The following is a 232578-nucleotide window of genomic DNA, read 5'->3' as shown; positions in this document are numbered from 1 at the left end:
GCACCAGGGCGGAACAGTGCCCCCCTTGTGGGGGGCTGACCCCAGTCACCACATCGTACTGGCTGGTCCGGGACCCTCAGTGCAAACAGAGACTGGGGCCATATCTCGGAAGTCAGGGGCTCCTGAATGCTCCCTAGGAAGCAGAACCTGCTTGGGGGATGCTGCCTTCCAAGGCTTGTCTTAAGGGACACACCGGCCTGTTTCGGCACAGGCTCAGCACCTGCACGGGACTGACTGCTCCTTCAACTCCACCAGCAGTGTGCTGACAGGAAGCCAGGACTCCCAGCTCTCATCTGTTAAGCACCTGTGATCCAGCACTCTCCTTCTCCTGACCTCGAATTCCTGGTCTTTAAAGGGAGAGACCATCTGATGCCTTAGTTCTAGCATTCCTTCAACTCTGGGATTCAGTGCCCAAGACCTGGTTTTTGCTAAAAATCGAGCTCAGCAAGTGTAGGTTTCATCTGGCTGGCAGTGCTGGGCAAAGGTCACAAAACTGGGAGAGGCCCCTTGAAAGGGCCTCTGAGGAAACCCTAAAGGTTGGGGGTAAAAGTCTCTTGAGACCATCTAAAGGTGACAAAAACTGCAAGGATTTGTTAACTGAACAAATCCAGCAAGGAGAGAAAAAGACCTAAATCTCTATGGGGGTTAAAAGTGAACCATGGAGGGAAAAATAGTTGCACTAGGCTCATTTCAGGTCCCCAGATCAGGGACTCCTGCCTTCCCCTCTCCTACAGCTTCCAAAAGTAGAGAGAATGAAACAAAATGATGTTTCCAGCAAAGAAATGGCACCTGTTATAAAACCAAGGTGTCTCTGTAAGCTTCCTCACAGAGTTAAGGCTCCAGAGAAGCCATCTGTTAGGCCTGACAGGTGGGAGCTGGAACCATGAGCATCAGCCTGCTGTGGGTGTCCTTTCCCCATAAGTCCAGAGCCTCATAAAGCTCAAGGCCTCATTTTGATTTAAAATAGTCTCTGAGACTACAGACATAGCCTTCAGCTTGCATATCTTCAGCCCAGCTCAGCAAGAGGGAAGAACCACTGGCTACCAGGAACCAGCCCAGAGGGCCTGGAGAGAACCCTGTGGTATGGTCCATGATCTCCGCAGCACAGAGGCCTCTCTTCTCTGCAGTTCCTTGTTGACCTAGAGGCCCTGACAATGCATTCCCACTCACTGAGTGGATGCTGCAAGCACAAAGACCTTCACTGCTGCTTCTGACTGAGCTCTCAGGTCAAGTATTAAAGGCCCAGACCCTGGAAGCTACGGTCTCCTTCTGAGACACAATTCCAACTGAAGTCTCTTTTCCATAAAACTAAAATGTCATTATCCTAAATATTATTAGGCATACTCACTGGGAAACATCCATGCACCACATTATTTTGGCAAGCAAAACCACATTTTCCTTCCAATTTCTTTTTGGAACACATGCCTTTTACCTACGCTGTGGAAAACAAGTACTTGTAAAGCTCTCTGTCTGGCACCTCATTTGAGCAGGCTGTCAGCCTTGACCTTGTCCATGAAGTACACTGGAAGTATAGTGGGGCATGAACTTCTAATGGATGAAAGAGACAGGCCACCTGCAGGCTGTGCCTGCTCCCTGTTCCCACTCCCAGAGCCTTCACAGCTGCTCTCCAGATGGCCCTTTCTCCCAGAACCACATGCTCATTCCGACATGCCTGAGCAAATGAGCATATAACCCAGGGCCTTCAAGGGCTGCGTTTAAGCACCAAGGGTGTAATCCTTTCTCCAGTCCCCCGCACAACTCCCTACCGTCATTCAAGGACATAAAAGCCACTCCTTAGTTCTCATGTTAACGCACAGATTCACATGGTCACTCATTCACTTATGCGGGCGGTGGGGTGGGGGTGGTGGTGTCAGAACTGAGTAGAGCTGTCTCCTGTACCAGGTATCCTGGGCTGTTTAAGAAAGGCTCCTAGGCGTGTGTCACACTTTAAGCCAGCTCTGGAGGAGGCGGCAGGGTGGTGCAAAACTACGGGCCAAGTGGCTGACACAAGGGCCTGTGATGAGGGAACACAGTGAGAGACCGAGGATGACGGAACCAATGCATAGAAGCTTTCCCATCAGGGGCTGCTATACCCATGTGGACCTCTGCTCTGTCATTTCCAAGCAAAGTCCAGTGTGAAGGAATGTTTCTGATGAATCAAAAAGCTGTCAAAATGAAAGCTCACTCTCTCTTCATCAAAGCTCCAATAATAAAAGCAGCCCAGGCACTGATTCCTGAATCAGCTTTATTTCTCTGCATAAGGAACCCTGCACAGGCAATTCAAATTAAAACAAAATAAATATATGAATATTCATGTAAAACTGTCCTTTCTAATGAACAATTATACACAATGTACAATTCCATGTTCACTGGGCGGGTTTACAAAAATGTACCATTCCCAACTAAAAATGCACCAAAATGGTTCCATGCAAACTTATCAAAAGTGACCAAAAGTATGGAGGGAAAAACCTGACTGAGAGCACTTTGCCTTTTTTTTTGTACAATCACAGAAAAATAAAAACATCTAATTTCTTTGTTACCTTTAGAGTAGCTAAATGTGGCCACTGTTTATAACGTCATTGCTTTATGTTCCTAAAACATCTATGTAGTTACCATAAAAGTGTATCAACATTAAACTGGAAGTGAACATTACTGAGAAGAAAGGGGTGATGGCACCCTCGGTAGTCAGTAGTCAGTGTCGGAGCCCTCAGCGTTGTCCACGTTTCGCGAGAGCATGTAGTTGTCCATGTCGATTGATCGGCAGTTGTTGATGGCGTAGCGCAGGCGCTCAGCCATGACCAGTTGGCTAGAGTAGGGGGGCAGTCTCAGCTGGAAGAAGCAGGTCTGTGAGGTAGGCAGACTGTCGTAAGGCTGTGGAGAGAGACCCAGAGCTGTGACTGCAGCATCAGGGTGTCATGGGGGGGTGGGGGGTGGGGAGCAGTGCTGCTCATAACCACCACCCCCCAAGTCAGGAGAGCATTTCTCCCTGCCTGCAGGTGGGCTCCGAGAACAGGACTGACTGCATGGCCACCTGGAGGGCAAGCAGAGGCTTGGCCGTGGTAGGGAGAGCGCAGGCTCTGGTGTCTGTGGCCATCTAGCTTTTGGTAAAGACGCTTCTTTCCTCTCCTCACTCTTCGAAGGCCCTCCCGTGTGACATGAGAATGAGCCCTGACTGGTGGGTTTACTTGGGAGAACATGCTTCACACAGTGCCTGCTACAGGGCAAGAGAGTTCACTCCCTTTCACCAGAGGGTGCAAACTTGAAGCTGCTATGGAGATGCGCCAAGAGAGCCAGTGAAATGGAAGGAACAACTCTGAGGGAGTCACCACACTCCTCCTCCCCTCACTGTCCTCCTAGTGAGCCTTCTGCACCCTTTGTCTGCCATCCCATTACCGCTCCGATGAGGAAGGAACAGTTAATGAAATCCCATCCCACCTCTTTAACTGATGGTAATACAGTTATTTAAAACAATAATTATGATGCTTAGTAGCATGACAGAAAAATGCTCGGGATAGACTGTTAGGTGAATATGAATATAATTTATATAAAGTTCCAAACATGTCATGCAAAAATGTGTATGCCTAAAGAATTACACAAAAGTGAAAATGGATACCACTAGAAGGACAGGATTTCTGTCCCTCCCTGCAAACACTGTCCTGGCCTGCAAACACAACTGTTTTCCAAACTATCTATAATGATAGTAATGATACATATTGTTTTTATAATTTAAAAAAAGTTTCAAAAAAAGATCCTGCCCTCTCTTTCTCACTGAACTCCTGGAAACCAGCCCTCCTTTTTGGAACTCAACATCAGGTGAGTGCATTTCTAAGAGGTGGGAGATGGAAGGCCCAGAAGCTTAGCTGTGCCAGAGCCAGTGACTAATGCAGAAAAACCACAACCCACAAAGATACTAAAGGGGAATGTCAACAGGTGGCTCTGATCTGGAAACTGGAGAAATGGTTTAAAAGTCACAAAGGAGAGACCAATAGTGGTCAGTTTCCTGAGGTTAAAACTTTCCAGGCAGGGGTGTTTAGTGGATTAACTCCTGGGATGGCAGGGTAGCCCAGAACAGATATAAGGCAAGGCTTTTTTTCCAGAACTGAATAGAAGCAAACCATTTCCTCCTCTCTGAAGCAACAAAATAGATTCACAGCTTTTAGTTTCTGGCAAGTCATGTAGAAAATTCATGGGGAGGCTCTTTTCATAGCCTTTCCTGTGTGAGGCCTCTCCAACAAGCCCAGCCTAGGAGTGGAGCCCAGGCAGGCAGCCTCAGGAGGCAGCAGGAGAGGGCCAGCTTTGACTATAGCAACTTTCAAGGGGTAGTTACTGGAAAAACACCAGAAAGGAAAGGCCCTTGTAATGAGGTCCTATTTTCCTTGCTATTTCTAGAATAAACACTATGGGCCCAGCTCAGAGGACTGCCCAGCTCTTAGGGGGTTGAGAAGGAGAAAGAGGGGACACAGACACCTCTAACTTAATGTTGGGCTTGAGGGATGTACTAAGTGTCCAGGAGATGAACATAAGGAGATCTAAGTCTGCCCTAAGGAATAGTTAGGAGGCATAGGAAAGCATCCAGGAGGGCTTCCTGGAGGAGATGACATTGGTATTGGGCTTAAAGGATGAGTAAGTGCTTGACAGGCATACATGGAAAAGGAAGAGGAAAAGAACTTTCTAAAGCAGAGGCAAGAGCCTATACAAAGGCATGGACATTTAAAAACAGTATCCATGGGTGGTCTTGGAAGTTCTCTGGTGGCCTAGCGGTTAGGATCCTGGGCTTTCACTGTCATGGCCCAGATTCAATCCCTGGTTGAAGAACTGACATCTTGCAAGCCATGCAGCATGACCAATAACCACCCTCCCCCCTCCCCAACCAACTAACCAAAAAACAGTGTGGTCTATCAGGAGAAAGGCAAGCAGCCATAATAGCCAGAAACAGTTAAGTGTCAGGAGATGATATCAGAAAGCAGGGCAGAGGCCAGACTGTGGAGGTGTTTACGGCCGCTAAGGTGGTCAGTGTTTGTCCTGGAATCAACACAAGGGGGCCCTGAACAGTGTAAAAGAAGAGTGACATGGTCAGATGGGTGCCTGAGAAAGAAAGATGACTCTGGCAGCAGCATGCATTTAAGGCTCTAAGCCCTTTTATTCCTGAGCCATCTGTCAAAACGGCAGCTGGGCTGGCGCTCTGCAGCAGGGGCCTTTCATGAGGCTGCAGAGAAGCCGCACTGCTTGTTCCGTGATGCACACCACACACGTAGCCGCAGAGCACGTCACTGCTGCTCCCCGTGTCGTCACGTACCTCCTGGAGCACGTGCATCAGTTAATGGTTAGTATCTTGGTGAAAACAAATAAACAAGACCGTGTCCCAGTGCAGAAGTCACATGATGAAAAGGCATAGGAAATACGACACAGAGGTAACAATGATGGCCCTTCTGCCAAGCTTAACTTTCATTCAGGAAGATACTGGAAGATTCAGAGAAGGTTGTTGTTGTTGTTTCTACATCCATGTAGGACTTTTTTTTTTTTTTAATTAAAGTTATGAGATGTTTCTAAACAAGTTTTTCCTGCTTGATTAAAAAGAAAAATAAAATCTGGAAATTCCAAGCATTAATCCTGAATTGGCAGGCCTACTTGAAGCCCAACATGCAAGCAACAAGGAAGCAACAAAGGCAGACATTACCAGAAAGAAAAAATACCTTACTTACCCTATCAACCTTCATGATCTGAAACCTCTGAGAAATATCAGCAGTGTTGGCTGGTAGTCGAGATCTTCCAGACACAAACCTCATGAAAAGCACACGCTCCTCGTTGGAGAACTCCTCCAGTGTGTGCCAGAACCACTGCACCAGCTGATGCTGCTCATCCACCTCCCGGTACCGTACCACTTTCTTCAAGACTTCTACGGAGATCTCGGGCATCCCGCACACCATCTGCTCCAGCTGCTTTGCTGTGAGGAGGGACAACAGCGGCACAGGGACGATCCAGGACATTCCTTCTCGGACTGCAGCCACCTGCTCCCAGGAGAGGTTGTTCATTCAACATCTGTGTGCAGACTGGGCACCCATGGTGAACCCAATCGGGTCGGGCACCTCAGGTGTGCTCATCTGCTCCCAGGCCCTCTACTTGGCCCTCAGAACTGGCATAACTGCACACAGTCCAACCTTCTTGCCTCTGACCCTTTGTTAGAGTTTCTCCCTGCTTGTGGGATTCATACATTCCTTCCTGTCCCAGGTCAAGTCAGTTCAGGGGCCCACCTTCCCAGCCCCACAAAACTTTAGCCCATGGGGGCCCTTCTAATGCCAACCCCACTCACTCACACTCCTAACCACACATGGCCACAGGCTGTTAAAACTGCTCTGTGGAATACTTCATCTTCTCACCAGGGTGAGCAGCTTTTGGAGGATGTGTCTAGGGTTTCTACTGTCTTTGTAATTTATATTTTCTTTTGAAAATAGTTATATTCTTTTTGTAAAAATCATTTGTGCTGATCATTAAAAAAAAGTTAGAAAAGTACAAAGAAGAAAGTAAAACTGAGAAGTCCTTTCATAGGAAGGCAGTAAAAAGGATCGAGAATTTAATTAGGAGATGGGTTCTGAATCCCAGTCCCACCACTTCTTTTAATTTTCTCATCTGAAAAAATAAGGCAAATAATTGCTGCTCACATGATTATGACAGTTATTTTAAATGAGTCTGTATGATTGGATTGTTAGCTTTTGTTAGCACAGTGCAAAGAACAGATCAGCTGAGGAGTGCCTAAGGGGTGCCGTCAGAGGCTGCCTACACACTCTGGTGAAACCACTCCAAGGTTATACAGTAGAGCATACTTTACACGCAGACCTACCACTGTTCAAGGTTTGTTTCATAAATAACTTCTCCACTCTTGGTCAGTTTAGAATCATCTGCCAAACCAGAGAACCCGAAGAGAAGCCACATCTTGGGGAAGTCGTTGAGTTATGATAGTGTGAGGCTGTCATGCCCAGGGCTAAGGAATGAACGGGCAATACGGACAGTCTCTGCTGGTAGAAAACGGAATGCTCCAGCCAAAATGTGCCAAAACACAAGCTGAGGTACATGGATGGCTGCTTGAGTGGGAACAAATGGGACAGCTATAGGAAGAACACGGGGTTCTAAGAGACAAGGAGGAAGTGAAAGAGGAAGAAGGCCTTATTATCAAGAAAGGAACAAAGTCAGGGCAGAGCAGAGCACAGCTGCTGGAGAACAGGTCAATCTGGCCTTCACAGGAAAGGTCAGCACAAGAGCCTGGATACCACAGTGAAACCTGGTTTGTGATCATGGCTTTTGCCTTGGGCACATTACTTCATTTCTCTGGACTCCATGCATTCATTTCTGAAATGATGATAGTAATTTCTATCTCCCCATTGAGTAACTATGGGGAAAACTGCATATGCGGGGGCCTGTTACCACATCTAGCATGTTGGAAGTGACCAGGGAATTTTTGGTCAGTTATTCCAGTCTATAAGGAGTAAGCATCTTTAAGCACTAGAGACAAATCCTAAGCCCTGACTGTGTAAACAACATTGCTGACAGGATCCACACTTACTAAGCTAAGGGGTATAGTTTTCTGACTAGGCTTGGCCCAAAGCCAGAGTCGAAGAAGGAACCAGGAGTGAAGAGTATAGAATATATATAATTCAAATTACTACACAGCCTCAGAGCCAGCATCCAACTCTTGAGAAAAGCCCAAAATCTTTTGCAAATAAGGTATTACTGAATTGGCTATGAAGGACTATATAACCAAAATCACCACTGTGGGACACAGTATTCACTTCTAAGATCACTTATCATACTCCCATCATTTACCAAATGCTTACTATGTATCAGCACAGAACAAGATATATAAGTTATATACAGAAAATACACTCTTCATTCAATGTCTCACATGCTAATTGAAGAAAGACGACCCAAACTCTGCAGCCTAATTCTTAGTCTACAACTCAGAAGTATGTGATAGCTTGAGGAATTTCTAGGTGACCAAAAAGATCTGCACAGTTACAGACCTGGAGGAAAGAGGCCCTCATATGGGATTACAAGGCCAGTCTTCAGGGATTCATTCACATGGATCCTGACTGACTGAGCTGGAGCAGGACACTGGGTTGGGGGACAGTAAGACACAAACACAAATAAGACCGAGGAAGAGTGAGAGTGAGAAGGCAGGTTCTGAAGGCCTGGCCGAGGGCTTGGCCTCCAAGCCAAACAGTGGCCAATTCAGGGCTCACCTAAGGCTTTGAGTAAAGGGCAGACCCTGAGATATGGCCTGAAAAGTCTCTGAATAGGGACTGAAATATAGATACAGATTAATCAACACTGTGAACTCATACACCAAAACTCAGTAAAAACCAGACAGCTCCTGTTTGGAGTCAAAAGCAAACCTCTCATGTGAACCTCTCAAAATGTTTCCTCTCACCTGTCGGTCCATTTCATGAAGTCGATATTCAATGGCCCTCTCTACATATTCTTTCCTATTAGAAAACGTGAGTGGGATACTATTTCCACCGGGGATTATAGGAACCATTTTGCCATCAGCGCTTTGGCCAACAAAAGAATCAAGAGGAATCATCTATGAATAGAAGAAAAAAGAATTTTTACTACATGGTAGAAATGACCACAAAATGTATGTTACACACAAACACAGCAAAACATCAAATCAGAACTCTTATGGATGAAGACAAGGCAACTGAGATAGCTGATTAGGCTACTTCAGGGGTTCCCAACTTTTAGGATCTAATGCCTGATGATCTGAGGTAGAGCTGATGTAATAATAATAGAAACAGAGTGCATAATAAATGTAATGTGCTTAAATCATCCCCAAATCACCCCATCTACCCCCATCCATGGAAAAAACTGTCTTCTATGAAATCAGTCCTTGGTGGGTAACAAAAAGGTCGGGGACTGCTGGGATACTTGATGAGCAGGGAGTGCTGACTCATCTGGTTTTCATTAAAAATGCAGTTGAATCTGTCTCCAAACCAGGTTTGATGAACTCTGGTTATCCCAAGCCTCCTGGGTTCTCTCTGTCCTTCACTCTAACAAGCAGAGAGAATGGATTAAAGGGGAAGGAACAGAAGCTGAATGCTGGAGCTGACTCTGTTAGCAGCTATTTAAACTTTTAGGTTGAACTGCTAAGTGTAGCAATGGTATAACGGCATGGGTCAGCTGGACAGCAAGGGGAAGGCTATATCTGAGTTTTACACAGGAAAATTCTCATCAACACCAGCAGAAACATGGACCAGCCAGGATTTACCTCATGGAAACTCTCCTCAGTAATCCCACTGTCTTCAATGTGAAGAATGCTGTTGAGAGTCTGCACGTAGAGCAGATCTACCTCTTCCAGGTCTTCCAGGGTGAGTGGGACACAGCACAGTTGCTTCCACACCAGAGGGGCCAAGTGGAGGTCGAGAGGTTTCTTTGTGCGAATGGCAACCCCCATTAAGATTCCCAAGAACTTAAACTGCATTAAGTGTTCATCGAGGCAGGCAGAAGGATTAAAAAGGAACCTGCAGAATTAAAGGAAATACTTCAAACAAAGTTGTCCTCATTTCTATTAGAAACAAGTTATCAAACAGCTAAAGCATTAATCTAGATCTGTGCTGTCCAATATGGCAGTCATTAGCCACATGCAGCTATTTAAGTTAATTAAATAAAATTTAAAATTCAGTTCTTCAGCTCCCCCGGTAACCACATTTCAGGTGTTCAATAGTGACATATGGCCTACTGCTATTGTTGTAGATGGCACAGGGACCGTATTTTGAACTACTTTGAGGAATCATAAAAAGGGTGAGTGAATGCTCTATTAGTCCTTTCTGCTCAAAGATGCCCTGTTTCCTAAAATCATTTACAAGTCCACAAAGCAGGACCCAAAATTCAAAATTTGACAAACATAGGAACAATAAATGATTACAAATACTAATTGCTGTGACTGGATAGCATTTCAAAGGTTTTTAATGAATTTTAATTCACTGAGGGAAGGCCATGTGGGCCTTCAGAAACACAAAAGAAGTCTGGCTTCATTTTCAAGTGACTTGTTACATCATAACAAGTCATGATGTAAGTGCCTCAGTTTCCTATCTGTGAAAGGAGAACAGTAACAGTTCCTACTCCTTAGAGCTATAATGAAGATTCAATGGGATAATCCATGTAAAACACTTAGAACAGTGCCTAGCATATAGTAAATGTACACCATTATTGCAGACATTCAGTAACACTTGCTGACTGCCCTTACCTGTCCCTATTGTAACCCACTTCTGCGGTAGCATTGGGAGATGGTATAAGAAGGTCCACAATACCAGTTTCAAGTTCCTGTAGAAGAATGAAAAATTTTTTTAGAAATGCAGTTAAATATATCAAGAAAATGAACCAATTAACATTAAAGATCATGCTGAAAAGAGAATGTTGAGGAATTTATAATGCTATATGACAAACAGCAGTCTCTGTAATTATTTTCGTGGCTGTAACTTAAAATGAATTTAGGAACTCCCCCATGGAGAAAATGTCCTGCAGTATACAGAATAAAGATGAAAAAGCCAATCCAGGGCCTGAGCTGGGGTGTCTCTGAGCAGGGTATAGTGACATTCAAATAAACTTAAAAAATGATAGCCAAGTATTATTTTAGATACAGATTTATTAGAAAAATCCTGATATGAGGCAAAGCTGGAAGGATCAGAGCTGATTTGGAAGCAAAACTGTGACTGTAGATTTTAAAATATGGACTTGTTCAAACTCTTAAGATTTGTTTTTCTAATTTCCTTGGAGCCTGGTTGTTCTTTGTTCTAAAAGCACCAAAATAAATGGGAGCACATGAGTGGTCCTGGATTTGTCTGTTACAGAAGTGTACATATGTGTCATTGCTGTTTCCTCTCTCTGTTATACAGAACAACAGATGGTAAGTCATTGGTAGATGGCCAAGCACTGGCACTAACTCAGAAACATATCTTCATGAAGCATTTCACAAAACCTTGCAATAATTCACATATACATTACTAATAGCATGGCTTTATGTAAGTACCACAAATGAATTCTTGCTTAGATTTATAAAATCATGCCACAGTCATATCACTGGAAATAATAAAACGCCCACCACCTGAGTGGACAACTCAGCAGGGGACATTGCATGAATATACCTGGCACATCTCTGTGATTGTGTCATCAAACACTCCTCCGGCATCATCAGCACCTTCTCCAACTAGCTTAACCTTCCAGGCTCGGGAGGGCAAACGGAGGTCTGAGGCATTCAGTTTAACTACTTGTCTCGCTATTTGAACAAAGATAGGCTTACACTTCCGTCCTCTTTAAAAGAAAGAGAAAACAGAATAAAATATAATACTCCCAAATCACCACAAATGTCACTTGGAAGATATTCTCCCATCAGTGAAGGAACAGGTCGGCTTAACAACAGCCAAACACTGTGCTAGGCTCACTGTAATTACACTGGGTACTGACATAAAATACTATTACTATTCTACTTTACAGATGAGGAAGCTAAGGTTCACAGAGGTTAGTCAGTAGTAAGTTCATCTCAAAATATGCCAGTTAATGAAACATACATATATAATGTGCTAACCTGGTTGATATCCTCTTTACAGTAATTTGAGGTCCATAGTTTTTGCCTTGAACCATGGTTTTTCCTATAGAGCGCACCATTGGGAGGGTGTAGACTCTTGGGGCTAACAAAGGCCGAAGCTGTCCCTGCACAATGCCCCATGTTCCAGCATTATAATGAGATGTACTATTCTGTAACAGAAAGCAAGCTTAGCAGAAATGGTACAACCTAAGGTTTAAAAGAAGTAACATGTCACTTTTAGAAATGCACTTTAAAAGCATAAATCTGGGTATTAGCCCTATTAGCAACTTTCTCAAAATATTTTTCTGATAAAGTATGATTATTAAAGTACAGAAAAGGACATACACATAAGCACACAAATAAAATCATCCCTAATATTACCATATGGAGATGGCCCCATTAACACTTTCCTCCACTTCCTTCCAGTTGCCTTCCTTTCCACATTTTCAAGATTGCACTATTTATATCCATTATCTGTTTTTCTCACTTCACTTTATACCATAAACATTTCTCTCATTAACTGTAAACAGGATGCTAGCATTCTGTTAGTGCTGCACAGTATTCTGTTGCCAGGTTGATTATCCACTTCTAACAATGATTTCTCAAATCTCTCATACACCCGTGACTAGGTTACCAAAAGAATTTTTTTCCCCCATTAATTTTTATTCATTGGAGGCTAATTACTTTACAATATTATAGTGGTTTTTGCCATACACTGACATGAATCAGCCATGGATTTACATGTGTTCCTCATCCCGATCCCCCCTCCCACCTCCCTCTCCATCCCATCCCTCTGGGTCTTCCCAGTGCACCAGCCCTGAGCACTTGTCTCATGCATCCAACCTGGGCTGGTGATCTGTTTCACCCTTGATAGCATACTTGTTTCAATGCTGTTCTCTCTGAATATCCCACCCCCAAAAGGATTTTTGACTAACAGTTTTACAAACTAATACACATTTTGGCAGGCATGCCTACACATTAACCAAACAAACATAGCCAGGTTGCTTTCTTTCTAAATTACTAGACTGTTCTATTAAGGACAATCAAATCAGCCAAATTTACTTTATCTCCCCACTGCCCCTCCACAGGGTATGTTCATTTGTAAGGACAGCAAGAAGTCTCCAAAGTTTCTCACACTCATTTATATAACCCCTTTGACTGAGGTATTAACACTTTCATGTGCTTAAGTTTTAAAATCATATACTACAGTTTGTAGAAAATACATGCTTAGCCATTCATACTTCCTTGAACTTTCGACAAACCAAAACACTGAAGGAAGACCATTTTGTGTCCAGCAGCATGATAACACCTGTATCTGGATCATCCTTAATCCAGCAATAAAATAAGAACAGAATTGGTGCCTTCTCTAGATCTCCTGGGTGCTAAGAGTAAGAGCATTAGCCATGGAGGAAGTATCTGAAGGCTGAAAAAAAGGCCCAGGGACCTGGTGAGCACAGCACGGGCACCGCTTCCTAAGCCAGCGCGTTACCTGGTTGTTGGGGCTGAGGTTCAGTAGCCTCCAGGACGAGTACATGAGGTCAGAGAAATGGTAAAGCAGCCGGAGTCTGGCCCTCGCAGTGTGAATGCTCACCTCCCTCAGAGCCCCGTACTGGGGGGGCACTGTATCGGGCAGGCCCAGCTGCAGAGGCACTGACACACCTGCCCAGAACACAGATGCACACTTGTAAAGGAAAATGCATTGCTTTCATTTTTAGCATTTTGAAAATTTTCAAACACATACAGAAGTTGCAGGTATATAATGAATACCCATTCCCACCACTTATAACTAATATTTTGCTATGTACACTTCATCACTTATTTATCAATTCCTCTATCCATCAATTCATCTTAAATTTTTGATGCACTAGTGTTGGTTTGTAAAACATCTTTTTTATTTATCATTATGGAAACTTACTTTTTCCTCCTTTAATTTACTTTCCCATTTAACTATGGACTTAGTTTCTTCACACACACACACACACATACACACACACACAAAACAAAACAAAACACCCAAATTTGTTCTTTCACATTTCATTCCTGACATCTTCATAATAACACAAGGTGTGGACCAGGACCAGAGAGCAAGTTCTGGAAAATGGAAATGGGCAACTCGGCAGAACCCCCTCCCACACTTACTAGGGCTCTGACAGAAAGTTAACATGATAGAATGAAAGATATGAGTACATGAGTCATGGAGGTTTTATGCTAAAGAATAAGCTCTGTAGAAGCAAAGACTACAAGGACTGTATCCATGGGTATCCTCTTACAGAAATGCACAAAACTCTTAAGAATCAGATACTCAACTTATTTGAGTTTCCTGCAAATAAACATTTGTACAGCTCAGTTCTCAGAGGTATTTTCCTATTAGTTAAAGCTAACATGGACCCCCTCTGTCCATGGGGTCACAAAGACTCACATGACTTAGCGACTAAACAAACATTTACTGAGTACTTCTATGTGCCTGACACTGTTCTAAGAGCTTCATAAGAACTGATTCATTTACTCTTGCAGTTCTTTACAATAGGTGTTGTTATTATGCTCATTTTACAGACAAGGGAACGGAATCTCAGGGTTACTCAGCTCCTAAGTGGAGGATTCAACCCGAGCAATGTGGTTTTTGAATCTGAACCTTTAGCCACCATGCTGTCTAGTCTCTGTCCTGAAGTGGAAGGGAAACCCTGCTGGAAGCTGAAGAAGCTCCTGAGAACCTGAAATTGTCAGTGGCCTGGCAGCACTGCTCATTCTATTAGAACATTCTTGTTTGGAATCTACTTGGCAGGCCTACCTTGCTCTCTAAGGATATCTAAGAGAAAACAATTGGTATGGGGAGTTTTCCCCAAGGACCTGTGGCTAAGAAGTAGGGGACTCCAAAAAGGAATGAGAAAACAGCTCTCAGGCACAAGGTCACTTCAGGGACATTCTAGTGCTTCAGATACCAGAGAGGAGTTGATAGTCTACGAAAGAGGTAGCCCAAATATGAAGAAATGCATAGGATTATAAATATCATACTTAAGGCAATGGTTACACTTGTGGGGAATGATATACATTTTCTTTTTATCTTTTGTAGATCTATAAGGTTTCATAATAAATTAAAAGCAAAACACACAAAAGATAGAAATATTCTATCACTAGAGAAAAATGGTAACAATTTTTTTCTGCTGTGCCAATGTATAGACAACATCATGCTTCAAACCACTGATTACAGTGGAGAATTCGACAAGTGGTCTCAGGGCTTTTCATCTTTATTAATAGCATGCCTTAGAAAGCTATAATTCATCACTTTTACATATAAAAAATACTTCATTGCTGTTCTAAAATTATAAATTTGCTTGCCTAAGTAATATGTTTTCTTCTTTTGGGAAGCAGAGAGGGACTGCTATGCAATAGTCTGTAGAAGAACTGCCTGCTTTGAAAGTATCTGCAGTGCTGTAGCACAAAGAGTGCTTTGGTTGTGTGGGGGAAGGTCTGATGGCTTCAGAATGGTGCCTGGATGCAGTGTGAAGCTGGCAAGCAGACAGTGCAGCTGGGGTGAAAGAGAGGTTGCCGGAGCACAGCTATTTCCTCCCTCACCTGGTGCTCTCGGCGGGACAGGTGGTGCTGTCCATGCAGCACTGTGACAGCGGCCAGCTGAGATCTGTCGAATATTTTTCCCTTGCAGAACTGTTACCAGGGTTGGTTCTCGAACGTGGTTGGTATGACCTAAGCCAAGCTGGGAATAAATTACAAATACTCAGATATTCAATTAGAAAGAGGAAGAGAGGAAGCCAAGATGATAAAATTTTGTTTTGGATGGTAGCAGACATAAATAAGTTACTATCTTTATCAAGCAACAGTATCAAAATAATGAAGTTAATTTTGATTTTCTCTATCAGAATGATCCTCATAGCTCATACTGTCTCCTATAAATTAAGCTGCAACAAGGCCATTCCAAATCTAGCAGAGGAGTCTCAATGACTGAAAACATTTTCACTTCTAGACAGGAAATAAATTCTTGGAAAGTTAAAAAATACATATATAACAGAATGATCCCTAGAGGTTTTCCTTAAAATATACTGATTTCTTGATTTTTAACATAGATTGCCTGTGTAACAGTAAATAAACAATTATAAAAATACACACAGAATAAAATTCTCATCTCCAGATCTCTGTTCTTAGGGCCTGACTAGGACAACCAGTGTTTTGGTGGCTGAGCACCTCAACATCACCAGGCAGGATAATGTCAAGGTCCACCAGGGACCTTCCAAAGGCGTCCCCACATCAACTCTCTTCTCATTACGACAATGTGCAACCAGAGTGATGACCAGCTTCCCCACCTGTTAATATAATGATGAGGAGACCACAGAGCCAAAACGAGGCTACTATGAATAATATTGGACCTTGAACTTGAGGGCTGCTGGTTCTAGAGGCAGCCATAAGTAAAGCAGATTTACAGAGGAAGGGGATGTGGTTCTTCATGTGGAGCTGAACGCCACTGTAGTAACAGGCATCTCAGACCTCCTCCACCAAAGTACGTCCCTCCTCCACATACAGGAAAGGCTGAACACATCAACCTCTTGAGTCTTTTGTCAATCTCTTATAGGCTCGGTTTGTTGCTCTGCATAATGGGAGTGACAAGACCTCCTGAACAAACACAAATATACTTTGTACACTGTCATATCATAAAATATAAAAGTATTGTTGTTTTATTCTTTCCATTTTTCACATTAACTGATGTTTCTAGTACGTAATCTCTCTTATTACTGTAGTGAAAATGATGATGATTAATGACAGTAGCAAATAATTATAAAATGCCGTTTACTATGTTCCAGGCACTTCTCAGTTATGTACACACACACATATATTGAGTTAATCCCCTTAACTACATTTGCTGTATTGCCAGATTTCTCTTTAAACAATGATACATTTACTAGGCCACAAGCAAAAGAGAGATACGCACAACTGGACTCAAAGTAACCTGGTGTAGAGCTCAGTGACGTGCTTGAGGCCTGGTGTAGATATTCTGAGTTTCTAGCTTATCTCTTTGTCAAATGAACAATTTTGTCAGATTTCTAGACATGAGAGAGCAGCAGAGAAGTAAATATTTACCTGCCCCTCTGAATTGCTCCCCCAGGCATACACATCTCCAGTTGAAGCCAGAGCAAGTGTGTGTTCAGCTCCAACAGCCACATCTTCGATGACCACTCCAGCCAGGACAGGGATTTGCTGTGGTCGATTGTGATTGCGAGCACGCCCTTCTGGCAAGCCTATCAAGCGATCTGAAAAACAGCAAAAGGAAATTTATGGAGGGTACACCATAGTCCTTTTCTAATATCTAATGAGTCATTTAATGTCTATGGTGGTATGGCAATGACATATATATCTCACTGGGGCAAAAACTGGTTTTCTGGTAAGGTATACTGGATTCTGAGTGAATAAAGTTTAAAACTGCTTCTTTGCAAAATGTCACAATCTCCTTATTCATAAAAATAAATGAAGTTAAATTTAAAATGATTAGCTTACCTCAAACCAAGAGGTACCTCTAGCATCCTCATACTTGAGAGGACTTGCACATAAGTCACAAAGGCTCTAAAGTTCTTGCAGCCTAAGAAAACATATCATGCAACCTTTCTTGTTCTCAAATTTCCAGCCAACTTCTCCCCTTATCTTTGCCACCAAACTTCTACAAAGTGCACACTAGTTCCTGTTGTTTCACATGCTGTTTGGCTTGGCCACCTTTTGCAGCCTAACTTCCATTCTCATCACTGCACTGAAACTACTCTCAAAAGCCATGAATAGCTCCTAACTGCCTACTGCAGTGGCCTCTTCTCCAGCTGCAGCCCACGGAGCTCTACTTTACCTTCTGATAATGTGGCCTCAGCTCCTCCTGCCCCTCAGAGACTGCACTGTCCTGGCTCACCGGCTACCTCTCTCTCTCTCTCCACTCCTTTCAAAGCCAACTCTCTTGAGTCCTCTTCCTGTGCTTACATGCCCTTTACTCACATTCCAGAGTTTTAGCCTCTTACTTTTCTATCCCATGTTCTCTCCCTGGGTTTCTTAGAGCCTATTTATATGGCTTTAACTACACCATTATCCATTAGGCAAACCAACATCTCTATAAGCAATCCGTCTGGAATTTCAGACCTAAATCGCCAGTAACTTGCCATACTTCTCCATATACGTAGCCTAGAGTACATGGCCCAAATTCAATATGACTAAAACTAAGCTCTTTGTCTCTTTCCCCAAAACCAACCCCTTGTCCTGTCAGTGGTGTCAACATTCTTCCAAGACTAGAAACTTCAATCATAGCTTACTTCTTCCTCTTCCTCACATCTGCCTCAAACATCCTTCAGTCACTACAACTTGCCAGGAAGCTCCACTTACAAAAGTGAACACGTTTCCAGGGAATCCCACTGTGGATGCCTGGATTTGGATTTACTTAAGATTTGAATCCTGAATGCCTGTGAATTCCTAAGACCTGAACCCCCCAGTCCCTGCAAGGACTGGGAAGTGAGGCAGGATCCAGAGGAGCTCTGGTGGTCAAGGCAGTGCTTGTGGCAGCAAGGCAAAAAGGCAGCAGAGATGAGGAAAGGAAGGCTTTGGCAGGAATTCTTCTATCAAGAACAGAGGCTCTGGTAGGAGGGGTGATCAATGAGGAGGAGTTTGTCCTAACAGCAAACATTATGAAAGAGGAGCTGAAAAGTAGCTGGGGAATGAGAGTCACTCATCACCCAGAATGAGAAGTGACTCAATTTAAGCATTTTCTATATAGCTGGAGGGAATATGTTTCTGTAATACATGTGTGCACAAAATAAGCAATATAATTAGTGCCTGGAAAATGCCTTACCTTGACCAAAGGTGTACACATGACCATCTTTGGTTAATGCAACAGAAAACTGAGTTCCACAAGCAACCTTTTTTATTCCAATTCCACAAAGGACATCAACTTTCTGCAAAGTAAAAGGGTAAGGCACATACTTTAAAAAGAAAAGAAAAAAAACTCAAATTTGCCTACTGGTATGTATAAACTGGACATGAGTTTGAGTAAACTCCGTGAGTTGGTGATGGACAGGGAGGCCTGGTGTGCTGCGATTCATGGGGTCGCAGAGTCGAACACGACCAAGTGACTGAACTGAACTGATGTATAAACTCAAGGACTACCTTCTAGAAAAATATTAATAATCACCCACCTATTTCCAGTCAAACCCTCACTCCTAAATGTTATTTTCTCATACTGCTCTGCAGACTACCTGAATTTGGGCAAGTTCTACAGGGGGTATGGGATGTTTGACTAAAATCCCCCAGCGCCCCATGTGATGTGGAAACACTACTCTGCATAACAAAAACCAAAGAGAACTCAATAGCTGTTTGAAGAACACTAAAAGACCAGGTGAAGCCACAGGCTGCTCCCAGTCAGATTTTTTTCTGTTTTCAGAGGTAACAATAACTGCTTTATGTGTTCTTCAGAGAGGGTTTCCTTCCCTTCTGTACCTACTGCTGAATATTTACCAAACTAGCTATCAAGATGTCACAGACTACTTATGATAGTGAAATCTGGAGTTGAATGTAAATTGAATACTTATAAATCACGCTGCTTGTTAAACATATTAGAAAAATCCACATAAAAAGGACTGTATAAGAGTTCTGAAGAGCCGAAAAACCTTCTATAATGTGAATAAAGACTCTAAATTATTGTTTATGCACTCGGTTTTCCTATTACTTTTAAAAAGGCACACACCTGTATAATTCAGTGGTAAGAACAAGCTGAAATGGCAGCCACAAGCAGAGTTACAAAAGATTGTTCACGCCTCTCTCCATAAGATATCCTGGGAATATATTTATACTTATTTCTTCTCTATATGGGAGGTAGTCCTACAATATTCAGTCCATGACAAACACAGATGCTTGTCCTTGCAGAATTTTTATATCGAGTTTAGTAATTAATGGCTTATTTAAAATAAGATCTAGAATGATGGAAATTTAAGAATAAGCATAGGAAGCTTCTATATTTCATTATGAACTATCAAAAATGTTAGAAGTAAATTACTTCCAACTAAAAAGAGGTACTGACATAGAAGAAAACCATGATGTCTGCATCCCTAGATTAAAGACAATACTGACCTGAGGTGAAGATTTTGCAGTGGAATTTCCTAAACCTAGTTTTCCATAGTCCCCATCTCCAAAAGCCCACACCATGGAGCCATCTGCTGACACCGCCAACGTGTGGTTTAAGCCACAAGCCACCTGGAGAAAGAACAGGTGGTCAGTAAAGCAAACGACAATACCTAAAACACACACCCATTTCTGGGTCCCTTTCTCTTTACTTCAGTGAAAAAGTTGGCTCTGTTTCCAGAAGATTTTTATTGGTTTCAGGGTTTTACATATGTTAACCAAAATTTGTCATGAAGAAAATATTCTGAACATTCACAAACAAAAGACAACCTCCTTTTCTTCAAAGAAATATCTTTCAAATATCTATGGCTAACTCTGAATTAGACAGTACACAAGACAGGAAAAAAGTATATATGATGAAAAAATACTCATTCACACCAGAGACAGTCTAAAGAATAATAAAAGATAGAGGAAGATAAAAATATTTTATCTCCTCTTTTCATTAAGAGAGTCTCAACATGTATAGGTCATGGACAATTACTATTAAAGAGCAGCAGCTACCAATATGCTACAATTCAGTCATCTACTTCCAGGATGCCGAAAAGGAGTTACTATATTGTATAAAGGTTTCATAACAAATTATATTATGAAGAGGAGTTTGAAATATTCACATTCTGAATTATGACTTTCATTTGTTAACCAATTACCAATTAGGCCAAACAAAATGTACATCAGGATAAGTACAACTGGTGATTCTAATCTTCCTGAAAGGACAGTATCTAAGTGCACACAGAGGAAACAAGAAACTATGATCAGATAGAACATGTTAATGACTTATTTCATGCCTGTCCAATCTGATATCCCTCCAGTGCAGTCACTCTCTCTGGAAGTTTTTTGTTAGAGGTGTTTCCCAGACCCAGACGACCATAGTCACCATTCCCAAAGGTAAACAGTTTGCCATCTGATGTTACTACTGCTGAGTGTTTGAAGCCGCAAGACATCTACAAACAGAACCAACAAGAACAAAAATGTTAATAAGAGGGTATACTAAGAAAAAAATCAGTCATTTGGGTTTTTAATACAGTAATAATCTTTAAAATAAACTTCACTGGCAACTCAGGATCTTCAAGACCAGTATGTCCTATCCACCCAAGTGGCCCTCCTGCTCCTGCAAGTCTGATCTACTCATCATCTTCAGAAAGACCAGAATAAACAGCACACCTTGGAAGAACTGTTGCTGCTCTTCAGCTGCACAGAGATGACTTAGGCTATATGAGTTAATGAATGGGGAAATTGTTTGTAAACTCTAAGGTACTATGCAATTTGACAACACTATTTTCAATCATTAATTGATTTTCCAGAAAAAAAGTATACGAACTCAACCTCTGTAATAAGGACGACAGGTTGAAAGCAAAGCTTTCCATTTAGCAGTAGATTAAGAACCGTGGGACAGGAGTTAAACCTCACCTCTTACAAAGACCTGAAGCACCCTGGCCTAGGTCAACCAGTTGATTTAGGAAAAACAGTCCATTCTAATACCAAAACCTATTTAAACCCCTGAGACACTCAAGAATGACTATGAACCACCAAAAACACTGGATCTTTTATGATGGGGTAATATGTTTTTACTACTGTTTTTCATCACCTAATCTTTAGAACTAAACCCAGTATGTTTACATTCAAAGATAAACTTATCCATATCCTGCCTGACCTGCACCACTTCTTCTCCCTGTAAGGCCTCGATCTGCCTGGGCCGTCGCTGCCTGTCGCTGTTCCCATGGCCGAGTTTGCCATAATCACCATCTCCCCAGCTAAAGACCTCACCACTTTCAGTCAGGGCCATTGAGTGCCCATCAGAACCACAGGAAGTCACCAGCTGGGTCACCACAAAGCCTGCAACAGAGCAGAAACACAAGAGTCACTGGGTGGTAAAAGTTCCCTCTTTAGTTGAAGCTGCTACAAAGTAGTCTCATAGAATAAAAAAATACCACAACAGTACTACAGAAATAAAAAAGAATATCTTTAATTATAAATCTAAATTGTAGCCATAACCTAGAAATTTGGGAGCAGTAACATAAAATGATGATCATGATAAGGAACAGAAGAAGGGTGATAGGAGCAATTCCAGTCACTAAGGACTATGTTCTAGTCACTCCTATAAGTGGATTGTTCATTTTCTATTTTCCCACAGAGCCTATGAGGCAGATATTATCATCACCACTTGTACAACTAGGGAAACTGAGTCACAAAGAGGTCTAGTAGCTGATGCAAGGCACCAGAGGCAGGATGTAATAGAACTGAACAGGAACCAAGCCCTCCCATCCCCAATGTTGTGCTCTTCACACTTATATCTGAAGGAAGAGAACTTAGAGCTATTCAAAAATTTATTATGAACTTATGTTACTTAAATGCATTTACTTAAAAAAACTCAATTTGCTTTATCTATTGACTTTAGAGTCAGTAAAAGTTAACTTAAGAAACAAGCCAGAGGCCCCCTGCAGTGCTTTTTCCAGAGATATTCTTTCTCCAAGTCAGAGAACTCTGATGGAGATGCCCTTTTAAAGACTTTAGTAGGTATGCACATTTCTATGTAAATTAATGTTTAATGTTAATGAAGCACATGCCTGATTACTACTGCTATTGTGTGTGTGCTCAGTTGCTCAGTCATATCTGACTCTTTGCAACCCCATGGACTGTAGCCCGCCAGGCTCTTCTATCCATAGAATTTTCCAGGCAAGAATACTGGAGTGGGTTGCCATTTCTTCCTTCAGAGGATCTTCCCGACTCAGGGATGGAACCCATGTCTCCTGTGTCTCCTGCATTGGCAGGTGGATTCTTCACTATTGAGCCACCTGGGAAGCCCTACTACTGCTAATAATGGTTACCAAATTACAATTTTGCAATCTTAAAGAATTTGTTTACAATCTTCAGTGAGTATTAACACAGCAATTTATATCATTGAATTCTAGCAATGCTATGACAATTTGTAAAATAATACAATTTAAAATATGGAAAATTAAGGTTGTACATGCCTAAACCAGAATATAAATATAAGTGAAAACCCTACATGACTTTATTTAGCAAAGGTTTGGGTGAGTTGCAATGTAATAAGCAAACATTCCTATAAACAGGCCATAATTTCTGATCTGCTTTTAACTGAGGATAATTTTACCTTGTAAGGCTGAAATGACTGTCAGCACATGAAGGTCATCTGAATTTCCTTGTCCTAATCTGCCATAACTTCCTTCCCCACAAGCCAATACCGTGCCATTGGCCTGGATGACAAAGGTACAATTTTGACCACATATGACCTAGTATAGAAACACAAAATTAAATATAATATCTTCTATTACATAGCTTTAACATGCAAACATTTAAAATGATTCCATATATACCTAGGCTACCTTTATCAGTTCTTTCATCCTTTCACTAAAGTAGAAGAGTTGACGTAACTATGGGATTCCTATAAGCCCTTGATTATTATAAAACTGCTTACTTAACTAAAAGATGTATGAGGCTCATCTGATGATTTAAGACAGTTTAGAAACATGTTATCTACAGACCTTTCAATCAATTGTGCAGAGTTTAAGAAGAAGATAGATAAAAAGAAGAAAAAGGAAACAGTGATGGGAAAATAGGAAAGACTGGCTGAAGGCCACCAAGAAACAGAAACTGGAGGGGATATCTGCAAGAAACAGTAGTGCATCTTGGGGTTTACTGAAGTAGAGAAGAACGGAAGTGAAAGCAGGAGCCTTAAGAAGAGTTTGGAGATTTAGTACCACGATTATTAGAAGAGGCGAGGGGTATCAATGAGATCTGGCTAAAGATCCCAACAAGCTTGTGACCCCCAAGAGAGAATTGATAATTAGTGATATTTTAACATCTATAAATATGTACTGGGCAGGCTTAAAGCATCATGAATGTTAATTCATTATACTTGAAAACAAGAAAAATTGGGGAATATTAACAAAACTTAAGTCTGATAAAAACTCTATAAAACTTTATTTAGAAGCTATATATCATGACTTTGTTGGGTCCCTCACAACAGATTATGCAGTGGACAAACCATCCCAAAGTAAGTTACTGAACGCACGGGAATCAGAACTGCCAGTTCTCCAATTCTTTACCCTCCCAATTACCTGTTGGGCCTGTGAGAATGAGGGAGCTGCTGCAGGTACCATTACGTTTCTTCCAGCTTCTGCCAGCTGTCCATGCCTGCCAGCACCCCACAAGTAGACATCACATTTACCTCCCAGGTGCCAGTCCTAGAAAACCACAAACAAATCAATTCTGATTTGTTAATTCATTCAAACAAGCATCTGCTGGGTACTAAGTGTATACAAGCCTCTGTGGGGGACATCAGGGTATAAACACATAAGCATTTAGAACCAGAAGATTCATTAAGAACCACCATAAAGTTATTGTCCTCTTTACTGACCTCAGGTCTGGAAGTTGCCCAAGACATAATTTGTTCATCCATGCCATTAATCCATTTACTGTTATCCTGCAAGACAGGATAAACATCAGGATCAACTTTGCTTAATCAATATTTATCTTTTTTTCTTCTTTAAAGAAGTCTTAAAAATGATCAAATTATTTTTCTTAAGAGAAAAGGAGAAGCCCAAGATCACACGGTCAGTTACAAGCAGGAAGAAGACCAAAATGCAGCCTTCCTTTTTCCCCGGCCATTTTTTGAGAAAATCTTTTTGCAAAAGATTCATCTGTTCTTAACTAACAACTAAGTCTTCTTTCAAAAAAAAAAAAAAAAGAATTTGGTAATATTATGAGAAACTAAGAGCAGTTTTACAATTGTGCTAAACTTGATTTTTACGCACTGTTAGAATTTCCCTAAAATGAACTGGAATGGTGAATTTAACTCAGATGACCATTATATCTACTGCTGTAGGCAGGAATCCCTTAGAAGAAATGGAGTAGCCATCATAGTCAACAAGAGTCCGAAATGCAGTACTTAGATGAAATCTCAAAAATGACAGAATGATCTCTGTTTGTTTCCAAGGCAAACCATTCAATATCATGGTAATCCAAGCCTACGCCCCGACCAGTAATGCTGAAGAAGCTGAAGTTGAACAGTTCTATGAAGACCTACAAGACCTTTTAGAACTAACACCCAAAAAAGATGTCCTTTTCATTATAGGGGACTGGAATGCAAAAGTATTAAGTCAAGAAACACCTGGAGTAATAGGCAAATTTGGCCTTGGAGTACAGAATGAAGCAGGACAAAGGCTAAGAGTTTTGCCAAGAGAACACACTGATCATAGCAAACACCCTCTTCCAACAACACAAGAGAAGACTCTACACATGGACGTCATCAGATGGCCAACACTGAAATCAGACTGATTATATTCTTTGCAGCCAAAGATGGAGAAGCTCTATACAGTCGGCAAAAACAAGACCAGGAGCTGACTGTGACTCAGGTCATGAACTTCTTATTGCCAAATCCAGACTTAAATTGAAGAAAGTGGGGAAAACCACTAGACCATTCAGGTATGAACTAATCAAATCCCTTATGACTATACAGTGGAAGTGAGAAATAGATTTAAGGGACTAGATCTGATAGACAGAGTGCCTGATGAACTATGGACAGAGGTTCGTGACACTGTATAGGAGACAGGGAGCAAGATCATCCCCAAGAAAAAGAAATGCAAAAAAGCAAAATGGCTGTCTGAGAAGGTCTTACAAATAGTTGTGAAAAGAAGAGAAGGGAAAAGCAAAGGAGAAAAGGAAAGATAAACCCATTTGAATGCAGAGTTCCAAAGAATAGCAAGAAGAGATAAGAAAGCCTTCCTCAGCAATCAATGCAAAGAAATAGAGGAAAACAATAGAATGGGAAAGACTAGAGATTTCTTCAAGAAAATCAGAGATACCAAGGGAACATTTCATGCAAAGATGGACTCAATAAAGGACAGAAATGGTATGGACCTAACAGAAGCAGAAGATATTAAGAAGAGGTGGCAAGAATACACAGAACTGCACAAAAAAGATATTCACGACCCAGATAATCACAATGGTGTGATCACTCACCTAGAGCCAGACATCCTGGAATGTGAAGTCAAGTGGTCCTTAGGAAGCATCACTACCAATAAAGCTAGTGGAGGTGATGGAATCCCAGTTGAGCTATTTCAAATCCTAAAAGATGATGTTGTTAAAGTGCTGCACTCAATATGTCAACAAATTTGGAAAACTCAGCGGTGGCCACCAAACTGGAAAAGGTCAGTTTTCATTCCAATTTCAAAGACAGGCAATGCCAAAGAATGCTCAAACTATTGCATAATTGCACTCATCTCACATGCTAGTAAAGTAATGCTCAAAATTCTCCAAGCCAGATTTCAGCAATATGTGAACTGTGAACTTCCAGATGTTCAAGCTGGTTTTAGAAAAGACAGAGGAATCAGAGATCAAATTGCCAACATCTGCTGGATTATCGAAAAAGCAAGAGAATTCCAGAAAAACATCTATTTCTGCTTTACTGAGTATGCCAAAGCCTTTGACTGTGTGGATCACAATAAACTGTGGAAAATTCTTAAAGAGATGGGAATACCAGACCACCTGACTTGCCTCTTGAGAAATCTGTATGCAGGTCAGGAAGCAACAGTTAGAACTGGACATGGAACAACAGACTGGTTCCAAATAGGAAACGGAGTACGTCAAGGCTGTATATTGTCACCCTGCTTATTTAACTTATATGCAGAGTACATCATGAGAAACTCTGGGCTGGAGGAAGCACAAGCTGGAATTAAGATTGCCAGGAGAAACAGCAATAACCTCAGATAGGCAGATGACACCACCCTTATGGTAGAAAGTGAAGAAAAACTAAACAGCCTCTTGATGAGAGTGAAAGAGGAGAGTGAAAAGTTGGCTTAAAGCTCAACATTCACAAAACTAAGATCATGGCATCCGGTCCCATCACTTCATGGCAAATAGATGGGGAAACAGTGTCAGACTTTATTTTTTGAGGTTCCAAAATCACTGCAGATGGTCACTGCAGCCATGAAATTAAAAGACCCTTACTCCTTGGAAGCAAAGTCATGACCAACCTAGACAGCATATTAAAAAGCAGAGACATTACTTTGCCAACAAAGATCCATCTAGTCAAGGCTATGGTTTTTCCAGTGGTCGTGTATGGATGTGAGAGTTCGACTATAAAGAAAGCTGAGCGCCGAAGAATTGATGCTTTTGAACTGTGGTGTTGGAGAAAACTCTTGAGAGTCCCTTGGACTGCAAGGAGATCCAACCAGTCCATCCTAAAGGGAGATCAGTCCTGGGTGTTCACTGGAAGGACTGATGTTGAAGGTGAAACTCCAATACTTTGGCCATGTGATGCGAAGAGCTGACTCACTGGAAAAGACCCTGATGCTGGGAAAGATTGAGGGCAGGAGGAGAAGGGGATGACAGAGGATGAGATGGTTGGATGGTATCACCGACTCGATGGACATGGGTTTGGGTGGACTCTGGGAGTTGGTGATGTACAGAGAGGCCTGGAGTGCTGCGGTTCACGGGGTCGCAAAGAGTTGGACATGACTGAGTGACTGACCTGCACTAAACTGATAAACACTTTTACTATCAACTATCACTAACACACTGGAGATTCAAAGCTAATCACTTCTGAGCACCCACAGGTACAAGGTTATTTGCAGGAGCCATCAGCCCTGTGATCTGGAACAGCTGTGGGCAGGTCACTTCATCTTTCTAGACTTCAGTTTCCTCATCTACATATGACATACTTGAGAGAAATGAGCTCAAAAGAATACTTCCTAACTAAAATAATCTATATTTAGATTGTTGTTGTTGTTTAGTCACTTAGTTGTGTCCTACTCTTTGCAACCCCACGGACTGCAGCACGCCAGGCTTCCCTGTCCTTTACCATCTCCCGGAGTTTGCTCAAATTCATTTTCTTCAATTCAGATATTTTTGAATATATGAATATATTCAATAAATGAACTGATAAATTCATTTATCAATGAATAAACATTCAATAAATATCCAATAAATGAGTATATTCAAATATATCTATATATATTTGAATATATGAACAACATACAATGTTTTACATTGTATATATATTTATATATTCAAATGTTTGTTTATATAAATCTTAATTAGGTAAGGGGGTTGTTAGATCAACTGCTGGCCCACACTATCTACCCAGGCGTTTTATCTCTATCATAATTCAGTGTCTAGACACTCTCAAATACAATCACAAAGAAACGACAACTAAAATGCCTTCTCATATTCTATTAAACATGTTTGAAGAACTAAATAATTTAGAATCTATATGTGGAATAAAGCTAAAAAGATGGCCAGGAAAAGATGCTAAAATATATTTACAGATATATATGTATACTAACAAGGTACCTAAGAACAAGAAAATGAGAAAATATGGGACGATGTTTCTGAAAACCAGCAAGTTTATAGAAGCTCCACAATTCTCATAATCAATCCCTGTCACCATAGAAACCTTTTATCAGACTGAATGTGACTATCTGAAAGCAAAATATTTTGAGTTTATCTAGGGGTGTGCTTCTTGCTCTATTCAAGCCAGCAAATATTACTGTTGGTCTACTATTTGTTAAACATCCATATAACACATCTCAGTTACATATAATAGTAGCTCATACTACATTTACCATTAGGAGTACAAGTTCATCCTCTGGAACAGGCTCTAGATCAGGAACAGTAAAAGACTCTGGAAACTGTGCTCCGTTGGTCAGGGCTTCTGCAGCTTTTATTGTGGTGGAGAAACACTCTAACCAGGCCCACTCATTTGGATTCCAGGATGCAGGGTCAGGGAGGCAGTGCTGGTGGTGTGGGGGTACTGGCGGATTACACAGCAGCTGATCCAGATGAAGTCCCACAGCAAGGGATGCCAGACACTGCATATAGGGGCTGTGAACAAGCTGGTCTCCACAAACCACATGAGGCTAAGAGAAAAGGCAGGGATACGATGCTGAAGGGTCTCTGCCAAATATTACAAATTAGCCTACTGCATTCTGAAAGCCTGTAGTCATATTTTAACTTTACTGGTTCTTTTTTAAGCTTTTTACTTTGAAATAATTTTAGGCACATAGAGAGTTATAGAGATTAGTGCAGAGAATTCCTGTAAAATCCCAATCACCTCTAATGTTAACATCTTATATAACCATGGTACATCAATTAAAACTAAGAAATTAACATTGGTTACAATAATAACTAAACCACAGAACTTCATGGTGTTTCCCACTAATGTTCCTTTTCTGCTCTAAGATTCAATCCAAGATGCTATACTGCATTTAGCATATTTTCATTACAGTTTTACAGTTTTTTGTTGTTAGTTCACAGTAACAAAAAAAGGGCAGAAAATTGAACCATGGAGACCTGCACCCTCTCACATTTCCTCCTTTACCAAAAGAACCCTGGTAGCCACCAAAGACAGTCTTCTTCCACGGTCCTCCCTAGATGTACCAGAGCAACTCTGTGAGTGACCGAGTGATTCAGAAAAGAAAACCTGGGCACACCTCACTGAAATTAACTGGGCATGGTAACAGCTGATCAGTGTAACACAGCAACAAACAAACAAACAAGCAAAAGGAAAAAACCCCAAAGCACTTTGCTTCAGAGCAGCATGCTGTGACTACTGAGGGCTGGAAGACAGGTTACACAGGATCATGACCTGGGCACCAACTCCAGACTCTATTTCCCATCCTAGTATTTAACAACCCTACTTATTTAGTTCAACCTTAGCTCTTCCACTAAACTTTCCACAAAGATTCACCTGATAAGTGGACAGGATATTCACTCTGATGCCCATATCCCACCTCCCAACTCTGGGATAGCAAAGCCACACAAAATTAGATATTTGGGTTAGAAAAGGGAAAATGATGTACTCTGAAGTACAGGGGTTTAAATAGGTTTTGAAAGAACAAATAATCTGAAAAAGAATGACAGAAGCACTACACAAATCTGAGGGTTATTTAAAAATTTTACTCCCACTAAAATAAAGTAAAAGCAGGTTTAGGATTACTGAACAACAATTTTAGGCATGACTTTTTTTCATCTGCTTCTGCCCAAATAACCCCACTTATTTCACTCAGATCTCATACGCTTAAAGGATAAATTCAAAGCTACAGTTCAAATTCCAAAGCACCAGTCATCTGTATATCTGCAAGACTGACTGTAATCAGTTACCTTTTCATATGCATACTGCTCCTGAAGCATCACGGGTAGCCGCTCCAAAAATGCTCTCATGCAGGGGGCCATGTTTAATCCCAGAATACCTTGTTGTTTCAGTGCTGTCCTACAGGTTGCTAAAACATGATTGGCAGCAGTCCATTCTGCTGTACAATTCACGACCAAAACATCCTGATGAAAAAGAAAACATTCCACATGATATTTGTTTAAATAAAAGAGAGACAATTCCACCACCATTTATATATGAGAAATTCCTTCCAATAACTGCATTAAATACTTTTGCCTTTAGGCATTTTATGCTATACTTTTAATGCTTAGGAACTTCAAAATATCCTAAATTTTGTTTAAGGTAAAAACAAGTGAATAAGAAATAACTACAAAATTTGTGAACTACCTTGGATTAGCTGAGTCTTCTTAAAGAGACATTAATTATTTGCTATTTCATAGGATTTATAGGAAAAGCATCCAGTATATTTTAACAGTCTGACATGATGAAAGGAATACTAGAGGAATCAGCACTCTGCTGACTGACACACATCTACAGGAGAAGCAGCACTGCCCTATGGCTCTGTGGTTTATTCTATGCAGGCCACTACTATCTACGGTCCGATTCTGTATTTTACATCTAGTAGGACTGTTCATGCAGGTGTACAGCTCTATTTTAATATTACTTAACCACATAAAAGGTAAACCAAAGCAGGATATTGGCACTACTCATTAGGGATATGAAAAGCAATATTGTAAGAGATAAAGTGAAAGTGAAGTTGCTCAGTTGTGTCCGACTCTTTGCAACCCCGTGGACTGTAAGAGATAATGTCATCACAAAATTATTTTACAGAAGAGGGCTAGTATTTTTCACTAGAACATTAAATTTGAAAGCCAAGATCTATTCTGAATACTTGAATTAAAGGTTTATGAGGTGTCCTTCTTTTTAAGGAAAATTATTTTAAGATAATTTAGTCCTATCTTAAAAATCATAGCAGAAAGTAAAAAGTTCTCTATAACTTCCAGTGGAAAGTCATTCAATAATTAAGCATTTTCCCCAAAAGACTATAGCAGAGTACTAGGTTCTAGTTTTCCTTCTGCCACTAGATATTTGCATTATCTTGGGCAAGTAATAATCCCTCTGTATATCAGTTTTCTCCTCTGTAAAGTAGGATCCTTGGACTATGATTTCAAAGATACCTCAGAGGTTAACAACTTACAATTTGATTTAATTATAAAATTACCTTTGATCTATTTGAGCAAGCAGCCACCCCAACATCTGGAATCCATACTGTGGTCTGAATAGCTCCAGAGCCAATCACAACAGTTTGCAAGACAGAGCCATCCTAAAATGAGATGTATTCATCAATATACACTCCTTAACTGGTTAGCCTTTATTTACATTTTAAATTTATACTTCACATTCACAAAAACTTATTCTAAAACCTACATTTAGCTAAATTCGGCAATGTCCAACTGCATACTACTATCCACTTTTCTAGGGCCTTTTCCAAAGAACTTTAAAAATACATCACTAAGAAAAATTAAAGGGCAGGGAATTCTGAAAAGGGTTTCTTCAATATTAAAGATATTATTACACAAAATATTCCTAAGATTGGTTGGGTTAACTTTTATTGTATGTAAGTTAATATAAAAACATTTCTGAAAATGAAAATAACATCTATACTCTTACCCTTAAAGACCAAATGTTCATAAGGCCACCTAATCCACCAGACACCAGGGCCAACCCATCAGAACTAAAGGCAACGGTCCGGACAGGGGTGATGTGTCCTCGCAACTGATAAACACACTTGGCTCCAACTGATTTTCTATATCCATCCTGCAATTAATTTTTATTTTTAACAAATATTGAAATTAAAACAATTTATAATTCATTCTTGGAAATTTTATATTTCAGTATAAAGTTGGGAAGAGGGAAGGACAACTTTCTCATAAGGGTTAGCCTGACAGAAAATAAGATATGAACCCGGTTCTCCTCCACTGATGCTATTTCATCTTTTTTTTTGTTGTACTTATAATCTAGTTTCCTACTCTTCAAACAGACTACATTTGCTTCAATTATCCCTCAGAAATAGGAAAAATTCTAACTTTTACCTTTTGCAGGGGAGGGGGAAGGGGCATTGCCACGAAACATGTGGGATCTTAGTTCCCTGACCAAGGATCGAGCCCCATCCCCTGTAATGGAAGTGCCGTCTTAACCACTGGACCACCAGGGAAGTCCACTTCTACTTTTTAATGAGTGTTTTAATTTTAAAATTTCACTTTATGTAATTTTCATTTTTTGTTTCTAACATTTGTGAATTGCACATGCTGGTGCTATACAAACAGGTTCTTTTATCTGTTATGGTTCTGTCTATCATATGATATTTAATCTCAACGTAATCTCACGTTTGCTCTGCAGGTTTTAGCAATGAGATAGCTAAGGCTTGTCCAAAGGGCTACTTTTTAGCAGAGAAGGCAAATCAGATTTATCTCAGGTGCTCCTACCTCTGCTTCTGTGGTATTTTTTCCTAGTAGTGAGCTATCCACTCCCTCCTCACCCCTTTCTGTCTTCAAGCTCCCTTTTCCTTTTAGTTATGAGAGAGTATAATACCAGATATACTCATTTACCCAAAAATGACATAATGTTTTTCCTCTAGGGGTATTTGTATCATGAACAAAAAACAAAGCAACAGAGGCTGCAAACTGGCAACTCAGGGATATAATTCAATTGGCCACCCAGGGTTTTAAGGAATTTTCAAGTCACATGCCAATATTTAATATTGGGAAATTTTACTTAAAACACTGAATTTTTGGTTTCTGTCAAAAAAAGTAGACAATCTGGTAACAATAGGATCTCATTTCTTAGAGGGTGGCAATCAGCTTGTGGCAGTTATGCCCTTTATATGAAGCTGTGCACTCCTGGGTGTGTGTGTGTATGTATGTATGAAGCATATGCACTCCTAGAGTGGGTAGGTGGGTGTTGTGTGTGTGTGTGGAGTGTTTTACATTCTCCGAGACAGAGAGAGTGTGTGTGTGTGTCTGTGTGTGTGGTGGGGAGTGTTTTACCTTCTCCGCACCTCCCAATTCCCAGCTTTGTGAATTTACGTTACTTACCTAGATTGCTCTGTGAGCATCTACTGTAGTTTTCATTTTTGGCCACATCATGCATTTTGGCATCTTAGTTCCCAAATGGACTGACCATGGACTGATCCTGGGGCTACAGTAGTGAAAGTGCCAAGTCCTAACCACTGGACCACCAGGAAATTTCCTTTCTACTCTAACCTTTAACCTCTGTTTAACGTAAAGGAATGGTTCTATAGATGGAATTCTGGTATCAGTAGGAGATACTTTGGATAGGAGTGCTCCTGTGGTGTTCCTACTTCACTGTACCGAAAATCTTTAACTTGGGACTCACCTATTGGTAGTGTCAACTGTATACCATAAATGATCACCACTTGATATTTACTGAGTATCTCACCTTAACAAGTAATTATGGTATCTCTGACTTACAAAAAAATAAATAAATAAATAAAGCTAATTAAAAAAGCACACAAAGTATGACAATTATTCACATTACCCTAACTGTTCTTGACGTTTGAGATACCAAGTAGGAGGACTACTTGATAACATATACTATCTAAGGTTTCAAACAAAGTCTTGAAAAAACACCAGAACACTTGCCTGGCAACTTGATTCCTGGTCCCACCATCCTTCTGAACTAGTCACACTGGTCTGTGTGGCATCTTGAGGAATACGCCAGACACACACTAAGCCACTCTGACAGCCACTTGAAAAATTTGATCACATAAAACCAAAATATGTCAATATGTAGAAGTAAAAATATTCTTAAACAGCAATCAATTAAGACCTGATAGAAATACTAAATATATTTAAAAAAATTATTTGTGGTAGGTATGCTATAATTTCACAAGAAATACAAGTAGGACCCATGTTTTTACCAATATTACATGGGGTTAAGGAGATGGCATATCTCTGGATTGCATAGCCAAAGCTTCACATTGGAAAGCTGTTCTTTATTTCTCTAAGGTGATCTTATGGTATTATACATTTTAAGAACAATAACTGGTAATAAACAGCTTAAAATTCTAGAGAAGTCACACTTAAAATGCAAGTAACAGCCTACACTAATTTAAAGATTAAGACACACACACACACACAAATTTATAACATACGTGGCCATCAGTAAATGCAACTTGGATCCTTTCCCTGGAAGGCTGCACCAAGCAATGCCATTTACAATAGATGGATGGCAGAGTGAATGCAGACAGCGCCAGCACCCTGAAATTGGTCCCCAGAGTTTCACATTTTCTTCTTTGGCACATGTCATAAGAATATGACCTGTTGGGTCCCACTTCATACTAATAAGAGTATCCTTAAAATGGTAGAGGGAGAAAAATCTCATAGTAATGCTCGCTTTACAAACACTTAAAACTTAGTAATTTATGACCTATACTTCTATCACTCAATTATTTTGAAATGGACATTTTATGCAAATCAGATACTATTACATTATTTTCAACCACTAACTAACTCATCGTTTAATATAGTCTGTATTATATATATATGCTGCAGTCAAAGCCCAATAAATGTTACTTGGATGAATGAATTATGAAATTCTAATTCAGAAGGAATATGTTATTTTTCATCACCATTTTAAAAGTTATTTTTATTGACTACTGATTATCAAAATATGAAAACGAAGAGACTTTTTTTTTTAAAGAAGACTCTCTTACACTAAAAATAGCTAATACTATGAGAATCTGGGACATGTTTTATGTTTATACAGTTGTCTTCACTGGGTTCTTCTGATTTTTTAAAATTTATTTTTAATTGAAGGATAATTGCTTTACAATGTTGTACTGGTTTCTACCAAACATCAACATGAATTGGCCATAGGTTTACCCATGTCCCCCCAAACCTGAACATCCCTCCCATCTCCCTTGCCATCCCAACCCTCTAGTTTGTTCCTGAGTCCCGTCTGAGTTCCCTGAGTCATATCAGCAAATTCCCACTGGCTATCTATTTTACATATGGTAATGTACGGTTCCATGTTACTCTCTCCACACATCCCACCCTCCCCTTCCTCTCCCACCAGCTGTGTCGATAAGTCTGTTCTCAATGTCTGGTGTCTCCACTACTGCTCTGCAAATCGGTTCATCAGTACCATCTTTCTAGATTCCATATATACGTGCTAGTACACAATATTTGTTTTTCTCTTCCTGACTTACTTCACTCTGTATAACAGGCTCTATTTTTCTGACGTTTTTACCCTCCTTCACACGTTCCAGCCACTGGCTTCATGAATTTATGTTACTTAACTAGTGGCCCCATAAGCTTCTGAATTGGTAACTTCTGTTTAAGGTAACGAAATCATTCTTCATATATGGAATTTCTAGCATTACTGGGAGGTACTCTGACCAAGGTATCCTATATCACTGTTTTGGTTTTATCTCTTAGCTCAACGGCTTTCTTACACAGACTTCTCCATTTATATACATGGTCCAAAAACTTTGTATAACAACAGAATATTAAATCACAAGTGACTGAGGTAAAAATATTTTTTGAGAAACTAGTATCAAGCAACACTACAGTATAAAATAAAGAAAAAGTAATCATTTGGTAAAGATGCTTTACCTTATGTGCATCAATTAGAACAATGCCTCCTTTCTCAAGTGGTTCCTTTGTTCCCAATAACAATTTTCCATCAAAATATCCCACTGCAAATGGTCTGTCTTCACTGAACCAAGCAATGCAAGTTACAGACACTAACATGATAAAAACAAAATAAAAATTTAAAAAAGACAATGAGAGACTTGTCATTGTCTCACTTTAAAAGAGACTTTGCAAAAAATATATACCACTAAAATTACTGGAAGTAAGTTTACAAACATCTCTTTAATGCATTTAGACAAAATGTAGGCTTAGAACAGGGATTTCATACAACCCACTTTAAAGGTGTTATTTGTAAGTGACAAGGAGTATCTCATTTTTAATCTTTCATTCTTTTCAAGTGGTTACTGAAAAAAAGAAACAAAAATTGAATTCCCTTGCTGATTTTAAGTCATTTTAGGTTCTCTCCTTTTGGACCAGAATCTACTATGAAACTAACAAATGAAATAATCCAACTCTTAGGTAAAAAATTACCTACCCTTTCTTTTGCTTAATATTGCCTATTCCATGTATTTGCATATTCTATCAAACATGTTATATTCTAACAATCTACATCCATATTTGTTTTAGTATATGTAATACCAGAAGGCTACAAAAGAAGTGAAAAACAGTTTCTGTGGGAGTACAATGGGGACATGGGAGTTGAGTGCATGTGAGAAAGACTTTGCCTTGTATACCTTTTTAGTTCTTTTTTGCCATGCCATGTGGCATGTGGGATCTTAGTTCCCTGAACAGGGATCAAACCTGTGTATCCTGCAGTGGAAGTACAGAGTCCTAACCACTGGACTGACAGGGAATTTCCTACTGTATCTTTTTAAACTAAAATTTTTGAACCATATGATGATATTATCTATTTTAAAAATCTTTAAAAAAATGAAAAAAAAAAAAAACACAACAAAAACCTCCCCCAAAAACCTGTTCTATTCTGTTAAAATAGAACCACAGAAGCTGGGACTAGGATCTTTGAGATATCCTACTCCCCCAAATCACCTAACAGAACTGTTCAGTATGATGCCGAGCCATCCAAAATGGAAACAGTGAGAAAATAAGTGAAGGGCTTCCTAGTATGACTCTCAAATCAGGAACATCCCTCTCCTCCTCCTCCTTCCTCATTTCCTTAATTTCACACATTTGTTAACAATTTCATCTCCATCAATGGTTATTATCTTTCTTCTTCTTGGACATTCTTAACTTTCTAGGGAGACCTCAAGAGCACTGTAAGTGTTCAGACACTTACACAAAAGATAAACAGGAATTTAGGTCTTATTTTGGCAGTAATGTGTGGTAGGAGTTGATAGAGAACTATCTTTCAACCTAGCAGCTAACTAAAATGAAATACCAACTGGGCAATTTAGAAAATATAACCAAAAGTAATATTTACTCAGCATGTGCCAAAAGAGTATAGCTATTTGATTAGAGGAAACACTTTCTCAACCAGATACAAGTCTAATCATTTACCATCCTTTCGATAGCAATGCTCCAGTTCTCGACGGTGCATGGTGGATACATCAACAACTTCAATCAGTCCTAGAGATCCATCCATCCGTCCCACCAACAACAATTCTGGAGACTCTCCTGACCAGGCTGTAGATGGACCCTCTTCTGGCCAGGCCAGAGCAGATACCCAGTGAGGCTGAATATCTACTAACCCTTTTCCTCCTAGAGAGGGAAAAAAAGGTTAACTAGCTGTCACTTAATTATTCTTAAGAGCAATAACAAAAACAAGTACTATTTAACACGCTCAAAGCAGTTCCCAAATTCATAATAGCCTACTAATGAGTAAGACAGCAAAGTTGGATCCTTCATTTCTATACTACATTTGATTATCAAATTGAGTTTTTTTGTAACTATTAATAGTAAAAAGAGATAGCTTTTATACAAAAAAGAATAAAGGAAAATAATCAGTATACAAATGTCACTTAATTTTCCTAATAATTACTGAAAACCAAGTTAACATATGAAATTCATCTATAGTTAAGGCTAGCAATTCCTCAAATAAGCAGAAGCAAACAAAAATACTGGTAAGTCGAAGATTACAATAATAATTTTTATTTTCCAGAGATATATTAAAAATCAATAAGAGTTTATACTTGTGAAAGAGACAAAATTAACAGAAATATTTCAACTGATTCAAAAGAACACATATCTAGAAATGTAGTGATTGCTACTTGTCTAATCCTAGGCTAAATGCTGAGTGATACATAAAAGGAATTTTTAGTTTACAATTACCAGGTTAATTGAAACTCTTAGAAATAAAAGTCAGGAAATGAACACTCTTTAATTTAAATCATACTATGCATAGATTTCTACAGTTGGTAAATAGATTGTGAGATTCAAGGTGGAGGGAAGCCAATGTTTGAACTTAGAAGGCTAAGAGAAAGAGTACCTTCAGTAGTTTACTAGTATTTATGTGACTCTTACCATTAACTTGCCAGATATTCACCATCTTTTCCAAAGCCCCAGCTAGGTATTTGCCACTGATACTCCAGGAAACAGGTGAGAAACTTGGATCACTCGGTGATCCGAGGCTTTCCTCAGCATCACCTTCCCTAGAATACAACAGATAATATGGAATTCTAATCCATCATCCAAAAGGAAACTAAACCCTAAATCTTAAAATAAGGGTTTTATATAGACCATAGTACATAAAGAGAGACTCTTACATTTCCAAAGCTTGGCTAGTAGTATTTGACAATCACATAATTGCTAGTGTTTGTCATAACGTGAAAATTGTAGAATTACAAAAGAGTTTTACTTAGACAATTCATCATTTAATGTACTACATAATTTGTCAACAAAGATATTCTGATTCTGCATGATTTATACATATGATTATTACTCAGGGAACACTGATTCTTGCTTGCCTAATAGCTAGGAAAGTTTTATATTTAGCTATAAAAATAGAAAAGATGCTACACTGTGCTACAGAAGAAATATCATTACTCTCAATTCCTAAATAATCCTTGAAGAATGATGGAAAATAAGCCTATTGTTTTGTAGAACTGAACATGTTAGCAGAGTAGACCTTGATTTAATTCTGAGTAAGTCCAGATATTGACAGTAATATTTTTATCTTCTAAATTACTATCTAGCAGGACTTGGTGGTCCAGTGGTTGAGAGACCATCTGCCAATGCAGGGGACAGGGATTCGATCCCTGGTCTGGGAAGATCCTACATGCTGAGAGGCAACTAAGTTTGTGCAACGCAACTACTGAAGCCCCTGTGCCTAGAGTCTATGCTCTGCAATGAGAGAAGTCACCACAATGAGAAGCTCATGCACTGCAACTAGAGAGTACCCCCTACTCACCACAACTAGAGAAAGCCCACACCCAGCAATGAAGACCCAGTGCAGCCAAAAGTTAATTAATTAATTAAATACTATCTTGCAAAAAACCAAAAACAACACACTGGAAACTGTTCTGAAATAAAAAATTGTAAAAAACTTTAGTGACAATTTGAGTACACTAACACAACCAAGATGAAGCATGTTTAGGATTCTCCTATTTTTAAATGTTACCCAAGGGAGCAACATCAATACTCACAATCTGTTGAACACACAGGTCTGTTGCAGTGAATACTGCTTCTTGGTGACATTCCACACCCGGATGGTGCCATCATTGCCACTTGTAGCCAAGAGTCCTTTTTTATTACACCAAACACAAGTCATTACCTAGAAAAGATAAAAAGTCCAGCAATATGTGAGCAAGTTTTAATTCAAATGATTCTGTAATCTGAAGGAGTTATATCAAATTAAAAATAAATCTACCATGAAATTATAAAAGTATCCATGTTATAAAACAATATGCATGGTCTAATTCTTTCTAATTGGCTTGTAAATACACACCTACATGAGATACACCTTTAAAATACTATGCCCAAACTCATTTGAATTATCTTAGACTTGTTACAATCTTTACTAAACATGTTTGTTTAATTAAAAAATGTTTTTTAATCCAATAAAATAGAAGTATTCAATATGTTCTATAAAACAAATTACAAGACTAAAAATTGACTTTTAAATTGGAAAAGTAGAGGTCAGTCTTCATTTCCTAAACTTCCCTGTCACTGCTCAGGGGCCCAGTGGGCTAGATTAAAACAGTAGAGTCAGTTTCTTCTCCTCTTGCATACATAAGCTCTTATCTTTCGTGAGGTTATTCCTTTGGTTTTCTTCTCATTCCCCATCTGATGTTCCCATTTGTATCAGGTTACATAGCATACAACATACACATGAAGAGAAAGGAGAGTCGGTAACTAGCAAATACTGATAATTTAGCACACACATGTGTGTGCGTATGAGAGAGACAGACAGACAAAGACAGACACACAGATACACATCCCATGATCTAAACTTTAATCTCTTGGAGAACAGCAGAAACTATTTTATCTTAGACAAGGTGATCAACACACTTGGGGCTTAAAATACATACTCTGTTCTGATGAGCCTCCAACTTGATAAAGGAGCATTTTCTGAGATCTCCTCCCATATCAGCAAGTGTTTGTGGAGTGGTTTGGTTGTCGCGGTCATGTGCGGCAAGAGTGCGCACAAGCTGTTGAGCAGCCCACTGCCTATGCTGTGAGGACAGCCTTGAGGAGAGGCAGCAGGCTGCCAGGGCATTAGCCAGCTCCAGAGGGCCTACAGCAGAAGGATCATAGGAAGGATGGGCATACAATTGGGCAGTTAAACCTGCTTAAACAAAACAATGAAATGATGCCCGGGTGAGAGCTGGTGGTGGTGAACAAACAAAAATGGGTTAACCCATCTTTTAAGAATTAGCACTTTTTCAAGCAATCATTTCACTAAGATATGCATACAAGTTATAAAGCACTTATCTCAGATAAAATTCTATAATAAATCTGATTCACTGCAAATATACACTTATATACATTAATCAACAGTCTTTGCTCTAAGGATACATAGACTGAGAATATAGCAGACATCAGTTTAAGGCCAAGGCAGAGTAAGCATGTCCTAAAAAATAAGTTTGGCTTTTGCTGCGCAAAAGTGATCTTAATAGCCAATCAAGGGCTGCCTTGATAGATCCAAAAGCCTATTTCTCTTGGCTAAATGGTGAAGAGAAGGGTACACAGTGTATTTAAATAGTCCCTTCAAGTATATCGTCTTAAGACAAAGAGAAAAACAGCACTACTTTATATAAATTATATTACGGAAACCTACTGTGATTATTATCTATGGTGACTCAAACCATAATCAAATAAAATAATCTAATTAAAAAAGACAAATTTGGTATATTTTCTAGTATTTATTTCCATGCACAATGATAAAGTATCCATGCACTTTTCTTATGATCTGACTTAACTACACATTGCTCAGGCACTCAGTCATGTCCAACTTTTGGCAACCCCATGGACTGCAGCACGCCAGGCTTCCCTGTCCTTCATCTCCCAGAGTTTGCCCAAACTCATGTCCATTGAGTCAGTGATTGCCATCCAATCATCTCATCCTATGTCGTTCCCTTCTCCTCCTGCCTTCAATCTTTCCCAATATCAAGGTCTTTTCTTTGCATCAGGTGGCCAAAGTATTGGGAGTTTCAGCTTCAGCATCAGTCATTCCAATGAATATTCAGGACTGATATCCTTTATGATTGACTGGCTTGATCTCCTTACTTTCCAAGGGACTCTCAAGAGTCTTCTCCAATGCCACAATTCAAAAGCATCAATTCTTCAGCCTTCTTTATGCTCCAACTCCAAAGAAGTGCTCAGCCTTCTTTATGGTTCAACTCTCACATCCATACACGACTAATGAAAAAACCATAGCTTTGACTAGACTTTGTTGGCAAAGTAATGTCTCCATTTTTTAACACGCTGTCTAGATTTGTCATAGCTTTTCTTTCAAGGAGAAAGCGTCTTTTAATTTCATGGCTGCAGTCACCATCTACAATGATTTTGGAGCCCAAGAAAATAAAAGTCTGTCACTGTTTCCACTGTTTCTCCATCTATTTGCCATGGAATGATGGGACCAGACGCCATGATCTTCATTTTTCGAATGTCGACCTTTAAGCCAGCTTTTTCCACTATCCTCTTTCACCTTCCTCAAGAGGATCTTTAGTTCCTCTTTGCTTTCTGCCATAAGTGTGGTATCATCTGCATATCTGAGGTTATTAATATTTCTCCCAGCAATCTTGATTCCAGCTTGTGCCTTATCCAGCCCAGTATTTCACATGATGTACTCTACATATAAGTTAAATTAGCAGGGTGACAATATACAGCCTTCAACGTACTCCTTTCCCAATTTGGAACCAGTCCCAGTCTGTTGTACCATGTCCAGTTAACTGCTGCTTCTTGATCCGCATACAGGTTTCTCAGGTGACAGGTAAGGTGGTCTGGTATTCTCATCTCTTTAAGAATTTTACACAGTTTGTTGCAATCCACACAGTCAAAGGCTTTGGCATAGTCAACAAAGTAGATGTTTTTCTGGAGCTCTCTTGCTTTTTTGATGATCCAACAAATGCTGGCAATTTGATCTCTGGTTCCTCTGCCTTTTCCAAATCCATCTTGAACATCTGGAAGTTCACAATTCATGTACTGTTGAAGCCTCGCTTAGAGAATTTTGGACATTACTTTGCTAGCATGTGACATGAGTGCAACTGTGCAGTAGTTTCAATATTCTTTGGCATGGCCTTTCTTAGGGACTGGAATGAAAACTGACCTTTTCCAGTCCTGTGGCCCCTGCTGAGTTTTCCAAATTTGCTGGCATATTAAGTGCAGCACTTTCACAGCATCATGGCTTAGGATTTGAAATAGCTCATTTGGAACTCCATCACCTCCATAGCTTTGTCATAGTGGTGCTTCCTAAGGCCCATTTGACTTCAAATTCCAGGATGTCTGGCGCTAGGTGAGTGACCACACCATCAAGGTTATCTGCATCATGAAGACCTTTTTTGTATAGTTTTCCTGTGTATTCTTGCTACCTCTTAGTGGTATCTTCTGCTTCCGACAGGTCCATCCCACTTCTGTCCTTAATTGTTCCCATCTTTGTGTGAAATGTTCCCTTGGTACCTCTAATTTTCTTGAAAAGACCTAGTCTTTCCAATTCTATTGTTTTCCTCTATTTCTTTGCAATGATTACGGAAGAAGACTTTCTTATCTCTCCTTGCTATTCACTGGAACGCTGCATTCAGATGGGTATATCTTTCCTTTCCTCCTTTGCCTTTTGCTTCTCTTCTTTTCTCAGCTATTTGTAAGGCCTTCTCAGACAACCACTCTGTGCTTTTGCCTTTCTTTTTCTTGGGGATGGCTTTGATCACTGCCTCCTGTACAAAGTTACGAACCTCCAACCACAGTTCTTCAGGCACTCTATCAAATCTAATTCCTTGAATCTGTCACTTCCACCGTATATGCTGTTATATAATTCATCACATACAACAATGCAGAAACATTTAAAAAAACATATATCTAATTGATTAAAAGACTATATTTAAATCATATGAAACTTACCTTTCTTTTCAACTTCTGACTTATCATAATTAGGTCTCAGTTTGGCCCCTTTGTCTGCTAGTAATGCCACAAGGGCCTGAGTTACAACAAAATTTGGGGAGGTTACAAGCTTATTCTCTTCAGCAATTCCTCGGAGAAAGCTAGGTAGAAACTTTCGCTGAATTGGATCATCAACTGTGGTTAGATTTACACCTGTTGCAGCAGAAATCAAGTTCTGAAGAGGCAAACAGAACAAACACATTTAATTTTTAATTTTGGAAAAGAAGCTTTTTACTTCACAAGTTTCTTTAAGAGTTGATTGGAAATAAGCAATACAGTAAGAAAAGCACTGAAAACTATCCTACCTGTGTACACAACTGCACCAGGAGCTTTGCAGCACTAGGAGTGTTTGATGCCAGACATCCCACTGCTGTGCTCAGGTAGGCTAGGCAAGAAATGGGCTTGTTGGCCTTGCTGTGCCCACCTCGTGAACGTTCTGAAGTGCTTGCCATGGCAGAAGGACTGGTGGAGAGGCCAGCTCTCCCTGCGGCAGCCAAGCACATTAGTCGAACCAAAGTCCGGATATCTGTAAGCCCTAGAGATTCAAGACCAGCAGCCAGGCTACAACTGGAACCACTGCCAGAAAAAGAACACACTTTCATAAAGAAAATAGATTTAAGCGACCATTTGGAGCCCCACATACAATCCATAGCACCAGCAACCAAAATAAAAGGCAAATTGCACTATCCTAGTCACACATGCCCTACTGTATGTATGTATGTATGTAAGAGATGTCCTAAAATAAAAACCTTGAAACTGTTATTGAAACTTTTATTTGTTTTAATAAATATCGACACACACTTGAAGTATACCTGAATTATCAAAGTATAATTTAGAGGAATGTTCATAAACTATGAATGTTCACAAACTGAACAAACCTATGTAACCACCTTCCAGATCAAGAAACAGAACACTCCAACACCCCAGAAGACTAGTTGGGCCCTTCTCAATCTCCAGGACCTCAAAAATAACTACTATCCTGATGTTTAAGGCCATAAATCAGTTTTGCCTGTTTTTGAACTTCATATAGATAGGATAATAAAGTGTGTATTCTCTTATGCCTGGCTTCTTTTATTCAACATAATGCTTGTAAGTTTCATCCATGCTGTTGCATTATTAGCAGCAGTTATTCATTTTCATTGACACATAGGCATAACATGGAGATGTGGGTTCAGTTCCAGACCATGACAATAAAATGAATATTGCAATTAAGAAGGCCAAACTTTTTTGGTTTTCCAGTGCATATAAAAGTCATGCTTACACTATACTGTAGTCTGTTAAGGGTACAACAGCATTATGCCTAAAAGAACAATGTATTAATATATAGCTCAATTTAAAAATACTTTAATGCTAAAAAATGTTAATCATCTAAGCTTTCAGTAATCTTTTCGGAACAGTAACATCAAAGATCACTGATCACAGATCACCATAACAAATATGATAATAATGAAAAAGCCTGAAACAGTCCAAGAATTACCAAAATGTGGTACAGAGACATGAAATGAGCACATGTTACTGGAAAAACAGTGCCAATACACTTGTTCAACTCAGGGCTGCCACAACCTTAAAAAAGGTTGTTTAAAAAAAAACAACACACTAATATCTGCAAAGCACAATACAGGGCAATAAGAAAAGATATGGCTGCCTATATAAATGAAATTTACCATAATTCATTTCTCTATACAGATGAGAGCATGGGGCTATTATGAACAGCACTGCCATGAATGTTCTTTCCCACATCTTTGGGAACACATATGTAAGCACATCTGTTGGATACATACCCAGAAGTGTTTTTCTTAGTCATAAGTACATTAATACTCACTTTCAGCTGGTACTATCTAAGAGTTTTCCAAAGTAACTATCCTAATTTATTTTTACACTAGCAGTGTATGAGAGGTCTAGATGTTTCACATCCTCATGATCACTTTTCTCCCCTCAATCTTTTAAATTTTAGCCATTTTGATGGGTGTGTAGTCAGATCCTACTTTCATTTCTCTGAAGAGTAATGGGGCTGAACATTTTTTTGTTCATGTTTATTGACCATTTCAAGATCTTTTATATTGTTTTGTATTGTGTCCATTTTTCTTTTTCTGTCTCTTATTGGTTTGTAAGAAACTTTATATATTTTGTTGGTTATATGCATTGCTAAGATCACCTCCCATTCCAGGGCTTTTTTTTTTTTTTTTTTCCACTTTCTGACTTTTTACTTCCTGAATGACTTTTGCTGAACAAAAGTTCTTTTTTAATGTAGTCCAATTTATCATTTCTTTTCTTTAAAGTGAATGCCTTTTTTGACTTAAGAAATCTCTGCTTGTTCCAAGATCAAGAATAAAATCTTCGTTATTTTACAGAAATGTTACTGATTTATGTTTTACACTTACACCAAAAAGTCACTTGAAAATACTGGCTTTATATAGTTTGAGGCTGGAGCCAAGACTCATTTTTTTTGCCGAAGTGAATAAACTATCTGACCTAGCCCAAGTTATTGAAAAGATTATCCTTTCCTCATTGCTCTGCAATGTAAGCATTGTCATAAATCAAACTATAAATCAAATGTTAATCTACACGTATGAGTCAGTTTCTGAAGTTCATTTTCCATAGACCAAACTGTCTATTCTTGAGCCAACATCATATAGTCTCATTTAAATTTTGAGTTTCTTTCAGGGTCCTTCTGTCTTCGTTGATTTATTGTTAAATATCCCTATTTAATCATTTCTTAAATGGATGTCTTTTAGGTATTCTTTGTTCTCTTCCCTTTTTTAACATTACACTCCACAGAATGAACACAACAGGAGCCTCCACAATATGCAGGCTGTCTTAGCTATACAGTTGGTAAACTCTGCAGAAAAACTCACTCAACCTTCAAGTTTTACCCTACACCAAATGGATCAATGGTCTTAGTTTCCCATTTCAGATAATAAAATGTTTGCAGTAACTCAGTTACTTTAACGGCAATATTTTCTGCCAAAAAGACCCAAAAAGACTGACTGAATAATAATGATGACTACTGGCTAATTTCTTTCATTCAACAGTAGTTATTCAAGTTATTCAAGTTTCTAAAACTTCTATTTCTTCTTCCCAAACAATACCAGACTCCTGTCCAATATGTACCAGAAGCTAACTTAGTATCTTTTGACACAAAATAACACTTACCTGACTGAGAGAAGAGACAGAGCTCTCATGACCATGGTTCTGGCCAGAAGAACCTGAGCAGCAGCTGTCACTCTCCTTAAAGCAACCACCCGGTCATGAGGATTTGCTAAGGCAGCCGCCTGTTCACCCAATGTTATTCTCCCAGAGGAACTCTTTTCTACAGAGCCATGGCAACCTGAAAAATGTAAGATTTTGTTCAGTTTTCAAGAAAGTAAGGAAAAAAATAGCCAAACTACTGAAAAATTTTCCCTAGGTAGCCAGGTTCTAGGCTACTAGGAAATAAAGCAAATCAATGTATTTTGCTCATCCATAAAACTTTGTTATATAGAAAATGGTTACGGAGAAAGAGATATTTCTAAGTCAATAACTAACTATAGGAAAAATATGATTCTTGAATTTTTCTGGTTTTATTTATTTTTGCTCATGTATCTCTTCCACTGATATTAACAAATACAGAAAAAATATAGTTTTAAAAATATGCTTTGAGTACATATTTAGTATTTCATAAAGTGTCACCCAAATTAAAAAATACTACAAAATAGTTTTTGTTTCCTGGTTTCTCTTAACACAAAGTTAAAAAAAAACAAAACTATGCATTTTATAAATTCTTTTTATCACTTGAATATTTTATAAAAACAAAAGAATCAGAAGTTAATATTGCATTACACCTTCAAAACATTAAAATACCTGGCTAAATATAGTTGATGGGATAGAAAATATTGAGCTCATTATTATTAACTTCTACCTTTATTATTTACTTTTCTAAGAAGCAAATTAATATAGACTCTATAAAATCCATGCCAATCAGCATTACCAGTTTACCTATTTGCATCAGAGTCTCTTCCATACTGTTGGTTGCTGTTACCATTGCTACTGATGCTCCTAATGGATCACTGTCAGGGAACTGAACTGGTTCTGGTACAATGCGGCGGTCATTTAAACCAAGAGGGCCAGCAAGTAATTCAAACTCTTCTTCACCCGTTAGCTTTTCATCTTCATCAACATCCAACATGTCCCAGTCTTCTGGAGTTTAAATAAAGAAATGGATGGTATGTAAATATAAACACGACACAACCCTGCTGGCAATGGTTATTGTGAGATAGGTCTAAAATGCAGATGGATTGAAAGCCTAGTCAGTGCCTACAAAATAAAATATAGCACCATCTCCTGGTGACCCAACTAAACTGCACTCTGGAGTCACAGTGGGACTAAGGGAAAGGGAGTGAGAGCAAATCCATTTAAACCAATAGCACATGTTACAGTTGGTCATGGAAGTTTCAACTAAAAAAAAATATTGTTATGGGGCCAACAAGGAGTAATCGACCCTGTCCATGATCATTAGGAAATGAGTTATTCCAAATAAAAGAATGCTGCAGATAAACTGATGCTTACTTCATTTTTTACTTTCCACAATTAGGATGAAAATTAAAAATGTATTAATACTTCATACTTTACCTACTTTGAAAAAATATACATGCCACACAGAAATTAACATTCTGTGGGAAAATATTAGAACCCAGGTCTTTTTCCCTTGATTTTTAAAACTAGGGCTATTGCTATCATATACTATCTTGAACTTTTGGGGGGAAGTTTAAGTTGACGACGTGTATGTAAATACAAAGAAACATATGAAGGCTAAGTTTTAGTAACAGATATTAAGTAGAAGGTACATACAAAAATACATGTGACATAAAGAGGTTCTCAAAACAACTACCTTCATACACACTGTCCTGCTTGCCAATAAGATCTGGAGCTTGTCCTTTGTACCTGCACCAAACACAAAGAACATTGTGTTTTCATATAAAACAATTACTACTCCAAAGTGAAAATTATGTCATTAGGACATTTTAAAAGGTCATTAATAAAGCAACACAAAATAAAAAAGTATGTTTCATGTTATGGAAAGTGAAAGTGTTAGTCGCTCAGTCATGTCCGACTCCTTGCAACTCCATAGACTGTAGCTTGCCAGGCTCCTCTGTCCATGGGTTTCTCCAGGCAAGAATACTGGAGTGAGTTGCCATTTCCTCCTCCAGGGGATCTTCCCATACCGAGGGATCGAAACTAGGTCTCCTGTGTCTCCTTGCATTGGCAGGTGGGTTCTTTACCACCAGGCGCCACCTGGGAAGTCCCTTCATGTTATGGGCTAATGTAATAAAAACTACTGGTATGTAGGTGTTTACAAAATCAGTGATTATTTTATCAAATAACTGTGGAGGTTTCTGGGTGACCAACATAAATCTTTTTTCCCCCCAATTTATTTATTTTTGGTTGCACTGGGTCTTCACTGCTCCATGTGGGCTTTCTCCAGTTGCGGTGAGCGGGGGCTGCCCCTCACTGCAGTGCACGCCCGTCTCACCGCAGTGGCTCCTCTTGTTGCAGGGCGCAAGCCCTAGCGTGCTCAGGGTCTAGCAGCTGGGGCACATGAGCTTCGGCTGCTCTGCAGCATGTGGAATCTTCCTGAACCAGGGATTGAACCCATGCTCCCTACATTGGCAAGTGGATTCTTAACCACTGGATCAGCAGGGAAGTCCCCTACATAAATCTTTTAATCAAAGCCTATTCCAGAACACTTTAAGGGTTTTAATAGTTGACAGTAAGGGCAAAAACTTACTCATTAGCAAATTAATTGCTATTTAGGAATATAAAGAAGTAATATTTTCATGGAAGCTTGTTTAAATAGTCTATTTTTTTAATCAAGAAACAAGACCTTAATCAAGATGTCAAAAATATGGTGAAAAACACCAAAGGAAAAAAAGGAACATAAGCCTCCTGAAGGTTAAAGCAAGGTTAACACAATTTGTTAACAAATTTAAAATTAATACAGTCAAACTCCAGTGAAGGACCTGAGGCCATACCACTGTTCCCAGACTACAGACTGCCACCTCTGGCAGGAACTTGAATTCTTCCACCTCCCTCATCCCTGTATCTAATTCAGCAATCATAGGACTTTATAAAGGAAATAAATAAAGTGAAAGTGAAGTCGCTCAGTCGTGTCCGACTCTGTGCGACCCCGTGGACTGTAGCCCACCAGGCTCCTCCATCCATGGGATTCTCCAGGCAAGAGTACTGGAGTGGGTTGCCATTTCAGGTAACTCCTCACATGAAGAAAACTACAATCCCCATGTCTTAATGAGAGATACTTTAAATACTTCAGCCAGAGGGCCTGGATATCTACACAGTTTCAAGGTACCTTTCAGAACTTGTTGCCTTGGATTTGGTCTTCAGGGCTAAGTACTTTTCCCTGCAGCTGCCGCATAGCAGGTAGTATGGATTTCCACTTCCACATTCACCACCGAACCAGCCATCCACATAGGAGCCGTTGCTGCGATAGCCCTGGCGGTTTGCGCTGCGCCCGCATCCTGGGTGATTTCTCTTCATGTGCTGATTGAAGTTGATGACACTGCATTCACACAGCTCACACACCACCACTTCTTCCCTGTCTTCAGATTCACAAACATGCTGCACAAAATGATTTCATAGTACATGATCAGTCAAGTTAACATAAAATTAAGAAGAGGTAAACAGATCATTTATATTAAACTACTTGTTTATATATGCTGGAATATTTGCAAAATGTTTATCAAAGCTATAACAAATCAAAATTCAGATCACACAGTCTGAAGGTGTTCTTTGCCCATTCCTCATACTAAGTGACAATAAAAGTAACTGACTATACTACTGAGAAAAAAAATATTAATAAAAACAATCTGCCTCATCTCAATTATTTAAAATCCCTCCAATGAAAACTTTTATCTGATCATAACATGCACATCTATTTTCTGAATTTCTAAGAAGTCATTAGATTAATTTATCTTATTAAGTCAATATGGTATATGATCTTCCCTATAAAACTTACACTTGTGAACTTCTCAGTTTCCCTGCTACAAAAAGTGTAATGCTAAACAATGTAAACACACAAACCCACCATGTACCCTGCCCTTTGATGGACATATTTACAAGATCTAGGTGGCACTGGCTCCTAGAATGAGGCACTACAGTGATTAAACAGAACCTATGAAGGAGAAGAGCATGCATTCAATAGCAAGATAAGCACAGCAGCCATGTTGAATACCCAGCAGAGTTGATTGGGATCGGATGCTTATTTTGGAATCTATCTTTGATATTAGAAGCAAATGATCACAATATGGCTCTATTCATCCAGTCTGGGGAGAGAAGCAATAAAATCGCACAGAGAAAGCAACAAGAGAGACTTTTTCTTATTAGATTGTAGGTATCAAAGTAACCTCAAGTGTTAGAGCCCCAAACTTCAGGATGAGATGTCAGACTTTTCAGAGTGTTACAACTCTAGGCAAGGCTGTTATTAGTAAGCTGTATGAACAGGAGGGCAGGAAAATAAGTCAGAGCAGCCCCCGCTGCAGTCACACACACCCAGGTAGGCCAATCCAGTACCTCTGGGATCCACATTCCCAGAATATCATTGTCACTGGTCAGGTCTTGTCCAAACATAGCTTCCATCGCTTCATCATCAAGATCAATTTCCAATTCCTCATCTAAATTAAAGTCATACAACGCCCCTGGGTCTTGTTGCAAAGATATTCCTTCTCTCCGACTTTGATTCCTGTGGGCCTGCACAGAGCGGTATAACCCCGCTCAGAACAAAACAAGAAAGGCATTTTATTTGCATGTATAAAATAATTCTAAATATTTCGCCAGTTCTTAACTGCCGTACAACGCAGGTTAAGAGCCTATCTCAGCTGACTTACTGGACTCCAAATCATAAACAAAAAACTTTACCTATCGTATGTGCTTCTTCTTCTGTGAAATGGGATAACAGCCTTCATACCTTGCATAGTTGCTGATAGGTTTAAATAAGATAGTCCATGTAAAATATCTCATAAAGTTTCTTATACAGAAGAACACTAAATAAATGTGGGCTGTTATTATCCTTTCAGTTTTTTAAAATCAGTCCCTTTCACTATATATTAAATATACATCCTATATGTTCTAGGACAGTCTCAATGTCTCTGTTCCTATAAACTACTGAATCATTATTTATGTTTTAAGAATTCAAGGATTAAACTCTGCTTTGACAAAAAATATATTCTAGATTTCAGTTTGGAAAATATATTCCCTATAACATATTTCATATGCCAAGAACATAATTTTCAAAATATTTGCTAATGTAATGGAAAAATACATTTTTGCTTATTCAGGGCCTTACCTAGTAGTGAAGCCCTGAAGTCCACAAAGTACATCAGAAAAGCCAGTGCCTACTTGGCACAGAACTCTTTCTAGTTCTTTCTCACCTGTGATGTCTTAAACATGTATTTTCACTTCTTAAATTATGTTTCTTGAGGGCAGAGAGAGCATTTATGAAATTTCTCAGTATCTACAAGTGACTACTAAAGCCTTCTGCATCCAGAGGGAACTTAAAAACAAATTTATGAATGTATGCTGTGATTTAAATTAAATAAAATTATATAAATGAATAGAAAGTAATATGCAATAGTTGCTCTTTGAATGTGGAGGTACTGAATATTTAGTATTATTAATCTACATCTTCTTTAATGTTTCTTTTACATTGACTTTAAAATATAAACAAACTATATAATACTTTCACCAAGAGAAGGATGTGAAACATATACTTACCTGCTCTTGCTAGCAATGTTCGAGCAGCTAAATCAAACTTGTGCCTTCTTGTTACTGCTGAGCGACCCCTAGCTGGTGGTCCACTTCCAGAAGCTGTATTCTCTGCATGATCCAGATTATCAGCACTAAAAGTGCAAGTTTGAAAGTAATGCATATTTTAGAAAATCATCATGAACAGAAAACACAGGTACTAACTTGGTTGCAGTACGTTTTCCTCCAAATATTATCAAGAACAATATGTTTATGATAAAATTTTGAAATATATCTTTTGTGCTCGGCAAGGTTCCTAAGTTATAAATGTCATATTGCTCTGAGCAGTAATGTTATCTGATTTTGAAATATACCAACCATGAAATACAAGTTTAAATTCAAATGAGGTCAATAGCCTTAAATAAATCTTAAATGATTATATACTTAAAATCTGAAATGACTGGGAATCCTTGCCTTGGAGCAACAGATATTTCAAAATAAGCTATGGAAATATTCACTGAGCTTGTCAGAAAAAGCCTGCAGATTAATATAAGACACAAGCCCCAGTATGACTTCATGAACTAAAATGAAATGAAGATTTAAAGTCATAAGAAGTGCTGAATAAGGAGCATTTTAGAAAGAATTACAGAATAGCTTTTACATTTTATTTTTAATTGCATGATAATTGCTTTACAATGTTATATTCGTGTCTCCATTTCTTTTCAGGCTAGGCATTATTACAGAATTTGTTTTGCAACTTTAAAAAAGGGTGTATTGCATTCGATATTAAAAACTAAAGATGAGATGAAAATATAAACCTATATTAACAGACACAAAGATTTCTACTGAATGCATTAAATCAATTATATAAAAATGAACATTCTAGTTATTTAACATATAATAATATTTTATCAACATGTTTATTTCAGAATAAACAGTTTTTAGTTTGTTCTTTTCAGCAACTTTATATTAAAATTATTTCCTTATTTTCATAAAAATATCATTCAAGTCAAGATCTGTCATGTCATTTTTACCCTTCACATAAACATAAACTTGTAACTGAAATGTCCATCTTTTCATATATCTCTAGTTATCAACTTTATACATTGGAAGCACCTATGAAGGAACATAAGTGGGGCTCTTGAGGCACCATTTATAACACATAGAACAGGAATATGGAAATTGGAATTTCACCTTTCACTAAAGCCTTCCTCCATTTCAGCAGCATCAGCTGACGGTATGTCTCCTGGTGACTGCAAATAACAGGGATCATTTGACTTCCCACCACTGCCTGCAACTGCTGCTCCGTGCCTTGAGTCAGCTGTGCTGCCTGACTGGGGCTCCTCCTCATCTTCGTGCCCAGGGTGCTCTATCATCCACATGGCAAGGACGGTGATGTTCTGGGCATCAGCCTCGCCTCGAGCACCTGAATGGGTGGAAAAAAGGTCGAGTATTGACTTTGGGCAAAATAATTATTTCTGTTATCAGTTTAAGAGTGCCTGCTATGATGCAACTATAATTAAATCTTGTATTAAAAATCTTATTAAGCTTTATGGCCTCTTAAAAAACATATTGCCCTTAATAAAGATGATGCTTCCTATATCTGCATATACTGATACTTAAAATTACAGTACCTGTGGCTTCCATGGCTTTCGCAATCTGCCGGAGAGAGAACCCCATTTCTAACAAGGGTACCGCAATCGCTGGAGGAGGAGGAGAAGTTGAAAGTCTACTGCTTGGGTCTGACAAGGCTGAAACAAAAGAAAGAGAGGTAAAGTCCTAAATATCACTATATACCACGAGTAAAAAGTGTTCCTTTAGTGACCATAATTCCCAATTTTCTTAATACTGTCCAAATTTAATGAAATGTTAAAGAATTTACTAATTGAATGTGATTAAATTTGATAGAGCTTCTTAAGGTTGTTTTTTTTTTTAGTTTTTCTTAAAGATAAACCAGCTATTATGAAATAAACCTGCTGAAAACAATGGTTAATATTTTCTTTTAAAAAGTTTCCTATTTACAAAAAATTTTTAATTTTACAGAAATTTTAAAGAATAGTACAAAAAATTCTTTTACCCCTGAACCACTGGAGAATAAGTAAAAGACATAATGTTCCATCTTCCCTGAATATACTAATACATCACTGCTACAAATAACAACATTCTCCTGCATAACCACAATGCAACTATCATAGTCAGGAAATTCACAATTATCATCTAATCCAGATTCTAGTTTCAAGGAAAGTCCTGATAATGTTTTTTACAGCAAAGGATCCTATCCAGGATAATCTTTACATTTAATTTTTCATGTCTCTTCAGCCTCCTTTAATCACTTTGATATTTAGAAGATTCCAGGCCAGTTACAGGGTAGAAAGTCCCTCAATCTGGTATCTGCTATTTCCTCATGACTAGATTCAGGTTGTGCTTTTTGGCAGGAGTATCACAGAACTGATGTTGCCTTCTTACTGCATTCTATTAGATGGCCCATGATTTTATTTTGTCTCATTACTGATGATGTTAACTTTGATTACTTGAGTTAAGCTGGTACCTGCCAGGTTTCTCCACTGTAAAGTTAACTCTTTCTTTTCCTTTGTAATTAATAAGTATTTGTGGAGAAGAAACTCTGAGAATATGTAAATATCTTATTCTTCATCAAAGTTTCACTCAGCATTTACTATATTGGGGTTTCCCTGGTGGCTCAGACAGTAAAGAATCCACCTGCAATGGTAGAGACTCAGGTTCAATCCCTGGGTCAGGAAGGTCCCCGGGAGAAGGGAATGACTACCCACTCCAGTATTCTTGCCTGGAGAATCCCATCGACAGAGGAGCCTGGTGGGCTCAGTCCCTGGGGTTGCAAAGAGTTGGATGAGACTGAGGGACTAACACTTCCACTTTCATTTGTTTACTGGCTGAATTAATTATCATTATGATAGCTGACAAATGATGGTATTTTAAAGTCCACCAGTGCTTTCAGATTCATCAGTTGGTATTCCACTCTAAAGCAAAGCTCCTCCTTTTTCATATGATTATGGATTCTTATTGCATTCACAACTTATTATCTGTTAGTATAATTATTGTTTTTTATGTCCCAAATCTCCCAGATTTGGCCAGTGGATGCCCTTCCATTCTAATTTCTATGTCCTTCAGGCCTGTGCCCATCATTCTCTGAGTATTCCACCACTTAGTGGCACAAGTCATTCTACACTCATCTCATACTCAGACCTGAAGTGCCACTTCTCTCAGAAGATCAAGGTTCCTTCTTATAGAGAATAGTATTTAGAAGATAGGATTTTGGCACTAGGTGTGTGTACTGCTATTGAAGCATCACTGCTTCAAGGCTCTCTCAGTGGACAGTTGCCAGTGGAGGCCCTCTTCAACCTACATGGCTCTGACACCTAGTGCCAGACCGTGAGGACACTTCCTCACCCCAGCTGGACTCAAAAGCTCTATGCCAGGCCACTCCACACACAGAAGTTTTTTTCACCCAAATCTGGCTCTGACAACCCACTCTGGTCTACCATGCCACACACCTCCCTTAGCCTGCTGGCATGAATGCCTGCCTAGACTGGCCTCACTTAACAGCTTTTGAATTGGATTAGTAAGGAAGAAGGGAAGGAGGGAAGACTATAATTCTTATTTTTGCTTAGAAAAAAAGTCATTACTGCTACCGTGGTGATAGCCCTGATGTATCTGTTGAAGTTCACCCTCTTGCCATGAAAGATAACAAAGGCTAGATTTACCCTCACCTTAAGCAACTAAAAAAAAAGACAAAAATTATCAAATAGTCTGCAGATGAATAGGCAGTGTGGGACAGTAATTCCTGAAAGAAGGAAATCAAATGAGGCAAGATGTAAAACTGCCTTAGCTTACGGCCTGGAAAAAATTTCCAAACCTGCAGATCAGGGAAGGCAAATTCAAGCTAAACTTAGGAGTCTCTCTGAATGGTGGCGACAAAGTACAGATTCAAAGGTGGCTAGAATGAACAGGGTAGGATACCAGATACCAGGGTAGGATACTCTTTTCATCTGTGTGAAAAGAAGAAAGCTACACAGAGAACTCCATAAATGTGCAGAGGGTCCTCGTCACCTCAAGTCTTCCAGCTAATGCTAATACAACAACTATCCAAAGTCAGGGAAAGAATCACCCAGAAGCAGCAGGCAGAACAATCCTTAGAGCTCATATAAGGTTGAGAAGCATCTGTGTTACAACAAGCCAGAATAAAAAAAAAACTTTGTAATAATGAGGCATAAAGCACTGGATAGAATACTAAACAAACTGAAGGTTGTCCTGGTCCCACCTAACAAAGCTTAAAAGGAAGTCTTGAAAGAATCCAATTGTTTTCAAGTTACTTAACTGTATTCTAGAACAAAGTTAAAGTACAATTACAGAAGTACAAAATATCTAGCATTCAACTAGATGTCTGGTATCCAATAAAAAGTTACCAAACATGCAAAGAATCAAGAAAGCACAATTGAAAACGAAGAGATAAATTAGTTACTAGAAACAGACCTATAAATGAGAGAATTGATAAATTAAGTACAACAGATACTAAAACAGATACCATAAATACAGTTGACTCTCATTTGTGGATTCCATATCTGCCAATAATTTACTCATTAAAATTGATTTATAACTCCAAAATCAATACTCATGGCACTTTCATAGTCATTCACATGCACAGGATGACCAAAAGATTCAGTCTCCTGATGCATTTATTTCAAGCTAAGGTCACACAAGGTGATGCTGTGTATTCTTGTTTCAGTTTTTCAGACTATAACAAGTACCCTTTTCATGTCATTTAGTGTAACTTTTTTTTTTTTTTCATGTTTTGTGCTTTTTGTTGGCTATTTCATTGTTTAAAATAGCCTCCAAGTATAGTATTGAAATGCTATCTAGTGTTCCTAAGTGCAAGAAGGCTACAATGTGCCTTATGGGGAAAATATATGTTAAGCTTCACACAGGCATGAGTTAATAGTGCTCCTGACCATGAGTTCAATGCTAATGAATCAACAATACATTATATTAAATATGGTGTATTTAAATTGAAACACACATAAAATAAGGCTGTATTTTGATCCGTTGACAAGAGTGTGATCAGAAGCTCGCAAAAAACTAGCCCTGTATTTTCACCAGAAATAGTGGCTCCGTTTTTGCTAATTCTGTGTTCACAGAACATAACTGTTCTAATAATGAGAACTGTTATTCCATGTATTCCATAAGGTAGAGGAAAGACAGAGTATGTTAAACAGACATGGAAAATTAAAAAAAAAATACACAAAAACTTCTAGAAATCTACAATATGAAGGGAAAAACACACTGAATTTCCCAAGACCTTTGGGTGCTTCCCTGGTGGCTCATATGGTAAAGAATCTGCCTGCAATGCAGGAGACCTGGGTTCAATCCCTGAGTCAGAAAGATACCCCAGAGAAGGGAATGGCTAATCACTCAAGGATTCTTGCCTGGAGAAATCCACGGACAGAAGAGCCTGGTGGGCTACAGTCCACAGGGCTGCAAAGAGTCAACATGACTGAGCAACTAACACTTACAATTTCTCTATAAAAAAGGCATAATTCAATCTACAGCTTCAATTCAGAGAAGACAGCTCAGTTTGATGAGGAGGATTCCCTTTAATTAAAAGCACCAGAAAGAAACTCAAAGACTTAGAAAATGAACTTACAGTTGCCAAGAGGAAGGGACAAGTTAAAGCGTTTGGGATGTCACGTACACACTGCTATATTTAAAATGGATAACTAACTTGGAGAACAAGATGGCAAAGGAGTAGGTGGACGTGGAGTGTATCTCTCTACACAGATACATCAGGAATATACCTTCAGACATACAAGAGCACACAGAACACCAGCTGAAAAGAGATGGGAGTACCTGATCAGCTGAAAAGAATATATAGAACCACTCAAAACTAGGGGGGAAAACAGGAGAGTTAGTAGGACTGGACCTGCCCTCAGCGGGTTGGGAAACTGAAGCAGGGGTCCCATACCCACATCAGGGCAATTGTCTGAGTCAGAGAAGAAACATCTAAGGCTGAGAGTGAAACAGCTCATCTATGGCAGCCTAAATGGAATGAGAATCAGACAGTCCTTGCCTCAGCCATACATAACCAGGACAGGGACGCAGGTCCCCTGGAAGGCGTGGAGGCTGGGAGCTGGAGTTTAGGGACTGTGGAGGAATGTCAGGGTGAGAGCTGCTACTGACTGCGGAGAGACAGATCGAGGGGAGGTGAGGGAGGAGCTTGTGGTGGGAATTGCCTGTGGAGCAGAGGTGGGCAGCCATGGAAGCAAGGCAATACTGCTGGGTCACGTGTAGGGGATGGAGCCATTACCATAGCCTCTTTCCCTCCTCACGCCAGCAAGGGCAGCTGAGCAACAGAAAGGTTGGCCCATTAAACACCTGACACACTGAACAACAGAGTAGGAGCCCACCCAGCATGCCCCTTTAAGTGCCTGATGCATGGAACTAGAGGAGAACCCCACCCAGCATGCCCCTTTAAGTGCCTGATGCATGGAACTAGAGGAGGACCCACCCAGCATGCCCCTTTAAGTGTCTGATGCACAGAACTAGAGGAGGACCCCATCCAGCATGCCCCTTTAAGTGCCTGATGCACGGAACTAGAGGAGGACCCCATCCAGCATGCCCCTTTAAGTGCCTGATGCACGGAACTAGAGGAGGACCCCATCCAGCATGCCCCTTTAAGTGCCTGATGCCAGGAACTAGAGGAGGACCCACCCAGAGTGCCCCTTTAAGTGACTGATGCCCGGAACTAGAGGAGGACCCCACCCAGAGTGCCCCTTTAAGTGACTGATGCCCGGAACTAGAGGAGGACCCACCCAGAGTGCCCCTTTAAGTGACTGATGCCCGGAACTAGAGGAGGACCCCACCCAGAGTGCCCCTTTAAGTGACTGATGCTCGGAACTAGAGGAGGACCCACCCAGAGTGCCCCTTTAAGTGCCTGATGCCAGGAACTAGAAGAGGACCCACCCAGAGTGCCCCTTTAAGTGACTGATGCCCGGAACTAGAGGAGGACCCACCCAGAGTGCCCCCTTTAAGTGACTGATGCACGGAACTAGAGGAGGACCCCATCCAGCGTGCTCCTTTAAGTGACTGATGCATGGAACTAGAGGAGGACTCCACCTAGAGTGCCCCTTTAAGTGGCTGATGCACGAAACTAGAGTAGGACCCCACCCAGCATGCCCCTTTAAGTGACTGACATGCCGAACTACAGAGTAGGACCTCAGTCAGAAAGAGAAAGATAAATATCATATTCTGATGCATATATACGGAATCTAGAAAAATGGTACTGAAGAATTTATTTACAGGGCAGCAGTAGAGAAACAGACATAGACAATAGACTTATGGACATGCGGAGAGGGGAGGAGAGGGTGAGATGTATGGAAAGAGTAACATGGAAACTTACATTACCATATGTAAAATAGACAGCCAGTGGGAATTTGCTGCATGACTCAGGGAACTCTGTAACAACCTAGAGCGGTAGGATGGGGAGGGAGATGGGAGAGGGAGGTTCAAAAAGGAGGGAATGTATGTATACCTATGGCTGCTTCATGTGAGGTTTGCAGAAAACAACAAAATTCTATAAAGCAACTATCCTTCAATAAAAAAATAAAGGATAACCAACAAGGATCTATTGTATAGTATATGGAACTCTGCTCAATGCTATGTGGAAGCCTTGATGCGAGAGGGGTTTGGGGGAGAATGGAAACATATATATATATGGCTGAGTCCCTTCATTGTTCACCTGAAACTACCACAACATTGTTAATCAGCTATATGCCAATACAAAACAAAAAGTTAAAAAAAAATCACTTTTAGTGAAGACAAAACACAATGCCCACATAATCAAGTCCCACACATATGGAATGCCAAGGTCTGGGTGTCAAAGTGCATGACAGCACACGCACCTGTGCGGTTGGTTGGCCTTGCTGACTGGGAATCAGGAGAAGTTAAGCTTTGCCTTCTTCCTACTTCATCAGAAGGAGAGGTTGGTAAGGATGATATTGGAGGAGTCTGTGCACGACGTGTGGGAAGCACAGTGGTAGTTGGGTAACTAGAGAACATTTGCCTTTAAGGAAACAATAAAGGTTAGCATAGAAATCCAATTAGAAAATAATATATACATAACAATCTCCTTATAGAAATATGCAACCTGGAAAAACTACACAAGTTGGCTATAGTTTAACTGGGGAGAGGGAAGATAGACTCTGCAGTTTTAAAAATCATTATCTCATAGGATGTTTTTACTATAAAAGTAGTAACACCTTTTCATTTGTTCAAGCAAAATGAAAGCGACGTGACAAGTAGGGAGAATATAGAAATCAGGAAAATAGATTTTTTAAAAATCTCTGCCTTTGTGGAGCTTTCCTTCAATTACAATACTAAGATGACAGGAATATTTTGGTAGGCATATTGTAGTTACACAATAAAGAAGACTTTTAAAGATAGATAATTTATAGTTACTTCAGATATATACATTTACTAGCTAGTCATGAAAGTATTCACATGAATTCAAAGTAATAGTTTATAGGTAAGTTATGGAAACAAAAGATAAGTGCCTAGTCACACAACACAAATGAAAAACAGTATATGAATGTCAGCAGTGTGGACGGATAAAAGTACAGAAGTAACCCCTTTTAGGCTGAGAAGGCAGATACTAGCTAAAGAATAAAGGCCAGGAAGATCCTCACTGACTGCTGCTCTTTAGATTTGCCCAACAGAACTAATGACAACTTTTTAAGCACCAAAAAAGCACTGTCAACCCAGTCAAGTAACTATGATATGATGATGGCAGCTGTTCCCTGATTTTTCTCATGTTAAATGATGGTGAGCCAAGCGAGACAACTGCAACTCTACTAACACAGTCCCAGCCAATATGAGGTAAATGCAGACTAAAAGGAAAGAAGGAGTCACAGGGTTGGTGAATGCCTCTAGGGGCAAGGGAGCATTATTTTACCACTGAATCCCATGCCTGTGAGTTTCAGGGCAACAAAGAGTTACAGTGCTACTGATCCTCTGCTGATGCCTTGAATTCTTTTTTTTTTTTTTTTTTTTTCCATTTATTTTTATTAGTTGGAGGCTAATTAGTTTACAATATTGTAGTGGTTTTTGTCATACATTGACATGAATCAGCCAGCCTTGAGTTCTTAATTGCCAGAAGGATTAAAACACATATTAAAATATCCTCTTTTCCTCCTTTCTCAAACAGAAGTAATTCCTGGAGCTGTGTTAACTTAAGAGAGACTAAGAGATAGGCAACGTGTGGGGACTGGCCACTGGTATAGCTACTAGGATTAACACTACTTCTGCCTTAAAAAAAACTAGAACAATAATTTTTATTCTGTGGGCTGAAGCTCACTGCATCAGAATCACAGAGACTTAATTCATAGGCAAACTAGGCACCACACTGGACCTACTGAACGTGACTTGCTGGGAGATACAGCCCCAGAGCTTTAGAAAGCCTCCCAGATGGCTCTTGAGTACAACAAAATTTTACCATCATTACAATAACAACCACTCTCCTACTCTCTTAAGAGGTCAGTCTCACACTGGAAATTAATGGAGCTGTCAATTAATGGAAGGGGGGAAAGAAATAAGAAAAGGGAAAGTAAACATTCTGCTTCCCTTAATTTCACTTAAGCCCTAGTTAAAAGAGGTCACAAAACAGTCTCTCTCCAAGGATGTTCCCTTAAAGGTTTTCATTTGGAAAAGAAAAAAAAAGGTTTTCATTTTGTCTAAACCTCTGGCAAACTGAAGCAAAAAAAGAAACAAACATTCTTTGGAATTTACAAGTCCAGAAAATAGGTTTGGCTGAAGAAGAATCATCAGACATGCTCTTTCATGTGAAGAGCAGATTTGTTTGATCTTTTCAGAAAGAATAAAAGTACACTTAAAGAATTATACGCTTAAAAAGAAAATATCTGAGAAAAGAAAATTATTTTCCTGTAGTTACGCTGTTTCTTGAGGCTCTAATATTCAAAACACAGTATATACTTCTAAAGGAAAAAAAAAATATATTCAAAAGCCTAGCCAAACAAGCAAGCAAAAAACCAAACAAACCATTATAAGGAGATAGAGTACTACAGTACCTGATTCTCAGTGGCACTGTTGATTAGATCTGGGACCACCACTAATTGGCTGTGAGGCTTCGGGCAAGTTATTAAACTTCTGAGGGGGCATTTTCAACCTCAGTAAAATGAATTTGACTATATGATCTTAGGTTGCCTCTAGCTCTAGAATGCCTTGCCATAGTTGGGCACATTCTTCATAAGAAAACAATCATGTGTCTAGAATCACAGGCATCAATATAGCAGACATTAAAGGTCAACTTCCCTACCTGAGAAGACTAAGGGGCATCACTCCTGGGGACTCAGATGCAGGCACCGTTTCTGTGTCAGTGACTGGAGTCGTGGCAGTTGTGGTGTCCTCCAGTGAGCTGCTCATAAAGGAAGTTGTACTTGAGGCTGATGGGCTGGTGGTAACTGGGGTCTGTGCCTGTTGGGCTTGGTCACTTTCTTCAGCTTGTTGATCAATCTCTATAAACCAAGGTTATGGTTAAGACAGTAGTAAGGATTTTATTTTAAGTGATAAGGAAATGGGAAACTTTTAATTTGGAAAGTTTCTGATTTATTTCATAAGTATCAATTTCTGTGAAGGATTTACAGAAAAAAATGTTCTTCTATATATACATCCTTATATTCACTATTGTGGGGATTTCCAGGTAGCTCAGTGGTAAAGAATCAGCCTGTCAATGCAGGAGACGCAAGACACCCAGGTTCGATCCCTGAGTCAGGAAGAGCCCCTGGAGTAGGAAGTGGCAACACACTCCAGTATTCATGCCTGGAAAATTTCATGGACAGAGGAGCCTGACGGGCAACAGTCCATGGTGCCACAAAGAACTAGATACGACTGAACATACATTCATTATTGTCTCGTTATCATAGCCTCTTTGCCAACATTACTTTGCAGAAAAAGGTCCGTCTAGTCAAAGCTATGGCCAGTAGTCATGGATGGATGTGAGAGTTGGACTATAAAGAAAGCTGAGCACCAATGAATTGATGCTTTTGAAATGTGGTGTTGGAGAAGACTCTTGAGAGTCCCTTGGACTGCAAGGAGATCAAACCAGTTCATCCTAAAGGAAATCAGTCCTGAATAGTCGTTGCAAGCAAGCACTGATGCTGAAGCTGAAGCTCCAATACTTTGGTCACCTGATGCGAAGAACTGACTCATTGGAAAAGATCCTGATGCTGGGAAAGATTGAAGGCAGGAGGAGAAGGGGACAACAGAGGATGAGATGGTTGGATGGCATCACTGACTCAATGGACATGAGTTTGAGCAAGCTCCAGGAGTTGGTGATGGACAGGGAGGCCTGGAATGCTGCAGTCCATGGGGTCACAAAGAGTCAGACACGACTAAGCAACTGAACTGAACTGACTATAGCCTCTACAGACAATAATGTAACAAGCTCTTGTAATTATTCGTTTCTTACTTGAGAGAAGGTACTCTTTCACTTATTCTTGCAAGATTTAACCAGAGGTTCTCTAAGAATCATTAAAACTGTGTTTCCTTAGCACTTTGATTTTGATGTCTATCTTTAGTCTTCAAACAACAAAGATGAAGATATGTAAATGCAAGAATAAAAACATCGACAGAAACTCCCAAGTTCTAAAAAAGGACAATGCCTCACAAAATAAACTACTCTTAAGGGTTTTTTTGTTTTGTTTTTGTTTTCTTACATTAAAATGTCTAAGGGCTTACAAAGTATTTGCAATTTTTTCTTATCTGGTAAGGGAACTTACAAATAAACATAATCAAGATAGCAGTTGTTACAAATAGCTAGCTAATTCTATTCCATTTGTGAAGTGACCAGCTACTTTTCATAATCATGATCTTAACAACTCCTGTTTATACGCACCATACACCTCTCTCTGCCTGTTTACTATCTAAGCCAAAGAAGGAAGAAGGGGAATAAGGGAAAATGAAAAAGAAGAGGAAGTGGGAGGGAAGGAAGTAAAAAACAAGGAAGCACCATGAAGGCAGGTGACTTTGTTTTGTTCACTGTTGACTCCCCAAAATCTAGAAGGGTACCTAGCACACTGTAGGTACTCAATAAATATTTACTGAATGAATTTCATTTTTATTCTCAGAACTCTTATTACCACCAAAGGTGAGGATAAAAGATAAACAAGGATTTTTACACATAATATATAGCCTATGAAAGTAGAACTTTTAGAAAGTCCTTTAAAATATCTCTTTAAGTTATCAGAATAATAAATATATATATATATACTGAATCAGAACAATAAATACATGAGTACCTTTTGTGGCATGAGCTAAATTTCAGTTTTACAAAATGTAATAATTATTAAGTTCCAATACTTCCATAAGTTAAAAATAAAAAAATTACAAGTACAGGCACACCTTGCAGATACTGCGGGTTTGGTTCCAGATCACTGCAATAAAGCAAATATTGCAATAAAGCGACTTTTTTATTTCCCAGTGCAGAAAAAATTATGTTTACACTATAATCTATTGAGTGTGCAACAGCATTATGTCTAAAAAACAAAAACCAATGTACATATCTTAACTAAAAAAATACTTCATTGTTAAAAAATGCTAACCATCATCTAAGCCTTCAGCAAGTCACAGTAGCAACATCAAAGATCACTGATCACAGATCACCATAAGAAATACAATAATGACGAAAAAGTCTGAAATGCTGTGAAAATTACCAAAATGTGACAGAGACACAAAGCAAGCAAATGCTGTTGGAAAATGGCACTGAAAGACTTGCATAACCCAGAGTTGTTACAAATCTTCTGTGTAAAAATGCAGTATCTGCAAAGTGCAATAAAAAGAGGTATGCCTGTAGACAGATAGTTATTAATATAAAGAAACAGAAAGGAACTGTCTGCCTTGCAAAGGAAAAAACACTGTGAAAACTTTTTTAGGCAAAAAAATTTATAAATCACTTACAGAATATATCACTCTGACAATTATGAGTAATGTCAACAGCACAAAGCAAAAATTTTTTAAAAATCACATAACTTACCTTGCTTAATTTTGCCCCCAAATTGGTCTTCCAAAAGCCCATGGACCACTAATTTATAGATCATGGCTTGAGCTCGTTCCAGATCTGCTAATCCCAGTGCTCTCTTTATGGGTGACCGCATGACTGCGCGCTTCACCATGTGGCGCATCAGAAACTGCAGTGCTGCGCGCATCTCCACGTCTTCATGAACAACTGGAGAGCTCGCACAGTCTGAGTTGTGGCCATTTTCAGCCAGAACTTTTGGTATCAGCAACAGCTCAGCATATTTACTGCAGCCAAGAAGAGCGCTGAGTGACTTCATAGCACCGAGGTAGAGATAGGACAGCTGGACCGCTCTGATTTCTGACTGGGCTATGTCATGGTTTTTGGACACATGCTCGTGATTTTTTCTTTTTCCTTCTGTTATCTGATGTTGGGATTCCGCACCTGGCACTGCTGAATCTAAAGAAAATGAAGCTATTTCGTTTTCTGATTTGGAGCTTGTGGTAGCCTTAACATCATCAGATGTTAAGACTGTTCGTGTATCTAAAGCAGATTCACTCTCAATTTTCTGTTCAACATCCCCTTTCTCCTCAGATTCATGTCGGTGTTTCTTTTCATGTCGCTTGGTGCTCTGTTTGCCCATGTCTTCATGAATGCCAGTCAGATATGTGAGGTCCAGCAACACAGAAGCTGTCAGGCCTCGAAATCGTGCCACGTCAAAAGGAAGTGGTTCACAGGGTTCCAGATTATACAATGGAGTATCACTAGGCGACCAAAAAGTTGGGAAGCTTTAATAAAGATCAGAATGACACAGGAAGAAGCAAGTGAGGGATAGACAAGAGGAAGGTATAGAAAATAATGTAGACAAAATAAGATGTATCAAAATAGAGAACAAATTACACAAACTAGAGAACTCATTACAAACAGAAAAATGAATCTATTATGAGAAAAATCGGGAGATGTGATGTTAAACGCAAAAGCAATGAGATTTTGCTGCGCCTTCAAATATGAATATTCATTATTATATGACATAAGCCAGGGACTAGCAAAATTTCTATAAAGAGCCAAATAGTAAATATTTTAGGACTTGGAGGCCACATGGTTTCTGTTACAACTTTTCAACCCTGACATCGTTGTATGAAAGCAGTCACTGATGTACCTGAATGAATGCTTGTGGCTATTTAACTTGAACAGAAGCTGGGCCAGATGTGGTTTGCCAATCCCTAATGTAAGCTGTTCAGAAAGTTTGTACAATAAATCTAGCTTATTATATGGGTAATGGCCATTTATAACCTATTCCAGATTAAGACTTTGATTCATTCAGAGAAATTACCTTGTAGTCTTCAATAAGTGCTTTCAATTTTAAGCGAAAAGATGACTACATATTTCCTAATATCCAGCAAGAATTTCCAAATGTTTCAACATGCTATAACCATTAATAAAGAACTGGAATAGAAAGCTTTAGCAAATATACAAAGTCTGGTGACATACATTTGTTCTATTAACCTAAGTTTTGGTTCCAGCTTAACCTACTCTTATTTTCTCTTTGGGTCATTTTTCTTATTAATATTTGTTTTAATTTAATCATTTCGCTTTATTGTATGCATCTTAGTAAGGCATCATAAATCCTTTCCAAAACAAGGCAAAGAATTAAAGAAAAGGTAGATACTTTCACAAATAAAATTTTCATTGTTTTCTTAGCTTGGAGTCCATTAATTCCTGAAATTGTGTGTAAACTCACATGTGTTTATTTTTCAGCTGAGAGGGTCCATAGCTATCATTATATAACAGTACCACCTCCAAAAAATACTGAAGAACCATTGTTTTTTATATTGTCCCATGTCATATTAACAATGGAATCACTTTAAGCAGTATAATGAACAGTTACATAATTTCTGTGTTTTCAAATGATACAATTATGTAATCATTAATTAAGTGAGTCCCCTTATTGACTGAAATACTTAACATACTTCCCTTTAAACATATGAAGTTTCTATTTCACACAAATTCTACCTGATTCCAAACGCATCTAAATGCTTTTAATAAGCACACAGTTTGTGCCAAATAAACATAATTTTCATACCTATCAAAAATGTTGCACACTGAAGGTATAGAAATATATGCTTTAAAAAAAAGCAAGAATATTTTAAAATAACAGATAATATAAAACCTAATTTTAGTCACTCAAATGTTCCCATCCTACATTCAAAGCCTTCCTATATAAAATGGAACTAAGAGATCTGCTGTCTGGCTTTTTTTCTGCCCCAATGTGTAATGGAAATGATTAAAAAGCAGGAAGTTAAATGAAAAATAGACAGAAGGATCCTACTTAATCTAAACTACTGAGCTTACCATTTTTTTTCCCCACAAAACAAAGTAAAAACTATGTATTTTACAAACTACTAGTATTCCAAGGAACACAAGTTTGGGAAATACCCCTTTAGGAAATCAATAGTACTCATACCCAGATGTACGAAAAATATTATTTTAAAAAGTTAACTGGCAGCTCACGTAAAATACATAATTACTCACCGTACACAGGCAACAGCACATTTCACCAACAAAGACTCATTTGCTAACAGTGTAACGCAACAAATCATACCTGATGGTAATTTCTGCTTCATCCCATTGGACTTTGGCAGACGTGCTGCCCTCTTTGACCACTCCCAGCAGCGTGGCATGGCGCCCAGTTTGCTTGTGAACACACCGACCTCCAACTCTAAGACCAGCATCAACTCCTCCTATCACCGCCAGCACAGGCCACACCTCTATGCAAAGGGTCCTCAGCTGCGGCTCTGACAGGTCAGCAAGGCCATGTCTACTGTGTTTACCTTTCTCTTCCTCTTTGTTCTCCTTTTCTTCTCTCATTTCATTTTCCTCTCGGCTTTGAACTGAACGGCTTTTCTTTAGCTTCTGACCTGACTCTTTAATACATATCTTAATTTTGTATAGCCTTTCCATCATTTTTTTGTTAATGCAGTAAGTCCAGCGGTCTGTTCGATGAAGGATACGAATAAGTTGAATAGTGGCCTCTGCCAGCACTGCAGCTACTGGACTACAAATAGGATCTCCTGGAAGGAGGTCTCGTGGTGTGCCACGCATCTGCATATCACAAATTTTCACCTGTAAAAGAAAAGAGGGTGGCAAATGTGTGATTATTAATAGTCAACCTCAACTATTAATTCTGTAAACCACAAAACTATAAATCTAGCACATATAATCCCATGTGGAACTAGTATTTGGTCTCCTCATATATGTGTATTGTACTATTGGCCCTCAATAAGGAGTGAGCAAGTATTACAGCTCTACTAAAATTGGTAGCAGTATGGTCCTGAGAAATAAGTTACCCTGTCATTTAAACCTTCTGCAGCCTGTGAGTAGGAATGCTGCTGTGGTCACTCAAAAGATAGGCACAGACCAACGTGTATGTGATTCAATTTGCTGTGCTGTGCTTATTCGCTCAGCCATGTCCAACTCTTTGTGACCCTATGGACTGTAGCCCACAAGGCTCCTCTGTCCATGGGGATTCTTCAGGCAAGAATACTGGAGTGGGTTGCCATGCCCTCCTCTAGGCGATCTTCTTAACCCAGGGATCGAACCCAGGTCTCCCACATTGCAGGCGGATTCTTTACTGTCTGAGCTATCAGGGAAGCCTTAGTCCCTACTCCAAAAGTCATGACTTCACTCTAATCCTTAAGTCTCCAGAATAATAATGAGTCCTGGGACCATCTCATATTGTTTCAGAGGCACAAAGATCAACTCACAAGGCTATAAAATTGGTCACACATTTCTAATAAGACATAGAGGTTAAAAGAAGAGAAAGACCTGGGTTCAAATCTTAACTTTGTGTAATCTTCAGAAATTATTTAATCTCTCTAAACCTCAGCTTTTTCATTTGGAAAAAAAAACCTTTGACACTAATACCTATATCTATCTCTTACTATATTAAAGATTAAATTAGACTAAGCACATCAAGTGCTTATCAGCACTTTGCTGTGTGTCGGACACACAGTAAATATTTTTTAAAAAATTAACTATTATTAGTATTGTTTCTATCAGATTCTGAAGTCACACAACGCTTCTGGGTAGAATAAACTGATTGATATAAAACCTACCTAGGGTTAAATTAATTCCTTCAAGCTTCATGGATGTTAGGGAGCAATAAGCCATCATTCTAACCAGAACATACTAAGAACCTACTCTGGACTGCAAGAATATCACCAGGGAAATGGATAAAAAGCAGGTACTGGGGTGCCTGTTTATTTCATTTCTAATTCAGTTATGTTGGCCACCTGGTTCAAGAAGCAGTTCCACTATCTCATGAGTAGCTAGCTTGAAATTATACCTCCTTGAAAATTTTTAAAAATATATTTAAAAGGCCAGAATAAATGATAACTTTCATGGTTAGAATTCACCAAATCTAGCATTTTCATTACATATGTATGATATGTGAGATAGCTTGACAACTTCCTACTAAAAAATAACTAAAATTCTGGAGACCAGACCTAGGGCTATACTACATCCTCAAGTAAAAGGATAGGGCAGAAAACAAATCAATTCCTCACAGCGAGACCATGAAGAAGTTTCTCTCTGTGTGGGTTTTAGATTAGGAGGAAAAAAAGTTTTAGTGAGAGGGTATCACTTTAATACTGTTCTAAGGACTTAGGGTTCAAATTTCCACCATCTACAGGGGCTGAAAACCCTCAGTGGAATGAATGAAAGGCAGCTTCCCCATCATAACTGAAACTTCCATTATTCACAGAATAGTATCTGTCTATACTGAGGTTATTTTTAGATTCCTCTCTCATAGGTACAACTGCCAATGAACCAGATTATCCCTAAACTATTTCCTGTAATTCCTGTAATCCCATATATGTTTGAAAGTTGACTTACTATATTCAAATTATCAGAATATCAAAAGAATCCCTTAAAAAAGAGTAAAGGTAATTTTAAAAAATAATCTAACCTTCTTCTGGAAGCATAAATTTACCTGAGAAGGTACTTCTAATGGTAGAAATAGCTTCTTGTACCTATAAACTCTGTATGATGTTAACAAATATTAATAAAAAATAACAAATATTCTTCATGCTTAATATGAAGGTCTGAGGTTTCATTACCTTTTCCCCTGGGTTGCTACTATAGAACATTACACATGGGTACAACTCTGCTGCATCCACGTCTTCAAAAGCTAATTTGGGTTCCTATAGTGTGACACAGGTGATAGGAAAAAAAGGAAACAAAAATATGTTTTAAAATTGATAATATCCAATACATATTAAGATTCAAAGATCTTACGAGACATAGTAAGTTACTAGCTTCAAATCTCAATTATCCTTGCTAACCAAGGAAATTCCACATATAATAAATGATCTTAATTTGATCCTGTTACAACTGTCTTATTGAGATTTTACTATCATCTTTTTCTTTTTTTTTTTTGGTGCTGATAAATATTATAAGAACCAAAAGGATTAGAGAAAAAGCAGAGAAGAGCAAATAATCTGTAAACTGAATAGCAAGCACTAACTGAGTCAAGGATAAGTAAAAGAAAAACTCTATGACATAAATCACAGCAAGATCTTTTTTGGTCCAATTCCTAGATTAATGAAAATAAAATAAACAAATGGGACCTAATTAAACTTAAAAGTTTTTCCACAGTAAAGGAAACCATAAACAAGACAAAAAGACAGCCCTGAGAAGGGGAGAAAATATTTGCAAATGAAGCAACTGACAAAGGATTAGTCTCCAAAATATATAAACAGTGCATGCAGCTCAATATCAAAAATAAATAAATAAATAAAAGGACAGAAGCAATCTGGCATTCTGTGATGACCTGGAGGGATAGGGTGGGGAGAGAGAAGGGAGGAGATGTATGTATAATTATGACTCATTCACATTGTATGCCAGAAACCAACACAACATTGTAAAAATTAAAAAAAAAGAGTTCGGGGGGAAAAATGGGCAGAAGACCTAAATAGACATTTCTCCAAGGAAGACATACAGATAACCAACAAACACATGAAAAGATGCCCAACATCACTAACTATTAAAGAAACACAAATCAAAACTACTATGAGGTATCACCTCACACTGGTTAGAATAGCCCCATCAAAAATCTACAAACAACAAATCCTGGAAGCTGAGGGATAGGACGGGGTGGGAGATGGAAGGGAGGTTTAAGAAGAAGAGGACACACATATACTTATGGCTGATTCATGCTGATATCTGGCAAAAACCAACACAACATTGTAAAGCAATTATCTTTCAATTAAAAATAAGAAAAAAGAATACATGAGAAAGCTGAGACCCTGGGGGGGAAAAAATGCTGGAGAGGGTATAGAGAAAAGGGAACCTCTTATACTGCTAGTGTGAATATAAACTGATACAGTCACTGTAGAGAACAGTGTGGAGGTTCCTTGAAAAACTAAACCTGGAACTACTATATGACCCAGCAATCCCACTATAGGCATATACCCAGCGTTATGGGGGTTCCTCTATGGGTTACTTTCCTTCAAATTTATGGCTTTGTTATTCTTTCTGCTTATGATCTTAAAAGTAAACATTTTAAACAAACAAAAAGACACATGAACCCCAATGTTCACTGCAGCACTATGTCCAACAGCCAGGACACGGCAGTAACTTAAATGTCCATCAACAGAAGAATGGATAAAGATGTGGTACATACATATGAAATATTACTTGGCCATAAAAAAAAGCATGAAATAAGGTAATTTGCAGAGACATCGACGGACCTAGAGACTGTCATAAAGAATGAAGTCAGAAAGAGAAAAGTAGATATCATACATTAATGCATATATATGTAATCTAGAAAGTGGTATAGATGCAAAGCAGAAATGGGAACACAGATGTAGAGAATAAACGTATGGATACCAAGGAGGAAAGGGTAGAGGTGGGAAGAATTATGAGGTTGGCATTGACATATTTACACCTCTGATAACATGCATAAAACAGATAACTAATTTAAAAAAGAAAACAAAACAAGCAACGCCTCTGAATAAGTTTCAGTACCTCTCCATTCTTCCCAAAGGAAATGGTCCTGGCTTCCATGTCTAACACACAGGTAATGAAATCTCCTTGAGTAAAGCTGGATAACGTCAGAGTCTGTTCTCCGTTGTGATAGAGGTTACCACTGTAGGCCCGATAGAGCCACATATCCGAGGTAGTACGGTGGTTAAAGTCGTGTACTGGCCAACGAGAAACTCCAACACACGTGCCTTCATTACCTCTGTTTTCCTTCACAATGTAAAACTAAAATCAAGTAGTAATGTTCACTAATATTCAAAAAAACTTTTTTATATACCATTAACCATATAAAGCAATACTGAGGAATATGTTTATAAAGAATTAAGCATTTATGAGAATGTAAGTTTATTTTTAGCTTAAGTGAAAATAACACACAAATGAAACAACTTCATCATTTTTTAAAAATTTTAAGTCAAAGTTAACATTTACCACGTAGTACATGTAGAATAACCTTTGAATATAACCTCTGAGTATTTATCTGAAATAAACAATTTTAACTTATATCTTAATTATGAAGTTGAGAAAGTACATCAAATCCAGAAAAATTTTAATGGACAGCTTCAATTCTTTATATACAGAATTTCTAATTACTCTCTTACGTATACTTCTGTTCAGAAAACAGTTAATATAGCAGGTTTGAGACTGCTCTCTTTAAAAAGGCATGCTTGTAACAGTGGCCCCTTAGCAAGTACCTGGTAACTCGACTGGTAAACAGTTTCCTACACTGTTACAGAACTTTCCCTAAAGGATTCAAGCAGCTTACCAGGACAAGAATGTTTGAACAAACAATGTGGTCTACAATGAACATTAACTTTCCTTTTGGGAGTCTGGACTTTTAGCACATGCCAGGCAGAGGGTACCTTCATTACCAATCTCCAGTAAAAATCTTGGGAACCAAGTCTCTAATGGGCTTCCCTAAAACATCACACACATGTTGCTGTATTTTGTTGGTGGGACAAGTGTGTGGTCCATGTGACCCTTCATGGCATGGAGAAAACATAAGGAATCCTGAACATGTATTCCTCTAGATGCTTCCTGTGTCTTTTCTGCCTATTATCTGGCTATATATCCTTACCACCTGTTACAGAAAACCCCAGTCATCATGAATACAATGATACACTGAGTCCTATGAGTCCTTCTACCAAATCTTTGAACATAGGGGTAATCTTCAGATCTCCAATACAGTAGTGACAACATGAGCTTCACTAGAACAACTCTAAATCATTAAAATATAAGTACATATTTGGGAACAAGAGAGAACTGGGAAAAGAGAAAACTCTAATGCCTATGGGGTTACACTTTATGAAACAGCAGGTGAGTGGCTATCTATTGTGAGAGACAAAAGTTATCCATGGAATTAAAAAGTAATAGAGTCAACCACAGGAGGGTTGGCTCACTGGATCCCCTGGCTGTTTTTGAACCTGTTAGTTAAGTGAGGGGAAAAGAGCAGAATAGTGTTTTCCTCTCTAGGTGGGAAGTGAAAGGGCCTAAACATTCCCACACATGGGCTTTGGATGGGCCAAAGAATAAAAATAAGCTTGCAGTTGCTCTCTCCTCCAGGGGGCAAGAGAAAAAGTTCAAAAATTCCTGAGGTGAATTTTGGGTAGACCAAAAATATTAGAAGTGTATGTTGTTCTTTCCTCCAAACAAGAAGAGATAAGGTATTTAAGTCAGTTCCCAGGGTGGAGCAAAGATTTAAAAAGAAGAAAGGAAGGGATGGGAGGGAAGGGAAAAAGACCTTAGTCACTTAGACTTGAAATGCAGCAGTCTGATCCTACAGTATTTAGGCTTTACTGCTACCCTCAAAAGTTGCTAGTTTTATTATAGATTCACAGCTCAATTCACAGCTTCCAGTCGCTTAGAGCAGCCTCTAAGTTAAAACATGATACTCTGCTATGGGTTGTTTCAATTCAACATGAGCTGTATTCAACTAAAAGTAGGTACCAGCCCAACGAACAAAAATCAAATGCTGGGACTGTTGAAGATTTACTTGGTGTAGCCATAAACTGAAAACATCATGGATTCTAGTTGGACTGTCCAGGATTCTTCTTATATATGCCCCTGGGAAAGGGCTTGTTCTTTTGATAGTCATCTAACTTGAGCTGCTGATTGACTTTCTATTTCTGACATAGAAACTGATTATATTCTCAACTTCTGTTCTTCCTGAAACCTGAAAGCTGGAGGAAGGCATACTATAGGGCACATGATCCCTCTCGTCCACTCTTATAACAGATGGACCCTTGACCTCTTCTTGTGGATGTCCTGTTGCTACTGGCTTTTTCTTCAGCTTTTTGAACTAGTCACAGTTTCAACAACAGACTGATAGCTTGATTCTATGTCTGCTAATAGGCCCTAGTAAGACAGATTATTAAATGAAGCTCTCCCCAGAAAAAAGATGGATCTTTCCTAGGCTGCTCACTGGATAAATGGTTAGGATAGAAGAGGTAGACGGTGTGAAAAACAATTTTTTAATTGGGATTTTGTCCTGACAATTCCTAACTTTTCTGGTTAGGAATAAAAATGTTTTCATTTAAAAAAATTTTGTGTGTGTGAAAATTCTTTTGTCCCTATTGCTTCTAAGCCTTCTGGACAAAAGGGCTAGATGATGATAAAAAATGATTTTTTAAAATGTGATGTTATAATTACTAAATGAGAGATACTGATTTTAGAATAATGTAGGTGGGGAGGGAACCCAGGTCCTAGAATGTGTGGAAGAATAGAGATGGCATAAATGATCACCATTTTTCATTACCGTTCCTCCTCCTGGGGGAGGGGGGAAATGGGGGAAAGCCATGCTGTTGAGAAGGTGGTTTTGAGCACTTTATATTCAAACTGGCTTCTGAGCCTCCCATTATACATAACAGGCTATATGAAGCAGGGGGTGACTCCAGGACCTGGAATTTCCACAGAACACCCCCAGATGTCATCCACACTCTTGAGGCAGATAAAACGATGTCACAGACAAACAGAACTATTTAACCAACTGGCTTCAGAGACAGTCCCTCTGAAACCAAGAACTCAGCTAAATTATTTAGACTGCAATGAGAAAATAAGGTGGGAGGCCCCCGGATAGAAGAGCACGTCGGGGTCCTGTTAACTTGTTCTGCCTGACTACTGTACATTTTATAAACTCTTCATCTCCAAGGATACCACATAAAACCTCTGGAATTACGTTTTTCTGTGTACGTGCCCTATCCTGAGTTCTGGACTGGCCAGAGTTGTGCTGTGCTAAATTTATGGAAAAAGCCACATGACTTTTTAAGATAGATCTCTTTAAATAAGATTTATTTTAACTGGCTAAGTCTAAGACCCCTGAAGTCAATGCTATAAGTTGGACTCACCCTTCTGTCTGAGGTCCTACCAGATAATAACATTAATTTTATTGTAAAAACACTGTGGCCAAGTGCCAAGGAGGCAGACTGTGCGATCAAAAGAAGTAACACAACAGGACTGCTATCCTTAGAAACGTCTGCTTGCAATGTTGGTCCTTGGCTGGTACCTGGGGACTAGACTGATAAATACTTTACCACATTGATACAAAGTTTCCCTAACTGATAAAGGTGGCTCCTTGTGCTTAGACTGCATGATAATATGGTTTATGCTAAAAAGCTACTTTCCCTCTGGGAATCTAACATTTTAGAATATGCCAGGCAGAGAGTATGTGACTAGCATCCAGTAAAAATCTCGGCCACTCAGTCTCTAATGTGTTCTCCCAGGAAGAAACATCACACATGTGTTATCAAATTTTCATTGCTGGGGGTGCACTATGTGACCTCTCATGGAAGAGATGATCATGATTTTTCAACTATACATTAAAAACATTTTTGAAAGAGTTACAAAAATAATACAGGGTTCTTGTATATCCTTCATTGAGCTTCCATTTATGTTAAAAATTGCAGAGTACTATAACTTTTACATAAGATGATTTTTTAATAGTCTTTCCAATTTTTAAAAAATAATAATCTAGGAGGAAAAAGACTAAAAGACAAAATGTCTTTAGTGACTACTTAGAATTCTACGCACCTTCCACTGATAGCACCCAGAAGTTACTCCAGTTGACGCCAATCCATATCCTTTTCCTCCACTGCCATGAGTTAAAATCTGTCCATTTTCCACTATGCAACACTGAGCCTTCTCTGGGTCAAAGGATACTTCTTGTATAGGAAGATTCTCATCTTCTTCCTCCAACTCTCCCTGCTTCTACCAGAAAAGAAACTGTGTCAGTATTTTGAAGTTAACTCAGATCTCAGTTAATAGATACTCTAAGACTCCTTGGTTTGATTCCACAAATATTTATTACCTACTATATACCAGTTACTGTGCAGGCGAAGGGAACACAAGCATAAATGCGGCACGGTCCCTGCCCACAAAGAGTTTATAGCTCAGTAAGGCAAAAGAGAGACAAATAGCACAGTACTGCAGTGAGAGAATAAAAGAAGTTACATGACAGGTACAGCAGAAACATAAAAGTGTAAGTTTCTAACCACGCTTGGGAAGGATAAGGTAAGCATTCAAAAGAAGATGACTTCTGACCTCAATCCTGAATGATAAGAAGGCATTAAGCAGCTGATCAAAGGAAAAGAAGTTTAAGGCAGTATGTACGGCATGTGTCAAGGCACAGAAGTGAAACAGAAGTCACTGATCAGCATTCACTGACTTAACATAATTGCAAGCGGTATTGAAGATCTGGATGGAGGATGAGACGGCAAGAGAATACGGAACTAGGAACAAAATCATGGAAGGCGTTCTAAGCTTGATCTTTAGACAACAGAATTTCTACACAGAATGATTTATATAGAGGAACTCTGATCAGATCTACGTTTCATAAACATTGTTGTACCAGGAGTATACAGAATGAAAACAGAGAGAACAATCAGGACTTTATTGTAAGAGTTCAGGTAAGAAACACTGACAACATAAAAATCCTTCATTTCCTCAATGAGTATTTATTAAGCATCTACTATGTACTAGACACTACACCAGGTCCTATATATTCAGCAATATATTGGACAGATAAGGTCTCTGCTCGCACAGAGCTTATATTTTAGAAGGTGGGGACAGAAAAGAAACAAGAAAATATTAGGTGATAAATGCTACGCTGAAATTAAAACAGATGATGTTTGTGGCATCAAAGAGTATGTGGCAACTGACTCTAGATTGTGGATTAGGAAAGGAATCTGAAGAAGTGATAATTAAGTCAAGACATGAATAATGAGTTGTCTTCTGAGAAACATATCTGAGGGAAGTATTCTAGGTAGAAAGCAAGCCAGATCAAAGCCCAAAGGAAGGAACAAGCTCAGTGTGATCAAGAAACAAGAAGAAGGCAAGTTGTTCACAGTGTAGTAAGCAAAGAGGAGATAAAGGATGGAAAACCATTAACTGGAAGGTTTTAAGCAGAGGATCAACATGTTCCAAGTTACCAAGTTAAAAGCTCACACTAGACCCTGTGTAGAGAATAAATTACAGGGAATTAACATGGAATATTGCATAATCCAGGCCAGGCGTTAAGACTGGCCTGGAGTAGGGTGATGGCAGAGGAATGAGGAGGTGGAAAAATTCAAGTTAAGTATTAAAAGAGAACTTAGCAGGACTTGGAGATTATATAGCTAGAGAAAACGGGGTGTGTGTGATAGAGAGGAATCAAGGATGACTGCTTGGTTTTTTGGTTGAGTCACTTACTGGGAAATATGGGAAAACCTGGGGAAGGAACAGACTATTAACAGAACTAAGGATGCTGCTAAGTATGAGATGCCTATTAAACTATCTTTCAAGTGGCAAGGCAAGTAGAAGATGGGTATGTAAGTCTGGGATTTAGAAAAAAAATGTCAAAAATGGAATTAAAGTTTTGGTGACCAATGGCAAATGGGTCTGAATAAGGTTTGATGCTAGAGGAAATGAAATGGAAGTAATAGCTGAAGAAAATAAGGGGTCTTAGGACCAAACCTTGGGATATTCCAGCAGTTAGATTAAATAGAAGTGAAAGTCAAAGTGGTAGTCACTCAGTCATGTCCAACGCTTTGTGAATCCAAGCACTGTAGCCCAGGCTCCTCTGTCCATAGAATTTTCCAGGAAAGAATACTGGAGTGGGTTGCCATTCCATTCTCCAGGAGATCTTCCCCACCCAGGGACTGAACCTGCATCTTCTATATTGCAGGCAGATTCTTTACCTGAATCTGCCTCAGACCAGGCTTTCCCTGGTCTGAGCCACCAGGGAAGCCCTAAAATAGAAGAGGAAGTACAAATAAAAAAGGATAAGAAGAAAAGGCCATTGTACTGGGATAGAAGGAAAACCAGAAAAAGCATGGAATCATGAAAACTAACAGAAAGATTAAGATAGCTAGATGGATGGATTCAAGCAAGAACGATTTAAGAGGTGAAATCAGTGAGGTCTAGGGACCACACGGATTGGGGATATTAGCAAAGTCTAGAATTCCCAGGAATTCAGGTTTGAAAAGCTAGTTGAATGTTAGTGCCACCAATAAAAATGGGGTAGGAAGAAAAGAAGAAAGGTTTGAAGCAAAGACACCTGGGCTATCTATCAGTCAAGCTTGGAAGGCAATGAATGTAGTAAAAATGGTCATGATTATGACTGAGACTTCTAGAAAAGCTAAACACAGAACTCTTAGGAACACCAGAATTTGGGATGGAGGCAAGGAGAAAGTCACACCAAAGAAGAGATGCCTCCAGAAGGAATCAAGGATTGGCAGAAGGAATCTGGAGAAAGTGATGGTTTGAAAACAATGGAAGGCTAGAGTATCCAGAGGTCGAGTAAGTTGTGAGCAAAAAGCCATACAATGTATTACCAATAACACCTCTGTCATTATTTCAGTGCTTTGGTGGAAGAGAAACGATTGGGCTGAAGAGATGAGAAGTAAGGAAGGGATTTAAACATATAAAAGATTACTCTTCCCAGAGGCTTAGCAATGACGCACAAAGAATACATAGAAAGGCTTCATTGATAAAAAATGCTAATTAGGAGAGTGGGAATAAGAGATGTTTACAAACTGAGGAGAAGGAAATTCCTCCAGTGGAGAGGGAGAGAGAGTGCAGAGAGGAGACTGTAACTGATAGAACAATGTCCCTCAAAAAGAGAAAGGATCCAGAGACAGGCGGCAAGATATTCACCTGTGTTGTCTAAAAACACCTTTTTGGAAGAATCAGGTACCTGTAATTTTATTTCTTGTTCTTTTTCCTTTATCTGAATAGCATGTTTGGCCTGAGCAATGGGTGTCTCCCACATACAATCAGACAGGAGGGAAAAAAGGCGTTCCACAACCTGTGTATTGAAGGAAAAAGAATGATAAAATCTGTAAAGGATTATTTAAACTATTTTTAGAAAAGATAAATCATAAGATTAAGTCACCCGTGAGATCTAATTATACCAATGTCTGACAGCTACTTTGGGTAGATGCAAGCTAAAATGTCATTTTTTAGAAAGATCATTAACCCACTACAGAGTGGGTGCAACTGCCCTCATGTTGCCTTGCTATATGGACCTCTGATGAGGCCATACAGCCCCACATCCTTCTCTCTCTAGATGCCCAAACGTAGTAAAAAACATTCTATAAATTTTCCTTTCATTATGACCTTGAAAATATTCACTATACCACCACTCCTCACATCTCATAACTAATTTCTCTTTCTCTTTGCTTGGAGATGAAAAAAGTTAAAAAACAATCTCAGAAGTAGAAGTTGTAGATGCTACTGAATAAATGACATATTTGCAACTGAAGAGACTGTAAGTTTCAAGTTTGGGTGAATCATGTTGCAGATGTAAAGAATATCTTCTAATAATTTTAAAAATAGAAACCTGGGCCATCTGATCATCTTCTACACCAGATTCACAAGCTGGCAGCACAGCCTCAAGGACGTGAAGTGCAAGGAGCCTCGTTCTTAAGTTACCAACTAGAGGAATTCCTGGAGGGGGAAAAGAACATTGTCTTATTATAAATGTGACTTAAATTCAAAGTTTAAATAAACTTCTTGAAAAAAATCCTTGAGGCTGTTAAGTATTTAGGATGGAATGGACTTCACTTCAGTACATTATCACAAGAATTCTGGATTCATCCCATATCCATCAATGTATATGAATATTCATGTTTGTGTTTCAGTTTTTATGTATATATAAGGGAACAGTACTATAATAAACACCTGTGCCAAGTACCATGCTATGCATTTCATATACATTAATAACTGTTGATCCTCACAAATCCTACATTATATCCTTATTTTACTGATGAGGAAACTGAGGCTCAGACAAGTAACTTGAGCAAAGCCACACAGCTCAGTAGAGACAGAAGTAGAATTTTAAATGACACGTCTGTTAACCTCTAAAGCTCAGGCTTATCATATCCTTTAATTGCTTCTGACTGCATCTATGCCCTGACAGACCTACAGGGTTAATGGAGAGAAAGCAGTTTGTATTTTTCTAAAACAAAGACAGAGGCAGGATACTGATGCTCTTTTTTTTATCCATTACTATTACTGGGTTGGCCAAAAAGCTCTTTTGGGTTTTTTGCACTGTCTTACAGAAAAATCCGAAAGAACTCTCTTGGCCAACCCAATACAACACAACCAGTAGAAATAAATTAATATCTGATTCTTCTTCATGCTCTAAGAACTTACTCAGTATTATCATAAGCCTTATTTTATTATTAAGGAGGAAAAAAAAGCTACTGTAAGTTATACTAGTAAAGAAAAACTAATGTGAAAATGAGTATAAACCTACTATATATAAGGCTAAGAGGCACAGTTACAGGAAGAACCCTGACTTGAACTACTGATCTGCCAATAGTAGTAACTTGTAAATTGCAGAGATTTCAAGAAAATAAGAGAAAGGTAAGGCCTCTTTTAAATAAAATGATGTTTTATTTGCAGCACAGGTGATCAATTTTGGAAATTCTTTAAACACTTTCAACAACAAATCGGGGGAGGGAGCTAAGATGGCGGAGGAATAGGATGGGGAGACCACTTTCTCCCCCACAAATTCATCGAAAGATCATTTGAACACTGAGCAACCTCCACAAAACAACTTTTGATCGCTAGCAGAAGACATCAGACACCCAGAAAAGCAGCCCATTGTCTTTGAAAGGAGGTAGGACAAAATATAAAAGATTAACAACAAATCAATTTCTTGCCAGAATTTGCTACCACAATGACTAGGATAATTCTGTTGCAAGAACATTAACATGTAGTATGACTCCATTTTACTGTATTTTTGCAGTTAATAACTGCAGCTATTATGTTAATAATAAGCTGCCTGTATTCTTTTTGTTTATATATCAACCTTAAAACATATATAGAATCTGAATTTTTAAAAAAATGAATACATACAAAAATGTAAAAAGAAACACTAATAAACTATATTAAAATGTACACATATAAAATAACATGTACCACAGAAGACTCTGTTACATTTTAGGACACTTAAGAAAGATTAGGGATGATGAAGACGTTCTAGAAATGGACAGCAGTGATGGTTTAGCAACACTGTGAATGTACTCAATGTCACTGAATTGTACACTTAAGTGGTTAAAATGGTAAATTCTATTTTATGTACATTTGTTTTAAAAACAATAAAAAGCAAACAGATTAGGAAAAGACTGACAGTAATCTATGTACGCAGACCAGAGTTTTAGCCTATGCAGCAAGAATTAAGCTTATTTTACAGAACTCTCATAGATAGCACACAACTAGAAATTAAATCAAGGCAATAGAAATCATATCATGATGAGAAAGAACAGACAAATTCAGATCTGCATTCTGATAATCCAACAGTTTCAAAATCTGTGCTTAATTATCACATTAAACTGGATGTTCTCCACTTATTATTGTAATCTGAACAACTAGAGACGTTTCCAATATTAAATCTATGATCTTCTCCAGTGTTATCTTCTATTATTGATTCCTTTCCATTTTTACTCCTGAAATTAGTTTTCTTTCAATCAAATAAATACACACAAAACAGGAAAGAAAAGTCTTAAAATCAAGGTCAAGTATCCAATGTTGTTAAAGTCTGGCATTATCTGAATAAAACACATGTGATATGCAAAATACGCCAAAATAAGACAAAGGTCACATACCTGAAGAACATTTCTGAGACGCTATATTTAAAAGCACCTCTGTCCACTTTGGGGAAGCCATTTTTGATTGAATTGCTTTTGAAGATACAACTCTGCGAAGAAAAACTAGAAAATCCCCCAGATGCAGTTCGGCTGCGTGTTGTTTCCTAAGAGCAGCTAAAGAGTAAACAGACAGGTTTACATTATAACCAAAAGCAAACAGTTTTTTATCAAATAACTTACACTGAGAATGCAGTTAAGTACCACTTAGTTCACAACCTAGGCTGTCAATTAGCTGCCTAGGGCCTGGGTTCAATTGCTGGTTGGGGAACTAATATCCTACAAGTCACGCTGCATGGACAAAAAATAAATAAATGTTATGAACTGAAACATATTCTTAAAAACCAAAACAAAACCATGTCTGTGTGTGCATTAGACTAGTAAAAGAGCTTACAACTGTGATCACATTTTCAAAAAGTCCATGATCCACTCACCACATCCCCCATCCTCTGGTCCAATTAAATTAAGAATTACATCTCTAGAAAAGACTTAACTGTTTTTATATTTTATAAGAAGCAAATTTCTAGGCTTGGGTATGGTTTGTCTGAACTCTACATATAAGAAATCTTTCCACCAACCTGCTCTAAACAACCATCCCAATTTTCCCACAAGCATCAATACCTCTTGTCACCCCTCTAATAGTTTCCCTCCAGGACTGATGCTAAAGCTGAAGCTCCAATACTTTGGCCATCCAATGTGAAGAATGATTCATTGGAAAAGACCCTGATGCTGGGAAAGACTGAGGGCAGGAGGAGAAGACGGTGGCAGAGGATGAGATGGTTGGATAGCATCACCCACTCAATGGACCTAAGTCTGAGCAAACTGTGGATATTAAAGAACAGGGAAGCCCGGTATGCTACAGTCCATGGAGTTGCAAATAGTTGGACACGATTTAGCAACTAAACAACAACAACCCTGTGCATTTTGAAGCCAAAGAACTTTCTGCTCTTCCTCTAATACACCATATCATCCAACACCTTGGAGGTATGACCCACTCAGAGCCAGGGCAAAGAAGTTTGCCAGTGGGGCAGACACCCAGAATGTCTGTAAGGTGCATTAAAACATGGAAAACTGTAACAATTTGAAAACAGGCATTTCTTTCAGGGAGATCCTGGCATATCAAATTAAGAAATACACAGATAAGTCACTGGTGATGGAGGGGAGGCCAACTCCCAGCCAAAGGGCAGGTCTGGCTAGTCAGTAATTTATAATATCTTCATGGATATCTTGTTAACTGGAGGGCTTCTGTTTTCCTGATGGGTGTACACGTTTATGATAGAATTAACCTGTTAGGGACAATTAGAGAAGAAGCTAAGAGTTCCTTTTCTACATTTCCTTCTCATAGTACTCTAATCTTTACTTCTTCAGTATTTGCTAATATGCAAACCTTTTTAATAGTATTAATTTGAAGAATATAAAATTATTAGCTTGCCCTGATCTACATCTCACTCTAACCTTGTTACTGTTCTACTGAAATACAACCTTGTTCCTTGTTCCTGTTGCATTTCTTCAAAATCCAGTTCATCCTTGCACAGGGGCCATGCTAACCTTCTCTGTATCATTCCAATTTTAGTATATGTGCTGCCAAAGCGAGCACCAAAATCCAGTTCAAAAGTAACCTCTTCCATGAAGCTTTCTCTCTTGGTAGAAACCCCTGGGAAGATTTCTTTTAGGTGGCCTCCATCCAAACCCACTCTCACTCCCAGCAAGTATTTTATTTCCCAGCAAGTATTTTTCAAGTAAGATACTCAATTAATTTAAGTAATTAAAGCCTAGAGACCTTAACCATAAAGCTGGTGGATACAGCTTGATGATACAGTTTGATACAGTTTGTTTCCAGTATCAGTACTATGTTTGAAATGAAGAGTACACCTTACTTTTAGTTAAGTATTATAGAGAGTATGTGGAGTTATTAATACCTGATCTACCTATCGAAATGCCTGGTCACTGCTGACTAGAATCCGTCTCACTCCCAGCCACGCCCATAAACAGAAAAGGTACAACCTGAGGGGAATGGATGTGGACTCAGTGTGTTGTTACACCTGCTAAGATTCATCCCAGTTTATTTTTTTATTGGATATGGGAGGATGCTGAGAAGTAACTCTTCTGTTTCTTCCATGCTGTCCATATGTGCAGTGCTCAACAGAGAGTGGTAAGAAACTATTACCTTAACAACCCTGTATCCCCAGTTAGATCTCAGGAAAAAGGGAGGAGGCATTGAAAGCCTGTTTTTACATTATCATGCCTTGTGAGTCTCCCCACACTCTGTATAAGCAACATGTTCTTTATAAAAAAGAAGTAAAGTGCCAAAGATTCAGCCTCTGAAACCAAAAGTTAGCCCTCAGTGAGACTCATACATCCTTCTAGATTTTGACCCAAGAGATTTAGCTATTTCTTCTGAGCTTATTGTATTACACTGTAAATATCTGTTTAAATATCTGCCTTCCTCATTACCCTAGAAAGTGCTAGAGGGCAGAGATAATGTTTTGTCGTTTTTGTATCCCCAGCATGTTCCTTTATCCACCCACCTACCTATACAGTATTAATATTATTTAAATACTACCTTATTTATTTAAATATTATTCATTATACTATTCCAATATTAACATTCATCAAGCTCTTGTGTGCCAGATACTGCTCTAAGTCCTTTACAAGTATTAAATTATTTAATCCTCATAATGGTCTTGAAAGACTGGGTCTATTACCTTTGTTTTATCTATCTATCTATCTGGTCCAGAAAGGATTTAACAGCTCCCAGAGCTCATTATGGTAATAAGACATTGGACACAAAATTTTTTCAACAAATGATCAGTTTTAGACCTTTATTCCTTTATTATATAATTGACACATGCAATAGTTCAACTGGGTTTACATTCTACTGAAATACAACGTTCACTATATTTTTTGTGGGGTTTTTTTGGCTGTGCTGTGGAACCAGTGGGATCTTAGTTCCCTGACTGGGGCTTGAACCCACATTCTCAGCAGTAAAAGCCAAGTCGTAACCACTGAATCATGAGGGAATTCCCACAATGTTAATAGTTTTTTAAAGTAGTTTATAAGCAGATGACCACATTACAGCAACCAAAATTTATTATAGCTAAGTATAATGAAGAATTTTTTTTAGTGACTAGAGAACAGAGCAGCCTAGCAAGAATTTCAGCTCCCCTAATTCTAATCCAATTCCAAAATATTAAAAACCTTGATCCTGGAGGAACACTTAAATCAAGACTACAACTCAAGAGATGAGCTGTCAGGATTAAATGCTACAAAAACATAACCTGGGGAAATCAGTCAGAGAACCTCTAGGTTCTAGATACAATAGAGAGCCTGAATCTAGACTTTGGGTGGTATAGTTACTACATCAGGGTTAACTGACTGTAAAGAGAGGGCGTTCAATCAGACGTACATCTACAACATACATATTTGGAGAGAAATGGGGTTTCTAAGTAAACAAAAATCCTTTCATGCCTCACAACAGCAAGAAGTCTACATTCTAAAGATATTCACACAATGTGGACTCAATAAATGTCTATAAATAATGACAGAAAAAAAGGTTTATGATACCTCTGAAATCTCTCTTCTCAGTTTCTCCACTGGAGTCAGTTTTTTTTTCTTCTTCATCCTCTCCTTCTCCAAAAGAGGCCATAAGCAATACACCAGCCTGGGACAACAAATTCTTCAACTGACTACAGAGTAGATCCAACAAAGACTGAACTACCTTGGGGCTCAGTTTATCAGCATAGGTCCTAAGTGAAACAATGGGGAAAAAATAAACTGTGATTATACAGAAGGGCAAGCACACTTAAATACATAAAGAAGATTAGCGGAAAAAGGAAATTACTAAAATGTGAAAGACCAACTCCCACAAAGTTCCATCAAGATATCTACAATGCTCACCCTGTAGTGATGGCTAGAATCTGGAGCAACCTTGTACTAGCCACTTTTAAAGCTGTGCTAAGCTGGGAAACACCTGTTTTTGGCAACAACTGAAGAGGCTGTCCTAGCATGGTGTCTGTGCCACATAACTGCGACAATACATTTAGCAGACCAGTGGAAATCGCCAAAGAAACATCTACTGGCTGATAGTGAACACTCAGGGCAAAAACTGTAACCAAAAGGAGACGCTGCTGGGCTTCTGGAAGAAAAAGAGAAAGACAACTGAGAATCTTCTTTGAAGTTAACAAAGCATTTACTAAAATAAGTCATATTCCAAAACATAAATGGCAGTATAGAACACTATTACACTTTCAAATATTTATTCTTTACAGATAAGCTGACGTACTAATGTTATTAAACACAGAACATTAGCTATCAACTATAACCTCAGGCGAAAATGCAACTTGCTCTCATATTTGCATGTGCAGTTACTCACCAATGTGGTGCTTGTTGGCTTGCAGGGCTCTCTCCAGCGTAGCAGACAATTGTTGATAAATCTTATGCACAGCCACCTGGATTTCAATCTGAATATTTCTCTTAGCTGCTCTGATCCCATCCTAAATTACACATAAAGATTTACCTTTTCTATTAACAACAATAATACTTCCTACTTTTGAAAGTAATAGAATTTTATCCCTAGTCTATACTAGAGACCTCTGGTAGTTTTTAATCATTTTGTATATTTCAGTATATAAAAGTTAAAACTTATTTTTCAATGCTTGAAAATTCTTGATTCTATATAATCTTTCTCCTTTCTAGTCTATACTAGAGGCCTCTGGTAGTTTTTAATCATTTTGTATATTTCATTATATAAAAGTTAAAACTTATTTTTCAATGCTTGAAAATTCTTGATTCTATATAATCTTTCTCCTTTCCCACAAAGCATTTTTCCTCTCTAAACATGGAAGACAAGAAGAGAACACTTAAAAAAAACAGTTCAAACAACCAGAGAAACTAAGTAAAACTAATCAAGTCTAAAATGTAAACTTTTGAAACCCATTCTCCCAAATACCAACCCTGTCCCAACTTAAATCTACCTCTATGCTATTTGGCTAAGGGGTAATAAAACTGAGCCAGCAAAGAATGTAAAAGTACAACAGTACCATAGCTTACCTGCTGGTTTATCTAATTGCAGCTATACTACTATTTATCACTCAAGAAATGAAACCAATGATATCATTAAGTCATTTAGGTCTTTATATTTTTAAACCTCAATTCTAAACACCAAAAACTTTAGCATTATTAAACTGTTGTTGTAAAAATACAGCTAAAATCTGCATATACTGCAAGGTGCCATCCTCACAGGACAAGTCTTTCACCTACCTGATAGTGATGCAATCGGCCACTCTCTCCTTTGGCTCCTGCATGTCCAACAGTGCCTAAACCGAAACACCCTGCTAGAAACTGCAGCCTCACAGATGTGAGCAAAGTGGATGACTGGAAACCTGAGCTTGATCTGCTTCCTGTCAGAGAGATGCTACCTTTTTCTTCCATTCCAGACAACAGAACAAGTATCTGATGAAGTGCCTCTAAACGGAGCTTGCGAAAAGGTAAAATAAACATATTTTAGAATTCTTCACTGAACTGAGACACAAATAACTCTCTACGTCATAGACAATATATTTCTTAGTGTACAGAAAATTCTGATATTTCTTAGGAATCTGTTCTATTGACATAAATAATTATTTTACTATTATGACTTTAAAAATTAAAATATCTCTCAGGTCTCTGCAGCATACTTCAGTATAAAAGAAGTTACACAGTACAATGGAAAAAGTAGTAAATCTGGATGCAGGATTTAAAGGTTTAAAGGTTTAGTTTAAAGGCCAGAGTAGCCCAATCACTATACAGTCTTGGGAAACTCACTTAATTTCCTGAGTCTCCGTTTCTTCATGAAATAAGGTTATTAGTACTTTAATCTACTCACAGAACTATTGTGATGTTCATGAGGAGATACATGTGAAGGTTTCAAAAGTGTCAGGCAGTAAGGATACTGCTTCCTTTTCTTATAATACTGTTATATAGAATGAATACTCTTTAGTTCAATGATTAGTAGTAGTATTCCCAAAAGGTCTCAATGTGGTCCTCTTGAACTTTGGGCTCTATCTTCCCTAGGAGGACAAATATCCACCACAGCAGTCAACTGGCCTATACCTCTTTTTTTTTTTAAATAAACTTTTTATTTAGAAATACTTTTGTATCTATAGAAGAGTCCCTGTATACTTTCCCCAAGTTCCCCCTCTGTTAACATCTTACATAATTATGGTACATTTATCAAAAACAAATTAACACTGGCACAACACTATTAACCAAACCACAGAATTTATTTGGATTTCACCAGCTTCCCCATAATGCCCCCTTTATGTTCCAGGATCCAATCCAGAATATCACACTGCATTTAGTTGTCTTGTCTCCTTTAGTCTGTGACAGTTTCTGTCTTTGTTTTCCATGACCCTGACACTTACAAAAGGCTGTTCTTGTATTTTATAGCATGTCCCTTGATTTGAGTTTGCTTGATGTTTTCTCATGTTTGGACTACAGATATGGATTTGGGGAAAGAATATTACAAAGTCTCCCTCTCATCATATTATTATCACTGTGCATGATATTAGCATAACCTATTATTATGGTGATGTTAATCTTGACCACTTGGTTAAGGTGATGTCTGCCAGGTCTCTGCAAAGTAAAATTACTTCCCCCCCACCCCATTTTCACACTCTGTTAGCTCTAAATCACTAAGTCCAGCTTACTCTTAAGAGGAGGAAAGTTAAGCTCAACTTCCTGGCAGGAAGAGTATCAAAGAATTTGAGGACAGGTTAAAATCACAATCATTAATAAATATTTTGAGGGAGATATTTAAGAGGCTTTGTTCACTAACTTTAGCATTCATCATTACTACCATGATATTCTAATCTTGCCCTTTTTAAACAGAGAAAAATGTGTCAAAAATGGAGACTCTAAGAGCAGATCTGTATGATCACCCACCAATCTTATTATAGTTTCCAGGAGACAAGGAAACACTTAGTGATTAGAGTATCTTGTTCTAAAAGACAGCAATTAAAAATACACTATTGTTCACTGCAAAGAAAATATCAAGTTGCTCCAGTTAAGACAGCAATATAAAAAAGCTCAGGTGAAGGAAAGAGGGAGGCAAGGAGTAGAAGAAAAGGAAAAAATTTTCCTATTAATTGTATATTCAGTGGTTCATAGTCCCTCACAAGGAGTAAATATCAAAAACTTACTTCGGCCCTTAACTGTTGCTGCTCCATTGCAATGATGGAGGCCTGGGGACTTGTAGACATACTTTCCTCCGGCTCTTTAAAACCTGGAGCATTCCCCACATCTCCACTCACAAAGCTTACAACATTTTCAATCAAAGTGTGAATTCCCAAAGACTTGGTAAGATCAAAATCAGACTCAAATGAGCAAGAGGAATTGCACAACCAGTCTCTGTTATGTTTCAGGCGAGTCCACGAGTCGCTCAGGGATTCCAATTGACTGTGCATAGGACCTACATACAAACAGAACAAACATGCATCAGTGATGACCAAGTAGAACATACATTCTGAAACTAGATGAAGGTGGAGTGCTGCTACCATACCAATTGGTGAGGAATGGATACTCATGTTTGAATACATGCATGCATTAAGTGAATCTGAGCAAAATGCTTTGCTAAAAAACAACCAACAAACAAAAGCTAGAGCAATGTAAGAAAAGAAAGGGAAGGCCCTGTTTAATGTACCAGTGTCTCTGTAAGCGCTTCAGCAACACGCTGCCACAAGAAAAAGAAATGCAGAAGCTGTTCTCAAAATGCTTAGCTTAAAAGGCTCTGCAGTATTAAACCAGACCATCATTTATGACCACAACAGAACTAGGCACTTAGGACACTGCTGGTAAGATCAACTAGCAATAGAACGTCATCTGATTTAACATTATCATTGCAAAGAGTGAATTAAGGTTGCGCAAAGTGTCTACATATCTGCAATGAAATATTACCAAAAAAATGAATATAGAAGGGCAAGTAAACTTACACAAAAAGGAGACATAAACATCACCCTTTGGGTTTCGTTAATGTAAGAAACATTTTCACTGGGTTACATGCATATTTATTGCAGGCTGTGAAACTCCTTTATAGAAGAAGCAAAGTTTCACAGATAAGAATATATAAGATTTACTATAAAATTATATCTACATATGGTGTAACAATATGGTATCTACCAAATGGTGTAACAATAGTGACTTATAATACCATTATAAGTCCAATATTCATAAGTCCAATAATAGTGACTTATAATACCATTAGTTTTGCCAAAGGGCATTTTATAGCTTAGAATCTTTACATTAGACAGCAAAAATGTTAGTATGTGTGATCACAACATTATCCAAGTCATATGCCAGCAGGGGCTTTCAATAAATATATCACTGTCTAATTCTTACAAGCTTTGTCTTTTTTGGTTTAACTGATCTCAGGTATGTGAGTTAGATTAATTATATTCTGGCTCATGATATACTCTCATCATTGGTCCATGCATGGTTTGCTTTTGTATTTATATTTATAATAAATGTGAACACAAGAAATAGAAAATTTGGCAGAGCACTATCTATCTGTTCCTCCCCACAACCCATCTCTCTCCTTTGTCCTCCCACCTAACGCTTTCATTATTGCTATTAAATACTGTTTTATATGTAATCCCAAGACAAGTAATGTTTAGTGTTAGTTGCTTGTGACCTTATAAAAAAGCACCATTTTATATAATCTTTTTGTATATTATGTTTTCAGTATAATATTGCTAATACTCATTCACATTATTCCATGCAGTCACAGTTCACTTCTTTGAGTGCTATGGAACATCTTACTGTGTGACCCACCAAATTTTTCTATTAGGAATGAATTAAGAATGAAGTATCTAATAAAATATGTATTACAAAAATTACGTTTGTTATATACTAGATGGAAAAGATTTGGTAAGAGGACTACTAATGCCCGCAGAGAAAATGAACTAACACAATATTGACTGTATAACTTATTTCTGAATTATTACACTGATGTCAGGAAAACCTTAGGACTTCAAAATGAGACACAGGAATTCACAACAGGCAGTTAATATTATAAAGCAGCTATGAAATAATTTATATGAATTCTACTAAAATAATTTAGAATGACAAAGAATATATGGTTTATCTGCCTTCCATATTTTAGCAAAAATTCTTAAGATTAAAAAATGTTAGATTTTCAGTTCTATTTAAATTGAAATAACCAATCTGAAAATTTCCCCTAACTGTATAGCTGATTATTTTTGCAAGTAGAACAGAAAAGAGTAAAAATCCAAAGAAAAATGTCATGGATGCATAATGTATTTAATTAAAAATGATATTTAAAAAATAAAGCAGGTGAGTGTGGAATGTAGAAAAAAAGAAAGAATCATTTTTCATTTCCTTAAGCATTCCAAAATCAGAATCTGGATTTAACCTTAACTTACAAATAATATTTTTTGGCTCTTAGCATTGAGCTTATTATTGGTTCAATAAAAAAATTTCAGAATAAAAAGTTCTTCTACCTTATAATACTTATAATTGTTTTTCAAAATGAAAATAAAATGTGCAAAGAGTTAATGTTAGAACCACGTAAGTAAAAGCTACCTTAAAGATTATCTAGTCCAGTTTCCTCACTTGAGGAAACAGAGGCTAAAAGAAAATGATCTTCTAAATTACTAACAGTAATTCCTTAAGTTTATGGGAGGTGATCTTACAAATATTTGTTAATCAACTCACAAAACATTGATCCATGGGAATTCTACTGCCTGCCTACACAAAGGTTCAATTGTGAAGAATCTACAGGAAGTGACTTGCCTTAATATACTCCAAAATATCCTGTGGAATAGGTAGCCAATCCCCAAATTAAGTCCTTTTTGCAATTTAAAGCAGGGGTCAGCAAGCTTTATCTATAAAGAGTCAGCTAGTAAATATTTTAGATTTTGTGGATTATTCACGGTTCAGGCAACTACTCAACTCTTCTGTTGTAATGTGAAAGGAGCCATAGATAATACATGAGTGTGGCTGTGTTCCAACAAAACTTTAAAACAAAGACAGCAATCTACATTTAGCCCACTATTCATAGTTTTCTGACCCCTAATTTAAAGCATGCAACTTATTAAGTGTATAGACCAAACAAAACTTTGTATGAACAAAAGAACAAGAAAGACGCTACCTGAAAGCATCAGAATAAACAAATAAACTTTTATAACGAAAATGTTTAGGCTGATATCAAAAATACTTTGAAACACAAAATCTCATAGTATGGTAATGAGAAATGAAAAACTATAATTGTTAAAAAATTATAATGACCTAATAATTAATTTGTTCTGTACTGTTTTGTCTGAATATAGGAAATACTATGTCTGAAAAGTATATCAAAAGCCTCTATAGAGTAACTGTGACTGACCCAATTCTTACTTAATATTAATTCAGACTCTCCTACTATAAAAAGAAAATATGAAATCCAACAAGAAATTTGAGATTGTTTACTTGTCCTTTTAACTTTGGTTCTTATGTGGAATTTTCAAAATGAACATGGCAGAGCTGCAATACATACTTTATAAACCATAAAATATGTAGGCAAGCTAAAAGGGGAAAAAAATTAAACATGCCATCGTGTACTTGCTTGAAGCTCTTCTTTTTTCTGGGGCTCAACTGGCCAAAAAGGAGTAAATACACTACCACAACAAGAATCAGAAGACAAAAGGAGAAATTTCACACAGGAGACAACATTCACATTTGTTCTTCTTTATACAATCTAATTTGAAATGCATAGATAAAACAGCATTTCACCCATACAAGTCATACCATGAAACACACAAATTGATAAATGTTTCTGATATTATTTAGCAATAATACACTAACACTGTATTTAAAGACCTGGGGCAGGTTGGTGAAATCAAACCATGATGTTCCTTCTTAAATTTTTGCTTTGGTATCTCCATCATTTTTCACTGATTATATCAGCTTCAGCTTAAATACAAAAACTAAAGTATCTGCAAAAAGGTATTGTCCTTCAGTAAGAAGGTGCTCAGTTCCGCACAACTACTGCAAATCTTTTATGTATTTATCAAAGTACCCAAATACTAACAAGTTAAACAGGTTTTGTCAAGAATTTTGACACGCTATTATGAGACTTAAATGGATTAATATGTTTGAAGTGATTAGCCCAATATCTGGCATATAGTAAACAGTTTTAATGTGTTTAATGAATACAAATTTGATATTACTTCTGAGGTGCTAAGCAGAAATATGGATCACCTGTCTCTTTTTGAAGTAATTTATGATAGTTTTTTGATTTAGAATTTAGCTCTGATGAGCAAGTTAGCTGAGCTCAATTTATTTGCTCACTTCACTCTTTCCTACCATATTCACTTTCTTGGACCAAGAGCTTGTACTAATTGTGAAACATTAACTGGAATGAGGGGAAAAGAAGCAATCATGGTTCAACAGCATGAATTCCAGTATCCCCAATGCCAAATACTGAAATTATAGGCACTAGGCCCTCTCAAGGAGTAGTCTTTGGAGGAGTAGTCTTTGAAATTTATATATTTCATAATATACATTTTATGAAAATACTTAATTTTCATAAGCATAATAAAGATCTGAGAGAAAAGTAATTTTAGCCAATGGAATAACACACATTTAAAAGCAGCTAAAATGTGTATACAACTATTAATTGTCATTAATCTATCCATTCAGTTTCAATAACAGATACAATTAAATATTGCTATCTCTAATTTCTCTTATTAAACTTTTAATAACTCAGGACTACTAGACTAATAAATGAAAAACAAAAGTGAGAGAAAGAAGTTTACATTTTCTCCTCAAAATACTGTAAAGGGATAAATAGAAGAATTCTCACTTGGCTGGACATCTGCTTGTCCTTCATAGCTCAAGTCAGAATCAGAACACCTGAATTGCTCCAAAAAGTTCTCACACTTGGTAGGTTCATCTGCCCAATTGAAGTCAGGCATGTTATAGTTTATGACATCTGGTCCATTTTGACAATAAATAAGGAAAAAACAGAGTGGCTTATTTTACCATCATTTAAGAACAAAATAAAACAAAATAAAACCCCACTGTGGTCAGAGGGTAGTCTCTAAATATACATGATTTTAAAAAATTCTTTTCAAAATATAATGTTCCAAGTGTATTTTCAACGTTAATTTCTTTTAAAGAAATTCATTATAATTAAATAAATGAAAACTATTAAGTATACATTTTCATTGTTTAATCCACAAACACTAGGATTCATGAGATTGAAAACTATTTTTGCTGCTCTTCCTAGAATAGTAATTCTTCTGTTTTCTAGTCACCTACTCTTAGGAACAAAGCTATCAGCAAAATTTTTGCCTGAGAACATTAAGATGTAATGATTACTAGAATAAATTGGTACCACATTAAGTGATATCATCATAATTAACATCATAACAAGTTTGACTCCCTATTATAACCTCCTAAATGGGTAATTTAAACAAACTTTCCCCAAGAGGTCCTATTTATTTGCCTGTTTCCAATAAAACAAAGTTTCAAAAAGTTGATAGGTCTTGGTACTACTTTGAACTTTTGTAAAAGTTGGTTTTACCCATAAACTAAACTTGGATAATTAACTCATTTGCACCTACTTAGCTCTAAAACCACATGAAATCTACTTACAGGGCAACTGACTAAAATTATGAACAGGAAGCAAATCTAGGATAGTTAAAGTGTCATATTAATTTCTAAGTAATTTATACTTGAATTCTAGGTTATTCTTAATTCAAAGCTAAAAATACAACTTTTTGTTTTATTCCAAAGATTACTCTGCTACATGCTGACATAGTTATCATAAACTGAATCTCAAATTTATATTTTCATAAGCATAATAAAGATCTGAGAGAAAAGGAATTTTAGCCAATGGAATAACACTCATGAGTATATCAGTATAGTAGGAAGCTCTTAATATGACAGGTTGGATCCTTTATGCTACTCACTGAGTTTGAAGCCGTCTTTTCATTAATATCACATAGAAATTAAAGCAACAACTTTCACCTGAGCTAACCAAAATTAGGACGGTAAAAATGTTCTAAAAATTTAATTACTAACTCAAGTGGTTAAAGAAAACGATACTTCTGCCTAATTATGGCACATGAATTGCTAATTTTCAAAGAATTAGAAAACAATAAGATACACATTGCATATGACATTAAACAACACTAATTTCTTTGATATCACATATACCCTATAATATTTTTGGAACCCAGCACCTTGATATGTTATAGTACTAAAAGACTTTTCAATAAACAAAGTACCAGCTTTAGCCCTTGTAACTCAAAAAAAATCATTCTTAGTATTCTAAGTATAAATATCAACATTTCTTCTAAGCTACAAACACAAAAATGAAAAAACTGTGTGTGCATTGCTTCCTCTAATTTCTCAGTTTTCCCTTCTCACTTCTTTTCCCTGTAGGTAAACCTAACATCCTGCCAAGGAAGCTATCAAGAGAAGGGTTCAATTCTGAAATATAAAAGATTTAATATCATGAGGAAAAAAGTTTTCCCACCAGCTCTTAGGAAATTACCACTAACAACAACTTCTAACACTTCACATTTTCACAAGCACAGAATAAATGAGTTTAACAAAAAATGCAAATTAATAAGGAATAATACCTGGTGAGTTTTTAGTTACCTTGGATTTGTATTATCTAAAACTGCTGTTCTTTCCATCTATTGGCACATATAAACAAGAGTTAACTATATTATTCATTAAGATACAGCTTTTAACAAATAAATTTTTAACTCCTGATAACACTAAAATTGCTCCTCATGGGAAAATTTCATTCTTAGAAATCACCTGTTTATTTCTTACATGTTTTACCTTGAGAGGTAAAGAGGAAAAAAATTAGAAACTCTCAGTTTAAAACTGTATATATGTGTATGAAAGGGCGGTGGAGGGGGGTGGTAAAAGAGCTCTCCCTGTAATACCACCTGAACAACAGCAGCTATACCTGTGAGCTAGAGTATAGAAAATTATGTCCATAACTCCTCCACAATGTAAAGTACCACTGCCAGAATCCACAAAATTTTTAAAAAGTCAAAACACAACAACCGAGAAACAGAACCGATTACTCCTATACATTCCCAGATTTAAGAGTATTATTTTCAAGAAAATGATCTCCCTCTTAACTTTTCTGACAAAATGTTTCTAATTTTTTTACAATAATGCTTCAATGACATTCAGATCTAAATACATCAGATATAAAAAGAGCTACTTAATTTAATCAGATATTTAATATTTAATCCTCACCTCTCTTTCTATGAGATGATGCCAAATCCAAATCAACATTTCGTCTTCCACTCTGTTAAGTTAAAAATAAATAATAAAATTTAATTGTGAAAATAATTTCAAGATTAAGATTTAAGAGAGTACTAGAATAAAAAATAATCTATATAATCATAGCAATATGCTACTTATTCACCAGTCAAGTCAGGCTAAGAAAAAAAGTCTCTAAAAACCCAATGAAAACAGCTCTAAGAAAGCTCAGGCAGATGACTCTGAGAAACTAATCACAAAGTCAATGTGCACATTAATTAACAGTGTAAAGTAGCAGAACTTTTTCTTTGTTGTCACCATTTCCTCTTCAAAATCGTTGTCTTTTATCTTCCAAACACAGTATGGTCTCTTATTAATACCCTCAAGATACCTAAAGCCCCTGTAGCAAAGTCTCATTTTCCAAAATTGCTACTTGTTCTACCTTCACTTTCTATTGGTTCTAAAACTATTAGTCTTGGCTAGGTGTACAGAAGAGAATCTTACAAATTCACACTAACAGAAGACTAAGACAGTCCTAAGCCTTCTAGTTGAAATCTCAAATTGGTGAAACTGTAGTCAGCTTAATAAAACAGTGCAAGCTTTTAGGAAGAACATAAGTATATTTCTGTGTGCCTGTGGTGGGGAGGCACTGGTGACAACTATCTACCCTCTCTTATGTAAAGACAACCATATACTGGTTGTCTGTACAAACCCATAACTAGATTTATGCACAGATACGACATTAGGATCTCAGCAATTTCAACTGCACTCTATCACACAATAAAAAAGTTGGTAGCAAAGAAGAAAGCCTGCAGAAGTGACAAAACAGATCTATTTAGGAAACCTTATTTGGAAAATCTTTTCCTGGTAACCCACACTGTGGATAAGTACATTTTGTTTTACATACACACACACACCAGTAAGAAGCACGCTACCGGGCCATTTGGGGCTGGAAAAAACACCAAAGAGTTGTCATGATACTTCCTGAAGATATTACCGTGTCATGCAATTTAATATTTTTATCAAACAGTACCTTTTCCATTAGGGATTACTGAAGAAATTTATCTCAGGCCTCAGAACCAGAAATATCTCAGTTTTTCTCAAAAATAAAAATTTTACTTTTTGTTTGTCTTTATCTGTTAGTCACTATGAATCATGCAACTCATATTTTTCCTATTCAGTGGCCCATCTCTAGGAGAACATCACAGGCTACATGAGGAGGTATGCAAATCTTACTCAGGACTATATTTTCCTCTCTCAGCTTCTTCTAGTCCTAATTCATTCTCTTATACTTTTATAAACAGTATTTACTTGTGTATGCTAAATCAATTTTTTTGTGAAAGAAGCGGGTAGGGAAATGAGGTGGGTAGACTAGGAGTAAAGAAATGATGATAAGCATAACATCTGTCAATCAAACAGTTAAACTTAGGTTTAACTATGTAACTTGCTTTAGGTTTCTCTGTTTACTAAAACAAGAGAAGCAGACAATGTATCCCATAATACTCTTTATAAAAGATTAACACATAGGTTTAGCATTAAGCAGGTTAACTTCAGTTATTTTAAGAAAGCATTTCATTGAGTAACAATTCAGGATAAATAAGTACTACTAGATATTAAAGATATGAATGATAATCCTAAATAAACTCAGACAGAAGGGTAACATATTTCAGCTGGAAAATCTCACATTGCCCCCATGGCTTGGTCCTCTTTGTCTATGTGAAGCTCAAAACTGAAGGGTCAGCCTAGGTCTCCTCATCAAGAAAATCTGCTCTCTCTAGTTCTTGACTTTTCCACTTTTTATGACACTATCTCTCCAAATATTCCATAAGAAAAGATGATCAGGAGCCCATCTTTTAAAAAATTATGTTTATTAACATTTTTAAAACTATAGAAACCAGACTTTGCAGTTAGATCTAAGTTCAACCCACCTCCATTTATTTGTCTTCCGATTATGTTTTGAAAACATAACTTTCAGCATTTTCAGTTTAAATTGTATTCCTAAACTTGTTTTTCACAACCACCCAGGGAGGCAAGTACAACAGGAAGAGATATTCCCCATTTCAAAGATTAAAATGCTGGAGCTCAGAAAGCTAAAAGTGTCAGGCCCCAGATCAAAATAAACAGTTTTGTGATTAAATCAGATTTCATTGTTTATTTCCAAAAGGTATGCCACTTTAACTCTCATTTTTTATCTTTTCATATCAGTTGAAATGAATTATCAATTATTTACAATGTGTAAAGCACAATGCTGGAAATATCAGGGGCACTAAAAAAGGAACTTTAGAACTTTGAAGAGGTCTACTGGAAAGAAATGCTAATAATATATAAGTAAATCCAACAACTAGAGAAAGTCCACAAGCAGCAACAGAGTTCCAGTGCAGCCAAAAATTTAAAAATTAATAAATAAAATTTTTATTTATCTTTTTCCATTTATTTTTATTAGTTGGAGGCTAATTACTTTACAATATTGTAGTGGGTTTTGCCATACATTGACATGAATCAGCCATGGATTTACATGTGTTCCCCATCCCGATCCCCCCTCCCTCTCCACCCCATCCCTCTGGGTCTTCCCAGTGCACCAGCCCCGAACACTTGTCTCATGCATCCAACCTGGGCTGGTGATCTGTTTCACCCTTGATAATATACATGTTTTGATGCTGTTCTCTCAAAACATCCCACCCTTGCCTTCTCCCACAGAGTCCAAAAGTCTGTTCTGTACATCTGTGTCTCTTTTTCTGTCTTGCATATAGGCTTACTGTTACCATCTTTCTAAATTCCATATATATGCATTAGTATACTGTATTGGTCTTTATCTTTCTGGCTTACTTCACTCTGTATAATGGGCTCCAGTTTCATCCATCTCATTAGAACTGATTCAAATGAATTCTTTTTAATGGCTGAGTAATATTCCATGGTGTATATGTACCACAGAGCTTCCTTACCCATTCATCTGCTGATGGACATCTAGGTTGCTTCCATGTCCTGGCTATTATAAACAGTGCTGCAATGAACACTGGGGTGCACGTGTCTCTTTCAGATCTGGTTTCCTCAGTGTGTATATGCCCAGAAGTGGGATTGCTGGGTCATATGGCAGTTCTATTTGCAGTTTTTTTAAGAAATCTCCACACTGTTCTCCATAGTGGCTGTACTAGTTTGCATTCCCACCAACAATGTAAGAGGGTTCCCTTTTCTCCACACCCTCTCCAGCATTTATTGCTTGTAGACTTTTGGATAGCAGCCATCCTGACTGGCGTGTAATGCAATCTATAGATTCAACACAATCCCTATCAAGCTACCAATGGTATTTTTCACAGAACTAGAACAAATAATTTCACAATTTGTATGGAAATACAAAAAACCTCAAATAGCCAAAGTAATCTTGAGAAAGAAGAATGGAACTGGAGGAATCAACCTGCCTGACTTCAGACTCTACTACGAAGCCACAATCATCAAGACAGTATGGTACTGGCACAAAGACAGAAATATAGATCAATGGAACAGGATAGAAAGCCCAGAGATAAATCCACAAACCTATGGACACCTTATCTTCGACAAAGGAGGCAAGGATATACAATGGAAAAAAGACAACCTCTTTAACAAGTGGTGCTGGGAAAACTGGTCAACCACTTGTAAAAGAATGAAACCAGAACACTTTCTAACACCATACACAAAAATAAACTCAAAATGGATTAAAGATCCAAATGTAAGACCAGAAACTATAAAACTCCTAGAGGAGAACATAGGGAAAACACTCTCCGACATGAATCACAGCAAAATCCTCTATGACCCACCTCCCAGAATACTGGAAATAAAAGCAAAAATAAACAAATGGGACCTAATTAAAAATTAATAAATAAAATTTTTAAAAAATTAAGTAAGTCCAACATGAGACAAATCATTAGTGGTTTAATAGAAGTACTAACAAACTGCCAGGGAAACAACAAAGTCACTGTTGAGTAATCTTAGGTAAACTTTTGGAAGAGGTGACATTTTAACGAGTCCTTAGGAGTGAGGCAAGACTTCATCAACAAAGGAAAAAGACATTTAAGGCAAACAATCATTGAGCAGAAGCTCAAAAGGTATGTTTGGGGTCTGGGCAAATGGACTATTATGCTATGGCAAAACTGCAGATTACTGCAGGGAAAAGGGCTTCAAAAGCAGGCAGGCAACATTTTCCAGAATCTTTGATTTCTGGGCAGTCACTGAGTTTTTTGGTTTTTTAATAAGAAGGAAGCATGAATAAAAAGGTAGCATGACCAGCAGGTGTTCTGCTGTTGAAGTGTGTTCTTGTTTTGGGAGTTTTTAAGAGCTCCAGCTCTGGCAGCAGTACCAAAGGAGAGGGACTGGAAAAGACAGGGAGATCAGTTTGAAAACTACCCATTCAGGCAAAGGTAACAAGGACCTAAATTAAAGAGCTGAAAGAACAAGTAGGCACAGAAATTTTACCAAAATAGATCAAACATTCATTAGAAAAAAAATATTTAATGACTACTGTGTGCCAGGCACTACAGGTACGTGGGATACAGCTGTGAGTAAAACAGTAAAAATTTCTGTCCTCAGGGAACTTATATTCTAGTGTAGGCTAAGAGAAACTGATAAATACAGCAAGTAAATAATCCTAGGTACTGTGCGGGGGGTGGGAGTGGGAATGGGGGCGGAGGGTGGGGGGGCGGGTATCAGCTTCCCTGATATCTCAGTTGGTAAAGAATCCACCTGCAATGCAGGAGACTCTGGGTCAATTCCTGGGTTAGGAAGAACTGCTGGAGAAGGGAGAGGCTACTCATTCCAGTATTCCTGGGCTTCCCTTGTGGCTCAGCTGGTAAAGAATCTGCCTGCAGTGCAGAAAATGCAGGAGACCTGGGTATCAGCTTCCCTGATAGCTCAGTTATAAAGAATCCACCTTCAACACAGGAGACCCTGGGTCAATGGCTGGTATTGGAAGATCCCCTGGAGAAGGGAAAAGCTACCCACTACAGTATTCTGGCCTGGAGAATTCCAGAGACTGTATGGTCCATGGGGTCGCAAAGAGTTGGACACAACTGACTGACTTTCACTTTCACTGTGGGGGTGGAGTGGAAGGGGCAGAGCAAGGCAAAGTAGACAGGGAGTGAACATCTGAAGAGGGCAAACTGGAGTTTCAAACAGAGTGGTCAGGGTAGGCATCATCAAAAAAGTAACATTGGAACAAAGGCTTGAAATGAGGGGATTTGCCTGCAGACAACAGTATTCCGATTAGAAAAAACAGCCATGTAAAGGTCCTATGGGGGAGTTGTGTGGTATGTTCACGGAAAAGCCAAGAGGTTAGTGTGGCAAGAAGGAGGGTCATCAAGGAGGAGAGGAGCAGCAGAGACCACAGAGGAGTGAGGCCAGGATATACGGAATGGTATAAACCCCTATAAGTCACTGGAAGTTCTGAGGAGAAAAGTGACATGATCTGTTATAAAACTGTCACGGAGTTAGGAGAATAAATAAAGAGACTGATCAACTTGGAAAATCAAAAGGACAGAAAGGAATTCTCAGTAGATGGTAAGACTGGAAATGTGCATCGGGACACAGAGATACTAATGGGAATGAAGAAAAGGAGGAAGAACAGACAAAAACATACAATGAAACTTGCTTGAAGACACTGTTCAACTTTCCTACAGGAGGAATCTTTCACACTTAGAAGTTTCTTTTAAACAATAGCATCATATTTATGTAGCATTCCATACTTCTCAAAAACACTTTCACATCTATTTTCTCAGTTCACACAAGAGAGGAATTTCAGAATTCAGGAATTTCAGCTAAAAATGGATTGCATCAATCAATCCAAAAACTACAAGCTAGAAACTATAAAACTCTTGAAGGAAAACACAGGCAGAACACTCTTTGACATAAATCACAGCAAGAGCCTCTTTGACCCACCTCCTAGAGTAAATGGAAATAAAAACAAAAGTAAACAAATGGGACCTAATTAAACTTAAAAGCTTTTGCACAGAAAAGGAAGCTATAAATAAGATGAAAAGACAACCTTCATAATAAGAGAAAATAACTGCAAACAAAGCAACTGACAAAGGATTAATCTCCAAAATATTCAAGCAGCTCATGCAGTTCAACATAAGAAAGCAAATAACCCAATAAAAAACAGGGAGAAGATCTAAACAGACATTTCTCCAAAGGAGATATACAAATGGTCAACAAACACTTCAAAAGATGCTCAACATCGCTCCTTATTAAAGAAATGCAAACCAAAACTACAGTGAGGTATCACCTCACACTGGTCAGAATGGCCATCATCAAAATATAAATGTTGGAGAGCACGTGGAGAAAATGGAACCCTTAGAACTGTTGGTGGGAATGTAAACTGATATAGCCACTATGGAGAATAGCACGGAGATTCCTTTAAAAACTAGGGATAAATCTACCATATGACCCAGCAAACCCACTACCAGGCATATACCCTGAGAAAACCACAATTCAAAAAGACACATGTACCCCAATGTTCACTGCAGCACTATTCACAATGGCCAGGACATGGAAGCAACCTAGATGTCCATCAACAGATGAATAGATAAAGACATGGTACATATATACAGTGGAATATTACTCAGCCATAGAAAGGAACAAATCTGAGTCAGCTGAACTGAGGTGGATGAACCTAGAGCCTGTTATACAGAGTGAAGTAAATCAGACAGTGAAAAATAAATATTGTATATTAATGCATATATATGGTTCTAGAAAAATGGTACTGATGTACCTATTTTCAGGGCAGGAAGAGAGATGCAGACCTAAAGAATGAACTTGTAGGCACAGCGGGGGGAAACAGAGGGTGGGGTGAATTGAGAGAGTAGCAATGAAATATATACATCACCAAGTATAAAACAGATAGCTAGTGGGAAGTTACTGTATAACACAGGGAACTCGGCCTGGTGCTCTGTGAAGACCTAGAGGGATAGGATAAAAGGGTGGGGAGGGAAGAAAGCTCAAGAGAGAGGGATATATATATACACACACTTACGGCTAATTTACATTGTTGTAAGGCAGAAACCAACACAATGTTGTTAAGCAATTATCCTCCAAAAATATATAAATTGGGAAAAAAAAAAAAAAAAAGCTTTTCAGCAGTAGAATCAGGGTCAGTAACCAAGTCTAAAACAGTAGTCAAGTCTAACACATTATCACATACACAACAAGCACTGCTATCCTCATGTCACACAATAGGACACTAAGGCCCAGAGAGGTAAAGTAGCACATACTGATTCACATAAAAGGCAGAGGAACAGTCAAAACGAAAATCTAGCTATCAACTCCAAGTCCAAAGCTACTCAAATAGAAACTATCAGACTGTTCTCATTCTATAATTTATTTAACCCATCACACTACAGCACACATTACTTCCTACTTCTTATATAGATCAGCATCTCATTTCTTTGATTTTTACCTTAAATGCCTGCAATCCAGATCCTGAGGCTTTTTTTGATAGGTAACTGAGAGCTACTGAAAGATTTTGAGTAGAGGAGATATAAATAGATTTGTATTTCAGGAATATTCTTCTGGTGAAAAGTTGAACATGGGCATAAGACAAGAGAGAGGGAAACCAGTTTGAAGGTTTTGTACTAGGCCATGAAAAGAGAAGAAAAATTTGAGACAGAACAGTGGCAGGAGGGATGGACAGGAATATCAGAACGGTATTAGGAGTAAAATTTTCAAGGTCGGACTAATTGGACTGTGGGGGAGTGAGAAGGACCAGGAACTAAGAAAAAGCAGAGGCAAGGATCAACTTAGGTTTCCAGTCTGGGGAGTTAATACTAAGACAGTGGATGGGAAAGAACAGGTTTGGGAGAAAAACGAGTTTATTTTTGGATAGGTTAAGATTGTGGTCACCTGACATGTTCAGGTAGAATGTCCATCAAGGAGTTAGATACATGAACGTGGAGGTTAGGAAGAAGTCAGGGCTAAAGAAAGTAAGCTGAGAGTCACTAACATACAGGTGATAAATACCTATGCAATAAAGTTATCTCATTTCTCTTAAAAGTTCTTTTTAAAAAAACTTTTTTTGTCTAAAGCAAATGTATATTACTTACTCTAACCAAAGTCTTATGTATTTATACAAAAATCCTTTACTGAATCTAGGTATACCTACCAGTGCGTAACCCTCTTCATCTGATTCAGGCTGAGACAAATCAGATTCACTCCTCGATTTGATCAGTCTATAATTTGGACTTGCGTGGACTAGCCGGCTCTCTGCAGTAAGACTTTCACTCCTGTCTCACATGCACAAAGAAAAGTTTTTCGATTTGGGACTGTTAGTGAACATAAAATTGAATGGAACTAGCAGCATAGAGATAAAACACACACACAGTGAGGAGTAATTATGACTGCTGATGGAAAATCCTGGCTCTCAGTTAGGTCTAAGCACAAAGTCTTCTTCATCAATTACAGAGATATGCAAATATTTTCATGTTTCTCAACTACTGTTGCTTATATGTATGAAAAACTGTGCTGTCTCATTTAATCAGAAATTTATTCTCCAGGTTGAACTAGGATCACTCTATACATTAAATTCATCCATCAATTTGTATTTCCTCCTCCATGTCTGTTTTAACTTCAGAATAAATCATTTCAATGCGTACAGAAACAAAGGGAGAAGAAATGTTTTAAGTTTCTACTCAGTCCCACCTGGTCATAAGTCCACCCCCTTCAGAGGTACTTGTGGAAGGCTGCTGCAACTGTCCTTCTTCCCTTCGCTTCTGAAGCTCCTCAATCACAGGACTTACTCCTAATATTAACAGGGCACATCGATGGATCACGGAGTTGCAGGCAGCAGTGTACACATCCTGACCCTCAGGAAGGTCTGTGCTCACCCTTCGCTCTTGCTGAGCCTGAGGAGGTGGATCATCAGCTCGAGTCCCAGACCCTGCCCCACTGTTCATTCTATCTCGATCTCGGCTACGAGCTACTTCACGGGCTGAGAGGAAACACTGAAAGATTTCTGTAACATGCAACACAAAAACAAGGTCTTAACACATGGGGAGAGAAGAGCAAAGAAAATAACAATAAAAATAGTCAAAAAGTTTGGACCAAAAACTTACTGAAAGAGGGAAAATTATTTTTTAGACATTAAATACAGCATCTAAGTAAAAATTTTATCGAAAATATATGTATAATATTAAACTTCTTATAAAAATTACAATAGGAAATACTCATGCCTTTATAGAATTTAGATTTGGTTGATTCTATTTCTACTCTTTTGAGTTTGATCAGTAGTTTACAAAGTGTGGTTCCAGAAGAGCAGCATCAACATCATCCAGGCATTTGTTAGAACTGAAAACTACTGTGCTTCTCTCAGACTGTCTAAATCAGAAGCTCTGGGCATGGAGCTAGCAATCTGTGTTTGAACAAGCCCTCCAGGTGACTTTGAAGGCCATTATACTTTGAGAACCACTGGGTTAGATAAAAATAACTGCCCATTTCTGAAACGTTCACAACCTTGGTTTGAAAACTGTCAGGTTACAAGAGAAAAAGTTTAAGTTGCATTAGTTAAAATGAAAAACCCTTTTTCCCCTTCCAAAGTCCATATAATTCCTAACATCTACATGTTGTTGTGTTTTGAACATATTAAATAAGCACAACCATTAAAGGTCTTTGCTGAAACAGAATCAGATTCTACTAAATCACAGTCAAATGGCATCATTAGGAATGTCCATCTAATGAGAGCCCTTCCCAATTTACAAGTGTAAAAATTCACTGGGTTTAACAAGGTTCTGATGCAGTGGTAGATATTTCACAAGAGGAAAAGAATATTTTGCTCAAATTTGAGTGAAGGTGGTATTTTTAACGGAGAAACTAGGCCAAAAGTTAGTAAACTACTAGCTTTGTCTATTAATATGGAAGCGGTGGTAGTGGTAGTTTAGTCACTAAGTAATGTCTGACTCTTGCAACCCCATGGACTGTAGCCCGTCAGGCTCCTCTGTCCATGGGTTTTCCAGGCAAAGAGGTTTGCTATTTCCTTCTCCAAATATGGAAATACAAACTTTAAAATAGATCTGTATATTTTAGGGTATTATGATAATATATTCATTATGCTATTGAAAGTCCCTTATTTCTAAGATAAACAAACCAATGAACTAACAGTCCAGAGCTGGAAACCAGTTAAAGTAATTAAGACAATTGTCACTGGAATTCTGGGCAGACTTGGTTCTAATTCCAGCTGCTACTACTTGTGGCCCAAGGCACATAATTTTCCTTCCTTAAACCTGAGTTTGTCCATCTTTACAACAAGGTAATACTAGAAATCATAAGACTGAGAGGATTATGCATTAATCTATGTGAAGCATTTGACCCAAAGGGCAGCATATAACTGATGCTCAAAAATGGTATTTAGTTTAAAAATTATTACTCCCTGGTTAACTATAATGCTTTATTATACAGTAATTGAGGGTTACATTTTGTTACTGTGCTTTTCCCCTTTGGTCTTAGCTTTCAGGAATTTGTAAACGAAACCTTAAATTCATCCAAAAATGTTCCCTCAGCCTAGGTTTTAAAACTATAACCATTCTCTGGGAATTCCCTGGTGGTCCAGTGGTTAGGACTCAGCATTCTCACTGCCGGGACCCAGGTTCAATCCCTGGCCACGCGGTAAAGCACCCCTCAAAACTATATTGTATATGATTATAATTATCCTCCTACTCTTCATCTCTAATGCCCTCTTCTCCATTTGGACCTTATATTTTTTCTTGTTTTAATGGGCTTTGGCCTTGTTTTGAGTCATCTCAAAATCATTTTTAGAAATATGCAAAACACAAATAAACTGGTAACAAATTAAGTGTCAAAATGAAGAATACAGACAATCTCAATACCGAATGTGTAGATGGCCATAATGTTTCAGGCTACAAAAATGAAAATATACTTTAACTTGACGTAGCCAAATCACTCAAAAGATACTAACAAATATTTAAAAGCTTTGGTATTTCTCTTTAAACATTTAAATGATTACATTTTAAAACTATCTGTAGTCTTATAATATAAAAGCATGAAAAATGTCATTCACCAGCCAATAATATTCTCATGTAACATTCTCAACCAATAATATTCTCTCTTGCTTTCTACTGAAAACAGCAGTATAGTCAGTGGGTGAAGTTTATAATTTAAAAGTTCTGCATACGGTCTCTCTCCTCCTCACCACTTAGAAGTCAGCCAGGCGAATGGACAATTTGGGACCCCTAGAGAACATACTTTAAATGACCCTATTCAATGACTCATGGGTATCACTTCATGAATGAAACTCAGTGGAACAGGTACTATTTCCAAAAGCCTGCATATAGAGTTTTTCAGCCCAAAACACCCAATTCAATAGCTTAAATAGAACTAACACAGCTTTAAGAGCTGAAATGTTTGTCTCTCTCCTCTGTAGTCAGTTTCCCTACCAAAAAGAATGCCACAGTGTGTATCTGCAAAGCAAGAAGGGTGTACTCACTGCCAGCTGTCATCACTTCGTGTTCTCGTTCCTCCTCCTCATCCTCTGGCTCTGCATGTCCCTCTTCCCTATCTCGCTCAGCCTGTTCTTCCATTTCAGCTTCTTCATCAATGGTTCGGGTAAATGAATGCTCCTGAGGATCAACATCTGCGGAGTCTTGGTTTTCTGAGATCTTAAAGAAATAATCAGAGCTACACTAAATATATATATTTTAATTTTGAAAAATGTCATTAAAACCTTGATTTTTTTATCATGGAAAATAATGTTAACAGCACTAACAACTCATGAACTTTACCACAAAAACACAAACAATATACTGGATAAATCTGAAGAGATTAAAAAGAATGTATAGAGACATCTCATTAAGCTCTCTTCCTCAACATTTTGATTGTTCTGCTGTAAATTGCTAAATTAAAATGACTTGAGTATGACAATAAGCATAAAAGGTAATTAAAGAACATGAAATTTAATTCTATTCAGTCTCCCTCAAGTTGTATATGTTATTGCTGCTCTGTATAAATGTTTAATAATTCTAACTTAAAACAAAACAGTGCTTTTTAACCTTTAATTGGTGAAAATATTTAAATTATATTTTCTTAGCAAATTTCAGTTATATAAACATATTATTTTTAATTATTTTCTCACTTGGCCCTTGAAGAAACCAAAAGTTAGAAATCTGATAAGGACAATGTTATTCCCCATGGTGGTTATGATACCTAGTAGTCATCTAAAGAAAAGAGTCCTTATTATAGGTGTGATTCATGGTTAGATGGGAATACTGAGCAGTCAGTCAGACTCGCACAAAACATAAGTCATGTATCCTCACAATATGTAAGTTTCAAATGTGAGCTTCAACAAGATGGCTAATTAATACATTTCATGGGTCACTCACAAATAATCAGATCCACGAATATTAAATCAGTGCATGCTAAAAGAATACTATAATACAAAAGCAGAGATAAAGTTTGGTTTTTAAAATCTAAGATCTATATAATGGAGTGCAAAGCATCTTATGTCTGAAGCTTCAAAGAAAGTTTCAAAGAAATTTATATGTATAATTATAGTATAATTATGTATCAGGCTATACTCATAATTATAGGATCATGTTATCAGAATCATCAAGCACTTCAGAAATCATTTCAATTCTGTTGTAAGAATTACTTCTAGAACACCCTTAAAAGTTTTTAATCTTTACCTCCAGTGGTAGGCAACTCTAATCATTAGAAGGCTTTTTTCCTTACATTCATTCTTCACTCAGTTGTTACCCTTTGGTCCTACCTGTGTCCTCTGGTACAACAGGGAACATGTTTATTTCCTCTCCTACGTGAAGCCCTTTAAGTATCTTTAAGGCAGCTAACATGAGATTCCCCTTTGTTTTCATTTTCTAATCTAAATATTTTTGACATTTTCCAGTTCTTGTGTAAGATGATTAGCCAATCTAAGGTAGTTTAATATCTCTCATAAGTTATGGCACCCCAAATCAAATAGGATAATTCAAATGTGGTCTGATCAATGTAAAATAAAGGAATAATATTTCATATGATTTGGACAATTCAATTTGTTACTACCTATATGGCCTAAAGAATATAAAAACTCTCTCAGGAGCCATATATACTTGATAAATAAGTTGTTAAATAAACCCCAATTTTCTACTTATCCAATTTGTTTCACTAGAAAAAGAACTACTGAACATTTATTGAACATCTGCAATAACTAAGGCACATTTTTTTTTCCTCTCACATAAACCAACATGGAGATATCTCTTACAGCTTGCAGAAAAATAAGAGAAATTAACTGATTTCCAACTTTACCCATCTGTCTCTTGACGATGACCTGGTCTGAATAAGTTCAAGGTTCTTGCAAGCAAGTAAACGACTTCGAACTTTGTACACACAACGGTATACTTCTGATAAGCTTTTACCAGGTTGATATCTAAATAAAGAACCAAAATAGAAAAGTTAATTTCTAATATCATGAGAGCAAATATTTGTCTGAGGATAGTTTTAAGTTACTTGCCGGCTTTCTCCACATGCTTGACTGAGTAAATTTGTATGTTTCAGAAGAGCTGCAAGAACAAATCTAGACACAGTGTCCAAGAGTGACTCATTACTCAAAGTTGCACTGTCCCAATCTGAAAAAAAAGATACACTGACATTTCAGAGAAAACAGTTCAGAGGTCTTTTAATAGCTTTAGTAACCCAACACCTGAATTTTATCATTTTTCTAAGCAATTATTTAGCAAATGAACCTACTATATCCCACGTACTGTGCCAGGAGTACAGTAGTAAATAAAACTAAATCCTGGATCTCACAGAGCATATATTCCAGTTGGGGAGCATGTGTGTGCTTAGTCGCTCAGTCGTGTCCAATTCCTTGCGACGCTATGGACTGTAGCCCGTCAGGCTCCTCTGTCCATGGGGATCCTCCAGGCAAGAATACTGGAGTGGGCTGCCATGCCCTCCTCCAGGGGATTTTCCCAACCCAGGGATTGAAGCCAAGTCTCCCGCAATGCAGGAGTATTCTTTACTGTCTGAGCCACCAAGGAAGCCAAGAGGGGCATAAGGAGACAGTAAATAAAAACATTAATATGACAGATAAATGCTATGGAGGAAATTAAAGCTTGGTAAGAAGAACAGGGACTTCTGTACTGTATAAGTTTACTATTTTTTATAGACTGGTTTGGGAAGGTCTTGGATACAGCGACAATCAAGCAGAGAGATCTAGACGACATAGAGAAGAAGCCATACAGAAACAGCGTCCTTTCAAAAAAACTATGTCAAGGCTCCGAAGCGAGTGCAAGGAAGCCAATGCAGTTAGAGCAAAACATGGGTGCACAAGAATCGTAGGAGACATTAGAAAGCTGTCTGAGACCAGATCACATAGGGCCTTGCCACCCATTTCAAGTCCTCTTCATTTTACTCTGGGGAAAATTGGAAGGATCATCAGAAAACTTTGAAGAGATATGAGACGGTATGATCTGTGTTTTAAAAGGCTCACTCTAACTGCTGAGTACAGAATTTACTATAGGAACAGCAACAGCAGAAGCAATTATTACAGTAATTCAGGTAAGAAATTAGAGTGGCTCAGACCAAAGTAGTAGCAGTGGGGGTAGTAAGAAATGGTCAGATTTCTTAAGTATTTTGAAGATAGAGTTGAAAGAATTTGTTGATGGATCAGATGTGAACATAAGAGAAGTCAATGATGACTATAATATATTTAGAATGCAGTTGGCTTTTACCGAGAGAAGAACAGCCCTTTGGGAGGATGGGTATCTGTAATTAGGTGTCTATTTCTGAATAGTACCTTTTAGTTATCCTAGTAGAGATATTGAGTAAACTAGTCAAGCGTGTACATATCTGGTATTTGAAGTTATTGAAGTATCAATAAACATTATGAGTACATGTACATTTCGGTGGTTAAGAAATAAAACAACATTTGGACAGAAATGAGTACATGCTATTGAAAACCCAAATCACAGCATTAGATGATGAGAACTAGTGAGCTGCTTTCTTTAATTCCATGTTGGCACACTGGTACTGTAAAAATGCAATACATTCAGTAGATTCCAAATGGGGATATGGGAGGTTTACTGTCTACTCCACTCCCAGAATGTCTGCCAGACTCTATTAATTTTACAGATTTACCACGCTACTTAAAAACAAAACCAAGCAGAAAACACCCTTGGAAAATATTAAGTCCCATGTTATCTTCACTTGTTCTTAATTCATTTTAAAAACTCCTATCTTAAGAGAAAAATTTTAAAGATTGACTTTCCAGTCCTTTCTGGATGCTTAGGTAAAAATTTAAGTTCAGACTTACCTATTTTACAGGTGAAAAAATGAATATAAACATGTCAGATTTTAAGAAAATCTTACAGCTAGAGAATCTTAAAATAACAATTTGTATTACATACAAAATTTTCCACATTAGGTTTTCGAGAGATCATCTGTTCCAAGGGATTGCTTGCTATTCTGAAAATTGCTATGACTTAAAACCAAACAAGATCTCATTTCAAGTAGGCTAATATTAAATTTAAAAGCAAACTAAAGTGACATCCTTTGCAGTGTTTCAAATTTAACAGGGACCATCCTCCTTTGCAATGTTTAAAAGGTTCTTTTACAACACCTTCACTAAAGTTACAGTCATTTCATACCAAGCTCTACAAAATGTTTCCACTATTCAGGTATAAAGTCTAGGCTATATACCTAGACTTTGTATAGGCATACAGTGTACAAGCAAATGAACAATGAGCCATAGTTTTTATTCCTCTTATGTTTATATCCGGTTTTTAAAAGTGCTCACTGCAAAGTAACAAGTGACAACATAATATAAAAGAATACCTAACTGCACATTCCAAGAAAATGATGAAATAAGAGAGTATTGGAAAATATAACTTAGAAACAAGCTTTTTTTCTCCTCCACTATCATACTTTTCTACCACTGATGAAAGTCAACAAAATAGAATGAGTAAATAAATAAATGACAGACTGTACTGCATGAGATTCAACTTTCAAACATATCATCTCACTGATATTTTAAAGATCTGAATGATATGTATCTCATTTTTATTATATAAAGTATTATAAAATGTGAACATGTATTTACTTTTACCATTTTTATCACAAAAGGAAGAAAATCCAAAGAAATAGGGAATTGCAGATCAAAGAAACAACAACATGGAGGAAGACAACTAGGGGTATGTATTCTGAAAAATCCAAGACATTGATAAAGGGGGAAAGCATGGGGGACTTCTCTGTTGGTCCAGTGGTAAAGACTCCATGCTTCCAATGCAAGTGGCTCAGGTCTGATCCCTGGTTGGGGAACTAAGATCCCACATGCTACGTGGTACAGCCAAGAAAATTTTTAAAATATATATATATTTTTTAAAGGGGAGGGGAAGCAAAGGAGCCAAAAGGAAATCAGGTATATCCTTTAAAAACTTGTACATAAAACAATCATATTAATCAATTAATCAATAGAAACTGAAATACCACTATACACTTTCATTACACTTTACTGCTGTACTTAATAATATACCTCATTTCAAACTGGTATCTTCAACAGCACTCTAAAAGAGGAAAGTGGTTTATAGAAGAGGAAAATGACCAGACCCAGAGCTCAAGACATTTACATACACATCATTTCAGTTCTTGACCAGGGCTTGCATAGGGAAGAGATTCATTAAACAAACTCTTATATTAGATCCATTTACACTGCATGGAATCCTTCAGTAAAATGCTGCCTCTGGATTTATTATTCTTTATAAAAATCTCAATTTTCCTACACTGGATTTTCTTCAAAACAGGATATATGGACATAAAAATACACAGGGTAGTTTCCACAAAGAGGAATAAGAAACTGTTTTTATTTTTATTTTTTAATTTATTTTTTTTCATTTATTTTTACTAGTTGGAGGCTAATTACTTTACAATATTGTAGTGGGTTTTGTCATACATTGACATGAATCAGTCATGGAGTTACATGTATTTCCCATTCCGATCCCCCCTCCCACCTCCCTCTCCACCCGATTCCTCTGGGTCTTCCCAGCCCACCAGGCCCGAACACTTGTCTCATGCATCCAACCTGGGCTGGTGATCTGTTTCACTACAGATAATATACATGCTGTTCTCTTGAAACATCCCACCCTCACCTTCTCCCACAGAGTCCAAAAGTCTGTTCTGTACATCTGTGTCTCTTTTTCTGTCTTGCATATAGGCTTACTGTTACCATCTTTCTAAATTCCATATATATGCATTAGTATACTGTATTGGTCTTTATCTTTCTGGCTTACTTCACTCTGTATAATGGGCTCCAGTTTCATCCATCTCATTAGAACTGATTCAAATGAATTCTTTTTAATGGCTGAGTAATATTCCATGGTGTATATGTACCACAGCTTCCTTATCCATTCGTCTGCTGATGGGCATCTAGGTTGCTTCCATGTCCTGGCTATTATAAACAGTGCTGCGATGAACACTGGGGTTCACGTGTCTCTTTCAGATCTGGTTTCCTCAGTGTGTATGCCCAGAAGTGGGATTGCTGGGTCATATGGCAGTTCTATTTCCAGTTTTTTAAGAAATCTCCACACTATTCTCCATAGTGGCTGTACTAGTTTGCATTCCCACTGTAAGAGGGTTCCCTTTTCTCCACACCCTCTCCAGCATTTATTGCTTGTAGACTTTTGGATAGCAGCCATCCTGACTGGCGTGTAATGGTACCTCATTGTGGTTTTGATTTGCATTTCTCTGATAATGACTGATGTTGAGCATCTTTTCATGTGTTTGTTAGCCATCTGTATGTCTTCTTTGGAGAAATGTCTGTTTAGTTCTTTGGCCCATTTTTTGATTGGGTCATTTATTTTTATAGAATTGAGCTTCAGGAGCTGCTTGTATATTTTTGAGATTAATCCTTTGTCTGTTGCTTCATTTGCTATTATTTTCTCCCAATCTGAGGGCTGTCTTTTCACCTTGCTTATAGTTTCCTTTGTTGTGCAAAAGCTTTTAAGTTTCATTAGGTCCCATTTGTTTATTTTTGCTTTTATTTCCAATATTCTGGGAGGTGGGTCATAGAGGATCCTGCTGTGATTCATGTCGGAGAGTGTTTTCCCTATGTTCTCCTCTAGGAGTTTTATAGTTTCTGGTCTTACATTTAGATCTTTAATCCATTTTGAGGTTATTTTTGTGTATGGTGTTAGAAAGTGTTCTAGTTTCATTCTTTTACAAGTGGTTGACCAGTTTTCCCAGCACCACTTGTTAAAGAGGTTGTCTTTTTTCTATTGTATATCCTCACCTCCTTTGTCAAAGATAAGGTGTCCATAGGTTCGTGGATTTATCTCTGGGCTTTCTATTCTGTTCCATTGATCTATATTTCTGTCTTTGTGCCAGTACCATACTGTCTTGATGATTGTGGCTTTGTAGTAGAGTCTGAAGTTAGGCAGGTTGATTCCTCCAGTTCCATTCTTCTTTCTCAAGATTACTTTGGCTATTCAAGGTTTTTTGTATTTCCATACAAACTGTGAAATTATTTGCTCTAGTTCTGTGAAAAATACCATTGGTAGCTTGATAGGGATTGCAATGAATCTATAGATTGCTTTGGGTAGTATGGCCATTTTGACAATATTGATTCTTCCAATCCATGAACACAGTAAAAAAGAAAACTACAGGCCAGTATCACTGATGAACATAGATGCAAAAATCCTTAACAAAATTCTAGCAAACAGAATCCAACAACATATTAAAAAAATCATACATCATGACCAAGTGGGCTTTATCCCAGGAATGCAAGGATTCTTTAATATCTGCAAATCAATCAATGTAATACACCACATTAACAAATTGAAAGACAAAAACCATATGATTATCTCAATAGATGCAGAGAAAGCCTTTGACAAAATTCAACACCCATTTATGATTAAAACTCTCCAGAAAGCAGGAATAGAAGGAACATACCTCAACATAATAAAAGCTATATATGACAAACCCACAGCAAGCATTACCCTCAATGGTGAAAAATTGAAAGCATTTCCCCTGAAATTAGGAACAAGACAAGGGTGCCCACTCTCACCACTACTATTCAACATAGTTTTGGAAGTTCTGGCCACAGCAATCAGAGCAGAAAAAGTAGTAAAAGGAATCCAGATAGGAAAAGAAGAAGTGAAACTCTCGCTGTTTGCAGATGACATGATCCTCTACATAGAAAACCTTAAAGACTCTACCAGAAAATTACTAGAGCTAATCAACGAATAAAGTAAAGTTGCAGGATATAAAATTAACACACAGAAATCCCTTGCATTCCTATACATTAACAATGAGAAAACAGAAAGAGAAATTAAGGAAACAATACCATTCACCATTGCAACAAAAGGAATAAAATACTTAGGAGTATATCTACCTAAAGAAACAAAAGACCTATACATAGAAAACTATAAAACACTGATGGAAGAAACTGTTTTTAAAATGCTAATTGCAAAATTCCTTTTTCTATAAGAAAATAATAGTGTTATGACTTTCCATTTATATATTATACATATATATTAGTTGTATTATGGGCTATCTACATATTTACCCCCTTTATCCTCTTTACTTTACCTTTACTAATAGCATAATCCTGCATGCTGATCCAAAGGCTTCGAGCAGGCTCTTTTGAACAACCCAAGGCCAAATCTACGAAGACAGCAATTTCAGGCCGCAATTTATAATCAAAAGGCTTGTGTTCCTCATTTCCCGAAAGAGCTACTTCTAATAAGCAACTCATACATTTATCTAAAAAAAAAAAAAAAAAAATTACACAAGTTATCAATTCCAAGCCTCATAAATTTTGGTGCTACAGAAAAAAATCTTACCATATTTACTTAATGAGTGTGAAATACTTCAAACCATTTTAAGTAGATGCTATAAAGGTAAAGTTTTTTAATGCTTCCCAATTTGGGGTAGTATCACCCCATTCTTGGTGTGACTACATGTAACAACATTCCAAGAGGGAGTTGTGGCATTTTGGTAAGCAGGGCCCTACATGTGCAGCACAGTCTTACGTGACAAAGAACTTTCTTGTTCAAAAGGGGTTGATATTCTTACTGAGAAACATGGAATCATTGGGAAAGAGACTAGCCAAGATTTTTTTTTCTTTTTGTAGACTTAAGGGAAAATAGTCACTTAAGGAAAATTAAGGGAGATCAAACATACTGATACTTTTATAAATAATTTCTCAACTGACATTTATATTTGTTCAGGTGGTTCCTAAGTTTTCAATGAGACATTTGGCATTAAAAATTCATTTTCCATTTAAAAAACAAAACATTTCACTAAATGATGGGTTCCCGGGCTAATACCCAAAGTCAATTTAATTTAACCCATGATATAAATGAATTATCATTCATTTTTATAAAGACAAGGCCCATTTCCTAATATAAAGACTTTCCCAGTGGCTCAGTGGTAAAGAATTTGCCTGTGATGCAGGAGATCTGGGTTTGATCCCTGGGTCAGGAAGATCCCCTAGAGAAGGGAATGGCAACCCATTCCAGTATTCTTGCCTGGAGAATTAAATTGACAGAAGAGCCTGGTGGGCTACAGACTATGGGGTTGCAAAGAGTTGGACATGACTGAATGATATAGCACTGTTATATTTCCTAATATAACAAGTATTTAAACATAAAATGTAACATTTTAATAGTTATATAACCTTATAATTTAAAAACTGAAAAGTAACATTAAAACTGAAATTGATTTTATTCATACCAAAGGCCAGTTGAGTAAAGTAGACAGAAATATGCGGAAGATAGAGATAAGGATACTTTTGCCCTCAGGAGGACATTTGGGACTATCACAGAGTTAGACATTGATAGCATTGGACCCATCTTTACGATGTTAAATGCCCCAGGGAAAAAAAACATGATTCTACTTTTCTTTCATACAAATGTTCCTAAGTACCAATGGAATCACTTTCTGGTTCATAAATGAAACAATGAATATATACTCCTGGCTGGAAAAGAAGGAAAGTCTTCAAAATCCCTCACTCCCACTCTTCAATCCCAAAGCAGAATCTCTGCAATTTTTGTCTTGGTTTCTACTTTTTGTTTCTCCTCTTGAAATTCTCTTAGATTGAGACTTCTTTTAGATTTTGCTTCTTGGACATTCTCTGAGTCTCCTTCTCTTACCAGAGAAATAATAAATTTAAAATCTAACGAGACCATATAGGCTATCTAATCTAACTCATTATTTCAAGGATTGAAATTAGAGGTACAGAGAGACTGAAGGACCAATCCTAGATGAAACAACTATACCATCTGTTCAGGACCTGGACAAATCTTCATGTTCAGACAATCTGAGAGCTAGCCTACTAGCAAAGTAGACAAATGGGAGATGAGGCAGAAAAGGAAACTCCAAAGCTAATATAAATGAGGAGGAAAAAAATACAGAATCACACAAGGTAATATCAGCATGAAAGCAGGACAGGCTGGGAGAAGAAGGGATCGGTCCTCTAAACTGAAAGGTGTTTCTGACCTGAGCCCTGGTAAGTCATGGTCATTACCTGTCTGTGAAGCAGTTTCATAAGCTCCAAGCCCAAGAACACAAGTAATCAAGCATTTACTCATTTTTATGAGTTAGATGACTTGCTTAAAATGAGTGATAAACAATAACAGAGTAGAACCAGACCTGAGCTTCTCTAATTCAGGGGGCACTTTTCACCATACAATGCCGTAGGATTTAACTTTTTTTTTTTTTTTTAATGGTTTTAACTTTTTCTGAGGGCTCCAAGTTACAGTCTTGGATCTCCTGCCCTGCAAATGTTGCATTTGTTATCTATTGGTTCTCTATTCAGCAAACCCATAATAAGAGAAATCTCAAAGGAGGTATAAACACAAATGTATTTTATTCATAAATGTTGCAGAGAAGCACATTACCTAACTGAGGGGTGTCCATTTCTACACCATCACTAAAAAGTGGTGTTTTCATCCAATATGCAGTGTCCTGTTCCTCTGGAGACACAGGCGAACCCTGAAGCATGCCACCAAGACATCGCCCAATAAGAAGAGCAATTGTTCTTTCCAGATCCACAAGCCACACCCAGGACTGGGCTGGCTGAGGTAATGGCACGCCAGCAGGGTCGATCAGTTCTGGCCCTCCTGAAAACAAAATCATTAGTAATGTATCTGGTATTCAAGATTCTCAAACTTATTCATTTCTATTTCTATTGCACTTTCTGTATATATACTCTTTACCAAGCTAACTTAAAATACATTCATATAAGTCTGCTATCATGTAAAAATTGGCTTTGTAAAGTTACCAATTTTAAGATAAACATTGAAACAGTACATGGCAGAATTATCCCCCACTGGTTCTATCCAGATCAAATTTCAACCTTAAAATTGAGTAACTGAGGTAGCTTATCCCTCCAAAATCAAAACAAGAGTTGATCTAAGGGATTTCTCTGGTGGTCCAGTGATTAAAACTCTGTGCTTCCAAAGCCCAGGTTTGATCCCTGGTCAGGGAACTAAGATTCCACGTGCCGCATGACACGGCCTAAAACAAAACAAAAAGAACTGATCTAGTAAAATGACACTTAGTATTACTTAATGCTTTTAAGGCCTGAATTCAGAATTGTCCTGTACTAAGATCCAGATCCATGCTTTCTTATTGTACTTTTGTTTTTAAAAGTTCTTCACTTAAAAAATAAAACTAGTTAGCCATAAAGATAAGAACAGATATCAATGAAATCATAAACAAAAAACACAAGAGATCAACAAATTAAAATAACTGGTTATCTGAAAACACTAAAAAAATGGATAAACCTCTAATAAAATTAATCAAGAAAAAAAGATGGCATAAATTTTCAAATTAAAAATAAAAAAGAGGATATAACCACAAACACACAAGAGATTTTTTAAAACCATGAGAGAATATTATGAACAACTTCATACTGATAAATTTGAAAACCAACAAAATGATATTTTCTGAAAAAATATCAATGTCTGAAATGAATTTGAAAAGAAACAAAAAGCTATAAAAGAACCACCACTAAAAAGGGTAAATTAATCGCCAAAAATCTATCTATAAAAAAAATACTAGGGCCAGATAGTTTTCACAGTCTTTCAAACCTTCAAGAAGAGATAACTCCTAAATTAGACAAATTTTAAAGAAAAGAGAGAAAAAAGGAAGATTCCAAACTGATGTTATGTGGTTAGTATAACTGTGGTAGTAAGAAATGACACAAAGAATAGCATGAAAAAGGAAAATTATGGAAAAAAATCAGTTATGAACACGGAGGCAAAATCCAAACTAAAATGACACTTACCTCACCTAAGACAAATAGAGTAATCAGTCTTAGAAAATTCTGAGATGCTTCAGAAAAACAAGAATAAACCTGGAATGGCTCCATATAAAGTCTAATCAATATCCTGAAACAGCTGTAACCTTAACATTTGACTTCATCTAAATCCAACTGACACAAAACAATGGGGTATAAGACGGGCCCTCAAAGTATTCTGTTCAAAGTAGTCTTTTCAGGAGAAGAAACCAAAGTTTAAAGAAGCTATAAGTGACTTGCCCAAATCACTTATACACCCAAGTTCAAACAGAGCCAATACTAAAATTGAAATCTTTTAATGCCTTAGTCCAGGATTCTTCCCATTAAACATGTAACCTCACTTAAACTTGAAAAGTTTTTAAGATTTCAGTAATGAAACTCCTTTGATAAACTTAGGATAGACAGACTTCAACAGAAAAATACATTGCTGTTTTCTAGACATAATATTTTAAGTTATCTTCAATGGAATAAAATAACCAGAATTTTATAAATTAAGAGTGAATTCACACATTATGCCTAAAATCAAAATGCTATTTTCTGGGCTTCCCTGGTGGTCCAGTGGTTAAGAATTCGCCTTAAAATGCAGGAGACACTGGTTTGATCCCTGGTTCAGGAAGATCCCCCATTTGCGCGCCACAACTACTGAGCTTGTGCTCTGGAGCCCAGGGCCACCAGGGCCACAGCTACTGAGCCCACGTGCCTGAGCTACTGAAGCCTGCATGCCACAGGGCCCACACTCCACAACACGAGGAGCCACTGCAACAAGAAGACTAAGCGCCACAACTGAAGAGTGGCCCCTGCTCTCTGCAAATAGAAAAGGCCTTGTGTGCAGCAACTAAGACCCGGCACAGCCCCAATTTTTTTTTTTTTAATTTTAAATGCTATTTTCTATAAAGAATCTGAAAAGAAAGATAGGTTCCCAATTTCTCTCTTTTACAATCAATCAGTTATCTATGTATCAAGCCAAAATACAAAATATTTTACTGTCAAATAGAGATTTAAAACTAAAAATCTTTGCATTTAAGAAACAAAACTTAAATCAATCCATTGATTGTAAAATGCATCATTATGCTGCCAACCAGCTTATAAAACCAATGTTTTCCTATTATCCACTGCAAGATGTATCCAAATTAAGCCATGTCAAAATGTGAAAAAAAGCATGTCTTGAAATCAATGAAATATACTATTCAAGCCTAATAATCAGATAAAAAGATTCAATTTGTGTCACTTTATGTACAAGCAACTTTCTTAAATTTTCTCATCTCAGGTACCCACTTTACACTATAAGCTCTTAGACAGCAATGACTTTATCTTTTGATCACATTATATCCCAAAGTGTCAGATATAATTTGTCTGATGTGGGAAAGAGGAATAACTTTTCTCAAATGCATTGTTTACTCCTTTATTAGCTGTACTTACCATGAAGAGGCCACTGTAACTCCTGGTCTTCCAAAAGAGCAGCAGCTGGCAGGAGTCTATTAAGGCAATCAAGAGGTGGCAACAAGTCGAGGAGGTAACTCAACAAAGGCCGAGCCACCGACACTGGGAGTAACAGGAGGGAGTTAACAATCTGGCAGAGCATACTGCCTGCAGCTGAGACGTATATCACATCTATGAAGGGTAAGAAATTTAACATGGATCAACTTTCAAACAAAGGAAAAAAAACTAATAAATAAGTTATTTTTGCCTAGAACTGGAGTGCACTAATTCAATAACTCTTTGTTGAATTATTATATAACACTCTGGTAGCTAGGTTGGGGTTAGTATTTATTTACTTTCTGAAAGCATCACAACAGACACTTTATGGGAAAGCACACATATCCTTGTGCCAACAAATTCAAATGATTATAGCATCTTCACTTAAAATGTATTAAGAATTTCTCATTCACAGATTTATTCTCATTTTCAGATTCACTTAAGAAGTATTTATTGAAGACTTACAACTATATACCGGGCTTATTATAGGTGAAAGGTGTATGACTGTGAATAAAGAACTAAAAATTCCTGCCCTCACAGTGCTTACATTTTAGTGAGGAAAGTCTTTTATGTTTTTTAAACCAAATATAATTTTTTAAATTAAAAAATTGTGCTCCAAAATCACTGCAGATGGTGACTGCAGCCATGAAATTAAAAGACACTTGCTCCTTGGAAGAAAAGTTATGACCAACCTAGACAGCTTATTAAAAAGCAGAGACACTGCTTTGCTGACAAAGGTCCATCTAGTCAAAGCTATGGTTTTTCCAGTAGTCATGTATGGATGTGAGAGTTGGACTATAAAGAAAGCTGAGCGCAGAATTGATGCTCTTGAACTGTGGTGTTGGAGAAGACTCTTGAGAGTCCCTTGGACTGCAAGGAGATCAAACCGGTCCATCCAAAAGGAAATCAGTCCTGAATACTCATTGGAAGGACTGATGTTGAAGCTCAAACGCCAGTACTCTGACCCCCTGATGCAAAGAATTGACTCACTGGAAAAGACCCTGATGCTGAGAAAGACTGAAGGCAGGAGGAGAAGGGGACAACAGAGGATGAAATGGTTGGATGGCATCACCAACTCAATGGATGTGAGTTTGAGTAAACTCTGGGAATTGGTGATGGACAAGGAGGCCTGGGGTGCTGCAGTTCATGGGGTCACAAAGAGTCGGACACAACTGAGTAACTGAACTGAATCCTGTCATCTTAAAATGTAAATTGTGGGAGTGGGTCTGGTAAAATTTTTACAATCTTGAGACATTCTTTTCATTTATTGTAATAACCAGTTGAAAAAGTATATAATTTCCTTGCTAAGGCTAGCGAGGGGGCACTCTCTGTCCCCCTTCTGATGCCTATGTCAGAAGCTTTCTCTGTCCCTTTTTATACTTTAATAAAACTCTGCTACACACACACACACACACACACACACAAAAGAAAGTATTTCAAGAAGGAAAGAGGATGGCAAATGCTAAAGAAAGGTAAAGAAATGGATGAAAATCTCACTTTATGCCATTTAATATTAATCTTTTTGAGTATATGTCATCTAATTCCTTTAAATTAGACCTCTATCACAACAATGGGCATCTTTTAAGATTAACCAGATCAATCACTGTTACCATCATGCAAAACCCAGCTCAGGAGATTCAAAGTCATTTCTACTCCACTCAGAGGTTTCAGGCCCTCTTTGGCTTTAGAAAGGCTAAAAATTCCTGCTTTACAATCACTGATTAAATATGAAACCCAGTACCAAACATACCTCTTAATTTTTCTCCAACGCTGCCATTCCAAGGACTTTCTTTCAGCAAATTTGCAGAACGTGAATAAATATCTGTGGCATGAGGCAACAAGAGCTGAAGATGTTTATGAAGCAATGCCACACTGCTTGAGTTCTGAAGGAAAAAGTTTCTAAATTACTACATTGGAAGATTCAAGGTACAAAAATTTCATGGTTTGCCCAAATATCTGAGCTTCAAGGTCCCTGAGAAATTACCATAAAAAACAAAGAATCACATACCTCACTAATATTATTGATATGGCAAAATGCCAGCAGCTGTTTCTGCAGTGAACATAGCAGTTCATGAAGATGAGCGGGCTGACTGTTCTCTGAAGATGATGTTCCAAGTAGAAATTTATCACTGTTCTTTTCTAGCTCCCCAAATGCTTGATCCTAAAATGATACATAAATGAAGATTATATCTGAAGTGTTTGAAAGTGAAATTAATGTTCTACCATAAATAATTCTGATTTAAGGAGCCACGGTCTCCTTTCTCTCATTATTAATCCTTACATCTTTGCTACTGCTATGAAGTCATTAGCTATAAGATGGTAAGATTTATCATGCAATTTCAACTTGCTTTTCCATTAAAAAAAAAAGTAATAATGTTTCACCACAAAAACTTTGAAAATGCAGAAAACAAGAAAAAGGAAAACAATACCCAAAGACAAAACATATCAACATTTTAATACTACTGTTTTCCCAACCTCTTATGTAAAGGTTTTATTTTCACACACTTGAATTTCTAACAACACAATTCTCAGAAATTAAATTTATTTCTGATTATAAATGCAGTAAGTGGACTATAGAAACATAAAAACTAAATACAAAGTATGATCCTGAATTTGAGGGACAGGGGGAGGGTGCCATAAAGGACATTACTGGGATAACTGTATAAATTTGAGCATGGACTATATATTATACAATAGTTCTGTGTCAATGTTAAATTTGCTGAATTCAGTACCTGCTCTGTTGTTATATAAGAAAGAGAATGTCCTTCTTAAGAAATGTATGCTTAAATGCTTAGTAATAGCCAGTATGATTTCTACAATTTACTTTCAAGTAATAGATGGAAGAAAGGCAAATTTGGCTGAAGGGTATGGGATGTTTCTTTGAACGATTCTTGTAATTCATGCATAAATTTTAAGTTATTTCAAGTTAAAAATATTTTTTAAAAAGAAATAGTGTAAAAAATTTAGAAAATAGTAAAACTGTATTTTTTTTAAAGAAAGTTTAAATCACCATTTAGCCAACCACTGTATCTAATTTTTTTCTGTATTTCTTTTCTGGTTTTCTTTGTGTCTTATTTCATAAAACTACATGTTCTATTTTTTGTCTTCTCTTTTCTAACAGATCTACAAATATTTTTTGTATTTTCATAAACCACGTGTACGTAAAATCTGAGACAAAATAGTCCACTGAGCATATATAATTTATATAACCATTCCCCAATTTTTAGATATTTCTGTTGTTTCCAATTTCTATTTCTTATAAATAATGATGTGATAAACATCCTTACACATAAACTATGATCTTTGTTTATAATATGCAAGAGAAAGTCTCAGAATATTTTAAGGCTGTCACTATATCAGTTCAGTCCAGTTCAGTCGCTTAGTCATGTCTGACTCTTTGCGGCCCCATGAATCGCAGCACGCCAGGCCTCCCTGTCCATTACCAACTCCCACTATATAAGCACCATTTTAAGTGGGCAAATAAGCACTGCTAGAGACCGAATGTGTTCCTTCAAAATTCTTATGTTGAACCTAATCCCCAATGCAGTGGTATTTGAAGGTGGGGCCTCTGAGAGGTGATAAAGTCATGAGGGCAGAGTGAACTTATAAGAAATCCCAGAGAGTTCCCTTGTGTGAAGACAGCAAGAAGACAGCTGTCTACGAACCAAGAAACAGGTACCACCAATCTGTTGCCTCCTTAATCTTGAACCTCCACCTGCATAACTGTGAGAAATAAACTGTGTTGTATATAAGCTGTCCACTCAGTAGTATTCTATTATAGCAGCACAAACATTCCAAGACAAGCACTCTTATTCTAAAATCTTAGAACAAGACAAACTGGTTTAAATTATATCAGAAAGAAACAGTAATTTACGATTTTCAGCCTAAAAGCAGTTATTACAGTTAGTATTTTATTTCCATTTCCATGTATTATACACATCTACTTCAGCCCTAATGGCATAAGAAAGGCAATATTTTAATAGAACTTAGGGAAAAAATTTCAGTTAATACCAAATGGATATACTTATAACACAGTTCCCATTCCATCTGCAGCCAAACATCAGATCAAATTTATATTCTTAAATCTGAAAGAAAATAATTCTACAGGAACAACTGTTACCCTGACTTAATCAACAACCTTTTAAGTTGGGCAGAATACAACACTAAGTCAAAGTCACTCAGTTATATCCGGCTCTTTGTGACCCCATGGACTACACAGTCCATGGAAATTCTCTAGGCCAGAATACTGGAGCGGGTAGTGGCTTCCTTCTTCAGGGGTTCTTCCCAACCCAAGGATCGAACCCAGATCTCCTGCATTACAGGCAGATTCTTACCAGCTGAGCCACCAGGGAAGCCCAAGAATATCGGAGTGGGTAGCTTATCCCTTCTCCAGCGGATCTTTCTGACCAAGAAATTGAACCGGGGTCACCTGCATTGCAGGAGGATTCTTTACCAACTGAGATACTAGGGAAGACTTGTACCAAAAAAAGGAATATACAGACCTGACTCTGAAGAGTAGGAGACAATGTGAAATGATACACAAGCACTTTGAAGTTTAGTTACACAGTACACTTTGTCTCTAAAAACTGATAAGAGGTATTAAGTTATAGTTACATGGCTAGAAAAGGTTATTTCACCAAGGCTTCCTAGAAGCCTTTCTGGGCTCCCCCGGTGGTTTAGAAGGTAAAGAATCCATCTGCAATGCAGGAGACCCAGGTGTGATCCCTGGGTTGGGAAGATTCCCTGGAGAAAGGAATGACTATCAAGTCCAGTATTCTTGCAAGGACAGAGGAGCCTGGCAGGTTGCAGTCCATGGGTTTGCAAAGAGTCAGACACAACTGAGTGACTACTATACTTTTCATGAGGTTATAATTACACAGTTAGAAAATGTTGTTTAAGCAAAGCCTTCCTTGAACAGTCAAGTGTTAAAGAAGTCACAGACTGGCAGACAAGAAGAGAAGAGAGAGATGTGCTACACACAAGCTCAGGTGAGTGTAGTGTGTAAGCCAAATGATGAAGGGGCTGAAAAAGTTTTGATTTAATAATCAAATTAAATTGTATTTAATACAACAAGGTTATTCCAGCAGTAAGATGCTGAGAGGAGACCAGTGACAGTGACAACAGTTATAACACTGTTATTACCATTAGGGCATGATGATATGGATTAGAACCCATAGAAATGGAAAGGAAGAAAAAAGAAAAATCTATGAAACACCAGAGAGTAAGAATTAAGGGCATTATAATAAGAAAAAGCAATACTACTGTCCACTGTCTTTTCTCCTACTGACCAGCCTATTTTTAGTCAGTATCAACCATATTGTTTAATTATAAGATCATATCTGGTAAGATTAATCCTTTCCTCATGATTCTTCTCTTGCAAAATGTTGACTATTTTTATCTGTTTATTCTTACACATTAATATCAGAAAAAATTTGGTAAAATTCCAAAATAAATCTCTTTGGAATTCTCAACTATAAGTCACTTGGCACCCACAATATTTCAGAATATCTGACACATTTCCCCCACTTTGGGGGAAAAACCTTATTTCATAAGGGGAAAAACTTTATTTCGTAAGTGTTTAAATGTCAAAATACTTTGACCTGAAATGATCCCTCCACCCTTCAAAAAGAACCAACCCAAGTATTTTTTTCTTTTTTTTTTGGCCACACTATGCAGAATGTGGGATCTTAATTCCTTGATCAGGGATCAAACCTGTGTCTCCCGCACTGGAAGTGCAGAGTCTTGACCACTGAACTGGACTGCCAGGGAAGCCCCCAACCCAAGTTTTCTTCTTCTTCTTCTTCTTTCTTTTACTACAAAAAAAGGGCAACTTACTGTATAAAATCCTAAATTTCTTAAGAGAGTCTTCATCAAAATTTCAGCCAGATGGGTGTCTGGATGGCAGCTCTGAGTGCCATAAGGTTGATCGGACAGGTTTCCATAGCCAGTGCATACGGAAGAGAGGTCAGCAGCATCAGAGGGTGAGCTATACCCAAGTAAGGAGGCTACATGGGTATGATCTTGCAAACTTGTCAGAATAATATCCAGTTGCATTCTCTAAAGAAAAATATTCCCATGGATGAAATAGGAACAAATAATTAGCTTAAAATGCACTAGAAAAGTAAATTTTAAAAAACTCCCAGAAAAAAACAAAAGCCTATAATGATGCTAAAATGTGCTTTATATCCTAATAGACGGTAATCTTTTAGAAAATGTGTAGTTTTTTAAAAAAGCTATCCCACTAATACCATTTCAGAAACTGCAACTTAAAGTGTTGTATTACATCCTTACTACCTGAAACTAAGCTAAAATGGCACACTATACATAATAATTTTAGCGCTATAAGTAGGAGGAGGAAATGTCAACAGATAAATTACAGTACACATTCTTCTACAAAATTACCAATGAAATTATCTATTCTAATGTTTAAAATAAATCACTTGAAATCTAAACTAATGCAAAATACTCATTGGAAAGCATCTGTGGCTATTATACTGTCAGTAACACTTCTTCCCTCAAATCTGTAACTCTACAATTGATTGTTCTATTTGATTGAGCAAAACATACTTATTTTAATGCACATATGACAATAAAAATGGAAAGAAGAAGCATACTCAAATCATCAAGTACTTTTTCACAACAGTCATCTTCCTTTACTTTTTATATAACTATTTCAAACAAAGTTCTGGGCAGGGAACCAACAGTAGCTCATGCCCTTGATTTCAACTCCACACACTACAGATAAATTAAGTTCTCTGGCTTGACGGTGTAAACAACATTGGAAAAATTAGACATAATTTTAATAATGAGCCCCAAATCACTTAAGTTATCACTTGCTTCACTTTCATTAGAAGCCTGGGAATTCTTTCAACACAAAGCATTAAATACTAGAATGTACCAGTCTCATAAAGTAAAGTATTATTCCATGAACATTGGCAACTGATTATCTCAGTCTTTTTTTGATAATATAGTACTGGTTTACTTAGATACCAGACAAAGGCTCACCTGTCCTTTAGATAAGCTTTCCCATCTATCAGGTCCTTGGGGTAAAAGAGAATGAAGTAATTCCATACGTTCTCGTAATGGAGGTAACAGCATGGTTGCTCCCACTGACAGAGTTTCAATTACAACCTTATATTAAAAAAAAGTAGATTTATTTGGCTTCGTTCTTACATTTTTAATAGGAACACATAAAAAACAAATCCAGACTACTAAGATCAAAGAAGTCTAAAGAAGGTGGATCATAGAAGTCTAAAGAAGGTGGCATATGAATAAAAGAAAGCATGACAAATCCCTCTTTAGACGTCTTTAAGAAAACTAGAATTCTGGATTTGCCACTACATAGCTAATATTATGTAATAAATATTCAGTGTTGAGTCTAATAGTGTCAAGTCTGATAAAGCTCTTTGAAAAGTGCTGGGAATGGTAGCAACCAACGAGAAACATAAAAGCCATGCTTACATAAGCATATAGTCTAATAAGAAAAAGAGACCCTGAGTAAGCAATTTTAAGTGTGAAAAGAGTCACACAGAAAAAGTAAAATGAAGTGCAAATTTGAGTGAGCACCCATACATAAAGGCAATTAACACAGTCTATGGGCTTCCCAGGTAGCATTAGTGGTAAACAACCTGACTGCCAATGCCGGAAACATAAGAGATGCAGGTTCAAGCCCTTGGTCTGGAAGACTTATTGGAGGAGGGCATGGCAACCCGCTCCAGTATTCTTGCCTGGAGAATCCCTTGGACAGAGGAGCCTGGTGGGCTACAGTCCATAGGGTCGCACAGAACTGGACTTGACTGAAGCGACTTAAGCATACATGCATGGGCTCATCGTGGAGGGTCTCCCTGAGGATAGGCATTTAGTTCAAAAACGGAGCAGGACTTAGCCAAACAAATGTCCAGGTAGCAGGAACAGCTTAAAAAATAGCTCTATTATCTTAAGCCTCAAACTTCTCTGGGTCATAGCTTCTTTATCACTAAAATAACGGTGCTGAATAAGCACTCGATGATTAATAAGAAAAGAGTTCTTATAAGTTCTTATAAACATAAGAAAATAAAACCTCAATAGCAGGGTTAGAATATAAAAATTAAATTTCTCATAAAGTAGAGAAGAGAAAAGATGGAAAACAGGAAAGAAAACCTAAGAAAATTAAGAGGAATGATCCAGGAGGTCTATTACCCAATAATGAGTTTCAGAGAGAGAGAAAGAACATAGAAAACAGTGAAGAGGAAATCATCACACACTTCAAGGTAATTTCTTAATACTGAAGGCTATAAGTTTCCAAATTAAGAGTCTAACCAAATATACATGACAATGGATAAAACTGGACCCACAACAGTTCACATCATTTTAAAATGTGAGAAGAGAGAAGCAGAACTTGTTATAGAATCCAGAGAGGAAAAGATATCCATAAAAGGATTTAAAATTTGAATAGCATATATTTTCTGACTAACAATCTGAAAGCTAGAAGAATTTTTCTACAATTCTTATGGGAAAATCACTGTATCCATTTTGCTTTTTTTTTTAATTGACATATAATTCACATTATAAAATTTAACTTTTGAAAGTATAAAATTCAGTAGGTTTAGTTTATTCAGAGTTGTGTAACCATCACCACTATCTAATTTAGGACATTTTCATCACCCCCATAAAAACCTTGCACATGAGCAGCCATTTCCCATCTCTTCCTCACCCAAAACTTCTGACAACAAATTAACCTACCTTGTGTCTCAATGGATTTGCTTACTCTGCACATTTCATATAGTATGTGACCTTTGTGACTTGTTTTTTTCATTTAGCATGTTTAGAAGATTCACCCATGCTGTAGCCTGTATAAGTACTTCATTCCCTTCTATAGCTGAATGACATTACATTGTATGGACATACATTTTGTTCATCCCTTCTCCAGCTGACAGACATTTGTTTGTTTCCACTTTTGGCTATAATGAATAATACTGAACATTATAATAATGAACATTCACATACAAGTTTTTAATAAATTCTCTTAGATATAGACCCAGGTGGAATTGCTACTTTATAAGCTAACTGTATGTTTAACTATTTACAGAACAACCTGTTTTCCAAAGTGGATGTATCATTGTATATTCCCATTAGCCATATATGAAGGTCCCAATTTCTCTACATCTTCACCAATGCTCGTTATTATAAGTTTTTTGTTGTTGTTGCTGCCACCCTGGGTCTTTGTTGCTGTGTGCAGCCTTCTCATTGTGGTGGATTATCTTATTGCAGAGCACAGGCTTCAGCAGCTGCAGCTCGCAGGCTCCAGAGCACTGGTTCAGTAATTGTGGTGCATGGGCTTAGTAGCCCTGTGGCATGTGGAATCCTCCTGGGCCAGGCTTCAAACCCATATACCCTTCAATGGCAGGAAGATTCTTAACCACTGGACCACCAGGGAAATCCTATTATCAGTTTTTTTTATTACAACCATTCAGTGGGTATGAAGTAGTATCTCACTGTGATTTTAATTTGCATTTCCTTTATGCCTAATGATGAACATTTTTTTTCATGTACATACTGGCCTTAGGTATTTCTTCTTTGAAGACATGCCTATTCAGATTTTTGACTCATTTTTTGATCGGGCTGTTTACTGTTGAGTTGTAAAAATCTTCTATATATTCTGGAAACTAGAATCTTATGAGACACGACACATGATTTACAAATATCTCTCCCATTCTGTGAGTTTTATTTTCATTTTCTTGATACTGTCATTTTAAGCACAAATGTTTGTTAATTTTTTAAAAAACAAAGACTACTAGCAGCATTGGTAAGTGCTCTTTCAAAGTTGTTGAGCAGGCACAAACTTCTTGTTTCAGATCAAGTGTTACATCTTCAACTTAAGTGTACTCTTCTTTGGTCCTAATGGTTGTTGCAGAGTTTGTTCCTTGAACTGATCTGTACTTGAAGCAACAGTTTCAAGTGATAAATAAAGTCTAATTTCTCACTCTTCATAACCAACAGCTCAGCACTCCCTCTACAGCACCAGCATAAAAATAAATGCATTTTAATTTTTACTAAGTCTAATTTATCTTTTTTCTTGGCTGCTTGTGTTTGGACATCATATCTAAGAAACCACTGCTCAATTCAAGGTCATAAAGATGACAGATGAGCAAAAATTCAATATATATAAGTAGCAAAAGATTATTCAGCCTTAAAAAAGAAATTCTGACACATGCTACTTAACATGGATAAATCATGAAAATGTTATGCTAAGTGAAAAAACCACTGACAGAAAGACAATGTATGATTACACTTTTATGACATACAAGTTGTCAAAATCATAAAGAAAGTAGATTTGGTAGTTGCTAGTGGCTGAAGGGAGGGAGAGAATGGTATGTTATTGTTTAATGGGTACAGAATTTCAATTTGTAAGATGAAAAGAGAGAGATAAACAGTGGTGATGGTTGTACAACATTATAAATTTATTTAATACCACTGAACTATATACTTAAAAATGGTTAAGATGGCAAATTTTATGTTATGTGCATTCTACAACAATAAAATTGGGTACTTGTGCTCAGAAATTCATCTTCTGGTGGAAAAGAGAAACACAGTTGTAAGCAGACAACCACAAAACAATGTGATGTGATGACAACATACATGGAGAAATCAAACCTGGCAGCAGAGCAGGAAACAAAAGGTTTCTCAGAGGTGACATTTGACCTTTAGGATAGACAAGCTAACAAAAAGGACAAGTTAACAAAAAATTTATGCCCACCAAGAAAACAGAAGTAACAGAAAGAACATCCAATTGAAATTGACCAATACAAAGCTGAATTTACAAGCTACAACCTTAAGGAGAAATGTGACTGAGACATAGATGTACAAGTCTTATACTCTTACCTCTTGGATTTCATCTGGGACAGTTGAGTCCATCAGTCTGAAGAGCAAATTTCGAAGTGGACCTGCCTGTCTCCCAAGGATGCTAGTAGCTACCCCTCCCGCAAGAGCAAGAGCAAGGTGATTTGAAAGCAGCTTCAGGCACAGTTTGAGGAAATTGTGGTGTTCCCTGAAACCAAATAAACTGCTATAAACTTCTGGAATATAAAAGAGCACATGCTATCTACTTTGGGTAACATTTTTTCTCTCTTTAAAATTTTTTTCAAATTATGACTAATAGTAATTTTAAAAACATGGTTCATGAATTTATGAATAATTTTTCCTAAAGCTTATTATCAGTACATATGCATGCTGAGCTCTTTTTTTGATTATAAAATTTCATATAATTGAGGGAGAAATTGAGTAAGAAAGAATAACTTAAAATTCAAAATGAGTAATAGATTGTGTGCACATGTGCACATACACACAGACACATACAAATACACACATATATAACATACCTTGACGAAGGGAAAGGGAGTGGGGGAATCTCACTGTTTATTTTATCACAGTATCTCTCAAGAAATGAACGAAGGTGTGAGAAGGTACTCTCTTCAAGATCTACACAATAAGGTCGGTGCCAGGCAACAACTTGTCTAGAAGGAAGCATAAGAAAATCATGAAATACCCTTAATGTGAAATTTTCACACACAATCAAAAACAAAAATTAAGGGTACTAAAGTTGAAAGATGTCAATAAGATATACAAAGACCTTTCTGATTATAAAGGTGATAAAACCCCTTCATTTTAGCAACTGAAGAATACCAAGAATCTGCCATTTCTAGAATTCTTCAAGAAGAAAATATATAGCCACTACTTATTTTAGGAGGTCTGGATATTCATTCACCTTAAGTCAAAGTGCTGAACTGCATGAATTACTATAGCCCCTTCTGGTTCTTAGGATCCATAAGATGTACAGTTCATATTAAGAAAAATAGCCTGACTCTGTACAGCAATATCTTGAAATGTAGTGGGTGGGCCAAAAAGTTTGTTCAGGTTTTTCCATAGGATTTACGGAAAAGCCTGAAAGAACTTTTGGCAAACTCAATACTAAAAGAAAACCTGTTCAAAACTCTTGTGAAAATTTTCAAGATCTTGGGAATCATTTTCTACATATAAGGTGGAAAGCTGCAGATTTAACACTGACACTAAGTTATTTATATTCAATTTATTGTATTTTCAGCTTTTGTTTTAGAGAGTAATTATCTATAGATGTTTAAAATTGGTCAGAATGCTATGATAAACCATATCTGAACCAAGGGTTTAGAATACAAATACAATATATTTCAAATTATTAATTAGCCCATATACATCTGAACATAGCTGAAATAACTCCCAAATTTCTTAAAATTCAATCTTCAAATATTGGCTAAAAATTACCTGATTATCTAAATAGATAGGGTTATCATGTTAGGAAAAAGTCAAATTTCTGCAAAAAGTAACTTCCTTCATCTAAAAGTATGGCCACTGCTTAAAAAAACAATGACACAGATAAAGGGCATGGAAGCTAATTAACTATTATTAAAAAGCAATGACACCTAGTTCTGATTTTGATTATTTTAATTTAGTTTCCTCCTGATAAGTGGACACAATTTTTAAGATCAGTATCTAGAGAGAAAGAGAAGGAATTCAAAATGTTTAAAAGACTCTTAAATTAAGATAGCATTTTAATGTACAATCTTGTTTATGAAATACATCTAACCTCAACATTCAAATTGAAAGATATCTAGATGGCATGTCTATGACAGTAAAAAAGCCATTATCAGAAATATTCAGAAGAGTATTTTAAGAACAATGTTCGATTATTTCTGCTTCTATGAGTGTTTTTGTTAACAAGACACAGGACATTGTAAACAGGGGCACACTCACCTGTCCCTAGGAAGAGCAGTCCACGCCAGACTGTGTGACGTTCCTGCAGAGATCTGCTGAATGGCGATGCCATCTAAGCCGCTTACTTTCTTTGGTTTAGTAATGGGACCTGTGGAGTTTCCTTGTCCACACTGCCCCATTGAGTTATTTCCCCAGGCATAAACTTCATTGTCTGAAAACAAAACATAAAGAACAAAAGAAAACTCAAATTTAAATGCACAACACTGGAATTTCCCAGTGGTCCAGTTATTTAAGAATCCACCTGCTAATGCAGAGGACACAGCTTCAATCCCTGGTCTGGGAAGACCCCACATGCCACAGAGCAACTAAGCCTGTGCCCCACAACTACTAAGCCCACATGCCACAACTACTGAAGCCTGCGATCCTAGAACCCACAATTTGCATGCAACAAGAGAAGCCACCACAATGAGAAGCCCATACACTGCAACAAAGATCCAGCACAGCCAAAAATAAGAGAATTAAATAAATGTAAAACACTTATGAAAGGTAGTATTTAACACTATCTCTTTAAAAACAAATGATCTTACCATGAGAAAGAGCCAAACAATGACTGTCTCCAATAGAAATATCAACTATTCTTGTGGCAGCCAGTTCTTCAATAAGCTTTGGTCTCAGTGCAGTAGCTTCTGATGAACCACAACCTAGACAAGCTCCACAGCCCCAAGCATAGACCTGAAACAAACAAAAATACATTATACGTTAGGGTTTCCTTGGTGGCTCAGTAATAAACAATCTGCCTGCCAATGCAGGAGACACAGATTTGATTATTGTCAGTCTATCACCATAGCTTTTGCTTTATGGCAGAAAGCGAAGAGGAACTGAAGAGTCTCTTGATGAAAGTGAAAGAGGAGAGTGAAAAAGCTGGCTTAAAACTCAACATTCAAATAACTAAGATCATGGCATCCGGTCCCATCACTTCATGGCAAACAGATGGGGAAACAATGGAAACAGTGACAGACTTTAGTTCTGGGGGCTCCAAAATCACTGCAGATGGTGATTACAGCCATGAAATTAAAAGACTCCTGCTCCTTGGAAGAAAAGTTATGACCAACCTAGACAGCTCATTAAAAAGCAGAGAATCTGAATGTCTAGTCAAAGCTATGATTTTTCCAGCAGTCATGTATGCATGTGAGAGTTGGACTATAAAGAAACCTGAGCACTGAAGAATTGATACTTTTGAACTGTGGTGTTGGAGAAGACTCTTGCGAGTCCCTTGGACTGCAAGGAGATCCAACCAGTCCATCCTAAAGGAAATCAGGCCTGAATATTCATTGGAAGGACTGATGCTGAAGGATTGATGGTGGCCAATACTTTGGCCACCAGATGCAAAGAGCCATCTTATTAGAAAAGACCCTGATGCTGGGGAAGATTGAAGGCAAAAAGAGAAGGGGACAACAGAGGATGAGATGGTTGGATGGTAGCACCGATTCAATGGACGTGAGTTTGAGCAAGCTCCACGAGCTGGTGATGGACAGGGAAGCCTGGCATGCTGCAGGCTGCAGTCCGTGGGGTCACAAAGAGTCAGACACAACTGAACAACTGAACTGAACCAATCGCCATAGCTGGACCCTTTCCACCACCAACGAACAGAAGGAAGTTAACACATGCATGGAGAAAATCAAAAGTTTAAAGGGATTACACAATTCTGACTATCTTAAGCCTGAGTAACCCTTTTCCAGAAACACCTAACCCTCTCATTATTTTCCATCTGGAAATATTCTCCTTTATCTCTCTTTTGATCACCTTCTCGCCTTCTTAGTTTATATCACTGATTCCAGCAAGATCTATTCTCACTTTCCCCCACTATTCATGAGTTCTAGGAAAAGGTTTAAAGGGTGCTTAGTGCTAGAAGGCTTTTTAAAATTGTCTTAATACAAAGAACATGGAGTTAATAAGTCTATCTAGCTTACAAAGGTCAAGTCAGAAAATTTCATTCCTTCTCAGACACTCAACATCTTCAATCAGGAGAAAATATTTCCTTTCAGTAGATTAACTTTAAAATTTAAATATGAATATTACTTTTCAGTCACCTGGCCTTCTGAAATACTTTCAACCTTTTATGTCCATCCCCTAGTCCTACCTGCCCTGTTGATGTCAAAGCAAGTGAAGACTGACTTCCAGCACAAACTTTACGAATGAACATTCCTTGTAAAGCTTCAATAACTTTAGGTTTATACACTCTGTTGGTGTCACCATGGCCAAGTTTGCCTATAAAAACAAACATATTTAAGTTAAACAACTTATCTGTTTCAAAGAAACTTTACTCTTTTTCTAACTATTAATGTTGATAAACATCACTAACCTTTCCATAACTAACCTGACAAATTGTTCACATCTTAGAAAGCTCATCTTAGAAAACTTAGAAACATCTTAGAAAACAAAATTTCTGATAGCAGAGGATATTAACAAATGAATCATTTCATTGCAAGAAAAAAAAACAATAAATAATAGGTTACCTTAATTTGAAGCAATAAAAACCACTTTGAGAGAGATACAGAAAATTCATTTACTGTCTTTCTCGTCTTTAATGGTCATATTTCTTACTTTAAATTTGCTGATAAAACAAACAGGTCCTATACAAGAATGTGCGGCCTTCTCAGATGGCACTAGTGGTAAAGAACCCGCCTACCAATTCCAGAGATATAAGAGATGCAGGTTTGATTCCTGGGTTGGGAGGATTCCCCTGCAGGAGAGCAGAGCAATCCACTCCCAATATTCTTGCCTGGAGAATCCCACGGACAGAGGAGACGGACGGATGGCTACAGTCCACAGGGTCGCAAAGAGTCAGAAAGAGCTGAAGCGACTTAGCACACACATTCAAGAATGTGTATACATGTGATTATTTTTTATTTTTTTAAAAAGACTCAATAATTCACCAAACAGAAAACTTGGGAAATCACCAAAGGGAGGGAAAAAAAAAGGCCAAGAAACTCCCTAAGAAGTAAATACAAGCTAAATACCATTTCACTATTGAAACTATTTTTTAAACATCTTAATTTTAATTGCCAGTATTTCTGAGGGATATGGGGAAGTGAGCATTCTCATATTGCTGGTGGGAGTGACTAAGAAAAGTAGGAAGACTGTCATTCATTATTCTGTTTTTGATTCTGAAAAAAACTGGAAAGTCTAGATATTCAACAATAATAAATTCCTTTGTAAGTTTTGCTATAATCACATGAAAAAATACTTTGAGCCATTGACAAGAAAAATGTACAGCCATATTTGTTGACACACAAAGATATTCATAAGATACTATTAGACAAAAACCAACAGGTTGCAAGATAGTATCTATGGTATAGATAGGTCTGCTTTCTTTTTTTAATACATCTATATAGAAATATATGCATATATTTACATAAGTGCATATGTATAACATTTAGATGTCTATCTCCCAAAATTTTAACAATGTTTATGAGCAACATTTGTAGAAACAGTTCATTTAAATTTTTTCAACGTCAGAAAAAACATTTGCTCATCTATCTGTATCTGAGTTCTCTACAATAGGCTTGTACGACTGAAAAATAAAATTTTTAAAACTCAAGGGAAAAAAAGGCCAAAGTTATCAATAAATAATTTTTTACATACCATTGTCTCCTCCTCCAAAAGACCATACAGTTCTCCCATCTTTAGATAAAGCAATAGTATGTGAACTGCCACAAGAAACTTCTCCTACATTGCTAATGTCTTTTACTAATGTTGGAATGTTACGGCTATTACTGTCACCATGACCTTGGATAAAACACACACAAGAAAGAAATAATGTTAACTCTTTTTCTTTAAGTCATTACTTCACAGGTAGAATAAACATTACAAGTTACTTACAGAATTGAGGAATTTTTAAAGTGCAACTAAATATGAAAAATTGAATCATTTCTAATATCTTTGCATCTAATCTTCTAGGCTGCTCCCAATATGAGGTACCCAGTTCCTTCAGGGAATCAGCAGAACATTCTATCATGCTCCTCTCATAGCACGTATCTATAGCTATCTAGTATCATGTTAATGTTAACTTGTTTTCACTACCTCTATATTACACATTTCAGGATCACTTCAGAATGGTATCTTTCTTATCCCTGAAATCCTATAACGCCTATAGTAAATACTTGCTAGATTTAATTACATCTTAAAAGCAGCAGAATCTAGGTACTCTCTCTATAAAATTATCTTTCTCTGAGCTGAAAACTAAAAAAATAAACAACAGTCTTTGGCTTATCAGTCTCACTGCTTCTTAATATCCACTGTCATCTCTACTTTTCTGTGAAAATAACTTCAATTATTAAAAAATCTTACCTAATCTTCCAAAATCTCCTTCACCCCACGTGTATAATTCACCATCCTCTGTGACAGCAGCACTATGTCTGTATCCAGCCGACACACAAACAACCACCTGCATTGCACACAAAGGGAATCTGATGACTACAAAGGTGAGAAAACACAGAGCTCGCATTTGACTCTACGCACAGACTTCAGAGATACTGATGTTCACAGCTCATCCAGGAAGGGCCAGGTACAGTTTAGAAGCTTTTGCTCCAGAAAGGGTGCCTAGCTAAAGGGTCAAGGAAGTGCTGAAATACAGTCAGAGCTCTGTTGGCCAAGCCACAAGCTCTGCTTCTACCAAGAAAGAGCAACTTTTCTTAATTCCCACAAAGAGATTGTAAAGGTTAGCAGCACCCTCTCACCCCTTGCCTCCCCGCCCCAAATACATCAATCTAATCACTTACAACAATACTACATCACCAATCAACTCTTTACTCAAAGAGCTGGATGGGGCTGAACACTCATGACAAAATGAAAAATTTTTAAATAGAACATTTAAACTTTTAAATATAATCCAGTCCTGGTTAATCAAGAAAAATTCATTGCATAATAGGGCTAGCTCTCAAAAGCACACTGACTGTTACCAAGGAAAGAAGATCTAAGGAGTATATATGTTTATATCAATTAAACTCCTAACAGTATCTCTTTACCCTCAAATAGCTACAGAGTTGATAAGCAGAATCAGGGAAATAAAGGTATATGGCAGCACAATTTGGGGGATCACTTGTACCTTTTAACAATAATCAAACTCACTAACTTTTGGAAAAAAACAGAAAAATAACTGTACTAATAACCACATTTTTTAATCTGCAAAAGTCAGAACTCACTTTAGAAAATCTAAGATTCAATTAAAAATACTGAGTACCTAATACATTTTAGATAATCTATTAAGAATTTCTGAAAATTTTACCTGTAAATTATTAATTCATTTTGGGGGACTTTTTCCTTCATGATATTCATACTAAGTTATTTTTAACTAGTAATGTTTCCACTGTAAAATGGAACACTAAAAGAATATAAGTAGGGAATTCCCTGGAGGTCCAGTGGTTAGGACTAAGCACTTTCATGGTGGTGGCCTGGGTTCAATCACTGGGTTTAAAGTCATGGAACAGGGCCAAAAAATTAAAAACAATGGGAAGTGAGAAAAAAGGTACTAGAAAAACTAAAAACAATATAATTTTAAAGAGTATTTATCTGAAGTTTCTTAGAGTCTCATATTCAACACTTTATCAAAAGATCCCTTGACGTTAAGTGGAATGTTCTCAGGCTCATTGCTTTAAGGCTGATGTCTTAAAATTAAACATTTAAAGTTATAATAAAGTAAAATTCATTTGCTCCAGCAAATACCAGACCACCTGACCTGCCTCTTGAGAAAGCTGTATGCAGGTCAGGAAGCAACAGTTAGAACTGGACATGCAACAACAGACTGGTTCCAAATAGGAAAAGGAGTACGTCAAGGCTGTATATTGTCACCCTACTTATTTAACTTATATGCAGAGTACATCGTGAGAAACGCTGGGCTGGATGAAGCACAAGCTGGAATCAAGATTGCCGGGAGAAATATCAATAACCTCAGATATGCAGATGACACCACCCTTACGGCAGAAAGTGAAGAAGAACTGAAGAGCCTCTTGATGAAAGTGAAAGAGGAGAGTGAAAAAGTTGATTTAAAGCTCAACATTCAGAAAACTAAGACCATGGCATCCAGTCCCATCACTTCATGGCAAATAGATGTGAAAACAGTGGCTGACTTTATTTTTCTGGGCTCCAAAATCACTGCAGATGGTGATTGCAGCCATGAAATTAAAAGATGCTTACTCCTTGGAAGGAAAGTTATGACCAACCTAGACAGCTCATTAAAAAGCAGAGACATTACTTTGCCAACAGAGGTTCATTTAGCCGAGGCTATGGTTTTTCCAGTGGTCATGTATGGATGTGAGAGTTTGACTATAAAGAAAGCTGAGCACTGAAGAATTGATGCTTTTGACCTGTGGTGTTGGAGAAGACTCTTGAGAGTCCCTTGGACTGCAAAGGAGATCCAACCAGTCCATCCTAAAGGAGATCAGTCCTGGGTGTTCATTGGTAGGACTGATTTTGATGCTGCAATTCCAATACTTTGGCCATGTGATGCGAAGAGCTGACTCACTGGAAAAGACCCTGATGCTGGAAAAGATTGAGCGCAGGAGGAGAAGAGGACGACAGAGGATGAGATGGTTGGATGGCATCACCAACTCAATGGACATGGGTTTGGGTGGATTCCGGGAATTGGTGATGGACAAGGAGGTCTGGTGTGTTGTGTTTCATGGGGTCGCAAAGAGTCGGACACGACTAAGCGACTGAACTGAACTAAAATTCATTTGATGGCCAACCTTGTCAGACAAATTCCCATGAAAGAAAAGTATCCCACTTTTAATTCTGGTATAAAATAAAATTTAAATTTTAAAGGTTTTTATAAAAGAAATCATAGAAAGAATGCAATCTTAAAATGGAGGAACTTACAAAATTGCATTTAATTTTAAGTTAGGAAAATGACTTCATTTCTTTAAAGGTAAAAGAGAAACAAAAATAGGAGTTGTAGATTCAATTTCTAATGGTGCTAATTATTTGTGTGTGACCTTGGGCAACTTACTTAACCACTTTTAATGCCTCATTTAAGTTTTTGTTAAAATGCCATTTACTCCAAGAGAACCTTCTGATCTCATTGTCTAGTATCACACCCCATCAAACTTAGGATCTGTTCCATTACTCAAGTTTTTCCTTACTATTATTTGAAATTACTTTCTATGTTTGCTTACTTATTATCTCCAGCCCACAGATTAAAGATCCACGAGAGTAAGGATCTTGTCTCTTTTGTTCACTGTGCTGTGCTTAGTCACTCAGTCGTGTCTGACTCTTTGCAACCCCATGGACTGTAGCCTGCCAAGTACCTCTGTCTACGGGGCTTCTCTAGGCAAGAACACTGGAGTGGGTTGTCATGCCCTCCTCCAGGGGATCTTCCCAAACCAGGGATCAAACCCAGATCTCCCGCATTGCAAGCAGATTCTGTACCATCTGAGCCACCAGTGAAGCCCAAGAACAATGGAGTGGGTAGCCAATCCTTTCTCCAGAGGATTTTCCCGACACAGGAATTGAACTGGGGTCTCCTGCACTGCAGGCAGATTCTTTACCAGCTGAGCTATCAGGGAAGCCCCTATTGTTCAATATTGTATGTCAAATGCCTAAAACATTGCCTGGCACTTGGAAAAGAAAGTGAAGTTGCTCAGTCGTGTCCGATTCTTTGTGGCCCCATGGACTGTAGCCCCCCAGGCTCCTCCATCCATTGAATTTTCTAGGCAAGAGTACTGGAGTGGGTTGCCATTTCCTTCTCCAGGGGATCTTCCCAGCCCAGAGATCAAACCCAGGTCTCCCGCATTGCGGGCAGAGCCACCAGGGAATCCCATATAAGGTACTAGATAAATATTTGTAAAATGGATGATTCTATTTTCTATCTGTAAAATGAAAATAATAACTGCTTTAACAAAGCTATTAGAAGAATTAAAATTTAAAACTGTATGTGAAAGTGTGCTGTAAACCATCAAGCAGACATACAAAAGATAAGTCAAAGGGTCAGGAAGAGGGCTACCTCAGAATACACCAAAATCTGAAAGGTATTGTCAATTATAGCAATCATAAGTACCAGTGCAACTAATTATTTTTAAATCCAAAAAGAAGGGTACATACCTTTCCCTGCAGAGGGCCCTGAATAAGCTTGGGATATTTCTGTGTTGAACTATTTCCATGTCCCAGTTTCCCATAATCACCATCTCCCCAACTGAAGACTTCTCCTTCTGTAGTAAAAGCTAAAGTATGACCATCAGATCCTTTAGAAGATGAGACCTTTTTAATGGACCTGTGAGGCTCAAATGTTAACTTTTTTAAAGTAGATTGATTATTAGAGTCTCCAAGGCCTAGTCTTCCATAGCTGCCTTTACCACAAGCTCTGACAGAGCCATCTGTAGAAATGACAAAAGTGCAGTACTGTCCAGCTTCAATCTATAAACAAACAGAATGAGATATAAAATGCTTCTGTGAGAATCAAAGTATAATATTAAAGTTTATCTTACCAAAGAAGCTCAAAGGAAATCTTTTAAAGTGGAAATGCATCTCCACAGAGATTAAGAAGTAAACAGAAAAATAAAGAAAATTATTAATGGCCTATTCACATTGACTTCATTGTTAAATTAATGTATATTTTATCTTTTCAAGTTATCTATCCAGTTTTGGTTCAATGAAACAACATTGTTTCATCCTCCTTTAATATAACTGGTGAAGAGAAAGAAGTAAAATTTTCCTGTAATTCCTTAGGGTCCATTATAACAAGAACCATGTAATATTTATTCTAAATTCATTTGAGAAAAACATATATTTTAATGAAAATAATAAAATAGAAAGTTCCAATTTGCCTAAAAGATAGCTACAAAGGTAAAAAAGTGATCACAATAAGAAAATGGAATGACAATATGGCAAAAGGAAAATTCTAATTTTTACCTAGTCTAAAATTTACTATTTGTGTTGAATATATGGTAAGTCTGCTGACATTCATAATTCTTTTTAAAACTCCTGATGCAAATTTGATTTTTTAAAACTTGGAAATACTGTTAGGAAAGTGAGGGACTTAAAATAAGTTTTTCTATAAAAATGCAAAAACTGATGCAGTATAGTACAGGAACAATACAGATAAGAAAACAAGCAAGAACATTCACTCATAAAAACAAAAACCAAAAAAATCCCACTCATAACATTATTTAAAGCAAACTGTGTCATCTACCAACTTGTAAAGTATGCAGAGAACTCACAGTCTGAGCATCAGAGAAACTAGGAGCCAGTTTGGGTTGTAGTATCTTCTCCTGTGTGCCTTCTACCAACTGATGGCTGCTATTGCTCCCCCAAACATAAACCTCACAGGTTTCTGAAACAATGGGAGTATCACCAGTCTGAATGCTATCAGGGCTAGCACATGTTCTTGAGTAATCAGAAGCCATTCTGCAAACCTATTAAAATAAGAAACATGCAATGAACACTTAAGACATTTTTAGTATAGATATTTTTATAGATATTCTCTGAAATTGTTGACTTTCTTTCTTCTAAAACTATCTCAACTGTTCAAATAATCTAAGAACAACACATTCAATCTTAAACACAGAGACTGAGATTACGTACTCCCACAGAAAAAAATCACTAAAAGATACTAACAAACGTGGCAAAAATGGGGAGGAAAAGACACAATCAAGCTTTTTATACCTAAATATTTTATTAATGTATAAAACAGCATTATAGAAAAACAAGTAGAAAAACTCCACCTTTAATAATCCCATCACCTTAATATATGCTACTTTTTTTTAATATATGTCCTTCCAGAGTTCTGCATATACATGTTTTTTAACAGTTATCACAGGGGATATACAAATGATGACACAAAAGGACCATACAGAATTTTCTTTGTCTACCTAGTCTTCATAATTGAAGCAACAATATTTCATCTGATGTAAAAATCACAATTTACTCAAGCATTTTCCTTTAAAAGGACATTCAGATTCTTTCCACTTATTAGTTATATAAGCCATTTTTAACAATATAGCTGCTGCTACATGTTTAATTACTTCCCTTAGTAGAGAAACTCAGAAATGGGACTATTCTATGCAAAAAATGCCAATAATCATACGATTCCTGAAAGATACCATACCAAATTGCCTTTGAAACTGGTGTTATGATATTATAAACAAAATGAGGGCTTCCCTAAAAACAATAGTGGCCCAGAGCAATTCAACACTCACACACACGTATCTATACATATCTATACATGTATATATGTATATACATATACATATATATATGTATATCTCAATATATGTATATATGTACATTATCTATATAATCTATCTACATTATCTATACATTATGTACAATTGTATATACATTATCTATACACACATTATATACATTGTATGTACATTATATACAATCTATATATACATTATATATGTATATATGTACATCTATATGTATATATAGATATAGCTATATAAAAAATCATGGCTTATTTACCATTTGTGTTGAATATAATGGTAAAGTCTATTGCCATTCATAATGCTTTATAAAAAATTCAGGCTTCTCCTCTCCCCTCCTCTCTCCTCAAAACCCTGCCAAAAGCATAGAACCAGGGTTGTCATCACAGTTTTCCTAACCAATGAATAGGCCTATGTGAGAGTACCAGTCTCACTGCATTCACACCAATAATTATTATGCTTAAGATTTTTTTTTGAAAACTTCATTGGGGAAAAAGAGCATGCGTTCTTTTAATTTCACAGTTCCTTATTATCAACAGAACTAAAATTTTCCCAACTATTTGCTTACCACTAACTTGCAGCCATTTATTTATTAGAGCTCAGTGGATCTTTTATTGACCTGTATGAATCCCATACAATAAAGATATTATCTCTGACAACAGCAGTTGTCAATTTGTTGATTGCTTTTTAAAGCTTTTATTTTTTAGTTTTGTTTTTTTCTGAATCAAGCAAAATAAAAGAGGAATCTTTAAAAGCCAATGTATTATATCACCAGACCATTAAATGGGAAGGTATAGAGTAATTTCAGTCAGAACCTTTAAATAGTACCCAAAAACAAGAGAATATGTGTGTCAAGTAATTTTCAGTGAACATCAGGAGAGTTCTGAGAACACACAAAATGTGCATAAATAAAGGTTGCTTGTCCCTAATAAAAGATCTGAAATTCTGCTGCCAACAAAAGGATGATGGGCTCAAGTAAGTTAGAATTTATCTCAAGATCTATTACAGTAGTCTCCCTTTTTCCAGTTTCACTTTTTGAGGCTTTAGTTACTGGCAGTCAGCTGCTGTCTGAAAATATTAAATGGAAAATTCCAGAAATAAATAATTCATAGATGCTAGACTGCACACTGTTCTGAGTATCATCCTGTTGTCCAGCATAGATAGCCACGCTGCATAAACTACCCACCCGTCAGTCACTGCGCAGCCATCTGGTAACCAGCATTCCGGTGCCTATGTTCAAGTAACCCTTGTTTTACTTAATCATGGCCCCAAAGTACAAGGGAGCTATGATGGCAATTTGGGTATCCTCTTACTGTACTGAATTTATAAATTAAGTTTTAACATAGGTATGTATATATATATATAGGAAATAACATGGTATTTATAGGGTTTGGTACTATTTACAATTTCAGGCATCCATTGGGGGTTTTGGAATATATACTGAAGTGAAGTGACAGTTGCTCAGTTATATCCAATTCTTTGCAATCCCATGGACTGTAACCAGTCAGGCTTCTCTGTCCACGGAATTCTCCAGGCAAGAATACTGGGGTGGGTTGCCATTCCCTTCTCCAGAGGATCTTCCTGACCCAGGGATCAAACCTGGGTCTCCTGCATTGCAGGCAGATTCCTCACCATCTGAGCCACAGGGGAGGCCCATTATATACTGTGTGGATTACCATTCTATAACAAGGCTTAAAAAATCATAGCCCTCCTTCTCTGACCACCACAAAAAAGAAAGAGGAGGAGAAGTTGAGGGGACAGGGAAAGAGAAGGGGAAGAGAAGGGGAGAGGGGAAGAGAGAGAGAAGGAGAGGGAAGGGGGGAAGAGAGGAAGAAGTGGAGGGAATGGGGGAAGAAGTAAAAAAATTTATTCAAAAGACTTAAGAAATGTTTTTTAAAAACAACTACTGGGTGGGAAGAATTGTAGGAAGATGACAATAGCAGCAGCAATGTAGTTTTCCAAACACGGAATCACTGCACAGAACAAAAAGAAGGCAAAACTCCAAACTCATGCTTAACATTCACAATAAAACTAGACATAGCTCCAGTAACTCCAAAATATAAGCAGGTGCAGACAAACCACTACCAAACACAGAATATGCACAGTAATATATCTGTATAGGAAGAAGCCAGAGACTATCCGACAGACCTAAGAGTTAAGAAAAAGGCCCAAAACAACCAACCCAGTACTCACCAGAAAGAACAGTGAGCCAATCTAAGCAGTTGCAACTGGGAAGAGCTTTGCCCTCTCTAAAAAGCAGGTAAGCACAAAGGATTCATGAGGAGAAGTTTGAAAGAAGCTAGAGCAATCTAACTTGGTGACCTCTTGAAACCAAACGGACAAGCCAGTACTCCCTTCCAGAATAGAGCCCTCATGTGAAGCAGAAACTACTGGGAGTGGAATAAAAGTTTAGCAGAATGGGAACAACAGAGAGGAAAGAGATAAGCTTAAGATAAAAGGTGGGGAGGGGAATATGCTGGAAACCACCTTATTTCTTTTTCTTATAACATTACATAAAAACAATAGAGGAAGGGAGTCTATGGATTTAGAAAAGCTACCTTGAATCTCATCCCATTCTAAAAATTTAGGAAAATAAAACAAAATTTTCATTAAAATAAGCAACAAAAAAGTACAAAGGTCAAATTCCATATGAAGCTATTATTGGGGGAGCGGGGGAGGGAAGAGACAGAATAACATCACTACTTTTCAATAAAAGCAAGTCAGAAGAGAACTGCCCACAAGACATATCAAACTGTAACCTATTTCAAAGCCAGCTAAAGGGATTGAGAAAATGAAAAGTGAAAGAAATGCACAACTCTGAAATAGACATGTTCAAGAATAACGTGGCAGACTCAAAAAAGAATTAGAAATAAAAGAAAAAACACCATTTTGGAAATGAAGAGTAAACTATAGGGAATCCAAGAGTAAATAAATACAAAAGATAATATCATAAAAGCAACAAAAGATTAAAAGGATAAAAGTTGTTTAGAAATAAAAAAGAAATGAAAATCATATAAAAAGTATTAAAGAAAACGTGAGAATTACTAGTTAGGCAAAGATCCAACAAATAAGCAATAGGAGTCCTAGAAGAGAATCAAATAAAAAAAGAGTAAAAATAATACTAAAAACAATAACTTATGGAAACTTCCCTGAAATAAAAAAGGTTTCAGACTACATATTGAAATCTTCACATCTCTGAGAATATCAACCCTGAATGGATAACATCAAGATGTATTCTAGTAAAATTACTGATCTCTAAAGAAGAGATCCTTTGGCTTCTCAGCAAAACAAGCATGTGACTCCTAAATATATGAAAGAAAATCTGATTATCTTCAGACCTCAGCAGCAAAGGTTTATGCCAGAAGAAAATGGGTAAATACATTTAACAAGTAGAAGGAAAGAAAATGTGAGCCAAAGATTTTATCTTCTCTCTTCTGGAAAGTGACTTTTAAGTATAAAAAGCATAGCAATTAACATGTAAGAACTAAGAGAATCTTTTCCATAATTCTTTATTGAGGATTCTACTTGAGAATAAGCTTCGAACAACTAAAAAGAATAGAGAGACACTAAGAGAAACTGGCAGTGAGCATTAAAGATGTAGTTATTTATAGAACTCATACTAAGTGAGGGTTATAACGTAGAGTTATGCATGCTATGAGTATGTACGTATAATACAACTACAAAAAATGGGGAAATCATATGTAAAAAGCATTTTTTAGTAAACATACGATGGTAGTATTTGTCTTATTTTAGGATTACTCTGTGTGTCACACTATGTGACCAAAATAAATAATTACAGGATATTCTAATTCTACATCCCTGTACCTTGAAAACTGATGTTCTTACTTTGAAAGGAGATATAAACTGTAATATAGAAAAGGGTAAGTATAAATTCTATAATCCTGAAATTAAAAATATCAACTAAAGAGGTATACTATTAGCTTTAAATACTCACACACATGTACACACACACAGACACACACGCAAACTTCCTGGCTCTACTGTAAGAACCTAGAAAAAAAACACTGACACAGTAGTGATGACCATGATTGTGATCCTGAAATACTATTTTCCACCAAAAGAAACCAGGGCTTATGGAGAAATAGCTAACTAGCTGCAAATCCAGATCAAGAAATGTGTAAGATGAGTCCATCTTGAGTTCAGGACAATTTGAAGGGTCAGTTAGCAAGGAAGCTATCAAAGATTATTAGGTCTATGTCAAAAGAACTTGGGAACCACCCTGAAGAGACTATTACCCTGAAAGACTGTTGGCCAAAGATAAAATAGTACGAGCTTCACTACAGTTGATAATTCAATGAAGTAAAACTTGAATAGGTTTAAATCTGAGTTTGTAATAGTATTTTTCAAGTGAAATCAACTGGTCAAGCTTGAAGGATGACAGAAGACCAGTTCATTAAAGTGAAAATCAGTAAATAAAAATTGGTGTTAAAAATTTTTTTAAAAAAGCAAATGGGAGAATTAAACATTTATTCTGCTTTTCCTATTTGAACTGTCAGAAGGTAACCAAACAGTCAATAAGGGAATCATTTCTTCATGAAAACATTCCAACTAACAACTGAAAGATGAAATATATAATTAGAATATTACCATTTTGCAACCAAGCACCAACGAATTAATAGATCTGATTATTAAGAATTCAGGGTTGCTAGTACTACAAAAAGAGACAACCAGATGAAAGATCACAACACCATGTATGGTCCTGCCAAAGGGATCAAACCTGAAACAGATCAAACCTCTAGATTCACCTGTCAAAATACAGGAAATACACAGGAACTGTATTTTGAGTAATCAATTAACAAAATCCTACAACCTAAAAAGTCCAGGTTCCTGAACAAATACATTGAAGGAAAAGATATACATATGATTTTTTTTTTAAGTAGACAAGACTGAACTATAGTGTCTAGGGATGCACACAACTATAAAGAAATGCAAGGAAGTGACTACTCTTATACTCTTAAAGTCAGGATAGCGGTTCTTTAGAGAAGGAGGAAAGGGATAATGACCAGGACATGAAAGGGTTTCTAGAGCTGCTGGTAAAGTTTTCTTTCTTTCCTGAACACAGATTAAAAGGCTATTTGTTTCATAATAATTCCATTAAGGCATTTGTGTTTCTTATCTGTTTTTTTTTTTTTTTTTTTTAAATATTATTTTATTAGTTGGAGGCCAATCACTTTACAACATTTCAGTGGGTTTTGTCATACATTGACATGAATCAGCCATATAGTTACACGTATTCCCCATCCCGATCCCCCCTCCCACCTCCCTCTCCACCCGACTCCTCTGGGTCCTCCCAGTGCACCAGGCCCGAGCACCTGACTCATGCATCCCACCTGGGCTGGTGGTCCGTTTCACCATAGATAGTATACATGCTGTTCTTTCAAAACATCCCACCCTCACGTTCTCCCCCAGAGTTCAAAAGTCTGTTCTGTACTTCTGTGTCTCTTTTAATAATAAATTTTTAAATTAAAAAAATGCACATTATACAAAGTCCAAAATGAATAAAAGGGTATGCATTGACAAATATGTCTCCCTCCCACCCCTTATACAACACCTCAGCTCCACTTTCTAGAAGCAACCAATCACTGACACCACTTTCTTTTGCATCCTTTCCAGAGACAGAATTGAATTATTTTTAAGGGATAGACAGAAGCATTTTAAGACAAACTAACTTTTCTTTTTTCTTCTTTAATTTTTTTTTGGAGTATAGTTGATTTCCAATGCTGTGTTAGTTTCAGATGTACAGCAAAGTGAATCTGTGATACATATACATCTATCCACTCCTTTTTGGACTCTTTTCCCACATAGGCCGTTAGAGTGCTGAGTAGAGTTCCCTGAGCTATACAGTCAGTCCTTATAAGTTATTTATTTTATATCTAGTAGTGTGTATATGTCAATCACAATCTTCCAGTTTATCCCTTGACAAGGCACCTTTTAATGTGTGATTATTTAAAGCCATGATTATTACATACCTCTTCAAAGAGACACAAGGCTGCCTCATAGAGTGAGCACAAGCCGTCGGATGTCCTGGTTGGTTCCCTCCACTGACTCCGATCAGCAGATGAACCCTATAATTAAGACATTGTGGAATACAGTTTGGTAAGGAGAAAGACATACATTAAAATCACTTAAACTGTCCACAAAACATTTAAAGAGCTGTTTATATAATTATGTGCTTTAAGATCAAATCCTAACATTACATCATGAAACCAACTTATATGTGTTGTAAAAGAGGTGGCTATAGAGTGAAGCAGTAAATTAAGTACCAATCCCTCACTGATTATCTTATTAAACAGTGATTTGTTCTAAGGGTCACAGGTTTAACACAAAAACAGTCAAAGAGGCAGAATTTTGCCAATTACACACTCTCTGGGTGACCAATATTTAATAAATGAAGTGAAGTGAAAGTCGCTTGGCCGTGTCTCACTCTTTGCATCCCCATGGACTGTAGCCCTCCATGCTCCTCTATCCATGGGATTTCCCAGGCAAGAATACTGGACTTCCCTGGGGCTGCCTTGTTCACTTGCTCCACGAATAAAACAGCATACAGCCAACTTAACTGACGATCCTGACCAGAACAGCAGTTAAGTCTGTTCCTCCTTAGTTTTGGCATAACAAAGATTCCACAAGTCAGTTCATAGCTGAGGAATCATAGCTCCTCTCTGGGACTAACAGCCTCACGTAATTATTCACTTGACTCTCCATATATAAACACCTTACAGGCATCTCAAATAAACATATTCAAAACTAAATTCCCTATCTAACATTTCCCCCACATTCACCAAAACCAGTTCCTCCTATGCAATTCCTCCACAAAATGACCCAATGGTTATGACCAGAAATCACTCTTTTACTGAAAACTCATAAATCAGAGTGAACTTAACCTCCACTGTTCCCTTAAATTCCTATATTCTTAAATCTTTACATCACAAATATCAAGTTCCTTCTCTGTTTTTAATCCTGTAATTGTAAAATTTTCATTGGTGTCTTTATTTCAAAAGCTATTGTTTATAAAAACACATTCTACATGATCACCTGGTAAATATACCATAGAAAAGTATATCCTCTACCGCAGAAGGGATCTGGGCCTACATGCTCTCTAAGATCCCATTCAACTCCAGGACTATATGATTGTATCAATTCAAGGTATTTTAATTAACATGATTCCTAGGTAATGAAAGAAATGATACTGGCTATTTAATTTATTGCCAGGTCATCAGGTGTTAAGCTACTGCTACCAATTTTTCCTCTTAATCCCTTAAGGTGGTACTTCTGGAATTTTAATGTAAACATTAATTATCCGGAAATTGTTAAAATGCAGATTCCAATTCAGTAAATATAGGTGGGGGGCCTCAGATTCCGCATTTCTAACAAGCTTCCAGTGACACCAATGCTACTGTCTGAGGCTCACATTTCAAACAGTAAGGCTTTAGAGAGCCACTTGCAGGTCTCAGAGTCATATCAGAAGTTGACTGTTCAAAATTACCTACACATAAGGTGTGGCTATACCAGAAAATACTATGAGGTACAGCCTCTCCAAATTCCATAATTAGCAGTGTAGAACCTCTGGGAAAAACACAATTGAAATCTGTGACTCCATTCTTTAAAGGTCATCTCTACTGATCACCAAACCAAAAGCAGATGAGAAACAACAGCTTACTATACCTTCTTGGGAGCTGGTACCAGGACTATAATAATTGATTTTCTTATGCCTGTTCATAGTATAAAGGAAAACACTGAAAACAGCATAAGGTTTTCAGTAACAGACCTGTGTTTAAATCCATGATTCATCACTTATGGGCAATGTGACTTAAGGATTAGTTTCCTTATCCTTTGACAGGAATAACGCCTCTTTTATTTAGGGCTGTTGGGGATAACAACTGAAATTATGCATAAAACATCTTTAGCACAGTTCTTAATACATAGAAAACTCAAAACTAGAAGCAGTAATTGTCATTATTTTGTATGATGTACACAGAGAAAGAAGAGAAAACACAGGAAGTCTTTAATATATTTTTGCACCAAACCAATTTTTTAAAAAATTCTTCAAAATCTGTCTGCAGTGACTGTCGTTGATTTCTGTTCTCCCCAAAAAATCAGTATTAAGTGTGAGACTAATCCCTCCCCAGTCAATTAGGGTTAAAGACATCGCTAAAACCCATTTTGTATAGAATTCTTAATATGTTTTGTAAATATACTGCATAACAGAAAAAGAGGGCTACATCTAGGCATTTTTCATTTTGGAAAATAAAGCATGTTAAGTGTGTAACAATTTACACACTGCTAACAGGAAGTTCAAAGGTCTAAAGATACAGGGGAAATTAAAATAACAAAAATATGTGGTTTTACAGGTCTTCATTAAATTCCCTTTCTCTTATTTACCTACCATCATAATATATTTTCGTTTTTTTCCCACCTGTCTTTTTATTAATAAGATAATCGGACAAAAACATTAAGACTTGATGGACTACATTTCCTTATGTTCTTGCTATCTAGTTTTATTCTTCTTCTAATTGTTTCAGTGACTCCCCACTGCCTACAGAATTAAGCTCAAAACCCTACAGCCTGGGATACGTGGCCCCACCTAGCTTGTCAGCCTTAGCTCATCCCATTCCACCTTGAACATCCAGAAACCTGCTCTCCCACACCTCCATCACTCTGTGAACACTAAAGCTCTCACCTGAGGACTTTTTCAGCTCTCCCACTCACAAACCTCATGTTTGCAAGCAAACTCTTACTTTTCAACTAAACTTAGGCACCCTTCATTTTGAGCCTCTTCCCCTCTAGCCTTCCTCCTATGTCCCATGACCCTGTCCCTATGCAGACCTCTACTACAGTCCAGTACCATTAACATTAAATGTCTATGCATCTCTTTCCTTAAACTGTAAGCTAGATAAAGGCATGGATGCTACAAAGCTTATTCATCTTTTTAACCCAGAGCCTAGCAATATCTGGCACACAGTAAATACCTAGTGGTATCAAAATCAAATGCCAAAGACGTCTTTATTGCGGTTTATATTTTTAGTTTATTTTTTTAGGATGTGGGGATATACAGTGACATTATTTCTCTACTCTTTATTTAAATATAAGTTAATGATTATCTTGCATGTTTGCACTCAAACCTCTGAATTACTGCATGTGTGGGTAGTGGAGGCTAAGTAAGAAACACATGTAAATACAATTTAAGGATGAACTCTTTTTTTTTTTTTCTTTAAGGCCTTATACCAGTTTCCCGATGGCTCAGCAAGTAAACAATTCGCCAGCAAAGCAGAAGACACAAGAGATGCTGGTTTGATCCCTGGGTGGGGGAGGTACCCCGGAGAATCCATTCCAGTATTCTTGCCTGAAAAATCCCATGGACAGAAGAAACTGGTGGGCTACAGTCCAAAGGGTCGCAAAGAGTTGGACACAACTGAGTGACTAAGCATACCAGGTACTCAATTGATGGTTATATGTCTCTCCCTCTAACTTCTATTAATAGCTTGGGGATAAGTTTTATCTCAGCTGCTCATGAAGAGAGAATCTTAAGATAGTGAGAATCAGGTCAGGATGGGGTCCAGTGTACCAGGAGAGGCTCTAGATACTTTATGAGTTCTCAACCAACAACAACAACTGATAACACTGTAAAGTGTAAGAAATATGAATTCTGGAGACCAAGAGCATCAGATCCTATCACTCACTGTGCAAGAAAGAATAATAAATACAAAGTTCAAGTTAATAACCATCTCTTTTCCCTAAAATCTATCTGAAATTTAATTAAATTCAATGTAACATAGGCCTGTGGTGACTCCCGGAGGGCCAAACTAAATCACACAAACATACAAGATTCTTCCCCAGAATATACCCAGAATTCTGATGAAAGCTATCTGGAGTATCCTAGCCCCAACAGAAAGTTATAACATAAGGGTATAACCTAGGAGGGGAAGAAAGGAGGCCCTTTCTGCCTAGGTGAATACAACATACTGTCCAGAAATGAAAGAAGTCAAGTGGAGAGAAAATTGGAAATCCAGCAATAAAATAAGTTTATTGTATTTTATATCTGCTTTAAGGTAGGCCTTCATGGGGGAAAAAGTCAGTCAATTTAACATAAATAGTATAAAAGCTGAATATAGTATTCAGAGAAAAACACGGGCTCTGCCGACAGACTAGGGGTTGTAAGAATTGGTTAACACAGTGCCTAGTCCATCCATGCTTAATTAGGAGTACACGCTGTACTTTCAGTTCTTTTGACAAATAGGTGTGTAACTTTGGATAACCGCCACAATTTCTTCATCCTTAAGATAACAGTAAAAGAGTATCTTCTTTACAGATTAACAAGATAAATGAATGAGACACTGCTTGTAAAAAGCACCTGGTAGGTAGCAGGCACTCAACAAAGGTTAGAGCTCTTCTTCCCTTATGCCAGGTACTGCGAAGCAGTAAGTAAAAATCCAAAAAAAAATGAATGGAATAGTATACTATACGTTAATTAAATGAATATTAAAGCTCATTATATAGGTAGTAAGTATATTTAGTATGAAGATTTCTTAAGCTTAAAGAGCCAATTTAAACTCACAACCAAATATGCATACAAACATTTCCAACATGCTAAAAGACAACGAAGCTAAACAGATACAGAGAAAAGCAATTTACTTTCTTTGGGCATCCTCTTCCCACTAAGGAGCAATATTGCAGGATAAGGTTTAGAGGGTAAGGTGGGGAAAACGCATCTGACTCAGGGTATTTAGAATTTTGGTTAAAAAGGAAATACACCAGGGGCAAGCATACAATCATATAAGTTGATTGTGCAATAATTAACATATTTTCTTTATGACAAAGACAATGGAAAATAAATGGGACGGTAAAATGAAGAATTAAGTAACTCCTCACAGAAATATTAACACGTGACCAAGAACAGATACATTATTTTAGGTCATCAAACGGCATCACATATTTGAAAATGGTGTAAATTTAGAGAACGTTACCAGAAAGTATTAAGAATTGCAAAATAAAATGAGAAACACAGATATGCAATACATGTTTAAATATTCAATAAGAAACCATAAGAGGCCTAAATGACTTTCACTGCTGTTACCTCAAATCTTTCTTACTCAAATCACTGCATCTCTGGCTCTAAGTCTCTACCTTGGATAAAGATCATAGGGCCTTTCCAATATTCCAGATTCGGAGCAAAGCACCACATGCTTTCCTGTCTACATTTTATTTAACATTAAGAAATTCAAATTTTCATAGATATAATCTAGAGTCTCCAAGTACTTACTTACAATAAAATTATTTGTAAAAAAAATGACCCAATATTTACTATTCAGTTCACAAACACAAACATAAGTCAGGTGAAAATTTAAATACCCTGGTTTAAAAGTAAATTCAATGTAATTGTTTTTTATGAAACATTCCTGTCAATCCAAGAGCTCTCCACTTTTGGAAGACATGAAATACACATACATAATTTATAAATCATATTTTTATAAACTAAATTTGTTAAATGATATATGATATCTGGTGATAAAGGGCACCAAAAATACTGATCAATGTCACCCAACTGAAATTAAGTCAATTTATGAGTGTTTTGATCTTTATATTCCAAATTTGTATTATTTCAAACTTTTATTCTGTTTTCAAAAAGCATTAAATTTCAATTTCAGAAATTCTTGAAATTGATCATATTGCACTGCATTTTACTCTTTATTCTTTAATATGGTATCCAAAGTTAGTTCCTTTATGATAATCAAGTAATTAAATTCCTTCAAGAACAAGAACATATTCATTACGGATCTAGGACGCTCAGTTCATCACTCCCCTCTATTCAGGTCTCTGCTCAAATGTCACACAATTCAGCGACATTTTTGACCACATTAACTAAAATATCAAACCTATCCCCTCCCCAATCTCTGCTTGAGTCCATCATTTTGCATTCCCTTTCCCTCCTTTATTTTAATTCTTAGAACTTCACACTACCTGAAATTTATATGTATTGTCTGATTCCCCCACCAGGCTGTGAGATCCAAGAAACTACATTTTTCTCTGCTGTATCCCTAGGGCCTAGAATAATACTTAGCATATAGTAAATATTTAATAAAAATTGAGAAGCTTGAAATTAGCAATTTTTTGGTCAAAAAAAGATCTCCATACTCACCAGCCAAGGCCCTTCATTTTTTGCTGTGTTTGCTAAAACACAGCGAAGTTAGATGAATCTCTCAAGTTTGCACAGGAAGCCATAAAACTTAAACTACAATCCTGACTCCTGATTCAGAAATCTTAACATAATACCAACTAGTTTGTCCTAAATTACATATTCACATCAACACATATAAAGTTCTTCACTCCAAGTATGTAAAATATTTAACTAGCCTAACATCACCAGTAGAATTCTCAAATCATTCACTGTTACCACCAATTCATTAAAGCTGAGTTGACCTTTTCCAAAATTGTTAGATAAGAATTTTAAAGCTGAGATTTATAATACATACCAAAGAACGCCTCATCTGCATTAATATGGTCATAAAGCAGTCAAAGCTGATCATTCCTTCTTGGCTTGACAGTAGTTTGCTTTTCTCCATGGAATTTACAACTGCTGAAGCCCCCAATGCCATTTCTATCCATTCAAGAAGATACCGCAAAGAACCTCGCTGAGCTGCTAAACCAAGCAGCAACTCAGAAGCTAATCTACGACCTAAAGTGTCTGCTCCAGAATTGGGAATAGTTACTCCTTTAAGAAAGGTTGTTACTTGTGATAAGCAATCCAAGCCCATAGGTGGAATCTTGCTTTCATTTGCTAAAGATAATGGTGGCAAAGAGCTCACAACTTCAATTGCAGTATGAATAACGTCATTGCAAAGACTGAGACCAGGTCCCGACACAGGCATCATCCAACTTTGTCTCAGAAGTGCAAACAATAAACTTAGACCAGTTCGAACACCCATTTCTATAAGTGCATCAGTGCTTGACCGAGGACGTTCACTAACAGAATGGACATCTGCTGAACCAGAGCTGCTCTCCGGAGAATGCTGCTGCTGTTTCACTTTGCCTTTGTCGTGGTATTTGTTAGAAAGTGCATAGAAGACACGCTGGAGTACAAGCAATCGTTTTCGAAGTGCCCCAGCAAATGGGGAATCTGAACAAACCATCTTTGCAAGTGCTAGCTGACTGCTAAGAAGGGCATCCAAATAGTGGTCCTGTTCATCGCTTGAAAGAGACTCACGTTCAAAGTCTGGCAGCTGAGGTCCTTTGAGGCACAAAACTTGTTGAGGCAAAGGTACTACTTCCTTATTGCTGACCAATTTAGAATATAAAACAGCAACCCCCTCTCTTGTAGCAATAGATTCACTGTCCTCTGTAATCCAGGAGCTGTTGAGATGTTCAAGCCATTTCAGTTTCACTGGTGGAACCATAGCTGCCATATTGATTTACTCTTCAGCCATTAGTTCTATAAAGAGAGAAGAAAAAGCAATCAAAAACCTACGAAGATACTTCAGAAAATGTTTCTTAAATTTCATCACATATTACAATTAGTAATCTCAAACTGATGAAGCACAAAGTCTGGACTTTAGTTAACAGTTATGTACCAATGTTAGTATTTTAGCTTCAATAAATGTACCATGGTTATTTAAGATGTCAATATTAGGGAGAAACGGGTGAAGGGCATATGAGAACTCTGTACTATCTCTGCAACTTTAATGTAAATCTAAAATTATCACAAAATAAAAGGTTTATTTTAAAAATCAGTGATTTATGTACCTTTTCTCTTTGGGTTCTGGTCCCACTATCAGTATAACAGTGGGTTCTACATGAAGATGGACCCCAGATTTGTATCTCCTGGCCTCTCCTCTGAATTCCAAACTCATAAATGTAATTGTCCACTTGACCTCTCCATACATAGACACCTAACAAGCATTTCAAATTAAACAAATTCAAAACTGAATTCCCAATCCAACATTTCCCCCACACCCAGCCAAATCTATTCCTCTTGTGGAATTCCTCATTTCAATAAATGGCAACCCTATCCTTCCATTTCCTCTGGCTAAAAAACTTTGGGAGCCATCATTGACTGCTCTCTCTCTTATACTTCAAATTCAATTAGTCAACTCTACTCTCAAAATATAGCAACAATCGAAATAGTTCTCACACCCTTCCATTGCCAAAACTCCAGTCTAAGTCATCATCTCTTGGATCACCAAATAAACCTTCTTACTGGTCTCCCTGACTATACTGAGAAACCAGAGTGACTCCAAAACAGCAAGAATTTTATATATTTTGTTTACTGTTGTATTCTGGCATATGGTAAGTGCTCAGTAAGTATTTGTTGATAAAAAAACACTTAAAAACTAAGTTTGCTGGGATAAAATATTCACAAGACATATATCCTGCAAAGGACTATCATCCAAGACACAATTAAGGACTCCTACAATTCAATAATAAAAAGACAACCTAATTTTTAAAATTGTCAAAGAGGATGTGAACAAAACTTCAGCAAAGATATGTGAATGGCCAAAATGCACAAGTGCTCAACATCATTATTCATCAGAAAAATGCCAGTTAAAAACAGAGAGATACTCACACACATCCACAAGGATTAAAATTAATAAGGCTGACAAAATCAAAAATAAGCACAGATGCAGAACAATCAGAACTTTCACAAACCATTTGTGGAAATGTAAAATCGGAACAGTCGCCTTAGAAAGACATCTAGTAATTTCTTATAAAACTAATCATGCATGAGTATGTGCTAAGCTGCTTTAGTCATATCTCTTTGCAACCCCATGGACTGTAGCCTACCAGGCTCCTCTGTCCATGGAATTCTCCAGGCAAGAATACTGGAGTGGGCTGCCATGCTCTCCTCCATGGGATCTTCCAACCCAGGGATCAAACCCATGTCTCTTAAGTCTCCTGCATTGGGAGGTGGGTTGTTTACCATTAGTGCCACCTGGGAAGCCTCCAAAACTAAACATGTATTATTAGTTTGTTGATGACCCAACAATTTCTCTCCTACAAATTGACCCAGAAGAAAACACAACCATAAGAAGATTCAATGCTAAATGACAGCTGCCTCTAGAAGGTGAGGGCATGAATAGACTGGGAATGGCATGAGGTAACTTCCTAAGGTGATGGCAATATTGGATTACAAAGCTTTATGCATTTGTAAAAACACAGTGAGCATATATTTAAGATTTTACATTTCACTGCATGTAAATTTTACCATAATAAATACTGAACTCCAGTTGATATATTATGGAGTTGATATACATATATTAAAAAAGCATATATTTGGAGGAAATATACTGATGTGAGTAATCTTGAAATACATCAAATTATAAGATGCATTGATAGGTATGTGTAAACATAAATATATGTATATATATACACATACATACATACATATGGATAAGCTATATGACAAAACAAGTATAATAAAGTATTAATGAAAGAACCTCAGTGTTGAGTATATATGCCTATTCATTTTTAAGTCTTTCAACTTTGCTGTATGTTTGAAAATTTTCATCACAAAACGTTGCAAGGGAGTGGAGACTAACTCCTGCCTTTCAAGCAAGTCCCCAGGACGGTAGTCATGACAGTGGTAGAGAAAGATCCTCATATACTGAGGGGCATTTTATTTTCAAGATAAAGATAGATCTTAAAGAGCAAGCTCCAGTGATAGATAAGCCAGGCTAATTAAAAGGAGTTTCCTGTTTCTAAACACATCTTGTCAAATTCTAAATATAAAACCTAATGGTACTTCCCTTTTCAAGCTTATAATTACTATGCTTTATTTATCTTCACTAGATACTTGGAAAGTATATACTTAGGAGAGGGAAAATAAAACCATAAGCCTCCTTCCATTTTATTCAGCAAAGTACTAACCTAAACATTGTGCAGAGGATATAAAAGTACCTTACTTACCTCCATCCCTGTGAGCCACAGGTAATTTTTCTCTTTTTAATTTTGCTAGTTTGATTGCTATAAAGGACTATGTCACTGCTCTAATTTGAATCTCCCAGATTACTAACATCTGGGAAATACTTATACGTGTCCTTCTAGTCACATATTTTTCTACTGGGTTATTTTCCCTGTCAATTTGTAAAAAGTTTTTGCATTTTATCATTGTTTTCAACACTGCAAATATTTCTTCTAAATCCACCTTTTGCATATACACACATATTTTCTTTTATAGCTCCTGCTTTCCATTCTTGGTTAAAGGAGCATCCCAACATCACCATGCTCTTACACATGACTTATAGATTATCCAGATAGTCACCTGGATTTTCTTGAGGTCTATTTTTATGTTTTTACACATGAATTTTACATTCATCTGGCATTTTAATAAGCTCTATATGGTATAAAATTGGATTCCAATTTTATTGTTTCCATGTAGATGGCTAATTATGCCACTACCATTTATGAAGTAATCCAGGACTTACAAAACAGCTGAGGACAGTGGCATTACATAATTATCTCCCCAAATTTCTTCTCAAACAGTAAGGAAAAATTAAATTCTACACAAAACTACACCTACAGCATAATTTGAAGATATATTATGACAAAATTGCAAATTAACCGTAAAAATAAGAAACAGCGTCAATCCCAATGCACATACTCTCACCTCAAAACAGCCACAAGGCTTTGGGCAAGCAAAAGCAGACTACGAAAATCTGCAGAAGACAGAGAAGAGCAAGGATAGCGAAGGAGCCTAAAAGATGATCTGGAATGACTGCCAGAAAGATTAAAGATTAAATCCACACTAAATCTGAAAACACAGAACAAGTGTCCAGAACACAAACTACAAGAAAGAAATTTCAAAGTACATTTAAAGGGTCAGGAATGATTTAAAGGAGCAGGTACAATTTTAAATGACAGGTATGATTTATGTGAGTAATCCTTGAAATGCAGAGAGGAGAAAAAAGACAAAAAAGACGAAAGAAGATTTCTTTGGCAACTGGATGGTAAAGGGTAAAAAAAAGAAAGTAGGAGTGAATATTTAGGGTTCTGCAAGACAAAAGAGAACCATAAAACTGGAGATATAACAAAGCTTCCTCTCAAACAAAAGAAACAAATGACATACACACACACACACATACACACACACACACAAATTCTTCAAAGTACTTGGACTTTGCTGTAGAGACAGAAGGGGGTTCCATTCAGCAATAGTGGTGCAGACAAAGAGAACAGGCTTGTGGACACGTGGGAGAAGGAGATGGTGAGATAAATGAGAGAGGAGCTCTGAAACATAAACATTACCATATGTAAGAAACAGACAAGCGAGTGGGAAGCTGCTGTGTAACACAGGGAGCTCAATCCCGTGCTCTGCGACAACCTAGAGGGTGGGATGGGGTGGGGGGCAGGACGGAGGTATTATGTCTAAGAGGGAGGGGACATATGTATACTTACGGCTAATTCATGTTCTATGGCAGAAGCTAACACAACATTGCAAAGCAGTTATTCTCTAATTAAAAATTTTAAAAGAGCGTGCCATTAAATTAGGAATATTATTTTCTTAAAAGCCCAATACCGTAAAAATAACAAGAAAAAAGTCCACAAAGAACTACTACAGAAAATCAGGAAAGTTCACATACATCAACTAAGGGAAATCTTCCTGATAAAAAGAAAGTATAAACTAATAAAAGTTAACAATTCAAACAAAACTAAACACATTTAAACATCTGAGGATATAAAAAATCTTGATTCAGAAATTAGAAAAACAAAATCAAAAAAGACCACATAAATAAAAGTTTTTGAAAAGGTAAGGGACAAGGAGAGAAGGCTGAGCGCTGAAGAATTGATGGTTTCGAACTGCAGTGCTGGAGAAGACTCTTGACAGTCCCTTGGACAACAAGGAGATCAAACCAGTCAATCCTAAAGGAAATCAATCGTGAATATTCATTGGAAGGACTGATGCTGTAGCTCCAATACCTTGGCCACTTAATACGAGTGAGCCGACTCATTTGAAGACACTAAAGCTGGGAAAGATAGAAGGCAGGAGGAGAAGGGGATAACAGAGGATTAGATGGTTGGATGGCATCACCGACTCAATGAACATGAGTTTGACTGAATTCCGGGAGATGATGAAGGGCAGGGAAGCCTGGCGTGCTGCAGTTTATGGTGTCACAAAGAGTGGGACACAACTTAGCGACTGAACAACAAGAAAGAAAAAGAAAAAGACAAAATTCTTGGAAATGAAGAATGAATTATAAAGTGTCCAAGGAAGAGTAGACACAAATAATAAGTTAGCAAGGGCAAGGACAACTAAGGAGTGCGGGTGGGGGAAACAACTATGAGAATTAAAATCTCTCTCTCACACACACACAAGTTAGAAAGTAGTGGAAACAGAAGAGAAGCAAATAAGGGCAACTATTTGTACTACTGGACTACCTAAAAAAGCAAAACAAAACAAACAAACAAAAAAAAACAGCTGATTTTAAAGCTACCAGCCAAGAAAACTTGCCAGAAATAGAAAAATATCTGAATCAATACAATAAGGGCTCACAGATACCTAGGAAATTAACCAAGAACAATCAACTCTAATACTTTGGCCTTGTAAAATTGAAAGATGTAGGTAAAATCCTCAAGACTTCCAGGCAAAAAGATCAAATTAAAACTTAAAAAGGCGAAAGAATCAGACTGGCATTGGACATTTTTAAACCAAACAAATAAATAGCATTTCAACAGCTTTTACAAAGCAAAAACCATGAGGGTTACAAGGAAACAGAAACACAAATAATGGGAGACTTGAATATATCAATACCATTCCCTGTACAAGATGGATCAAGTGGACAAAATTATTTAAGGAAAGAGAAAACCTAAACCAACAAAATAATTTACTCTTTTTCCATTAACAGGATCTACTTCTGAATTCCCTATTTTGGTCTACTTGCCATTCTTACGCCAACAGTGACTTGATTACAATGGCTTTATAAATGTTCTGATGGGGTAAAGCATGTCCCTAACCTCTAAGATTATTGTATTCAATTACATGCTACCTCTCTCAACAGGGCACATTCCAATTTGAACTTCATTAAATATATTTTCATGATAATTTGTCCACTCAAAAACATAATATGCCTTTCTATTTGATCCAATCTTATTTTACATTTTCTCCATATAGGTCCTATGCCTTTCTTGATAAAGTGTTTCTTAAGTATTTTTGATTTTGTGCTAGTATGAATGGAATTTTCCAATTTCCTTCTCTGGATTATTACTGCTATCCAGTGATATTCTTATACTTTTCCAAATTATGCAAGGACAGAGATGAATCAAAGAAATGCAAAAAATATAACAAAGGGACAAAAAATGAAAAAAGCAAAAAAGTATTAAAAGATAAAACAGAAAAAAGGTCTGCAGTAAGACTAAGCATATCTACTACATCACTATCAGCAAAACCCATCTATTTAAACCAAAGACATTTGACTTTTCAACATGCCAGAGGAGTAAGATGGAAAGACCATGTTCCTCCCCAGAAACACAACAAATTTACATCTGCATGTGAAACAACTCCTACAGAACGCTGGCAGCAGACCATTGGTTTCCAAAAAGGCAAGCCAGTCTCCTCAGAATGAGGCAGGGCAAAAAATAAAGATAAGAAAGAGACAAAGGATTTTGAGACAGGGACCTGCACCCTAGGGACAGAGTTGTGAAGGAGAAAAAGTCTCCACACTCTCAGGAACCCTCTCATGGGCGGGGGGGAAGGAGGAGCTTCAGAATCTCAGAGAGGAGCACAGCAACAAGTGCTTGGGAGGCAAAATGGAAATAATTCATCACAGAGGTCGATGTAAAACAGTACTTCCCAGCACGCCCGCGGAAGTGAATGGGGACTGGGTGCTGAGGTTCAGGCTTCAGGGGTTGGACCCCAGGGAGAGGACCCGGGTTGACTGCCATGAACATACACTGAGGGAGCTAATACAACACAGTTGAGGGAGTCCAGGGAAAAGCCTGTGCCTCCCAGAGGCAAGAGATCATTGTCACAGGGACCCTCTGACTCCATGAGCTTACAGACCACAGTAACCTGCCTTAGTGAATGCCACAAGTGGGATAAGTAGCAGCTGTGACCCACACAACCCCAGAGGTAGATACAGTTACTTCCCAGGTGGTGCAGTAGTAAAGAATCCACCTGCCAATGAAGCAGGCATAAGAGAGGCAGGTTCAGTCCCTGGGTGAAGATCACCTACAGTAGGATATGGCAACCCGTTCCAGTATTCTTGCCTGGAAATTCCATGGACAGAGGAGCCTGACAGGGTACAGTCCATGGGGTCACAAAGAGTCAGACATGACTGAACAACTAAGTGCGCACACACACACAGGTATATACGCCCAACCACCACCAAAGCTGGTACGAGTGCCAAAGGCAGAATTAGAGACAACAGCAATGTATGATCCCAGAGGGGGCAACCCAAGCCAACTGGTCACCACCAAAGCCAGGGCAAGTGCCTGAGCCAGGGGACAAAATACCATCCACTGCGGTCCAGACCACAAAGATAGCATCTGCCACCAAGCTGTGAGAAAATACAGGTTACTTACTGCCCACACCATTGCAGGAGCCTACACAGCTCAGCTCTTCGGAGGGACGCATGACCCAGGGCTATTTCCCACGGGAGAGCACACTGTAGCAACTCCCCACAGGCCTCGGCCGCAGAGATAAACCCACACACCCATGGGCACCTTATCTTTGACAAAGGAGGCAAGAACATACAAAGGAGAAAAGACTGCCTCTTCAATAAGTGGTGCTGGGAAACTGGACAGCTATATGTAAAAGAACTGAACTACCACCATACACAAAAAAATAAACTCAAAATGGATTAAACACTTAAATGTAAGGCCACAAACTATAAAGCTCTTAAAGGAAAACATAGGCAGTACACTCTGTGACATAAATCACAGCAAGATCCTCTTTGACTCACCTCCTAGAAGAATGGAAATAAAAACAAAAATAAACAAATGGAACCTAATTAAACTTAAAAGTTTTTCAGAGCAAAGGAAACAATAAACAAGATTAAGAGACAACCCTCAGGAGAAAATAACTGCAATAGAAACAACTGACAAAAGACTTAACCTCTAAAAAATTATACATATAAGCAGTTCATACAGCTCATATTAGAAAAACAAACATTCCAATCAAAAAAGGGGCAATTCCAATCAAAAAAAGACCTAATGGACATTTCTCCAAAGACTTACAGATGGCCAACAAACATGTGAAAAGATGCTCAACATGGCCCATTATTAAAGAAATGCAAAAAAAAAAATAAAAATAAAAAAAAAAAAAATAAAGAAATGCAAGTCAAAACTACAATGAGGTATCACCTCACACCAGTCAGAATGGCCATCATCAAAAAAATCTATAAACAATAAATGCTGGAGAGGATGTGGAGAAAACGAAACCCTCCTACACTTGTTAGTAGGAATGTAAACTGATGCATCCATTATGGACAACAGTATGGAAATTCTTCAAAAAACTAGAAATAAATCTACCATATGACCCAACAATCCCACTACTGGGCATATACCCTGAGAAAGCCACAATTCTAAAGGACATGTGTATCCCAATGTTCATTGCATCACTATTTACAACAGCCAAGAAATGGAAGCAACCTACATGTCCAGATGTCTACAGATGAATGGATAAAGATGTGGTATATAATACAATGGAATACTACTCAGCCATAAAAAAGAAGGAATTTGAGTCAGTTCCCATGAGCTGGATGACCCTTGAGCTGGTTATACAGAGTGAAGTAAGTCAAAGAGAAAAGCAAATATTGTATGTTAATGCATACATATGGAATCTAGAAAAATGGTGCTGGTGAACCTCTCTGCAGGGCAAGAATGGAGACGCAGATGCAGAGAACAGTCTTGTGGACACAGCAGGGGAAGGAGAGAGTGGGACAAATGGAGAAAGTAGCATCGACATATATACACTATCATGTGTAAAATACATAGCTAGTGATAAGTTGCTATATAAGACAGGGAGCCCCGCCACCAGGTAATCTGTGAGGACCTGGGGAGTGGGGGGAGGGGAGGCGGGGAGGCTCAGGAGGGAAGGGACACACGTATGGCTGATTCACACTGTTGTACAGCAGAAACCAACACAACATTGTGCAATTTTCCTTCAATAAAAAATAAATTTAAAAAGTACTTTAAAAAGACAGACTGATACCAAAAAAAAAAAAAAATCTATATGCTATCTAAACAAAATACAGGCACATTATTTATAATCTCTCTTATAAATTAAGCATACATAACAATAAGATCTAATAAGTAAAACTTATTTAAAATATATATGCTATCCATGAGAGAGAGATGTCAAACAAAACAATGTATAAAGCTTAAAGATAAAATGTAAGGTAATAATTTAACAAGCAAATTCAACAGCCTCCCCCAAGAAAGTATTACCTATTTAATGATAAGTAACAATTGGGACAAAAAGTTTCTTGGTAATAAACAGTATAATCAATACCAAGATACAACTGTTGCAAACCTTTATGTATGAGCACAGTAATGAAATACATGAAGCAGAAATGAAAGAAATACAGAGTGGCAACCATAGTAACTGTCAGACTTAACTCCTTGACAAATACAACAGCATGTAAACCACTGGTTATGAATCTACTGTCAGACCATGAATACCCATAAGAATGTGATGAAAGCTGAGGTCTATACCAAGAAAACTGAAAACATACATTCACAGGAAAACTTGTATGGAAAATTCACAACATATTTACTCATAATAGTCAAAAAGTGGAAACGCAAGTGCCATCGACAGATGAATGAGTAAACAAAATGTATTATCTATGCAATGGAATGGAATATTATCCAGTCACACAAAGGAATGAGGTAATGATACCTACTGCAACATGACTGAGCCTTGTTAACTTTATGCTAAGTGAAAGCTAGACATTAAAAAGTCACACATTGTATGATTCTTTTTACATGAGATGTCCCAGAACTGGAAAATGCACAGAGATAAAAAGAAAGTCATTTCTTGCCAGAAGCTAGTGGGAGGAGAGAATAAGGAAAAACTGCATAATGGCTACGAGGTTTTACTATGGACTAATGAAAATGTTTTGGAACTAGACAAGAGATGGTGGTAGCACAACGTGGTGAAGTACAACTGAATTATTCACTTTAAAATGGTTAATTGTGTGTTACATGAATTTCAAGTCAATAAACTATTGGGGAAAAAGAAAACAAAACAGTATGGCAGGAAGTGCTTCCCCAAACTGAACTTAGGATACATTATCAAAAGAAGGCAGAAGGGCCCCTTATCAGGTACTGTTGACTAGCCACTGAATGCCACTGAATATCAGGGAGTAGATTACTGGATCCATGTCACACCTAAAAGTGGCACCAAACCCCAACCAGACCTGCATAACATCCGCCAACCTGAAGGTAAAGTTCAGAATCTGAAGGAAATGACATCTGAGGCTGTCTGTCCATGGGATTCTCCAGGCAAGAATATTGGAATGGGCTGCCATTCCCTTTTCCAGGGGAATCTTCCCGACCCAGAGATCAAACCCGGGTCTCCTACACTGCAGGCAGATTCTTTACCACCTGAGCTACGAGGGAAGCCCCAAAGAAAACTCAGTCTATCCAAAATCACAAAGATTCATTGGTACACCTTATACGTAATTTCACAGAATTTCACAGAGGTTCCACATGCTGCTGCCAGTTCAGACTGTTCCATGAGCCCATTTTAGAGTCAGAGTGCCAAGCCTGCCTAAACTTATTCCTTGCTTCAATCTGACCCAGCCCTGGGAGAGGAAAACAAGATACTTTGAATACGTGCAAGAAAGGTTCTGTGGAGGTGCCAATCCAAGTACAGTCATTTATAAACTTATTGACATATCTATGTACCCAGGTAATCTCTCAGTGTGTAACAACGTAACATCTGAGCCTTGGTTGAGTAATGCTAACACCTCTATGTCAATAAATGAATCCACAGATACTAACACTTCTGCAGGTGCCTTAAGTACACCCCTAGTTACACCTTCTTACATGGAAATTTGGGGATTGACCTTTATCCTTAGGGACTCTGTTGCCTTGATACCTGAGAATACAAGGACAGTATGCCCTTGCTGTATTCACTGTCCTATTCTCCCTACATAACCAAACAGAAGTCTCTCACTGGTTTGTCCCATAAAGCCACTGTAACCACCTTAGACAAGAACCTCCAGGAAGCAAAAATGATTCTGGCTTTGCCTCCATAAGGAGCACTTTCTTCCCATGGATCAGAGTGAGCACCAATGAACAAATAATCTGTAAGCTCGCCCTGAAAGTAGAAGAGCTAGCTAACTTCACAGCCAACAGTTTCCCTCAACAATAGTTGCTTAACCCACTGTTCAAGTTTTAGATAACTGTTTGATTACCTACATGCTGAGTAAGGAGGTATCTGTACAATAGCAAACATCCCTTGTGGTACAGGGATAAATGCCTCTGGGGAAGTAGAACAATTACATAAAATTAAAAGGCAAGCACATTGGTTAGAAGCAATTTCACCTAATAACCTGATTATCTTTTGATTTATCGAGCTGACTACCTTCAGGTCTGGGCTCCTGGTTTAGAACTACCTTGCAAACTGGGATTATTATGTTGTTTTTAATTCTTTTCTGTAGTGTGTCTCAAATATTGTGCTCTGCCACACGTTATGTAAAGGAAGCAATGATCCAGAAGATGCCTGGAAGAAAGTTCGGATCTCCATTGATAGTAGTGGAGGTCAGTTATTGAGGGACTAGGTGCTTTGAAGGCAAAGAAAACTATAGAATTTGAGGGAAGAGAGAAGATGGAAGCTACTGGAACAAGAAAATACTACAAAGAACGGTAAGTACTTAAATTAACAAGGATAACTGTAAACAAGACTAAAAGTGGTGGGTGGGTGAGTGTGTGCCCAGTCATGTCCAATTTTTTGTAACCCTATGGATAGTAGCCCTGCCAGGCTCCTCTGTCCATGGGCTTCTCCAGGCAAGAATACTGGAATGGGTTGCCATTTCCTCCTCCAGGGGATCTTCCTGACCCAAGAACTGAACCAGTGTCTCCTGCATCTCCTGCACTGGCAGACATATTCTTTACCACTGTGCCACTTGGGAAGCCCCACTAAAAATGCAGAGGAGCAAAAAGAAGTCAAATACCTTGTGAGCAGGTGTTAGGAGCCAGTCTGGCTCAAGATGCTGTGAAACCAAATGATGGGAAAACAAACCACATCATCATCTCAATAAACTCAGAAAAAGCATTTGATAAAATTCAACATCTTTTCACGGGAAAAACACCTAACAAACTAAGAATAGAAGGAAACTATCTCAAAAAGTTAGGTAGGTAAAGGCCACATACGAAAACCCACTATGACCATCATACTTCAATATTGAAAGCTTTTCCTCTAAGATCAGGAATGAAGCAAGAATGTTCACTTTTGCTACTTCTATTCAACACATTCTTAGAAGTCCTAGTCAGATTAATTAGGCAAGAAAAATAAATTAAAGGTAACCAAATTATCTGTTACCAAATAATACCTTATACATAGAAAATCCTAGAGTCCACACACACTGTTAGAACTAACAGATGAATTCAGCAAAGCAGCAGGACACAAAGTCAATACACACAAAAATTAATTGCATTTCTATAACTAACCACAATCTGAAATTATGGAAATGATTCCATTTATAATAGCATCAAAAAGAATAAAATACTGAGGAATTAACTTAACCAGGGAATGAAAACTATAAAACATTGCTTAAAGAAATTAAAGAAGACATAAATAGAAACACTTCAAATGTACCTGGATTAGAAGATTTAACACTGTGAAGATGTCAATGCTATCCAAAGTGATCTACAGATTTAATGCAACTCCTATCAAAATCCTAAGGACATTTTTGGGGCAAAAATAGACAAACTGAATACTAAAATTCATACAGAATCTCAAGGGTCAAAACAATCCTGAGAAAGAATAAAGCTGGAGGACTTATACTTCTTGATTTCAAAGGCTGCTACAAAGAACAAAGAACAGAATAAAAGAGCCTCAAAGAGCCCAAAAAACAGACTAGAGATCAGAAATAAACCCTCACATATATGGTCAAATGATTTTTGACAAGGGTGCCAAGACATTCAATGGGAAAAGGACAGTCTTTTCAACAAATGGTGCTCAGAAAATTGATTATCCACACGCAAAGAATGAAACTGAACCCTTATCTCACACCATATATAAAAATTAACTCAAATGGATCAAAGACCTACTGTAAGACCTACAACTCTTAGAAGAAAACATAAGGCAAAAGCTTCAGGACACTGCAGTTAGCACTGAAGTCCTAGATACGACACCAAAGGCACAAGCAACAACAATAACAAAAGACAAAGTTGACTTCATGAAAATTTTTAAATTTTGTTCATCAAAAGACAATATCAATGGAGTAAAAAGGCAACCCACAGAATGGAAGAAAACATTTACAAATCATGTATCTGATAAGAGATTAAAAGCCAAGGTATACAGAGAACTTCTTAAAAGCAGTAACAAAACAAAATAAGCCAACCCCAATTCAAAATGGGGAAAGAACTTGAATAGATCTCTCTTCAAAGAAAAGATACAAATGGCCAATCAGCAAATGAAAAGGTCAATATCACTAATCATTAAGTAAGGCAAATCAAAACTACTAATACAATGAGATACCACCTCACTGTGGAGAAACTGGCGCCCCTGTGCACGGCTGGCATGAGTGTGAGACAGTACAGGGGCTGTGGGAACAGTTCTGTGCTTGTGTCCAACCCTCTGCAACCCCGCGGACTATAGCCCACCAGGTTCCTCTGTCCATGGGGTTTTCCAGGTAGTAATACTGGAGTCATATCATTTAAAAGTGGATATTTAATTTCCAAATGCATGGGGTTCTAAAAATGTCTTTGATATTATTTTCTCATTTTCATATTCTTCTCTGCAATCACCCTCTGTGTTTTTTTCAGTCTTGAACTTCACTGAAGCTTTCAATGGCTGTCAAAGATCTCTCTTGGTAAATGTCACATTGCACTTGAAAATATGTGATTTATTTTCAAATATCTTTTGATATTGACTTCCAACATAATTTCATAGTGATAAGAGAACAGACCCTATATGATTTCAATACTTCGAGACCATGAAATTTTCGCACCTTGTTTTATGTCCCTAGATATGCTGCAGTGTCTCCTGGTGTAGAGTCTATGGGAACTTCAATAGAATTTGTATCCTGCTGTTATGTGAAAATTTTATACATCTTAATTATGTTGAATTGGTTCATGGTGCTTTTCAGGTCCTACATCTTTCTACTTTTATGTCTATTCATTTTGTTAATTTTTGAGATTTGATATTGAAATTCCAACTAAAAATCTTAATTTATCTACTGAAAAAATAATTATTATAGTGGAACTATATGTAACTTTGTGCTACATTTTCCAAGTCTCCTATAAACGTGTTATCATACTTTCATAATTTAAAAAATAAAAAAAAATTATAGCCATCTTTAAAAAAAAAAAAAAAGAATATAGAGTGGGTTGCCATTTCCTCCTCCAAGGGATCTTCCCAACCCAGGGACTGAGCCCACATCTCCCTTGTCTCCTGCACTGGCAGGCGGATTCTTTACCACTGAGCCACCTGCAAAACCCAGAAAACCGTACAGCGTTCCCCAAAAACTTACAAACAGAATTATCATATGATTCAGCAATTCCATTTCTGGGTTATACCCAAAAGAAATGAAAGCAGGGTCTTGAACAGATACTTGTAAACACCTGTTCATGGTAGCATTACTCACAAAAGCTAAAAGACAGAAGCAACCTAGCGGCACCAACAGATGAATGGATAAACAAAACATGGTATTATCCATACAATAGGATATTATTCAGCCTTAAAAAGGAAAGAAATTCTAACACATACTACAACATGAATGAACCTTGAAGATGTTATGCTAAGTGAAATAATCCAGTCACAAAATGACAAATACCATATGATTCCATTCATATGATGTACTTAACAGTATACTGTCAAAATCATAGAGACAGAAAACAGAATGGTGGTTGTCAGGGGCTTGGAGGAAGGGGGATAAATAGTTATTGCTTAATGGGAATACTTTTCAGTTTTCACAAAATAAAAATAGCTATGGAGATGGACAATGATGAGAGTCATCATCATTACAAATATATTTAATACCACTGAACTGTACACTTAAAAGTCGTTAAGATGGTAAATTTGATGTTTTATACATAAATAGATCCTGATGCTGGGAGGGATTGGGGGCAGGAGGAGACAGGGATGACAGAGGACGAGATGGCTGGATGGCATCACTGACTCGATGGGCATGAGTTTGAGTAAACTCCGGGAGTTTGTGATGGACAGGGAGGCCTGGCGTGCTGCCGATTCATGGGGTCACAAAGAGTTGGACACGATTGAGCGACTGAACTGAACTGATACATAAATATATACATATATATATAATATATATATATCTTAACAAATACATACATATATTTTTAAAGTAGATGTTACATTGCATGGGGGAGGAGCAGAGAGGATGCTGTGAAACCAAGGCCCAGACCCGTAGCTCAGAAAAGTAAAAACCCTGCTTCACTGTAATTAAGAGAACACAGAAATTGGTCATCATTGGCCTGGAAGTAGGGCCTTAAGAATAAAGCTATGCAAGTAACGCAAAGAAGCAGGAGGTTCCAGGATGAACTGGCCACCCACAGTATAGGAACCAGAATGTATCAACTGTAACTATTAATGCAGTACTGAAGTCAACAAAGTTTGTAGAGTTGAACAAAACTCATCAAAGAAATACATTATGAATGCCCTACCCTCTCCACAACACCAATTAATTCATGCTACTTAGCGGCTGCTTTGTTTCTCTATTGTAGGCAAGATTTACCCTTTTTCATCTTGGAATTTTCACTACCCTAGGGTGCATACTTTGGCACTTACTATCATCCCCTAAAAGGCTCTCAAATCTATCCATATATCCCCATTTTTACTATCACAACCCTCATCCAAACTACAACTATCTCTCATTTGGACCAGCAAAATAATCTCTTAACCCTTCTTTGCCTCCTAGCCAGAGTGGTGCTTTAAAAAAAATAAATAAATAAAAAACAAACCTGATTGTGTCCCTCCTCTGCTTTAAAATCCTTTGGAATATGATATCTGAGATTTGTTTAAAAATAATACAAGAGGCAAGGAAAGTGGACAGGAGCATGAGGTATGATACAAAAGAAGATATTCGATCTTTGTCCAGTTCAAGCACAAAGCTCCTAAAACCCTTGGAATCAATCACTGGAGTGGTATCTTTTGTATGCTAACAAGATGACTGGTGGCTTGGGGCCCCTAGATAGTTTCAGAATGGGGGCAGGTCCTCAGAAATCCAAGCCATAATTAGAGTTGAGACTTTCAGCCCCCAACCCCCACCTTCCAGGAGGGAAGAAGGGTGGAGATTGACTTAAATCACAAATGGGCCAATGCTTTAATCAATGATGATGAAATAATGACACCTCCATTAAAATCCCTAAATGACCAGGTATGGAGAGCTTCCAGTATGCTCAAGGAAGGCTTGGAAGCTCTTCAGCCACATTTCCACCCCCTGTCCCCCACAAATACCTTGCCCAAATCATCTCTTCCATTTGGTTGTTCCTGAGTTGTATCCTTTATAATAAGTCAGTAAACGCAAGGAAAGTGTTTTATTGAGCGTTGTGAGCCATTCTAGCAAACTATCAAACCTGACAAGGTACTGGGAACACCCAATTTACAGCCAGTTGCTAAGAAGTATAGCTTGCAAAGTATAGTTGGGAGTATACTTTGTATACAAAATAAACCTGGGACTTGCAACAGGCATCTGGGGCAAATGGGGACAGATCTGTGGGACTAAGCCATTAATCTATGGGGTCTGTGCTAATTTTAGATAGTTAGTATCAGCACTGAGTTAAATTGGAGGACTAGAGTTACAGGACTGGTTGTTGTGAGGAAAAAACACACACATTTGGTGTCCAAAGTGTTACTAAATGAAAACACTGAAATAAAGTGGCCACGAACTGGTAACTGTTGAAGACGAATGTTGGGAAATATTCTCTCCACTTTTGTATATATTTAATATTTCTCTGTAACAGAGCTAAAAATCTTTTTTTGTTTTTAATTTTTTTAGCTGCACTGTGTGGCACGTGGGACACAGGGATCCCACATGGATTCCCCGACCAGGTATCGAACTCTCAACCCCTGCAGTAGAAGCTCAGAGTCTTAACCACTGGACCACCAGGAGAGTCCCAATAAAGTCTATTTTCAAAGTTAGAAGTTTTTCAGAAGCTGAACTGACCTCTCCCCCTCGCCCGCCCTTCTCTAGCCACACCAGAGCTGTTTAATTCCTAAAAGGCAGCGTGCTTCTTTCTATTGCAGAAACTTTGTACATGCTCCCTCTACTTAGAGCCTGTCCTCCCCATCCCAGCCCCTCTCACCCAGTTACTGTCTAGTCACAAACTCTCAATTTTAAGAGCCCAGCACCCAGGCACTGGTACTCAGTAACTATTAATATGAATTAAATGTCACTTCCACAGGGAAGTTGTCGCTGACTGTGCCCGGACAGGATCGGGTCCCTCTTTTACAACGCTCACACAACAACCAGTACTTTACCTCCACAGCACTCTGCAGAGTTTGCAATTACATACTACTTATGTGACAATTTGTTTAGTGTCCTCTCGTGTTAGTCTATTAAGTTCATGAGGGCTAAAACTGTGTCAATTTTGCTTATATTCCTAACGTTCAGAAATAAAGGTAAAGCACATAAAGGGACCTCAATAAACATTTGCTTAAGCAGTCTGGGTCTGTGGTTTCTTATTTACACAGAATCTAATTTAAACCCAGGTATTACCCTACTCTTAACTGACATAAAGAGTTGATTCCAAGTATGGTGGTACCACAGGAGACGGACACTGTGGATTCTGTCTTCCATCCACTTGTCTCCTCCTCTCACTGTACATACATTTCTGAAGTACTTCTAGCTACCTTCCTCTCATATACTGAGTTAGTCTAAATGTCTCCCTCCTGAACTCCAGACTTGAACATCCACTGCTAACATGACATAACCACTCAGATCTTAAATCTTAGATTGAAAGAAATCTTAAAGGAAGATCTCTTAAACTTATCATGTTTAAAACTGAACTTGTCGGGAATTCCCTGGCAGTCTAATGGTCAGGACTCCACACTTTCATTACCAAGGGCCTCAGTTCAGGTTCGATACCTGGTCGTGGAACTAAGATCCCACAAGCCATGAGACACAACATACATAAATAAATACATAAATAAGTAAAACTGAACCTGTCATACCCCATCACCCCTCTGCCACATGCACAGCTACAAATGAATGTATGAAGCTCTGAATTTATGAATTTAGAGAGTCACATAAGAAAGACCAATAAAGGTACTTAATCAATAAAGGTACTTAACAAGGGCACTTTTGGAAATGCAAGAGGGACAGTCCATTTTCAAAGTTCTGCAGTTAAAAATGAAGTGCATACTGTGAACTCACTCTCCCCACCCGCCCCCAAGTATGTCCCTTCTCCAGGACTTCAATAAGCTGACACTGATTTTGGCATTCTAACTCAATAAGCCACACAAATTATCAATGTTTAGCTGCACAAAAGTAAACAGTTGATAAAAAAAGGAAAATGCTTTTCTTGTTATTATCCCTACTTAGAAAGTGAGTACACTTAGAAAATGAAAGGACTTGCTGAGTTTGCTGACAAACTGTTTTGCTACATCAATAAAGACTAGTCAAATAAACCAGGAAGCAGACATGCTTATTCAGCAAGTAAAGAACTATAGACAAAACTGAATCAAACCAATGGGTTTTTGCTTGTATTCAAGAACAACCAATTCACAATCCTGATGAACCAGCTAAATACTGGCAAAGAGGAAAAAAAAAAACCAAAAAACTGCTGTTGCCTTGTTTTGTTTTAATTTACAGTAATGATTTATACCGCTAAGGCCAATTGTTCTTTTTTCTACTCATGGTTCAATGCACAAATCCAAATTTAATTATATATACAAACTACTAAAGCCATGAATGAAAATTGTGGTTTAAAAAACTATCAAAGGACTGAAAAAGAAACCAAATAGCACTACCTTTCTTTCTAAAACATAAATTAGTGAGGGAAGTTGATGGATTTGGGCACAGAAGTAGACGTAATCGTTCCTACAAATTTACCAAATTCTGTGGCTTTCTAACATTCTCTTTGTGAACAGAGCAATAATAGCCACTAACATTCATTGAGTATTTTCTATTTGGCAGGCATCTATTTGCATCTATTTGGAGTAGTTCCAAATAGATACACCCTTTGCATCTATTACCTTATTTAATATCAGAACTTTATGAAATAGGTACTCTTATTATTCCCATTTGCAAAGAAAGGAAACTGGAGGCCCAGTGAGGCTAAACAGTGACCCAACACCATTCTGACAAGTAAGTGATAGGGTAAGGATTCAAACCAGAGCAGTGTGACATCCACCCTCAACCACTAAACCATGCTGCTTATAACTATAGTGACCATTTCACGTTCTGCATCACTTAATTTCTAAAAACTACAAATCTCAGACTGCTTCAGTGAATCGTTTGCCAATTCAGTTATTGTTTGTTGCTGTGATAAAATCTGTTCCTCCAAGCCACTCTCTCAGGATCCTTAAACGATTTCATACCATTTACAAAAATAATCAACTCAAATTGGTCCATAGACCTAAATGTAAGAGCTAAAACTAAAAATCTCTAGAAGGAAAAAAATCTTAGCAACCTTATATTAGGCAAAAACATCTTAAACAGGACTCAAAAACCTGATACACTGAACTTCATCATAGTTCAAAAACTTTTCTGTCCAAAAAGCACTGTTAAGAAAATGAAAAGGCCAGCCTCAAATTTAACCTATTTGCAAAACATGTATCCAACAAAGGACCAGTATCAAGAATATATAAAAAGAACCCTTCCAACTGAGTAATAACACAATTTTTTTAATGGACAAAATATGCGAACAGACATTTCACCAAAGATACGTAAATGGCCAAAAAGGCATATAAAAAGATGCTCAACATTAGTCATTAGAGAGATGCAAATTAAAACTACAATGAAATACTATTACAAACCCACAAAAATGGCTAACAGACAATACCAAGTATTTGTGAGGATGTGGAGCAACTAAAACTCTCATGAACTTCTACTGAGAATATAAAGTGGAAAACTGGTAGATAAAACTAAACATATACTATATTTACTATACATGCTGCAATTCCACTCCATAGGTATTTGTCCAGAAAAAAGAAAACATATGACCACATAGAAATCTGTAAGTAAATGTTCATAGCAGATTTATTCATAATAGCTTAAAATTGGAAACTCAAATATCTATCAACTGATGAATGGATAAACAAATTACAGTGTATCGATACAATGGCATGTCACTCAGTAATAAAAAGGAATGAACTACTAATGTAAGCAACAGTGCAAATGAATTGCAAACAAACTACACTAGTTAAAGAAGCCAGACATAAAAGACTATGTAACTATGCTTCCATATATATCAGAGAAGGCAATGGCAACCCACTCCAGTACACTCTTGCCTGGAAAATCCCATGGACGGAGGAGCCTGGTGGGCTGCAGTCCATTGGGTTGCTATGAGTCGGACACGACTGAGCGACTGCACTTTCACTTTTCACTCCAATGCACTGGAGAAGGAAATGGCAACCCACTCCAGTGTTCTTGCCTGGAGAATCCCAGGGACGGGGGAGCCCGGTGGGCTGCCGTCTATGGGGCACACAGAGTCGGACATGACTGAAGTGACTTAGCAGCAGAAGCATATATATATAAAGTCGCTCAGTCGTGTCCAACTCTTTGCAACCCCATGGACTATACAGTCCATGGAATTCTCCAGGCCAGAACACTGGAGTGGGTAGCTTTTCCCTTCTCCAGGGGATCTTCCCAACCCAGGGATTGAACCCAGGTCTCCCACATTGCAGGCAGATTCTTTACCAGCTGAGCCACAAGAGAAGCCCATATATATATATATAAGTAATTCCAGAAGAAGCAACACTATAATGATAGAAAGCAGATCACTGGTTGCCAGTGACTAGGAAATACAGAGAGTGAATTAACTACTCCAAGGAGGTATGGTGGAAATTTCTGGGGATGATGAACATGGACTATATCATGATTGTGGTAGTAGTTTCATGACCATATATTGGTCAAAATTTGTCAAATTGTCACTCAGTGGTAAATTTATTATATTTCATTGCTGTTGTTTAATTGCTAAGTGGTGTCCAACTCTTTTGCGACACCCACGGACTTCAGCCCGCAAGGCTCCTCTGTCCATGGAATTTTCCAGGCAAGAATACTGGATTGGGTTGCCATTTTCTTCTCGAGGGGATGTTCCCCACCCAGGGATTAAACCTGCATCTCCTGCATCAGCAGGCAGATTCTTTACCACTGAGCCAACTGGGAAGCCCTATTCATTAAAGTTGACCAAAAAAAAAAAAAATTTTTTTAACCCAATAACTGGGAGACTTCTTACCTCCTCTTGTCTACCTAATGCCCAAAGGTTCTGAGATGTCCTCTTTTTTTCCCTCAATACTTTTCTTTTTTACACCAACCATATATCTTCAAAAGGTGAACCCATCACTACACAGGTATCTCACAAATCCACATCTCTGGACAGCATCTCTGCAGAGCACCAGTGCTGTTTCCAGAAGCCTCATGGACATCACTGTGTCAATGCTGCCAACCCTCAACTCACCATTCCAAAATTAACTTCAATCTCTTCTAGCTTCTCTACCTCCTAATGCTCTTCTATCCTACCCTCCTACATCCTTAAAAAACCAGGTCCTCTGATACGTCACCTCAAGTACCCTAAGTCAAAACCATGTAACAGTCTGACTCAGGTCTTTCCTTTACACCCCAGCCTCTTTTCGGAGAAGGCAGTGGCACCCCACTCCAGTACTCTTGCCTGGAAAATCCCATGGATGGAGGAGCCTGGTGGGCTGCAGTCCATGGGGTCGCTAAAAGTCAGACACGACTGAGAGACTTCACTTTCACTTTTCACTTCCATGCACTGGAGAAGGAATGGCAACCCACTCCAGTGTTCTTGCCTGGAGAATCCCAGGGACAGGGGAGCCTGGTGGGCTGCCGTCTATGGGGTCAAACAGAGTCAGACACGACTGAAGCAACTTAGCAGCAGCAGCAGCCAGCCTCTTTTAACATTTCCACTGGCTCCACCCAGCTTCAGCTGTCATAACCTACCTTGGGAAACTGCAATGGGCTCCCAAAGAGTCTACCCATTCCAGTGCATACTACCTACTTCTGCTAATGTTCTAAAAGCTCAGTTTTACCAGTTATTTCATTACCCATCCATAAAGAAGTCAATGGCTCTCCATTTCCTATGAAACTGAAAACAAGACATTGTTGTGGGTTTAAGTCCATCCAGAGGGAGTCAAGTTTGCCTTTCAATTTCATCTTCCACAATTCCCCTGATACATCCTAATTCTAACAAACCAAACACTCTGACCTTGGTGCCTCTGTTCCCGCTATTCCCTATAACTGATGGCCCTCGCCTCTCTAATCTTCACCTGTCAAAATCCACATTTCTCCTTCAAAGGCCGACCTCAAAAGTCACCTTTCTCCATGAAGCCTTTAAATCACTCTGCACTCACCAACACGGATTTGACCACTTCCTCCTCTAAACTCTAGTAACACTTTCCATTACACATCTTATAACATTTGTAGTACTCTGCCTGATTTATTATTATTTCTGTACTTGTCATCACCACTGTCCCATCTACTCTACCACCAGGCAAGCTTTGCAAGGTTGGTTCTCTGTACTGATCCCTCTTCTGTCCCTTTAAGCTACTTGAATTCTATCTTTTTTGCTGCAAGATCTCAGGAACTCTCTGTAGTAGATGAATTAATTCTGGTCTAAGAAGTTCTATAGCGAAATTTTAAAAAAGTTTATATTGTCCATAGAGTCTATTGGAGAAGGCAATGGCACCCCACTCCAGTACTCTTGCCTGGGAAATCCAATGGACGAGGAGCCTGGTAGGCTACAGTCCACGGGGGTCTCGAAGAGTCGGACACGACTGAGCGACTTCACTTTCACTTTTCACTTTCATGCATTGGAGAAGGAAATGGCAACCCACTCCAGTACTCTTGCCTGGAGAATCCCAGGGACAGAGGAGCCTGGTAGGCTGCCATCTATGGGGCCGCACAGAGTCGGACAGGACTGAAGCGACTTAGCAGCAACAGCAGCAGCATAGGGTCTATAAGGATATATCAGATAATAGAGAGCCTTCTGCCTTTTTTGTTACAAGTTGGAATTCTCCTGAAGAGAGATTTTTCTTTAAATGATCCTCAAAATTCATTAAACCAAGTCTTCCTACAGGAGCATTTTCAGTATAACATTCCTCTGCTTATAAATTTACAGTAATTTAAAACGGATCCTGGGCTAGGCACTTTCTATTTGACCACAGTCTCCCAAACAAACAACTTCTACCCTTCTATACTCTGTTTTTGTGCCCTTTAAGGCTTATCTTTTCATACTGTTCATGGAGTTCTCAAGGCAAGAATACTGAAGTGGTTTGCCATTTCCCTCTCCAGTGGACCACGTCTTGTCAGAACTCTCCACAATGACCCATCCGTCTTGGGTGGCCCTACACAGCATGGCTCATCGTTTCATTGAGTTAGATGAGGCTGCAGTTCATGTGATCAGTTTGAAGAAACAGAGGAAAACAACAGAATGGGAAAGACTAGAGATCTCTTCAAGAAAATTAGAGATACCAAGGGAACATTTCATGCAAAGATGGGCACGAGGAAGGACAGAAATGGTATGGACCTAAGAGAAGCAGAAGATATTAAGAGGTGGCAAGAATACACAGAAGAACCATAAAAAAGGTCTTCATGACCCAGATAATCACGATGGTGTGATCACTCACCTAGAGTAAGACATCCTGGAATGAGAAGTCAAGCGAGCCTTAGGAAGCATCACTACGAACAAAGCGAGTGGAGGTGACAGAATGCCAGTTGAGCTATTTCAAATCCTCAAAGATGATGCTGTGAAAGTGCTGCACTCAATATGCCAGCAAATTTGGAAAACTCAGCAGTGGCTGCAGGACTGGAAAAGGTCAGTTTTCATTCTAATCCCAAAGGCAATGCCAAAGAATGTTCAAACTACTGCACAATTGCACTCATCTCACACGCTGACAAAGTAATGCTCAAAATTCTTCAAGCGAGGGCTTCAATAGTACGTGAACCATGGACTTCCAGATGTTCAAGCTGGATTTAGAAAAGGCAGAGGAACCGGAGATCAAATTGCCAACATCTGCTGGATCATCAACAAAGCAAGACAGTTCAAGAAAAACATCTACTTCTGCTTTACTGACTACGCCAAAGACTTTGACTATGTGAATCACAACAAATTGTGGAAAATTATGAAAGAGATGGAAATACCAGACCACCTTACCTGCCTCCTGAGTAATTTGTATTCAGGTCAAGAAGCAATAGCTAGAACCCAACATGGAACAACAGACTGGTTCCAAATAGGGAAAGGAGTATGTCAAGGCTATATATTGTCACCCTCCTTATTTAACTTATATGCAGAGTACATCAGGCAAAATCCCAGGCTGGATAAGGCACAAGCTGTAATCAAGATTGCTGGGAGAAATATCAATAACCTCAGATATGCAGATAATACCACCCTTATGGCAGAAAGTGAGGAAGAACTAAAGAGCCTCTTGATGAAAGTGAAAGGAGAGAGTAAAAAAGCTGGCTTAAAACTCAACATTCAGAAAACTAAGATCATGGCATCCAGTCCCATCACTCCATGGCAAATAGATGGGCAAAAAATGGAAACAGTGACAGACCTTATTTTCCTGGGCTCCAAAATCACTGCAGATAGTGACTGTAGCCATGAAATCAAAAGACACTTTCTCCTTAGAAGAAAAACTATGACCAACCTAGACAGCATACTAAAAAGCAGAGACATTACTTTGCTGACAAAGGTCCGTCTAGTCAAGGCTATGGTTTTTCCAGTAGTCATGTATAGATATGAGAGTTGGGACTATAAAGAAAGCTGAGCACTGAATAACTGATGCTTTTGAACTGTGGTGTTGGAGAAGACTCTTGAGAATCCCCTGGACTGCAAGGAGATTCAACCAGTCAATTCTAAAGGAAATCAGTCCTGAATATTCATTGAAAGGACTGATGCTGAAGCTGAAACTCCAATACTTTGGCCACCTGATGCGAAGAACTGACTCCTTGGAAAAGACCCTGATGCTGGTAATGACTGAAGGTGGGAGGAGAAGGAGACGACAGAGGATGAGGTGGTTTGATGGCATCACCGACTCAATGGACATGAGCTTGAGCAAGTTCCGGGAGTTGGTGATGGCTAAGGAAGCCTGGTATGCTGCAGTCCATGGGGTTACAAAGAGTCGGACACAACTGAGTGACTGAACTGAACTGAAGGCTTACCTTGAGGACTATACTGTCAAGCTCCTCTAGTTTCCATTTGGGTCAGGCCAATGACAGGCACTAGAGGATGAAAAGAAAAAGAAACCAAGGTCCTTATTTCCCTGGCTTTCTCCCCACCTAGGAACCCTTCCCCTGTGGCCATAGGTCCTTGGCTTCCACTGCTCCCACTCTCATCAGGCTTCAGTATTCCTTTTCCTGTCCCTGCTGGCTTAAAAGTACCAGTGGCTTCTGGACACTACAAGGCCTTGGGAACTTCACTATCCCTTGTTGCTTTCCTTAACTCTACCCAAATCTCTGTAACTAGTCCGTTTGTTCGCTGCCAGGACCCTCGGTAATACAGCTCCCTAGGCTTAGAATTCCTCACTCTGCTTCCCAAGGCTCACAATCAATTGTTCATTCTAACTTATCAGATCTTAACTACCCCATGCTCCTCAGCAGCCCTCTGTTTTGGTCAGGCAGGCATCCCTAACAATCCCTGCATGCATACTGCATGTTAAGTCGCTTCAGTCATGTCTGACTCTGTGTGACCCTATGGACAGTGGCCCACCAGGCTCCTCTGTCCACGGGATTCTCTAGGCAAGAATACTGGAATGGGTTGCCGTTTCCTTCTCCTACCAATCCCTACCATCACTCATCTGGGATGCATTCACTTCTACTCTGTACCCTTACTCATGTTGCTGCCTACCCCCCAAGAATGCCCACCCCTTCCTCTCTACCTAACAAGTCCTATACCCCCTTCAGTACAAATTCAGAACCTACATCCTCACCCGCCAACCCCTCCACCCCATTCCATTAAACCTGTTCTAGTAACTTTTACTCACAGTCATCTTTCTTATCTTGGAATTTCCATTTCTCTTACACAGAAGTATTCTGAAAACTATAAAAGTAAATGTTAGGTATGGCACTGTATGCTCTTTAACTGTTCACCACATGTATCCTAAAGGAAAGCAATCTGAACTACTTTAATTTCCTTCTTTTACATTCCATCAAGAATATACACTAACATTAGAAATACAGTCATTTTTTTGACAACGAGTAATATATAAAAATAAATGTTCTAGTACAGAAAGTTTGATAACTAGCTGTGAGCAAATTTACTACACTTTTAATTATTCTGTTTTCAATGTAACTGTTATAACAATGGATGCTATCAATCTTGGGGTTTTTAGAACATCAATGCACTTCCTAATGAAAGAACCCTTGAGAACAAAAGAATAAAACAAATTATCAATTTGTCAAGTTCAACAATCTGTTATGCAAATAGATGCAACTATTCCAGAAATGCAAACAGTAATGTCAGCAAATGCAGGATGCCTTAATTTGTAGCTCACCAGTGGCCATGAATCAGACAATAGACTTCAACAAAAGTAGATTATCTAGAGGCTTAAAGAGGCCAATGCTCCTCATCATATGCTGTTTGTATAGAAAAATCTCCTCCCCCTTCCTTAGAACCATCTATTTGCAAGTATTTAAAGCCTAAGTCATGGCAATCATAACATTTTTGGTAAATTTATCCTCACTAAACTCCCAATGATATATCCAACTTACATTTCCTGAACTCATTTTTATGAGGCTCCCTAAAATAAAGAATGGAGAAATAGCAAACTCAGTGGTAAAGAACCTGCCTGCCAATGAAGCAGACTCGGGTTTGAGCTCTGGGTCGGGAAGATCCTTTGGAGAAGAAAATGGCAACCCCACTCTAGTACTCTTGCGTGGGAAATCCCATGGACAGAAGAGCCTGGCAGGCTACAGTCCATGGGGTCACACAGAGTCAGATACAGCTTAGCTACTAAGCACACACGCAGGAAGCAGGTACTATGGCTAGATCCTCATACAATCTCAGAATACCAGGATGCAAATATGATTCTGACATGAAAAAATAAAACTTAAGAGAGTATTAGAAAGAACTAATGGTGTATCAAAAGAAACAGGGGACAGGCAAGGAGACATTACACTACCAAATACTAATGGCTTCAAAGTAACAAAACTGCTGAGGCTGCACACACCTAGAGCTTGGGCTCCACAGCAACAGAAGCCACCACAATGAGAAGCCTGTGCACCACAATGAAGAGAAGACCCCACACGATGCAACTAGAGAAAGCCTGCACACAGCAACGAAGACCCAGTACAACCAAAAATAAATAAATAAGTGTCTTTTAAAAAAAGGTACAAATGCATCTACACTAGGAAAATCTGTTACACACAAAGCACAGTATGCCTACAGGACTCAGAACCCAGATGAGAAGGATGTGCAAGCAACTGGAATACAGTTATGGTAACACTACATAACAAAAGTTACCCAGAAGGAGTTGTGGATAATACTGAGAAAGAAGAAAAGAACAGAATGCCCAGGACACAAGAAATACCCCAAAAGTTAAGAGATGAGGGCCTAAAATAAAACAGTCATAACGTATCGGGTTTGTGAGAAGATAAATTTTAAGGATATTTAGAAGGTATGCTCAATAAGACTAGGCTCAATCAGCATTTGCATTATGCAATTTTAATTAAGAATAAGGTAATGCTTAAACTAAGAAATATCCTATTCATCGCAGTCTTTTAGAGTAGCAGAAAATAATAAAAGGTATAAAGAACAAAAAGAAGAAACAGTCTTAAATCCACCAATAAGAAACTGGTTAAATAAATAATACACAGGGCTTCCCTGGTGGTACACTGGATAAGAATCCACCTGCCAATGCAAGGGACATGGGTTCGACCCCTGGTTGGTGAAGATTCCACATGCCAACTAACCCCTTACACCACAACTGAGTCCATGCTCTAGAGACCTCAAGCCACAACTACGGAGGTCATGTGCTGCAGCTGCTGAAGCACGTGCGCCTACAGCCTGTGCTCCACAAGAGAAGCCACCGCAATGAGAAGCCCATGCACCGCAGCAAGGAGCAGCCAACTCGCCACAACTAAAGAAAGCCCATGTGCAACAACAAAGAGGATTTTCACATAATCTCAAAATACCACACTCCCTAGATTAATTATCAGTTACAAAGGGAGTGGCGGAATGTGCGCTTAAGAGTAAAGTGATCTGGTAACAGCTGCCACTTTAATGATCAAATTTAGCATCACCTATAAAGGAAAAAAATGGCATTAGGGCCTTGTGAGGTGATGCAAAAAGCACATATCACCTTTATAGCAATCATGGAATTCATACATAATCTTAAAGAAACAATCAGCAAATTCAGACTGCAGTATATTATGTAAGACAAATGGCCTAGATTAATTCTTCAATAAAGTTTTGGCATCATTGAAAAAGAGGGGAGGGAGGCAAGGGACTGCTCTATACTAAAAGAGACTAAAGTGACATAGAAGTAATATGTGAATATGACTGAATTGTGAATCAGAAAAAAAAAAAGGTATAAAAGATAAGTGGAAGAGAAAAAATTTAAATATAGACACTGCATATTAGATAATGAATTCATGTTATTTTCCTTAGGTATGATATAGGTATCATACCTATACGATAAGGGAAAATGAGGAAAATGTCCTCATTTTTCGGAGATGCGTACCTGAAATTTTTTTTTTTTGAGGTTGAGGGAGTGAGGGAATATCTTAGTGACTACAACTTCTCTCACATAAAGCAAATTGTGGGGGTGGGGGGAGGGGGGGTGTATGTTTAGAGAAAAGAAAAAAAAGCACCCACAACAAAGTGTTACAATCTATGAAACTAAGTAAAAAGCACATAGGAGTTTGTTGGACTATTCTTCAACTTTTCTATAGATTTAAAATTTTTTCAAAATAAAAGTTTGTGGAAGTGGGCAAAAATAGCTAAATCAAGCATAGCTGAGCTCCCCTAATAAAAATTGGGGGGAAGGGGGAGATTATTTTGTTTTAAAAAAAGAAAAACATTATCTTTTACAATAAAAATATACAGAGGAGTTAAATGATACATATGGTTTTTCTATTATTAACCATGTCCTTCCTGATGAAGCATATGTAACAAACTCATTTATTCCTGGAGTATCTGTATTAATCAAATACCACTTTAAATTTCCCTGAAACATGGTTATTTAAAGTAATTATAATGACATCATCTTTATAAACTCAGAATTAGAATAATGAATCTTACTCAAAATGGACCAGGGCAGTCCCACAAACATAGACCCTAAGTTGCCTACCCTTCTTAGAAGGAAGATAAAAACCAGACAGCAAGATGACAAGTTTACTTAAGCTTGTGCTCTGCAGGAAGCTAACGGGCAGGGAATAACCGGTTCAACAAAAATGAGAAGGCAGACCTCTCCATCTCTTAAATCTTTAATCCATATCTTCATTGTTTTGAAATAGTTATGAATTTCTTATATTAGAAAACATCAAAGCTAATCTATTGTAACATGACTGGAGGTAAATTACAATAGAAAAAATCTAAATGGCAAAGTTAATTTGGAAATGAGCTTAACTATCTATGACTATGTTCCTTGAGAATTCACCTTTAAACAAAACAATGAAGTCACACTATGAAGATCTGACAAAGGAGAAATGGAAAGCTTTTCTTTCTTCCCTCATCTTGAATCCTACCTCCCTCCTGAAAATCTCTTAAGTTAACAGAAAATAGCAAAATTTGAAAATAATTCCATCTCCATTAAACTAATCAAGCTGTATATTTACTTCACATACACTTCTATGAAGATATGTGATACTCTGATTGAAAGGTTTTAAACTTTTTAAAAAATAAAACACATAGATGCAAGACTAACAAAATATATACAGGATCAATAGGCTAAAACTTGCAAGTCACAGATGAAAGAAATCAAAGGAGTTCTAAATAAATGAAGAGATACGCCATGTTCCTAGATTGGAGGACTAAATATAAAAATGCCAGTTCTCCCTCAAAATGATCTAGAGATTTAGTACAATATCTATCAAAATCACAGCAAGATTTTTTTGCATCTATAGATGAACTTACTTTAAAATTTATGTGGAAATGCAAAAAAACTAGCATAACTAAAACCATAAGCTTTACTATCAATTTAAAACTAACAAGGAAATATTAAGAGATGTAAATACAATATAATCTAATCCTCAAAAAGAAAACATTTTGAAAATAAGATCATGCCAAAAATTTGCTTGGGCAAAGAGAATGATTAACAAAGCAAACTACTAGATGTAATCATGAAAACAGAAAGCAAGAGCTGCTAAAGAACCAACTTCAAGTATAAAAAACCCTTCCACAACCCAACACAACAGGCTCCTTTCCCCTCCCACCACTGCAACAGTATATTGATAATTAGAGACGGTAACATACTCCCCACACAACACACAAACTCACTAAAAAAGCCCATATTTAGACTGTTTCAAAAAACTTATACTTTATTCTTTTTAATGCTTACTTAAGAATCTCAGTTACTTGTCTTTTAATCCAGTATAGTGTGAAAAGTTTTTTCCACATCAAACAACAAAACAATCAATGACCCCAAATTCTATAGAGAAAAAACACTAAAATAAAGCTTTATACTACAGTGCAGTACCCCCTCTTGATCTGCAAAGAATATGTCCCAAGACCCCTAGTGGATACCTGAAACTAAGGCCAGTACCAAATCCAAATATATTATGTTTTCCCTACACATACATTGGGCTTCCTTGATAGCTCAGTTGGTAAAGAATCCGCCTGCAATGCAGGAGACCCCAGTTTGATTCCTGGATCAGGAACATCTGCTGGAGAAGGGATAGGCTACCCACTCCAGTATTCTTGGGCTTCCCTTGTGGCTCAGCTGGTAAAGCATCTGCCTGCAATGTGGGAGATCTGGGTTTGATCCCTGGGTTGGAAAGATCCCCTGAAGAAGGGAAAGGCTACCCACCCCAGTATTCTGGCCTGGAGAATTCCATGAACTGTAGAGACCATGGACTTCTACATTATACATTATATACTTTTACATTATATATATACTTATACATTATGTACATTATATATATATGTATACATATACAACACATATATACATTATACATTATAAAGTTTAATGTATAAATTAGGATAGTAAGAGATTAACAATAATAAAATAGAATATAACAATATACTGTAAAACAGTATATATAACAATATACCATAATAAAGATTACGTGAATATGGTCCTTCTCTCAAAACATCTTATGGTACAAATATAATGCCCTTCCCACCTTAACCAAGCACTTATCATGCACTGTAGCCATAACTTAAGCAATTTGAGGTGCATCAGCAAAACTATTACAAGTTTTCTATTTCCTTCCTCACAATTTCACAGGTAGAAGATTCATTCTTATCATAGAGTTTAGCAACCTCAGCATATGATTTTCTTTACGAAGTTGAGAAGTTTCACTTTTTCCTTAAAGGAAGCACCTGACTGTTTCTTTGGCATATCCGAATTACCGGCATCACTGCTTTTGTTGTATTTCAAGTAAAATAAGGGTTCCTTGAACTCAAGCACTGTACAAAGGGATGATTTATGGAGCAGAACCACCAAAGATTTAATCAAGTTACTCAGAATGGCAAGCAATTTAAAAATTATGAATTGTTTCTGGAATTTTCCATTTAATATTTTCAGACCATGGTTGACAGTGGTCAACTGAAACTACAGAAAGTGAAACCACGGATAAGGGGTGACTACCATACTCACTGCCTCCTTAAATTAATCTAATCCCAAACAGGTTTTTTTATCTATTCACCCTGTTACTAACAGGTCAGCTATTAAACTGTGTGCACTGGGGAAGGGACTGAACATCTCAGTTGGCCCAGGATGCTATCATTTTATGCCTATTGTCCCTGCATGTACCTTTTTTACTATGCTAGAGGCAAAAGACCAAATGCCTATGAATATTCTAAGAACACAACATGTTAGGTTATAAAGCAATATATATATATATACACACACACACACACACGCACACACACACACATACACACATACATATATATAAAATTTTGAAACAATTCTCTGAGTATATAAAAATCTAGAAAAAGAATCTCAAGAACTACCCATTAGAATTTAACAGTAGTTACTCCGTGTGATGAGGTAGTTTTTATTTTCTTCTTTATAGTCCTCTATACCATCTAAAAATTACTGTTTCCAATTAGCACATACTATCTTTTACACTTAGGAGGGAGTCACTTCCATTTGTCAAAATGCAGTTTTTCTTTCTGACCCAAGTGATCTCATTCCAAAAGCATGCACTACTCTTATATGTTAATCATTAAGAACCGAGGCAATGTGATTTAGTATACGAAATTTTAGCCTTTAGGATGTACCATATTTAAATTCAAGAACCAGATTTGGACTCCCCTGGTGGTCTAGCAGTTAAGATTCTGTGCTTCCAATACAAGAGGCACAGGTTTGACCCCTGATCAAGGAAGTTCTGCATCACCCCCGGCAAAAAAAAAAAAATTCAAAACCCAGTTTTGTTGTAGAAAATATAGGACCTACCTGCTTTTCAGGATTGTTTAGAGGATCAAACAAGAGTCTACATGAAAGTAGAGTGAAGCACAAATGCAAAATGCAAAATGAAGTACACTTACGTGAGCTCTGATTACTACTACAAGCACATGAACAAACTATGGAACCTCAGATCTCATATGTAAAATGAAGGGGTCTTATAAAGTAAGCTCCAATTCCCTTCTACATCTGAAATTCTGGTATAATAGTGTCCTCTTAACTCAGCATTCTACTTACATCCATCTAATCTATATCGTTGAAAGGTGCACCTTTTTTATGGATAACAGTTTCCAGGTTTCCATGTTTTCTATCTTCACTGGGACACAGTCAGCTCTCCACATTCTTCTCTCAGACCCTGATTGCCTGAAAGTTAAAGAAAATATGTATGGTCCTTCCAAGCAGAGTTTATATCCCCTCTTAATCTAATTTGTATTTCATGATCTCCATCTGCCACTTCTTGCAGTGCAGAGCAGTGGCTTTGCACAAGGACTCTGGAGCCAGGTGCCTAGGTTTAGATTCTGGCTCTGCTGTATCAACAACTCTGCAGTGTAACCTTGAACTACTTGCTTAATCTCTCTGTGCCTCAATTTCCTTATCTGTAAACCTGGGATAACAACAGTGCACCTACTGGATAAGTTTGCTGTAAAGATTAACAAATTACAAATTATATATAAAGGGCTGAAAACAGTGCCTAGCATGTAATGTTATATATGACTAAAGTCCTTTCCTAACATGGCTTCTCTAAAAGTATAATGCTTACAGGCTAAGATAAAACAACCAACCAACATTTGCCTCTTTCTTTTATTCTCATTGGAAAAAAATGTCTTACTTTTTAAATTGTTATTTATTTTTAATTGGAGGATAGTTGCTTTACAGTAGTTTCTGCCATATATCAACATGAATCACCCACACATATACGTATATACCTTCCATCTTATTATTTGTCTATCAAAAATTTCCCCTCAGGCGGGGAGGGGAAAAAAAAATTTTTCCCCACATCACTATAGTGAAGTAACACACACTCATCATCATTAGACATTTTTCTTTATTCTCTGTTCAAATCCTCCAATCCAATATTTCCCAAAATCTGTTTCCTTTGGAAAATTTGTTCCACTAGTTCTCCAAGATACTATGGGGGAACAGGGGGAAGCCTCAGTTATCAAATAAATTTGGAAAATGTTGAGCTAATATTAAACAGGTTCCTTACTGTAGGTCTTTTACATATTAACATGTACTATATTATGTATCAAAAGAGAAAAAAGTACACATAGTGTATCAGTTTACTTGACCTCAAAACCTTTGTGTCAAGGATCTACACTGGGAAGTGCTGCTGCTCTAGTTCTTTGACAACTTTTAATACAAAATATGCTATGTTACATTAACTCAAAATTTCTTAAATCTGATTCACACCAAAGCCTATTCTCAAATTCGTGCCAAGAAATCAGACTCAAAAAACTAATAACTGCTGCCTTGAACAAATTACTTTTGAAATGTCTGAAAATGAACACTGACTGCAAAAGAACAAACCCCAGTGACCAGCTACCCATGCTACGAGACAAGCTGTTATCTCGTGATGGGGTGCTCAGCTATTTATTGGACAAATGTAAAACTCTAGTTATTCAAGGTTCCCAAGTGTTTTCTGGATTTTCAATAATAAAGATCTGCATTCTTTCCTTTTTAAAAGAATTCAGTAGAGAAACTTGTCAAATCATCCCAGAACCCACTTAGATATAAATACAAGGCTCAAAATGTACAATTTACACTGGTGAAGGACTATCCTAAAAAACACCATCTTAAAAAAAAAAAAAACATCTAATACATGAACAACGGAATTTCACTATTTTGCAATCCCTGATGAATGATCATCAATAACTGCCATTATCACAAAAAGAGAACAAGACCTGATGGAAACACAAATTACTCCTATGAAGTACACCTACGAAAAGAAAAAAAAAAATCTGACAAATCTATCAATTTACTACAAGAAATTCAGGGGACAGAATGTGTTAAATGACTTTTACAGTACATAGATGCAACCAGCAAAATGAGACTATGGGAGATTTCTCAAAAACCTGGTTTCTTAAATTAACAAAAAGAAAAAGAAAAAAAAAAGGAAGGAGAGTCTAAAGATTAAAAGTGATTTAATATACAAGATAATTGCAAAGTACAGACCTTATTTGGAATCCACTTCAAGCAAACTGTGTATGTATATAAAACAATCAGAAAAATACGAAACCTGACTACATGTTGGTGATATTTACACCTTGTTACAAAATTTTTCAGATAATGGCATTATGCTTACTTAATAAAAAGAGAAAATGACTATCTTTTAGAGGTCATATTGAAATATCTAAAATTTACAAATATGTCCAGGATATGGTTCAAAAAAGTCCAGAAATGGGAGTGTGTAGTGGTAGACAGAAATATAAAGAAAATAAGATTGTCTATAATAATTCATGAAAGTTCAATGACAGGTACAAGAGAGCTCTTTATACTTTTCTTTCTACTTTTAGTATATGTTTAAAAGACTTTGTAATAAAAATATTTTTTAAAATAAACACTGTCTTGGAATTGAATTATCTACCTAGGACTGCAAATAGCCTCTATGTATTCCCATAAAAGATTAAAGCACAGTCATGCATAAGTGAAAGTTTACCATGAACAAATCATGTTTATAAAGTATGAAATCATTTGACAAGAATTTCACTAACACTCAATATGCTAAACTCTCCCTGAAATTAATTCTTATTTACAAGTCTGTTAATAATATCCAGCCACTTTATGTCTTTTCATGAAAATAATAGTCTAATTATGATTTTTTAAAATTTTTATTTAAGTTGTAGACAGTATTGCAGAGTCATTGCTACTATTCCCGTGAGCTCATGGTACTTCTGGAATTTATCATCAGAAGACATATTGTATAAATGCTCCAGCTCACCAAGCTCCAAACAAGACTAGTTTTATCTTGTGTACAAGAACTCTTTCCTGCCTTCCTATACTGAAATAAAGAGCCAAGCCAACAGATGGCAGACCAAGAGGGAGGGGGTGGTAATAAGGAGGCAATTACAAGAGAGCTCCATGGAAAAGGAGAATGACACTGAGAACTGAAAGATGCAACTTAAAAACACAAAACATTCAGCAGTCATATAGATTTCTGAAAACCAATGTCACATTTTATGAATCATCATTAAAGTGAAGTGATTCTGTAAATTTGCACCTGATTTTATTCCCTTATACAGCATATCTTTAAGAGTTTTGAAAATTTCCTCTTAATATCTCAGACCAATTTAATCAGTGCAATTCAGAATAGCTTCAAAATGAACAGGAGGAACAGGTGACATACTAAATTTTTATCAGCATTTCCCTACAGTCACACATTACATGAGTCTTTTCAGAAGCTATCACAATTTCCTTTTAGATTTCGAAGAAACAAAGTGCCCTACCCCTATGCTAATCTACAATATAAACAAAACAGCATCAATATTACTATAGCCTAACTGGAAAAGATCTTAACGAAAAATATCAGTTTAAAAAAGATTACAACTGTGTTGCTACTAGAATTATATTTTTAATCTAAGCTGTATCTCTTAAAAATGTCGAGGCTTTAAGTATAACAAACACTAAGAACATACCAATTACAATAGGCCATCTTTGCCCAAATTCATCATGCCAAGTATATTCTGCCTCCAGATGAAGAACTTCTCAATCACTAATGTAAGAGATCAAGTTCAGAACACCATACAATGCAGAAGACCACCACTCACACTCTGGCAGTTTTGCAAAGCAACAGTGATGTCCTTTATGAATAGAATCGTCATAGAAGAGGATCAAGCAACTAGATGTTATTCAAGGGCTTGTTCCTTAGGCAAGCACCTTTCTCCTCTGTGGAAACTTATCAAATGGCAAAATATCTATCCTTCCTTTTCCACAGAGGTGTTACGAAGATAAATTGAGATGTTTCCCAAACTACTTGGGAAAGTGAAAAGCTATATACAAATGTAAGGCATTATTATTTTATTACTTGTTTGCACTCCAGAGAGTTTTCAGACTAAACTTGATTGTTTCAAGATCTACCAAGAAAAACTTATTTCAGGGTATAAAAATTCACTAACATTCACCTTTTCAAAATAGCAAAGTTCAACCCTTATTCCAACTGTTGTTCTCTTCTAACATCTATTACCTTCTTTGGTACAAGAAAACTACTGATAGAAACATTCTTTAAGAAGTCAAAGCAGGGCTTCCTTAGTGGCTCAGTGGTAAAGAATTTGCCCGCCAACACAGAGGACACTGGTTCAATCCCTGATCCAGAAAGATCCCACATGCCAAGAAGCAACAAAGCCCATGCACCCCAACTACTGAGCCAGTGCTCTAGAGCCTGGGAGCAGCAACCACTGAAGCCGGGGCGCCCTAGAGCCAAGCTCCACAAGAAAAACACCCTAAGAAAACAGAGCTTCCCTTGAAGCTCAGTCGGTAAAGAATTGCCCTGCAATGCAGGAGACCGGAGTTCAATACCGGAGTTCAATTCCAGGGTCAGAAATGGAAACTCACCCCAGTATTCTTGCCTGGAGAATCCCATGGACAGAGGAGCCTGGCAAGCTATAGTCTATGGGGCCGCAAGATTCAGACATGACTGAGCAATTAAGCACACACATGAGAAGAGAAGCCCAAGCACCACAACTAGAGAGTAGCCCCAGCTCACTGCAACTAGAAAAAAGCCCCCACAGCAACAGACCCAGCAAGCCAAAATAAAAAAATTATTTTTTAAAAAATCAAAGCAACACACAACACTTAAAAGTCTGCCTCTTTGACAACATGAGCTTCTGAACACCTATGTAGAACAGTCCTGCTCAAATGACATTATTTGGATGGGATTTTAAATCAGATAAAAACCATCACACTGAGGCTGACTGTTTCCATGCCCTGCCCTGCACAGTTTCTACCCACATCTGCCTTTGTTTCTGAATTCAGATCCAGGCGCCACCATTTACCAGCTACAAGATCTTTGGCAAGCACCTTCCTGTGTGTGCTTCAATCTCCTATCTACAAAATAAACAAGTTAAATTGGTTTAAATAATAAACAATTCAATCAGATTTAATATGATTTATACAACAGAGCAAAGTTCTTACACTAGTGCCTGGTGTACAATAAATACTCAATAAGTATTACCTAACATTAATTCTTTATATGTGCATCTGTCCATTATGCCATACCACCTTCACTAAATTATATAAATCTCTCCATCATTCTTCATCATTCCTTCTTTTCAAAAGAATAAGCAATTTTGAAAAGTCAGAAACTATGACTATACTACTGACAAAATTTAAATATACATCACTGAATGTTCAGATGTATAAGAAAGTTCAGTGATACCTTATATAAAAGATACTGGCTCCCCACATGCTTTTAAATTATATTAACACATAAATAATATAATATTCCTAGGTTATCCTAGATTTCTAATACTATCAGTTAGCAAATTTGCTTATTTGAATTATATCATTTAAAACTTTCCATGAACAGTTTTACTGTTTAGTGACTAACAGGAAAGGTCTTTAAAAATGGCAAAAGTTGACCTCCCTGGTGGCGCAGTAGTAAAGAATCTACTTGCCAAAGCAGGAGACATGGGTTCGATCCCGGATCCAGGAAGATTCCACATGTCAGGCTTGAGCAACTAAGCCTGTGCGCCATAGCTATCAAGCCTGTGCTCTAGAACCCGGGAACCACATCTACTGAGCCCATGTGCAACTACTGAAGACTGAGCGCCCTAGAGCCCATGCTCTGCAACGAGAAGCCACCACAATGAGACACTCACGTACTGCAACTAGAGAGTAGCCCCAGCTCACTGCATCTTGAGAAAAGCCAAAAAAGTAAATGCACAAAATTTTTTAAATGATAATATTTAAAAGGGTGTCTATAAACACTACTATATTAAGTTTAAAAAGAAAAAGCTCAGATAATAACGCATTCCCCTCCAAAATCAAGATCAACAGAAACTTTAAATCAAGAATTTAGAGTGAGGAAAAATAGTTTGCCAGAGTAAGAGGAAATATTATTATAACATTAACATCACTAACATTATAATCAGTGGACAACCAAAGAATGTTAAACGCTACAGCAAACACAAGAGCGACACTCCAAGCTTATTCTTTAAATGTTACTTAGCACATCCTTTGCATAAATATATAATCTTGATAGTAAGTTCTAAATCTTAACATTTCACATATAAGTATCGAATGCAAAAAAAAAAAATCACAGCATCATTTAACTGATTTAATAGTTCTCCTTTGGTTTAAAATCTTTAAAAGGTAGAATCACTTAATCTAATTTAGAGATAATTTTACTACACAGACAATTTCCTAGAGCTGCATCTCTGGCTTACTGTGTGTCAGGGACTTTTCTAGGCACTGGAATGAACAGGATATAAAGTTCCTGCTCTCAGAGTTTACATTCTAGTGAGGAAGACAAGTAATAAGTAGACAAATCATTACATTTCAGAAAGCATACCATAAAAAAAAAAATAAAGCAAAAGAGACAAGAAGAAATTAGGGGCAAGGTGATCACTAGTTTGTATAGTGTGATCATTGGAGATCTCTCTAAAGAAGTAGACTCTCTGAACCCCTGTTTAAGCAGACACGAATGATGTGTGAGAGCAAGCAGTGCAGAGACCTGAAGGAAGAGCAGAGCATGAACAAGCATTAAGCCCTGGGAACACACCCAGCATGATCAAGAATATACGGAAGTTCAGTGCAGCAGAAATGGAGTGAACAGGGAGAGGTAGACAAGGACTACATCAAGGAGGACTTTACAGGCCATGGCTAGGAATCTAGATGTTATTTTAACTACAAAAGGAAGTCATTACAATGTATTAAACAGAGGAGTAGCCTATTTGATTAACAGTTAAAAAGACCATTCTAGCCAAGAAACACAGAGGAGACTGCAGGAGATCAAGTGAGAAAAGAGGGAAAACAGTTAAGAGACTATTGTAATTATCTACCCAGGAGATGATGGTGGTTTAGACCAGAGTAATAAGGTAGAGATGGTAACACCTGATCAGATTAGAAATATATTCAAAAGATAGAACTAGAAAGATTTGCTGATAATCTGATTATAGGATATAAACAAAAGAGGCACAGTTGACACCAAGTTTTTTGGTCTGAGTGACTAGTTACTTGATCCTGCCAATTTACTAAGGGTACATTCAAAGAAAATGATGAGGCCAGGAATCACAACTTCTGTGTTTGAGAAGTCTTTTAGACAGCCAAATGAGATATGGAATAAGCTGATGAACTATGACCCTGTACCTCAAGGAAGGGGTCTGAGCTGAAGATATAAATGTGGAAGTCAATTAACACTTAGTTTTTAAAGTCACAGAAATGGATAAATGTGGATGGAAAAAACTTTTATTTAATCTTTACACAAGCCCTGTTGTTCAGTCACTATGTTGTGTTTAACTCTGTGACCCAATGAACTACAGAACGCCAGGCTCTTCTGTCCTCCATTATCTCCCAGAGTTTGCTCAAATTCTTGACCATTGAGTCAGTGATGCTATCTAACCATCTGCCACCCTCTTCTCCTTTTACCTTCAACCTTTCCTAGTAACAGGATCTTTTCCAATGAGTCGGCTCTTCTCATTGGGTGGCCAAAACATTGAGCTTCACATGAGCCCTATGAGGTAGCAACTATTGAACATTTTATAGATCAGGGAACAGCCTAAGAGATTAAAATTTATCCAACAATACTCTGCTAATAAGTCAGGGGGAAAAAACCACCTAATTAACTATTATATAATGACCATGACCTCCCTCAACTAGGTTCATCATTTGAACCATAAAACTTGAAATGAATATTGGAGTAAATCTTTTCTCAGTTCTCCCAAGGACAGTATATAACCAGTGACATTCTGGATGCACTGGAGAGAAGTTAATTTTTCACATACAATTAATGCTCAAATGTCCTAGAACATTAAAGTTTAGTTCTCTCATGGAACCACAATTGAGGAAAAAAGTATAGTATACTATTATTCTACTATTATTATTCTATTGGGCTTCCTTGTTGGCTCAGATGGTAAAGAATCTGCCTGCAATGAAGGAGACCAGAGTTCAATCCCTGGGTCAAGAAGATCCCCTGGAGAAGGAAATGGCAACTCACTCCAGTATTCTTGGCTAGAGAATTCTATGGACAGAGGAGCCTGATCGGCTACAGTCCACGGCATTGCAAAGAGTTGGGCATGACTGAATGACTACCACACACACTACCAGTAGTAGCAATAGTAGAAATCACTTAAAATGAGAGAAAAAAAATTGGTGAACATAAGTTACCATTCGGTGGTAAACTTTTCATGGCTTCTCTATGTAATCAGTAAAATAAAGTGTTATTTGAGGTTTTCATACCACCAAAGGTGTTTTTTTAAGACTACACCAGACCTCTACTGATTCTATCAGAACTCACTATTTTCCTGAGAACATGAGTTCATCAAAAAACCATTAGAATGTAAGCTCCTCTAGCACAAGAATCTTTTTTTCATTAATCTGTTCCAAGCACCTGGAACAATGTCTTTTTGGGGGAAAGAACCTAAATCCCCAGCCTCACTGGGCAGAACAAGTTTCCTTGTAAGACGGGAATGTTTTTCATGTTGTCTTGGTTACTGGCACCACTAAAATCTGAGAGGATTATCCTAACCCAGAACTTCGAAGTCTAGATTTCACCTTCCTTAAGACTGGCCTTCTTTCATATGGAAATAAAACAGGTTCCAGATAAAGTCATTACTGGTCAAATAACTATCAAACCATAGTGTCAACAGGTCCTGTATGTCCTGTTCAAAATAACTAGCAGACAGTGTGAACCAATAATTAGTATCTCATACATACTCTAGAGGTAACAAAATTCTCCTCACAATTTCAGTTATCCTTTGTTAAACTCCGCAAGTATTTCAGAACAAGGTATTATGAATCAATGCAGCAACTCCATTAAATACAAAAGGTCTCAAATGAGCAATCCTAGCTAGACCAGGAAACTGCATTCTAGTCAATTTCCCCTACACAAAATAACCTACATGTATCAGTACAATATTAGTGGACAATATATTTCATTTTCAAGCTATCAGAATCTGCCAATGGGAGGCAATTAAGTGTCCTTTCACAACAGATTCAGGTCACTGAAATAACTGCAGGGCACTTTTTAAAATCAGTCATCTCTGACCAAAAAAAAAAAAAATTAGAAAGCACAATGACACGTTCTGTTGGTTAAGGCTGTGGTGAAAACAGGTGCTCTCATACATTACTGATGGGAATACAAATTAGTACAATCCTTCTGGAGAAAATTCTAGTAATATCTAGCAAAATTACATATGTACATAACTTTTGACCCAGCAATCCCATTTATAAAAATCTACCCTGAAGATATTAATGTATCTTTTACACTACAAAAATACACATACACAGGTCATGTACTACAAAATTGTTTATAAATGCAAAATATAAGCAGCAACCTAAATGCTCAAAGAAGAATGACTGAATAACTGAAGACACATCTACACAGAAGAGTACTATACAGCTATTTAAAAAAATGGAAAATATTTGAAAATCCTCTGGCGGTCCAGTGGTTAGGACTCAGCCTCAGCACTCTCACTGCTGGGGCCCCAGGTTCAATCCCTGCTCAGGGAATTAACATCCCATAAGCCACACAGTGCAGTCAAAAAATAAATTTTAAAAGTTTTAATTAAAAAAATAAGAATGCAGAATATCAAAAGACTGATTGCTTCAAAAGGATGAACTGTTGGGAGTGATTTCCAGGACACACTCTTACACTGAAAAAAGGTGCACAGAATATCTATACCCTGCCATTCTTCATATAAGAAAGGAAGGAAGGAAAAAAAAAGAAAGGAACTGGAAAACAGTTTGGCAGTTCCTCAGAAAGTTATCTTATGAGCCAGTAATTCCACTCCCAAATATATACCCAAAGGAACTGAAAACATGTCCACATAAAAACTTGTATCTGAATGCTAATAGCTAAAAAAAAAAAATGAAAATCAAATGTCCAATAAGTATGCATGGATGAGCAAAGTGTGGTATATTCATATAATGGAATATTATTCAGTCATAGAAAGGAATGAAGTACTGACACATCCTACAACATAGATGAACCAGAAAAGATTACGCTAAGTGAAAGAAGCTAGGCACAAAAGTCCACAAATTATATAATTCCACATTTACATAAAATGTACAGAATAGACAAATTCATACAAACAGAAAGCAGATGAGTGGTTACTAGTGGCTGGGGAAAGGGGAACAGGAAGTGACTACTAATGAATACAGGGTTTCGTTTCAGGGTAATGAAAATATTCTAAATTAGGTAGTGGTAATGGCTGCAAAGCCTTATGAACAGACTGAAAAACAATGATTTTGTACACTTCAAAAAAGGAGGCTTTGTGTTGTGTGAACTGTACCTCAATTCAAAAACCTGTACGCAGGGGGAAAAAGAAATGTAAAACACACACACACAATCTGTTCATTTGTGCAAAAGAGATAATGGAAGGATAAACCAGAAACTAAAAAAAACTGGTTACCTAAAGTCATGAAAAACAGGCAAAGGAAAAGGTGAGGGGAAGAGAATGGGAATAGGGTAGTAGGAATAAGAAGTGATAATTCTCTAAGTATATTTTAGTAATAGTAAAGCCCCATATACCAAAATAAATAAAAATCAACCCGAATTGGGGGAACCCAAAACAGAATACAAAGAGTAAGAACCTAACTGCATTACAGATGAATAATATAACCACACTAAAGGAAATGAGGAAGAAAAGAATTAACCTAAGTAACTTTGAAAAACAGTATGTTGACTAGATAATAGAAAGCTAAAGACAAGAAAAACCTTGTATACAAATAGTGCACTCTAATTGACAAATGTTCCTCAGAAGGGTGAGCAATTGGTCACTACTTGATGTGCATTATAAAATTGAACAAATAAATTGGTATACAGTATTACAGATAATGAAGCCAGGTTTCTCACCATTAGAAAAAAAAGTTACAAGTAAGAAAAGGTTGGGGAAAAAAAGGAAAAAAAACAAAAGGTTGGTATGAAACTTGTGGTGTTGGGACTGGAATAGAACATATAACTATGAACTCAAATATGGTTTTTATAAAGACAAATATAGAGATAAACATGTATATCTGTTTGCATATGTGAGCAGGTTAGTATATACATATATTTCTTTGCTCTGTCCTCTGAGGGCCTAGGAGCAATGACACCCTAGTGAGCATACCCAGCATTCAGGTCTTGATTGGTCTCCAAAAAGAGGAGTTGATTTCAGGACAGATACAAGGAAAATTACAAGATGAGCACAGACTATAGCCTGTGGTGCCAGAGTATAAGGAAGTGCTAAAACAAGTGTGGAGGCCAACTGGAATGAGTTCCTAATGGCCAAAACTGGAAGAATCTGAGCAACAAAATAATGACACTATTGGATGAGAATCTTTAGAATATATATCCATGAAGTCACACTTATCAAAATAGATAATTTAACAAATGAGGAAGGAACATCTCTTTCAGGAATGAGAGAAGTAAAAAATCAACAGCAGGAAAAAAATATCACAATAATAACTGCTGCAGACAATATATACCAATGGCTGCTAAAATCAGTGGGAGAAAATTTGAGGAGAAACAGTGTATCACCATAGTCTCCAACTATCTCCTCTAAGATTATGTATCAACTACAAAAAGAAGAAAAGTAACTTTATAGTGGAGAATACAGCAGAGTTCCCCTTAAGCAATCAAGGTTAAAATATCACCAGCAATAAGACACATCAACACCATGTACCCTCTAACATCATGCACTGAAGACACATCCCCTCTGTAGTTTTCTTGCAAACATACAGAACCCCAATCTCATCATATGAAAAACATGACAAACCCAAAATGAGAAAAATTATATAAAATAATGGACCAGTACTCATCACAAGTGTCAAGGTCATGAAAGAAAAGAAAAAACAGAGAAACTGTCACAGATTGGAGGAGAGGAGACAAGAAAGATGTAACAACTAAATGAAATGTGGGATCCTGGATTAGATCCTGGAAGAGGGGGGAAAAAAAAAAAAATATATATATATATATATATATATATATATATACTGGGGAAAAAACAGGTGACATTCAAATAAAGTCTGTAGTTTAATTAATAATATTTCACCAATGCGAATTTCCTGGGTTTGATCACTGTTATGTAAGTCCTCAACAGTCGAGGATGCTATGTGAAGGGAATCTGGAACCTTTTGTACTATCTTTGCAACATTTCTGTAAGTCTAACATTATTTCAAAATAGTTAAAAATAATTATGTGTGTGTGTGTGTGTGTGTGTGTGTGTTCAGTCATGTCTGACTCTTTGCAATCCCACTGACTACAGAGCCCACAGACTGTAGCCCACTAGGCTCCTCTGTCCATGGGATTTTCCAGGCAAGAATACTGGACTGGAGTGCCATTTCCTCCTCCAGATCTTCCCGACCCAGGGATCAAACTGGTGTCTCCTTTGTCTCCTGCAATGGCAGGCAGGTTCTTTATCACTGAGCCACCTGGGAATCTCAAAAGCTAAAAATAAATAAAGTCCATCAATTGATCATTTTATGCAACTTTCTTAATTCCTTGCTCAGGGATCTCATCTGGAATTTAACATTCCCATTAATTTAAAGGGTTCAGTAAGTGACAGCAGAGCAAACTAAAATCATAAAAATCAGATCTAGCATCTAAAAAGTAAATTACCTACTTTATGTTTTTTTACACCTTCTACATTTTTTAGTCAAAAAAAATCTGCTGCTGTTTTAACTTTACTGACTTTGCAAACTCCTTTTAAAATGAACAATTTTTACATTTTTAGTATCATGATAATCTGCGGTGTGTACCCATAATAACACATTCGTCTGTTAAGCCAAAGTTTTATTTACAAAAAAATTATCAATAGATTATAGTAAGTTTGTTACTTATTATTACACAGTTGTCAAACCACAAAATACAAGCTTTTTTTCACAAGTTAATTTGCTTTTATCCTAATACAAACTTCTCTCCACACCCTAAACCACAAAGTCATCATTTTTGTTAAGTTCTGAAAATCTGTATTTTAGGGAAAAAAAAAAAATCAGCTGTTCAATGTATGTAGTCTTTTTTTAAAAATTTCAAATATTGAGTAATTTAGTCTTTTTCTAGGAAAAAAATGCTTGGGACATTAGAATTCTATTTTATTATCTGCATCCTCTACTAACCAAACCAGCCTAATCAAGTCTTCTGAAATTGCTTCAATTAAATCAGATTTTCATATGTTTATATAATATTAACAAAGAGACTAAGTGACGTGTTCACATTTGCTTTCTCCTCCACACACCACCAGGATGGCTGCATTGGGAATGGAATACATGACCAGCAAATGAATGGGTAAGTGTCACATGCAAACAGCATGACTAGAAATTTAAGAAGCAAAGCGATAAGAACCTTAGAGAAAGCAAAATTCATAAAAAGTTTAGAATTATAAGAGGCCTTAATAGGTCACTTAATCCATTCCAATGACAACCCCAAATAGATGACGATCTATCCTACTTTTAAAAGCATCCAGAGTTTCAACATCCCTAGATGTCTCATTCTGCCATATACAACCATCACCTGACTTGAGGAAATTACTAAAGACTATTCTTTGCTCCACCTAATGCTTTCTTTCCTCAAATAATATAACAATACATTTTAACTCACTTCCAAGATTTATGAACTGTGTACAGGTGCTTAATACACATGTGTGTATATACATACACATATATGCGTACAGACACCTAGGACACTCAATTCTGCTTCCATAAACACTAACTAAAATCTACATAGTCAAAGGCACATGTCCATCCCATTCCAATCACAAAAGCACTAGGAAACAAACAATGTCACCTAATGCTTTTGGTCTAAAAATAACCACTGGAAGTCAATTTTATAAAATTTTATGGTAAATAGGTTTCTTCCCACCACGAATAATCAGTTTATTTGCTTTTCACAAACACCTTTACAGCACCGTCACCACAGGCAGAATTGTAAAAACACATATGTACTAGATCAAGTTGATGATAATTTTTAATGTTTTATTTTTCAAGAGCATTTAGCAAACAATCATTTTGGAAGAGGGCCCAATGAAAGAGATAGTGATGATAGAGTACAGCCAGTGCTAATGAAGAAGTAGCCAGTTTTTTAAGCAAGCAAGACTAAGAAGTGACTCAAATAAAACAAAACAGTTTCGCCAAGTCTCAATCAAGAATGATGCAAACACTATTTGAAAAAATTAAAATGTCTGTTAGGAAACAAACCAAAATGTTAAGCTTGACATGCTACCTCTGGAAATGGATTTACAAGGTTAGGTGAGTTTGCTCAGATTTGGTATTCCCTATTATTCTGAGAATACTTACTTTCTACAGTATTGCACAAATCGTTTTTAAATTAAGGCAAAGTCCGTCCCTGTGTTTTACAGCTCTCTACGATGCATAGCATGTCTTTTACATAACCTACTGGGAGAGGTGGGAGGTGGTATCAGCTCTGGTCCTCCTCGTGTCTCCCATGAACCTGCTACCCATCACAAAAAAGGTTTCACCATGTTCTTTGAGACAGCTCCTGTCATCATCCTCCTCGTCTCACCCCAGGGACTTAACAATGCATCTCTTCTCCTCTCCTGGTAGCAGAAGCTTTATAAATTATGAGGCGGAAGATTCGGAGAAAGGTTTACCAGATGATGAGCCTTCCCCACCCAAAAGGCATAGAAAAGGGTTGAAAGGCACGTCGTCCCAACCTCCACCCCTCAAAAGGGAGAGGATAACGGTGGGGCACCTCGGATCCCGAAAAAGAGTCGGGCCGTCACTCCACCCCACCCCACCGCCCGCCCCGGTCCAAGCCCAGGCCAGGGGCGGGGCTCTCGTTAGCGGATAAAGGGGTGGGGAAGAAGGTCAGCGATGCGACCACCGAGGGCCGAGGGACAGGTAGCAAGTCGCTGGAGGGGCGGGTCCCTCCGCCCTCTGGGGCCGGCAGCTCGGCTTCTAACGCGGCTCTGCAGGCGTCTGGGCGGCAAGAAGCCTCAGGGGGCAGGGGAGCCGCACCGCGCCAGGAGAGTTTCCTCAGGCCTCCGCTTGCCGCCCACCCGGGACCCCTGCGGCCCCTCTCCGCGGTGGCTCCCGAACGGCTCCGGCCGGCCATGCCGGGCCGGCGGTACGCACGCACAGGCGGCCAGGAGAGCAGAGAGGAGGCGTTACCATATGCGGCTCCAGAACTGACGGGGCTGGGACAGGGCTCCGGCGACCCGCGGTAGCGGCTGCGGTGGCCGCGTCCTTTATTTTTGCTGCAGCAGCGGCGACTTGTCAAAGGGAAAGACGTAAGAGGCGGCGGCAGCGGCGGCAGGCGAGTCTCGCGGGACTTGAGCTGAACTCTCGCGCAGTTTGGAGCCCTAGCCCCGCCCACCAGGCCCAGCGCGGGAGGCGAGAGCGACTGGGGGAGGAGCGCACGGGCGAGGTTGCTGGAGCACGGCAGAAGGGAGGGGGATTTAATAGATGGGGGTGGGGAGCCGAGCTTCTGGGAACACCCCGCCGCGGCGCAGCCCTCACCTTTCAGTCCTCGCGGAGTCTGCACTGCTCGGATTCCGCCTTTGAACACAGTTAGGGGCGTTTCATAAAGGGCAGTGAGGAGTAGGGGGGCGGCCAGCGCGTCCCCTTTTCCTCGTGGTGGGCGTGGAAGACCCACCGCCCCGCCACCTGGTGCTGCGGGATGGAGGGACGCCGGGAAAAACTGGCTGCAGGGGTTGGGCAGCCACACCCCTTTATCTCGGACGCGCGCGACGCGCTCAGTGTGCATTATCTCCCACGACAACCAGCTCAAGACTTCTGGCCGGTCTGGTTCAGTCACATGAAAGCGTTTCACTTGACTGAGTTCTAGCTTATTATTCGTGTCTTTGCGCTGCAGGAATGCCAAAACCCCGCAGACGCTGGGACCTGCGACACGACTCTCAATTTTTTTTTTTTTTCCCTCCTGAGCAACACGGGTAAATTATGACCTTGATCTTGACCTCTACAATGAAGTCTGAGTGAAGAGATCATGACTGGCTTAGTCATCATTGTGTCCCCCAGCACCTAACACCTGTCCAGGTGCTCACTAGATTGTCGAATGACATACCTGGCCGCTTCTTCCTTCTGTACCTGTTCTTACTCCAAGACTGCATTTTTAGCCAAATCCTGGTATCCTTCGTTGAAAATTTTCTAACAAGCACCAATATGTGTCATTGACTGAGATCATGGAGCTGATCTTTGCCCTCACAGTCTAACTGGACACATGAGGAATGTGCAACATACAGGCCATGTAGATGTCACTAATGTAAAAAAATTGTGGTATAGGCAGAAAAGGGAGTGCTTGCCCCATGGATATATGGGAAGCAATTTAGCCCAAGAGTTACTTGACTGTCAAATGATTTATCTCACTGTCAGACATAGGTGAGAGGGAATTCTGGAGTCCCACTCACCAGGTATGTGACTTTGGACAAGTTGCTTGACCTCTCTGAACCTCAGAGGGCCTTTATCTGTTAACTCATAATGTTAGTTCTTATTATCACAGGGAGTCTGTGAAGAATAAAATATATATAAGTCTCTTGACACATTAATCAATCATTAAAGGCTAAGCCTTATTGTGTGTATAACTTTCTAAGTTTCTACCTGTGAAATGTATGACTATTTTTGGTAAACTAGATGTGAGGAAGTGGGTATCTGAAAGTGATGTCATTGTTGCCAGTGCTTTATGATCTGGGTATTGTGTGTAAAGCTGAAATAAGGTTAACACGCTCCCTTGCCAGCCTCATTTTAGCTTGTTGATGATGTAGGCATCAGTTTGCCACTCGAAGCATCCCATAACACTCCATTTTTCTTGGATTTGTAAAACTTCACTGGAACTCCACTTACTTTAAAGGTCAATTGAGACATTCTTTCCTTTGCCCTCTCTGTAGCTTCCCACCTCGGGACAGTGTGGAAAAGAGAAAGGGATACAATTGACTCCAATTGCATGCAATTATGAAATACAAATAATATCAGCAAGTAAGCCCTGAATTCCTTTCACCCTCACCTTCATCACTCCCCCGCTTTCCTGGCCACTCTTTAATACTCAAATCAAATCAACATCTGCTGGGGACTTCGCCGGTGATTCAGTGGCAGGGGGCCTGGGTTTGATCCCTGGTCAAGGAACTAGACTAAAAAATTTTCATGCCAAAACTAAAAGATGCCGTATTCCGCAGTGAAGATCGAAGATCTAATGTGTCACAACTAAGACCCGGTGCAACCAAATAAATATTTTTTAGAAACAACAACAAAGAAAAACATATACTGAAGTCTCATAATCAGCATCACACTCCAAATTCTACCAGTTGATTTTATTCAAATTTCCCCTGGAGAAAAATGTTGGAGATGAGGGGATGGGGTCATGGGGAGCTGGTGGAAATAAAGGGAACTAAAAGCCAAGGCCTCATCTTTATAGGCTCCTGCCCTGATCTTGGAGCTATACACTCTGACCACCACAATCAGCTACATCTTTTCTCACACACACATCATCCCTATCTCATACCACATACTCCACAACCCTACAACTCAACCAGGAGGTCCCAGATAGAGGAAGTGGAAAATCAACAGAAAAATACATTTTTTTCATCTTTCATCTGCATATGGGGAATATGATGCAAAGAGCTGACTCATTTGAAAAGACCCTGATGTTGGGAAAGATTGAGGGTAGGAGGAGAAGGGGACGACAGAGGATGAGATGGTTGGATGGCATCACTAACTCAATGGACATGAGTTTGGATAAACTCTGGGAGTTGGTGATGGTCAGGGAGGCTTGGTGTGCTATGGTTCATGGGGTCGCAAAGAGTCGAACAGGACTAAGTGACTGAACTAAACTGAAATAAAAAGTGGGGCTAAGTCAGAGGTGAAAGGAACCAACAGAGGAGTGAAGGGTGGAGGCAAAACAGGGAGAAAGTTGAAAAGGTTCAGGGGGTAAGTTTGTTTTGGGCTCCAGAGCAGGAATCCACAGTCGTGAGTCCTGGTGTCTCCTGAAATTGCAGCTTATCTGCCCTCAGTTTACACAGCCTTTCTGGATCTCCTCTAACATCTGTAAATAGGGCCAATAATGGATATCTTGCCTGCCTTGGGGTATCATGGGAGTCAAATAACACAGGAAAGTACTTGTAAGCCTAAAACTCTGCAGATATGATGCATTATTTTCATTCATTCATTTAACAGATCTTTGTTGAATGCCTATCATAAATCAGGTACTTGTGCAAGACACAGAATATATTAAGTTGAGCAAACTTTAATACCTACCTTCAATGAGTTTATGGTATAATGGGAGGGGAAAGGGAAGAAAATTGATTAGTATAATACAGTGTGAGGAGACTGAAAGTGACAAGGGTATGGGGGGAAGAATTGAGTGAGAGGAAGGCTGAACAGGGCTGAAACACTTCTTGGAGAAGGTTTAGAAGGCTAGCACACATGAGGATCCAGCCCATTTCCTAGAGTGATTCATAAATCAACTCCAAAATAACTTCAAGAAATTGCTTTGTTGTGGGTTGTGAATTTTGCTTTGTTCAAATAAAACTCACATCTCCTAAACAATTAGAAAAGAGCCTTTGATGTGGAGTCATTGTATATACCCATTAGCTTTGAAGAAAGATGGAATTAATGGAGGGAAAAATCAGTGGTATCTTCATTAGAAACATTTTGTTCTTACAGCTTCTGTTTAAACACCAGGGAAGGAGAATACATTCCCCTTCAAGTACTTGGTCTCCAGGAGTTTCCTTCAGCCAGTCTTTCTGATCCAAGTAATACTGCCCATCAGAGAGGCTTTTCCAAAATGTGAAAACAATACCTTATTTGTATGTGTTTCTTTATATCCCACTTTTTTTTTTTTTTTCACAAAAAGACTTTTAGATAGATATCAGCACTATCCTTAAGCATGTTCCAAGAGAGTGTATGTATTATTCAATTACTTCTCACATTTATTGGTGCCTGCTGTGTATAAGATTTCATGCTGAAACTACAGGCTGTACGAAGCAGGTCCATGCCATTTGGGTCCTGAAAAGTGAAGATGGAGATAAATGTCCATGAAAAGATAGCTAAATTACCAACAATGTGGATTCCATTCCCCTGTAATTTTTGTTGGAGGAATGAGCAAAATTGTAAAGTTAGACACCCAACTTCTGAAACTCATTTACCTTACCACTCCACAAGAGAAGCAGGATCCAAAGGAAGGTTGAGATATTTATTGTAACTTGATATTTATAGATGTATGACAGATATTTTAGTAGGTCCTCTGGAATACATCATTCTTTAAACAGAGTATAACCCATTGCAATTTTCTCTGGGTACTCATAAAATTGGAAACTGACCAAACCCAAGGACTAATTAAAATTATTCTGGAAGACAAAGACTTGCATGGAACAAACAAAACCAGCCATCAATAAAAAGCAGTATGATATGAGCTAAAAGAATGTGCAGAAAACAAATAGTCTCAAAAAAGAGATTTTTAGACAGAACTTCACCCTGGAGCTGATAGCTAAATAGAAAAAGTTACATATTCTGATAATAATGTATTCTCAAAATATCAACCTCCAGGTCACAAAAGTTGCCTAGAATTTTTGTTAAGTGTATCTACATATGAGAACACACTCCATACCTATTTTCTCCCACTCGGTACATCTTTTCTCCCTAACGAATCATTGATCTGCCAAAGAGATTTCAAGGGAAGCAGGGATACTAAAAATAGGACCACAAGTTTGACAGGTAGTTCTTTTGGAAATGGAGTCCCTTGTCATTGAATGCAAACTTTACAGAGTTCCCACTAGAAATTCACATTCTAAGTGAAATATCACCTATAGCAGGACCACTCATTATCTCACGAGTATTCACTGCCCTCATTAGTTCCTTAAGGGTGTAATTCAATTACCATTTTTAGGTAAATTAGCTTATTTTTACAACAGCTTGTGAGTGTTGTTTCATCAAAACACAACTGCCTGAGGCAGTTTTTCTCACTCAGCAACAGGCAATGGAACATTCATCCTGAGGAAAGAAAATGAAACTACAGTGGGGAAAAGGGTGCCTCCATTGAGAAGGGAAGAAGGGAACATGTATACAATTCTGCCCATACCAGACACTACGGTAGCACAGTGGGAATAAGATGAACAAGGCATATCTTTGCTCTAGAAAGAAAGTAGTAGAGCAGAAGTATATAGGAATAATTGTAACACAAGTTATTAATAGAAAGTTCTGAATACCATAAAAGAAAGTGACAGAAACTTGCTGCCTGAACTTGCTTGGCAAAGAAAAGGAGAAGAATTAGCTTAACGAATCCAAAAAAATGTCAACAGTCAAAATCAGATAGTGGGGGACAGTAAACCAGGGCTTCGGGAACTTGTAGAACCAAGAACTTCAGCCCCATCAGAATTCCCTTGCTGCATCTTTGCTTCCCTTGTTGCACCGGCTTCAGTTTCTTTCAAGACTGACTTTCTTCATATATCAGGAAATACAGCACCCCCAAGTTTTCCATCTTACTATTTCCACCATTAGAAAGGGACTATCATTCTTAATTCAAGTTTGAAATTAAGAGGGAAAACGTGCTGATTGGCCAGGCTAGGATCAGTGCCCTTCCCTAGGACAATCCCAGGGGGCCAAGAGGAAGTGCAGTGCAAGGTACGACATAGATATACATCTTAGTATTCGCTAATGGTTTGAGAAGTGGGAGATGTGTGTGGAAAAGCAGCTGAATCTTGTAAGGCTGTGCTCTGGGAGCTGGAAGGACTGAAGTTAGCATCTATACAAGGAGCAGATCAGGAGATCAGGAAGGGAGGAACTGTTTTGTCCCAAAATTATGGTGAACATTCACTGGACTGTTAGGTTAAAACAGGGTTAAAATTTTGGTACTTGTTGCAATTGATTAGTGCTTTGTTATTTCAATCAGATGTTGTAAAACAGAGTGGGTCTCTCACATTGACTTGGTATATTGCACAGCAAGATCTAGGATGGTTCTTCAGCCTTTTAGCTGGGTGACTTTAGGTGAATATCTTAACCAACCTGAGCCTGAATTTCTTCACTGAAAATAATAGTATAAGGACAGCTAACATCCATTGAGGGAAGGCCCTGGTGGTTCAGTGGTAAAAAATCCAAGTGCCAATGCAGGAGATGTGGGTTCGATCCCTGGGTTGGGAAGATCCTCTGGAGAAGGAAAAGGCAACCCACTTCAGTATTTTCTCCTGGGAAATGCCATGGATGAGTTGCCTGGCAGGCTATATATATAGTCCATGGGGTCACAAGAGTCTGACTCGACTTAGGAACTAAACCAACACCAGCATCATTTATTGAATTTAAGTGTTCTAAGCACCTTTCAAACACTATTTCATCTAATCCTCAAAACAACCCTATAGGACTCTATAAATATGTGATAGAAATCCCCACTCACAGGATTATTGTAAAGATTAAAGAAACCATGGAAGTTGCAGAGCCTGTTTGCCAGGCACACAGCCAGTACTCAATAAATCATTATTTTTAACTATCTGTTTCCCAGAAAAGGAAACTCCCCTCATTTCCTGATTGCCTTGGGCACCAAAAGCTGATATTTTGAGAAAACAGAAAACAAACTAAGGGAAGAACTCTATGACTCCTTATCTCTGACATAGAGGGGGTTAGTTAGGCTTGACTTAATGGGGCTAAAACAGGCCAGGAAGAGAAATACTATAGAATACTAGAAAGTAGGATATTGAGAAATGTGGTTGTGGAATACCAACTGAATGAAACTGGGCTAATTTTCTCTTTGTTTCTATTTAAAAGGATAAAATTTCCCCTCAAAACTTTCATCTGTATTGCTGATCTAAAGAGTCATTTGAAATTTCTCTTCTCTTTGACCTGAATGTTGTCAAATGACTGCGATTATTCAACTAAGGGAAGGAACTAACATTCATTGAGAAAAACCAATGTGCTTGGGTTCTTTACTGAGCTCTTTAGATACATTAATATCTTTTACTTCCACCACCATCCAGTAAGGCGAGCATTTTCTCTGCATTATATAGATAAGGAAACTGAGGCTGAGAATTTAGAAGTGACTTGGTGCAGGTCACCAGCTGGAATTCAAACACAATTCTGTCTGACATCAAAGCCTAAAATACAAAATAGTAAGTCCCAGGACTTCCCTGGTGATCCAGTGGCTAAAACTCCATACTCCCAATTCAGGGCATCCAGGTTCAATCCCTGATCAGGGACCTAGATTACACATGCTGCAATTAAATCCCAGTGCAGCCAAATATAAATAAACAAATAAAATAGTAAGTCCCACTTTCTTGCCAGAAAGAGATATTCAAGGCATGTATACTGCCAAAACCTGAGAAAAATGGTGAAATAATAGATGCTCCTCAACTTCTCCTTCCCCTACCCTTTCTCCCATGGCCATCCTCCTCTTATTTTTGACAACACCTGGGCTCCAGGCTGTCTCCTCATCAACATGTATTGTGTCTGTCCTTTCCTGCACTTTACCATAGCAGTATTGTGTCCTAAAGTATGCTCATCTCTCTAGTTAACACATCTGCATTCTAAATTGGGCTTTCTGGGAGTATGGCACTAATATTAAGAAATAATTTTTTTTTAAAAAGAGAGAAATCAAATGATGGAAATTTCAGAAACTGGAAGAGGGGACTGGATCAGACCAGAGACAAGTAGGCCTTTGAGAGCTCCCCAGGTTGCGCCACATAACTCTTCACCCCACCTCACACCCCAGCTGTGAGTTCCCTGAAAGCTGAGCCAGGGGCTGTCCTGTGCAGTGCCTGAAAATCAGTAAATATGGAATGAATGAATAAATGAAAGATACTTGAAACACATGACTTCCCCTTACTTCAGACCAACCCAATGAATGTGCCGGCTGTTCAGGTGACAGGATCTTTAGCCTCCTTTGGCAGAAGATTCCTTCCCATCCCCTCCCTCAGTGAGCTCTGCCAACTGCAGATGAGATTACAATGAAACATGTCTTAGTGAATGACAATGGACCCCACCGTTATGAAATATGGAATAAAGCTTTCAAAAGCACAAAGAGAATGAAGAACAGGTTTGCCTGTGTGTGGCAGTGAATGTGAGTTACTGCAGACAGTTGAAACCAACACCAAAAATCCAACAGGACCATCAGTTTCTTGAGAAATATTCAACAAAGACTAGTCAAGATCCTTTTGACTTGTGGATGGACTCCTGATTGCAAACCAAAGCAGTAGAAATAAAAAGGGACTTTACTGATTCATATATCTGAAGATTTCATGGGTATATCAATCTTCAGGAATGGCTGGACGCAGGTTATTAAGCAAGATGATTATGGAATTTAGTCTCACATTCGGTCTCTAGACCCTGCATTCTTCCGGGGTGGCTTCATTCCCAAAGTAGCTCTCTGCATATGGAAAGAATCATGACACCTAACAGCTCCAGACTTCTATGTTGTGCTTAGAACTCTTTAAAAAATATACTAATGAAAAACAAATGAAACCCCAAAATGCATAGCACAATCTAAGGTGAACATTCTTATCACCACAATTGGATCAAGAAACAGAATCTTGCCATCTACTTCAGAAGCCCCATACATGGTCCCCTTTCTAATCACAACCCTCCCCAGATCCTGATTTTTATAATGACCACCCAAATGTATATCCCTAAACTGAACTTTAGTCTTGCCCATTCCAAGTTGATATATCTCTAAATCTCTTTCAACCCTTATCTCTCACTCTATCCCTTTACTTAATCTGTTGAAGAATGCTTTTGACTTGCACAAACGCCCAGTCTAAATTTTACTGACTGCATGTTCCCGATGCAGTTTGACATATTTCTCTGCCCCCTAAATTTCCTGCAGATATGTAGCTGCATTCAGAGACTGGATTAGACTCAGGTTTGATCCCTTTTGGCAAGACTATAAGCAATGTTTGGCAAGACCACAGGAAGCACACCATGCCTTTTTAAGATGTTAATATCTACTGATGTCTAATATCCAAATTTACTAATTCACTGAGGGTTCCTGAATGATGATGTTCTAATTCAAGGATTAGCAAACTATGGCCTGTAGGCCAAATCTGTCAAACTTCCCCTGTTTTTATAAATAAAATATTATTGTCAGGAAGTGACAGTCAGGCCTGAAATGGCAAACCCCATCTCTTTGTATGCACCAGGCCTCCAGTTCCCTCTGAGGTCCTGGAATCTGCCTGGGACTAGATCAAGGTATAGTTTCCCAAAAGTCACAGACTTTTGAATATACAAACTTTCATCCTTCTCCTTGAGATAGCAAGGACTCTCCTTTCACTCTCTCTGCTTCCAGCTATCCCACTCTGGAACACTTAACCTCTCTCTGTACCTTCAGAATAATCCCCTCAAGATGCTCAATCTTTTGGAAACCAAACCTCAGACAGCAGGCTGCCTTAGGTAACTTCTTCTACCTTCTACATTCTTCTACCTTCTAACTATGGGGCTTCTAGAAGCCCCATAGTTCAAGCTTCTTCTGAGATGGGAAACCCAAAGTCTGCCCACCTGCTTAGCACAAAGAAGGAAAATCCCAAGAATAAATAACAACAGCAATAAAAGACTGTCATTCTTTCTAATCCTCCCACAACAGCAGAAGCAAAATACAGCATCTCAATAAATTTTCCTGCCACAACTTCTCTGCTACCATATACAAAAGAAAGGGTTATCTTGACTTCTCTGGTAGTTCAGTGGATAAGAATCTGCCTGCCAATGCAGAGGACACAGGTTTGGTCCATGACTGGCAGGAGTCCACACACTGCTGAGCAACTAAGGCGGTGTGCCACAACTACTGAGCCCATGCGCTAGAGCCCATAAGCTGCAACTACTGAAGCCTGTACACCTAGAGTTTGTGCTCTGCAACGAGAGAAGCCACTGCAATGGGAAGACTGCACACATCACGATGAAGAGCAGCCCCTGCTCACTGCAACTAGAGAAAGCCCGTGCAGCGACGGAGACCCAGCCCAACCAAAAAGCAATCAATTAATTTTAAAAATAAAAAAAGAAAGTGTTATCTGGTTATTCCATATCTTTATGAATCCCCTCTTCTTGCAAATAATGGAAAACTCACTCAAATTCATTGAAGGAAAATAGGGAGTCTATTAAAAGGACCCAAGGGCAGGAGTAGAATGTCTTCACTCATGAGGAATGAGAGCCAGGACCAGGAGAGCTGCCTCTGAGCAGCCTCAACCCTCACAGTATCCCCATCCTGCCTCTTGTTTTGCATCTGCTCTATTCTCCTTACTTTACAAACCACCTCTCCTTGTTTCTTGTCCCCATGACAGAAAGCACCCATCCTGTGGCTCCCAGTTTATGTCTTCTCAATACAAAAGCCCAGCAGATATTCAGGTCAAAGTTATTAGATGAACAAATCTGCTGGCTCCACCTATGGAATGTGCAGACATTCCCAAATGACCACACCTAGCTCTAAGGGAGGTTAGATTATGTGGTCTCTAACTGGATGATCATTGGCTTGGGGTGGGATCTACTACTAAAAGGAGAAGGGGGGGCAGGGGGGGGCAAGTGGCGGGTGGGGAATAGCTCCTAGAGATAGTTAACTGCCTCTCCACACAGTCCATATCAAATGTTCAGTTGTTTAAGACAAAGATGGGTAAGGCACTTCTTGAAGATAAGGCCAAAGAAATAGCATAGATCTCACTCATGCAGGGAGCTATAACGAAAGAGAAAGTGACACCAACAGGAAATATTGTGTGATCTCTCTTATGCATGGAATTGTGGATGAAGAATGTCACGTGCCATTTCAGTAAACAAAGGATGCTGCAAACATGAAGCCATCAGGCACTGCAGTCGCCCCTGCTGGTGTACCCTGAGGCAAGTTCAGGATGGAGAAAAACAGGGTACTGGTCCTAAATAGTTAAGATACCTATCAAAGGAATCATTTCAGTAAGCCCAGACTCTTGCATCTTCTATTTCTTTGCACTGATAACTGAGGAAGGCTTTCTTATCTCTCCTTGCTATTCTTTGGAACTCTGCATTCAAATGTGTATATCTTTCCTTTTCTCCTTTGCTTTAGCTTCTCTTCTTTTCTCAGCTATTTGTAAGGCCTTCTCAGACAACCATTTTGCCTTTTTGCATTTCTTTTTCTTAGGGATGATCTTGATCACTGCCTCCTATACAATGTCATGAACCTCTGTCCATAGTTCTTCAGGTACTTTGTCTATCAGATCTAATCCTTTGAATCTATTTGTCACTTCCACTGTATAATCGCATGGGATTTGATTTAGGTCATACCTGGATGGTCTAGTGGTTTTCTGAATTTCACAATCAGGAGTTCATGATCTGAGCCAAAACCAGCTCCAGATCTTGTTTTTGCTGACTGTATAAATCTTCTCCATATTTGGCTGCAAAGAATAAAATCAATCTGATTTTGGTATTGACCATCTGGTGATGTCCATGTGTAGAGTTTTCTAAGTCTTCCCTTGTCTTGTGTTGTTCTCTTGTATATTGTCTCTTGTGTGGTGTTCTGTTTTATTGACTATGCCAAAGCCTTTGACTGTGTTGATCACAACAAACTGTGGAAAATTCTTCAAGAGATTCTTCCAGACCACCTTACCTGCCTCCTAAGAAATCTGTATGCAGGTCAAGAAGGAACAGTTAGAACCCAACATGGAACAACATACTGGTTCCAAATTGGGAAAGGAGTACATCAAGGCTGCATATTGTCACCCTGTTTATTTAACTTAAATGCAGAGTACATCATACAAAATGCCGGGCTGGATGAAGCATAAGCTGGAATCCTGGAAGAATGCTGGGAGAAATATCAATAACCTCAGATATTCAAATGACACCACGCTTGTGGCAGAAAGTGAAGAGGAACTAAAGAGCCTCTTGATGAAACTGAAAGAGGAGAGTGAAAAAGTTGGCTTAAAACTCAACATTCAGAAAACTAAGATCATGGCATCCAGTCCCATCACTCCATGGCAAATAAATGGAGAAACAATGGAAATAGTGGCAGACTTTATTTTCTTGGGGTCCCAAATCACTGCAGATGGTGACTGCAGCCATGAAATTAAAAGTTGCTTGCTCCTTGGAAGAAAAGTTATGACCAACGTAGAAATTGTGTTAGAAAGCAGAGACATTACTTTGCTGACAAAGGTCCATCTAGTTAAAGCTATGGTTTTTCCAATAATCATGTATGGATATGAGAGTTGGCCTATAAAGAAAGCCAAGTGCCAAAGAATTGATGCTTTTGAACTGTGGTGTTGGAGAAGACTCTTGAGAGTCCTTTGGACTGCAAGAAGATCCAACCAGTCAGTCCTAAAGGAAATCAGTCCTGAATATTCATTGGAAGAACTGATGCTGAGGCTGAAACTCCAATCCTTTGGCCACCTAATGTGGAGAACTGACTCCTTGGAAAAGACCCTGATCCTGGGAAAGATTGAAGGCAGGAGGAGAAAGGGATGACAGAGGATGAGATGGTTGGATGGCATCACCAACTTGATGGATATGATTTTGAGCAAGCTTTGGGTGTTGATGATGGACAGGGAGGCCTAGTGTGCTACAGTCTGTGGGGTCACAAAGAGTTGGACACAACTGAGCAACTGAACTGACTGACTTGCATCTTCTCATACAAAGAAACACACTAAAATCTTTAACTTTAGATGTCTGTTTTTGTGACCAGCAGTAATCTTTTGATGTTTGACTGCATGAATTTTTTTTTCCTCCCAGTGAAAATGCCTCTATATCCTGGCTCCTCCTTCACCTCCTTGGAACAGTTCCTCAGAGCTAGCTGAAAAGCTGATTCCCAGGTTATAGTCCTCAGTAGTGCCTCAAATAAAGCATAATTCTCAACTATCAGGATGCATTGTTTTTCACATTAGATTTTAGATTTAAAAGAATCTTAAAAAACCTAACTCATTAAAAAAAAACAAAACAAAACACCTAACTCATGGAAACAGAGCATAGAATAAAGCCTATGAGAGGGTGGGGGTGAGGGGGGAGAGGTAATGTTTGTCAAAGGGCACAAACTTCCAGTTAGAAGATGAATAAATTCTGGGGATGTAGAATTGTCAAAGCCATTCTAAGGAAAAAGAATAAGCAGGAAGCATAATCCTTTAGGCTTCAGACAACAGTACAAAGCTACAGTAATTAAGACAGCATGGTATTGGCACAAAAACAAACACGTGAAAAAAGAAAAAAAAACACGTGGATTGATGGAACAGAATAAGGAGCCCAGAAATAAACCCACACACCTATGGTCAATTGATCTTTGACAAAGAAGGCAAGAAGGAGAAAATGAGAAAAGACAGTCTCTTAAGCAAGTAGTGTTAGAAAAGCTTGGCAGCCACAGATAAATCAGTAAAGTTATAACACACACTCACACCATACACAAAAATAAACTCAAAATGACTTCAAGACTTAAATATAAGACTTGATCCCATAAAACTCCTAGAAGAGAACATAGGCAAAATATTCTCTGTCATAAATCATACCAACATTTTCTTAGGTCAGTCTCCCAAAGCAATAGAAATAAAAGCAAAGGGAAACAAATGGAACCTAATCAAGCTTATAAGCTTTTGCATAGCAAAAGAAACTATAAACAAAACGAAAAGACAATCTATGGGCTGAGAGAAAATATTTGCAAATGATGTGACCAACAAGGGCTTAATTTTCAAAGTATACAAACAGCTCACACACTCAACAACAAAACAGACAACACAGTCCAAAAGATGGGCAGAAGACCAAAAGAGACATTTCTCCAAAGAAGGCATACAGATGACCAACAGTTACATGAAAGATACTCAACATCCCTAATTATTGCTGCTGCTGCTGCTGCTGCTGCTAAGTCACTTCAGTCGTGTCTGACTCTGTGCGATCCCATAGACGGCAGCCGCCAGGCTCCCCTGTCCCTGGGATTCTCCAGGCAAGAATACTGGAGTGGGTTGCCATTTCCTTCTCCAATGCATAAAAGTGAAAAGTGAAAGTGAAGTCACTCAGTCGTGTCCGACTCTTAGCGATCCCATGGACTGCCGCCTACCAGGCTCCTCCGTCCATGGGATTTTCCAGGCAAGAGTACTGGAGTGGGGTGCCATTGCCTTCTCCCCCTAATTATTAGAGAAACGCAAATCAAAACTACAGTGAGGTACCACCTCACATTGGCCATTTTAGAATGGCCATCATTAAAATGTCTACAAATAACAAATGCTAGAGAGGGTGTGGAGAAAAGAGAACCCTCCCACGCTGTTGGTGGGAATGTAAGTTGGTGTAGCCACTATACAAAACACTATGGAAGTTCCTCAAAACACTGAAGAGCTGTCATATGATCTAGCAATTTCACTCTTTGACATATATCCAAACAAAACTGTAATTCAAAAAGATTCATGCACACCTGTGTTCATAGCAGCACTATTTACAATAGCCAAGATGTGGAAACAACCCGAATGTCCATCAGCAAGTGAATGGATGAAGAAGATGTGGTGTATATATAGATATCACTCTGTCAGCACAGGAGGAAGTCACAAACCTGGTGACGCACACCAGAGCCAGTGCACAGGAGACATCTGACTCCGGTATTTAGCAGCATGAGGAAGACAAGTAAGTGCTAAATCTAGCTGCCTACCCATGGTATTAGATTTATTGGAGATTTTTTTAAAAGTAGGTTTGTTGCAGGAATTCCTTGGCAGTCCAATGGTAAGAACTAGGTGCTTTCACTGCCAGGGGCCTGAGTTTGATCCCTTGTCAGGGAAGGGATCTTAGTTAAGATCCCACAAGCCATGTGCCACCTCCCCCACCCTCCTCTCCCACAAATTTAGGTGTTTTGAAGGGTTTCTGGTGTAATTTCTAAAAGAGGAGAAACACTCATTGAAATTTTGCAAACCTGTGTTTTGTACCAACATCCCCAGTATTTGGGGCTTCCCAGGTGGCACAGTGGTAAAGAATCTGCCTGCCAATGCAGGAGACAAGAGAGACTCCGATTTGATCCCTGGATTGGGAAGATCCCTTGGAGTAGGAAAATGGCAATCCACTCCAGTATTCTTGACTGGAAAATTTCATGAACAGAGAAGCCTGGCGGGCTACAGTCCATGGGGTCGCAAAGAGTCAGACACGACTGAACACACACACAAAGTACACACATCACTTACATGTGGAATCTAAAAATGACACAAATGAATTTATGACAAAACAGAAACAGATTTACAGACATAGAAAGCAAACTTATGGTTACCAAAGGGAAAGGAGAGGAGTGATAAATTAGGAGTTTGGGATTAGCAGATACAAACTACTTTTCATAAACAGATAAACGACAAGGCCCTACTGTATAACACAGGGACCTATATCCAATATCCTGTGATAAATCATAATGGAAAAGAATATGAAAAAGAATATATAGGTATAACTGAATCACTTTGCTATATATTGTAAATCAACTATATTTCAATTAAATAAAAAAACCTCTCTCCACAAAAGAAATGGTAATTATGTGATATAATGAGGATGTTCTCAAGTCAATTTTAATCCATATGGCTAGGTTATTTTCTCAAAATGACTATCAGGCTGTTTCTGTCCCCAAACTGACAAGTGCTGCATGTTATCAGTGTTTTCAAGTTTTACCAATCAAATCACTGTTCTAATACACATCTCCCTAACTACAAGTGAGTTTGCATTTCATCTCAGGTTGAAGCAGGTTAAGTATATTGCCTGTTTGTTGCTTTGGCCATGGCCTCAGCGCACAGTGGCTTGTGGAGTCTTTTAACCCACCTCACTGTGGAAAGTCTGAGAATGAGTGTAATTCTACCTCTCACGCTCAGCAGCTGCACCACTCCCTGTATATTTGTGCAGCCCTTCTGGAAAACAATTTGTCAAAGTGAGATGCTCTTACCTTTAACCCAGCAACCCCTCCTCTGGGAGTCTTGTCTTATAGAAATAATCTAACTGATAGAGAAAATTATTTGCACAAAAAGTGTTCATTTCAGCATTATTTATAATGAGGAATTTAAATAGCAACCTAAGTAGCCAACAGTATTTAATTAGGGTTGGGCTTCCCAGATGGCACATTGGTAAATGACCTACCTGCCAAAGTGGGGGATGCAGGGGACAAGTGTTCCATCCTGGGTTGGGAAGATCCCCTAGAAGAAGGCATGGCTACCCACTCCAGTATTCTTACCTGGAAAATTCCACGGACAGAGGAGCCTGGTGGGCTATAGTCTATGGGGTTGCAAAGAGTTGGACACGACTGTGAGCATGCAGACAGACAGACAGGTAAATCATAGTATGCTGAAATCATATTCAGTTGATCATTATGAAGACTATGGAATGATGTACAAATTATTCATGATATAAAATATGGATGGAGGATGGCTCCTGTTTTTGCATGTCCAACACCTCATGTTTGCTAAAGGAACTGCCCCTCCCCCTGTTTGTAGGGGGGAAACACAGTTTCTCCCAATCCCTTCTTCTGGAGTGAGCAAGTAACACCAATCCAGACAGTCATGATACCCATTTCCCCTTCCCACAATGATTTGTCCCTGGGAAAGGCATGTGGCCCATGGAAGGCCAATCAGAGATTTCGAATGACATTTGGTACAAGGATACGTTGTCTTCCTCTCTGATCAAGGGCTGTTAAGGACCACAGAAGATCACTGTGCTGTTAGCAGTTCTTCCCACAGCATAAAGAGAGCTCCCTTGATATTGAAGCCACACAGAAGAGAGCAGAGCTGGGGCATGGAGAGACACAGGACCCTAACAATAACACTTGAGCACATAAATCTAGCCATATTTCTTTTAAAATATATATTTACTTTTATTTATTTATTTAACTGTGCCAGATCTTAGTTGTGTTGTGCAAACTCTTAGTTGCAGCATGTGGGATCTAGTACGAAATGAGGTATTGAACCTGGACCCCTGCATTGGGAGCATAGAGTCTTAGCCAGTAGGCCACCAGGGAAGTCCCTGAATCTACCTATATTCCAAAAGCCAATACCCTTCCCCATTATTGAACCAACAGATTTCCTTTTTGTTTGTTTGTCTTTTGCCTAAGCTACTTTGAGTTGGGCTTTGTTTACTTCCAAGCAAGGTTCTTGGCCATCACAATGTATATATGAAAAAAAAGAATGGAAGGAAATGCACAAGAGAATTGTTGTGTCTGGTTAAAGGAATTTTACCCAATAAATAAAGAGTTTTCCTCTATACTTTTGATTCTCTTTGTAATGTTATATTGCTTTTTAAATTAAAAAAATATTTAAGGAAAAAAAAAGCAGTCTACCTTTTTGGGGCCCACTGCAGCTGCAAATGATCATATTTCATGGCCCACATATATGTAGATTAGAAAATCAGAAACATTTTCTTTTTAGAAATTTGCCCAAGGTCACACAGCTGAGGGACTGAGATGCAAATTCAGATCCTCCAAAGCCAATGCTACAAATCAATCTTCTTCCTCATTCAAAGAGAAAACCTCATCGGCATAAGGGTAAAGAAAATGTATAATCAGCCCACTGTGTTTGGTAACACTCTTGTAATAACTGACACTTTAGATAATTAATTTTTATTATATAGTATTCATTTTAGTTTTATCATATGTTATTATAATCATTTCCTATTGTTGCATAGCAAATTACCACAAATTTAATGACTTGAAACAACACATTTATTGACAGAGAAAGACAAATAAGGTATGTTACCATTTATACATGGATCTAAAAACTGAACCAGGAAATTCCCTGGTGATCCAGTGGTTAGGGCTCCATGTTTCCACTGCAGGGGGCATTAGTTCAGTCCCTGGTTGGGGAACTAAGATCCCACATGCCCTGTGGCACTGTCAAAAATAAAAATAAAACAGACTGGTGGATACAACAAAAAAGAAACAGACTCACAGACATAGAAAACAAATTAGTGGTTACCAGTAGGGAGAGAGAAGTGGGGAGGGGCAAGTTTGAGGCAGTGGATTAAGTTATAAACTATTATATATAAAATAAATTTCAAGGATATATTGTACAGCACAGAGATATAGCCAATATTTTATAACTACAAATGCAGTATTATCTTTAAAAATTGTGAATCACTATATTGTACACCTGAAACTTAATAGCACTATTAATCAACTATACCTCAATAAAAAAATAAAAAACTCCCACACTTATTATCTCATAATTCTGGAGGTCAGAAGCGTGAAATGGGTCTCTCTGGGCTAAAATCAAGACGTTGGCAGGACTGTTCCTTCTGAAGTCTCTGGAAAAGAATCTTTCTCTTGCCTTTTCCAATTTCTAGAGGTCACCTAAATTTCTTAGCTCATAGTGACTTTCCTTCCTTTTCAAAGCCAGCAATCTAATATAGTGTAATATTTCTCTGACCATGATATTCCTGTCTTCTTTTTTAAAAGAACTTTGTGAATACTTTCAGCCCACTTGGATTATTTAGGATACTCTCCCCATTTCAAAATCCTTAATCTACATTTGCATTTGCAAAGTCCCTTTTGCCATGTAAGATAGCACATTCCCAGGTTCCAGGGGTTAGGATGTGGAAATATTTAGGGGTCATTATTCTGCCTACCACAAATTTATATAACTACAAAATTTACTTGGAGCATGTACCAAAAAATGTTATCCACAGTTCTCTGTTATCCTAACACAATCACTAATGATATCTTTCTGCAACTCTTTTCAATCTATTTTTATTTTTAAATACTTATTTATCTTAATTGGAGGATAATTACTTTACAATATTGTGATGGTATCTGCCATACATCAGATGGCATGTATCATGCCATAAATCCATGAATCCATGAATCCGCTATAGGTATACATCTGTCCCCTCCATCCTAAACCCCCCTCCCACCTCCCTCCCCACCCTATCCCTTCAGGTTGTCACAGATCCAATCTATTTTTCTATCTGGGCTTTCCATAGTTAGAGTTATACCATGTTATGTCTGGCTTTTTCACATGATATATATACCACAAGCCTTTTCCTAAGCTGTTGCATGGTCTTTGTGATGCCCGTCAGCAATGGCAGCAAACATTCCACAGAATGGATATGCTGTTGTTTACTTAACCGGCACCCTATTGTTAGACATTTAGGTTGACATTTAGGATGCTTCCATCTCTTCACTCTTATATACAATAAGCAGATGAACATATGCATACAGATCTTTCTAAATTTGTGAATTATTTCTTTAGGATAGACTCTCAGAGGTGGAATTACCAAGCCTAGGGAAATAAACAGTTTGACACCAACAGTCAAATTGTAACCAATGTCTTTTCTTTTGATTTTAGTATTTCTGGTTTTGGTTTATTAGCATCTTAGAAGAACATAATGGTCCAATATATTGAAGCCTAATTATGTTGGACCGTTTTGATATAGTTTAACTATTATGAGAGTCATTTCTGAATGTTGAAGGGGAGTTGAATAGTCTGTTCCTGAAATGGCACTATGTAATTTCCACTTTGGAGAATACTCAATTCTAAGTTGAGATTCCCAGTAGAATAAACTTAATTTTTCCACAACTGCAGTGCCTATTAAAATTTTAGGTGACTCGGCAGTAAAGAATCCACCTGCCAATACAGGAGACATGGGTTTGATTCCTGGGTCAGGAAGATCCCCTGGAGAAGGAAATGGCAACCCACTCCAGTATTCTTGCCTGGAAATCCCATGGACAGAGGAGCCTGGCGGGCTACCATCCATGGGATCACAAGGAGTCCGACATATCTGAGCACAGCACAGCAGCCCAGTAAAACCCAGTTTCTTTGCTGAGTTTATGATTAATGCGTCCATCTAAAACTTTATTTCCTTTCTTGTTCTGCCCTATTCCCCTCAAGATTGAGGAGTTATCACGGAAAAGTGGGGATTGAAACTGAGCAGTACCCTGCAGGACCCTCCAGATACAAACACCCCTCTGTGGCCCCTGTTTTTTGTTTGTAGGGGAGAGACAAAGAATAAAGTGTTAATATCCTGGGCCCTCCCCAAGTTTCAAAGGGCAGGCTCAAGCAGTTAACAGGATAGCAGAATCACAGGATGACTAGTTGCTCTTGAAGGAACATAGATAACATTCTGATGCCTAACCCTGAGTTCTTCTACAGAAACTAAGATCCGCCACCCAGGTGGAGAATGGTGACTATAAGCTGATCGCAAGCACATAGACTCCAGACTGATTGGAACCAGAAGGTTGAGATTCCCAAGACATCACCCTGTCAACTTATCCCCAGCCAATCAAAAGAAAGTCACACACATTCTGCAGTCCTTGTCCCAAATTTTACCTTTAAAAATTCTTCCCCTGAAATGATTGGAGAGGTCCAGTCTTTTGAGAATGAGCTGCCTATTCTCCTTGCAATAGACCTTCCTCTGCTCCAAACTCCACCATTTCAGATTGCTTGGTCTCAGTGTACATTGGGCTCATGAACTTGGATTGGACAACAAAAATACATTCCCAAAGGTTACAGTGATTTCAGAGCTACCAGTGGTGAAGGCAAAGACTCATTTCACTCCAGCCCATCAATTGCTGTCACTCCAGGGACTTGAATTCCAAACTGCTGACAAATGTCATTTGACTCAATCTCTGTATCTTGTTTGCCCTCTGGGGAAATTTTCTCCTAGTTACCACATTTGAAATAAACTTGAAGTGTCATGATTTCTCAGGTATGATTTTACTGGCCATAACCAAATCAGCCTATCAACTAATTCAATTCTTTCATCCAAAGACACATGAAGTTAGAAACCATCTTCTCAGTAACAAAGTTTTTTAACAGTTTGATAGAAGAGATAGCACCAACCCCTGATACAGCAGCTATGGAGCATATCTGGACCGTGTTAACAGTCTTCTTTATCTCTTTTAGCTGTGCCTGGCTGAACCCACCTGGGGGACTTCAAGCTGCCAGTCCCTGAAAAGCAAGCCATCTCAGGCAGCTGGGACAACACACAGAAGGAAAGCCAGGTTGGTACCTAGGCTTGTGGCGGCCTCTGCTCCCGAGTTAAAGCTTTTTCTGAAAGTGATAACAACATGATGTTATTATCATATAAATTACCAAATACCATGAAAGCCAAAATCTTGGCTTTCTCTGCCCACCAAAGCTGAATGAAAAATATGGAGACAGAGTTTGGAGGAAATAGAAAGGTGGCTTTAATTCTCAGTCGGCGGAGAGGGGAACTCTGTAGGCTTATGCCTCAAGAACTGTGCCTAGTCCACCCATGAGGCGTCTAGAGGCTTCTATAAAATGAGGATCAAAGATGTTAGGGCATTATTTCAAAGCCAGTCATAGGCTGGTGTTAGTAACTCAGTATTTGAGTCTGGCAGTTCGGTGGCTCTGTGGCCTTCTTTCTGATACGCAACTACAAAGGGAAGGGTGTTGTAAGGGTAAACACCAGACACAGGATGTATTTAGCATAGAGTCAAAAGAAAATAGATATGAAGTGTAGCTCCTGCAGTGTTAAGGGGCAGAAAAGCAAACTTAGTCACAGACATGCAGAGTTAGGAGCAGTTAAAGTGAAAAAAAAAAAAAAAAAAACAAACTAGGAATGTTCAGGCCTGCTCATAGTTCTCTTTATTTTCTTTGTTCTTACGAAAGGGAAAGAAAAGAACCTCATTTTTCTTTTTTCCTTTTCACTACAGTAATGACTGTGATACTAACAACAACAGTAATCAACATCCCTTTTGCAAGTGCTAAGGTTCTGGCAGTGTACTGAGTACCATATAGGCATCATCTCATTTCTCCTTACAAGAACCCTAAAAGCTATCTGCCATCACAACCATTTTAAAGATAAAGAAGTCGAGGCTCAGAGAAGGTAAGGAACTTGTCCCAGGTCACACAGCTAAAAATTGGCAAAGCCAGGGTGTGGAGCCAGATTTTGTCAAACTCCAGAGAAAGATTCTTGACTACCCTATTAGGTGGTGGTGGTGTTCAGTCACTCAGTTGTGTCTGACTCTGCAACCCCATGACTGCAGCAAGTTAGGTGGTGTTACGTGCTGAAAATATCCACAACATATTGTCTTAGTGTGCTATTCATCAGAACGCGTTAGGGAAAAGCCGCCTGGTGCCTCTCTGTAATCAAAGAAAAGGGAGTGCCCACTGAACAATAGCAGGGCCTTGGGAGAGAACCACAGAAATGAGGAGGCATTTGTACCTTGCTCACAAATTCTTTTGCTGTCTGACCTTTCTCATCTGGAAAATAACACAAGGAAATGGATGTGTACTTGGGTTCAGGGTTCTGGTTTGTCTCCCAGCACAGAGGACCACCTCCTGAACTTCTGGACTCTGTCATGTCTTGGCATTCCTCCAGCATTCCTCTAGCCTGAGTGAGGCCTGGGCTGGGGGGCCTTGGGCCCTGGGCCAGACAGACGCTCAGAGGGAAGGCCTTGGGTGATGGCTCTGAGTGCAGGTCTCTGAGCCCAGACACACACACCCTAGCACAGATCTGGGGTAGGCAGAGGCAGATGTTAACTTCTTCTGCTTCCAGGGCCCTCAGGCCAGTCTTCAGGTTCTGAAGTCCATCTCAGATAGCAGTTTGTGACTTCCATCCTTTGACCCTTTCTAATCACATCCTCCCTCCTTACGGCTGCTATCTCTGTTAATTCTTCCGCAGCACCTGCTCTGTCCTTGAGTCATAGAGAGTGTTCTCGTTGCTATTGTTGGCTGTATTAGTAGTGGTGGCAACAGTAGCAGTGTTATAGCCATGCTTTCCGGGAAACAAACTCACTCAGAAGGACAATGCAGATAGTGGAGTGCAGTTTATTACACTGGCGGGCCCAAGGCAGAGTCTCCTCTTGGCCAAGGACCCCGACCAGCATTTGTGAAAATCTTTTGTTCCCCATGTGTACGTGTCCAAACCCACCACCCCAATCCCTTGATGCTTACAAAGGAAGGGTAAATACAATCACAATAACCCCATCATTCACGTGTTATGTGTTCAAACAGTTAATAATCAATAAGCCCGCGGTTACATTCCAACCAGTTAATAATCGATAAGCCTGTGCTTACATTCTGATAGATACTGTCCGGAGGCAGGGGTGATTAGTGTCTGTTTTCTCTTAGGTGATGAGTAACCTGGATGTGATCTTCAAGGTTCCCCTGTCCGGAGGGGGTCTTATCCTTCCATTGTCGTTCCCACAGGCACTAAGCAGAGAGGTCAGAGTTCACTGGAGAGGTGGCTGAGCACGATCAGCACGGACAGGCCTGAGATGGAGTCCAGGCCCTATGAATTTCTTCTTCAGCAGTAATAACCGTGATATTGGATGGAATAACAATAACTATTGTGGGACTTCCCTGGTGGTCCAGTGGTCGGCCTTCCAATGCAGGGGTCATGGGTTCGACCCCTGGTCAGTGAACCAAGATCCCACATGCTGTGGGGCAACTAAACCCAAATGCCACAACTAAAGAGCCCATGAGAGCCTGTGTGCCGCAACTAGAGAGAGGTCCCTGTGTCCCAGCAAAGATCCCACACGCCACAGGTAGGATCCAATGCAGCCAAAAGTAAATAAGTAAAAAGAAAACAGACAAGTCATACCATAGGAGGAAATCTTCTCATACCTTATATATGAACTAAAAACTTGTGTCCAGAATACATAAAATCTAAAACAAAAGAATAACTGCCACCACTCTTTATTGAGCCTTCGCTATGTTCCCACATTAGTTTATTTCTCCTGCACAATGGCCTTGGGCAAGGTTACTTAATTCACCCATTTTACAGAGGAGGAAATGAGCCTCTAAAATACTGCAGAATGTAGCAGAGCTGAACTTTGAATCAGGACTGATTGTCTCCTAGGCCTACGCTCTTAACTGCCTGTCTACTCCCTCTTTATGGGAAGTGGTTTTTCTCCTGTCTACCAGGATGTGTGCCAGTTGTCTTTGAACTTGATCATAAGTCCTCTGTATTAGTTTCCTACTTGGATAACTAATTGCCACAACTTGGTGGCTTAAAACAGCAATTTATTATTTTAAAATTCTAGAGGTCAGAAACTTGAAATAGGTCTTATGGAGCTAAAATCAAGGGCATCAGCTGGGCTGCATTCTCTCTTTGGGGAGAATCCACTTCCTTGCCTTTCCAGCTTCTGTATGAAAGTGTTAGTGGCTCAGTTGTGTCTGACTCTCTGTGACCCTATGGACTACAGCCCACTAGGCTCCTCTGTCCATGGGATTCTCCAGGCAAGAATACTGGAGTGGGTAGCCATTTCCTTCTCCAGGGGATCTTCTTGATCCAGGGATCAAACCTGGGTCTCCTGTATTGCAGACAGATTCTTCCCTGTCTGAACCACCAGGGCAGACCCGAGAAACTAGAAGCTGCATTCTTTGGCTCATGACCCCTTCCTCCATCTACAAAGCACATCATTTCAATCTCTGCTTTTGCCATCGCATCTACTTTTTTCTCTAACCTTTGATTACTTTGGGCTTATCTGGATAACCCAGGAATATTTTCCCATTTTAAGATCCTTAATCATATCTGTTTACGGTGCCTCTTGCCATATAGGGGCTTCCCTGGTAGCTCAGAGGATAAAGCGTCTGCCTGCAATGCAGGAGACCCGAGTTCGATCCCTGGGTCGGGAAGATCCCCTAGAGAAGGGAATGGCACCCCACTTCAGTACTCTTGCCTGGAAAATCCCATGGACAGAGAAGCCTGGTAAGCTACAGACCATGGGGTTGCAAAGAGTTGGATACGACTGAGCAACTTCACTTTCTTTTCTTGCCATGTAAGGTAACAAATTTACAGACTTAGAGATTAGGATATGAACATCTATAGGGCACCATTATTCTATCACACCCATCAAGAGCCAATTTCCTTAACTCAAACCCAGACAAGAGGAGAATAGCCTGTTGAATGGGTAGCACCTGCCTAACCTCCCCTCAGATGCTCCCTTGCCAGGGTCAGGGAACTTGGATATGGGCTTGGTCTGCAGAAAAATGTGTCTAGAACAGAGGGACAGAATGAAAGGAGCTAGTCGGTCACCAGAGAATAATACAGAGTTGGGCAGAGTTAGAAGAGCAATAGGGGTGCTTCCCAGGTGACTCAGTGGTAAATAATCCTCCTGCCAATGCAGGAGATGTGATGCCATGGATTTGATCCCTGGGTTGGGAAGATTCCCTGGAGAAGGGAATGGCAACCCATTCCAGTATACTTGCCTGGAGAATCCCATGGACAGAGGAGCCTGACAGGCTACAGTCTGTGGGGTGGCAAAGAGTTGGACACTACTTCACAATTGAATGACAGCACTGGAGGCATTAGAGAAGACATTCAGTCCACTTTGCCACTGCAGGCTTCCCCTCCACAATATTTTTGACAGACCCTTGCTAGAACACCTTCGGGAACAGAAACTTCACTCCTTTACAAGACAGCCAGTCCCCCAGCTGGCAGCTCCAGTTGTTAAAATTTCTTCCTTAATGTAAGCCTTCCTCCCCAGAAACATCCCCACTGGCCCTGGCTCTACTGAAGCTGAACAAGCCCTCCCCTTCTTCTGGAGGTGACAGCCTCAAGTGCAATGAAGACTTTGAAGGGTGTTTCTGCGAAATGAAAGTCACCAGAGGCACCTGGGGTGTCTCTATGACATCATTGGCTATACTCTGGGTGCCATCAGAATCCTGTGTACCTATGGACAATACCCAGTCTGGTGCCTGCCACACCAATGGGCTCTTAAAAGCAGGGCCCTGAACTAGTATCAAACAGCAGAGCTGGTTCCACCTTGAAAGAGGAGAATGGAAGCACATTTGGAAGTCCAGTCAGGAAATGCAAATTCCTCTCTTTAAAGCAGCTGCCACAATTGAGATTCTAGAAGCAAGTGGCAACAATCATATGCAAGGGTGGGAGGCTAATACTCCAGCTTAAATCCAAACTGAAAGTACTGTTTGGGTCTGATTTTCCTTCATGCTCAGACTAATGGTCTCTGCTGCTGCCTCTGTCTCTCCTCTAGGTCTCTCTTCCTCTTCTGTCTGTTGACACCACTGATCACTTCAGTGCCTGTCCTAGTTCTGTGCTGTTTGCACTCTATACCATTCTTCCTTTTCTCAGCTCTGGTCTGCATTATAGGAGGTGACCCCTACAGGCTGTGTTTCCCAGGTGTCTAGATAAGCTAGCTCCTGACATATTCAGCCTATGGAACGCCCTGGAGGGAGATGGAAAAAAATCCAGGCTATTTCTCCCCAACACACACACACACACACACCCCACCCCCACCACCCTCCCCCTCCCCCCATCTCTGCTTTCTCTCTGTGGTTTCAGCTTCTCTATTGGTGTCTCTGTTTCCTGTGCCCTGACAGTCCGCTCCCACTGACCTTCTGACCTGGAGATAGAAATGGCTTCCTGCTGTTGCTCATCTCTGAGTTGCATCACGTTCCCCAGTGGGTTCTTAGTTCTTCCATCACTTGTGTAACCAGTTCTCCTTTTAAATATCTATCTGTTTTAACTACTGAAAGTAGTATTTTTTTCCAGACCAGATATAGTTCTGTTACCCTTTCAACTGTCATGCTTAAAGAGCCCTATACTGTTTTAGAAGTCCTGAACTCTCTCCCTCAGACTAAGTATTTATATTCCCATGTAACAGTCTTTTTTTTTTTTTTTCCATGTAACAGTCTTGATAACTGCTTTTGTTTTGTTTTTTGTTTTTGCTTTGGCTGAGCTGGGTCTTAGTTGCTCTCCACAGGCTTTATCGAGTTGTGGCCTTGAGGTGCATGGGCTTCTCACTGCAGTGGCTTCTCTTTATTTCGGAGCTCAGGTTCTAGAGCACAGGCTTAGCTGTTCCATGGCAGATGGGATCTTCCTGGACCAGGGATTGAACCCATGTTCCCTGCATTGGGAGGTTGATTCTTCATCACTGGACCACCAGGGAAGTCCCTTGATAGCTGATTTAGAAAATTTCTTTTTTGTTTGCTAAAAATCTCTGAAAAGAAAGATATAGGTCCGTGAGGCCCACAAAGTACAAGAGTGGATTCAGTTCCACTCAGTTCAACAAATTTTTCCTTAGTTTTCAACATACATTCACTCATTCACCAAATATTCAATGAGCAGCCTTTACAGTATTTTCCAGACATTGTTGTAGGACCTGGGGATGCTGCTGTGAGCAAGACAAAGTCTTTGCCTTCATGGAATCTGCATTCTAGTGGAAGGGGGAGACAATGAACAAATGAGCAAATGAATCTATAGTACATCAGATGGTGATAAGAGCTACAAAGAAAATATAAAGCTGGGTAAAGGGGTGGGGAGTGCCTAGGAGGACATTGCCCTTTTATGCAGGTGAACAAAAGGCTCCCTCCAAGGGGTAATATTTGAGCGGAGGTCTGACTGCATTGAGGGGGTGAGCCTGGTAGATATCTGAGAGAGGAGTATTGCAGGTAGAGAAAGGAGAAAATACAAAGTCAATCCCAAAATGGAGTGGCCTTAATATGTTCAAATAACAACAAGGAAACAAGGATGGTGGGAGTGGAGTGAACATGGGTGAGAGTGACAGAAAATGAAGAAAGAGAGAAAGGAGTGGGGAGGAAGAATCACCTGGAGCACTGGAAGTCAAGGTAAGAACTTTGCTTTCACTCTGGCAGATTTTGAACAAATAAGTGCTCAGATCTGGCTTATATTTTTGAGAAACCACTCTGGCTGCAGCATTGTGAAAGACTCGGGCTGGGTAAGAATTGAAGCAAGGTGACTATTTAGATAACCAAGAGCCTAGGGAGAGTTGATGATGGCATGGCCCAGGTTGAAGTGCTGGACACGGTCAAATAAAGTTTGATTCTGAATATACCTTATAGGTAGAGTCAACAGGATTTGCTGATATACCATATAAAAGAAGGGATCACAGATG

At 38.2% G+C, this 232578-nt stretch overlaps 1 protein-coding gene and 1 non-coding gene across 9 annotated transcripts; both read right to left on the bottom strand.

Moving 5' to 3' along the window:
* Nucleotides 1-2228: 2228 nt before the first annotated feature.
* On the bottom strand, nucleotides 2229-205221 carry HERC1 (HECT and RLD domain containing E3 ubiquitin protein ligase family member 1). Of its 8 annotated transcripts, none has more exons than XM_065941927.1 (78): nucleotides 205053-205221; nucleotides 156391-157346; nucleotides 149893-149988; nucleotides 142913-143107; nucleotides 141798-142109; nucleotides 138051-138147; nucleotides 137346-137489; nucleotides 135841-135968; nucleotides 134288-134432; nucleotides 133740-133911; nucleotides 132332-132466; nucleotides 131835-132000; nucleotides 127980-128105; nucleotides 126810-127031; nucleotides 122983-123135; nucleotides 122725-122857; nucleotides 120918-121109; nucleotides 118096-118317; nucleotides 115784-115957; nucleotides 109713-109827; nucleotides 109508-109628; nucleotides 107697-107868; nucleotides 104900-105212; nucleotides 104364-104484; nucleotides 96236-96287; nucleotides 89155-89423; nucleotides 87236-87451; nucleotides 86349-86469; nucleotides 85874-86111; nucleotides 85541-85722; nucleotides 81938-82093; nucleotides 79666-79772; nucleotides 79021-79131; nucleotides 75879-76055; nucleotides 71841-72080; nucleotides 69932-70015; nucleotides 67417-67937; nucleotides 64833-65602; nucleotides 62118-62316; nucleotides 59689-59849; nucleotides 53392-53508; nucleotides 52952-53183; nucleotides 51788-51912; nucleotides 50567-50787; nucleotides 49368-49636; nucleotides 47892-47944; nucleotides 47000-47197; nucleotides 46178-46352; nucleotides 43330-43600; nucleotides 42986-43199; nucleotides 39958-40217; nucleotides 39073-39200; nucleotides 37952-38079; nucleotides 36989-37189; nucleotides 35495-35625; nucleotides 34033-34232; nucleotides 33521-33626; nucleotides 31530-31676; nucleotides 31081-31182; nucleotides 29849-30022; nucleotides 28312-28605; nucleotides 24105-24170; nucleotides 23806-23931; nucleotides 22839-22977; nucleotides 21378-21559; nucleotides 20512-20667; nucleotides 19676-19798; nucleotides 18402-18504; nucleotides 16664-16833; nucleotides 15149-15287; nucleotides 13065-13234; nucleotides 11576-11745; nucleotides 11136-11301; nucleotides 10238-10314; nucleotides 9260-9512; nucleotides 8423-8575; nucleotides 5703-6008; nucleotides 2229-2871 (listed from the first exon to the last, which is right to left on the bottom strand). In XM_065941927.1, the coding sequence occupies exons 2-78, from the start codon at nucleotides 157318-157320 to the stop codon at nucleotides 2686-2688; spliced, it is 14619 nt and encodes a 4872-aa protein (XP_065797999.1). In that variant the 5' UTR covers nucleotides 157321-157346; nucleotides 205053-205221; the 3' UTR covers nucleotides 2229-2685. The 8 variants fall into 8 exon arrangements, with proteins under 8 accessions (XP_065797999.1, XP_065797996.1, XP_065797997.1 ...); XM_065941924.1 differs by having other exon boundaries at nucleotides 47000-47200; nucleotides 205053-205220; XM_065941925.1 differs by having other exon boundaries at nucleotides 39958-40214; nucleotides 47000-47200; nucleotides 205053-205220.
* LOC136172736 (U6 spliceosomal RNA) lies at nucleotides 83467-83573 on the bottom strand. Its single transcript, XR_010664085.1, has one exon. It is a non-coding gene; the product is annotated as a U6 spliceosomal RNA (small nuclear RNA).
* Nucleotides 205222-232578: the final 27357 nt, after the last annotated feature.

This window comes from Muntiacus reevesi, chromosome 7, assembly GCF_963930625.1.
Source record: "Muntiacus reevesi chromosome 7, mMunRee1.1, whole genome shotgun sequence".
In the NCBI taxonomy this organism is placed as follows: domain Eukaryota; kingdom Metazoa; phylum Chordata; class Mammalia; order Artiodactyla; family Cervidae; genus Muntiacus; species Muntiacus reevesi.
Note: the sequence above shows the minus strand (reverse complement) of the source record. Positions and strands in the feature narration are given on the sequence as shown.

Bases quoted from the DNA above. Each gene is read 5' to 3' on its own strand.
- HERC1 (XM_065941924.1), bottom strand. From the start codon at position 157,320: ATGGCAGCTATGGTTCCACCAGTGAAACTGAAATGGCTTGAACATCTC. The intron at 85,723-85,873 runs GTGAGCATTGTA...TGTTTCACTTAG, and splicing joins ATTCTAGCCATCACTACAGG to GACCTATGCTGATAAACTGA. The intron at 47,945-49,367 runs GTACCTTGAAAC...TGTTTGGTGCAG, and splicing joins AAGGCAACAAGTTCTGAAAG to GTACAAAGGACAAGCTCCAG.